We start from the raw sequence: 288358 nt of genomic DNA, 5'->3' as shown, positions 1-288358 counted from the left end.
TTTTCATACAAAGAGGAGCCGCTGACCGGTGCCTGCAAACGGCACGTAGAGGTGGATACTCGTGGAGCATCGCGACTGAGCAGGTTAAATCACAGCGGGCGCCATTGCAGGTGCCTTTATTTCCCGCAGCTCCAAGCCACTGCGGTGGTCGTCGGGATGCATTTGTGCTGATACCACTTGCTCACATCTCACGTAAAGTTTCCGGTTACAAAAAGCTCATATCCATTCTATTGTTACATGTTGGATCTTCACATCATAAAGATCTTTGATACAAAGTGACTATCCATTGGGAACAATTAATATATGGGTCTTACCAGCAGCCACACTTGATTCAAAACATTCTTTGACCTCATTAAGCCATATAGCTATAGAGCTTGTTTTTTTACACGTCTGTGCACAGAGTATGCTTAAGTCCACCTCCATGTATTAGAAAGTATACATATTTGTTAATATTTGTTATTATTTTTTGATGTTTTAAAGACCGGTCTTGTTTTATTATATGTTAATTTATACAATAGTAAATATATTTTGAATTTATCAGGAGTTTGTCATTCTTGTCAGCCATATCTTGTAATTATATAACTATAGCGCAAGAGTTTTTTCAAATTGGAGTTTTGTGGTTAATTGCACTTGGGTGGTCCAGTGTAATTTATTTGACCTGTGAACCCCAGGTCATTAACTTTTTGCAGCTGAGTTTTACTATATTCAAAATGTTTTTTAACAGAAAATACTATTAGCGCCCGATATAAAGAGGTTTAATTGTGTGTGTGTGTTAATTGTCCCGGCGGTTATTGGCGTCTGTAGTGTGCGCCCCGTCCTCCTCTGCTGCCGCTGAGAGGAGCGGCGGTGTGCGGCTCTCCCCCTCCTCCGCCGGCTCCGTCCTCCCGTCGTGGCCCTGCAGTGTGTGCCGGTCTCCCCAGCAGCAGCAGCAGCAGGTTAGTCTCTCTCTCCCCCCCCCCCCTCCTCCTCCTCCTCCTCCCCCCCCCCCTCTCTCTCTCTCTCTCTCTCCTCCTGTGGATTGAAGTTTGTAAGTATCATTTTCATTTTTACAGGTACCCCTATTGGATTCTACTGGACAAGTGGACGTGATCGGCGTGGGATGTAGGTAAGTAATCTGTCTCATTTTTACAGGTACCCCTATTGGATTCTACTGGACAAGTGGACGTGACCAGCGTGGGATGTAGGTAAGTAATCTGTCTCTCATTTTTACAGGTACCCCTATTGGATTCTACTGGACAAGTGGACGTGACCAGCGTGGGATGTAGGTAAGTAATCTGTCTCTCATTTTTACAGATTCCCCTACTGGATTCTACTGACAAGTGGACGTGATCGGCGTGGGATGTAGGTAAGTAATCTGTCTCTCATTTTTACAGGTACCCCTATTGGATTCTACTGGACAAGTGGACGTGACCAGCGTGGCATGTAGGTAAGTAATCTGTCTCTCATTTTTACAGGTACCCCTATTGAATTCTACTGGACAAGTGGACGTGATCTGCGTGGGATGTAGGTAAGTAATCTGTCTCTCATTTTTACAGATTCCCCTACTGGATTCTACTGGACAAGTGGACGTGACCAGCGTGGGATGTAGGTAAGTAATCTGTCTCTCATTTTTACAGGTACCCCTATTGAATTCTACTGGACAAGTGGACGTGACCAGCGTGGGATATAGGTAAGTAATCTGTCTCTCATTTTTACAGGTACCCCTATTGGATTCTACTGGACAAGTGGACGTGACCGGCGTGGGATGTAGGTAAGTAATCTGTCTCTCATTTTTACAGATTCCCCTACTGGATTCTACTGGACAAGTGGACGTGACCGGCGTGGGATGTAGGTAAGTAATCTGTCTCTCATTTTTACAGATTCCCCTATTGGATTCTACTGGACAAGTGGACGTGACCGGCGTGGGATATAGGTAAGTATGTGTGAGTGTGTCAGTGTGTTTTAATAAATTTTTACTGTCACGGTGTGTGAGTTGTGTTTTTATTTGGGTATTTTTTCTGTTGTAGAACTACAGGTACCGGCGGGCCCGTTATTTCCCTGCATGTTGGTACTTGAGGTTCTCCAAGTACCAGCAAGCGGGGGAGGCTTTCTGGGCCTTGTAGTTCCACAACAAAAAACAATATTCTTTTTTTACTTACATGGCTATCAGCCTCTTATCCACAGCCCACGGATGGGGGGGACAGCCTCGGGCTTCACCCCTGGCCCTTGGGTGCCTGGAGGGGGGGTGACCCCTTGATTTAAGGGGTCCCCACTCCTCCAGGGAACCCCGGTGATAAAGCTAAATATTTATCGTATATAATACCCTTTATGAGGTCTAAGAACACTGTACGCTATTTATGTATGAAGTACCGTAAGGGTACGCTAGTTGCGTAACAATCGCTTTGCCGTGATCGAGACGCTCAAGCGTCACGTTCACTCACGGCCAAGAGATCACAGGCAGGCACGTTATTGGCTGTTAACTAAAGTAATGATTCGCTATAGCGTAGCGAACGCTCGGGACCACGAGGAGATCACCAGCGGAGCTGACGCTCACTATATTAAACCTTTGTATCTAAACCATAAACAGTGTATTGTGCAGTAAAACCTTAGTGTAATGTTAGAGAGTAAATGCAACACAGTATAACCTTATTACCTTAAAAGCTGTTTGAGCGTCACCGACGCTCTGAGAATACTTAATACTATAAGAAACACACAGATACCGTGCTCAGGGTCCAACGCCTAAAATATATATTATGAATGCTATACTTGCAAAAGAGTTAAACACAATACAAGTCATACACTACAATATAACATAGACTACCTAACCAGATAACTACACAGGAAATACAATACAATACAATACAATTTAAGGGAAAATGAGTGAGAAAGAGAAGGAGAGAGAGAGAGAGAAATTGAGAGAGATTGGCCCACAATAACAAGAAGATCAATATAGTTGCGGAGAAACACTTACGCACAAGGGGAAACGATCGCATGCGCCTCGATATCCAGCTCCCGATTATCAGCAATGAGAACCGTTGAAGAGAGTGAACTGGATATGGTCGGCCTGCCTATTTATGCCCCACACACAATGCAATTCAATGGTCCCTACAATCTTATTGTTCATTGGGCACAGGAATTCGACTTCGCATTATAACAAAAGGTCATAGGTTGATTCATACAGGTGGGTTGTGACTGTTTCCAACTGTTCAGGTGGGTGGGATACTGAGTTTCCCGCCGCATGACTAAATAAGAACAAATAATAGTAAATGGACATAAACTTCTTATGTCCATAACTATTCGCACGAGCGATTAATCTGCTCCAAACCAACACCGGAATATTGCTATTTAAATACTCTTCCGATGGGTACCAAACACCACTGTATGACCCCTGTTAGACCCTTCGTACAATACAAAGAGGGATCTCTCTGTTCAGGAACATGCTATGTTAACTAAACTTTCAGAATCTATCAAAGGGACCATGATCTACAAAATACATTATATAGTGAAAATATGTGATGATTGAGTCGCACGCTACGATCGCATAAACTCTACCGTAAATACGCATACCATGCGCCTGCGGGTGCCCGCGACTGTGAGTATGCGCACGTACGGGAGAGCGTACGCATGCGCAGCACAGACCTGTGTGAGGTGCAAATATGGTAGTGTGCATAGAGATATTTTTCTGACTTTGACAGTCCACCCTTTGGCAGTCAACAATAACTGCCACTTCCTGAAAACATTTCAAAAGGAGAGAAATATATGTTAGGGGTTAATACATTTACATGGTTGGGTAAGGGAGGAGAGGAGATGGTAGGAAAAGGGTATGACCTAGTGAGATAGCAGAAGCATGTGTGTATGAATCCGTGCTTGGGGGTCATGTATCATCGTGCCGTACGTGTTTTAAATCAAGCTTCGAGGTATTGCGAAGTATACATGTGAATTCCTTCTTATCCCGTGGTACGGGTCTGTGGATGGGCTGTCAAACTTTACCGAGCTCTTTTCGGCTCTGGTTGTGACAAAATGGGGGAGCACATTTTAGTTGATGATACATGAATGGGGGAGATATGTGATTGCTGATATCTGTGCCTGTATTCCCTATCGACTATGTGTGTCATTACCTGAGGGTTGTAGAAATGAAGAAAAGACATAATTACGGTAAATGCGGTGGTATTCTATGTCAGGTAAATGTACAGTCGTCGATTGAGGTCTTGTTTGGTGTCTGTTGAATGCAGTCTTCTTTGTGCTTTTGCCCATAAGGTGCGAGCAAAAGCTGTCAATGTCCATAGATTTACAAAAGTGTTGGGCTAGCGTAATTTTAAAATTTCTAGGGAAACTGGGGATCCATGGCATAGTTCATCAAAAATCTGTGTATCAGGTTGTCAAACTTCTTCTTTAATCCCTCTGTTGTCTGTATATCGGCTCATCAAATTCCTCGTCCAAGTGGGTCTTGTTACCTTGGAGAAAACGGAAAAACAGGTGAAAGAAACGGACCGTAGAAATCGCATTTTCATCACATCATTGTTTCTACATTTGGGTCATAAATCAAGTCCAGGTTAATTACAGTTTCCTCACTCCTTAAACTCATTACCCTAGTACGATGATTGCACTTCATTAAAGCCTGACCGCATCTAAATATCAATCCAATCGATATGACAACACCTAAGATACATAGGAGAAACTTCCCAACATCCATTATGACTCCTTGAGCCCAGTCTCCTAAACCAGAAAACCAATTTCGCGGGTTCAACCATGACACCCAACCAGTCAGCTCATTACCTACAGCGGCAAGAGTGAGATTGTGTCTCCTGCGAAATTCCCACTTCAATTGGAGAATATCGTCCATCTTTTGGTCTATGACCTCGACCGGATCCTCGGTGCTATTCGTAATATATGTGCAACATTTCACGCCGTATTGTGTTGCCAGTGTGACACAATATCCGCCTGTCACTGCTGTGAGGTAATTGAGAACCATTCTATGCTGTACCAGTTCTGTTTTGTAAGCCTGAAGTTCTCTTCCAGTATACCTAAACGTGTCATCATACATTTCAGTGATATTGTCTAACAAATTGGCGAGCGCAGAAATGTATTTATAATTCAGCACTCCTCTAGCGGTGCGGGTGAAATCTAACGCGATTAAGAATTGAATCACGGTGGATTCACTTATCAGATCAGAGGCCGGATGCTCTGTCTTCTCTATCAGGTGCCTTTTAACAACGTGCTCGTAATGGGTGTGAGTATAAGGAGCTTGGGCACCACGGTGTATGTCTTTCATTTTGTCATGTGATACAGTCATTGCTTCAGGCAGTACTTTGCCAATATAACACAATCCTTCAGAGTTTGGGGCAAGCCACTTGTACGCCTTTCTCCCGCATATGAAATATGCATCATCGGGGAGAACATATGGGACGGAGTAGGACATAACCATATTACACACCTTCCATGTGAAATCTCCTAACCCTAATTCTTCCATCTGCTTAGTACACGTATCAGGTTGTACGATATGTGCACAGTATCCTGGTGATACCTCTCCAACTTTAGTAATCCTATTTCCTAAGGTATACCTATACCGGAAAGATTTTCCTCTACTGGCTATGTGGCGTACAAGCTCTGTATCTGTAGGCATTCTATCTGCTCTATGCGAAAAGGTCATGGTGTGGTTACTCCATGACACTTCCCAATTTCCCGGTTTTCGGGGATTGGAGATGTTGAAACATAATAGGGACCTATCCACATGGTATTGGTGGAGCTTCAAACTAGGAGGGCTGGAGATATTAAACCTCCGGTCCACCGGTCTCCCACCATTTAACTCAAGTACCTCCTCTATCGTTAAAGGAAATGGTACTAGCCCTAATTTGCTATGACCCTGAGGTACTTGAGAGCATACCCAACAATCTGTTTTGTTTAACACATTACCCACTAAGGAGTGATAGTCACTCAATAAATGCCGGTCCATATGGATATTAAAACTGGATTGGCATTTCTTAATGCACCCATCCTCAATGACATTGTTACAGAGCCTACAGATACAGTTTTCTTCAGCTAACAATCCTTCACAATTCCTTCTATGGTCAATGCTATCGGATCGTTTTCTGATACTCGCCTTTGCTTGTTGATTATGTTGTTCTCGGAAAACTACGCCTCCATCTTTATCATCAGAACCCATTCCAGAACCTCTCTCGACCTCCATGGTACTCTCGCCGGAACAGACTGCTCTGGTCAACATCATGGTCAACAGGAAAATCCGGATCACAGTCTCTTGGGGCAAGTCCATCTTATAGGAGGAGACGAAGAAAAATGAGAGGGGGAAAAAAATAATTGAGGGAGATGGGATGGGAAATTGGAGAAAAACAATAAAAGGGAACAGGGGATCGACAACTGCTTTTGGTCTTGTGATTTTCAATGCTCAGGTGCCGCCTCAGTCCTCCTGGAACAGACACTCTAGTGATACAACCTCTACCGTCTGTTCCTTATCACAGGACTTCTCTGGATCAACGACCTTTTTACAGTGGGACGAATGAACCCAAGTCTCTCTCTCAGCAACCTTCAATGCTGTAGTGCTAGTCAATAAGACCTGGTATGGTCCTTCCCATCTGTCAATAAGGCAACCTGAGCGTAGAAAATTCCGTATCATTACATAATCCCCAGGTTCAATGTCATGACAATTACTATCTGGTAAATCAGGAATCACTAACTTCAGATTATCATTTTGATTCCTCAACTGTTTACTCATGTTAATCAAGTATTTTACAGTTACTTCATTGTTACACTTCAAATCATCCTGAGGGTTAATCATAACATGCGGTTGTCGACCAAACAAGATTTCAAAGGGAGACAGATTAAGAGGGGACCTGGGAGTGGTTCTGATGCTGTACAGTACAATGGGTAAAGCTTCTGGCCATGTCAATCCTGTCTCTGCCATCACTTTACTCAGTTTATTTTTAATAGTGCTGTTCACTCTTTCCACTTTCGCACTCGCCTGTGGACGGTATGGAGTATGCAGCTTGCTATCAATTCCCATCAATTTACACATTCCTTGAAAGACATCACCTGTAAAATGGGTACCCCTATCACTTTCGATAATTCTAGGGATACCATATCTACATACAAATTCCTGCACAATTTTCTTAGCAGTAAACATAGCGGTATTTGTGGCCGCCGGAAATGCTTCGACCCAATTTGAGAAAACATCTATACAAACAAGTACATATTTCAAATTTCGACAAGGGGGTAATTGAATGAAGTCAATCTGTATTACCTGGAAAGGGCCGCCGGCAGGTGGGATATGGGATGGTTCTGTAGGTATTGCCTTTCCAATATTCTTTCTCAAACAGGTAAGGCACGACATGGCTCTTTTACTCGCATGAGAGGAGAATCCTGGGGCGCACCAATATGCTCTTACCAACTTGCACATCCCTTCCTTGCCTAGATGAGTCAGCCCGTGAGCTGCTTCAGCCAAACATGGAAGGTATGTTCTGGGGGCCACCGGTTTACCTTGTCCATCCGTCCAGAGTCCTGAGGACTCCTGGCCATATCCCTTTGCCTTCCAGACTGCCTTTTCCTGTGTGGAACACAAATTTTGCATCTCACACAACTTCTGTGTGTTGATGGTATTAAATACCATCAGTTGTGTGGTGTCTGTCTGTCTGGGGGTAGCAGCTGCTAACTTAGCTGCTTCGTCTGCTCGGCTGTTACCAAGCGATACTGGGTCTTGGCTATATGTATGTGCTTTACATTTGATAACAGCCACTCTGTCGGGTTCCTGTATCGCTGTTAGAAGCCTTTTTATGTGAGCTGCATGCGCTACCGGTGTACCAGCTGCCGTCATGAAATTTCTGAGGCGCCATAGGGCTCCGAAATCATGGACTACCCCGAATGCGTATCTAGAATCGGTGTAGATATTGGCTGATTTGCCCTTAGCCAATTCACATGCTCTGGTTAGGGCGACCAGTTCAGCAACCTGGGCTGAGTGAGGTGGGCCTAGCGGTTCCGCTTCTATGGTGCCTTGGTCATCTACGACTGCGTATCCAGTACACAAGTCTCCCGAGTCTGACTGTCTATGACAACTACCGTCCGTGTAGAACGTAAGTTCTGCATCTTCCAGTGGGTTGTCACTGATGTCAGGCCTTGCGGTAAAATTTTGGGTCAAATATTCTATACAATCATGAGTGTCTTCCTTTGTATTAAATCCTCCTTCCCCAGTACTCTCATCCTCCACCCTTTGGGTCTGTCCAGACACACTTGGGAGATATGTTGCAGGATTTAATGCACTGCATCTCCTTATGGTGATGTTTACGGGGGCCATTAGTGCCAATTCCCATCTTGTAAACCGCGCTGATGAGACGTGCCTGGTTTGGGCAGAATTTAACAAGGCTGACACTGCATGCGGTGTATGAATTGTGAGGTTGTGACCTAGCACGACGTCTTCGCTTTTCGTTACTAGCAATGCTATCGCAGCAACGCTTCGCAAGCATGTGGGGAGGGATCGCGCTACCGTGTCTAGCTGAGTGCTGTAATATGCTACTGGCCTGCTGGCATCACCGTGCTTTTGGGTTAGTACGCCTGCCGCGCAACCAGCACTTTCTGTTCCGTATAGTTCAAAGGGTTTCCCATAGTCCGGCATACCTAATGCTGGTGCCTGCGTTAGGCACTGTTTAAGTCTCTCAAATGCTGCCTCAGACTCGTCTGTATGCGAAATCCGATCAGGTTTGTTTGAGGAGACCATTTCCTGCAAAGGTAACGCTAAAATGGAAAACCCTGGGATCCAATTACGGCAATACCCACACATTCCTAAAAATGTTCTGATTTGTTGCTGGGTTTGTGGCAGAGTCATGTCTCTAATTGCTTGAATTCTATCAGCGGTCAGGTGTCTCAGTCCTTGTGTTAAACAGTGTCCCAAATATTTTACCTTAGTTTGGCATAATTGCAACTTGTCTTTGGAAACCTTGTGTCCTGTGTCTGAAAGATGAAACAGGAGCTGTTTCGTATCCTTCAGGGATGCCTCCAATGAATCAGAACACAGTAGTAGATCATCCACGTACTGTATTAATACTGATCCACTCACTGGTTGGAAAGACTGTAAACAATCATGCAAAGCCTGAGAAAATATACTTGGGCTATCTATGAATCCTTGTGGTAATCGAGTCCATGTGTATTGGACTCCTCTGTATGTAAATGCGAACAAATATTGACTGTCAGGGTGCAGAGGTACCGAAAAGAAAGCGGAGCAGAGGTCAATAACAGTGAAAAATTTCGCAGTGGGAGGGATTTGCATTAGGATTACAGCTGGATTTGGCACTACGGGGAACTGACTCTCAACTATTTTGTTAATCCCCCTTAGATCCTGCACTAGCCGGTAACCCCTCCCCCCACTCTTTTTCACAGGGAAGATGGGACTATTAGCAGTGCTGGACGTTCTTACCAGAATGCCCTGTTGTAGCAAGCGCTCTATTACTGGGTAAACTCCTAACTCCACCTCTGGCTTCAGAGGGTACTGTGGGATTTTTGGAGCTATCCTACCATCTTTTACTTGTACAACTACCGGAGCTACGTTTGCCATTAATCCAGTGTCCTGTCCATCTTTAGTCCAAAGTGACTCTGGTATCTGAGATGTCATTTCTTCTACTTGGGAGGGAGTCCTATTTGTCATAGTGGTATGTGACATTAATTTTGACGGGGAGTCTAACATGTCTCGTACTTCCTGAGCGTGATTCTCAGGTATGTCCAAGAATACACCTTCAGGAGTACAATAAATGACGCACCCCATTTTACACAGTAAGTCTCTTCCCAGGAGATTGGTCGGTGCCGATGCAGCCAGCAAAAAGGAATGCTTGGTATGTAAAGGCCCTATTGTTATCTCTGCTGGTTTGCTAACAGGGTAATGCTGGACTACTCCTGTTACTCCCACGGCTGGAATTGTCCTACCAGTGGTCCTCATGCCCACTGTCGAATTTATCACTGATTTGGCCGCCCCTGTGTCTACAAGAAAGTTTAATGATTTACCAGCTACATTGATTGCAATTTCTGGTTCACTTCCAAGACTTGCAATCAATTTTACTGGCTGCAGATTACAGGTATGGCCACACCCCTATTGGGTATGGTGACCTCCCTGAATCCCGCTGGCAGCAACTACTTGTGAGGGAGTTAGCTGGGAACTACCAGAGGTTTGCCAATCTCTGTTTGGGGGGTATCTTTTTGTTTCCCCTGCATGTGGCTCATAACTCCGTTTCTGCGGACCTTGCTCCCAATGTCGTGTGTCGTGTCGTTGTCTAGGGGGTTGGTATGAGTTTCGTACATTCTTTACTCTACAATCTCGTGCCATGTGTCCCTGTTTATGACAAGAATAACAAGTAACCACACTTGACTTACCCACAGGGTTTGGTGATACAAACAAAGGCTGCCTTGTGGTCAGGGCCTGTATACTTACGGCCATTAACTTATCACTTTGTTGTTCCCTGTGTCTGGTGATGTTCCTATCGTGATCAATAGCAGCCTCTCTCAAAGTAGCCACAGACAGACCTCGCCAACATGGTTGTGTGGTCTGTACCCTAGTCTTCAATGACTCTTTTAAACCATCCATCAGTACCGATACTGCTACTTCTCGATGGTTTATGTTTGTTTTAATGTCCTCTATGCCTGTGTATTTTGCCATTTCTGATAATGCTCTGTGAAAATACTCTGCAGCTGTCTCTGACTCCTTCTGTTTAATGGAGAATATCTTGTTCCATCTGACTACCGCTGGGAAATACTCTTTTAACTGTAAGTTTATTCTTTTTACATTATCTTTGTTGTACACATCTGTAAGAGGTACATCCTGATCTAATCCGCAATCAGCTAAAAATTGAGTTGCGTCAACATTGGAGGGTAAACATGCTCTCAGCAATATCTGCCAGTCTTTATTGTTGGGCTCTACAGTGTTACCTAAGTCTCTGATGTATTTTTGACTGGCAACTAAATCTTTTCTAGGGTCAGGGAATTCAGACACGATGGTCCTTAATTCCATTCTGGAAAATGGGCTATACATGGCAATGTTCCTCACAGGGGTGACCCCTGTTGTGTCAGTTTTCCCATTTGGAACAGCTATTACCCTAACAGGATTAACTCTAACAACATCACTCTGTGTGGGTTCTACAGGCTGTGGTGAAATGGCTTCAGCATAGTGTATGGTGCCGTACTTACCTGTAGACACGACCTCACCTATCCCTCCGCTAGGGGCCTTTGTTACTAATCTCGTGGGTGGAGCTGTGCTTACTGTGGTCTCTGCTATGGTGGCTGCTAGAGAGAGCGCTGAAATTGTTGCCGATTCGTCTTCTTGATCACACTCCTGAGGAAAGTTCAAAACAGGGTACAACTTGCACGGGTTAATACTTGCGTTGGTTAATTGGTTAACATTATCTTTAACATTTATACAGTTGCTAAGTGTTTGTGTGTTACACCTTAGTGCGTCATTCTCCGCAACCAATTTCTCTCCTGATATGTATGGTGGCGGTGGGGCCGTGGCTATCAGTTTTCTGATTGAGCCAGATCCCGCCGCCTGAGCCAATCCTCTCTGTATGTCACCTTCCTGCTGCCACAACTGCAAATAATCGTAATGTTTGATTCGTCTCTTTGTTGATTTAATGAGACATATCCTTCTCCTTAAATTCGTTAACACTTCTGTGCTGAAGCTACCTACTCTTGGGAATTTCTCCCCGTCATGTACTGTCATTCTCTCCCATTCATCACATAAAGCTTCTGTGTGACTTCCGTATTTCTCACACATTACATACCTTGCCGACCCAATTGGTCGGTTCACTGAATCAACCCGAACCGAGGTTGATCGCCCCCTACCTGAACAAGTGGCCCCCATAGTTCGAAGGTGTTGCTTTATTTAACCAACCCTTACGCAAACCAAATGTCCAAAATAGGCTGACGGTGGCGGTTTACCGAGTACCCCACTCACTCGCCCACGCCGACCAATACGACCTGATCACACCGATATGGTGCTGGCGTACTCGACCTAGGGCCCCTGCGACCTGAACCTCTATTTTCTGGAACCTGTGAGGGTGCTCCGAAGAACACTTACTCTTTCCAGTAACTATTGGTTGCTGGATAGTTCCTGAGTGAGCAGCGAACTTCCCTTAAAATAAAAAAATTACACAAATCACGTTAGAATGTACAAATAGCGTTTATGACCTTCGTACACAAATAGTACCGGTCAGGTTTACTAATGCACACAATTACGTGCGGTACAATCGTTTAGTACACAAGCAACTAATCTTATGTACTGAGCGACCAGTGGAATCGAAAATTTCGGCTGCGAATTCCTTCAGCCAGAGCTTATATGGCCTATATGGGTGTTGCACCAACCCTTTCTTGGTGTTGTGCCTGTGGACTGTATAGCGGACTTCCTTGTCTGCTGTACCTGAACCTGTTGGTCTGCTATGACCTCCTGGTCTGTTACAGTATGACCTCCTGGTCTGCTACACTCTAATGCTCAAATTGTATATTTAACCATTGATGCCTCCCTAGCCACCATGTACGTCACTTACACGCATGTACCTCACGAGTACTCGACTTTTCTTGTGGTTCAACCTTAAAAATTGTATACAACACACTCACTCACCACATGTACACTTTTGTTTCTACTTCTATTTCTGCGCAGAAATTTCTCTTTAGACCAGATGTGTTACAAATTAGGAGAAGGATCTATTAATTTAAATTTCGAATGTAAAAAAAATTTGCGCGATTTATCGCCTGGCGTTATTTACCGCGTGGCGCTACTTATCGCGTTGAGAGGAGAGAAAAAAACTTGTGATTTGAGTTACGTGGGCGTACCCGTACGCTCCGTTGCGTAATATACGCTGCGTGCGTCGGCCCTTGGATTGCGTACGCAAGTCTCAGTCTTTTGTTAGAGACACGTGTACGCAAAGCAAAGATCCACCGTAACACAATTTATACGTTTATCAACTATAGAACTGGCAAACAGGAGAGTGACATACGAAAATACACCAATGAAAAGGAAATGCAGATATATATGTGTGCGTGCGTGTGTACGCAAGACAGAAAAATAAACAGTTTTAAAAAGACACTATTGTTTTGTTCTTACCTCCGGTTCCCGGATTCCTTCAGCACCCTTTACTAAGAGAAGCAGACGCTTATCCAATCAGCACTACGAGGAATATGATCTCCCGCCCTTTGCTGCTGGATAATGTCTGCTGAAATTACCTAGTGCAGATATGTGAAGGACAGGGCGAGCCGCCAATTGATAAAGCTAAATATTTATCGGATATAATACCCTTTATGAGGTCTAAGAACACTGTCCGCTATTTATGTATGAAGTACCGTAAGGGTACGCTAGTTGCGTAACAATCGCTTTGCCGTGATCGAGACGCTCAAGCGTCACGTTCACTCACGGCCAAGAGATCACAGGCAGGCACGTTATTGGCTGTTAACTAAAGTAATGATTCGCTATAGCGTAGCGAACGCTCGGGACCACGAGGAGATCACCAGCGGAGCTGACGCTCACTATATTAAACCTTTGTATCTAAACCATAAACAGTGTATTGTGCAGTAAAACCTTAGTGTAATGTTAGAGAGTAAATGCAACACAGTATAACCTTATTACCTTAAAAGCTGTTTGAGCGTCACCGACGCTCTGAGAATACTTAATACTATAAGAAACACACAGATACCGTGCTCAGGGTCCAACGCCTAAAATATATATTATGAATGCTATACTTGCAAAAGAGTTAAACACAATACAAGTCATACACTACAATATAACATAGACTACCTAACCAGATAACTACACAGGAAATACAATACAATACAATTTAAGGGAAAATGAGTGAGAAAGAGAAGGAGAGAGAGAGAGAGAAATTGAGAGAGATTGGCCCACAATAACAAGAAGATCAATATAGTTGCGGAGAAACACTTACGCACAAGGGGAAACGATCGCATGCGCCTCGATATCCAGCTCCCGATTATCAGCAATGAGAACCATTGAAGAGAGTGAACTGGATATGGTCGGCCTGCCTATTTATGCCCCACACACAATGCAATTCAATGGTCCCTACAATCTTATTGTTCATTGGGCACAGGAATTCGACTTCGCATTATAACAAAAGGTCATAGGTTGATTCATACAGGTGGGTTGTGACTGTTTCCAACTGTTCAGGTGGGTGGGATACTGAGTTTCCCGCCGCATGACTAAATAAGAACAAATAATAGTAAATGGACATAAACTTCTTATGTCCATAACTATTCGCACGAGCGATTAATCTGCTCCAAACCAACACCGGAATATTGCTATTTAAATACTCTTCCGATGGGTACCAAACACCACTGTATGACCCCTGTTAGACCCTTCGTACAATACAAAGAGGGATCTCTCTGTTCAGGAAGATGCTATGTTAACTAAACTTTCAGAATCTATCAAAGGGACCATGATCTACAAAATACATTATATAGTGAAAATATGTGATGATTGAGTCGCACGCTACGATCGCATAAACTCTACCGTAAATACGCATACCATGCGCCTGCGGGTGCCCGCGACTGTGAGTATGCGCACGTACGGGAGAGCGTACGCATGCGCAGCACGGACCTGTGTGAGGTGCAAATATGGTAGTGTGCATAGAGATATTTTTCTGACTTTGACACCGGCCAGGGGTGACTAGTTGGGGGGGTAATGCCACGGCCGCAGGGACCTACATAAATGTGTCCCCCGGCTGTGGCATTATGTCCCTGGCTAGTGGAGCCTGGTGCTGGTTTAAAAAATAGGGGGGGACCCCTACATCTTTTGTCCCCCGTATTTTTGGAACCAGGACCGGACTAAGAGCCCGATGCTGGTTGTCTAAATACGGGGAACCCCTGTCCAATTTTTTCCCAGTATTTAAACAACCAGGACCGGCTCAAAGAGCCCGAGGCTGGTTATACTTAGGAGGGGGGACCTCACTCAGTTTTTTTTTTACATTTTTAACCCATTCAGACCCTTCCCCATTAAGTTAATGGAAGCCCTGGACAACAAAATTGCATTCATGTCCTCCTCCCACTCCCTTCCCAGTCCCAAACACAAATTATTATTTTTTTCTATAAAAATGTACAATATATCAGAAGTATGATGAGCAGGCATGCAGCGGGCATTGGCGGCTTTGGACTGAGTTGCAAATTAGTGGCGGAGGGCTGGGTCAGTTGATGGTGGGCGAGTTTGTAAGCCATTGGTGGTGGCAGCGGGCATCGGCTCAGAGGCAGTGGCGGGCATTGGCTCGGTGGCGGTAGGGGTCATCGGCAGGATTCGGCAGACATTATGGCTGTAGTGCCTCTCCAGCCACTAACCTCACCGCACGCCACTGACCTCACCGCACGCCACTGGTGTGTGGGACAGTGTGCGTGTGTGTTAATTGTGTGTGTGGGACAGTGTGAGTGTGTGTTAATTGTGTGTGTGTGGAACAGTGTCAGTGTGTGTAAATTTTTGCAGTCCAGTGTGTGTGTGGGGGAGAGGAAAGTAAGAGAATGTGTGTGTGTAGTCTGAGTGGGTGTGTGTAGGATTTGGGGGTGGCCAGTCTGTGTGTGTGTAATCAGTGTGTGTGGGATGTACTAATGGCCATTTACCGAAGAGAGATATGTATTAAACCACGGGCACTGAGATGCCCTTCTCACTCACCATCCAGCTGGGTGGGCAAGCCGGGCGGGTGGAAAGCCAGCAGCAGGGGCAGCATGCCGGATATCAGCAGCCGAGGGTAGGGGCTGTAATGCACGTGCGGAGCCCAAAGCCGGAGATCAGCAGCATGTTGACCGGCAATAAGCAGCTTCTGCTTCCGCGTTCAACATGCTGCTGATCTCCGGCTTTGGGCTACGCAGGGTTCGGGGGATGGGTGTCCTCTGCCGGTGTACTGCAGCTCCGGGGGTGCGGGCTTCGGAGGCTTTCAGCACTGTTGAATATCCAGCTGCCTCAAGTATGTACAGCCCGCACCCTCTGCTGCTGATATCCGGCATGCTGCTGCTGGCTGTCCCCCCGCCCGGCTCGGCCACACAGCTGTATGGTGAGAAGGGCATCTCATCTCAGAAAATGGCCTCTGCGGTAAACGATACTAATGCTTACCGTGATAGTAACAGCGGGGAGGAAGGCGCACATCGGGATCCTGCAGCATGAAACAAGAACCCCTTCGGAGCGCAGCAGACCTCACTGAAAAGGGTGCATACCCGGTGCGGTGCTCTGCATCCCGGGTGGTGCCGAAAATGTGGAGTGTCGGAGGTGGCAGAAGCGCCGCAGCTTGGGGTGAGAAACCGCTGCAGCCCTTCCGCTGCTAAACTCTGCAATTAGTCTATTAAGGGGGTGGGCTCCCCTCATCATAGTGCCCCACAGGCCATGTTAATTCTGGGGGTCGGATCCCCTAACTCTATAATGGGAATTTTGGCTCATATCATGTGCTGTAACGTGAATTTTGGCTCATACCGTGTGCTATAATGTGAATTTCGGCTCATACTATGTGGGGTAATGTGAATTTTGGCTCATTCTGTGTGCTGTAATGTGAATTTCGGCTCATACCGTGTGCTGTAATGTGAATTTTGGCTCATACCATGTGGAGTAATGTGAATTTTGGCTCATACCGTGTGCTATAATGTGAATTTCGGCTCATACCGTGTGCTATAATGTGAATTTCGGCTCATACCGTGTGCTATAATGTGAATTTTGGCTCATACCATGTGGGGTAATGTGAATTTCGGCTCATACTGTGTGCTATAATGTGAATTTCGGCTCATGCCGTGTGGGGCAATGTGAATTTCGGCTCATACTGTGTGCTATAATGTGAATTTCGGCTCATACCGTGTGCTATAATGTGAAAGGGGCACCAGTACTAGATAGTATAAGGGGTCCTACTACACTGAAGGACACGCCCCTTTTGAGTGACCACGCCCCTTTTCCGGGGCGCACGCGCCTTCGGCGCGCGCATAATTGCTATCTGCACTCTTTCATTCCACCTTCAAAAATTCAACTTCGACCACTGCACCTACATACACATACATACACACCCTGACATCTTTATATGCAGTGACACCGGTGGCGTCTGCACATACTTTCCTTTTGTATTTTTTTTTATATTATTATCATTTTATTAATTTATTATATTTATAAAAAAAAAAAAAATTTTTTTTTGGGGGGGGCGCCATTATTGATCTTGCCCTGGGCTCCAAAAACCCTAGTTACGCCTCTGGTTTCTCATAATATTTAAGATGCTAAAATGTATTTTTATTGTTGCAAAACAAAGTTCAAATAAGTCATAATGTGTTTGATTCAGATTGGATTGTTTATCTGTTAAGTAGGTTTAAAAGTACATTTAAAAGTTGCTGCACAGCCTTGATATAGTTTTTTTTAACTCTGGCCTAAAATAACTTCTGGTGCTTGTATAATGTGTGATTTCTTTGTGACAAAGGAAGCCGCATGGTCTGCCCTCCATTTTGGACTAACCACATGGCCTCTCCACCATTTTGTGTAAACCTCATGGATGTGGAAGGGGGAGAAGCAGTGGCCATTTTATGAAGGTCATTTTCTAAATAGCTGATTTTCACTCTGCTCAGAACAATCAGCTTCCCTTGTCACATCAAACACCATTTATGAGTTACCAATGCATTTATTTAACCCATGCCATAGTCAATTACAAATAGTTTCAGTTGGGCCTAGTTAGAGTAAATGGTGAGATAAGTTTTTTTTTTCCTGTCCTTCTTGTCTGTGCGTAATTACTTTACATCAAGTGAGGGGGTTGCACACAGATAGAAAAAGGAAAGAAAGAGTTGGTTTTGTTTTTTTTCCTTCCAAGACTTGTAGAATCTGCTTACAGGGAGGATAGCCACTGAAATGCAAATTAACCTGTGTAACTGCTTTTTCTTAGCAGTGAAAACCAAATAGCTTTGATATGCAAATTAGAAGCACTGAATGGGTAAATGAGTCACATAGAAGGCTAGTGAATGATACATATATATAATATTATTATAAATATGTGTATATTTATATCAGTGTATGTTCTGCAAGATAGCTATCCAACCTGAATCATATCATTTAAATGATTGATTATTGTTAGAGTCATTATAGATCTGTGTGAAATAGGATACATTTGTTGCTATATAAGTAAATTTGAAATAACAGTATTTTAAGGAAGTAAGTGTAAAGACACAAACGCAGGTCTGCACAAAAGTTTATACAGAACAAGTTGTGTCTAGTGGGCAATAGTAATTAGTATTGTTCACATTTATAGAGCTGTGTGATTTGTTTTATTGCGGATGCAGGGTTTTGTACACGTGTCTCGGACAAAGTACAGGACTGCGCACGCAGCTTAAGAGACACGCACGGTCGCGTGTTTACGCAAAGTGCGTAAGAGTGCGGGCGCTAAGTACAAATTACACAAAAGTTTTGTTTAGTTCAAAGGTGGGATAGTAGACATTTAATACAATAGCACAAAACTACCCGGTTTCTATAGCAGATTAGTATAAAACTTTTGTTTAAACTGTATTGCCTCTGGGGGTAAAGCTGCCTATCTGAATGAATAAAAATTTTCTGTACAGAAAAACAAAGTGTATCTGAGTGAGCGAAAGCGGAGTAAGTGGATTTGAACCCTGGAAATCGGGTCACGTGGTTCATCAAGTAAGTGGAGGCTTGGTGGCGTGAGGCGACTGACTCACGTTAATAAGATTGAAATACGCAAATCGTGAGGAGATTTGCAGAGGAGCATAATAGGGAATTGTGCATTGTGTAGTATTGAAGTAAAAAGGTTTTTTGTTACGCTCCGAGCTGAGGGTCGCAGTTTGTACATCGACCCGTGGTTGTACGGCAGATGGGTAACAAGTACCTATACGCTGTGCGATTGGACTGCGCGTTTGTGGGTGCGATATATAGCGCAACTTGATACTCCTTTTACGAGCTTTTTGCGTAGAATCGCAGTATCATTAGTGCTGTATAGAGCATATGCAAGCGTGATTTGTGTATAAGTGTATAGGGAGTTTTCGCTGGTCTCTCTCAGGAAAATCTCCAGCGGCGGATATTTACTGGAAAAGGTAAGTTACTCCTAACACTTCCAGTAAATAGAAACCAATAGGGCCTCACTGGGTACGCGGTGTTCACTATTGGAGTGAGTCGTGGTACTCAGCGGAGAAGGAGCGAGTGAAAGCGCTAGGTGTCTTTCACCGTCTATCTGCGGTGTGCATTGGGGATTGCGTTTATTGGCAAAAAGTCAGCGATGGGATCCAATTGCACAAGCAGTGGGCATTTGGTAGCTAGGGTTCAGGCTGAAGAAGTGGGACGAAAAGGTCAGAATTGCGACCGAGAGGGTCAGCAAGGTTTATTATGTGTGAAAAGTATGGTACACACATGGAGGCTTTTTGCAATGAATGGTTACGTATGACTGACAAAGATAGGGTACCATTCCCTAGGGTGGGTAGCTTTGAACCAGAGGTATTGCAGAACTTAAGGATAAGAATATGTCTGATAAAATCTCCTGAAAACAAAGGGTCAGATATACAAATTGTTTAAACCTGTGGCAGCAAGAGGGATTGGTGAATTTGATCCTAAGGTATTGCAGGTGGTATGTCTAACCAAAGTCATATAAGACAAGAATGGAAATATAAGAACTGTTTGAACTTGTAGCAACAATAAACAAGTAGGAAGAAAAAAAAGAGAATGCAAGTACACCGCCATATGTAGATGTGGAAGCAGTTACGGCCAGCATACAAACTATAGAAAATAATAAAAATATGAAAAATATGACTGTAACCTATATATGTACTAATTAATGTTGAAGTTTTATTTAGGAGGAGAAGGTGACCTGATTGTTTTCAGCCATTTCTCATGTACCCAGAGGAGTATCCAACCGGTAAAAGAAGAGCAGTAGCCTGTGGGGGAAGTGGCTGAGACCAGTGGAACAGGTAAGTATGGTATCATTCGTGTACATATATAGTAAAAAAAAAAAATCAAGAAAGTAACTTCAGAAATGGAGAAAAAACCTGTCCGCACATTAGTATTTGCCAGTAGGAAAGCGGACAGAGACAAGGTAACCCCCGGGTATTTCTTTCAGTTACCATATAAGAAGTATTCATTCCTAGTAATGCCCCTACTCAAGATGAGCTCGGAAATGTTTGTTGGACCATGGACAGACCCTTAATACGGGATGAGAAGGATTGAATGAATACTTTGCATGACCTAGAAGCTTGTTAAACTTTTTTTTTTTTTGTCTCTTGCAGTAATAGAAAACTCTCCATCTGGATAAGATCACTGGTAAACACTAATTCGGCAAATGGGAGGTGGCTGTCTCTGTGCAAATGGACGGGCTCAATAAGGCATTGAGTGTCAGGGTGCAGACTTCTTTGCCAAATTGGATAGGGGTCAGAGTAGCTAATCTTAGATAAGTGTGCTATTGAACATCACAAGAATAGTGCTAGGCGCAGAGAACAACAGGTGGAGAGGTTGAGGACGGTAAGTATACTGTCACATACAGGAAAGACCCATCAGTCCAAACCCCAGATCCCTAATGGTCAATAAAATGTTACACTTGTAGGAAGGAAGGGCATTTTGCCAGAGATTGTAGGAGTAGTAGGACACATAGTCAATATAGATCCCCTAGACAGAAAACACAAGCCACATTATTAAACACACAGACGGGACCAAGAGACATATAGTAAGGAGTCATAAGCCATATAGAAAACACAGATTCGGCTAATGGGAATGGGAGGTTTTTTTTATGAGGAGTCGAGTGTGGGACTGGAACTGGTTCTGGAGGAAAAAGTGATTTCCTTATAGGATCCCAGGATTAGCCGATCAGTTTGTTAAAATCAGAGAAAAATCAAAGGTCTAGTAGTTATGAAGTTCAGAGGTAATCAGGAACAATGAGACAATGGCTTTTCACACATTGCAGATAAAGAGCTCATTAATATATGTGGAAGAAAGGTTTATGAGTGGCTCTCCCCGAACTCTGAAGGTTTATGTTATTTAGGAAGGACACTACTTATAACCCTTGTTCAATTATTAAACAGACCTAGCATACGGTCCAGAAATGGAAACAATGTTCAGAAAATGATAGGAATATGTAGATCATGAAAGATTTATATGTCACTTTCACGATTTGTTTGTGTCTTCTTCATCTACCCAGCAGAACCTCAATCGAATCCAAACATCAGTGTACAAAGATGTACGTACATGTATGTGTGAAATGTTCGTCGCAAATCAGACATTATAGGCCAAAGCACTGTCCCAGCATACTATATAGGTTGAATATTGTCCCACACCCAACCAGTGGTCCCGTGACCGCCGAGTGCATATAGAGGATGTCTCGTCCTCCTCCCTTTCTTCCCCAAATATAGTCAAGTGTCTGATTTGCGAAATGCATACATACTTGTGTCTAGGTCACCGATTATTGTATGAAATATTTTTTCTTATGTTAATAATTGATGGCAGTTATTGTTTACTGCCAAAGGGTGGACTGTCGAAGTCAAAAATATTACATAAAAAGAACACACAAACTACACACATTATGAGTCGCTATACTTGCAAATACGCGCAGCGAGCACAGCAATATATGGTAACACACGCGCATTTACACGGACATGCCACAGAGATGAATTCGACACTTATTTCATACAGTACATAACTATAATAATATCAAGCGCCAGACATCATGATGATTTAAAATTAAATATTGACGTAATGTCATGTATGTGTATTATTTGAATGAAACCAGATACACCTGTCATATTTGGTATTAAACCAAGCAGATTAATGTGTAGATTCATTTGATACTTGTTATTAAGTTGTAGGACATTGCAACAAATAATTATGATTAAATGTATAAAAGCTAAAAATCACTTTTATTAGAACAATAGATATTCCAAACAGGTAGTGGACAGGAAGCTCAGGCCAGCCCCTTTGGACATCCCCAAGGCTGAACCTGTTTAGCATATACAAAGAGATTAGTGACTCATCATGAATGAGTAAGTTCCCTCCCCCAAACTAGATAACACATTGCTGATCACACAGGAAGTCAGTTGCTGTTTTGGACTAGACGATAATGGAGTTATTGCCAGATCAGTTCTTGTATTATTTGCTGAGAGAGAGAGAGATATCAAGAGGAGGATGCATTGAAAGATATGGTAATTGTATCGCTGGCCTGTAACTGTAACTGTATGTATTAACTGCTTACTGTAGAAATTGTAATCATGTGTATACTGTACATTGTAATATATTGAATCCATATCCTTTTAATAACAAATATATACATCAATGAGCTTTGGAACTCAGATAATGTGTGGGTGTATTGTTTTCTCTTATGGGATGCAGTGTTTTGCTATGTATAGTGCACATTCATGGCACATGGTAATAAGAGGTGCAGGCGTTTACAATATATATTAGAGCGTGCATTTTAAATATTTGTGAGAAAGCAATTTGGCATTCACAGAAAGAGTGTTTAGTGCAGTCGGTCACCTTGTCAGCGATCGGCGTACAAGGTTACTTCCACAAAATGTGGAGAAGATTATGTTCATCAAAATGAATTATAAGCAATTCCTCCGTGGAGATATTCACCAGCAATTGCCTCCAGAAAGTACACAGGGACCTGAGATGGTGGATTCCAGTGGGGACGAATTAATATTCTGTGAGGAGGGGGATGTACACAGTGAAAGGGGTGAGGAATTGGAGGATGATGATGAGGTGGACATCTTGCCTCTGTAGAGCCAGTTTGAGCAAGGAGAGATTGATTGCTTCTTTTTTTGGTGGGGGCCCAAACCAACCTGTCATTTCAGCCACAGTCGTGTGGCAGACCCTGTGGCTGAAATGATGGGTTTGTTAAAGTGTGCATGTCCTGTTTATATAACAAGGGTGGGTGGGAGGGCCCAAGGACAATTCCATCTTGCACCTCTTTTTTTATTTATCTTTGCATCATGTGATGTTTGGGGCCAATTTTTTTAAGTGCCATCCTGTCTGCCACTGCAGTGCCACTCCTAGATGGGCCAGGTGTTTGTGCTGCCCACTTGGGTCGCTTAGCTTAGTCATCCAGCGACATCGGTGCAAATTTTAGGACTAAACATAATATTGTGAGGTGTTCAGAATAGACTGGAAATGAGTGGAAATTATGGTTATTGAGGTTAATAATACTATAGGATCAAAATTACCCCCAAATTCTATGATTTAAGCTGTTGTTGAGGGGTTTTTGAAAAAAAAAAACACCCGAATCCAAAACACACCCGAATCCGACAAAAAATTTTCAGGGAGGTTTTGACAAAACGCGTCCGAATCCAAAACACGGCCGCGGAACCGAATCCAAAACCAAAACACAAAAACCGAAACATTTCCGGTGCACATCTCTAGTTAAAAGTATCTTCTTTGTATTATTCTAATCATTTTTATAGTCAAATCTCTGGAGTAAAACGTCACTGCCTCACCTGCTTATCTTTTCAGCCCATTGCTGATCAAATTCAAAACCCACCACCGGCCCTCTGATTACCTCTCAATATCCTCCTCCAGTCAACACCTCTCCTTCCCTCGCAGCCCCATCCTCAGCTTGGAACACTGTTGGATCAGCCTCCCATACTCCTCTGGTTACCTGACTCTAATTATGCTATTACCCTCGAGTTGGTTCTACTCTCACAGTAGCTCTCATTGGATCTCAGGTTGACTTCTTGTGTATCATCATTGTTCCCATAAACTGCAGTGTCCTCTGTTTTGTTATCAAATTGCCGTTCTTTAACTCTATATGGTTGAGGAGGTTGGGCCTACTTGGACCTCGTGGTTTCTGTTCTTTGCAGTCAGCCTCATGTGCCTATAAGTGTTACTGCTTAAGATATATTCTTTTGTTATAGCTCATATTTGTATGTATGTGAACCCCAGCCCTGAGGGATTCAACCTGGCCGTGCCTCATATTCCTGTTTTCAACGGTTCTAATGTTATTGATTTTCTCTTTCCCTATGTTTAAATGTATGTTGTTCGGGGGCTCAGGAGATGGGGGTCTTCGGACCTCTGTTTTTTCTAGGGATATATAACTGCCACACCATATTTCCCCTTTGTTCATTTGGATTTTCCCCTCTCCCTTTCTTCCTCCCCCTTCCCCATCAGCTCCTTTTACCTTCTAATTATGTTACACATATTGTTTTGGTCTTGTCCACACACGGGACCCGATCCCCACACGTCTTTCCTCCGAGCAGCTGGGGTCACTCATCCCCCATTCGGCCTTCATGGCTGACATCGGACATAATATGCTTGCGTGTCTACTTTCCCCTTGGGTCCGATTTGTTAGAATTGGCGAGCGCGGGTATAAGAAATAAACAAAAGAAATAAATATTAAAAAAAAATAATACAAAACAATTTCTCTTCTTCTTTCTCTGGTCTTCTTTACTTTTTCTTCCCCTCTCTTTTCCGAGGTCCTGCTAGTGCGACTCTACCTGAATAGTGTTATACTCTTTTTCCATGGTTCTTAGAATAGTATCCCTGAACACGAAGGGTTTGAACAGCCCACATAAGCGTTCTCTCTTATTTCAGTCCCTTAAGCAATTATGAGGTGATATTATATTTTTGCAAGAGACCCACTTTACTGGCACGTCACACCATGAACTTAGATCTAAAAATTTCCCACACACTTTCCATGCTTGCGATCCCATACGCAAGAAGTTGGGGTTTTCTATACTCTTCTCTAGTCATCTAGCTTTCACCCCTTCCAATATATTGAGAGACCCTGAAGGTAGGTTTCTACTGTTAGTGGGGTCATTAAATGGGATCCCCTACACATTCCTGAATGTCTACGCTCCAAACCAATCACATGCCCCTTTCTTCCATTCCCTAAATAGCCTACTAGCACTGCATAGATATGGTAATGTGGTATTGGGTGGGGATTTTAATGTAACTTTGGACAGTCATCTGGACAGATCAAAACCTCTGCCCAGGTCAATGCTTCTGCCCGTAGCTCTGCTGCTTTGCATCTTCTGCTGTCCCAACATCTCCTTTTTGACACATGGAGATTGAAGGAACCGAGCGCTCGCAATTACACCTACTACTCACCTATATATGATGTTTACACAAGATTGGATATGCTATTTTTTGATTACAGAGCCGGCTCAGTGCATTCTTGACACCTCCATTTATCCTAGCACACGGTCAGACCATGGTCCAGTCACTGTGGACGTCCTGGGCCCACAACTTCCCACACGCCAACCCACGTGGCAGTTAAATGACAGAATCCTTCTTAATCCCCAAATGAAAGCCCAAATCGCTGCCGAAATTTCCCATTACTTCGACACAAATGCATCTCCGACTATTTCTCCTATGTTGCTGTGGGATGCCCACAAGGCGGTCCTACGCGGTTTCTTGATCAGTGCTTCCTCTCATAATGCAAAATCACGAACCAACCGCATTCGAGAACTCTAGGATATGATCAGATCCCTTTCTCTGAAACATAAACTGTCAGGGTCCAAAGGAGATCTCTCCTCTTTGTCCACCACCAGAGGCGAGCTGAACTTACTCTTGACGGCTAAGGCAGAAGCTAGCTTGAAATGGCTCAACCAGTCTTTTTATGAAAAAGGAGACAAGGCTGATCGGCTGCTAGCTTCTAGGCTTTGAACTAGATTGGTAAGGTATGTTCTCTCTATCCAATCTTCCCCCGGTAAGAAAACTTGCAATCCTAAACTTATCACTGAGACTTTTTCTTGTTTCTATGAGAAACTATACAATGCTTTTGGATCCTCCCAGACTAACCCTGATTTTATTGCGGAAACCCGTAACTTTCTGTCTCACTGCCATCTGCCCTGCTTGTCTCCTACGGTTGCCACAGAGCTTAACTCTAGGACAGTGGTGGCCAACCTGTGGCTCTTGAGCCTCATGCGGCTTTCTTTATTCAAATGTGGCTCCTGACACTCAAAGTCATGTGACCACAACAGATCCGGAAACTGCTGCACTCCAGCCAGACAGTCAACAGCAGCACCATGGGGACTGAGAAATGAGAGATCAAGATACTTGTTAGGGTCTCCTGCCCTGTGCTGCCACGTCGTCATGGCAACCGGGAGACAAGTGCTAGCGGAGTAACCTGAGCGCAGCTGATACTCCGGTTCGGGTCTTTTGCTGTGCAGTGGTTACAGGCTCTGTGCACGGCAGGGGATCCGGTGCTGGTTTTTGTGCCCACAGTCTGTGAGGTCTGAGTGGGGCGTGGACAGCACCTGCTTTATAAGGCCTCTTCTCAGGTTAAGCAGATGCTGCTGAATCTTTGTTGGTTAGTCAGTTCCTGAAAGTTAGCCAGTACTGTGTAGCTTTGTATTTGTTGTTGCTTACTGCAAATAGGCCAGGGGATTTGGTACTACACTCTGCCAATCCAGACCTAGCAGTAAGACTGGAGTCAGTCGTTTAGCTTGCTGGGGTTCTTTTACTACTCTGTGAACTTAGCAAGTTTGCGGCTGTATTCTAAGACTTGCCTGCCTAAATCCTGTCTCACTGTGCAAGGTGTCAGGTGTCAGTTTAGTGGCAGTAAGCTGAACCTGTGCACTGCAAGTGAGAATTAGGATTGTGGAGACTCTCCTTGTGTCTATCATTCCATCTCTGACCAAGGAGTTTACTGCCACACCCGTTGGTAACCCTTTAGGGTTTTGCTGTTGCCCTTAGCAACAGCATTTCGGGTTCTCTACGTATTAAAACACAACATCTTGCTTTTCCCATCTGAGCATTACTAATACTAGGGAGACACCCAGTTCCTTAGCCTCTGGGCTTCTCTGTTCACTTTGTGTGTATTTTGTTACCCTATCACCTTCTGTGTCTGTCTGTGAGTTCATTTGCTTTGCATACCTATCCGTTCAGACACCAGTACATTCCTGCAGGCACTGGTGTGCATAACAGTTCAAACACCAGTACATTCCTGCAGGCACTGGAGTGCATAACAGTTCTGACACCAGTACATTCCTGCAGGCACTGGTGTGTATAACAATACTTGAGGTGAGAAACCCACTGTCAAACAGAGGACACATAAGGGGCTGCTGCAATGGCACAAGGTGTGTTTTTCTTTTTTGGGGGGAAGGGGTGGTGGTGTAGTGACACAGGAGAGTGCTGGCAGGAGTGACTCATGGGGGAGCTGGCTGGAGTGACACACTGTATGAGTGTGCAAGCAGGAGTGATACATGAGGTAGCTGGCTGAAGTGACACAGCAGGGTACTGGCTGGAGTGACACATTAGGTAGCTGGCTGAAGTGACACAGTAGGGTACTGGCTGCAGTGACACATGGGGGAGCTGAAGTGTATTATGTGAATCTGGCTTTTTCAATATATTTTATGTGGATCTTTCTTTCTCAATTGTTTTATGTGGAAGTGGCTTTTTAAATGTATTTTATGTTGGATCTGGCTTTAAAAATGTATTATATGTGGATCTGGTTTTTGAAATATATTTTATAACAGAGGCGTGGCCTAGCAGGCACAAGGCCACACTCCATTTTTGCATGTGCGCCTGCGGCTCGATGTCGGCTCTTTGACGTGCCTAACAAAATTTTTGCCTCTTTGTTTCTGACTGGTTGGCCACCCCTGCTCTAGGATCTCTGAAGAAGAAATTGCCACAGTCATTCAAAATCTAAAACTTAATAAAGCTCCTGGCCCTGATGGCTTCTCAGCTATTTACTACAAGACTTTTCTTCCTCAGCTTACGCCCCACCTTTCAACTCTCTTTAATGCTGTTTTACAGGGAGCATCTTTTTCCAAGTCAGCTCTGGAAGCTAGGATTATAGTTATTCTCAAAGAGGGCAAAGATGCTTCTAACTGTATTAACTATAGACCTATTTCATTACTTAATTCTGATATTAAGATATATGCAAAAATCCTTGCCCTCCGTTTGAACAGTGTGTTACCCCAACTTATCCATAATGACCAGGTGGGATTTATTCCTGGTAGACAGGCCCGCGATAATACAAGACGTGTTATTAGCCTTGCCCACAGCATCAACCTCACACATACCCCTGCTCTTTTGCTTTCTCTGGACACGGAGAAAGCATTCGATCGGATCAGCTGGCCCTTCATGTTCGAAACTCTCGCACGTTTTGGTTTTAGGGGTGAATTTCTCACAGGGGTTCAGGCCTTGGACTCGTGTCCTTCTGCAAGGGTCTCCGTAAACAGAGTGTTGTCAGACCCTCTACGGATCTCCAATAGTACCAATCAGGGCTGCCCGCTCTCGCCCCTGATCTTCGCTTTAGTGATAGAACCATTGGCAGCCCGTATTCGGACATCGAACGATATTAGGGGGGTTGACGTGGGGGGCTCTGCCTACAAGATCTCCTTGTTTGCGGATGATGTCCTCCTGTCTCTTTCCTCACCGCACACTTCCTTGCTGAGTCTTTTCAGCCTTCTGTCTGAGTATGGCCTTGTGTCTGGTTACAAAGTTAATTGGTCTAAAACTGAAGCTCTTCCCTTCCACATCCCTCCAACCCACCTGACCCACATGCAAGCCAACTATACATTTTCCTGGTGTTCTTCTAAAATCCGATGGGGATTTCTATTACACGCCGCTACGGAAATCTGTATAAAGAGAATTTCTCCCCTTTACTTATAAATATTAAGGCCGATCTCCATAAGTGGCGGTCTCTGATTATCTCTTGGCTGGGACGTATTGTAGCCCTAAAAATTAACATTGTCCCCCGTCTACTGTATTTGTTTCAAACATTGCCAGTGAAAGTCCTGGACTTTATCTTAGCACAAGTACACTCCTGGTTCCTTTGTTTTGTCTGGAGAAACAAGGTTCCTAGGATAGGTTTCTTTGCTCTACGCAAACTGGTACAGGACGGTGGCAGAGGCTTCCCAGATATCCGCCTTTTACTATCTGGCCACTCATCTCAGTCAAGCTATTGCCTGGTTTGCCCCGGCTATTTCTTTGACGTCCTTGCTCTTATCCCCCTCTAAATCCAGACCTCCTCACTTACAATTACACCCTGTGCTGGAATTCTCTTGCCAGATATGGGACTATTGCACACGCCGCTTTAATCTGCTGTCATCCCCCTCTCCGCTTACCCCCTTATGGGACAATCCTTCTTTTATTCCGGGTCATTCTTTAACTTGCTCTCGTCTATGGTCGAGCAAGAATATCCGTTTTGTTCTAGATGTACTGTCCGAGGGCTCCTGTGCGCCCTTATCGGATCTCATGACAAAATATCACTTTCCAGAAGCAAATCCTTTCACCTATTTTCAGATAAGGCATTTTGTCTCCTCTCTATCGAACTCTTCCCCATTTCAACCCTTATCCATACTGGAGTCTTTTTTCTATCATAAACCGCTTGCTCGCAGAATTATTTTCTCACTATACTCCCTCCTTATGGATTGGGGTCAGTCATCGACCCCGTCATTTGTACTTCAGTGGGAGCGGGACCTGGGCCCACCGCCTGCTGACCATGATTGGTCAGATATCTTCACTGCTGTTGTGAAATCTTCTATTTCAACCCTGGTTAAAGAAAATGCCTACAAAATACTATATAGGTGGTATTTTGTCCCCACTAGACTTCATAAAATGTTTCCTTCTTCTTCTCCCTTGTGCTGGAGAGACTGCGGTGGACAAGGCTCTTTCCTCCATATCTGGTGGTCATGTCCTAAGATTGTGTTGTTTTGGGATGCTGTCGCACACCTAATAAGTACAGTGATCAGCATCCAGGTGTCTAAAGATACTTGGCCTTTTCTCCTGGGCCTCCCTGTTGTAAATACTCCTCCAAACTCTGGTAAATTGATAACGTAGATCTTAAATGCCGCTAGATGCTTAATTGTCCTCCACTGGAAACAGAGAGAGCCCCCCCCCCCTCTTAGTCGGGTCATTGATAAAGTATGGTACTTAGCAAGCATGGAAAAGATCACTGCATACCTCCATAACAGATCATTCCAGTTTCTACTGATATGGGACATGTGGTTCAAGTCTCAAGCCTCCACATGTAGATCACGCTCCTCTAGAAGTTCTCTAGCACTCCTCCTTTGACTTTTGTAAACCCCTAACCTATCAAGTATCCCTGAGGACGTTCTTTATATTACCATATTGTGTATTTCAGCTATTACTTCCAACCTAGCATTAGACTTGCGAGTTGTATATGTTACATAAGGAGGCATACCAGCGGGTCCTCCAACCCTGTCTCTTTCCCCTCTACTCTATATTCTCCCCTTCTTTCCCCCCTCTCTTCTTCTCTTGCCTCTCCTTCATTCTTCCGCTCTCTATTTGTACGATTATTAGACTATTATTTGGTTCCTCTACATATGACTTGCTTTTGTTACTAATTGAACGCAGCGAAATGCGTTAGTGTACAAAGATTTAAGCCAGGAACATAGGAGTGGAGGACCGGACCATCCCCTGACCTTGTCCAGCCAATTAATTTCATCCCAGAGGATTTAAAACCAGCAAGTTGCACCAAGCAAGTATACCTACAATGTATTGCATGAGGAGCTCACCACTAAGACTCTGGAGCACATCACCCTCTAACGGTCTTTCATCCACTTCCATCTGGACACTGCCTACCTCCAGATACTTTTGCCACACTGGACCCAATATATACAGGGGACAAATTTTGGAAGGTACTCCATTTCCTTATTCCTATCAGGTTCCTGGCTGATTGGGTAATAATAACTTCACTACTGTATGAATTCATACTTTTAATATTAATGATATGCATGCATTTTTATGGTTTATTTAATTTTTAATATGAATTATTATTTTTCTTTTACATAATAAATTGTGATATTATAATAATAGAAATACTTCCATAATTGGTGTTTTACTGACCTAATCCAGCACAGCCTCAATTTTTCTTTTTGGTCTTCCAATAATTCTAAACTGTTGCATCATCAATAAACAGTATCATTTGTCGGTTCAGAAACTTCTGGCACAATTGGGTATATTCATGAAGCTGTGAAAGTGTGGAGAAGTGAGACAGTGGAGAAGCTGCCCATGGCAACCAATCAGCATTGAAGTAACATTTATAATTTGCATACTATACAATTGTATGAAGCAGCTGATTGGTTGCCATGGGCAACTTCTCCACTGGCTCACTTCTCCACTCTTATCACTGCTTCATGAATTGACCCCAATGTTTCCAATGCGTATAATAATGAAAGATACTGCATGATGGTTCAGAGAAGCCATGATGTGCAAACACAGGTGCACATTATGAACACTTTAATTGCAGCACAAGGTGGCACCAAACATAAAACATTACACTATTATCTAAAACAACAGGATACTGACAGTCAGGATCCAGACAATCAGAGGACCAACGGCGGGATCTAGATGGTCAATATCACAGAGATAAGATTCGGGGTTGGGAGTTAGGCACTAAGGGGAGGGTTAGGCTGCAGGGGTGAGAGAAGTTAAGGTTAGACTGCAGGACGAAGGTGAGGTTAGGGTTAGGCTGCAGGGTGGAGAAGAGATTAGGGTTAGGCTGCAGACTGGAGGAGAGGTTAGGGCTAGGCTGCATGGCGGAGGAGAGGTTAGGGTTAGGCTGCAGGGTGGAGGAGAGGTTAGGGTTAGGCTGCAGGGCCGAGAAGAGATTAGGGTAAGGCTGCAGACTGGAGGAGAGGTTAGGGTTAGGCTGCATGGCGGAGGAGAGGTTAGGGTTAGGCTGCAGGGTGGAGGAGAGGTTAGGGTTAGGCTGCAGGGCCGAGAAGAGATTAGGGTTAGGCTGTAGACTGGAGGAGAGGTTAGGGTTAGGCTGCAGGGCAGAGGAGAGGTTAGGGTTAGGCTGCAGGGTGGAGGAGAGGTTAGGGTTAGGCTGCAGGGTGGAGGAGAGGTTAAGGTTAGGCTGCAGGGGTGGGGGGTAAGGGTTAGGCTGCGAGAAGGGGAGGTTAGGGGAAGGTAGAACATACTTACCAGGATGTGTCAGGAATTGGGCCGTTGGGGTCTTGCTGTCTGTATCCAGACCGTTGGGATTTCTTACCCAACCCATAACAACTATTGTAACACCCTTTCATATAAATTACAATTTCAGCTTTTCCCCTAAAATACTACAATGTTTTAGCTCTATTTATCAAATCATGTTTTTATTGTGCCTCTTTTGTGTGCTTGTAGCTGTTTATTACATACAGTAGCTCTGAGGTTGCCTCTCTGCCAAGATCGGGTCGTGTCCTATACTTAACTGTTTACAGAAACACTCTGCAAACCAGTCTACAGAAAATCCAGTAGTTTGGAAATGAAAACTACTGATGATGTTACAAGGTTCAGCATCATGCCTGTATAATCAGACTCTAACCCAAATTGCGGGAAACTCCTGATATTTTGGGTAGTCCCCTGCAGCCCCAAGAGAGTGGCCAGATCTCTCACATCACACCTGCTTCATAGTGAAGTAGGCAGGATGGGGCAATAATACTGGGAATTAAGGGAATGGGGCTAAATGACACAAAATCATGTCATTTAGCCCCACCCGATGCTTGCAGATCCACAAATTACTGCATTTTAACATGATAGGGGTGGGGCCTAATAATGTGAGCACCCTGATACTGCTTCTCCCCCATGTATTACTGTGCCCCTGTCATCATCTGAAAGATAGCGCGCCAATGTGCCAAACTGCAGCTATCGATTTCGACAGGTGCAGCTGTTGTTGCTCCTCCACAGCACTGTTACCTGGCTGTGGTAGTTGCGGGACACCAGGCATGCCCGCCCGGGAGGTGAGACACAGCGCATCAGCACTAGGCTGATGCACGATGGGCTGTGACAGAGATCGCCAGATGGTAGAGTTTTCAATCCCCCACTCCGGTTGCCGAGATGTTAATATACCTCATCGCTACTGCTTCCTTCTTCACCTCGGTAAAAGAGCGAAGCAGGAAGAGGCACAATCTGTGCAGCTATAATGCTTCTACCCCAGAATGTGGGAGTTGCAGTGTGGTGTAACAAACTTGTAGTACTTACTTTACATGTTAACTTAGTTCTCAGTTTAGTACTGCACCACTGTTGATGGCTGTCCTGCACTTTTGATACCATAACCATAATTTTTGTAGGCTGACACGTGTGTGACATACTGTATATAGTATTGTGTAAATGGGATCTGCCTACTTTGAACTTAATTTGTTAATCAGCATGTAAACTCATATATTGAATAATCATTAATCAATAATATAAAACTGTAATAAAACATTATAAAATCGTCAATCTTTAATTAACCACTGGGGCCCTTTATGGCTCTGTCCTTTTAATGACAGTAAATCATCTCCTGCAGCTGTTGTTACTATGCCTTGTGTTCTCCAATAATTATATCTGCAATCCATCACTGTCTTGTAAATTCAGGAAAGCTTCCTTCTTTGATTTCTAAGACCATAGTGATTACACTTTTGCCAATCAGTTTAGCTCCTATTAACCAGCACCAAATAAGTAGTTTACACCATACTTGCCGACTTTAAGGCTGCTCTCTCCGGGAATTGGAAACGGGTCCTTCCCGGGTGGGATCACGTATTGGTCCCTTAGAATGTAAGCTCTCACGAGTAGGGCCCTCTTCCCTCATGTGCTTATCCTTTTCTTACTTTAATAATCCTCAACTGCCCAAATCGCGCAGTTTTTTGGCCACCTGGAACTTATCTCTGTCTTTTTCTGGTGTAGTTATGCTTAGTTACCCTGTACTTGTCCTAAATTGTCTTCAACTGTTAGTTACTGTTTTCCTGTTTTGATTATGTGCATATGTACTCTGTAATTGGGCGCTGCGGAACCCTTGTGGCGCCATATAAATAAAGGATAATAGTAATAATAACAGCAGGCTTCCCGACCCGGGTCGGGTTGCTATAGTGGTGGGTGGCGAAGCAGGCATCGGGGGCAGAGGCAGTGTTGGGAAAGGAGCTCATCTCCACGCCGCCTCTACCTATGTAGTGAACGGGTCCCGTGTCGCATCGACCCGGCAACCCATTCACACTGCCACTGACCTGGTATTCAACCTGGGAATAACCCTTCTTATAACGTGGGTAGAATTACCGGGCCAAGCAATCCGGGAATTCTCCATGGCCCCTTTCACATCGCACAGTGGGGGTCATTCCGAGTTGATCGCTCGCTAGCTGTTTTTAGCAGCCGTGCAAACACTAAGCCACCGCCCTCTGGGAGTGTATTTTAGCTTAGCAGAAGTGCGAACGAAAGGATCGCAGAGCGGCTACTAAAATAATTGTGCAGTTTCAGAGTATCTTCAGAACTACTCAGCGCTTGCGATCACTTCAGACTGTTCAGTTCCTGTTTTGACGTCACGAACACGCCCTGCGTTCTCCCAGCCATGCCTGAGTTTTTCCTGGCATGCCTGCGTTTGTTTGAACTCTCCCTGAAAATGGCCAGTTGATACCCAGAAACGCCCTCTTCCTGTAAATCACTCTGCGGTCAGCAGTGCGACAGAAAAGCTTTGCTAGACCTTGTGTGAAACGACATTGTTCGTTGTGAAAGTACATCGCGCATGCGCATTGCGCCGGATACACATGTGCAGAAGTGCCTTTTTTGCTTTATCGCTGCGCAGCGAACATTTTCAGCTAGCGATCAACTCGGAATAACTCCCAGTGACCCGTGTCGACCCGGCAATATACCGGGTCAACACCGGGTTATTTGTGTGATGTGAAAGGGGTATACAGGTTGAGTCTCCCTTATCCAAAACGCTTGGGACCAGAAGTATTTTGGATATCGGATTATTCCGTATTTTGGAATAACTGCATACAATAATGAGATATCATGGTGATGGGACCCAAGGCTAAGCACAGAATACATTTATGTTACATATACACCTTATACACACAGCCTGAAGGTCATTTTAGCCAATATTTTTAATAACTTTGTGCATTAAACAAAGTGTGTGTACATTCACACAATTCATTTATGTTTCATATACACATTATACACACAGCCTGAAGGTCATTCAATACAATATTTTTAATAACTTTGTGTATAAAACAAAGTTTGTGTACATTGAGCCATCAGAAAACAAAGGTTTCACTATCTCACTCTCACTCAAAAAATTCCGTATTTCGGAATATTCCGTATTTCGGAATATTTGGATATGGGATACTCAACCTGTAATTGGTAATGGCTTCTATAGAAGAATATCTCCCTCAGATTGCAACATGTTTTGCTAGTATTCTGTTTCACATTTGTATCATGATGATTACTATTAAGGTACCAACTTTTCCTGCATTGTAACATTCTCACGGATCAACTAAGAATACATGTCTATGGTAATACAGATCTGTACCGTACAGTCTAAGTTGAGGATATTGATAAAACATCCCAAAACTATAAATACAGTACAGTCTTTACACAATGTCATCATTCATAATATTGAAAGTACAAACAGTTATGATGTTGTGAGCATATTAGTGGCGGAACTTGTGAGTGGTGGGACCAGGTGCAAAAATATAATTTCGGCCTCCTTCTCCACCCAAATTCACAATATGCCACGTGGCAGTGGCTGACAGGGAGAGGCAGAGACTGACAGCATAAGGCATAGGGAGGCAGAGGTTGATCTAGAGCAGGAGAAGGTGAAAACAAAAGGCAAGGGGAGGCAGAGGATGACAGTAGAATGTAGGGAGAGGCAGATGGTGACAGGGAGCGGCAGTGAGTGATGGGAGAGACAGGGGTACAAGCACAGTGTCCTGTGTGGTGTGGAGAACAGGGGGTGTATCTTGATGGGGGAAGGAACACAGCAGCCTCTGCTCAGTCCATAACAAAGGCCCCTGTCCCTTGTGCTTTCCTCAGTTTGGCACTTGGTCAGGCAGGGGTGGGCCACACACTGCACCTGGGTTTAAATACTTAGCTTTTCAGAATACTGGAAGTCCCGTGGCAAAAAAATTAACAGGAAAAATATCCGCCTGCACATGTGCATAAGTGTTTAGTCACCAGAATATGGCAGACGCCATGTTTCCGGAGACCTCTGCATGCACATTAGACTCTGGCACTGTAGAGAGTAGGGGTCCATACGGAGTCTGCACATGGGCCCCCTCCTCTGTTAATCTGACCCTGTGCCCAGCGCTAGCAAAATTGCATAGGACTTTGCAGTTTACTCGCACAAGGTGGGGGATGTAATGGACTACGAGATCAACGGAGGTGCAGGATGCTGGGCAATCTCTGACGTTTTTTAAAGGGGCAATCACTTACAAGGCAAGGTTTTGTGCCACACCTTTGGCGATCTCGGACACCATTACATCCCACCACTGGTGTTTCGTGCCACATACAGCATTTTTAGCAGTTGTATAAAGTCACATCTGAAAGTGTTGCGTTGTAAAATTTGGCATCTCTGATGTGTTTGTGGCCACATTTAAAAGGGCAATGCATTTCCTAGCAAAACACAGCTAGTAAAACCATTGCCCTTTTAAATTTCTGCCATAAACATGATCAGAAGCGACAGTTTTAAAACCCAACACTTATTTTAATAAATGCCATTGTTTTGCTGGCATTGGTTATGTTAGGTCGACAGTTATGTTGTCGACACTCAAAATGATGACAATATAATGCCAGCATGGTAATAATGTTGGTTAAGCATTATGCCGCTGACATTTTGACAATAATGTGATTTATATTCCGGTTTGCTAGCACATCATGGGTCATGGATGTAGATAGTGGAGACTTGGCGGGCACACTTTATAATCTTGTTTTATTTACTTTTATGCTTGTTTTAATTAGGTGTAACCCCCCTACACTATTTCGCTTTGATATTAATTAAATGCACTTTCCCTTATTCAAAAACATAATTAAAAAGTTCCAAGGACATCAAACACGACCAGTTATCAAACAGCGCCAGAGTTTGTCAGAGAAAAGAGACTTCCATTCTGTGTGGGTCAGCTGGCTCATATTTGCTGTCAAACTGTGTTTTCCCCATTCAGTCCTATTCTCTGTGATGCATACAATAAAGTGCCCATAACACCCTCTTCTTTCTGTTTATTGATTTAAAAATTCTAAATACATCCATTTTCCAAAGGAAAAAAAACATCAACCCTTTATCTTACATAATGATTTTAAAGTGTATATAAGCGGAGTTCACAGCGGGAGAACTAAAACTGCAAGCTCTAGGAATTCCACTGTACGTACCATAATTTATATGCTGTGTGTGTCTGTGTGTGTGTGAATATTGATCATAGTGGTGAAAAATGAAGGCGTTCACATATTTATGACACAGTTTCAACAAAAACAAAACAAAACACAATTCTCTTTAGTTCTGTACCGTTAAGGTTTTCAGTTGGATCTTGATACTGCTTTTTAGAAAGATAAATCTTATTAAAACTAGGCATACACTATACAATTATCTGTCAGATAATCTGTGGTTTGAATGAAAACCTGGCAATGGATGAGAGCAACTGATAATCGACCTTTTGCTTAGAGATGAGCGGGTTCGGTTTCTCTGAATCCGAACCCGCCAGAACTTCATGTTTTTTTTCACGGGTCCGAGCGACTCGGATCTTCCCGCCTTGCTCGGTTAACCCGAGCGCGCCCGAACGTCATCATGACGCTGTCGGATTCTCGCGAGGCTCGGATTCTATCGCGAGACTCGGATTCTATATAAGGAGCCGCGCGTCGCCGCCATTTTCACACGTGCATTGAGATTGATAGGGAGAGGACGTGGCTGGCGTCCTCTCCGTTTAGAATAGATTAGAGAGACACTTGATTTACTAATTTTGGGGAGCATTAGGAGTACTCAGTACAGTGCAGAGTTTTGCTGATAGTGACCAGTGACCACCAGTTTTATTTATAATCCGTTCTCTGCCTGAAAAAAGCGATACACAGCACACAGTGACTCAGTCACATACCATATCTGTGTGCACTGCTCAGGCTCAGGCCAGTGTGCTGCATCATCTATTATCTATATATAAATAATATTATATATATCTGTCTGACTGCTCAGCTCACACAGCTTATAATTGTGGGGGAGACTGGGGAGCACTACTGCAGTGCCAGTTATAGGTTATAGCAGGAGCCAGGAGTACATAATATATTATATAGTGAGTGACCACCAGACACACAGTGCAGTTTATTTAATATATCCGTTCTCTGCCTGAAAAAAGCGATACACACAGTGACTCAGTCAGTCACATACCATATCTGTGTGCACTGCTCAGGCTCAGGCCAGTGTGCTGCATCATCTATATATATTATATATCTGTCTGACTGCTCAGCTCACACAGCTTATAATTGTGGGGGAGACTGGGGAGCACTACTGCAGTGCCAGTTATAGGTTATAGCAGGAGCCAGGAGTACATAATATTATATTAAAATTAAACAGTGCACACTTTTGCTGCAGGAGTGCCACTGCCAGTGTGACTAGTGACCAGTGACCTGACCACCAGTATATATAATATTAGTAGTATACTATCTCTTTATCAACCAGTCTATATTAGCAGCAGACACAGTACAGTGCGGTAGTTCACGGCTGTGGCTACCTCTGTGTCGGCACTCGGCAGCCCGTCCATAATTGTATATACCACCTAACCGTGGTTTTTTTTTCTTTCTTTATACATACATACTAGTTACGAGTATACTATCTCTTTATCAACCAGTCTATATATTAGCAGCAGACACAGTACAGTGCGGTAGTTCACGGCTGTGGCTACCTCTGTGTCGGCACTCGGCAGCCCGTCCATAATTGTATATACCACCTAACCGTGGTTTTTTTTTCTTTCTTTATACATACATACTAGTTACGAGTATACTATCTCTTTATCAACCAGTCTATATATTAGCAGCAGACACAGTACAGTGCGGTAGTTCACGGCTGTGGCTACCTCTGTGTCGGCACTCGGCAGCCCGTCCATAATTGTATATACCACCTAACCGTGGTTTTTTTTTCTTTCTTTATACATACATACTAGTTACGAGTATACTATCTCTTTATCAACCAGTCTATATATTAGCAGCAGACACAGTACAGTGCGGTAGTTCACGGCTGTGGCTACCTCTGTGTCGGCACTCGGCAGCCCGTCCATAATTGTATATACCACCTAACCGTGGTTTTTTTTTCTTTCTTTATACATACATACTAGTTACGAGTATACTATCTCTTTATCAACCAGTCTATATATTAGCAGCAGACACAGTACAGTGCGGTAGTTCACGGCTGTGGCTACCTCTGTGTCGGCACTCGGCAGCCCGTCCATAATTGTATATACCACCTAACCGTGGTTTTTTTTTCTTTCTTTATACATACATACTAGTTACGAGTATACTATCTCTTTATCAACCAGTCTATATTAGCAGCAGACACAGTACAGTGCGGTAGTTCACGGCTGTGGCTACCTCTGTGTCGGCACTCGGCAGCCCGTCCATAATTGTATATACCACCTAACCGTGGTTTTTTTTTCTTTCTTTATACATACATACTAGTTACGAGTATACTATCTCTTTATCAACCAGTCTATATATTAGCAGCAGACACAGTACAGTGCGGTAGTTCACGGCTGTGGCTACCTCTGTGTCGGCACTCGGCAGCCCGTCCATAATTGTATATACCACCTAACCGTGGTTTTTTTTTCTTTCTTTATACATACATACTAGTTACGAGTATACTATCTCTTTATCAACCAGTCTATATATTAGCAGCAGACACAGTACAGTGCGGTAGTTCACGGCTGTGGCTACCTCTGTGTCGGCACTCGGCAGCCCGTCCATAATTGTATATACCACCTAACCGTGGTTTTTTTTTCTTTCTTTATACATACATACTAGTTACGAGTATACTATCTCTTTATCAACCAGTCTATATATTAGCAGCAGACACAGTACAGTGCGGTAGTTCACGGCTCTGGCTACCTCTGTGTCGGCACTCGGCAGCCCGTCCATAATTGTATACTAGTATCCAATCCATCCATCTCCATTGTTTACCTGAGGTGCCTTTTAGTTGTGCCTATTAAAATATGGAGAACAAAAATGTTGAGGTTCCAAAATTAGGGAAAGATCAAGATCCACTTCCACCTCGTGCTGAAGCTGCTGCCACTAGTCATGGCCGAGACGATGAAATGCCAGCAACGTCGTCTGCCAAGGCCGATGCCCAATGTCATAGTACAGAGCATGTCAAATCCAAAACACCAAATATCAGTAAAAAAAGGACTCCAAAACCTAAAATGAAATTGTCGGAGGAGAAGCGTAAACTTGCCAATATGCCATTTACCACACGGAGTGGCAAGGAACGGCTGAGGCCCTGGCCTATGTTCATGGCTAGTGGTTCAGCTTCACATGAGGATGGAAGCACTCAGCCTCTCGCTAGAAAAATGAAAAGACTCAAGCTGGCAAAAGCAGCACAGCAAAGAACTGTGCATTCTTCGAAATCCCAAATCCACAAGGAGAGTCCAATTGTGTCGGTTGCGATGCCTGACCTTCCCAACACTGGACGTGAAGAGCATGCGCCTTCCACCATTTGCACGCCCCCTGCAAGTGCTGGAAGGAGCACCCGCAGTCCAGTTCCTGATAGTCAGATTGAAGATGTCAGTGTTGAAGTACACCAGGATGAGGAGGATATGGGTGTTGCTGGCGCTGGGGAGGAAATTGACCAGGAGGATTCTGATGGTGAGGTGGTTTGTTTAAGTCAGGCACCCGGGGAGACACCTGTTGTCCGTGGGAGGAATATGGCCGTTGACATGCCAGGTGAAAATACCAAAAAAATCAGCTCTTCGGTGTGGAGGTATTTCACCAGAAATGCGGACAACAGGTGTCAAGCCGTGTGTTCCCTTTGTCAAGCTGTAATAAGTAGGGGTAAGGACGTTAACCACCTCGGAACATCCTCCCTTATACGTCACCTGCAGCGCATTCATAATAAGTCAGTGACAAGTTCAAAAACTTTGGGTGACAGCGGAAGCAGTCCACTGACCAGTAAATCCCTTCCTCTTGTAACCAAGCTCACGCAAACCACCCCACCAACTCCCTCAGTGTCAATTTCCTCCTTCCCCAGGAATGCCAATAGTCCTGCAGGCCATGTCACTGGCAATTCTGACGAGTCCTCTCCTGCCTGGGATTCCTCCGATGCATCCTTGCGTGTAACGCCTACTGCTGCTGGCGCTGCTGTTGTTGCCGCTGGGAGTCGATGGTCATCCCAGAGGGGAAGTCGTAAGCCCACTTGTACTACTTCCAGTAAGCAATTGACTGTTCAACAGTCCTTTGCGAGGAAGATGAAATATCACAGCAGTCATCCTACTGCAAAGTGGATAACTGAGGCCTTGGCATCCTGGGTGGTGAGAAACGTGGTTCCGGTATCCATCATTACTGCAGAGCCAACTAGAGACTTGTTGGAGGTACTGTGTCCCCGGTACCAAATACCATCTAGGTTCCATTTCTCTAGGCAGGCGATACCGAAAATGTACACAGACCTCAGAAAAAGAGTCACCAGTGTCCTAAAAAATGCAGCTGTACCCAATGTCCACTTAACCACGGACATGTGGACAAGTGGAGCAGGGCAGGGTCAGGACTATATGACTGTGACAGCCCACTGGGTAGATGTATGGACTCCCGCCGCAAGAACAGCAGCGGCGGCACCAGTAGCAGCATCTCGCAAACGCCAACTCTTTCCTAGGCAGGCTACGCTTTGTATCACCGGTTTCCAGAATACGCACACAGCTGAAAACCTCTTACGGCAACTGAGGAAGATCATCGCGGAATGGCTTACCCCAATTGGACTCTCCTGTGGATTTGTGGCATCGGACAACGCCAGCAATATTGTGTGTGCATTAAATATGGGCAAATTCCAGCACGTCCCATGTTTTGCACATACCTTGAATTTGGTGGTGCAGAATTTTTAAAAAAACGACAGGGGCGTGCAAGAGATGCTGTCGGTGGCCAGAAAAATTGCGGGACACTTTCGGCGTAGAGGCACCACGTACAGAAGACTGGAGCACCACCAAAAACTACTGAACCTGCCCTGCCATCATCTGAAGCAAGAAGTGGTAACGAGGTGGAATTCAACCCTCTATATGCTTCAGAGGTTGGAGGAGCAGCAAAAGGCCATTCAAGCCTATACAATTGAGCACGATATAGTAGGTGGAATGCACCTGTCTCAAGTGCAGTGGAGAATGATTTCAACGTTGTGCAAGGTTCTGATGCCCTTTGAACTTGCCACACGTGAAGTCAGTTCAGACACTGCCAGCCTGAGTCAGGTCATTCCCCTCATCAGGCTTTTGCAGAAGAAGCTGGAGGCATTGAAGAAGGAGCTAAAAGGGAGCGATTCCGCTAGGCATGTGGGACTTGTGGATGCAGCCCTTAATTCGCTTAACAAGGATTCACGGGTGGTCAATCTGTTGAAATCAGAGCACTACATTTTGGCCACCGTGCTCGATCCTAGATTTAAAGCCTACCTTGGATCTCTCTTTCCGGCAGACACAGGTCTGCTGGGGTTGAAAGACCTGCTGGTGACAAAATTGTCAAGTCAAGCGGAACGCGACCTGTCAACATCTCCTCCTTCACATTCTCCCGCAACTGGGGGTGCGAGGAAAAGGCTCAGAATTCCGAGCCCACCCGCTGGCGGTGATGCAGGGCAGTCTGGAGCGACTGCTGATGCTGACATCTGGTCCGGACTGAAGGACCTGACAACGATTACGGACATGTCGTCTACTGTCACTGCATATGATTCTCTCAACATTGATAGAATGGTGGAGGATTATATGAGTGACCGCATCCAAGTAGGCACGTCACACAGTCCGTACTTATACTGGCAGGAAAAAGAGGCAATTTGGAGGCCCTTGCACAAACTGGCTTTATTCTACCTAAGTTGCCCTCCCACAAGTGTGTACTCCGAAAGAGTGTTTAGTGCCGCCGCTCACCTTGTCAGCAATCGGCGTACGAGGTTACATCCAGAAAATGTGGAGAAGATGATGTTCATTAAAATGAATTATAATCAATTCCTCCGCGGAGACATTGACCAGCAGCAATTGCCTCCACAAAGTACACAGGGAGCTGAGATGGTGGATTCCAGTGGGGACGAATTGATAATCTGTGAGGAGGGGGATGTACACGGTGATATATCGGAGGGTGAAGATGAGGTGGACATCTTGCCTCTGTAGAGCCAGTTTGTGCAAGGAGAGATTAATTGCTTCTTTTTTGGGGGGGGTCCAAACCAACCCGTCATATCAGTCACAGTCGTGTGGCAGACCCTGTCACTGAAATGATGGGTTGGTTAAAGTGTGCATGTCCTGTTTTGTTTATACAACATAAGGGTGGGTGGGAGGGCCCAAGGACAATTCCATCTTGCACCTCTTTTTTCTTTTCTTTTTCTTTGCATCATGTGCTGATTGGGGAGGGTTTTTTGGAAGGGACATCCTGCGTGACACTGCAGTGCCACTCCTAGATGGGCCCGGTGTTTGTGTCGGCCACTAGGGTCGCTAATCTTACTCACACAGTCAGCTACCTCATTGCGCCTCTTTTTTTCTTTGCGTCATGTGCTGTTTGGGGAGGGTTTTTTGGAAGGGACATCCTGCGTGACACTGCAGTGCCTCTCCTAGATGGGCCCGGTGTTTGTGTCGGCCACTAGGGTCGCTAATCTTACTCACACAGCTACCTCATTGCGCCTCTTTTTTTCTTTGCGTCATGTGCTGTTTGGGGAGGGTTTTTTGGAAGGGACATCCTGCGTGACACTGAAGTGCCACTCCTAGATGGGCCCGGTGTTTGTGTCGGCCACTAGGGTCGCTAATCTTACTCACACAGCTACCTCATTGCGCCTCTTTTTTTCTTTGCGTCATGTGCTGTTTGGGGAGGGTTTTTTGGAAGGGCCATCCTGCGTGACACTGCAGTGCCACTCCTAGATGGGCCCGGTGTTTGTGTCGGCCACTAGGGTCGCTAATCTTACTCACACAGCTACCTCATTGCGCCTCTTTTTTTCTTTGCGTCATGTGCTGTTTGGGGAGGGTTTTTTGGAAGGGACATCCTGCGTGACACTGCAGTGCCACTCCTAGATGGGCCCGGTGTTTGTGTCGGCCACTAGGGTCGCTTATCTTACTCACACAGCGACCTCGGTGCAAATTTTAGGACTAAAAATAATATTGTGAGGTGTGAGGTATTCAGAATAGACTGAAAATGAGTGTAAATTATGGTTTTTGAGGTTAATAATACTTTGGGATCAAAATGACCCCCAAATTCTATGATTTAAGCTGTTTTTTAGTGTTTTTTGAAAAAAACACCCGAATCCAAAACACACCCGAATCCGACAAAAAAAATTCGGTGAGGTTTTGCCAAAACGCGTTCGAACCCAAAACACGGCCGCGGAACCGAACCCAAAACCAAAACACAAAACCCGAAAAATTTCAGGCGCTGTTTTGCTACCAAACACTGAAAAAAGTATATAAATAACATACCTCCCAACATGACCCTCTCCAGGAGGGACAGAATGCTCTGCTTCTGGACTTCCCTCTTAACTTATGATTGCCATCACCTGTGGTGAAACACCTTTCTTATCCATTAACCTGTTCAACACAGGTGCCGGCAATCATACATTAAGAGAAAAGTCCAGAAGCAGAGCATTGTGTCCCTCCTGGAGAGGGTCATGTTGGGAGGTATGAAATAATATAAAGAAAACTGTATATTAGAAATATCTTATTTGCATCCTTCTAATCTTTTTTATAGAGTTAAAAGTCTATGGCAAAATTTTCAGTGTTATATGCTGCTGTAACCGTATAATGCCCACATGAACCCTTTGGCTCATATATTGTGTGTAAATCTGGCTTTGGTACTAGCTAGTGCCTCCTCAGCAATTTACCTCACCACACGTTCCTGACGCATACCTCCCAACTATCCCGATTTTGCCGGGACAGTCCCGTTTTTTATGGTCTGTTCCGCTGTCCCACAGTGGGGGGCAGTTGGGAGATCTTCCCCTGTCACTCGCTGATCTGAGCAGAACAGCGGTGAATTGATGCTGTGCGCATGTACAAAGCATCTATTCACGGCAGAGAGGGACAGGGGGCATGACCTGCAGCTGTCTGAGTGCTGTACATGCCCTCATAATGACGAAAACGGGGACGTGGCATGAGATCGCAGCACTTGCAGTGAGGCCACGCCCACTTCTGATAGGCCACACCCCTAATTTTGGGCACGTGCGATAGTGTCCCTCCCCGGTCTGCAGGAAAGTTGGGAGGTATTCTGACGAAGGTTGACACCTGGGTGCGTACTGCACCCCCCAGTGACGCCACTGACTTGCACAGGAAACTTGATTACTAAGGACAATTTTGATTTCTAAATGTGAAGCATAAGACATGTATGACAAACTACAGAAATGTGATTTGAATTTCTGCTTTATTGCCAGATCAGTGAGAAATTTGACCAATCATTTTTGTGTCCAGTTTTCACAAATTAGGCTGCTTGGGTATTAGGCTTAAAGACTATGACCCTCGCTAGCTACTTTTAGCAGCCGTGCAAACGCATAGTTGCCGCCCACAGGGGAGTGTATTTTAGCATAGCAGGAGTGCGAACGCCTGTGCAGCAGTGCGATTGCAAACACATAAACCTCCTAATGGCTGAGGGGCGTACCTCCCTCCTGACAATGAACAATTCAAAACAACTTATACTATAAAATAACGACACGGAGACATGTATTTTGGCAGAAAGTTGTTAGCTATTTGTTATTAATCTAATAACTAGAAAAACCTGTAATAAAAATAAGATTTTACTCACCGGTAAATCTATTTCTCGTAGTCCGTAGTGGATGCTGGGCACTCCGAAAGGACCATGGGGAATAGCGGCTCCGCAGGAGACTGGGCACAACTAAAGAAAGCTTTAGGTCACCTGGTGTGCACTGGCTCCTCCCACTATGACCCTCCTCCAAGCCTCAGTTAGGACACTGTGCCCGGACGAGCTGACATAATAAGGAAGGATTTTGAATCCCGGGTAAGACTCATACCAGCCACACCAATCACACCGTATAACTCGTGATACTATATCCAGTTAACAGTGTGAAATACAACTGAGCCTCTCAACAGATGGCTCAACAATAACCCTTTAGTTAACAATAACTATGTACAAGTATTGCAGACAATCCGCACTTGGGATGGGCGCCCAGCATCCACTACGGACTACGAGAAATAGATTTACCGGTGAGTAAAATCTTATTTTCTCTGACGTCCTAGTGGATGCTGGGAACTCCGAAAGGACCATGGGGATTATACCAAAGCTCCCAAACGGGCGGGAGAGTGCGGATGACTCTGCAGCACCGAATGAGAGAACTCCAGGTCCTCCTCAGCCAGTGTATCAATTTTTTAGAATTTTGCAAACGTGTTTGCCCCTGACCAAGTTGCAGCTCGGCAAAGTTGTAAAGCCGAGACCCCTCGGGCAGCTGCCCAAGATGAAGGAGAAAGAAATGCTCTGCGCACCAAAAATCACTTTGAATTGATTGATTGATTAATTAAGTGCAGTCTAGCAAGGAGAATGATTGACTCAATGAAACTTGACCTTTTTTATAGTGAAAAATATTTTATAAAACAGTTAATGACACAAAACAAAGTAAATAAGACAAACAATACATATATATATATATATATATATATATATATATAGCAGTATAAAAACCGGAGGTATTTCACCTCTTGCAAGTGTAAATAGAAACACTGTATCTAACTTTTATAAACGTGCTGTAACTATTATTACTTGCTTTGCTTCTAATAATTTTATTGTGGAGCCATCTGTGGACATTTTATTTGATTCCACACTGGGACGCCAGTGTTAGAATCGATTGTTGCTCTTTGTATAGAGCCTCTTTCACTTAAGATATCCGATCTGCATTTTAGATACAGTGTATGCTGTTTAAACAGCACGTTTATAAAAGTTAGATACAGTGTTTCTATTTACACTTGCAAGAGGTGAAATACCTCCGGTTTTTATACTGCTATATATATATATATATATATATATGTATTGTTTGTCTTATTTACTTTGTTTTGTGTCATTAACTGTTTTATAAAATATTTTTCACTATAAAAAAGGTCAAGTTTCATTGAGTCAATCATTCTCCTTGCTAGACTGCACTTAATTAATCAATCAATCAATTCAAAGTGATTTTTGGTGCGCAGAGCATTTCTTTCTCCTTTGTATTTCAATTAGTTGTTCAGCCTAACCAGCTGTTTTTGCTCAGCAGCCCTAGAGATCACAATTTTCACTGATTACCATCTGGTAAATTACTACCATACATTATTTTAGCGCCAGATATATATACAGTTTGAGATTTATCTCTAGCTGTAGGTATATATAAGCTGCCCAAGATGAGCCCACCTTCCTTGTGGAATGGGCTTTTACAGAATTTGGCTGCGGTAGTCCAGCCGCAGAATGCGCCAGCTGAATTGTGCTACAAATCCAGCGAGCAATAGTCTGCTTAGAAGCAGGAGCACCCAGTTTGTTGGGTGCATACAGGATAAACAGCGAGTCAGTTCTCCTGACTCTAGCCGTCCTGGAAACATAATTTTTCAAGGCCCTGACTACGTCCAGTAACTTGGAATCCTCCAAGTCCCTAGTAGCCGCAGGCACTACAATAGGTTGGTTCAAGTGAAAAGCTGATACCACCTTAGGGAGAAACTGGGGACGAGTCCTCAATTCTGCCCTATCCATATGGGAAATCAGATAAGGACTTTTATATGACAAAGCCGCCAATTCTGATACACGCCTGGCCGAAGCCAAGGCCAATAACATGACCACTTTCCGCGTGAGATATTTTAGATCCACGGTTTTTAGTGGCTCACACCATTGTGATTTTAAGAAACTCAACACCACGTTGAGATCCCAAGGTGCCACTGGAGGCACAACCGGGGGCTGAATATGCAGCACTCCTTTTACAATGTCTGAACTTCAGGTACTGAAGCTAGTTCTTTCTGGAAGAAAATCGACAGAGCCGAGATCTGTATCTTAATGGAGCCTAATTTTAGGCCCATAGACACTCCTGCTTGTAGGAAATGCAGAAATCGACCTAGTTGAAATTCCTCTGTTGGGGCCTTTTTTGGCCTCACACCAAGCCACATATTTCCGCCATATGCGGTGATAATGTTTTGCAGTTACATCTTTCCTGGCTTGAATCAGCGTAGGAATGACTTCCTCCGGAATGCCCTTTTCCTTTAGGATCCGGCGTTCAACCGCCATGCCGTCAAAACGTAGCCGCGGTAAGTCTTGGAACAGACAGGACCCCTGCTGCCGCAGGTCCTGTCTGAGCGGCAGAGGCCATGGGTCCTCTGATATAATTTCTTGAAGTTCTGGGTACCAAGCTCTTCTTGGCCAATCCGGAACCACGAGTATCGTTCTTACTCCTCGCCTTCTTATTATTCTCAGTACCTTTGGTATAAGAGGCAGAGGGGGGAACACATAAACCGACTGGTACACCCACGGTGTTACCAGAGCGTCCACAGCTATCGCCTGAGGGTCCCTTGACCTGGCGCAATATCTTTTATAGCTTTTTGTTGAGGCGGGACGCCATCATGTCCACCTGTGGCCTTTCCCAATGGTGTACAATCCTTTGGAAGACTTCTGGATGAAGTCCCCACTCTCCCGGGTGGAGGTCGTGTCTGCTGAGAAGATCTGCTTCCCAGTTGTCCACTCCGGGAATGAACACTGCTGACAGTGCTAACACATGATTTTCCGCCCATCGGAGAATCCTTGTGGCTTCTGCCATCGCCATCCTGCTTCTTGTGCCGCCCTGTTGGTTTACATGGGCGACTGCCGTGATGTTGTCTGATTGGATCAGTACCGGCTGGTTTTGAAGCAGAGGCCTTGCCTGACTCAGGGCATTGTAAATGGCCCTCAGTTCCAGAATATTTATGTGTAGGGAAGTCACCTGACTTGACCAAAGTCCCTGGAAGTTTCTTCCCTGTGTGACTGCCCCCCAGCCTCAAAGGCTGGCATCCATGGTCACTAGGACCTAGTCCTGTATGCCGAACCTGCGGCCCTCTTGAAGATGGGCACTCTGCAGCCACCACAGTAGAGATACCCTGGTCCTTGGAGACAGGGTTATCAGCCGATGCATCTGAAGATGTGATCCGGACCACTTGTCCAACAGGTCCCACTGAAAAGTTCTCGCATGGAACCTGCCGAATGGGATTGCTTCGTAGGAAGCTACCATTTTTCCCATGACTCGCGTGCAATGATGCAACGATACCTGTTTTGGCTTCAGGAGGTCTCTGACTAGAGATGACAGCTCCTTGGCTTTCTCCTCCGGGAGAAACACTTATTTCTGGTCTGTGTCCAGAACCATCCCCAGGAACAGTAGACGTGTCGTAGGAACCAGCTGTGACTTTGGACTGTTTAGAATCCAACCGTGCTGTTGTAGCACTTTCCAAAATAGTGCTACCCCGACTAGCAACTGCTCCTTGGACCTCGCCCTTATAAGGAGATTGTCCAAGTACGGGATAATTAAAACTCCCTTTTTTCGAAGGAGTATCATCATTTCGGCCATTACCTTGGTAAACACCCTCGGTGCCATGTACAGTCCAAACGGCAGTGTCTGGACTTGGTAATGGTAATCCTGTACCACAAATCTGAGGTACTCCTGGCGAGGATGGTAAATGGGGACATGCAGGTAAGCATCCTTGATGTCCCGGGATACCATGTAATCCCCCTCGTCCAGGCTTGCAATAACCGCCCTGAGCGATTCCATCTTGAACTTGAATTTTTTTATGTATGTGTTCAAGGATTTTAAATATAAAATGGGTCACACCGAACCATGCAGTTTCGGTACCCCAAACCGTGTGGAATAGTAACCCCGTCCTTGTTGAAATAGGGGCACCTTGAGTATTACCTGCTGGGAATACAGCTTATTAATTGCCTCTAGCACAGCCTCCCTGCCTGAGGGAGTTGTCGGCAAGGCATATTTGAGGAAACGGTGGGGGGGAGACATCTCGAATTCCAGCTTGTACCCCTGAAATACTACTTGAATGAAACAGGGATCCACCTGTGAGCGAGCCCACTGATCGCTGAAATTTTTGAGTCGGCCCCCCACCGTACCTGGCTACACCTGTGGAGCCCCCGCGTCATGCTGTGGACTCAGAGGAAGCGAGAGAAGAATTTTGATTCTGGGAACAGGCTGACTAGTGCAGCTTTTTCCCTCTTCCCTTGTCTCTGTACAGAAAGGAAGCGCCTTTGACCCGCTTGCTTTTCTGAAGCCGAAAGGACTGTACCTGATAATACAGTGCTTTCTTAGTCTGTGAGGAAACCTGAGGTAAAAATATTTCTTCCCAGCTGTTGCTGTGGATACGAGGTCCCAGAGACCATCCCCAAATAATTCCTCACCCTTATAAGGCAGAATCTCTATGCACCTTTTAAAGTCAGCATCACCTGTCCAGTGACAGGTCTCTAATACCCTCCTGACAGAATGGACATTACATTCATTTTGGATGCCAGCCGGCAAAATATCCCTCTGTGCATCCCTCATATATAAGACGACGTCTTTAATATGTTCTCATGTTTGACAGGGTCACCGACCACGCTGCAGCAGCACGATCTGCAGGTCTCAGTCTAGTACCTGAGTGTGTAAATACAGACTTCAGGATAGCCTCCTGCTTTTTATCAACAGGTACCTTCAAAGTGGCCGTTCCTAAAACGGCAGTGCCACCTTTTTTGACAACTGTGTGAGCGCCTTATCCACCCTAGGGGATATCTCCCAGCGTAACTTATCCTCTGGCGGGAAAGGGTACGCCATCAGTAACTTTTTAGAAATTACCAGTTTCTTATCGGGGGAACCCACGCTTTTCACACACTTCATTCATTCATCTGATGGGGGAACAAAACACTGCCTGCTTTTTCTCCCCAAACATAAAACCCATTTTTAGAGGGTTAATGTCAGAAATGTGTAACACATTTTTTATTGCCGGGATCAAGTCACGGATGTTCCTAGTGGATTGTGTATATGTCTCAACCTTGCCGACACTGGAGTCAGACTCCGTGTCGACATCTGTGTCTGCCATCTGAGTGAGCGGGCGTTTTTGAGCCCCTGATGGCCTTTGAGACGCCTGGGCAGGCGCGGGCTGAGAAGCCGGCTGTCCCACAGCTGTTACGTCATCCACCCTTTTATGTAAGGAGTTGACACTGTCGGTTAATACCTTTCACCTAACCATCCACTCTGGTGTCGGCCCCACAGGGGGCGACATCACATTTATCGGCATCTGCTCCGTCACCATATAAGCCTCCTCAGTAAACATGTCGACACAGCCGTACCGACACACCGCACACACACAGGGAATGCTCTGACTGAGGACAGGACCCCACAGAGCCCTTTGGGGAGACAGAGAGAGAGTATGCCAGCACACACCAGAGCGCTATATAATGTGGGGATTAACACTATAACTGAGTGAATTTTCCCCAATAGCTGCTTGTATATACAATATTGCGCCTAAATTTAGTGTCCCCCCTCTCTTTTTAACCCTTTGAGCCTGAAAACTACAGGGGAGAGCCTGGGGAGCTTTCTTCCAGCTGCACTGTGAAGAGAAAATGGCGCCAGTGTGTCTGAGGGAGATAGCTCCGCCCCTTTTTCGCGGACTTTTCTCCCGCTTTTTTCTGGATTCTGGCAGGGGTATTTACCACATATATAGCCTCTGGGGCTATATATTGTGGTATTTTTGCCAGCCAAGGTGTTTTTATTGCTGCTCAGGGTGCCCCCCCCAAGCGCCCTGCACCCTCAGTGACCGGAGTGTGAAGTGTGCATGAGGAGCAATGGCGCACAGCTGCAGTGCTGTGCGCTACCTTGGTGAAGACTGATGTCTTCTGCCGCCGATTTTCCGGACCTCTTCTTGCTTCTGGCTCTGTAAGGGGGACGGCGGCGCGGCTCCGGGACCGAACACCAAGGCTGGGCCTGCGGTCGATCCCTCTGGAGCTAATGGTGTCCAGTAGCCTAAGAAGCCCAAGCTGGCTGCAAGCAGGCAGGTTCGCTTCTTCTCCCCTTAGTCCCTCGCTGCAGTGAGCCTGTTGCCAGCAGGTCTCACTGAAAATAAAAAACCTAATTCTATACTTTCTTTCTAGAAGCTCAGGAGAGCCCCTAGTGTGCATCCAACCTCGGCCGGGCACAAAATGTAACTGAGGCTTGGAGGAGGGTCATAGTGGGAGGAGCCAGTGCACACCAGGTGACCTAAAGCTTTCTTTAGTTGTGCCCAGTCTCCTGCGGAGCCGCTATTCCCCATGGTCCTTTCGGAGTGCCCAGCATCCACTAGGACGTCAGAGAAATTATATTAATTTTAGAGATGAGCGGGTTCGGTTCGTCGAGATCCGAACCCCCCCGAACTTCACCTATTTTACACGGCTCCGAGGCAGCCTCGGATCTTCCCGCCTTGCTCGGTAAACCCGAACGCGCCCGAACGTCATCATCCCGCTGTCGGATTCTCGCGAGATTCGTATTCTATATAAAGAGCCGCGCGTCGCCGCCATTTTCACTCATGCATTGGAGATTGAACGGAGAGGACGTGGCTGCATTCTCTCCCTGAAAAGCTCCGTAATCTGTGCTCAGTGTGCTGCAAATATCTGTGCTCAGTGTGCTGCAAATACAGAGCCGGCCCTAGGGATAGGCAAACTAGGCAAATGCCTAGGGCATTTGGCATGCCCAGGGTCATAAGCAGCTACTGCTGATTAAAATGATATGCAGCATGCCTATATTCTGTGTGTGACTGCGGCATGCTACGTTCTTGGAAATCACTGTAACCTAGCATTTTGTATGCAGATACAGCCAGTCGCAAACAGAATATAGGCATGCTGCATATAATTTTAATCAGCAGAAGCTGTTTGAAGCTGCTAGTGCATCCTAGCCAGAAATGCAAATAAGATGCATTTTTGTCAAAGAGGCACCCGACGTTAGCAGAGCTGCCAGCTGACTCACGCCAGGTATCTCCTGCTGCATGGTGTATTGAGAAAAGATGTATGAAGACTCATCTGTGTCCATGCATAGGCAGAGGTCACAGTGTTAGCAGCCATGTGAGTGTTTTGTGCGGGTGCGTTGGTTGTGCAGTAGTGTTCGGCATATGTGTAAAGGGCATTATGTGTATAAGGGCATTAATAAAGGGTGGCATGATGTGCAAGACGCATTATGTTTATAAGGACATTAATGATATGTGTCATATGTGTAAGGTGCATTACTGTATGGTATTATGTTTATAAATGCATTACTAATGTGTGGCATTATATGTATAAGGAGCTCTACTGTGTGGCGTAACGTATAGAAAGGACACTACTGTGTGGTCTAATGTGAATAAAGAACAATATGGTGTGGTGTAATGTGAATAAGGAGCAATTCAGTGTGATGTAATGTGAGTAAGGGGCACTACTGTGAGGAATAACGTATATAAGTTAAAGTGGTACTACTGTGTGATGTAACGTGAATAAGGGACACTATCGCATGATAAAATGTGAATAAAGTTGTACTACTGTGTGGCGTAATTTGAATTGGGGTGCCATTGTGTGGCCATGCCCCTTCCCAGCAAGAACATGTAGGTTTTTGAGCTGTTCGCCAAATGTGCGCACTGTTCCTATTTAAAATATAGGCGGTAGGAGCACAAAAATGAGGACTGCTATAGGTGAGGGGAGATGGTGCTAGGAAAGGGGAGGCAGAATTAGCAGCGGTGCAAGGGGGCACCAGCCAAAATCTTGCCTAGTGCATCATATTGGTTAGGGCCAGCTCTGTGCAAATATCTGTGCTCAGTGTGCTGAAAATATCTACGTTCTCTGCCTGAAAACGTTCCATATCTGTGCTCAGTGTGCTGCAAATATCTGTGCTCAGTGTGCTTTATTGTGGGGACTGGGGACCACCAGTATAATAGTAGTACAGTACAGTAGGCCATTGCTGTATCTTGCAGCTCTGTGTCACTACAAGTATCCATTCCATATCTGTGCTGCATTTTTGTGAGCAGTATATATAGTATTACAGTGCAGCATTTTGGTGTCCAACAGTATATAGTTGTACAGTAGGCCATTGCTGTATCTTGCAGCTCTGTGTCACTGCAAGTATCCATTCCATATCTGTGCTGCATTATTGTGAGCAGTATATAGTAGGACAGTGCAGCATTTTGGTGACCAGCAGTATACATATATAGTACAGTACAGTAGGCCATTGCTGTATCTTGCAGCTCTGTGTCACTGCAAGTATCCATTCCATATCTGTGCTGCATTATTGTGAGCAGTATATAGTAGGACAGTGCAGCATTTTGGTGACCAGCAGTATACATATATAGTACAGTACAGTAGGCCATTGCTGTATCTTGCAGCTCTGTGTCACTGCAAGTATCCATTCCATATCTGTGCTGCATTTTTGTGAGCAGTATATAGTAGGACAGTGCAGCATTTTGGTGACCAGCAGTATACATATATAGTACAGTACAGTAGGCCATTGCTGTATCATGCAGCTCTGTGTCGATTCTAGTATCTTGATCAGTGCTCAATATCTGCTGCATTGTTGTGACCAGTATGTATACTGTACTGTGTGACGTGTGTTATACACCTGGTGATTACTGATTATACATCTTGTAATCTATACTGAGCGATGTGTGAGATACACCTGGGGATTATACACCCTATATACTGTACTGTGCGACGTGTGTTATACACCTGGTGATTACTGATTATACATCCTGTAATCTGTACTGAGCGATGTGTGAGATACACCTGGTGATTATACACCCTATATTATTATTATACTTTATTTATATGGCGCCAAAAAGGTTATGCAGCGCCCAATTACAGAGTACATAAATAATCAAACAGGAAAACAGCAACTTACAGTTGATGACAGTATAGGACAAGTACAGGGTAAATAAACATAGTTACATCAGCAGATGACACTGGAATAAGTATCAGGTGGCAGAAGACTGCTGGATGTGGTACAGTTGAAGATTATTAAAGTAAGACAAAGGATAAGCACATGAGGGAAGAGGGCCCTGCTCGTGAGAGTTTACAATCTAAAGGGGAGGGGTAGACAGACATGGGTGACACAGATGGGGTACATAGAGAACGTGGAACAGAGGGTTAGGATGAGATTTGGCTGGGTTTGGGGAAGAAGTGGACCCCCAGAAGGTACAAGTCAATACTTAACATTGCAACATTATACTGGGCTATGCAGGAGAAAATTAAAAATAGGGGAAAATAATAATAAAAAAAAGAATCGATAACTTCTACCGCTTTCAAAAAGGTCAATGGAAGCTGAAATAATGGACAACTACCTCATGGAAGCCAGATACAGTATACCAAACAGTACTTAGCAGAGTTAGGAATGAGTGCTTATGAAATACAGTAACATTTTGTCATAATATTTCAGAAACTGCATGGCTGGTCTCTTGCACTCAGTGGCAAACGCAGGATTTGCATGGGGGGGTTTCCAGAACTGGGTGGAGCCAATCACAGGGGTGGGGACTGGGTTGACCCAGTATATGCTGTATATATATATATATATATATATATATATATATACACACACACACACACACACACACACACACACACACACATATCTACACATATATATACCGTATATACGGGTGGTCTTCAGTATACCGACTATCGGGATCCCGGCGCACAGTATACCGGAGCCGGAATCCCGACAGCCGGCATACCGACAGATTTTCTCCCTCGTGGGGGTCCACGACCCCCATGAAGGGAAAATAGATAGCGTGGCCCAGTGTCGGTATGCTGGTCGCTGGGAGCCCGGCAGCCGGCATACCATACTACACCCGTATATACACCTATATATACAGGTTGAGTATCCCATATCCAAATATTCCGAAATACGGAATATTCCGAAATACGGACTTTTTTTAGTGAGAGTGAGATAGTGAAACCTTTGTTTTTTGATGGCTCAATGTATACAAACTTTGTTTAATACACAAAGTTATTAAAAATATTGTATTAAATGACCTTCAGGCTGTGTGTATAAGGTGTTTATGAAACATAAATGAATTGTGTGAATGTACACACACTTTGTTTAATGCACAAAGTTACAAAAAATATTGGCTAAAATGACCTTCAGGCTGTGTGTATAAGGTGTATATGAAACATAAATGCATTCTGTGCTTATATTTAGGTCCCATCACCATGATATCTCATTATGGTATGCAATTATTCCAAAATACGGAAAAATCCCATATCCAAAATACCTCTGGTCCCAAGCATTTTGGATAAGGGATACTCAACCTGTGTATATATATATATATATATATATATATGTCATATTAAACATGCATACATATATATATATTTATATATACACACATACAGTACACGTATATATACACATGTATATATATCATGTGTGTGTGTGTGTGCGTGTGTTTATATGTATGTATATACATGTGTGTGTGTATATATATATATATATATATATGCATGCACATGGATATATACTGTATGTACTATAATTAAAATAAAGTAAACTTTTATTAAGCACTTACAAGTACCACCAAGAAGACAGCAGGCTGCAGAGGATGCTAGACAGACATTAATAACACTCATGCAGCAAAAAAAAACAACTTTTTTTTTTTGGTGGAGGGGGTTTCTGGGTGCTCGGAACCCCCCCCGGGTGCGCCACTGGCACTCTTTTGCTCTAATACACCACCTGTTTTAGGATTTATATTCAAAAACATTATGTCTCCATAATCCCAAAAATATCAGTCTTCTTGGAAAGTGGTTTGTTCCTTTGTAAGGGAAAGAGAACAAACGTTCTCAAACAACTGTTTCTCAATTTCTTTTTCCTCTGGGAAGGGATTGTGGATTCGCAGGAATATCTGAGCATTTCTGTAATCAGAAAGCAGCGACTTTCTACAAATATTTACGAATAATTGCAGTGATTTTGTCATTTTCTTCCAGTGATTTGTACCAATAATACCATTGATAAGAACTAATAATTCCTGTGATTTTGTCATTTTCTTCCAGTGATTTGGACCAATAATACCATTGATTAGAACGAATAATTCCTGTGATATTGAGGTGTTTGTGTCGCTTAGCTTAGCCGTCCAGCGACCACAGTGCACCTCTTTTTCTCTTTTCTTTGCATCATGTGCTGTTTGGGGACTATTTTTTTAAGTGCCATCCTGTCTGACACTGCAGTGCCACTCCTAGATGGGCCAGGTGTTTGTGCTGGCCACTTGGGTCGCTTAGCTTAGCCATCCAGCGACCTTGGTGCACCTCTTTTTTTCTTTGCATCATGTGCTGTTTGGGGACTATTTTTTTAAGTTCCATCCTGTCTGACACTGCAGTGCCACTCCTAGATGGGCCAGGTGTTTGTGCCGCCCACTTGGGTCGCTTAGCTTAGTCATCCAGCAACCTTGGTGCAAATTTTAGGACTAAAAATAATATTGTGAGGTGTTCAGAATAGACTGGAAATGAGTGAAAATTATGGTTATTGACGTTAATAATACTATGGAATCAAAATGACCCCCACATTCTATGATTTAAGCTGTTTTTGAGCGTTTTTTGGAAAAAAACACCCGAATACAAAACACACCCGAATCCGACAAAAAGTTTTCAGGGAGGTTTTGCCAAAATGCATCCGAATCCAAAACATGGCAGCGGAACCGAATCCAAAACACAAAACCCAAAAAATTTCCGGTGCACATCTCTAATTAATTTGTATATTTAAGATAAAGAGTATGGTGGGCAGAAAAAAGAACAGCTGAAATCCAATGACAAAAACCCCAAGCTAAATAAATCTAAACCAGTCATAATCACAAAACATAGGTATCCACTCAGACCTTCTACCTTGACTACCGACCCTGAAGGGTGATGACGCTGCCCCCTGATGGGTGGTCCAGCAGATATAACAGTCAACGAAGGTGAGTGCACCTAAACAGCACCAAACCGACTAAAAACTGTGACTAACAACTCAAACACGAGAACCTGCCGCTCTATTCCGCCAACAAATAGCTAAGGAGAACAACCACCGCTAACAACCGTAAACCAAAACACCATGGTGGTCATTCCGAGTTGTTCGCTCGCTGCCGTTTTTAGCAGAATTGCGATCAGGCTAAAAACCGGCAATTCTGCGCATGCATATGGGCCGCAGGGCGCACGCGCAAAGTACTTTCACACAAAACTATGCAATTTTACAGAGGGCTGTGCAACGCTTTTCAGTCACTCTGCTGATCGGTGAGTGATTGACAGGAAGTGGGTGTTTCTGGGTGGTAACTGAGCGTTTTCCAGGAGTGTGATAAAAAATGCAGGCGTGCCAGATGGAAACACAGGAGTGGCTGGGGAAACGGGAGAAGTGGCTGGCCGAAGGCAGGGCGTGTTTGTGACATCAAACCAGGAACCAGTCTGCAGTGATCGCAATCTAGCAGGAGGTCTGGAGCTACTCAGAAACTGCAGGGAAATATTTAACAGCAGAACGGCTAACCTTTCGTTAGCAATTCTGCTAAGCTAAGATACACTCCCAAAGGGAGGCGGCCTAGCGTTTGCAATGCTGCTAAAAGCAGCAAGCGAGCGATCAACTCGGAATGAGGGCCCATGATAATAATATAACTAAAAAGGGACGGGAGGGTGGGAAGGCAAAATGAAAGAGACAAATACACAATAGATCCAGCCCAATTCATCCACTGACACCACCCCTAACTTTTCCTAATTGGCTGTAACCTGTCATACCATATTGATCCACCCCCAGCCTAGGAGGTTTAACTCTCTCCATTCCAAATATTGTCATTCTGCTCTCTTAAACCTCCTAATGGCTGAGGGGCGTACCTCCCTCATGACAATGAAGAATTCAAAACAACTTATACTATAAAATAACGACACAGAGACATGTATTTTGGCAGAAAGTTGTTAGCTATTTATTATTAATCTAATAACTAGAGATGAGCGGGTTCGGTTCCTCGGAATCCGAACCCCCCCCCGAACTTCAGCCTTTTTACACGGGTCCGAGGCAGACTCGGATCTTCCCGCCTTGCTCGGTTAACCCGAGCGCGCCCGAACGTCATCATCCCGCTGTCGGATTCTCGCGAGGCTCGTATTCTATCGCGAGACTCGGATTCTATATAAGGAGCCGCGCGTCGCCGCCATTTTCACACGTGCATTGAGATTGATAGGGAGAGGACGTGGCTGGCGTCCTCTCCGTTAGAATAGATAGAGACACTTGAGTTGATTTACTACTAACTTAGTAATTTTGGGGAGCATTAGGAGTACTCAGAGTGCAGAGTTTTGCTGATAGTTACTAGTGACCACCACCAGTTTTATTTATTTTTTAATATAATCCGTTCTCTGCCTGAAAAAAAACGATACACAGTCACATACCATATCTGTGCTCAGCCTCAGTGTGCTGCATGATATAATATCATCTATGTATATCTGACTGTGCTGAGTGCTCACTGCTCACACAGCTGAATTGTGGGGGAGACTGGGGTGCAGTTATAGCAGGAGTACAGTGCACACTTTTGCTGCCAGTGTGACTGACCAGTGACCACCAGTATATTGTCTGCCTGAAAAAGTTAAACACTCCTGTGGTGTTTTTTTTTTTATTCTATAAACGCATTCTGCTGACAGTGTCCAGCAGGTCCGTCATTCATTATATTATATAAATATTTACCTGCAGTAGTGTTATATTTTTTTTGTTCATCTCTATCATCTTTATCATCTCTATATTAGCAGACGCAGTACGGTAGTCCACGGCTGTGGCTACCTCTGTGTCGTCAGTGCTCGTCCATAATTGTATACCTACCTGTGGTGGGGTTTATTTTTCTATCTTCTTCATACTAGTAGTTTAGGAGTCTGCTGACAGTGTCCAGCAGGTCCGTCATTATATTATATATACCTGCAGTAGTGATATATATATATTTTTTATATCATTATCATCTCTATACTAGCAGACGCAGTACGGTAGTCCACGGCTGTAGCTACCTCTGTGTCGTCAGTGCTCGTCCATAATTGTATACCTACCTGTGGTGGGTTTTTTTTTTCTATCTTCTTCATACTAGTAGTTTAGCAGTCTGCTGACAGTGTCCAGCAGGTCCGTCATTATATTATATATACCTGCAGTAGTGATATATATATATTTTTTATATCATTATCATCTCTATACTAGCAGACGCAGTACGGTAGTCCACGGCTGTAGCTACCTCTGTGTCGTCAGTGCTCGTCCATAATTGTATACCTACCTGTGGTGGGTTTTTTTTTCTATCTTCTTCATACTAGTAGTTTAGGAGTCTGCTGACAGTGTCCAGCAGGTCCGTCATTATATTATATATACCTGCAGTAGTGATATATATATATTTTTTATTTCATTATCATCTCTATACTAGCAGACGCAGTACGGTAGTCCACGGCTGTAGCTACCTCTGTGTCGTCAGTGCTCGTCCATAATTGTATACCTACCTGTGGTGGTTTTTTTTTTTCTATCTTCTTCATACTAGTAGTTTAGGAGTCTGCTGACAGTGTCCAGCAGGTCCGTCATTATAGTATATATACCTGCAGTAGTGATATATATATATTTTTTATATCATTATCATCTCTATACTAGCAGACGCAGTACGGTAGTCCACGGCTGTAGCTACCTCTGTGTCGTCAGTCACTCGTCATCCATAAGTATACTAGTATCCATCCATCTCCATTGTTTACCTGAGGTGCCTTTTAGTTGTGCCTATTAAAATATGGAGAACAAAAATGTTGAGGTTCCAAAAATAGGGAAAGATCAAGATCCACTTCCACCTCGTGCTGAAGCTGCTGCCACTAGTCATGGCCGAGACGATGAAATTCCATCAACGTCGTCTGCCAAGGCCGATGCCCAATGTCATAGTACAGAGCATGTAAAATCCAAAACACAAAATATCAGTAAAAAAAGGACTAAAAAATCTAAAATAAAATCGTCGGAGGAGAAGCGTAAACTTGCCAATAAGCCATTTACCACACGGAGTGGCAAGGAACGGCTGAGGCCCTGGCCTATGTTCATGGCTAGTGGTTCAGCTTCACATGAGGATGGAAGCACTCAGCCTCTCGCTAGAAAAATGAAAAGACTTAAGCTGGCAAAAGCACAGCAAAGAACTGTGCGTTCTTCAAAATCACAAATCCACAAGGAGAGTCCAATTGTGTCGGTTGCGATGCCTGACCTTCCCAACACTGGACGTGAAGAGCATGCACCTTCCACCATTTGCACGCCCCCTGCAAGTGCTGGAAGGAGCACCCGCAGTCCAGTTCCTGATAGTCAGATTGAAGATGTCAGTGTTGAAGTACACCAGGATGAGGAGGATATGGGTGTTGCTGGCGCTGGGGAGGAAATTGACAAGGAGGATTCTGATGGTGAGGTGGTTTGTTTAAGTCAGGCACCCGGGGAGACACCTGTTGTCCGTGGGAGGAATATGGCCATTGACATGCCTGGTGAAAATACCAAAAAAATCAGCTCTTCGGTGTGGAAGTATTTCAACAGAAATGCGGACAACAGGTGTCAAGCCGTGTGTTGCCTTTGTCAAGCTGTAATAAGTAGGGGTAAGGACGTTAACCACCTCGGAACATCCTCCCTTATACGTCACCTGCAGCGCATTCATCATAAGTCAGTGACAAGTTCAAAAACTTTGGGCGACAGCGGAAGCAGTCCACTGACCAGTAAATCCCTTCCTCTTGTAACCAAGCTCACGCAAACCACCCCACCAACTCCCTCAGTGTCAATTTCCTCCTTCCCCAGGAATGCCAATAGTCCTGCAGGCCATGTCACTGGCAATTCTGACGAGTCCTCTCCTGCCTGGGATTCCTCCGATGCATCCTTGCGTGTAACGCCTACTGCTGCTGGCGCTGCTGTTGTTGCTGCTGGGAGTTGATGGTCATCCCAGAGGGGAAGTCGTAAGACGACTTTTACTACTTCCACCAAGCAATTGACTGTCCAACAGTCCTTTGCGAGGAAGATGAAATATCACAGCAGTCATCCTGCTGCAAAGCGGATAACTGAGGCCTTGGCATCCTGGACGGTGAGAAACGTGGTTCCGGTATCCATCATTACTGCAGAGCCAACTATAGACTTGTTTGAGGTACTGTGTCCCCGGTACCAAATACCATCTAGGTTCCATTTCTCTAGGCAGGCGATACCGAAAATGTACACAGACCTCAGAAAAAGACTCACCAGTGTCCTAAAAAATGCAGTTGTACCCAATGTCCACTTAACCACGGACATGTGGACAAGTGGAGCAGGGCAGACTCAGGACTATATGACTGTGACAGCCCACTGGGTAGATGTATTGACTCCCGCCGCAAGAACAGCAGCGGCGGCACCAGTAGCAGCATCTCGCAAACGCCAACTTTTTCCTAGGCAGGCTACGCTTTGTATCACCGCTTTCCAGAATACGCACACAGCTGAAAACCTCTTACGGCAACTGAGGAAGATCATCGCAGATTGGCTTACCCCAATTGGACTCTCCTGTGGATTTGTGGCATCGGACAACGCCAGCAATATTGTGTGTGCATTAAATCTGGGCAAATTCCAGCACGTCCCATGTTTTGCACATACCTTGAATTTGGTGGTGCAGAATTATTTAAAAAACGACAGGGGCATGCAAGAGATGCTGTCGGTGGCCAGAAGAATTGCGGGACACTTTCGGCGTACAGGCACCACGTACAGAAGACTGGAGCAACACCAAAAACGTCTGAACCTGCCCTGCCATCATCTGAAGCAAGAAGTGGTAACGAGGTGGAATTCAACCCTCTATATGCTTCAGAGGTTGGAGGAGCAGCAAAAGGCCATTCAAGCCTATACAACTGACCACGATATAGGAGGTGGAATGCACCTGTCTCAAGCGCAGTGGAGAATGATTTCAACGTTGTGCAAGGTTCTGCAACCTTTTGAACTTGCCACACGTGAAGTCAGTTCAGACACTGCCAGCCTGAGTCAGGTCATTCCCCTCATCAGGCTTTTGCAGAAGAAGCTGGAGACATTGAAGGAGGAGCTAACACTGAGCGATTCCGCTAGGCATGTGGGACTTGTGGATGGAGCCCTTAATTCGCTTAACAAGGATTCACGGGTGGTCAATCTGTTGAAATCAGAGCACTACATTTTGGCCACCGTGCTCGATCCTAGATTTAAAACGTACGTTGGATCTCTCTTTCCGGCAGACACAAGTCTGCAGGGGTTCAAAGAACTGCTGGTGAGAAAATTGTCAAGTCAAGCGGAACGCGACCTGTCAACATCTCCTCCTTCACATTCTCCCGCAACTGGGGGTGCGAGGAAAAGGCTCAGAATTCCGAGCCCACCCGCTGGCGGTGATGCAGGGCAGTCTGGAGCGACTGCTGATGCTGACATCTGGTCCGGACTGAAGGACCTCACAACGATTACGGACATGTCGTCTACTGTCACTGCATATGATTCTCTCACCATTGAAAGAATGGTGGAGGATTATATGAGTGACCGCATCCAAGTAGGCACGTCAGACAGTCCGTACGTATACTGGCAGGAAAAAGAGGCAATTTGGAGGCCCTTGCACAAACTGGCTTTATTCTACCTAAGTTGCCCTCCCACAAGTGTGTACTCCGAAAGAGTGTTTAGTGCCGCCGCTCACCTTGTCAGCAATCGGCGTACGAGGTTACTTCCAGAAAATGTGGAGAAGATGATGTTCATTAAAATTAATTATAATCAATTCCTCCATGGAGACATTCACCAGCAGCAATTGCCTCCACAAAGTACACAGGGAGCTGTGATGGTGGATTCCAGTGGGGACGAATTGATAATCTGTGAGGAGGGGGATGTACACGGTGATGAATCGGAGGATGATGATGAGGTGGACATCTTGCCTCTGTAGAGCCAGTTTGTGCAAGGAGAGAATAATTGCTTCTTTTTTGGTGGGGGTCCAAACCAACCCGTCATTTCAGTCACAGTCGTGTGGCAGACCCTGTCACTGAAATGATGGGTTGGTTAAAGTGTGCATGTCCTGTTTATACAACATAAGGGTGGGTGGGAGGGCCCAAGGACAATTCCATCTTGCACCGCTTTTTTCTTTCATTTTTCTTTGCGTCATGTGCTGTTTGGGGAGTGTTTTTTGGAAGGGCCATCCTGCGTGACACTGCAGTGCCACTCCTAGATGGGCCAGGTGTTTGTGTCGGCCACTAGGGTCACTTATCTTAGTCACACAGCTACCTCATTGCGCCTCTTTTTTTCTTTGCGTCATGTGCTGTTTGGGGAGTGTTTTTTGGAAGGGCCATCCTGCGTAACACTGCAGTGCCACTCCTAGATGGGCCAGGTGTTTGTGTCGGCCACTTGGGTCGCTGAGCTTAGTCATCCAGCGACCTCGGTGCAAATTTTAGGACTAAAAATAATATTGTGAGGTGTGAGGTGTTCAGAATAGACTGAAAATGAGTGGAAATTATGATTATTGAGGTTAATAATACTTTGGGATCAAAATGACCCCCAAATTCTATGATTTAAGCTGTTTTTTAGGGTTTTTTGAAAAAAACACCCGAATCCAAAACACACCCGAATCCGACAAAAAAAATTCGGTGAGGTTTTGCCAAAACGCGTTCGAACCCAAAACACGGCCACGGAACCGAACCCAAAACCAAAACACAAAACCAGAAAAATTTCCGGTGCACATCTCTACTAATAACTAGAAAAACCTGTAATAAAATGATATTAATTTGTATATTTAAGATAAAGAGTATGGTGGACAGAAAAAAGAACGGCTGAAATCCAATGACAAAAACCCCAAGCTAAATAAATCTAAACCAATCATAATCACAAAACATAGGTATCCACTCAGACCTTCTACCTTGACTACCGACCCTGAAGGGTGATGACGCTGCCCCCTGATGGGTGGTCCAGCAGATATAACAGTCAACGAAGGTGAGTACACCTAAACAGCACCAAACCGACTAAAAACTGTGACTAACAACTCAAACACGAGAACCTGACACTCTTTTCCGCCAACAGTGAAAGGCTCTTTTTAAAGAGGCTTCGCACCGCCACCATACCCACAACCTAAACGACCCAAAGCCGGAAAAAAAGTTTTATGGTAAGAACTTACCCTTGTTAAAACTCTTTCTGCGAGGTACACTGGGCTCCACAAGTCTGGACAATGGGGTGTAGAGTAGGATCTTGATCCGAGGCACCAACAGGCTCAAAGCTTTGACTGTTCCCAGAATGCACAGCGCCGCCTCCTCTATAACCCCGCCTCCCAGCACAGGAGCTCAGTCTAGTTAACCAGCCCAATGCAGTAGCAGGAAAAGAGACGACAACGGTTAGTAGCCACATACACCACACTCTCACAACAAGAGAAGTGTCAGCGGCTAATGCCATACCAACCCAAAGAAGCTAAGTGCATCAGGGTGGGCGCCTTGTGGAGCCCAGTGTACCTTGCAGAAAGAGTTTTAACAAGGGTAAGTTCTTACCATAAAACTCGTTTTCAGCTGCGGGGTACACTGGGCTCCACAAGTCTGGACAATGGGGATGTCCTAAAGCAGTTCCTTATGGGAGGGGACGCACTGTAGCTGGCACAAGAACCCGGTGTCCAAAGGAAGCATCCTGGGAAGCGGCAGTATCGAAGGCATAGAACCTTATGAACGTGTTCCCGGAGGACCACGTAGCCGCCTTGCACAATTGATCAAGGGTCGCACCACGTTGGGCTGCCCAAGAAGGTCCAACAGACCGAGTAGAATGGGCCGTAATATGAACAGGAGCTGACAGACCAGCCTTCACATAAGCATGCGCAATCACCATTCTAATCCACCTGGCCAGGGTCTGCTTGTGACCAGGCCAGCCACGTTTGTGAAATCCAAACAAAACAAAGAGAGAATCAGACTTTCGAATAGAAGCAGTTCTCTTCACATAGATACAGAGAGCCCGTACCACATCCAAAGACTGCTCTTTGGGAGACAAATCAGGAGAGACAAAAGCTGGAACCACAATCTCCTGATTAAGTTGGAACGAAGAAACCACCTTAGGTAAATATCCGGGACGAGTCCTAAGAACCGCCCGGTCACGGTGAAAAATCAGATATGGGGAACTACAAGACAAGGCACCCAAATCCGACACTCTTCTAGCAGAGGCAATAGCCAGCAAGAACACCACCTTAAGGGAAAGCCACTTAAGGTCAGCTGAACCAAGAGGTTCAAATGGAGGCTCCTGCAACGCCTCCAAAACCACGACAAGTCCCAAGGATCCACAGGCGGGACATAGGGAGGTTGTATACGCAACACACCCTGAGTGAAAGTATGAACATCAAGTAAAGTCGCAATTTTTCTCTGAAACCATACCGACAAGGCAGAAATATGAACCTTGAGGGAGGCCAGACGCAGGCCTAAATCTAGGCCCTGCTATAGAAAAGCCAAAAGTTTGGCTGTACTAAACTTGGAAGCGTCATAATGGTTAGATGCGCACCAAACAAAGTAGGAATGCCAGACCCGATGGTAAATCCGAGCAGAGGCCGGTTTCCGGGCCCGCAACATAGTTTTAATGACCTCTTCAGAAAAACCCTTAGCTCTTAAGATGGAAGCTTCAAGAGCCACGCCGTCAAAGACAGCCGGGCTAGGTCCTGGTAGACACAGGGGCCCTGAACGAGGAGGTCTGGGCATTGTGGAAGTAGAAGTGGATGCTCTGACGATAGGCCTTGCAGGTCTGAGAACCAGTGCCGTCTGGGCCACGCCGTAGCTATGAGAAGCAGATTTCCTTTTTCTTGCTTGAACTTCCGAATTACCCTGGGCAGGAGTGACACCGGAGCGAACACGTACGGCAGCCGAAACCTCCACGGCACTGCCAGCGCATCCACGAATGCTGCTTGAGGATCCCTTGTCTTTGCTCCGTAGACCGGAACCTTGTGATTGTGTCGAGACACCATCAGATCCACATCTGGAAGACCCCACCTTTCCACGAGGAGTTGAAACACTTCTGGATGGAGGCCCCACTCGCCGACATGCACGTCCTGACGACTGAGAAAGTCCACTTCCCAATTCAGGACTCCCAGAATGAATATTGCCGATATTGCCGGTAGATGACGTTCTGCCCAACGTAGAATCCGTTGAGGCTTCCTTCATTGCCAAACGGCTACGAGTGCCGCCTTGATGATTTATGTAAGCCACTGTGGTGGTGTTGTCCGACTGTACTTGAACAGGACGGTTCTGAATCAAATGCTGGGCTAGGTTCAACGCATTGAAAACCGTCCGCAATTCCAGAATGTTGATCGAGAGGAGAGATTCCTCCTTGGTCCACCGACCCTGCAAGGAGTGCTGCTCCAGCACCGCGCCCCAACCTCTTAGACTGGCATCTGTCGTCAACAGGACCCAGTTGGATATCCAGAAGGGACGGCCTCTGCACAATTGTTGGTCCTGGAGCCACCAGAGCAGCGACAGATGGATCTCCGGAGTCAAAGAGATCATTTGAGACCTGATCCAGTGAGGCAGGCCGTCCCACTTCGCTAGAATCAGCTTCTGGAGGGGGCGAGAATGGAATTGAGCATACTCCACCATGTCGAATGCTGATACCATGAGGCCCAGCACCTGCATTGCCGAATGTATCGACACTTGCGGACGAGAAAGGAAGCAAGGACTTTCTCCTGAGACAAGAACAACCTCTGGTTGTGAGTGTCCAACAGCGCTCCCAGATGCACCATGCACTGAGCAGGGACCAGGGAGGATTTCTTCCAGTCGATGAGCCACCCGTGGGCTTGTAGAAACCGGACCGTCATATCCAGATGACGCAGGAGAGATCTGGGGAATTTGCCAGGATTAACAAGTCGTCCAGATACTGCAGTATCCTGACCGCTTGACGGCGGAGTACCACCGTCATAACCGCCATAACTTTGGTGAAGACTCGCGGAGCCGTTGTTAAACCAAAAGGTAACGCCCGAAACTGGTAATGGAGGTTGCCAATAGCGAATCTCAGGTATTGTTGATGTGACACTGCTATAGGAATATGCAGGTAAGCATCCTGTATGTCCAGGGAGACCATGTAGTCCCCAGGTTCCAAGGCCAGAACTATAGAGCGAAGGGTTTCCATACGGAACTTGGAAACCTTCACAAACTTGTTCAGTTCCTTGAGGTTGAGAATGGGCCGGGAGGACCCATTCGGTTTCGGGACTAGAAACAGCAGAGAATAGTACCCCCGGCCTCTCTGAGCAAGAGGCACCTGTACTACGACTCCTGTATCCAGGAGGGTCTGTACCACCGAATGCAGAGTGTTTGTCTTTGTCTGGTCCGACGGGACATCTGTCTGGCAAAATCGATGAGGGGGTCGGTTTTTGAAGGCTATGGCGTAACCTCGAGTGACGACTTCCCGTACCCAGGCATCTGAAGTGGTCTTCAACCATTCCTGGGTATACCCTAGAAGCCGGCCCCCCACCCTGGGATCCCCCAGGGGGAGGCCCGCCCCGTCATGTGGCAGGCTTATCGGTCTTGGCTGCTGGCTGAGGGGCAGCCCAGGCTCTTTTGGGCTTCGGCTTACCAGGTTTGGAAGTGCGGGCCTGCTTATGGTACGCCTGACCTTTTGCTTTACCTGAAGGACGAAAGGGGTGAAAGGACGTGCCTTTGGCCTTCGACACAGAAGGAGCTGTATTAGGCAGACAGGCAGTTTTGGCAGTAGCCAAGTCAGCCACTATCTTATTTAAGTCCTCCCCAAACAGAATATCCCCCTTGAAAGGGAGTACCTCCAGGGTTTTTCTAGAGTCCAGATCCGCAGACCAGGATCTCAGCCACAATATCCTGCGAGCCAGGACTGACGTAGTAGAGGCCTTGGCTGCTAGGATACCGGCATCAGAAGCCGCCTCTTTAATATAGCGAGAAGCTGTGACAATATATGACAAGCATTGTCTAGCATGGTCAGAGGAGATTTCAGCTTCTAACTCCAAGGCCCATGCTTCAGTAGCCTCTGCCGTCCATGTAGCTGCAATAGTGGGCATTTGTGCAGCACCCATGAGGGTGTAAATTGCTTTTAGACAACCCTCAACACGTTTATCCGTAGGCTCTTTTAGAGACGTGACGGTAGTGACAGGTAGAGCTGAGGAAACCACCATCCTAGCCACATGTGAGTCTACTGGAGGAGGCGTTTCTCAATTCTTAGACAGCTCTGGTGCGAGGGGATAGCGAGCCAGCATCTTCTTTTGAGGCACAAACTTCGTACCCGGGCTTTGCTAGGGTTCCTGACGTATATCCACTAGGTGGTCAGAAAGAGGTGAAACTTGTTTAATCACCTTCTGACGCTTGAACCTATCTGGTTTCTTAGGAGGAATGGATGGCTCGGGATCATCCGTAATCTGCAGAATTAACTTAATAGCCTCCAAAAGATCAGGAACATCCACATGTGAACTACCCTCCCCATCAGCTGTATCTGAGTCAGAACCTGGGGGGTCAGTGTATGTGCTGTCTTCATCAGACGAGGTGTCAGTGACAGCAGTGGATTGTGAGGAGACGAGCGCTCGCTTAGAGGACCTCTTGGACTTAGGCGAGCGATGGTCAAACTTTTTAGTAGTCAGGGACTGGTTCAACTTCTTTGTCAGACTTGGTTTTGTCTGTGTCCCCGGAGGGGGCGCTAGTGGGTCAGTGGAGGTAGGAGGGAGAAAGTGAGGAGGCTGGATTAAGTTTCTGCGCATGGGCGCAATGATGTTTATTAAACACAAAGTTCACAAAAGGCAGCAGAAATAAACAATAAGGAATGCAATGTCAATGGTACAGCGTGGGAGCTGAAAGTCTATGGCAATAGAGATATGACAATGGATGAATGATAACTGATGAAATGATAACTGATGAATGATAACTTGATAGATGATAATCTGGTATGGGAACCAGAGCAGTTTAAAACATGGAACCAGCAGAGATGGTAACATACAGCAAACCTGGTAGCAGAGGCAGGAGACTGGCAACGTTCACAGTGCAGGTGATGAGGCACAAGCAGCAAGCAAGCTGCATCACAGGTGAGGAGATGGAATGCACCTGGAGTGAGTCTCTACTGCTAGGCTGAAGCACACTGGGTTGGTGATTTGTGTGAAGCCTGTAAACAGAAGCAGGTGTTGCTGAGGCTTGTAGTTCCACGGAGCTGTAGAGGATAACCTGGAGCACAAAGTCACAGGTAGGTAACCAGGAACACGGAGGTATAGGCAGGTAACCAGGAACACGGAGGAACAGGTAGCAAATCCAGACACATGGGTCGCAGGAGTGACACAAAGTTCAGGATAACCACAGGCTCACCCTGCAGCTCCTGATATACCCCCTGGTGTGCAGGCATTGGTTGGAGTGGGAAAAGGAGGTGCGGCCAAGCACCGGATTGGCCGCCGTACTCTGACCGATGGAGACTGTCATGGCGGCGCCCATGCCGCGGCCCGGCGGGAACGCGGCGTGCTCACACACCCGCTGTCACAGGAGCGTTCCTAGGCCCAGGATGACGTCTGGCGGCAGAGGTGCGGATGACAGCAGAACGTAGGAACCCCGGACGGAGTCCGCACCGACGGACAGATGTCACTGTGGTGAGTCGATTCCTGACAGTACCCCCTCCTTTATGGGTGGGCACTGAACACCCACGTGGCTTGGAAGGATGAGTGCTGTGGAAGACACGGACCAACCTTGGAGCATGGACATCTGACGAATTCACCCAACTTCTCTCCTCCGGACCATAACCGGACCAGTCGATAAGATATTGTAGACGACCGTACCGGCAACGGGAATCCAGAATCTTCTCTATCTCGAACTCCACGCCCCGCTGAGTTCGAACTTTGGGGCCGACTGGAAGAGCTCTTTGGAAGCGATTCAGGACTAATGGTCTGAGGAGAGAGACATGAAAGGCATTAGGTATTCGTAATGAAGGTGGTAACTTAAGCTTGTAGGCCACAGGACTGATGACTCTGTCAATAGAAAAGGGACCGATGAAACGTGGTGCGAATTTCATCGACGGGACTCTAAGACGGACGTTCCGAGTAGAAAGCCAAACCTTGTCACCAGGTTTCAGGCTAGGAACTGCACGTCTTTTGCGGTCAGCAAAGAATTTATACCGGCTGGAGGCCTTCTTGAGGGAAGCATGAATCTTCCTCCAGGTTGAAGAAAACTGACTCAGGACAGCAGTGGCAGCAGGAACATCTATGTGAGGGAGTTCTTGGAAATCTGGAACACGAGGATGTTGTCCATATACAGCAAAGAACGGAGTTGTCTCAGTAGCGGTGTGGTAGCGGAAGTTGTGGGCAAATTCGGCCCACGGGAGCAGATCCAACCAGTCATCTTGAGAAGATGAAACATAAAGTCTTAAAAAGTTTTCCAATTCCTGGTTTACCCTCTCTGTCTGCCCATTCGTCTGAGGGTGGTAAGCTGACGAGAACTTCAGTTTAACTTGCATGGCAGAACAGAGGGCTCTCCAAAACCTCGCTACAAACTGAACACCTCGGTTGGATATTATTTCCGAGGGTAGTCCATGTAGACGGAAAATCTCCCGTAGGAAGATTTGGGCGAGTTTTGGGGCAGAAGGGAGACCCTGGAGAGGAACGAAATGGGCCATTTTGGTAAATCTATCCACCACAACCCAGATGGTATTATATCCTTGAGAAGGGGGCAGGTCAGAGATAAAATCCATGGACAGATGTGACCAGGGGCGACTGGGAACAGATAATGGTTGTAACTGACCTGCTGGAGACTGACGTGGAGTCTTGTGCTGCGCACAGTTAGGACAGGATGCCACGAAATCTTTGATGTCAGCTTTCATCTTCGGCCACCAGTACGTCTCAGAGAGGAATTTGAAGGTTTTCAGGATACCAGGATGTCCAGTGAACTTGGACTGATGAGCCCAAGACAACAACTTGGGACGGAGTTCTAGGGAAACAAAAGTCTTACCAGGAGGAGGAGCAGGAGAAACTTGAGATGCGGCAAATACCACTGGACTCAGGATGGAATGCGGAACTGAGTCAGACGTTTCCTCTTCGGACTCCATAGATCGAGATAAGGCGTCAGCTTTAATATTCTGAGAACCTGGGCGGAAATGAAGCTTAAAGTTAAAATGAGAGAAAAACATAGCCCACCGGGACTGGCGAGGATTAAGGCACTGGGCTGCCTTTAAATAAAGCAGATTCTTATGATCCGTATAGATGTTGAACGGATATTTGGCCCCTTCCAGGAGATACCTCCATTCCTCAAGGGCCAGCTTGATCGCTAGTAGTTCTTGATCTCCAATGGAATAGTTAGCTTCTGCAGAGAGGAATTTACGAGAATAGAATCCACAAGGGTGAATCTTCCCATCAGTTCCCTTCTGGGAGAGAACAGCTCCAACTCCTACCGTAGAGGCATCCACCTCCAACTCGAACGGCTTGTTTACATCTGGTTGAGACAGAACTGGAGCAGACATAAAGGCCAGCTTGATCTTCTGGAATGCCGCCAAAGCTTCTTCTGACCAGTTGGAATGATCTGCCCCTTTCTGAGTTAAGTTGGTAATAGGAGCGATGAGAGATGAGAATCCTCGGATAAACTTCCTATAGTAATTGGCGAATCCCAGGAATCGCTGAATAGACTTGAGAGAATTTGGAATGGACCAATTGGCAATGGCTTCCAACTTTGTCGGGTCCATCTTGGGATCCGATACGGAAATTATATACCCCAGGAAGGGTATAGAGGAAACTTCAAAGGTGCACTTGGACAGTTTACCGTAGAGCCGGTTCTCACGAAGACGTCGGAGGACTTCACGGACTTGTAGACGATGAGAGGAGAGGTCTTGGGAGAAGATGAGGATATCATCCAGATAAACCACAAGATACTTGTACAGAACGTCACGGAAGATTTCGTTCACAAAGTGCTGGAACACTGCTGGGGCATTACTTAACCCGAATGGCATTACCAGGTACTCGTAATGACCATCTCGAGTGTTAAAAGCTGTCTTCCATTCGTCACCACTCCGGATTCTGATGAGGTTGTAGGCACCGCGGAGATCTAACTTAGTGAAGATGCGGGCTCCCTTAACTCTGTCAAACAATTCGGTGATGAGTGGTAATGGATAGCTATTTTTGATGGTAATGTCATTGAGACCCCGGTAGTCAATGCATGGACGTAATCCTCCATCCTTTTTCTTAACAAAGAAGAAGCCCGCACCAGCGGGTGAAGATGAGGGACGGATAAATCCTTTCTGTAAGTTCTCCCTGATGTAGTTGCTCATCGCTTCAGTTTCAGGAACGGACAACGGATAGGTACGCCCCCTAGGTGGTTTCTTGCCGGGAATGAGGTCAATGGGGCAATCCCACTCTCTATGGGGCGGCAGAACGTCAGCGGCTTTTTCACTGAAGACGTCAGACAAATCTTGGTAAGCCGCAGGAAGACTTGACTGGGTTTTAACTTCAGTAGACTTGATAGGACAAACTTGGGCTAAACAGGCCTGGCGGCAATGTGAACCCCAGGAAGTAAGTTGTAAAGTAGACCAATCAATCTGTGGATTATGTAGTTGGAGCCAGGGCATACCCAAAACGACCTCTTGGGTTGCCTGAGGAATAACTAAGAACTTTATTAATTCTGAGTGCAGGAACCCAACTCCCAGAACTATTGGCGCACTTTGGTGAGAGATATTCCCCTTGGAGATTCGACTACCATCTACAGCGGTAATGTAGACTGGGTATGAAAGTTCACAGACAGGCAAACAAAACTTATCTACCGCAGCTTGAGTGATGAAGTTTCCTGCGGCTCCACAGTCCACTAACGCAGATGCAGATTGAAGACCAACCGAAGTTTCTAAAGTCACGGGAAGGATAAGGTCTTGATTTGAAGGAGCTTGTCTAAAAGATCCCAACTTGACTCCTCCTTTACAAGTCAGGATCTGGCGTTTCCCGAACGCACTGTACAAGAATTAATCTGGTGACCTGCAGCCGCACAATAAAGACACAGTCTCTCACGAAGTCTTCTTGACCGCTCCTCAGGAGTTAGGCGGGACCTATTTATTTGCATAGGCTCATCAGAAGGTGGAGGCTGAAATTGTACAGAAGGTACCATTCTTGACCTGCGCGGCTCACTACGAGCACGTTCACTGTTGCGTTCGCGAATGCGAGAGTCCAACTTGATGCACAGGGAAATTAAATCAGACAATTGCTCAGGGAGATCGCGGGTTGCCAGTTCATCCTTGATCTGATCTGAAAGTCCATGCCAGAAGGCTGCTACCAGGGCTTGATTGTTCCACTGAATCTCTGCGGCTAACGTCTGGAACTGGATGACATACTGTCCCATACTACGGGTACCTTGACGAAGTTGAATAAGATCTGCAGAGGCTGATGTTGCACGACCCGGTTCGTCAAAGATTCGTTTGAAGGTTGACACGAATTCAGCGTAGTTATTCATCAGAGGATCAGCATGTTCCCACAGAGGAGACACCCAACTCAAGGCAGAACCAGAGAGTAGTGAGATGATGTAGGCAACCTTGGATCTTGGCGTGGGGAAATTGTGTGATAATAATTCGAACTGGATTTCACATTGGTTAAGAAACCCGCGCATAACTTTGGGCTGCCATCATACTTGCTAGGCACGGGCAGGTGCAAGCGTGACACTGGAACTGATGCTGCCGGCATAGAAGAACTCACAACACTTGCAGGCGCTGGAGTAACTGGAACTGAAGTAGCAGGTACACTAGGCAGGGTTTGCTGTAGTGTATCAATCCGGGAGGACATCCCTTGCAGGAACTGAAACATCTGCTGCTGCACAGCCTCTTGACCATCCAAGCGGGAGACCAGATTTTGTAAGGCCTCTGACCCCACACTCCGACCACCGTCCGAGTCCATTGATCCTGAACTTACTGTCAGACTTGGTTTTGTCTGTGTCCCCGGAGGGGGCGCTAGTGGGTCAGTGGAGGTAGGAGGGAGAAAGTGAGGAGGCTGGATTAAGTTTCTGCGCATGGGCGCAATGATGTTTATTAAACACAAAGTTCACAAAAGGCAGCAGAAATAAACAATAAGGAATGCAATGTCAATGGTACAGCGTGGGAGCTGAAAGTCTATGGCAATAGAGATATGACAATGGATGAATGATAACTGATGAAATGATAACTGATGAATGATAACTTGATAGATGATAATCTGGTATGGGAACCAGAGCAGTTTAAAACATGGAACCAGCAGAGATGGTAACATACAGCAAACCTGGTAGCAGAGGCAGGAGACTGGCAACGTTCACAGTGCAGGTGATGAGGCACAAGCAGCAAGCAAGCTGCATCACAGGTGAGGAGATGGAATGCACCTGGAGTGAGTCTCTACTGCTAGGCTGAAGCACACTGGGTTGGTGATTTGTGTGAAGCCTGTAAACAGAAGCAGGTGTTGCTGAGGCTTGTAGTTCCACGGAGCTGTAGAGGATAACCTGGAGCACAAAGTCACAGGTAGGTAACCAGGAACACGGAGGTATAGGCAGGTAACCAGGAACACGGAGGAACAGGTACCAGATCCAGACACATGGGTCGCAGGAGTGACACAAAGTTCAGGATAACCACAGGCTCACCCTGCAGCTCCTGATATACCCCCTGGTGTGCAGGCATTGGTTGGAGTGGGAAAAGGAGGTGCGGCCAAGCACCGGACTGGCCGCCGTACTCTGACCGATGGAGACTGTCATGGCGGTGCCCATGCCGCGGCCCGGCGGGAACGCGGCGTGCTCACACACCCGCTGTCACAGGAGCGTTCCTAGGCCCAGGATGACGTCTGGCGGCAGAGGTGCGGATGACAGCAGAACGTAGGAACCGCACCGACGGACAGATGTCACTGTGGTGAGTCGATTCCTGACATTCTTTAATTGAGCAGATAAATTGTCCACCCACGGCGGGTTAGCTGCAGGGACCACATACGGTTGTACCAGCATTGGGGGTCCCATAGGGGGTGTTTGTTTATGAACTAGCGTATGCAGAAGCGTGGAAAAAGCGGCCCACGGAGGGTCAGTATGTGCCTCCTTTGCCACAGTCCCACTGGGGGGCAATGAGCCCCCAGAACCAGAGCCCACAGCTGCTATATTCTCCCCATATGTGCCTGTGGCTTCAGCAACACCAGCAGTGTGTTCCGCCCCAGAACCGTTACCCTCAGAAGCATACATGATATAACTTGCAGTATGAGGTAACACAGTACAATTATTAGCAGCCCTATATCCCTAAACCCAAATCCCTGCGCAGTGTAGTCAGCACCAGCAGAGATAAAGGAAAGATATGGTCACTAAATCACAGAGAAAAATACGTAATACAGTATATCTTTGTGAAAATCCTATATTAAATAACACCTGACGCACCAAGCCCCCTCAGGTTATAGAATATAGGGATAGCAAGTTGAGTGAAAGACATGAGATGGACACCACTCAGCTATCAATGCACACACAAATAGTCACAGTTTGTATAATGCAGAGGTTATTACAGACAATAATACTGCACTGGACTAGCTTACACAGCTATATAGTCAATAGATATAAACACTACACAGTAAGAAACTGGATGTACAGTATATCACAGGGTAATTGTACTATAAACCCCTGACTAAATGCACTCTTTCTTACTAACACTGACTAAAAAGGCAGGTAGAATACTTAAGTGTCATGTAAAGGCACATCGCTGACAACCAGGCGGCTTTACATAGGAGGATTTGCCCAAGCAGTCCCAGGAACAGTGAGCTGAGGAGTAATGGTGCCGCAGACACTGCCAGGGAGTGAGGAAAAGACAGAGATGCAGCTCCAGGGCGGGAACACTGGCTGGAAATGGCGCCCTGGGGCTGGGGGAGGGGCTTCAGGTCTAAGCCTTATCCCCCTTGCTGGCAAAACCACCGGGTACTGTGGGCGATATTAAAATCGGTTTTAAGAGAAAACCTGACCTGCGCCCATGCCCTGGTGATCTAGTGGGATCGCCTGTATCCACAGTGTCCACTGCCAGCGCGCGCGGCCCGCCTCCCACTGACCGCGCCGGATCGAGATAAAGACCGGGTCCCGCGAGCGGGACCCACTTACCACCTCCCGAAGTGTGGTCACGCGATCCTGGAGTGTGTGTGTGTCTAACATGAAGAAAAGCGGAGCCTCCACTGTAGGTACCCGGCAACCAGGGCTCGGGAGTGTACAGCGTCGTTGGGGAGAGCTGGAGCTGCAGCAGTGAATGTCACAAGACATTTACCACCGCTGCCGCCCTTGAAGTCTTCACTTTTTACCTCATAAAAAGCTTTTCTCAGGGCTGCTTGGAGCAGCCCCTCTGTTAAGTGCCTGCTTACTGCAGCACCAACTTTTAAACTGAGCTCCTGTGCTGGGAGGCGGGGTTATATAGGAGGCGGCGCTGTGCATTCTGGGAACAGTCAAAGCTTTGAGCCTGTTGGTGCCTCGGATCAAGATCCTACTCTACACCCCATTGTCCAGACTTGTGGAGCCCAGTGTACCCCGCAGCAGAAAAGATCCTCCAGGAAAAGCACCAACCCTTCCTCCGACAAGTGCACCCCATCTGCCCGAAATAGGTAATCGTAACGATACTTGATCCTATCGTGGCGAACCACTGCACCACCGTGAGCTAACACCCACTTTGCCACTGCCGAATTCACCTTTTTTCTGGCCTCATCAATTGGCACTCCACGCCAACACAACCTTGGAACAATAAACGAAAATACCAATGCACAGTGAGGCCAAGCTACGGCAATACTAGCCAAATCCTTTACCATGGAACATCTCAAATCTAACAATGTCCTCTTACCTAAATCATTGCCACCCAAGTACACCAACAAAACCCCAGGGACACCATGCAACCGAGCTTGAGCCAATAACCTACCCTTAAGGTCCTGCCACAACATTCCACGCCAACCGAGCCAACGAACACCACGAGCCCGTGGAAAAAACTGTGCCCCTTTAGAAGCCATAAACCTGGCTGCCCAGTACACATAGGAGTGACCAACTACCCACACTGTAATCTCAGCCTCCACCCAACCTAAAATGAAGGAAAGTAAATAAAAGTATGTTAGTCATTTCACTCCAAATGAATTGATGCATGAATTAAACCTGAAGGATCTGCCAATTTTTTTTTTTTTTTTTGCGTACCACGGCCTAGCCGTGCAAACAAGCTTCAAGCCAATCGAAGCAAACATAAAGACACAATGGGAGAGGAATAACATAACATTAAAAGAAAAAGAAAAATCTTAATGGTCCAGGAAGGAGAAGGGGGAGGGGGAAGGGGGTGTGGAGGTTGAGGTAGGGGCAACAGAGAAAAAACTCAGCTGGAGGTGAAACTTAAAAAACCTGCTGAGGACTTTCAATTGGAATCCAATTAGCCGAATTAAAGAGAATAAATCGAATTCAGTCCGTCAGGTCAGGCAAAAAAGTGAAAAAGAACTCCAGACTCCCACTGCCAACAGCGGCGAGTAGCTAATCCCTGAGTAGGATGAACAGGGGATAACAAACAGACATACTGTACATTGACGTACTCAACAACTTAACAATCAACTCGTTAACGATTGCTAAACAAAAACTCATAACACCGGGCAAATATAACGTTTGTAGCTGGAAGATTTCCAACTCCCCAACAACTGGATCTCCCTGATGGAAAACCCTGCCGACGCGACCGACGTAGACGCGCCAATCTGAAACGAATGCGTACCAAAAGCTGCAGGTGAAAGGCCCACACTGGGCAGACAGCGACTTAACATCCAGCGAAATTGGTATTTCGTCAATGGCAACCCATCATAATGCAGCAGCCAGGACCCCCTCAAGGAGGGCCGAACTGCCAAGTAGCAGGCCGCCAAAGTCACCGGGCAAATGCGATCATCCAAAGACGAGACCAAAGTAACCCATCGACCTCTACCTAACTGGTCCGCCTTAGAGCGATGCAGTCTACACAGAAAGGACCTTTCACCCACAACCACATCCTCTTGGAGCATGGGCGAATCATTCCATTTAGATGGCGCCACCAACTCCGAAATGCGAAAAGCCGAACTGCCAAGTAGCAGGCCGCCAAAGTCACCGGGCAAATGCGATCATCCAAAGACGAGACCAAAGTAACCCATCGACCTCTACCTAACTGGTCCGCCTTAGAGCGATGCAGTCTACACAGAAAGGACCTTTCACCCACAACCACATCCTCTTGGAGCATGGGCGAATCATTCCATTTAGATGGCGCCACCAACTCCGAAATGCGAAAAGCCCCATGATACGCCATGGAGAAAGCCAGTTCGAATAACAACGCCTCAAAAAAATGAAGAAGCTACTTCGGCGTCAGAAGAGCCACATCAATCGGGTGTCTCCTATCAGGCGGCGTTGGCGCCACCCACGCCCAACCTTTAAGAGCCTTTGCAAGGAGGAAGCTCTTTGTAACGTCAGGGAGACCCTTCAGTTTAGCGAAAAATGAAATCCCCGCCAGGTACCGTGACACAACCGCTCTAGACCTACCAGTGACGAAGAGTTGCCAAATAAAAGAAAGCATCAGCGATGCCCACTCTTACCTCCGTGCCCCCGACCGCGGGCAAACTCTTCCCATTCACTCCAAACTTGACTGTAAGCCTTGAGCGTACTCGGGGCTATTGACAGCATCGCTAATCCCTCCAGGCCGGTCCGATCACCTGCCAAACATAACCGGGACAGCGAATCTCAAGAGCATCAGCCTCAGACGACAAAAATCGAAATTTCTCCCACTGCCCGCGGGACAAAGCGTCGGCAATTCCATTATCTTCCCCAGGAACATGTTGCGCACGAAACCACACATTCCAACGCAAACAAGTCAACAGAAGCTGCGCAAGCACCCTCAACACAACAATCGACTTTGCCCTCTGATTGTTAATCGCATGCACAATGCCCAGATTACCACATCTGAACAAAATGCTGCCATCAGACAGACGCTCCCCCCAAACTTCCAAAGCTACCATGATTGGGAAAAGCTTGAGCAGCAAAAGATCCTTAGTGAGACACTTACAAGACCATTCCTAAGGCCAAGAAGCCACGCACCAAGATCCTTCGAGGTAGCACCCAAACCAAGAGGAACCTGCCGCATCAGGAAAAAGCTGTAATTCAGCATTGTCGACAACCGGAGTCAACCAGATCCGCACCCCATTGAACTCCTCAAAGTTAGAGGCCCAAACGGCCAAATTTCTCTTAATCTCGGAAGAGAAGCGAATGAAATGATGCGGTCTGGAACACCCCGCTGTTGCCCTTTCCAACATTCGGCAAAAAGCCCTGCCCATTGGGATGATCCGACAAGCAAAGTTCAAAAGGCCCAACAAAGATTGAGCCTGCTGAATCGTGACCTTGCGCGATGCTAAGAACTGCCTAATAACTTCACGACGCCTGGCAACCTTAGCCTGAGAAAGGCGACATGAGCCTGCCCCTGTGTCGATTTCGATACCCAAAAATGACAAGCAAGAGACGGGCTCTTAAGTCTTATCTTAAGCCATTGGCACTCCAAAGTGATAAAAAAAGCGCTCTGATGCTAAATAACAACTCGCTGAAATGCCTGGAATCCGCAGGCCCAACGCACAGGAAATCATCAAGGTAATGCGCTACTAGAGATGAGCGCCTGAAATTTTTCGGGTTTTGTGGTTTGGTTTTGTGTTCGGTTCCGCGGCCGTGTTTTGGGTTCGAACGCGTTTTGGCAAAACCTCACCGAATTTTTTTTGTCGGATTCGGGTGTGTTTTGGATTCGGTGTTTTTTTCAAAAAACACTAAAAAACAGCTTAAATCATAGAATTTGGGGGTCATTTTGATCCCAAAGTATTATTAACCTCAAAAACCATAATTTCCACTCATTTTCAGTCTATTCTGAATACCTCACACCTCACAATATTATTTTTAGTCCTAAAATTTGCACCGAGGTCGCTGTGTGAGTAAGATAAGCGACCCTAGTGGCCGACACAAACACCGGGCCCATCTAGGAGTGGCACTGCAGTGTCACGCAGGATGTCCCTTCCAAAAAACCCTCCCCAAACAGCACATGACGCAAAGAAAAAAAGAGGCGCAATGAGGTAGCTGTGTGAGTAAGATTAGCGACCCTAGTGGCCGACACAAACACCGGGCCCATCTAGGAGTGGCACTGCAGTGTCACGCAGGATGGCCCTTCCAAAAAACCCTCCCCAAACAGCACATGACGCAAAGAAAAAAAGAGGCGCAATGAGGTAGCTGTGTGAGTAAGATTAGCGACCCTAGTGGCCGACACAAACACCGGACCCATCTAGGAGTGGCACTGCAGTGTCACGCAGGATGTCCCTTCCAAAAAACCCTCCCCAAACAGCACATGACGCAAAGAAAAAAAGAGGCGCAATGAGGTAGCTGTGTGAGTAAGATTAGCGACCCTAGTGGCCGACACAAACACCGGGCCCATCTAGGAGTGGCACTGCAGTGTCACGCAGGATGTCCCTTCCAAAAAACCCTCCCCAAACAGCACATGACGCAAAGAAAAAAAGAGGCGCAATGAGGTAGCTGACTGTGTGAGTAAGATTAGCGACCCTAGTGGCCGACACAAACACCGGGCCCATCTAGGAGTGGCACTGCAGTGTCACGCAGGATGTCCCTTCCAAAAAACCCTCCCCAATCAGCACATGATGCAAAGAAAAAGAAAAGAAAAAAGAGGTGCAAGATGGAATTGTCCTTGGGCCCTCCCACCCACCCTTATGTTGTATAAACAAAACAGGACATGCACACTTTAACCAACCCATCATTTCAGTGACAGGGTCTGCCACACGACTGTGACTGATATGACGGGTTGGTTTGGACCCCCCCAAAAAAAGAAGCAATTAATCTCTCCTTGCACAAACTGGCTCTACAGAGGCAAGATGTCCACCTCATCTTCACCCTCCGATATATCACCGTGTACATCCCCCTCCTCACAGATTATCAATTCGTCCCCAATGGAATCCACCATCTCAGCTCCCTGTGTACTTTGTGGAGGCAATTGCTGCTGGTCAATGTCTCCGCGGAGGAATTGATTATAATTCATTTTAATGAACATCATCTTCTCCACATTTTCTGGATGTAACCTCGTACGCCGATTGCTGACAAGGTGAGCGGCGGCACTAAACACTCTTTCGGAGTACACACTTGTGGGAGGGCAACTTAGGTAGAATAAAGCCAGTTTGTGCAAGGGCCTCCAAATTGCCTCTTTTTCCTGCCAGTATAAGTACGGACTGTGTGACGTGCCTACTTGGATGCGGTCACTCATATAATCCTCCACCATTCTATCAATGTTGAGAGAATCATATGCAGTGACAGTAGACGACATGTCCGTAATCGTTGTCAGGTCCTTCAGTCCGGACCAGATGTCAGCATCAGCAGTCGCTCCAGACTGCCCTGCATCACCGCCAGCGGGTGGGCTCGGAATTCTGAGCCTTTTCCTCGCACCCCCAGTTGCGGGAGAATGTGAAGGAGGAGATGTTGACAGGTCGCGTTCCGCTTGACTTGACAATTTTGTCACCAGCAGGTCTTTCAACCCCAGCAGACTTGTGTCTGCCGGAAAGAGAGATCCAAGGTAGGCTTTAAATCTAGGATCGAGCACGGTGGCCAAAATGTAGTGCTCTGATTTCAACAGATTGACCACCCGTGAATCCTTGTTAAGCGAATTAAGGGCTGCATCCACAAGTCCCACATGCCTAGCGGAATCGCTCCCTTTTAGCTCCTTCTTCAATGCCTCCAGCTTCTTCTGCAAAAGCCTGATGAGGGGAATGACCTGACTCAGGCTGGCAGTGTCTGAACTGACTTCACGTGTGGCAAGTTCAAAGGGCATCAGAACCTTGCACAACGTTGAAATCATTCTCCACTGCACTTGAGACAGGTGCATTCCACCTCCTATATCGTGCTCAATTGTATAGGCTTGAATGGCCTTTTGCTGCTCCTCCAACCTCTGAAGCATATAGAGGGTTGAATTCCACCTCGTTACCACTTCTTGCTTCAGATGATGGCAGGGCAGGTTCAGTAGTTTTTGGTGGTGCTCCAGTCTTCTGTACGTGGTACCTGTACGCCGAAAGTGTCCCGCAATTCTTCTGGCCACCGACAGCATCTCTTGCACGCCCCTGTCGTTTTTTAAATAATTCTGCACCACCAAATTCAAGGTATGTGCAAAACATGGGACGTGCCTGAATTTGCCCATATTTAATGCACACACAATATTGCTGGCGTTGTCCGATGCCACAAATCCACAGGAGAGTCCAATTGGGGTAAGCCATTCCGCGATGATCTTCCTCAGTTGCCGTAAGAGGTTTTCAGCTGTGTGCGTATTCTGGAAACCGGTGATACAAAGCGTAGCCTGCCTAGGAAAGAGTTGGCGTTTGCGAGATGCTGCTACTGGTGCCGCCGCTGCTGTTCTTGCGGCGGGAGTCCATACATCTACCCAGTGGGCTGTCACAGTCATATAGTCCTGACCCTGCCCTGCTCCACTTGTCCACATGTCCGTGGTTAAGTGGACATTGGGTACAACTGCATTTTTTAGGACACTGGTGAGTCTTTTTCTGACGTCCGTGTACATTCTCGGTATCGCCTGCCTAGAGAAGTGGAACCTAGATGGTATTTGGTAACGGGGGCACACTGCCTCAATAAATTGTCTAGTTCCCTGTGAACTAACGGCGGATACCGGACGCACGTCTAACACCAACATAGTTGTCAAGGCCTCAGTTATCCGCTTTGCAGTAGGATGACTGCTGTGATATTTCATCTTCCTCGCAAAGGACTGTTGAACAGTCAATTGCTTACTGGAAGTAGTACAAGTGGGCTTACGACTTCCCCTCTGGGATGACCATCGACTCCCAGCGGCAACAACAGCAGCACCAGCAGCAGTAGGCGTTACACGCAAGGATGCATCGGAGGAATCCCAGGCAGGAGAGGACTCGTCAGAATTGCCAGTGACATGGCCTGCAGGACTATTGGCATTCCTGGGGAAGGAGGAAATTGACACTGAGGGAGTTGGTGGGGTGGTTTGCGTGAGCTTGGTTACAAGAGGAAGGGATTTACTGGTCAGTGGACTGCTTCCGCTGTCACCCAAAGTTTTTGAACTTGTCACTGACTTATTATGAATGCGCTGCAGGTGACGTATAAGGGAGGATGTTCCGAGGTGGTTAACGTCCTTACCCCTACTTATTACAGCTTGACAAAGGGAACACACGGCTTGACACCTGTTGTCCGCATTTCTGGTGAAATACCTCCACACCGAAGAGCTGATTTTTTTGGTATTTTCACCTGGCATGTCAACGGCCATATTCCTCCCACGGACAACAGGTGTCTCCCCGGGTGCCTGACTTAAACAAACCACCTCACCATCAGAATCCTCCTGGTCAATTTCCTCCCCAGCGCCAGCAACACCCATATCCTCCTCATCCTGGTGTACTTCAACACTGACATCTTCAATCTGACTATCAGGAACTGGACTGCGGGTGCTCCTTCCAGCACTTGCAGGGGGCGTGCAAATGGTGGAAGGCGCATGCTCTTCACGTCCAGTGTTGGGAAGGTCAGGCATCGCAACCGACACAATTGGACTCTCCTTGTGGATTTGGGATTTCGAAGAATGCACAGTTCTTTGCTGTGCTGCTTTTGCCAGCTTGAGTCTTTTCATTTTTCTAGCGAGAGGCTGAGTGCTTCCATCCTCATGTGAAGCTGAACCACTAGCCATGAACATAGGCCAGGGCCTCAGCCGTTCCTTGCCACTCCGTGTGGTAAATGGCATATTGGCAAGTTTACGCTTCTCCTCCGACAATTTTATTTTAGGTTTTGGAGTCCTTTTTTTTCTGATATTTAGTGTTTTGGATTTGACATGCTCTGTACTATGACATTGGGCATCGGCCTTGGCAGACGACGTTGCTGGCATTTCATCGTCTCGGCCATGACTAGTGGCAGCAGCTTCAGCACGAGGTGGAAGTGGATCTTGATCTTTCCCTAATTTTGGAACCTCAACATTTTTGTTCTCCATATTTTAATAGGCACAACTAAAAGGCACCTCAGGTAAACAATGGAGATGGATACTAGTATACAATTATGGACTGCCTGCCGACTGCAGACACAGAGGTAGCCACAGCCGTGAACTACCGTACTGTACTGTGTCTGCAGCTAATATAGACTGGTTGATAAAGAGAAGATGTCTATGTAACTATGTATGTATAAAGAAGACTGAAAAAAATCCACGGTTAGGTGGTATACAATTATGGACGGACTGCCTGCCGAGTGCAGACACAGAGGTAGCCACAGCCGTGAACTACCGTACTCTACTGTGTCTGCAGCTAATATAGACTGGTTGATAAAGAGAAGATGTCTATGTAACTATGTATGTATAAAGAAGAATGAAAAAAAACCACGGTTAGGTGGTATACAATTATGGACGGACTGCCTGCCGAGTGCAGACACAGAGGTAGCCACAGCCGTGAACTACCGTACTGTACTGTGTCTGCAGCTAATATAGACTGGTTGATAAAGAGAAGATGTCTATGTAACTATGTATGTATAAAGAAGAATGAAAAAAATCCACGGTTAGGTGGTATTACAATTATGGACGGACTGCCTGCCGAGTGCAGAGACACAGAGGTAGCCACAGCCGTGAACTACCGTACTGTGTCTGCTGCGACTGGATGATAAATGATATAAAAAATATATATATATCACTACTGCAGCCGGACAGGTATATATTATATATTATATAATGACGGACCTGCTGGACACTGTCTGTCAGCAGAATGAGTTTTATTTTTATAGAATAAAAAAAAAAAAAACACACAAGTGAAGTCACACGACGAGTGTTTAACTTTTTCAGGCAATCACAATATAAGTATACTACTAACTATACTGGTGGTCAGTGTGGTCAGGTCACTGGTCAGTCACACTGGCAGTGGCACTCCTGCAGCAAAAGTGTGCACTGTTTAATTTTAATATAATATGTACTCCTGGCTCCTGCTATAACCTATAACTGGCACTGCAGTAGTGCTCCCCAGTCTCCCCCACAATTATAAGCTGTGTGAGCTGAGCAGTCAGACAGATATATAATATATTATATAGATGATGCAGCACACTGGCCTGAGCCTGAGCAGTGCACACAGATATGGTATGTGACTGACTGAGTCACTGTGTGTATCGCTTTTTTCAGGCAGAGAACGGATATATTAAATAAACTGCACTGTGTGTCTGGTGGTCACTCACTATATAATATATTATGTACTCCTGGCTCCTGCTATAACCTATAACTGGCACTGCAGTAGTGCTCCCCAGTCTCCCCCACAATTATAAGCTGTGTGAGCTGAGCAGTCAGACAGATATATATAATATTATATATAGATAATAGATGATGCAGCACACTGGCCTGAGCCTGAGCAGTGCACACAGATATGGTATGTGACTGACTGAGTCACTGTGTGTATCGCTTTTTTCAGGCAGAGAACGGATATATTAAATAAACTGCACTGTGTGTCTGGTGGTCACTCACTATATAATATATTATGTACTCCTGGCTCCTGCTATAACCTATAACTGGCACTGCAGTAGTGCTCCCCAGTCTCCCCCACAATTATAAGCTGTGTGAGCTGAGCAGTCAGACAGATATATATAATATTATATATAGATAATAGATGATGCAGCACACTGGCCTGAGCCTGAGCAGTGCACACAGATATGGTATGTGACTGACTGAGTCACTGTGTGTATCGCTTTTTTCAGGCAGAGAACGGATATATTAAATAAACTGCACTGTGTGTCTGGTGGTCACTCACTATATAATATATTATGTACTCCTGGCTCCTGCTATAACCTATAACTGGCACTGCAGTAGTGCTCCCCAGTCTCCCCCACAATTATAAGCTGTGTGAGCTGAGCAGTCAGACAGATATATATAATATTATATATAGATAATAGATGATGCAGCACACTGGCCTGAGCCTGAGCAGTGCACACAGATATGGTATGTGACTGAGTCACTGTGTGCTGTGTATCGCTTTTTTCAGGCAGAGAACGGATTATAAAGTAAACTGCACTGTCCTCACTAGTAAACTCTCTCCACTCAGTCTCTACACTTCTACAGTAACAGTACTCCTCCTAGTCAGCTCCAGTAAATCTCTCTCAGTCTCTTATAATCTAAATGGAGAGGACGCCAGCCACGTCCTCTCCCTATCAATCTCAATGCACGTGTGAAAATGGCGGCGACGCGCGGCTCCTTATATAGAATCCGAGTCTCGCGATAGAATCCGAGCCTCGCGAGAATCCGACAGCGTCATGATGACGTTCGGGCGCGCTCGGGTTAACCGAGCAAGGCGGGAAGATCCGAGTCGCTCGGACCCGTGAAAAAAAACATGAAGTTCTGGCGGGTTCGGATTCAGAGAAACCGAACCCGCTCATCTCTATGCGCTACCCCATGACACTCCGTAGAATACTCCACGCACCAATGTAAAAAAGTGCTGAACTTTTAGAAAAATTAGCAGGAAACGGAACATCCCATTGGCAAACACTTGTCAATGAAATACTCCGTCCCGATACGAAGACCCATAAAACGGAATGAGTCTGGATGTAAAGGAAGTAACCTAAATGCGGATTCCACATCAATCTTAGCCATTCTTTAGATTGTAAGCTCTCACGAGCAGGGCCCTCTTCCCTCATGTGCTTATCCTTTGTCTTACTTTAATAATCTTCAACTGTATCACATCCAGCAGTCTACTGCCACCTGATACTTATTCCAGTGTTATCTGCTGATGTAACTATGTTTATTTACCCTGTACTTGTCCTATACTGTCATCAACTGTAAGTTGCTGTTTTCCTGTTTGATTATTTATGTACTCTGTAATTGGGCGCTGCGGAACCCTTGTGGCGCCATATAAATAAAGGATACTAATAATAATAATAATCAGGGCACCTGGACCGTAAGCCTGCACAATACCAAGAGCATCGTCGAACGACTGGTATACCACTGAACATTGCTCAGGAGGTATAGCGTCATTGACTGATGACCCTGACGGATAGGACAGATGCTGAATGAGCCTAAAGGAACCCGGAGTCTTCTTAGGGACCACACCCACTGGAGAAATAACCATATCCTCCAGAGGGGGCAGAGCAAACGGACCTGCCATTCTGCCCAGTCGAACCTCCTTCTCAACTTTATTCGCGTAACACTAACGGAAAACTGCGAACTGACTGAAGATTCCTTGGGGGCCCGTACCAGCACTTCGCCCGCAACCGGCAGACGGAAACCAAACTGAAAACCTTGCAACAAAAACTCTGTGACCTCCTGATTTGGATACCAGCTGAGCCACTTGGCCATAGTATCCAACTTGACTGGCGTTGGAGCCCTACTGAGCGTTCCCGCTACCGGCGATTTTACGAAACCCTGAGTTACCAGCTTTTGGTCCCTGCCGATTCCCCCAAAAACAGTTAGAGGCTGGGTGAAATCCATTGCAGCGCAAGCATAAGCGTCGAAACCGACACTTGCGGCCTAACGAGCACGCCGAATTATTGTAAGTGAAGCATTTCCCTCTCGTGGGTGACTGCACATACCCTTGACCAGCAGCTCCTGACTTCCGACCTGATGCAGCCTCCGCACTAGCCCAGCCTGCTGACCATCAGCCCCAGTACTCCGGGGCTCCTTTGAATCTTGAGTAGCCTGAGTAACGTCCAACCACACTTCAATGTCCTTACGCCCAAAATCGATGATCCGCAGACATTCCTGCTTGCGCCGAAACTTTTCATCATATGCACGTCATTCTGACCCCTTGGACGTTCGCTGCATATCATGTATAAGGTGTATGTACCGAATGATGTTCATATGCTCATCCGGCCTATCCTCCAAATAACAAGCAGCAAACACGCAGAAGCCGGCCAGCCAGTTATCATACGACCGAAATGCGTCAGTCCCTACGCCTCCTTTAGCTCTAGCCATCTTAAACTAATTTTTAGCCTCTTCAGTCAGCACAAAAATGTCCACATAATCACCCTTACTAATTTTCCTGCGGCAGCTATCCCGCAGGCCCTTCAACACCGCCGTATAATCGCAGTGCACCACTCCTGGCAGATTGCGGTGTTTCTTAGCCCTGCGATCACTCTCACTCAGCCGCTTGCACCTCTTCCACTTCTCGTGCTGCATGGCCGCCCTTTTCGCGTACTTTACAGCACGCTTTTTCGCTCTTGCCGCACTACTAACCTCAGACGCCAGCGAATATAAGAATGAAGAAGTGCAAGAACTGCCAGAAACAGTGTAGAAGGAGGAGGCCGAGGATAAATCCTCACCCTCGCCATCAGAAAAATTCGACACCTCACCTGATGCCTCAGACTGCTCATACCCGGACGCCTCCACTGTGGAAATCTCAAAATCCCCGTCATCTTCATCATCAACCTCACCGTGTCCTTCTGAAAGAGAAGACACAACACGGGCCGAGGCCGAAGCCCCGGGAGCAAGTGACCTGGTAGGAGGGACCGCAGCCAGCGCATCACGCCTACACGAAACCACCGTCTGCTGACTGCCCAATTGCGCAGTGGCGTCCCCCAAATCCTGACAAGCAAGCACAATCTGCCCCACAGCCGATCCCGATTGTATGGCAGAAGCCCCTCTGCCATGCTGTCGGCAGAAGGCCCAACAGAATCAGGGGACACAGCCGCCTCAAGTGGAGCCAAAGCTGACGCACCTGATGACAGCACGGATGCCAGGTCAACTGTGCCACCCTGCTCACCTACAGCATTCCGGCCCCTGTACAATAAGACCCCTGACTATTATGGCGCCCCACCGTGTCTCCTACCCCGCTGCCTGGGGGTAACGAGGAGGACCCTGCAGCCATATGACTGCAGCCCTGCCTGGATGACCTGCACCTCCGCTCCCTAATTCTAGCCCCGGTCACCAGAGGTTCCACTTCCCTCCTCCTTCCGCCCCCCCACAACATGGACACTGCCACCCAACTGGCCCCGCTCCCTGCTATGAACCCCTACCCTAGTTTGGGAGCTCCCAGGTGCCTGATTCCTGGAGCTCCCTCCAGCTGTGGGGGAGGCAGTCCTCCCGCGCTGTGGACGCGTGTTTTGACCCCGAGTTCTGTACTGCCCGCCGCCTTCCCCGCTGCTCCCGGCCGGTAACAGACTCCTGCTCAGTTGGAAGTGGCATGGGAGAGAGAGCACCCTCGGCCACCGCTGCACACTCCAGTGCGCCAGCGGATCCACCAGAAGCAGATACAGGGCGGCGAGTCCCATCCCGGCGTGAGCGCACGCGCCCATGCACCCGTGCATCCAGGACGTCAGGGGAGGGAGCCATAGCACCCTCTTGCCCGCTTGCCCCCTGCTGCCCGCCCCACCACCCACGGCCGGCAACCAACTCCGGCTCTGGAAGTGGCGGCTGGGGAAAGACAGCACCTTCGGCCGCCGCTGCACGCACCCACGGCACGCGCACGCCAGCCGAAGCGGACTGAGAGCGGGCAGCAGAAACCACAGGCCCAGTGGAAACCCCGTCACTACCGTCTCCAGAACGGTAACAAGCGGAGGTCCGGGGGGGGGGGGAACGGTGGGGACGGGAAGCGGTGGCCATTACAACAGTAAGGACACAAGGAGGGGAGACCACCCTACAAAGCTACTATCAAGGAGGGGGGGAGGGAATATAAGCAGAGGCCTTTAATGTAGGATGTATAGATAACAACCACACTCTCTAGGCACACAACAACAAAGCTAAAGCCTACGTTGAAAGCCAAAATCTCTCCCTATCACACTGAAAGCACTCACCAGCTGAAAGGCAAAATGAAAGAGACAAATACACAACAGATCCAGCCCAATTCATCCACTGACACCACCCCTAACTTTTCCTAATTGGCTGTAACCTGTCATACCATATTGATCCACCCCCAGCCTAGGAGGTTTAACTCTCTCCATTCCAAATATTGTCATTCTGCTCTCCTTTTGTGCAAAACAAGACCAGCCCTGTAGTTACTTATTCTGTGCGATGATTGCGGCGACGAGTGACACGGTAATGACGTCATATACCCGCCCAGCAAACGCCCGGCCGCGCCAGCGTTTTTATAAACACTCCCAGAAAATGGTCAGTTGACACCCAAAAACTCCCACTTCCTGTCAATCTCCTTGCGTCCGCCAGTGCGACTGAAAGCGTCACTAGAGCTTGTGCAAAACCACGATGCTCGTTGTACCTGTACGCCGTGCGTGCTCATTGCGGTGGATACGCATGCGCATATTTGCTGTTTTTTTAACTGATCGCTACGCAGCGAACAACGGCAGCTAGTGATCAGCTCGGAATGAGGGCCAATATTAGAATGTAAACAACTAGTGATAAGGATAATTGCACCTTTTTTATACTAGACATTACCAAATCATAGCCAGTAAAATTCAAAATTCTAATAATCAGTTAGATGAAATCACTAAATGAAAAGTGATATTTTTGTTTGCTAGCCCTGCAGAAGTGCGGAAATTGCTACAGTATTTGCCGATTTCCGCACTTCTGCACATGCACAGGCAGTGTGTGGGGGGGGGAGCACGAGGTATTAAACTGTGATCACACATGATTGTAGTTTAAGAGCTAGTGGGGCAGTGATGGGACATCAACACTGCGTTTTGTGGGTGTCAATGCACTATTTGAGGGGCAAGGTCTGGTCAATGCAGGCGTGTCCAGACCGTTTGCGGGGCGGCCCGTGGTGGCTGTGTGACATCACACGCAGCTGCTGCGACCCAAAAGATGGATGCCCACCAACTGCCTTCCCAGCTAGGCTGTGTAGGCAGAAGGCAACCCTAATCATGCAAGCGCATTTCTGTATAGCGAAGCGCTTGCATGTTAGCGGGGGCAGGACCCGGCATGTGGGGCGAACTTGCCCTGTGCTGGGCGTTCCCGCGCATGTTAGAGAAAAGGATTGTAGTTGTGTGATTTGTTGCACAACTACAACCCATGCTGAATTGGGCCCATAATCAGGGCTGTTTAAGCATAATCCAATCAGAAGCCTTAGATACACTTACACAGTGATAATTAAAGTTCTCTAGATTAGTGAGGGCACAACTCTGTACAAGAAAACACAACTTCAACAGAGAAATGTACAGATGTAGGCAACTCCAAATCCAGCCACCTACATTAATGCCTTCCTTTTGTTTTTCCTAGCTCAATCAAATCTCAGCCAACAGGAACCTTACCCTCTAGCCCCAAGGTGCGAGCTACTAAAGTTTTTGAAAAAAATGCTGTAAATAAAATGGTTGCTGGGGCTCTCTCAGTGTTGAGACTGGACTTGTGAGCAGTGGCGTAGCTATAAATTTTGCTCCTCCCTGCTAAAAAATTTTCTGGCACCCCATCCCATTTATATATGCAAAAGTAAAGAAGTAACACACGCCGTAGGCATGTGCGCTCCAAAAAGGTGGTGTGGCCTCACTGCAAGGGGCGTGGCATTGCCGGAAACAACTACCTTATACCCCAGTTTTGCAACCTGTACACTGAGACATTGGCCACCACAGGAAAAAAAAAAATCCTGATTCATGCCCCTTACATTACTTGTAATTTTCCTTCTTATTGTAATGCCCCTTCCACATTATGCCCCACACTGTAATGCCCATGACACATTATACCACGCACGCCGTAATGACTGTTACACATTATGCCACACACCACAATGCTCATGACACATTATGCCACACACTGCAATGCCCATGACACATTATTACACACACTGCAATGCCCCAACACATTATTACACACACTGTAATGCTGCTGACACATTATTCCACACACCATAATGCCCGTGATACATTATGCCACACACCGTATTGCCCACTACACATTTTTCCCCACAGTAAAGGCTTCTAATCACTTTTAAATTACCTGCTCATTGTCAGGGGCTCCATGCTCATTGCTAGTGGTTCCATGTTCATTGCCAGGGGTTCCATGTTCATTGCCAGGGGTTCCATGCTCATTGCTCGTGGTTCCATGCTCGTTGCAAAGGGCTCCATGATTGTTACCAGGGATTTTATGCTCTGGGTGTCATGCTCTTTGCCAAGGGTGTAATGCTTGTTGCCAGGGGTTTCATGCTTGTTGCCAGCAGTGTCATGCTCATTGTTAGGGGTGTCATGGAAGAAGCTGCTGCTTTGTAGAAACCTGCATCCTCTCCGGTTGGTGCTAGCACTGCACGCTCCCATCACTTCCGGCTAGCTATAGCGCTGTACTCAGTAGCGTCTCTTGCTACGGGCAAGCAGTACTTTTGCCCAGAGCGCCGCCACCGTGGCAAGAGCCGCTATTAAATAGGATGGCGGCGGCAGTGGTTTTAAAAAGGTCCTCTCCGCGAAGGGAATCTAGACGCTCAGCGAGGTAGCGTCTAGTTTCCCTTTGCGGAGAGGACCTTTCTGTACAGCGCTATGGGAGAGACGTCATGACGTCTCTCCCATAGATCAGAGGAGCGGCGCCGGCGGCGGAGACAGAGTGCAGTGTTCGGTAACAGGAACGGGGCTGGTAAGTATTTTTTATTTTTTTTATTAGGTGCACAGCTACTTGTGGACACAACTAATGGGAGCACAGCTGCAGGGGGCACAACTACTGGGGCCACAACTAATGGGGGCACAGCTGCAGGGGGCACAACTACTGGGGCCACAACTAATGGGGGCACAGCTGCAGGGGGCACATTAAGGGGGGCACAACTACTGGGGCCACAACTAATGGGGGCACAGCTGCAGGGGGCACAACTACTGGGGGCACAGCTGCAGGGGGCACAACTATTGGGGCAACAACTAATCGGGGCACAGCTTCAGGGGGCATAACAGCTACTGGGGGCACAGCTGCAGGGAGCATAACAGCTACTGGGGGCACAACTGCAGTGGGCGCAACAGCTGCAGGGGGCATAACAGCTACAGGGGGCACATTTTTGAAGGCGCGCACTAACCCTATTTCGCCGTCTCGGGGGGGGCGCCAAAGGAAACTTTCGCCCTGGGCGCCACTAGGGGTGGTCTTCAGTATGCCGACTGTCGGGATACTGGCGCTGGAATCCCGACAGCCGGCATACCGACACTTTTTCTCCCTCGTGGGGGTCCACGACCCCCCTGGAGGGAGAATAAAATAGCGCGGCGCGCGTAGCGCACCACCGTGCCCGCAAGGGGCTCATTTGCGCTCGCCACGCTGTCGGTATGCCGGCGGTCGGGCTCCTGGCGCCAGTATGCTGGTCGCCGGGAGCCCGGCCGCCGGCATACCATACTACACCCCGCCACTAGGTCTAGAACCGGCCCTGGCTGTACTCCCTGTTGCTAGAATACAAGTATGACCTCTAGTGTCTGTCTCCTCCTAGGTGAAGGAGTGCTACGGACCAGTGGGGGGAGTCAATTGTGGACTTCCCCCCGAAGTTGTGCAGCGGCAGCAGTCAGCAGGGGTTGAGCAACCAAGACTTGCTAGCAATAGGTTGGTGACCGCTGCTCTAGACGTTGTCCAGCAGTTTATCACTTACATTTCTTTTACACAACAGCACAAAACAAACTGCAGTATCTTTAACACTACTCAGAAAATATACAAGTTGTGAATTGATCTGACTCCCCATCTACTGAGTATTACTTATACTGTATTGTATCGTATCCACTTACTATTGTTATCCAATATCCTCCTCATTTTCCTATTCCCCATCCCCTTTTGCTACCTATATATAAATAGGTGTTTGAAAATTTCATTAAAATAAATTATTGTAAAAATAAAAATTTGAAAGACAGCAAGTTATCAAATTCTCCGATCGCTGCAATGATTACACGGTAGCGCTTAATGGGAGGAGCTGGTGGGTTCATGCCGGATCTTTGAATAGTAGATTTGTGTTTTCATGTAGAAGCAATAAGATTTTCATTTCAGTTCCTAAATGCATGCTGTGAGCTGTCACAGTGCTGTAATCACAGACTACATCCTAATAAAACATAAAATACAGCGTAAAGGAAGCACTAAAAGAATATTTTAATCATTAAAAAAACATTATTTCACTTCGGAAGATAATGGAAAATGAAAGCCGGATTGTAGAGACATCTTATCTCTTAACTACACACATGGCCGGCTCTACCATTAGGCAGCTTTAGGCGACTGCCTAGGGGTGCCGTTCCCTGGAGGGCGCCACTGAATTCATCTAGCAAAAAACTGAATGATGTCTCTGTATGTGGCCTCCTCCTTTTACACTGCGCAGAATGCTGCTGCTGGTCTAATCAGGTGCAGCCGCCGCTATCAGGCTGTACCACATAGTGTCTCAGTGCTTCCTTTGTGCTGACACGTGTAACATCAAATCATGTGAAGGCACATAGGAGGCGGATGTAACTATAGCTCCTGAGGGGTGCCCCCATGGCCGCTCCTCATAGTCCTGATGCACCTCCTCTAGGCCCCTAGGTCCCAGCTCTCCAGCAGCAAGCAGCACTTGACTGCATGTCTGCACCCAGTAGTGTTGCTGTAATGCTGCTGCCACCTGTAAGAGGAACCATGACAATTACAAGGGAAAACAAGAAAACAACTTTTAGACCGGGTTATGGGGGTCATTCCGACCCGTTCGCTCGCAGCGGTTCTTCGCTGCGATGCGAACGGGTCCGGAATACGCATGCGTGGCATCGCGCGGCGTTGCCCAGCGACAGAGGTCACCGGGCAACGACGCTTACAATGAAGAAACCAAGAAGACCACAAGAAGATGCACAGCGAGAGGGCGTTCCTGGGCGTCACCGTACCGTTTCCTGCCATTTTCGGGGAGTGGTAAGTAAAACGCAGGTGTGTCCAGGCGAACAGAGGGTGGAGGTATGACGTCAAAGCCGGCCCCATCAATGCTGAGATCGTCGCACAGGGTAAGTATGTCCAGAGCTAGTCTTGTTTTACACAAAACTTTTTTAGCTAAGCAGGGCTGCACAAGCATTCGCAGAGCTGCTAAGCTAAAATACACTCCCCTATAGGCGGGGATTAGTTGATCGCACCAGCAGTAAAAAGTTGCTGGCTGCGATCAACTCGGAATGACCCCCTATGTGTAAGCAGATTGGCCTTAATTCAGATTTGTAGGGAAATCCAATGGTTGTGAGGCTGCACAGATCTGGTCTGCACATGTGCGATATCACTCGCAGCCACCCTGTTAGCTGCAGACGTGCTGAGGGATTTGTGGGGTGGAGTGTGGGTGGTTCCCAGCACAGTTTGTCAATATGGGGGCGAGTCGCCCACATTATGAAGGTGTGACGGTTCCAGAGTCTGCGTTTACTTACTGGACCCGTGTGTCCCAATATGACGGCCAGTCTGAGTAAGCTTCAGCTTACACAGACTGACCAGTCATACACAGAAGGAAAATTATAGCTACAGGTACCACCAGGCGCCTATACAAATATATTCACAATACAATAATGGATAAGCAAACAATACAACCCTTTAGTTGATGCAGGGATGTTCGATCTTCAAAACTTTGTGCACCTCCTTCTCACCAAATGGGTCGCATGAAGACCAGCACATAAAAGAGAGCACAGGAGGGCCACATGTGTAGTACAATCATTTATTACATACACACATAGACAAAAGCAATACTGTGAGATGGTACAAGTGGATCAGCTTGCAGAGGGGAAAATGCAGAATAATTACCAGAGCGTCTGAGAACCCACAAAAAGTTCTCAGACAAGATCTTTAAATCCCAGAAACCGCCTGGGCTGGAAAACTGGAAAGTCACTAGCGCTTAAAACTGCACGGCACCCTCCGAGTACTGGCCACAGGTAAGTTCGCCGACGCGTTTCAACTCCTCGTTCCTGGAGTCTTTCTCAAGGCTGTATACCATCCCACAATCATAATCCCCATATTTAAACTATCCTTTGACCAATCACGTCCACCCTTTTTGGCGGCACTGTCCTTCTTGTTGTTTCCGCGCGTCACCCGGTTTCCATGGTGACCGGAAGTCCGTGTCCGTCACTTCCGCCCATTACACTCCGGAATTGTTGCCGTGGTTGCGGGGCACATCAGGACGTCACTTCCGGTGATATCGTCCTTGCCCTGGTCTCCATGGTAACCCGGCTCGTAGTTTTACACAAGTCCGGAGTGCGTCATCATCCTGCTCCGGCCCTCGGTATTGGTTACCATGGTCACTGTAAACACAGACTCCGTCCATACTAAAAAATATATGTGTCCATAGTTCTTTGCTAAAAGATGATCCAGTCATTAATAAAATTTATTTAGAATTAGAGTGCATTAAAGGCCCAATGGGGTTCTAGAAGAATATAAAAAGACATAAAAAAACCATAAAAATTTCTCAAAAGAGAAACACATATCATATTGCACCGAAAATTTAATATAAAACAACAGTTTGATTGTCAATATAATTACATAAACCACTTCAGCTCAAAATCATTATTGAGCCCCATAGGATGTAAGGTATTAAATGTATAAATAAAGTGCATCTCGCTCTTTGCTAGAAGAGTAGTGATATCTCGTTGTCTAGGTCCACATTTAACTACTTTTATCGCCCCAAATCTAAATATTCCCGCTGTGGAACTTTTGTGGTGTACTTTAAAATGATTTGACAGGGCGTGGGACTCCAAACTTTTTTTAATATTTCTACAATGTTCACCTAAACGGGATTTTAGTGGTCTACTGGTGCGACCTATATAAAACAAATGACATTGGCATTCGATAAAATATACGACATTTTTAACATTACATGTAATAAAATCTCAGATTTTTGCAGTTGTTCCATTAATACATATAGAGTCCAATTTCTTAGTCCCGTCATTTGGTACCTCTCTGCAGCAAATACAATCCCCACATCGGTGAAATCCTTGCGTTAAAATCCTGCCCTCTCTTTTTTTGGGGGGTATGTAGCTATTAACCAGGGAGGTCTTTAGGTTAGGTGCTTTTTTTATAAATAAACGTTGGATGATTGGGCAATAAATCACCTAAGACTGGATCCTTTTTAAGGATTTTCCAGTTACGTCTAACCGATTTTTCTAAGGTTTTATGCTGTGAGCTATATCCGGTAATAAATGCCCAGTCGAATTTCTCTTTATTCGATGGTCTATATGGTTTTACCGCCAGCAGCTCTGCCCTATCAATTTTTTCCGTTTGCTCCATTGCTTTTTCTATTTTGGCTACATCATATCCACTATCTTCAAATCTTCCCTTTAATTTCTGGGCTTGATCCAGATAAACCTCAGGGTTAGAGCAGTTTCTTTTGAGTCTTTTTAGCTGCCCGTATGGAATCGAGTCCAGCCAATTGTGATGGTGGCAGCTTTCAGCATGTATGTACAACATAGAATCAGTCTCTTTTGTAAAAGTACAGGTGGATAGAATAGTGGATATGATGTAGCCAAAATAGAAAAAGCAACCATATAGACCATCGAATAAAGAGAAATTCGACTGGGCATTTATTACCGGATATAGCTCACAGCATAAAACCTTAGAAAAATCGGTTAGACGTAACTGGAAAATCCTTAAAAAGGATCCAGTCTTAGGTGATTTATTGCCCAATCATCCAACGTTTATTTATAAAAAAGTACCTAACCTAAAGACCTCCCTGGTTAATAGCTACATACCCCCCAAAAAAAGAGAGGGCAGGATTTTAACGCAAGGATTTCACCGATGTGGGGATTGTATTTGCTGCAGAGAGGTACCAAATGACGGGACTAAGAAATTGGACTCTATATGTATTAATGGAACAACTGCAAAAATCAGAGATTTTATTACATGTAATGTTAAAAATGTCGTATATTTTATCGAATGCCAATGTCATTTGTTTTATATAGGTCGCACCAGTAGGCCACTAAAAACCCGTTTAGGTGAACATTGTAGAAATATTAAAAAAAGTTTGGAGTCCCACGCCCTGTCAAATCATTTTAAAGCACACCACAAAAGTTCCACAGCGGGGATATTTAGATTTGGGGCGATAAAAGTAGTTAAATGTGGACCTAGACAACGAGATATCACTACTCTTCTAGCAAAGAGCGAGATGCACTTTATTTATACATTTAATACCTTACATCCTATGGGGCTCAATAATGATTTTGAGCTGAAGTGGTTTATGTAATTATATTGACAATCAAACTGTTGTTTTATATTAAATTTTCGGTGCAATATGATATGTGTTTCTCTTTTGAGAAATTTTTATGGTTTTTTTATGTCTTTTTATATTCTTCTAGAACCCCATTGGGCCTTTAATGCACTCTAATTCTAAATAAATTTTATTAATGACTGGATCATCTTTTAGCAAAGAACTATGGACACATATATTTTTTAGTATGGACGGAGTCTGTGTTTACAGTGACCATGGTAACCAATACCGAGGGCCGGAGCAGGATGATGACGCACTCCGGACTTGTGTAAAACTACGAGCCGGGTTACCATGGAGACCAGGGCAAGGACGATATCACCGGAAGTGACGTCCTGATGTGCCCCGCAACCACGGCAAAAATTCCGGAGTGTAATGGGCGGAAGTGACGGACACGGACTTCTGGTCACCATGGAAACCGGGTGACGCGCGGAAACAACAAGAAGGACAGTGCCGCCAAAAAGGGTGGACGTGATTGGTCAAAGGATAGTTTAAATATGGGGATTATGATTGTGGGATGGTATACAGCCTTGAGAAAGACTCCAGGAACGAGGAGTTGAAACGCGTCGGAGAACTTACCTGTGGCCAGTACTCGGAGGGTGCCGTGCAGTTTTAAGCGCTAGTGACTTTCCAGTTTTCCAGCCCAGGCGGTTTCTGGGATTTAAAGATTTTGTGGGTTCTCAGACGCTCTGGTAATTATTCTGCATTTTCCCCTCTGCAAGCTGATCCACTTGTACCATCTCACAGTATTGCTTTTGTCTATGTGTGTATGTAATAAATGATTGTACTACACATGTGGCCCTCCTGTGCTCTCTTTTATGTGCTGGTCTTCATGCGACCCATTTGGTGAGAAGGAGGTGCACAAAGTTTTGAAGATCGAACATCCCTGCATCAACTAAAGGGTTGTATTGTTTGCTTATCCATTATTGTATTGTGAATATATTTGTATAGGCGCCTGGTGGTACCTGTAGCTATAATTTTCCTTCTGTGTATGACTATATTCTGTTGTGTTTTGGAGAGACACTTCCTCTGGTTACGGGAACTGCAGGGCAGCCCTTGTAATATAGTGGCGCAACACACGGGTCAATTGGACAAATTTTTTTAGGTTTACAGACTGACCAGTACCTAAAACCACTGCGAATTGTGACCGATGGTTGCAATGGGGATCCGAAGTTGTGTCCTTAGACGCACACTTGGATTTCACAAATGCATGCGGGAGGCGTCTATTTCCTATTTTAATTACGCGTAATTGCACAGCTGCAAGGAAGCTGCTGTGCAATCCCATCCAATCATGAATGAGGCACTGTGTCTGACTATGACGTGCACTTGTGCAAAAACAAAAGAGCAGTGCGGGCCAGGATTATTTGTGCTTTTTAAAACATTTGTCTTACTGTGTCTAAGCGGAATATTAGCCCACAGATCACAGTTTAGCATCTCCTCTACACAGGATTTTAATGTCAAAGGATTATCCTTTTGACACAGCATGAATTCCGAGCCTGTGCTGAAGAAAAATGATGTTTTGTTTTGTTACAAGCAGGCAAAGTAATAACTGAATTGTCAGCATTGCTATATCTGCTTGAAGGTGACTTTTTTCCCTCTGTATTTCCTTTTATGCCACCTCTTCTTTTCTCCTCTCTTTTTCGTGTCTCATGTCCCTGTTTTCCCCCCTTTCTACATGGCAAACTCAGTCTACCAGAGTGCATTTACCTGTACTGAGAGAGAGTTCGAGCTGCGTGTATCCTATCGAAAAATGTCCCTCCAAATCTCCAGTCTCTCTGTCATTGACCGGCATTTACTTGCATATACTGTACATGCTGTTTGCTTCCCTCTTGAACAATGAACAAATCTCCCAACACATCACATTTTCTGAAATCAAGAGGCATACTGGAAAAAAAAATTCAGCATTTTATGGAAATGGGCTTATTTGAGGCAGAGATAAATATGTGGTTTGCTGATTATGGGCCTAGCACCAAACTCAAAGGTATTTGTACGGATTAGGTATGTGTGACCGGCCGTCAGGAGACCACCGGTCACTATACCAATGCCGGAATCCCAGCTTGCAGGTTATATTCCCACTCTATGGGTGTCGTAGACACCGACGAGTGCAAATAGTTCCTGTTAGTTGGCATGCCGACTGTCGGGATAGTGAGGGGGCGGGATCCCGGCGTCGGTATTGTGACCGGCGGTCTCCTGACCGCTGGTCATGTAACTACCTCCCATTTGGACATATAGATGTGTCCTCAAACACTGAGAGTCTTTATGCCATTTGGCACAAGACATCTGCACAACTAAGGCGTCCCAAGAGGAACAGCACACCAAATTCTTTTTTACATTTTGCATCTAATACCCCTTTTCTACCTATGTACCGGGTCCGATACGGGATGTTTACCCCGGTTACAACCCGTGTCGGCCCCGCGGACTGCACTTCGACACGAGTTATTCCCGGGTCGGATCTGTTTCCACTTAACCCAAGCAAGCTCTGTAAAAGCCTACTGATTAGAGATGTGCACCGGAAATTTTTCGGGTTTTGTGTTTTGGTTTTGGGTTCGGTTCCGTGGCCGTGTTTTGGGTTCGAACGCGTTTTGGCAAAACCTCACCGAATTTTTTTTGTCGGATTCGGGTGTGTTTTGGATTCGGGTGTTTTTTTCAAATAACCCTAAAAAACAGCTTAAATCATAGAATTTGGGGGTCATTTTGATCCCAAAGTATTATTAACCTCAATAACCATAATTTCCACTCATTTTCAGTCTATTCTGAACACCTCACACCTCACAATATTATTTTTAGTCCTAAAATTTGCACCGAGGTCGAAGGATGACTAAGCTCAGCGACCCAAGTGGCCGACACAAACACCTGGCCCATCTAGGAGTGGCACTGCAGTGTCACGCAGGATGGACCTTCCAAAAAACACTCCCCAAACAGCACATGACGCAAAGAAAAAAAGAGGCGCAATGAGGTAGCTGTGTGACTAAGCTCAGCGACCCAAGTGGCCGACACAAACACCTGGCCCATCTAGGAGTGGCACTGCAGTGTCACGCAGGATGGCCCTTCCAAAAAACACTCCCCAAACAGCACATGACGCTAAGAAAAATGAAAGAAAAAAGAGGTGCAAGATGGAATTGTCCTTGAGCCCTCCCACCCACCCTTATGTTGTATAAACAGGACATGCACACTTTAACCAACCCATCATTTCAGTGACAGGGTCTGCCACACGACTGTGACTGAAATGACGGGTTGGTTTGGACCCCCACCAAAAAAGAAGCAATTAATCTCTAGAGATGAGCGCCTGAAATTTTTCGGGTTTTGTGTTTTGGTTTTGGGTTCGGTTCCGCGGCCGTGTTTTGGGTTCGACCGCGTTTTGGCAAAACCTCACCGAATTTTTTTTGTCGGATTCGGGTGTGTTTTGGATTCGGGTGTTTTTTTAAAAAAACACTAAAAAACAGCTTAAATCATAGAATTTGGGGGTCATTTTGATCCCATATTATTATTAACCTCAAAAACCATAATTTCCACTCATTTTCAGTCTATTCTGAATACCTCACACCTCACAATATTATTTTTAGTCCTAAAATTTGCACCAAGGTCGCTGGATGACTAAGCTAAGCGACACTAGTGGCCGACACAAACACCTGGCCCATCTAGGAGTGGCACTGCAGTGTCACGCAGGATGTCCCTTCCAAAAAACCCTCCCCAATCAGCACATGACGCAAAGAAAAAAAGAGGCGCAATGAGGTAGCTGACTGTGTGAGTAAGATAAGCGACCTTAGTGGCCGACACAAACACCGGGCCCATTTAGGAGTGGCACTGCAGTGTCACGCAGGATGTCCCTTCCAAAAAACCCTCCCCAATCAGCACATGACGCAAAGAAAAAAAGAGGCGCAATGAGGTAGCTGACTGTGTGAGTAAGATTAGCGACCCTAGTGGCCGACACAAACACCGGGCCCATTTAGGAGTGGCACTGCAGTGTCACGCAGGATGTCCCTTCCAAAAAACCCTCCCCAAACAGCACATGACGCAAAGAAAAATAAAAGAAAAAAGAGGTGCAAGATGGAATTGTCCTTGGGCCCTCCCACCCACCCTTATGTTGTATAAACAAAACAGGACATGCACACTTTAACCAACCCATCATTTCAGTGACAGGGTCTGCCACACGACTGTGACTGATATGACGGGTTGGTTTGGACCCCCCCCAAAAAAGAAGCAATTAATCTCTCCTTGCACAAACTGGCTCTACAGAGGCAAGATGTCCACCTCATCATCACCCTCCGATATATCACCGTGTACATCCCCCTCCTCACAGATTATCAATTCGTCCCCACTGGAATCCACCATCTCAGCTCCCTGTGTACTTTGTGGAGGCAATTGCTGCTGGTCAATGTCTCCGCGGAGGAATTGATTATAATTCATTTTAATGAACATCATCTTCTCCACATTTTCTGGATGTAACCTCGTACGCCGATTGCTGACAAGGTGAGCGGCGGCACTAAACACTCTTTCGGAGTACACACTTGTGGGAGGGCAACTTAGGTAGAATAAAGCCAGTTTGTGCAATGGCCTCCAAATTGCCTCTTTTTCCTGCCAGTATAAGTATGGACTGTGTGACGTGCCTACTTGGATGCGGTCACTCATATAATCCTCCACCATTCTTTCAATGGTGAGAGAATCATATGCAGTGACAGTAGACGACATGTCCGTAATCGTTGTCAGGTCCTTCAGTCCGGACCAGATGTCAGCATCAGCAGTCGCTCCAGACTGCCCTGCATCACCGCCAGCGGGTGGGCTCGGAATTCTGAGCCTTTTCCTCGCACCCCCAGTTGCGGGAGAATGTGAAGGAGGAGATGTTGACAGGTCGCGTTCCGCTTGACTTGACAATTTTGTCACCAGCAGGTCTTTCAACCCCAGCAGACTTGTGTCTGCCGGAAAGAGAGATCCAAGGTAGGCTTTAAATCTAGGATCGAGCACGGTGGCCAAAATGTAGTGCTCTGATTTCAACAGATTGACCACCCGTGAATCCTTGTTAAGCGAATTAAGGGCTCCATCCACAAGTCCCACATGCCTAGCGGAATCGCTCCGTGTTAGCTCCTCCTTCAATGTCTCCAGCTTCTTCTGCAAAAGCCTGATGAGGGGAATGACCTGACTCAGGCTGGCAGTGTCTGAACTGACTTCACGTGTGGCAAGTTCAAAGGGCATCAGAACCTTGCACAACGTTGAAATCATTCTCCACTGCGCTTGAGACAGGTGCATTCCACCTCCTATATCGTGCTCAATTGTATAGGCTTGAATGGCCTTTTGCTGCTCCTCCAACCTCTGAAGCATATAGAGGGTTGAATTCCACCTCGTTACCACTTCTTGCTTCAGATGATGGCAGGGCAGGTTCAGTAGTTTTTGGTGGTGCTCCAGTCTTCTGTACGTGGTGCCTGTACGCCGAAAGTGTCCCGCAATTTTTCTGGCCACCGACAGCATCTCTTGCACGCCCCTGTCGTTTTTTAAATAATTCTGCACCACCAAATTCAAGGTATGTGCAAAACATGGGACGTGCCTGAATTTGCCCATATTTAATGCACACACAATATTGCTGGCGTTGTCCGATGCCACAAATCCACAGGAGAGTCCAATTGGGGTAAGCCATTCCGCGATGATCTTCCTCAGTTGCCGTAAGAGGTTTTCAGCTGTGTGCGTATTCTGGAAACCGGTGATACAAAGCGTAGCCTGCCTAGGAAAGAGTTGGCGTTTGCGAGATGCTGCTACTGGTGCCGCCGCTGCTGTTCTTGCGGCGGGAGTCCATATATCTACCCAGTGGGCTGTCACAGTCATATAGTCCTGACCCTGCCCTGCTCCACTTGTCCACATGTCCGTGGTTAAGTGGACATTGGGTACAACTGCATTTTTTAGGACACTGGTGAGTCTTTTTCTGACGTCCGTGTACATTCTCGGTATCGCCTGCCTAGAGAAGTGGAACCTAGATGGTATTTGGTAACGGGGGCACACTGCCTCAATAAATTGTCTAGTTCCCTGTGAACTAACGGCGGATACCGGACGCACGTCTAACACCAACATAGTTGTCAAGGCCTCAGTTATCCGCTTTGCAGCAGGATGACTGCTGTGATATTTCATCTTCCTCGCAAAGGACTGTTGAACAGTCAATTGCTTACTGGAAGTAGTACAAGTGGGCTTACGACTTCCCCTCTGGGATGACCATCGACTCCGAGCAGCAACAACAGCAGCGCCAGCAGCAGTAGGCGTTACACGCAAGGATGCATCGGAGGAATCCCAGGCAGGAGAGGAATCGTCAGAATTGCCAGTGACATGGCCTGCAGGACATTGGCATTCCTGGGGAAGGAGGAAATTGACACTGAGGGAGTTGGTGGGGTGGTTTGCGTGAGCTTGGTTACAAGAGGAAGGGATTTACTGGTCAGTGGACTGCTTCCGCTATCACCCAAAGTTTTTGAACTTGTCACTGTCTTATTATGAATGCGCTGCAGGTGACGTATAAGGGAGGATGTTCCGAGGTGGTTAACGTCCTTACCCCTACTTATTACAGCTTGACAAAGGGAACACACGGCTTGACACCTGTTGTCCGCATTTCTGTTGAAATACCTCCACACCGAAGAGCTGATTTTTTTGGTATTTTCACCTGGCATGTCAACGACCATATTCCTCCCACCGACAACAGGTGTCTCCCCGGGTGCCTGACTTAAACAAACCACCTCACCATCAGAATCCTCCTGGTCAATTTCCTCCCCAGCGCCAGCAACACCCATATCCTCCTCATCCTGGTGTACTTCAACACTGACATCTTCAATCTGACTATCAGGAACTGGACTGCGGGTGCTCCTTCCAGCACTTGCAGGGGGCGTGCAAATGGTGGAAGGCGCATGCTCTTCACGTCCAGTGTTGGGAAGGTCAGGCATCGCAACCGACACAATTGGACTCTCCTTGTGGATTTGGGATTTCGAAGAATGCACAGTTCTTTGCTGTGCTTTTGCCAGCTTGAGTCTTTTCATTTTTCTAGCGAGAGGCTGAGTGCTTCCATCCTCATGTGAAGCTGAACCACTAGCCATGAACATAGGCCAGGGCCTCAGCCGTTCCTTGCCACTCCGTGTGGTAAATGGCATATTGGCAAGTTTACGCTTCTCCTCCGACAATTTTATTTTAGGTTTTGGAGTCCTTTTTTTACTGATATTTGGTGTTTTGGATTTGACATGCTCTGTACTATGACATTGGGCATCGGCCTTGGCAGACGACGTTGCTGGCATTTCATCGTCTCGGCCATGACTAGTGGCAGCAGCTTCAGCACGAGGTGGAAGTGGATCTTGATCTTTCCCTAATTTTGGAACCTCAACATTTTTGTTCTCCATATTTTAATAGGCACAACTAAAAGGCACCTCAGGTAAACAATGGAGATGGATGGATACTAGTATACAATTATGGACGGACTGCCGAGTGCCGACACAGAGGTAGCCACAGCCGTGAACTACCGTACTGTACTGTGTCTGCTGCTAATATAGACTGGTTGATAAAGAGATGTAGTAGTATGTATGTATAAAGAAGAAAGAAAAAAAAAACACGGGTAGGTGGTATACAATTATGGACGGACTGCCGAGTGCCGACACAGAGGTAGCCACAGCCGTGAACTACCGTACTGTACTGTGTCTGCTGCTAATATAGACTGGTTGATAAAGAGATGTCGTAGTATGTATGTATAAAGAAGAAAGAAAAAAAAACCACGGTTAGGTGGTATACAATTATGGACGGACTGCCGAGTGCCGACACAGAGGTAGCCACAGCCGTGAACTACCGTACTGTACTGTGTCTGCTGCTAATATAGACTGGTTGATAAAGAGATGTCGTAGTATGTATGTATGAAGAAGAAAGAAAAAAAACCACGGTTAGGTGGTATACAATTATGGACGGACTGCCGAGTGCCGACACAGAGGTAGCCACAGCCGTGAACTACCGTACTGTACTGTGTCTGCTGCTAATATAGACTGGTTGATAAAGAGATGTCGTAGTATGTATGTATAAAGAAGAAAGAAAAAAAAACCACGGTTAGGTGGTATACAATTATGGACGGACTGCCGAGTGCCGACACAGAGGTAGCCACAGCCGTGAACTACCGTACTGTACTGTGTCTGCTGCTAATATAGACTGGTTGATAAAGAGATGTCGTAGTATGTATGTATGAAGAAGAAAGAAAAAAAAACCACGGTTAGGTGGTATACAATTATGGACGGACTGCCGAGTGCCGACACAGAGGTAGCCACAGCCGTGAACTACCGTACTGTACTGTGTCTGCTGCTAATATAGACTGGTTGATAAAGAGATGTCGTAGTATGTATGTATAAAGAAGAAAGAAAAAAAAACCACGGTTAGGTGGTATACAATTATGGACGGACTGCCGAGTGCCGACACAGAGGTAGCCACAGCCGTGAACTACCGTACTGTACTGTGTCTGCTGCTAATATAGACTGGTTGATAAAGAGATGTAGTAGTATGTATGTATAAAGAAGAAAGAAAAAAAAACCACGGGTAGGTGGTATACAATTATGGATGGACTGCCGAGTGCCGACACAGAGGTAGCTACAGCCGTGAACTACCGTACTGTGTCTGCTGCGACTGGATGATAAATAATGATATAAAAAATATATATATATCACTACTGCAGCCGGACAGGTATATATATTATATAATGACGGACCTGCTGGACACTGTCTGTCAGCAGAATGAGTTTTTTATAGAATAAAAAAAAAAACACCACACAAGTGAAGTCACACGACGAGTGTTTAACTTTTTCAGGCAATCACAATATAGTATACTACTAACTATACTGGTGGTCAGTGTGGTCAGGTCACTGGTCAGTCACACTGGCAGTGGCACTCCTGCAGCAAAAGTGTGCACTGTTTAATTTTAATATAATATGTACTCCTGGCTCCTGCTATAACCTATAACTGGCACTGCAGTGCTCCCCAGTCTCCCCCACAATTATAAGCTGTGTGAGCTGAGCACAGTCAGATATATAATATATACATAGATGATGCAGCACACTGGGCTGAGCAGTGCACACAGATATGGTATGTGACTGTCTTGTACTCCTGGCTCCTGCTATAACCTATAACTGGCACTGCAGTGCTCCCCAGTCTCCCCCACAATTATAAGCTGTGTGAGCTGAGCACAGTCAGATATATAATATATACATAGATGATGCAGGCATGCAGCACACTGGGCTGAGCAGTGCACACAGATATGGTATGTGACTGAGTCACTGTGTGTACCGTTTTTTTCAGGCAGAGAACGGATATATTAAATAAAACAACTGCACTGCTGGTGGTCACTGTGGTCAGTCACTAAACTCTGCACTCTCTTCTACAGTATCAGCCTCAGGTCAATCTCTCTCTCTCTCTCCTAATCTAAATGGAGAGGACGCCAGCCACGTCCTCTCCCTATCAATCTCAATGCACGTGTGAAAATGGCGGCGACGCGTGGCTCCTTATATAGAATCCGAGTCTCGCGAGAATCCGACAGCGTCATGATGACGTTCGGGCGCGCTCGGGTTAACCGAGCAAGGCGGGAAGATCCGAGTCGCTCGGACCCGTGAAAAAAAACATGAAGTTCGTGCGGGTTCGGATTCAGAGAAACCGAACCCGCTCATCTCTATTAATCTCTCCTTGCACAAACTGGCTCTACAGAGGCAAGATGTCCACCTCATCATCATCCTCCGATTCATCACCGTGTACATCCCCCTCCTCACAGATTATCAATTCGTCCCCACTGGAATCCACCATCACAGCTCCCTGTGTACTTTGTGGAGGCAATTGCTGCTGGTGAATGTCTCCATGGAGGAATTGATTATAATTCATTTTAATGAACATCATCTTCTCCACATTTTCTGGAAGTAACCTCGTACGCCGATTGCTGACAAGGTGAGCGGCGGCATTAAACACTCTTTCGGAGTACACACTTGTGGGAGGGCAACTTAGGTAGAATAAAGCCAGTTTGTGCAAGGGCCTCCAAATTGCCTCTTTTTCCTGCCAGTATACGTACGGACTGTCTGACGTGCCTACTTGGATGCGGTCACTCATATAATCCTCCACCATTCTTTCAATGGGGAGAGAATCATATGCAGTGACAGTAGACGACATGTCCGTAATCGTTGGCAGGTCCTTCAGTCCGGACCAGATGTCAGCATCAGCAGTCGCTCCAGACTGCCCTGCATCACCGCCAGCGGGTGGGCTCGGAATTCTGAGCCTTTTCCTCGCACCCCCAGTTGCGGGAGAATGTGAAGGAGGAGATGTTGACAGGTCGCGTTCCGCTTGACTTGACAATTTTCTCACCAGCAGTTCTTTGAACCACTGCAGACTTGTGTCTGCCGGAAAGAGAGATCCAAGGTAGGTTTTAAATCTAGGATCGAGCACGGTGGCCAAAATGTAGTGCTCTGATTTCAACAGATTGACCACCCGTGAATCCTTGTTAAGCGAATTAAGGGCTCCATCCACAAGTCCCACATGCCTAGCGGAATCGCTCTGTGTTAGCTCCTCCTTCAATGTCTCCAGCTTCTTCTGCAAAAGCCTGATGAGGGGAATGACCTGACTCAGGCTGGCAGTGTCTGAACTGACTTCACGTGTGGCAAGTTCAAAAGGTTGCAGAACCTTGCACAACGTTGAAATCATTCTCCACTGCGCTTGAGACAGGTGCATTCCACCTCCTATATTGTGCTCAGTTGTATAGGCTTGAATAGCCTTTTGCTGCTCCTCCAACCTCTGAAGCATATAGAGAGTTGAATTCCACCTCGTTACCACTTCTTGCTTCAGATGATGGCAGGGCAGGTTCAGGCGTTTTTGGTGTTGCTCCAGTCTTCTGTACGTGGTGCCTGTACGCCGAAAGTGTCCCGCAATTCTTCTGGCCACCGACAGCATCTCTTGCACGCCCCTGTCGTTTTTTAAATAATTCTGCACCACCAAATTCAAGGTATGTGCAAAACATGGGACGTGCTGGAATTTGCCCATATTTAATGCACACACAATATTGCTGGCGTTGTCCGATGCCACAAATCCACAGGAGAGTCCAATTGGGGTAAACCATTCTGCGATGATCTTCCTCAGTTGCCGCAAGAGGTTTTTAGCTGTGTGCGTATTCTGGAAAGCGGTGATACAAAGCGTAGCCTGCCTAGGAAAGAGTTGGCGTTTGCGAGATGCTGCTACTGGTGCCGTCGCTGCTGTTCTTGCGGCGGGAGTCAATACATCTACCCAGTGGGTTGTCACAGTCATATAGTCCTGAGTCTGCCCTGCTCCACTTGTCCACATGTCCGTGGTTAAGTGGACATTGGGTACAACTGCATTTTTTAGGACACTGGTGAGTCTTTTTCTGAGGTCTGTGTACATTTTCGGTATCGCCTGCCTAGAGAAATGGAACCTAGATGGTATTTGGTACCGGGGACACAGTACCTCAATCAAGTCTATAGTTGGCTCTGCAGTAATGATGGATACCGGAACCACGTTTCTCACCGCCCAGGATGCCAAGGCCTCAGTTATCCGCTTTGCAGCAGGATGACTGCTGTGATATTTCATCTTCCTCGCAAAGGACTGTTGGACAGTCAATTGCTTGGTGGAAGTAGTAAAAGTCGTCTTACGACTTCCCCTCTGGGATGACCATCGACTCCCGGCAGCAACAACAGCAGCGCCAGCAGCAGTAGGCGTTACACGCAAGGATGCATCGGAGGAATCCCAGGCAGGAGAGGACTCGTCAGAATTGCCAGTGACATGGCCTGCAGGACTATTGGCATTCCTGGGGAAGGAGGAAATTGACACTGAGGGAGTTGGTGGGGTGGTTTGCGTGAGCTTGGTTACAAGAGGAAGGGATTTACTGGTCAGTGGACTGCTTCCGCTGTCGCCCAAAGTTTTTGAACTTGTCACTGACTTATGATGAATGCGCTGCAGGTGACGTATAAGGGAGGATGTTCCGAGGTGGTTAACGTCCTTACCCCTACTTATTACAGCTTGACAAAGGCAACACACGGCTTGACAAATGTTGTCCGCATTTCTGTTGAAATACTTCCACACCGAAGAGCTGATTTTTTTGGTATTTTCACCAGGCATGTCAATGGCCATATTCCTCCCACGGACAACAGGTGTCTCCCCGGGTGCCTGACTTAAACAAACCACCTCACCATCAGAATCCTCCTGGTCAATTTCCTCCCCAGCGCCAGCAACACCCATATCCTCCTCATCCTGGTGTACTTCAACACTGACATCTTCAATCTGACTATCAGGAACTGGACTGCGGGTGCTCCTTCCAGCACTTGCAGGGGGCGTGCAAATGGTGGAAGGCGCATGCTCTTCACGTCCAGTGTTGGGAAGGTCAGGCATCGCAACCGACACAATTGGACTCTCCTTGTGGATTTGTGATTTCGAAGAACGCACAGTTCTTTGCTGTGCTTTTGCCAGCTTAAGTCTTTTCATTTTTCTAGCGAGAGGCTGAGTGCTTCCATCCTGACATGAAGCTGAACCACTAGCCATGAACATAGGCCAGGGCCTCAGCCGTTCCTTGCCACTCCGTGTGGTAAATGGCATATTGGCAAGTTTACGCTTCTCCTCCGACGATTTTATTTTAGATTTTTGAGTCCTTTTTTTACTGATATTTTGTGTTTTGGATTTTACATGCTCTGTACCGTGACATTGGCAGACGACGTTGATGGAATTTCATCGTCTCGGCCATGACTAGTGGCAGCAGCTTCAGCACGAGGTGGAAGTGGATCTTGATCTTTCCCTATTTTTGGAACCTCAACATTTTTGTTCTCCATATTTTAATAGGCACAACTAAAAGGCACCTCAGGTAAACAATGGAGATGGATGGATACTAGTATACTTATGGATGACGAGTGACTGACGACACAGAGGTAGCTACAGCCGTGGACTACCGTACTGCGTCTGCTAGTATAGAGATGATAATGATATAAAAAATATATATATATCACTACTGCAGGTATATATATAATATAATGACGGACCTGCTGGACACTGTCAGCAGACTCCTAAACTACTAGTATGAAGAAGATAGAAAAAAAAACCCACCACAGGTAGGTATACAATTATGGACGAGCACTGACGACACAGAGGTAGCTACAGCCGTGGACTACCGTACTGCGTCTGCTAGTATAGAGATAATGATATAAAAAATATATATATATCACTACTGCAGGTATATATAATATAATGACGGACCTGCTGGACACTGTCAGCAGACTCCTAAACTACTAGTATGAAGAAGATAGAAAAAAAAAACCCACCACAGGTAGGTATACAATTATGGACGAGCACTGACGACACAGAGGTAGCTACAGCCGTGGACTACCGTACTGCGTCTGCTAGTATAGAGATGATAATGATATAAAAAATAGATATATATCACTACTGCAGGTATATATAATATAATGATGGACCTGCTGGACACTGTCAGCAGACTCCTAAACTACTAGTATGAAGAAGATAGAAAAAAATACCCCACCACAGGTAGGTATACAATTATGGACGAGCACTGACGACACAGAGGTAGCTACAGCCGCGGACTACCGTACTGCTTCTGCTAGTATAGAGATGATAATGATATAAAAAATATATATATATCACTACTGCAGGTATATATATAATATAATGACGGACCTGCTGGACACTGTCAGCAGACTCCTAAACTACTAGTATGAAGAAGATAGAAAAAAAAAACCCACCACAGGTAGGTATACAATTATGGAACGAGCACTGACGACACAGAGGTAGCTACAGCCGTGGACTACCGTACTGCGTCTGCTAGTATAGAGATGATAATGATATAAAAAATATATATATCTCACTACTGCAGGTATATATAATATAATGACGGACCTGCTGGACACTGTCAGCAGACTCCTAAACTACTAGTATGAAGAAGATAGAAAAAAAAACCCCACCACAGGTAGGTATACAATTATGGACGAGCACTGACGACACAGAGGTAGCTACAGCCGCGGACTACCGTACTGCGTCTGATAGTATAGAGATGATAATGATATAAAAAATATATATATATCACTACTGCAGGTATATATATAATATAATGACGGACCTGCTGGACACTGTCAGCAGACTCCTAAACTACTAGTATGAAGAAGATAGAAAAAAAAACCCCACCACAGGTAGGTATACAATTATGGACGAGCACTGACGACACAGAGGTAGCCACAGCCGTGGACTACCGTACTGCGTCTGCTAATATAGAGATGATAAAGATGATAGAGATGAACAAAAAAAATATAACACTACTGCAGGTAAATATTTATATAATATAATGAATGACGGACCTGCTGGACACTGTCAGCAGAATGCGTTTATAGAATAAAAAAAAAAAAACACCACAGGAGTGTTTAACTTTTTCAGGCAGACAATACACTGGTGGTCACTGGTCAGTCACACTGGCAGCAAAAGTGTGCACTGTACTCCTGCTATAACTGCACCCCAGTCTCCCCCACAATTCAGCTGTGTGAGCAGTGAGCACTCAGCACAGTCAGATATACATAGATATATCATGCAGCACACTGAGGCTGAGCACAGATATGGTATGGAGCGTTTTTTTCAGGCAGAGAACGGATTAAAAAAAACTAGCAAAACTCTGCACTGACTGTACTCCTCCTTACAGCTCTCCCCAATCCTCCCAACAATAAGCTAAGCAGCAATCAGATCAACTAACTACTAACAGTAACTATAAACGGAGAGGACGCCAGCCATGTCCTCTCCCTATCAATCTCAATGCACGTGTGAAAATGGCGCGACGCGCGGCTCCTTATATAGAATCCGAGTCTCGCGATAGAATACGAGCCTCGCGAGAATCCGACAGCGGGATGATGACGTTCGGGCGCGCTCGGGTTAGCCGAGCAAGGCGGGAAGATCCGAGTCTGCCTCGGACCCGTGTAAAAAGGCTGAAGTTCGGGGGGGTTCGGATTCCGAGGAACCGAACCCGCTCATCTCTACTACTGATGTCATTAAAAATGGACTTCTTACTGTCTCATCAAGATGATGTCACGAAAAGGAACAAACGGGAGGGGTGGTGCCTGCTCACAGCAAGTATTGCAGCAATGGAGACCGATGCAGTAGCTGTGTCTAGCATGGAGTCGTAGATTGTGTGCAGTTTTTGCTGCTTATATCTGCTACAGACAGCTTGATGCAGCTTCTGACCTTGTGCTACCTACTGTTCAGCTGGAGAAGGAGGGCTCAATTCTTTGCCGAGAGGGCTAGTTATCGACGCAACTATTTGAAAAGGAGGAGAGCACTGATATCATCCACAATTACTTCTCTCATAAGAATGACCTCTGCACCAAGCCGAAGAATGTGGGTGAGAGATTGCAGACATGGAGAAGCATTCTTGCAGACCATTTTAGCATATCAGGAGGAGCAGTGGATGGAACATTTCAGGATGTCTCGTGCTACATTCGACTATGTTTTGGAACTACTGTCCCCCTCAATCACCAAGCAGACCACCAGGTTCCGGAAGCCCATTGAGCCGACCAGATGATTAGCGATTGCTCTCTGGTGGTATGCTACCCCTGGAGAGTATCGCACAATTTCCTTTTTATTTGGAGTAGGGATTGGCACGGTCTGCAAGATTGTCTACCAGATCACGCGGACATTGCTGGATACCATGTATCATCGCTTTATTTCCTTGGCATCATTCCCCCCCGTGGAAACCCAGCAGACTACTACAAGCGCAAGGGTTGGCATTCCCTTGTCCTGCAAGCCGTAGTGGACCACAAATACTGGTAAGCACTGTTTCACTAATGTGTTTGAAATAGGCTTGGGCTTTTTTTTGATGATGCATAAACTGTAATAAACCTTTAATTTTAGTTTCACAGGTGTCTTCATAGGGTGGTTCGGGCGGTCACATGATGCGAGGGTTCTTGCCAACTCAGATCTTTAAAGTATTGCTGAGGACAAGCTCGGTGGATGGCTTTTCCCTCGAGAGGTAAGATTATTTACTCCTTAAACTAATGTTCACCCATAAGACAATATACATGTTTTACCCCTGGAATAATATTATTATTTTATTAACAAAAATCAGTGATCATAGATGGTGTGGACATCCCGGTCCACCTCATTGGTGATGCAGCATACCCGTTACAGCGCTGGATGATGAAGGGCTACACCCAGCATGTTCAGTTATCTCCCAAACAGACATCATACACCCATGCCCTAAGTTTGGCCTATATGGGAGTAGAGAATGCGTTTGGGCGTTTAAAAGGACGCTGGCGCTGCCTCATGAAGAGGAATGATGTGGACTTGAAAATCATGCCAGATATAGTAGCAGCCTGCTGCATTCTCCATAATATATGTGATATACAAAAGGAAAACTTTCTCCCCAAGTGGAATGTGCATGATCATGGGGCGGGGGTCACTGTACGTGATGCATCAGGCTTGGTGGGGGGGCATGACACAGCCAGCGAGTGCATAAGGGCCATCATTGCAGCTAATCTTCAAACAATGTTGCAGTAGATAGCAGTAGCGCACGCAAGGGGGGGGGGAGGTGTTCTGGTAGCACAGAACCCCCCCTGATGGACTGAATTTGCTTTTTAGCAAAGTCTCCCTACAGCGTCTTTCAGTGAGTGGGAGCTGCTGCTCATACACAGCATCTCCCACATGTCCTCCTCAGCAGAGCCGGATTAAGGCCCCCCCATCCCTGCCATCCATCCAGTGGTGGAACAACCAGCAGTGCAGCCAGTGCGCTGCAACAAGGCCCTTGGGGATTAAAGGGCCCTTGGCAGCCACATCCAGTTACCTTCAAGGCATGCAAACTCACCCATGACCCAGGATACTTTCAAGGCCAATGATCGGAGCCCTGCCCAAGCTCCCGGCCGCCACCACCTCAGCTGCCACGCACTTCCTAGAAGCCGGCTGACTTTCTTGCGTAACAGCACGGCCCCCCAGGCTCAGTGGTTCTATCACCGGGCACCGGAGCACCAGCTAGCCACAGCCCTTTCTCCGCTGCTGCTCAGCGTGTCCATATGTATTGCAGCATGCGGCTCCTACCCGGTAACTGACTGCACGCTGACTGTTCTCCTGCGGTGACCGCTGACTGCCTGTCTGTGCGGTCCGCTCTTCCAGCATGAGGCATAACGTCAGGGGATCACATATATAAGTGTTCTTATGCGTTTATATGTGTGTCTGTAGGTGTTTATGTGTTTGTATGTGCAGTATGTATGTGTTTGTGTGTATACTGTATGTAGGTGTGTTTGTATACTGTAATGTATGTGTACATGTGTATATGTGTTCTATATGTGTGTATACGTATGTGTTCTAAGGGTGTGTTTGTATGTATGTGTGTGTGGAACCCACCCTTTCCCACCTTCAAATCCTGCGTTTGCCTCTGACAAACATCTGGAAACCCCCCCAGGAAAATCCTGCGTTTGCCCCTGGATAGAGAAGATAGACACGTTTTTGTGTGCAAACAGTTTTAAGTGTTTATTTTGTTTTCTATAATTTCTCTGGCACTGCGGCCGCCGAGCATGCACATTCTGGACCCGTTCGCATCGCAGCGACAAACCACTGCGTGCGAATGGGTCGGAATGACCCCCATAGTCAGTATCGCAAGCACAGTCATCTAGGCTTGCGATACTGACCTAGTCCCTATCGCATAGTGAGAATCGGGCATAGCCCAAATCTCACCGTGTGTATGTAATCTCCGATATGCTATTCCTTAATAAATGGAGTTGGTAGTCGTACCTTGTTTTCTTTACAGTTGTCAGCTTCTTCAATGGTGGGTAAGTATTCTCCAAGTACTCCAGACAAGATTAAGTTTCTTTTTATTTCCAATAAATAATTCACTTTATTCACAATCTTCACAGGGTTTCTAAGAAGCCCTTAGGGATTTTAACCCTTCCCCAGTTATATAACTCTAAATGGTAACAATATATTTATACAAGTAGCTATATAAACATTCTATGCATTTTATTTTATCCACTACTGAGAATCCACGTAGTTCATTCTTTGACCTGCGGGATTCAAATGTTTTCTTAAACGATATGCAGCACTTTCACTAAATGCAACCTACTCAATTGAATATAATTACAGGTAAATACTGAAAACAATAAAATATTCACTAATAATACAGACCCCGGGAAGGAATACTCTTATTTCCTTTTAGTCCCTACCTCGAATGTGGTTACCTTGTTTACAAATGTCTACGCTGCGCAATGTCTAATGGCCATGTCGTTGGTGCACATGAAGTTTCTGTTATGTAATAACCTCCAAATTTTCTGGTATTGAGTAAGATAAATCCTAAATAGGTATTTGATACAATTCCGGTGTTAACAAAGCCTTATCCTCCAGTTCGATAACCCCTTATACGATGCAATTCGAAAGCGTTCAAAAATGTGGTAATATCTAGAAGTTGAAGTATATTTTGTCTCAGTGCAGGGGTATCTAACTTTTGTATCCCCTATATAAATGCTGGTCTGTATTGTACTCAATCTTCTTTATCAGGGTGGCAGAGGGTTGATGCTAACAATTTCTATCTGTTTGTTTTTCTTGCAGCTATATAGGAGGCTGGTAAACTTGCACACAAGAGAACAAAGTGGACCGTATCTGCGCCCGTTATATAGAGTTTATGCCAGAGGTGAGTCTATCTCTTTCTTTAATCGAGAAGCCCTCTTTCTTTAACTACATCCACTTTATTTCAAATATATTAAAGACGACTCTGTCTCTTTCTATCCTGTCTGCTGCTTTTATCCAGTAAATATCTGACTTGCTGCTGGAGGACAGGTTATGTGTAGGCTGGAGATGCTGTGGTTTATCCCCTGCATTAGAGTATACTTTCTATCCAAACTATGCTGGCCCACCTCCTTCTTTATATGGATTGACTGAATCCGCCCCTCTCTGTCCCTCTGCTGCGCCCTGAATGTTCCTGCCTCCCTCTTACTGTGATCGGGTTGGCAGACTGATGGATGCGGCCGCCCAGAAGGCGTATCTGCGGCAAAGTCTTTTTCTAACTAGCCTCTCCCGGCCCTCCTTCTTTAGCAGGTCACAGTGTAAGTTTTACCAGAAAGGCTCCTGCTGTCGGATGTACTCACTGCGGGTGTCCTCCGTCTATTTGTGCCTCTAGCGCCTCCTTTCAAACGCGGGACGGGCTTTAAGTCGCTGCGTCACACCCGTCGGGCCGCCTCTATTTAGAGTTGAGGGAGAGACGGATATCTCAACCCCGCCTGCCGCAGTCACTTACGGATCACCTCCTGAACAGAGCCCCGTTCAGACCCCGGACCCCGGAGTCGTCAGCAGACCGATAGGTAGGGCTGTACGTGGGGAATTTATGTCCGTTCACAGGGTACACGGGTGCAGCGTGCCTCCCGCTCTCCTCCTTCTCCAACGACGACCAACTGACAACCTCCTGAGCCTCTTATTTATCCTTTTTTTTCATTGGGTGCCCGGATTAGCCTCACCAACTGTCTCCTGCATGAGTCACTCTCTCCTGACCAACTCCCATATAAATCCCCCATCTTGAGTATATGGGTTTATCCCTCCTGCCTGTTTTACCTACAGTCCCATTTGTTTGGGGTATTCCCACTCTCCTATATGAGGGGAAGACACATATACTGACACCTTCTCTCCATGAGAGCATCCCCATCTGAAATAAGTTTTCCCTCTGTGAGGGTTCACAAATCATATACATGTTATACAATGTACCAATGAATTCAATACCTTAGGGTATCACATATACCCCTCCTAGAATTATGCGTGTCCTCACGCATATAAGTTCACCTAACCAGATTGGGACAGATCAGAACTGATTCTCTATTGTATAAATTTACGAATATCTTCCTGATTATCAAACAGTCAGATAGGTATACATAACTCTCACTAGGTTGTAATAAGACTTCGTATATATACATCTTACATGACAGATCAGTTAGTCTTGATATCGTAAGGGCAGAACGCCTTTGGTACTGCGCTTTGACCGTCTGACCTCCACCGCAGGTAAATTATTCTCTGAGTGGCTAGTGACCATCGAGGAGTCACTTCTAAGCTCGATAGACCTTACTACGGTCGGCTCTAGGACTACATTCTCGATACAAGGGGACGAAGCTGAGCTACTCATGAACATTAGAAGTTCAACTGGATCCTCCAGTGGGATACATCCCACCAATTTTCCTGTTTCTCCTACTGGAACACCCTCTTTCCGTGTGGTAGAGACTTCAGCAGAACAGATCTTTAGTTGGTCACTAGCTACAGTGCTGATTCGTCCATCTTGTTCCCTCTTAATTTGATAGGCGTACAGACCATCACACGGAACACGGACTATGGTGTAAGGGGTATCCTCCCACATAGCATCCAACTTACTGTTCCGATGGTGTCTCTTCCTCCACACTTTATCTCCAACCTTCAGAGTGGTAGGCCGGATGTGTGCATTGTAATATTTTTCCTGACGCTGATGTACCATTTCCATCCTTAACCCCACAATCTTCTGAGCTGACTTTATCCGATGCTGGTGTTCCCGCACCCAATAAGTCTGTAGATCAACGGACTCATGTAGTTCTGGATATAATTCTAAATCTTTAGGCAACTAGCCCTGTCGACCGAAGAGTAAGTAAAAAGGTGTGAACCCCGTCGAGCAGTGTTCAGTGTTGTTGTATAAATATACCAATTCGGGTAGAAAGATTGGCCACTTGGCTCGTCTTTCCGCTGACAAACTCCGTAAGAGTCCTATAATGGTCTGATTGGCCCTCTCACATAACCCATTCCCCTGCGGATGGTAGGCGGTCGTTCGGATTTTCTTGCATCCGTATAAGGAACAAAGTTCGTGGAACAACTGGGATTCAAAGGCTGGTCCTTGATCCGTTAAGATTCTTTCGGGATATCCATATGGGCGGGCAAAGTGTCTCATAAAGAGGTCAGCCGTAGTTTTGGCGGTCAGATCCCGAGCTGGCACGACAACTAGGAACTTACTGAAGTGGTCAATAATAGTGAGAGCATATTGGAAGCCGCTTTGACTGGGTTCAAGTTTGACGTGGTCCAAGGCCACTGTCTCTAGTGGCCGGCGGCTTTCGATGGGATGTAGTGGATCTCTTTGTCTGGTATCCGGGTGACGTTTTAAGCTACAAACCACACAATCACGACACCATCTTTCAATGTCTGTTTTCATTCCGACCCAGAAGTACCTCCTCCTAAGGACAGCCTCGGTTTTCTGAGTTCCAAAGTGTCCTGACTGATGGTGGTAGGCATCCAAGACAAGGTTAATCTGTGCTCTGGGTATGATAACCTGCGTAATAGGTTGATGAGTGGCAGGATCCAGACTGGTTGGCACTATTAGTCCTTGCTTGACCTGAATCCGATCCCGGTGTCGAAGCAATCGTACTAATTCTGGATCTGCCTTGTCCCTCTGAGCCTTATTTAACCGTCTTTTCCGTTGAACAATGTCCATCAATCGGACTAATACTGCGCTGGCCTTTTGAATTTCTTTCCAATCGCATGCCAGATTGAGTTCAGGACTCCCTGGCCTGAGGGTGGACTGGACAACAAGCGGTTCCGAGATAGCTGTTCGACACGTTTGCCCTAATGGTTGGAAGCGCGGGATTTCTACATCTTCGGTGTGATCTTTCTCTTCTTCCACCAGATCGGTCGTGGGCAATCTAGACAGGGCATCTGCATTCCCGTTGGATCGACCCTGTCTGTAGGTGACCGTGTAACGGAAATTTGCCAAACGAGACACCCATCTTTGTTCGAGTGCCCCCAGTCGAGCGTTGGACAAATGAGCTAATGGATTATTATCCGTGACTATTACAAAGGGGGTGGCAGCTAAGTAGTTTTTAAACTTCTCAGTAATAGCCCAAACAAGGGCAAGCAGCTCTAATTTAAACGTACTATAATTTTCACTGTTCCTTTCGGTCTTACGCAGGCCCCTGCTGGCATAGGTGATGACTCTTTCCTTTCCTTCTTGCACCTGGGACAACACTGCTCCTAGTCCACGATGGCTCGCGTCAGTGTATACTTGGAAAGGTCTGTCATAATCAGGATAAGCGAGTAATGGCGCTTCAATCAGGGCGGCTTTCAGTTGATCAAAGGAGCGTTGGTGTTCTTCTAACCAGACAACCCAAGTCGAGCTTCTTTTCTCCTGTCCTGATCTTCCCCGTAGGAGTTCATGGAGTGGGGCAGCTGTTTTAGCAAAGTGTTCTATGAACCGCCTGTAATATCCTACAAAGCCTAAGAAACTACGAACTTCTTTCACTGTCGTGGGCACCTGCCAGTCACGTACTGCTCTAATCTTCTCCGGATCGGGCTTTACGCCTTCCGCGCTGACTACATGTCCGAGATACTGTACTGCTGGCTTCAATAAATGACATTTCGATGGTTTGAGCTTGAGCCCGGATTTGGTCAACTGGGAAAACACTTCCTCCAGGTGTCGAAGGTGTTCCTCGTACGTTTTTGAAAATATGATCACATCGTCCAAGTATAGCAGGACCATTTCAAAATTACGATGCCCAAGACAGTGTTCCATCACCCTCTGGAATGTAGCAGGGGCATTAGAGATTCCAAAGGGCATCCGATTGAACTCAAACAGCCCCATCGGGGTGGTGAAGGCAGTCTTTTCTCGGTCTTCGGGAGCCATCGAAATTTGCCAATATCCACTCGTAAGATCCAGCGTGGAGAAATAGGTTGCCGCCTTGAGGGCTGTTAGCGATTCCTCGATTCTGGGCAATGGGTAGGCATCCCGATGTGTGATTGCATTCAATTTGCGATAGTCAACGCAAAAGCGGAGACTGCCATCTTTTTTTTTACAATGACGATTGGAGCTGCCCAAGGGCTATGACTCTCCTGTATCACTCCTGTCTCTTCCATTTCTGCCAGCATATTTCGAACGGGTTGATACATAGCAGGGGGTAGGGGTCGATGTCTTTCCTTAATAGGAGGATTCGTTCCAGTGGGAATGTGATGTCGGACATTCTCCGCTAGTCCAAAGTCGGCGGGAAATTGGCTGAAAGCCCCAGCATTACGTTGCACCACTTCGAGTACTCCTTTCCGTTGTTCTTCTGAAGTGTTTATATCCCCAACTTGAATCTCGTGCCACCATGGCAACTTGTTTTCGACTTCAGGGAACTGCTCCACCATGGTGGTTTGAGTTGCTGTTGTCACATCCTTCTCTAATATATCTTGAAAGTCTACCCTTAACATACGGGCTACTGGACAGTGTTTGACAAGTCGAATTGGATAATTATGTGGGTTGAGGATGCGGACCGGTACTCTCCCTCGCTCTACTTTTGCCAAGGTCCTGGCTATAGCGAATGGCTGTTGTCCATCCATGTCACACGACTCTATCATGGCCTGATAGTCCTTGCCCCCTGGGCCAATTCTGGCTTTACACCAAATTACTTGTTCTGAGTTTGGCAGAAGGAGTATCGGGCATCTATCTGCGATCCTGACCTTCCCAACTTCTCAGAAGGCGTTGGCGAATTTCTTATGTCCCTCTATTAACCGCACCATCTGCTGTAACACCTTCCGTTCCCCTGTAGCTGCCGTTTGCATTTCCATCTTCAAAGCCTCTACCAGTTCATCTGGGCAATTCTTTAAGACGTTCATGCCCAAAATCACCGGGGGTAAGTATTCATTCCAATTGGTTGTTATTAAGCACCCCTGTCTCGGGAGCTCTGCCTGGCCAATCCTCAGTTCCGCCTCCCAATAGCCCCGGTAGACGATCGGCTGACCATTACTCGCCAGTAGTTGTAGCCAGGTGGTGGGTGGTGTTACTATTTCTGCCACGTCCCAATGTCGAGAAAACTCCGGTAGTTGAATAGTGGTGACCTGTGAGCCCGTATCTAATAGGGCCATTATTTCCACATTATTAACTTTAATCTTCAACCGAGGGCATTCTCCGACATACCGGGGCCACCATTCCTGTGACACGGGACCTACTGAGGTGTTTCCTCCCGAGGGTCGGTCCCTCGCCTCGGGGTTCCTCCATTTAAATCACTCTGGGGGCAGTTCCTTTCAATATGTCCTGCTTGCTGACATCCTCTACATATGGGTCTCCCATTCTGGTCGAATTGATCAGTTGGTCGTCGACCTGTTTCACGTGGCCCATCCCATCGAGCCATATTCCTTCCCCCAGGTTCCTGGCGCCAGCCCCGCCGATGAGTCCCAGCCTGTTCCAGGCGAATTTCTTTTATTGCTTTCATCATTTCGGCCACTGCATTGGTCAGAGCCCTGATTGGATCCTGGCCTACTTGTACTTGCTGAGTGACAAAATTTTTTTTAAACGCCAAGTCGGGAGTCATATACGCGCTAACTTCCTCCAACTCTCCACTCTCCTCTGATTCTGCAGACGTGTTATAATCTATATCCGGGTTCTGGTTCAATCCCAGAATATCCAGAACAGCTTCTTTAAATTCCGGGAATGTATACACAGGGTTCTGTCGCCTCCACATTCGGAGTTGAGCTTTGATTGAATCACCCTGAGCCCCCTCGATGAATAAATTGATAAGGGTCTCGTCAACTCGCTCTACTTCTTGTGTCCCATGCGACTGGATGGCCCGCATGGCCTCTTGTAAGCCTAGCGCAAAATCCCTCAGTGACTCCTGTGGTTGCTGTTTCCTCGCGTATAGTCTACTCTTAAGATCAGCAATGGTTCTGGAGTTGAAGATACGTTCCAGTTTTTTAAAGATTCCCTCCGCTGTTTTCCTCTCTTCGTCCTCCCACGCTTTGTCTTCTCGTAGGGCCGAGCCTTGTAATTGCCCCAATACTATCTGCACCCTCTGTTCTTCCTTAAGTGGGTAAAGTTTAAACATTGAGTGCATTTTGTCTTTAAAGTCTTTAAAAGTACTGGTACCCTTGGACCGAGTATCCCCCGAGTAAATTGGAAGCCACGACGCACCAAAGTAATACGGCATAGTGATGGCAGCTGCCTGTGTTGTCGCTACCCTTTCCTCACTCGCCGTCTCATTCATCGGTGTTAAAGACCTCTGTCCCGGTGACGCTGGTAGTCGTCTTCAGCCCGAAGACGATGCAGGATTCTGGGGTTCCGTCATTTTGCCGCTCCGATCCTGTTCGTGGACGCCACAAATGTAATCTCCGATATGCTATTCCTTAATAAATGGAGTTGGTAGTCGTACCTTGTTTTCTTTACAGTTGTCCGCTTCTTCAATGGTGGGTAAGTATTCTCCAAGTACTCCAGACAAGATTAAGTTTCTTTTTATTTCCAATAAATAATTCACTTTATTCACAATCTTCACTGGGTTTCTAAGAAGCCCTTAGGGATTTTAACCCTTCCCCAGTTATATAACTCTAAATGGTAACAATATATTTATACAAGTAGCTATATAAACATTCTATGCATTTTATTTTATCCACTACTGAGAATCCACGTAGTTCATTCTTTGACCTGCGGGATTCAAATGTTTTCTTAAACGATATGAAGCACTTTCACTAAATTCAACCTACTCAATTGAATATAATTACAGGTAAATACTGAAAACAATAAAATATTCACTAATAATACAGACCCCGGGAAGGAATACTCTTATTTCCTTTTAGTCCCTACCTCGAATGTGGTTACCTTGTTTACAAATGTCTACGCTGCGCAATGTCTAATGGCCATGTCGTTGGTGCACATGAAGTTTCTGTTATGTAATAACCTCCAAATTTTCTGGTATTGAGTAAGATAAATCCTAAATAGGTATTTGATACAATTCCGGTGTTAACAAAGCCTTATCCTCCAGTTCGATAACCCCTTATACGATGCAATTTGAAAGCGTTCAAAAATGTGGTAATATCTAGAAGTTGAAGTATATTTTGTCTCAGTGCAGGGGTATCTAACTTTTGTATCCCCTATATAAATGCTGGTCTGTATTGTACTCAATCTTCTTTATCAGGGTGGCAGAGGGTTGATGCTAACAATTTCCATCTGTTTGTTTTTCTTGCAGCTATATAGGAGGCTGGTAAGCTTGCACACAAGAGAACAAACTGGTACCGTATCTGCGCCCGTTATATAGAGTTTATGCCAGAGGTGAGTCTATCTCTTTCTTTAATCGAGAAGCCCTCTTTCTTTAACTACATCCACTTTATTTCAAATATATTAAAGACGACTCTGTCTCTTTCTATCCTGTCTGCTGCTTTTATCCAGTAAATATCTGACTTGCTGCTGGAGGACAGGTTATGTGTAGGCTGGAGATGCTGTGATATATCCCCTGCATTAGAGGATACTTTCTATCCAAATTATGCTGGCCCACCTCCTTCTTTATATGGATTGACTGAATCCGCCCCTCTCTGTCCCTCTGCTGCGCCCTGAATGTTCCTGCCTCCCTCTTACTGTGATCGGGTTGGCAGACTGATGGATGCGGCCGCCCAGAAGGCGGATCTGCGGCAAAGTCTTTTACTAACTAGCCTCTCCCGGCCCTCCTTCTTTAGCAGGTCACAGTGTAAGTTTTACCAGAAAGGCTCCTGCTGTCGGATGTACTCACTGCGGGTGTCCTCCGTCTATTTGTGCCTCTAGCGCCTCCTTTCAAATGCGGGACGGGCTTTAAGTCGCTGCGTCACACCCGTCGGGCCGCCTCTATTTAGAGTTGAGGGAGAGACGGATATCTCAACCCCGCCTGCCGCAGTCACTTACGGATCACCTCCTGAACAGAGCCCCGTTCAGACCCCGGACCCCGGAGTCGTCAGCAGACCGATAGGTAGGGCTGTACGTGGGGAATTTATGTCCGTTCACAGGGTACACGGGTGCAGCGTGCCTCCCGCTCTCCTCCTTCTCCAACGACGACCAACTGACAACCTCCTGAGCCTCTTATTTATCCTTTTTTTTCATTGGGTGCCCGGATTAGCCTCACCAACTGTCTCCTGCATGAGTCAGACTCTCTCCTGACCAACTCCCATATAAATCCCCCATCTTGAGTATATGGGTTTATCCCTCCTGCCTGTTTTACCTACAGTCCCATTTGTTTGGGGTATTCCCACTCTCCTATATGAGGGGAAGACACATATACTGACACCTTCTCTCCATGAGAGCATCCCCATCTGAAATAAGTTTTCACATGTACACACCTTAACTCTGTTCCAAATGCAGCGTGATGGTTGGGCTGGCCCTGAACACTCCTATTACCCCCACACAGTATTGCTATATCAACTTCAATGTAATATACTTTCATTATTAATAATACAACCCCCCAATTCAAATGAACATACACACCCACAGATGACAATGAAAGTAATCCACCTACACCCCCAGAACCAGAGCCGTATTAAGGCAGGGGCGAGAGGGGCGGCCATCCCAGGACCCCCACACCCTACGTTCAGTAACAGCGGCCGCCGAGGAGCTCCTGTACAGTCAGTCTCGCGGGACAGGGAAATCCCGCGAGGCAGTGACTGCAAGCTGCCGGACAGCCTGTGCTCCAAGCTGCACTCTAAGTGGAAGTGTGTGTGTGTATCTGTGTGCGCGTGTGCATGTGTGTGTATATATGTGTATGTATGTATGTATGTATGTATGTATGTATGTATGTATGTGTGTGGTTGTGTGTATGTGTGTGCGTGCACACGGCCCCAGGAGGGGGGGCAAGACTTTTCCAGAAATCATAGGTGAGGGTCCCCACAATCTACGTTGCCCTGGGCTCCCCCCACCCTTATTCTGGCCCTGTCCAGACCTCATTAATCCACACATTGCTCTCCCCATGCACTTACCTCACCATGAAGAAAGCTGCCTGGTTTCACTCTCTGCACACTGTGGAGCTCCAAAGGAGGAGGAGCGAGCCGGAGGACACACACAGAATCTGGCAGACAGGGGGGAGGATGGGGCAGGGACTAGGAGATGTGATTAGGGACAGGTAGAAGAAGGACAGAGTGGCTAGAAGATGGAAAGGGGTGGAGACTCGCGGAGGTAAGGGGGCAGGGCTTAAAACCTATGAGGAAGCTGAGACATTCCTCATGTCACAGTAGTGGCCAGCCCAATAAAAACAGCAGTCATGTGACCTGCTGGGCGACTTGGGGGGAGGTTAATATTATCATCGTGGTTGCAGTCCTCACCCCTCCGAACGCAGCCCACCAAGCCCCGCCCCTTACAGAAAGGGGTGGAGTCATGAAGCAGAAGGAGAGCATAGGGGAATTACTCTGATCCCAAGGCCTCTGTCCGAGCCCGCGCTCTGCTGATGGCAGACAGAAATCTGATGCTGCTGGGGATGGAGGAGAAGCCGGATGGGGGCCTCCCTCCTATGTATAAGGGCCAAGTCGGACAGCTGATGGCACTGGCTGCAGGTATGCTGGTATGCCGTGCACAGAGGCCGCTGCTGCCTGACTCCCCACCATAACACCAAAGTCCACACAGTCGCCGCCGCCACCAGGGTTCTGCGGCCGCTCCTGCTGCTCTGTCTGGGGGCCGAGCAGGAGAGTGCAGCGCGCCTCTCCTGCAGCTCGGTCCAACTCTGGTAAGCCCCGCCCTCACACAAAAGAGGGCGTGGCTACTAACCAGTGGGGCCTACCGGTGATCTCCTCGGCTCCCCGGTGGCCCAGTCCGAGCCTGGATGCCTCTTTCTGCCAGCATAAGGGATATGTTCTTATACACGACAGCATCCTTAACTGTTCCAGTCACCTGCCTTCTAATTTCTTCCACTCCCCGAATATTAAACAGCTCTTTGATCTCTGTGTTTGACCAGGTATGGGTAACCATGTTGCTGTGCTGGAGCTTCTGCTGCTGTATAGTGTCTGTTTGTTTGGAAGCTGCTGCAATAAAAAATTATCTGTATGTGCCCAGCGTGACTTCTTTGTTTGCAAGCTGCCTCAATGCCTGCATGTGCCCAGCGTAGTGTTCTTTGCAAGCTGCTACAATAGATGTGCACAGCGACTTGCATCCGAGTTTGTTTACAAGCTGCTGCGGTCAACGTGTCTCCCAGGGATGACATCATCTTCCTGTGCCCCAGAAGCACCAATCAGCATCTCAGAGCGTTACTTGGGTCTGAAAACACGGGTAATGACCATTTCCACTGCACGCTTACCCGGGTCATTACCGTGTTCTACCCAGGTAACATAGTAACATAGTAACTAAGGTTGAAAAAAGACAATTGTCCATTGAGTTCAACCTATTTGTGGTGCAGTCTTATTATTAGAGATGTGCACTGGAAATTTTTCGGGTTTTGTGTTTTGGTTTTGGATTCGGTTCCGCGGGCGTGTTTTGGATTTGGACGCGTTTTGGCAAAACCTCCCTGAAAATTTTTGTCGGATTCGGGTGTTTTTTTTTCAAAACACCCTCAAAAACAGCTTCAATCATAGAATTTGGTGGTAATTTTGATCCGATAGTATTATTAACCTCAATAACCATAATTTCCACTCATTTCCAGTCTATTCTGAACACCTCACAATATTATTTTTAGTCCTAAAATTTTCACCGGGGTCGCTGGATGACTAAGCTAAGCGACCCAAGTGGGCGGCACAAACACCTGGCCCACCTAGGAGTGGCACTGCAGTGTCAGACAGGATGGCACTTAAAAAAATTGGCCCCAAACAGCACATGATGCAAAGAAAAGAGAAAAAGAGGTGCAGTGTGGTCGCTGGACGGCTAAGCTAAGCGACACAAACACCTCAATATCACAGGAATTATTTGTTCTAATCAATGGTATTATTGGTCCAAATCACTGGAAGAAAATGACAAAATCACAGGAATTATTCGTTCTAATCAATGGTATTATTGGTCCAAATCAGGGACGGCTCCAGGCCTACTAGCACCCTGAGCGAAAACATGTAACCCCCCCCCCCCCCCGAAAAGTGGGCGTGGTCTCTTGGAAAGTGGGCGTGGCCTCATAACTTCATATTATCAGACTATAAATATGTTTTCACACCCCCTCTACGCACACAATTAGCAGCTTTACACATAACAGCCACAGTAGTGTTCCTTGCACACAATGTCTCCAGTATAGTGTCAGATACACATAATGTCTCCAGTATAGTGCCAGATACACAATGTGCAGTGCCAGATAGACATGGTATGCCCCCCAGCAGTGCCAGCTACACACAATATGCCCCCCAGCAGTGCCAGCTACACGATAGTGTTCACTTTTTAGGGCAGGGAGGGCACATTTTTAAGTTAGGAGGGCAAAATGATGTACATACTGTAATGCTTGTTGCTCATCTACCTACATGGGAAAGCATGGACAGTGCGCGGCGAAGGCGCGCAGCAAAAATTTAGGGGCGTTGCTTCGTGGGGAAGGTGCGTGGCCACATAATAGTGGCAATTCGCATTACACCACACAGTAGTGCAGTTACTACACACTGCACCAGGTAGAACCTCCTAGACACTTTGCGCCAGGCAGAGCACGTTAGACACTTTGCGCCAGGCAGAGCACGTTAGACACTTTGCGCCAGGCAGAGCACGTTAGACACTTTGCGCCAGGCAGAGCACGTTAGACACATTGCCTAGCCACAAACGCCTAGCGGGAACACTAAATGATATGCTCCCCAGCCGTGCCAGCTACACATGACATGCCCCCCAGCAGTGCCAGCAACACATGACATGCCCCCCAGCAATGCCAGATACATAAATGGCCACACAGTGCCAGATATGTAGATACAGAAAAGCCCCCACAGTGCCAGATAAATGCCCCCACAGTGCCAGATAAATGCCCCCACAGTGCCAGATAAAAGCCCCCACAGTGCCAGATACAGAAAAGCCCCCACAGTGCCAGATAAATGCCCCCACAGTGCCAGATAAATGTCCCCACAGTGCCAGATAAATGCCCCCACAGTGCCAGATAAATGCCCCCACAGTGCCAGATAAATGTCCCCACAGTGCCAGATAAATGCCCACAGTGCCAGATAAATGACCCCACAGTGCCAGATAAATGCCCCCACTGTGCCAGAAATGCCCCCAGTGTGCCAGAAATGCCCCCAGTGTGCCAAATACATAAATGCCCCCATAGAGCCAGATATGCCCCCACAGAGCCAGATATGCCCCCACAGAGCCAGAAATGTACCAGAAATGCCCCCAGTGTGCCAGATAAATGCCCCCAGTGTGCCAGATAAATGCCCCCAGTGTGCCAGATATGCCCCCACAGTGCCAGATATGCCCACACAGAGCCAGAAATGCCCCCACAGTGCCAGATATGCCCCCCACAGTGCCAGATATGCCCCCCACAGTGCCAGTTACGCCCCGTGTGCCAGATATACCCCCACAGTGCCAGATAAATGCCCCCACAGTGCCAGATAAATGCCCCCAGTGTGCCAGATAAATGCCCCCAGTGTGCCAGATAAATGCCCCCAGTGTGCCAGATATGCCCCCACAGTGCCAGATATGCCCTTACAGAGCCAGAAATGCCCCCACAGTGCCAGAAATGCCCCCCCCACAGTGCCAGATATGCCCCCAGGGTGCCAGATATGCCCCCAGTGTGCCAGATATGCCCCCAGTGTGCCAGATCTGCCCCCAGTGTGCCAGAAATGCCCCCAGTGTGCCAGAAATGCCCCCACGGTGCCAGATATGCCCCCACAGTGCCAGATTAATTCCCCCCCCCCCAAATACCTGCGGCGCTGAGAGGGGGAGGAGTACTGCTGAGCCTGTCCGAGTGCGGGAGTGCGGCCGGGCGAGTGCGGGTCCGGGTCCAGGTGCAGGCGGCCGGGCGGCCACTTGTGTGCGCTATGCGCGCTGCGCGGCGCTGGCGTCTGACGTTAGACACCGGTGCCGCGCAGCGCGCATAGTGCACACACGGCCGGGCCAATGTGCATGGGGCCGGCTCCAGCTTTGAATATGGCGGCGCCAGCGCGCGGCGCCCATTAAGGGTGGCGCCCTGCGCGGCCGCTCTATTCGAACATGCCTAGAGCCGGCCCTGGTCCAAATCACTGGAAGAAAATGACAAAATCACTGGAATTAAATGGCAGTAATGTTGGGAATTATATCAAATGGCAATACCACTGGACATATACGGAAGTGTCAGACAGGATGGCACTTAAAAAAATAGTCCCCAAACAGCACATGATGCAAAGAAAAGAGAAAAAGAGGTGCACTGTGGTCGCTGAACGGCTAAACTAAGCGACACAAACACCTCAATATCACAGGAATTATTCGTTCTAAATAATCAATGGTATTATTGGTCCAAATCACTGGAAGAAAATGACAAAATCACAGGAATTATTTGTTATAATCAATGGTATTATTGGTCCAAATCACTGGAAGAAAATGACAAAATCAGAGGAATTATTCATTCTAATCAATGGTATTATTGGTCCAAATCACTGGAAGAAAATGAAAAAATCACTGGAATCATTTGGCAAGATCAGTGTAATTAATAATTAATTATAAATCACTGATATTAATTGGTAAAATCTCGCTATCGCCTGCCTAGAGAAGTGGAACCTAGATGGTATTTGGTACTGGGGACACACTACCTCAAGAAATTCTCTAAGTCTCTGTGAACTAACATAGGATACCGGACGCACGTCTAACACCAACACAGCTGCCAAGGCCTGAGTTATCTGCTTTGCAACAAGATGACTGCTGTGATATTTCATCTTCCTCACAAAGGACTGTTGGACAGTCAATTGCTTACAGGAAGTAGTACAAGTGGTCTTCCGACTACCCCTCTGTGATGATAATCGACTCCCAGCAGCAACAACAGGAGCGCCAGCAGCAGTAGACGTTACACTCAAGGATCCATCTGAGGAATCCCAGTCAGGAGAGGACTCGTCAGACTTGCCAGTGACATGGCCTGCAGGACTATTGGCGTCCTGTCTAAGGAGGAAATTGACACTGAGGGAGTTGGTGGTGAGGTTTGCAGGAACTTGTGTACAAGAGGAAGGGATTTAGTTGTCAGTGGACTGCTTCCGCTGTCACCCAAAGTTTTTGAACTTGTCAATGACTTCTGATGAATGCGCTCCAGGTGACGTATAAGGGAGGATGTTCCTAGGTGGTTAACGTCCTTACCACTACTTATTACAGCTTGACAAAGGCAACACACGGCTTGACACCTGTTGTCCGCATTTCTGTTAAAATAATTCCACACCGAAGAGGTGATTTTTTTTGTAATTTGACCAGGCATGTCAATGGCCATATTCATCCCATGGACAACAGGTGTCTCCCCGGGTGCCTGACTTAAACAAACCACCTCACCATCAGAATCCTCCTTGTCAATTTCTTCCTCAGCGCCAGCAACACCCATATCCTCATCCTGGTGTACTTCAACAGTGACATCTTCAATTTGACTATCAGGAACTGGACTGTGGCTGCTCGTTCCAGCACTTGCATGGGGCGTGCAAATGGTGGAGGGAGCCACCTCTTCCCGTCCAGTGTTGGGAAGGTCAGGCATCGCAACCGACACAATTGGACTCTCCTTGGGGATTTGTGATTTAGAAGAACGCACAGTTCTTTGCTGTGCTTTTGCCATCTTATCTCTTTTCAGTTTTCTAGCGGGAGGATGAGTGCTTTCATCCTCATGTGAAGCTGTACCACTAGCCATGAACATAGGCCAGGGCCTCAGCCGTTCCTTGCCACTCCGTGTCGTAAATGGCATATTGGCAAGTTTACGCTTCTCCTCAGATGCTTTTAATTTAGATTTTTGGGTCATTTTACTGAACTTTAGTTTTTTTGATTTTACATGCTCTCTACTATGACATTGGGCATCGGCCTTGGCAGACGACGTTGATGGCATTGAATCGTCTCTGCCATGACTAGTGGCAGCAGCTTCAGCACGAGGTGGAAGTCAGTGACGTGCGGTGAGGTCATTGGCTGGGGAGGCACTGAGATTTTATATATATATATATATATATATATATATACAAACATACATACAGTGGGGGTATGGAAAAGTGAAGGTTGCAATTATGCGTGCACCTCCGGAAAAGGGGGTGTGGCCACTCAAACAGGGGTGTGTCCTTCAGTGTAGTAGGACCCCTTATACTATCTAGTACTGGCGCCCCTTTCACTTGATACCACACAGTATGAGCCGAAATTCACATTACAGCACACGGTATGAGCCGAAATTCACATTACAGCACACCGTATGAGCCAAAATTCATATTTTACCACACAGTATGAGCCGAAATTCACATTACAGCATACAGTATGAGCCAAATTCACATTACAGCACACGGTATGAGTCGAAATTCACATTACAGCACACGGTATGAGCCGAAATTCATATTTTACCACACGGTATGAGCCGAAATTCACATTACAGCACACGGTATGAGCCGAAATTCCCATTACAGCACACCGAATGACACAAAATTCATATTTTACCACACAGTATGAGCCGAAATTCACATTACAGCACACAGTATGAGCCGAAATTCATATTTTACCACACGGTATGAGCCAGGGGCGGATTGGGATGGAAAACCAGCCCGGGAAATTTCTGGAAGCAGCCCTAATGGAGGTGGGGTCTGTTGAAGGGGTGGGGTATGTTGAGAGGGTGGGATACTCTTCATAGAGCCTGACACAGCCGTCCTTGCATCTTTTGCTGCAGTTGGGCCTCTGACATTTATGCTAATTCTACTACATAACCCTTCCATGGTGGCATTTGTCTATTCTCACTATATACAGTACTTTACTGTCCTAATCAGTGGTCATTGCTTAGTCTGGCTCAAGTTCAGAACATGGGAACCCTGGTCTATTAGTTTCACTATTCACGTGGACATCTAATGGGAACAGTAACCTGTGGCAAGCAAAGTGGAGCGAGCCGCCCCGCCCGAAGTATGGCAAGCGACGCAAGCCCACGATGGTACATTTATTGTTTTGACCAATGTAGTTATACCAATTCAAGGAATCCCATATTCTGAACTTGAATCCTCAGTTCTGCTAGATTCCTTATGCTCCTACACTATATTTTTGTTACATTCTGTGGTATGCGGTTAACTCGTCGAGATCCCGACTGTAACAATACCGATGCCGGGATCCCGATGGCGGGGGCACCATACTGCTGCCGATATACCAGTGAAGTAGATCATTCCCCTTCTATGGGTGTCCACAACACCCATAGAGGGAGAATAGAACCTGAGGTGATTGAAGCTTGCCACCGAGCCTGCAAGGGGCTTCGTTTTGCTCGACCCCCTGCCGGCATTCTACCAATCAGGATGCCGATGTCGGGATACAGTTGGTAAATCATACCGAACCGCACTGTCTCATCTGTACCTTTTATCCTCTTTCTTCTTTGTACATGTACATTCTGTCATGCCCTACACTTTACTCTTGTTTCACTTCACTTATTATATAGTCTCTCCTTTATTTTATCATAGTAATATTATTCTCATTATCTTTACTCTTCGTCCTTTACTTTCTCCAAATTTCTCTTTTTAGTTTCCTTAATTTTTTATCTGTCCACACTCTCATACTACATACTCATACTATATTATACCGCACACAGATCCCTTTCCCTCTATATTACAAAACACGCAAGTACCTGTCCCTCTATACTACAACACACACAAGTCCCTGTCCCTCTGTTAGAAAACACACAAATCCTTATCCCTTTATATTACCAAACCCAAGTACATGTCCCTATATATTACAACACACGCAAGTACCTGTCCCTCTATAGTACAACAGTCCATGTCCCTCTACATTACAACTCACGCAAGTCCCTGTCCCGCTATATTACAACACACAAGTCCCTGTCCCGCTATATTACAACACACAAGTCCCTGTCCCGCTATATTACAACACACAAGTCCCTGTCCCTCTGTATTACAGCACACGCAAGTACTTGTCCCGCTATATTAAAACATGCAAGTCCCTGTCCTTCTATATTACAACACCCGCAAGTCCCTGTCCTGCTATATTAGAACACACAAGTCCCTGTCCCTCTATATTACAACATACACATGTCCCTATCCCTCTATAGTACAACTCACAAGTGCCTGTCTCTCTATATTACAACATGCAAGTCCCTGTCCCTTTATATTACAACACGCAAGTCCCTGTCACTCTGTATTACAACACACACAAGTACTTGTCCATCTATATTACAACACGCAAGTCCCTGTCCCTCTATATTACAACACGCAAGTGCCTGTCTCTCTATATTACAACACGTAAGTCCCTGTTCCTCTATATTGCAACACACAAGTACCTGTCCCTCTATATTACAACACGCAAGTACCTGTCTCTCTATATTACAACATGCAAATACTTGTCCCTCTATATTACAACACACAAGTCCCTGTCACTTTATATTACAACCGCAAGTAAGTCCCTGTCCCTCTATATTACAACACGCAAGTACCTGTTCCCTTTTCTTGACTCTTTACACTCTTTGAAGCCTCTTTAGTCTTTATACTTTAGTCTCATTTATTTTGTCTTCCTTTTTCTCCATAATAGCTTACTGACATATTTTCCTTCCTAATCCCTGACATAGAGCCTCTTACTTGCCTTATTCTCTCTCTCTCTCTATCACATACTTTTCTTTGCCACCTCAATTTATTTTCTTTCACTCCACTTTTATTTTCATTAGTAATCCATATACCTCTCTGTCCTCTCCCTCATCCCTTCTTCTACTACATCTTACTGTACTTTACCGTGCACTGAGCTACTGAACCTCTTTCTGCCCCTGTAGTCGGTTCAGTCACTTCTCTGCAGCAGAGCAGTGCCGAGTGCTAGCCACGCCCCCTACATGACGTCATGCCTAGTCCGAAGCTTGCTGTATGAGGAAGTGCTGCACGGACTGCAGCATCACTGGCAGTTGCTGTGCACTGTGTGCAGGGGCCGTTTCCAAGCTCTGCCTGATCGGAGCTGAGCTCCGATCGCGGCCGGAGGCCAGGTGGAGGGGTGAGTCAGCCTGCTAAGGGGACAATGGGACCGGCCAACCAGGAACTGGCCTGGTGTCCCGGCGTCCCAATCCGCCTCTGGTATGAGCCGAAATTCACATTACAGCACACGGTATGAGACGAAATTCATATTTTACCACACGGTATAAGCCGAAATTCACATTACAGCACACGGTATGAGCCAAAATTCACATTACAGCACATGGTATGAGCCAAAATTCACATTACAGCACACAGTATGAGCCGAAATTCACATTACAGCACACGGTATGACCCAAAATTCAGATTTTACCACACGGTATGAGCTGAAATTCACATTATAGCACACGGAATGAGACAAAATTCACAGTATGCCACATGGAATGAGACAAAATTCAGGGAGAGTGACAGCAGGTACAGGGAGAGGGAAAGTGACAGCAGCTGTCAGTGGAGGCTGTGTTCCGCAGCGACGGTGCGTAGGATGCTGTGGTCTGCAGTGCGGTGGATGAGGAGGCTGTGTTCGGCATGGTGCGACGGAAGGAGGGGAAGCAGAGGGACAGGGAGTAACAGAGGGACAGGAAAGTGACAGCAAGGACATAGGGACAGGGACAATGGCAGCAGAAACATAGGGACAGTGAGAGGGACAGCAAGGGCATACAGTAGGGACTAGGGAGAGAGAAAGGCAGCAGGGTAAGATTACCTTTTCAGCAGCGGCGGTGCGGAGGATGCTGTGGTCTGCAGTGCGGTGGATGAGGAGGCTGTGTTCGGCATGGTGCGACGGAAGTGCAGAGAAGAACTGAGGGCGGCGGCGGAGCTGCTGAGGGTGGCGGGGTGCAGATGAGGGTAGTGGCGGAGGAGGCAGAGGACGGCGGCAGTGCAAGGAGGAGGAGGCTGTGGTCTTCGGCACTGCGGCTCCTATGACCGAGGTGCTACTATTTCATATCTGCTGCAGACCAACAGCCAATAAGGAGTGGCCGCGTGGCAGATTTGAAATGTGTGTGCTAAATGTGTGTGCTGTAATCTGCTGCAGACCGGCAGCCAATCAGGAGCGTCTGCCTCCCCCTGTATCTCCCTAAGACTGCCTCCCCCCTGTATCGCCCCAAGACTGCCTCCCCCCTGTGTATCCCCAAGCTGACTCCCCCCTTAAGGTCCCCAATGCTGCTTCCCCTCCTTTATGTCCCCATGGCTGCCTCCCCCCTTAAGGTCCCCAATGCTGCTTCCCTTCCTTTATATCCCCATGGCTGCCTCCCCCCTTAAGGTCCCCAATGCTGCTTTCCCCCTGTGTATTCCCAAGGTTGCCCCCCTCCCCACCGTGTGTCCGCCCCCCCTGAGTCCCCACATGGCTGCCTCTCTCTCCATGGCTCACCCCCCCCCCCCCCATGTCTGGTCTCCGGCCCCCCTTGCTTGCCTGGGGTCACTGCTGGGATGCCTCCCGTCCCGCAGCGCGGCGGCCGAACTACTGCTACTGGCCGGCGGCCGAACTACTGCTACTGGCCGGCGGGACCGAGACAGGCGGCTGGCTGGAGCATGATCTCCACTGACGCTGCCCTCGCTGGGGAGAGCATTCATTCATGCCTCCCGTCCCACAGCGCGGCCGCCGAACTACTGCTACTGGCGGCGGGACCATGACAGGCGGCTGGCTGGAGCATGAGTTCCGCTGATGCCGCCCGGGACTCAAGTCAGGCGTTAAGCAGGCCGGACTCCAGGGTGGGCTCAGAATCTGGTGCCCAATCATATTTGCATCAGTGACAGGGGCGTGCTTTCATATGTGCTGAAAGCACGCCCCTGTCACTGAGGCACTTATACTAGTGCCGCTTATACTTCTTTTTTAATGGGCTTTTACAGCCCTCTCTTTTGCTCCGCCCCCTGCCCGCCCCCCCCGCATCCAACCCTTTGTCATTAGCCGCAGGAGGCACCGCTATCGGTGCCTCTAACACAGATCAAAACTTGTTTTCTCATGTAAAAATGATTACAATCATATAAAGCATATACTTATGACACAGAATATGTGTCATAAGTATCTTCTTTATATTATTATAATCATTAATGACAGGGGAGAATGACAGGGGAGGCACTGCCTCCCCTGCTTCCCCTGACTGCACGTCCCTGGTGGAAGTGGATCTTGATCTTTCCCTATTTCACCCTCCACATTTTTGTTCTCCATTTTTTAATATGTGGAATTATATGCCAGTAATATTATTATATCAATATCAATGGCCTACTGTACTGTACAACTATATACTGTTGGTCACCAAAATGCTGCACTGTACTACTATATATACTGCTCACAAAAATGCAGCACCGATATGGAATGGATACTTGCAGTGACACGGAGCTGCAAGATACAGCAATGGCATACTGTACTGTACAACTATATACTGTTGGTCATCAAAATGCTGCACTGTACTGCTATATATACTGCTCACAAAAATGCAGCACAGATATGGAATGGATACTTGCAGTGACACGGAGCTGCAAGATACAGCAATGGCCTACTGTACTGTACAACTATATACTGTTGGTCACCAAAATGCTGCACTGTACTACTATATATACTGCTCACAAAGATGCAGCACTGATATGGAATGGATACTTGCAGTGACACGGAGCTGCAAGATACAGCAATGGCTTTACTGTACTGTACAACTATATACTGTTGGTCACCAAAATGCTGCACTGTACTACTATATGTACTGCTCACAAAAATGCAGCACTGATATGGAATGGATACTTGCAGTGACACGTAGCTGCAAGATACAGCAATGGCATACTGTACTGTACAACTATGTACTGTTGGTCACCAAAATGCTGCACTGTACTACTATATGTACTGCTCACAAAAATGCAGCACAGATATGGAATGGATACTTGCAGTGACACGAAGCTGCAAGCTACAGCAATGGCCTACTGTACTGTACAACTATATACCGTTGGTCACCAAAATGCTGCACTGTACTACTATATATACTGCTCACAAAAATGCAGCACAGATATGGAATGGATACTTGCAGTGACACAGAGCTGCAAGATACAGCAATGGCCTACTGTACTGTACTGTACAACTATATACTGTTGGTCACCAAAATGCTGCACTGTACAGTGGCGTGCGGTGAGGTCATTGGCTGGTTAGGCACTGCAGCCATAATGATCCGCAAAGTCCGGCGATGAACCTTACCGCCACTTGTGATGTCATGGAAGTAGGCTGACAGTGCCTGCCTACTTCTATTTTTTTATTTAAACATTTATTTATTTTTTACAAATATGTGTTTTAGGTAGCCCTTGAGTTGAAATAGTTGGAAGATTTGGGATCAGAGTTAGGTACCCCTTTTTATACCTTACAGGAGACAGTACCCCAATTTACACTTCCCGTTTTTACACCTTACGGCAGACAGCGTCCCCGTTTTTTACACATTACGGCAGACAACATCCCGTTTTTATACCTTACGGCAGACAGCGTCCCCGTTTTTTACACATTACGGCAGACAGCGTCCCCGTTTTTTACACATTACGGCAGACAACGTCCCGTTTTTACACATTACAGGAGACAGTCCCCCTTTTTTACACATTACGGCAGACAGCGTCCCCTTTTTACACATTACGGCAGACAACGTCCCCTTTTTACACATTACGGCAGACAACGTCCCCTTTTTACACATTACGGCAGACAACGTCCCCTTTTCTTACACATTACGGCAGACAACGTCTTGTTTTTACACCTTACGGCAGACAGCGTCCCCGTTTTTTACACATTACGGCAGACAACGTCCCGTTTTTATACATTACGGCAGACAGCGTCCCCATTTTTCACACATTACGGCAGACAGCGTCCCCGTTTTTTACACATTACGGCAGACAGCGTCCCCGTTTTTTACACATTACGGCAGACAACGTCCCCGTTTTTTACACATTACGGCAGACAAAGTCCCGTTTTTACACATTACGGCAGACAAAGTCCCGTTTTTACACATTACGCAGACATCGTCCCGTTTTTACACATTACGGCAGACAACGTCCCGCTTTTACACATTACGGCAGACAGCGTCCCCGTTTTTTACACATTACGGCAGACAGCGTCCCCGTTTTTTACACATTATGGCAGACAAATTCCCCGTTTTTTACACATTACGGCAGACAAAGTCCCGTTTTTACACATTACGGCAGACATCGTCCCGTTTTTACACATTACGGCAGACAACGTCCCGTTTTTACACATTACGGCAGACAGCGTCCCCGTTTTTTACACATTACGGCAGACAGCGTCCCCGTTTTTTACACATTACGGCAGACAGCGTCCCTGTTTTTTACACATTACGGCAGACAGCGTCCCCGTTTTTTACACATTACGGCAGACAAAGTCCCGTTTTTACACATTACGGCAGACAATGTCCCGTTTTTACACATTACGGCAGACATCGTCCCGTTTTTACACATTACGGCAGACAACGTCCCGCTTTTACACATTACGGCAGACAGCGTCCCCGTTTTTTACACATTACGGCAGACAGCGTCCCCGTTTTTTTACACATTACGGCAGACAAAGTCCCCGTTTTTTACACATTACGGCAGACAAAGTCCCGTTTTTACACATTACGGCAGACAACGTCCCGTTTTTACACATTACGGCAGACAGCGTCCCCGTTTTTTACACATTACAGCAGACAGCGTCCCCGTTTTTTACACATTACGGCAGACAATGGGGTAAATTTACTAAGATTCGTATTTTCCCGTTTCAGGTCAAAGTTCAATCACGAATGACATCGAAAGTGTAAAACTGCAACTTTTTGAATTTATTACGACTAATTTACTAAGCTGTCGTATTCGGGTTTTTCTTTTGTTCCGATGTCGATGTCATTCGTGTGTTTTTTTCTATTTTTACGGCAGTGATTAGCAAAACACTGGCGACTTTTTAAAAATGAATCTCGGCCGGATCTGTGTGATCCGTGCTGGGGTTCATTTTTAAAAAAAATTAAACAGTGTAAAATAAAAAATAAAAATTGCGTGGGGTCCCCCCTCCTAAGCATAACCAGCCTCGGGCTCTTTGAGCCGATCCTGGTTGCAGAAATATGGGGAAAAAAATGACAGGGGTTCCCCCATATTTAAGCAACCAGCATCGGGCTCTGCGCCTGGTCCTGGTTCCAAAAATACGGGGGACAAAAAGAGTAGGGGTCCCCCGTATTTTTAAAACCAGCACCGGGCTCCACTAGCTGGACAGATAATGCCACAGCCGGGGGTCACTTTTATATAGTGCCCTGCGGCCGTGGCATGAAAAATCCAACTAGTCACCCCTGGCCGGGGTACCCTGGGGGAGTGGGGACCCCTTCAATCAAGGGGTCCCCCCCCAGCCACCCAAGGGCCAGGGGTGAAGCCCGAGGCTGTCCCCCCCATCCAATGGGCTGCGGATGGGGGGGCTGATAGCCTTTGTTGTAAATGAAAAGATATTGTTTTTAGTAGCAGTACTACAAGGCCCAGCAAGCCTCCCCCGCATGCTGGTACTTGGAGAACCACAAGTACCAGCATGCGGCGGAAAAACGGGCCCGCTGGTACCTGTAGTACTATTACTAAAAAAATACCCAAATAAACACAAGACACACACACCTTGAAAGTAAAGATTTATTACATACATGCACACAAACATACATACATACTTACCTTATGTTCACACGCAGGTCGGTCCTCTTCTCCAGTAGAATCCAAGGGGTACCTGTTGAATAAATTCTACTCACCAGATCCAGGGTCCCAGGGTCCTCGGGGGAACCATTTGTAATCCAGGTACTTGAATAAAAAAACAAAACGGATTCCCGAGCCACGAACTGAAAGGGGCCCCATGTTTTCACATGGGACTCCTTTCCCCGAATGCCAGAAACCCACTCTGACTTCTGTCTAAGTGGGTTTCTTCAGCCAATCAGGGAGCGCCACGTTGTAGCACTCTCCTGATCGGCTGTGTGCTCCTGTACTGAGTGACAGGCGGCACACGGCAGTGTTACAATGTAGCGCCTATGCGCTCCATTGTAACCAATGGTGGGAACTTTCTGCTCAGCGGTGACGTCACTTTAGGTCAACCGCAGGGCAGAAAGTTCCCACCATTGGTTACAATGGAGCGCATAGGCGCTACATTGTAACACTGCCGTGTGCCGCCTGTCACTCAGTACAGGAGCACACAGCCGATCAGGAGAGTGCTACAACGTGGCGCTCCCTGATTGGCTGAAGAAACCCACTTAGACAGAAGTCAGAGTGGGTTTCTGGCATTCGGGGAAAGGAGTCCCATGTGAAAACATGGGGCCCCTTTCAGTTCGTGGCACGGGAATCCGTTTTGTTATTTTATTCAAGTACGTGGATTACACATGGATGCGACGAGGAGCCTGGGACCCTGGATCTGGTGAGTGTAATTTATTCAACAGGTACCCCTTGGATTCTACTGGAGAAGAGGACCGACCTGCGTGTGAACATAAGGTAAGTATGTATGTATGTATGTTTGTGTGCATGTATGTAATAAATCTTTACTTTCACGGTGTGTGTGTCTTGTCTTTTTTTGGGTATTTTTTTAGTAATAGTACTACAGGTACCAGCGGGCCCGTTTTTCCGCCGCATGCTGGTACTTGTGGTTCTCCAAGTACCAGCATGCGGGGGAGGCTTGCTGGGCCTTGTAGTACTGCTACTAAAAACAATATCTTTTCATTATCACAAAAGGCTATCAGCCCCCCCATCCGCAGCCCATTGGATGGGGGGGACAGCCTCGGGCCTCACCCCTAACCCTTGGGTGGCTGGGGGGGGGGACCCCTTGATTGAAGGGGTCCCCACTCCCCCAGGGTACCCCGGCCAGGGGTGACTAGTTGGATTTTTGATGCCACGGCCGCAGGGCACTATATAAAAGTGACACCCGGCTGTGGCATTATCTGTCCAGCTAGTGGAGCCCGGTGCTGGTTTTAAAAATACGGGGGACCCCTACTCTTTTTGTCCCCCGTATTTTTGGAACCAGGACCAGGCGCAGAGCCCGATGCTGGTTGTTTAAATATGGGGGAACCCCTGTCAATTTTTTCCCCATATTTCTGCAACCAGGATCGGCTCAAAGAGCCCGAGGCTGGTTATGCTTAGGAGGGGGGACCCCACGCAATTTTTTTGGAAAAAATAATCACTTTCCCACCCCTTCCCACTGATATACATGCACGGATCTCATGGATCCGTGCATGCCTATCCAATCACGAATAAAAAAAGCAGGTCTGTTTTTTTTAAGCACTTTTTTACGAGTTGTAATTTTTCACGGCAGTGTTTTGTTTTTTTTTGCTTTGCACTTCTTAGTAAATGACCGAGATTCATACTTAAACAGCCGCGTTTTGACCGATGGTGTATTCATTCGTGATTTTTTTCCAAGGACTTCCAAATATTACGAATGCCCTCATCACTGCCGTGATTTGAGTTTAGTAAATTACAGAGATGACACTTTGATGAAAAAACGGCATCTCGGTCAAAATCGGGACCTTAGTAAATTTACCCCAGTGTCCCCGTTTTTTACACATTACGGCAGACAGCGTCCTTGTTTTTTACACATTACGGCAGACAGCGTCCCCGTTTTTTACACATTCCGGCAGACAGTGTCCCTGTTTTTTACACATTACGGCAGACAGCGTCCCTGTTTTTTACACATTACGGCAGAAGTCCCCTTTTTATTTTTCTTACACAATACAGTGAGAGAGTGAGTGAGTGAGTGAGAGTGAGTGAGTGAGTGAGAGTGAGTGAGTGAGAGTGAGTGAGAGTGAGAGTGAGTGAGTGAGAGTGTGTTACTCACCTTGGGGGGGGGGCACGATCCACCATCCACAGGACAGCTGCGGCGATGCTCCGGAGCCCCTTAGAGCAGAAGATAGCTGGCGGCAGCAGGAAGCTGCTCTCTGGGGATGAGAAGGGACGGCGGCGGCGGGACTCACGGACGACGGCGGCGGAGGGACAAGGAGAAGGCGCGCCTCGCTCACACCCCTTGCAGTGCCGGGACAGAGACTTGCGCTCCGGGACAGCTCCCCTCCCGCTCTGCTGATTCCGGGCTGACGGGCAGCCAGCAGCTTCTTGCTCCACCGCTGCCACTGCTGGTCACTCTTATAGGGGCATGATATGGGTTGAAAGCACGCCCCTGTCACTCCCCTGTCGAAGCGGCACTTCCACTAAGTGCCGCTTCAGCTGCATTTTCTAATGGGCTTTTACTGCCCAATTCTTGGTCCCGCCTCCCCGCTTCCTTCCCTTTACACTGACAGTGGGAGACAGCGACAGCGGTGCCTCCTAAATTCATTTATAAAGAATATGTAGACCCCAAGATCATTAAAATAATATAAAGCCTAATGCATATACTTATGACACAGAATCTGTGTCATAAGTATTTCTTTTATATTATTTTAATGATTATGACAGGGGAGGCACTGCCTCCCCTGCCTCCCCTGACTGCACGTCCCTGGCACTGTACTACTATATATACTGCTCACAAAAATGCAGCACAGATATGGAATGGATACTTGCAGTGACACAGCTGCAAGATACAGCAATGGCCTACTGTACTGTACAACTCTATACTGTTGGTCACCAAAATGGTGCACTGTACTACTATATATACTGCTCACAAAAATGCAGCACAGATATGGAATGGATACTTGCAGTGACACAGAGCTGCAAGATACAGCAATGGCCTACTGTTCTGTACAACTATATACTGTTGGTCACCAAAATGCTGCACTGTACTACTATATATACTGCTCACAAAAATGCACCACAGATATGAAATGGATACTTGCAGTGACACAGAGCTGCAAGATACAGCAATGGCCTACTGTACTGTACAACTATATACTGTTGGTCACCAAAATGCTGCACTGTACTACTATATATACTGCTCACAAAAATGCAGCACAGATATGGAATGGATACTTGCAGTGACACAGAGCTGCAAGATACAGCAATGGCCTACTGTTCTGTACAACTATATACTGTTGGTCACCAAAATGCTGCACTGTACTACTATATATACTGCTCACAAAAATGCAGCACAGATATGGAATGGATACTTGCAGTGACACAGAGCTGCAAGATACAGCAATGGCCTACTGTACTGTACAACTATATACTGTTGGTCACCAAAATGCTGCAATGTACTACTATATATACTGCTCACAAAAATGCAGCACATATATGGAATGAATACTTGCAGTGACACAGAGCTGCAAGATACAGCAATGGCATACTGTTCTGTACAACTATATACTGTTGGTCACCAAAATGCTGCACTGTACTACTATATATACTGCTCACAAAAATGCAGCATAGATATGGAATGGATACTTGCAGTGACACAGAGCTGCAAATTACAGCAATGGCCTACTGTACTGTACAACTATATACTGTTGGTCACCAAAATGCTGCACTGTACTACTATATATACTGCTCACAAAAATGCAGCACAGATATGGAATGGATACTTGCAGTGACACAGAGCTGCAAGATACAGCAATGGCCTACTGTACTGTACAACTATATACTGTTGGTCATCAAAATGCTGTACTGTACTACTATATATACTGCTCACAAAAATGCAGCACAGATATGGAATGGATGCTTGCAGTGACACAGAGCTGCAAGATACAGCAATGGCCTACTGTACTGTACAACTATATACTGTTGGTCACCAAAATGCTGCAATGTACTACTATATATACTGCTCACAAAAATTCAGCACAGGTATGGAATGGATACTTGCAGTGACACGGAGCTACAAGATACAGCAATGGCATACTGTACTGTACAACTATATACTGTTGGTCACCAAAATGCTGCACTGTACTACTATATATACTGCTCACAAAAATGCAGCACTGATATGGAATGGATACTTGCAGTGACACGGAGCTGCAAGATACAGCAATGACATACTGTACTGTACAACTATATACTGTTGGTCACCAAAATTCTGCACTGTACTACTATATATACTGCTCACAAAAATGCAGCACAGATATGGAATGGATAGTTGCAGTGACACAGAGCTGCAAGATACAGCAATGGCCTACTGTACTGTACAACTATATACTGTTGGTCACCAAAATGCTGCACTGTACTACTATATATACTGCTCACAAAAATGCAGCACAGATATAGAATGGATACTTGCAGTAACACAGAGCTGCAAGATACAGCAATGGCCTACTGTACTGTACAACTATATACTGTTGGTCACCAAAATGCTGCACTGTACTACTATATATACTGCTCACAAAAATGCAGCACAGATATGGAATGGATACTTGCAGTGACACAGCTGCAAGATACAGCAATGGCCTACTGTACTGTACAACTCTACACTGTTGGTCACCAAAATGCTGCAATGTACTACTATATATACTGCTCACAAAAATGCAGCACATATATGGAATGGATACTTGCAGTGACACAGAGCTGCAAGATACAGCAATGGCCTACTGTTCTGTACAACTATATACTGTTGGTCACCAAAATGCTGCACTGTACTACTATATATACTGCTCACAAAAATGCAGCACAGATATGGAATGGATACTTGCAGTGACACAGAGCTGTAAGATACAGCAATGACCTACTGTACTATACAACTATATACTATTGGTCACCAAAATGCTGCACTGTACTACTATATATGCTGCTCACAAAAATGCAGCATAGATATGGAATGGATACTTGCAGTGACACAGAGCTGCAAATTACAGCAATGGCCTACTGTACTGTACAACTATATACTGTTGGTCACCAAAATGCTGCACTGTACTACTATATATACTGCTCACAAAAATGCAGCACAGATATGGAATGGATAGTTGCAGTGACACAGAGCTGCAAGATACAGCAATGGCCTACTGTACTGTACAACTATATACTGTTGGTCACCAAAATGCTGCACTGTACTACTATATATACTGCTCACAAAAATGCAGCACAGATATAGAATGGATACTTGCAGTAACACAGAGCTGCAAGATACAGCAATGGCCTACTGTACTGTACAACTATATACTGTTGGTCACCAAAATGCTGCACTGTACTACTATATATACTGCTCACAAAAATGCAGCACAGATATGGAATGGATACTTGCAGTGACACAGCTGCAAGATACAGCAATGGCCTACTGTACTGTACAACTCTACACTGTTGGTCACCAAAATGCTGCAATGTACTACTATATATACTGCTCACAAAAATGCAGCACATATATGGAATGGATACTTGCAGTGACACAGAGCTGCAAGATACAGCAATGGCCTACTGTTCTGTACAACTATATACTGTTGGTCACCAAAATGCTGCACTGTACTACTATATATACTGCTCACAAAAATGCAGCACAGATATGGAATGGATACTTGCAGTGACACAGAGCTGTTAGATACAGCAATGACCTACTGTACTATACAACTATATACTATTGGTCACCAAAATGCTGCACTGTACTACTATATATGCTGCTCACAAAAATGCAGCATAGATATGGAATGGATACTTGCAGTGACACAGAGCTGCAAATTACAGCAATGGCCTACTGTACTGTACAACTATATACTGTTGGTCACCAAAATGCTGCACTGTACTACTATATATACTGCTCACAAAAATGCAGCACAGATATGGAATGGATACTTGCAGTGACACAGAGCTACAAGATACAGCAATGGCCTACTGTACTGTACAACTATGTACTGTTGGTCACCAAAATGCTGCACTGTACTACTATATGTACTGCTCACAAAAATGCAGCACAGATATGGAATGGATACTTGCAGTGACACGGAGCTGCAAGCTACAGCAATGGCCTACTGTATTGTACAACTATATACCGTTGGTCACCAAAATGCTGCACTGTACTACTATATATACTGCTCACAAAAATGCAGCACAGATATGGAATGGATACTTGCAGTGACACAGAGCTGCAAGATACAGCAATGGCCTACTGTATTGTACTGTACAACTATATACTGTTGGTCACCAAAATGCTGCACTGTACAGTGGCGTGCGGTGAGGTCATTGGCTGGTTAGGCACTGCCGCCATAATGATCCGCAAAGTCCGGCGATGAACCTTACCGCCACTTGTGATGTCATGTAAGTAGGCTGACAGTGCCTGCCTACTTCTATTTTTTTATTTAAACATTTATTTATTTTTTACAAATATGTGTTTTAGGTAGCCCTTGAGTTGAAATAGTTGGAAGATTTGGGATCAGAGTTAGGTACCCCTTTTTATACCTTACAGGAGACAGTACCCCAATTTACACTTCCCGTTTTTACACCTTACGGCAGACAGCGTCCCCGTTTTTTACACATTACGGCAGACAACATCCCGTTTTTATACCTTACGGCAGACAGCGTCCCCGTTTTTTACACATTACGGCAGACAGTGTCCCCGTTTTTTACACATTACGGCAGACAACGTCCCGTTTTTACACATTACAGGAGACAGTCCCCCTTTTTTACACATTACGGCAGACAGCGTCCCCTTTTTACACATTACGGCAGACAACGTCCCCTTTTCTTACATATTACGGCAGACAACGTCTTGTTTTTACACCTTACGGCAGACAGCGTCCCCGTTTTTTACACATTACGGCAGACAACGTCCCGTTTTTACACATTACGACAGACAGTGTCCCCGTTTTTTACACATTACGGCAGACAACGTCCCGTTTTTACACATTACGGCAGACAGCATCCCCGTTTTTTACACATTACGGCAGACAGCGTCCCCGTTTTTTACACATTACGGCAGACAACGTCCCGTTTTTATACATTACGGCAGACAGCGTCCCCATTTTTCACACATTACGGCAGACAAAGTCCCGTTTTTACACATTACGGCAGACAAAGTCCCGTTTTTACACATTACGGCAGACAGCGTCCCCGTTTTTTACACATTACGGCAGACAGCGTCCCCGTTTTTTACACATTACGGCAGACAAAGTCCCCGTTTTTTACACATTACGGCAGACAAAGTCCCGTTTTTACACATTACGGCAGACATCGTCCCGTTTTTACACATTACGGCAGACAACGTCCCGTTTTTACACATTACGGCAGACAGCGTCCCCGTTTTTTACACATTACGGCAGATAGCGTCCCCGTTTTTTTACACATTACGGCAGACAGCGTCCCTGTTTTTTACACATTACGGCAGACAACGTCCCCGTTTTTTACACATTACGGCAGACAAAGTCCCGTTTTTACACATTACGGCAGACATCGTCCCGTTTTTACACATTACGGCAGACAACGTCCCGCTTTTACACATTACGGCAGACAGCGTCCCCGTTTTTTACACATTACGGCAGACAGCGTCCCCGTTTTTTACACATTACGGCAGACAAAGTCCCCGTTTTTTACACATTACGGCAGACATCGTCCCGTTTTTACACATTACGGCAGACAACGTCCCGTTTTTACACATTACGGCAGACAGCGTCCCCGTTTTTTACACATTACAGCAGACAGCGTCCCCGTTTTTTACACATTACGGCAGACAGTGTCCCCGTTTTTTACACATTACGGCAGACAGCGTCCTTGTTTTTTACACATTACGGCAGACAGCGTCCCCGTTTTTTACACATTACGGCAGACAGTGTCCCTGTTTTTTACACATTACGGCAGACAGCGTCCCTGTTTTTTACACATTACGGCAGAAGTCCCCTTTTTTATTTTTCTTACACAATACAGTGAGAGAGTGAGAGTGAGTGAGTGAGTGAGAGTGAGTGCGTGAGTGAGAGTGATGAGTGAGAGTGAGTGAGAGTGAGTGAGTGAGAGTGTGTTACTCACCTTGGGGGGGGGCACGATCCACCATCCACAGGACAGCTGCGGCGACGCTCCGGAGCCCCTTAGAGCAGAAGATAGCTGGCGGCAGCAGGAAGCTGCTCTCTGGGGCTGAGAAGGGACGGCGGCGGCGGGACTCACGGACGACGGCGGCGGAGGGACAAGGAGAAGGCGCGCCTCGCTCACACCCCTTGCAGTGCCGGGACAGAGACTTGCGCTCCAGGACAGCTCCCCTCCCGCTCTGCTGATTCCGGGCTGACGGGCAGCCAGCAGCTTCTTGCTCCACCGCTGCCGCTGCTGGTCACTCTTATAGGGGCATGCTATGGGTTGAAAGCACGCCCCTGTCACTCCCCTGTCGAAGCGGCACTTCCACTAAGTGCCGCTTCAGCTGCATTTTCTAATGGGCTTTTACTGCCCAATTCTTGGTCCCGCCTCCCCGCTTCCTTCCCTTTACACTGACAGTGGGAGACAGCGACAGCGGTGCCTCCTAAATTCATTTATAAAGAATATGTAGACCCCAAGATCATTAAAATAATATAAAGCCTAATGCATATACTTATGACACAGAATCTGTGTCATAAGTATTTCTTTTATATTATTTTAATGATTATGACAGGGGAGGCACTGCCTCCCCTGCCTCCCCTGACTGCACGTCCCTGGCACTGTACTACTATATATACTGCTCACAAAAATGCAGCACAGATAAGGAATGGATACTTGCAGTGACACAGCTGCAAGATACAGCAATGGCCTACTGTACTGTACAACTCTATACTGTTGGTCACCAAAATGGTGCACTGTACTACTATATATACTGCTCACAAAAATGCAGCACAGATATGGAATGGATACTTGCAGTGACACAGAGCTGCAAGATACAGCAATGACCTACTGTTCTGTACAACTATATACTGTTGGTCACCAAAATGCTGCACTGTACTACTATATATACTGCTCACAAAAATGCAGCACAGATATGGAATGGATACTTGCAGTGACACAGAGCTGCAAGATACAGCAATGGCCTACTGTACTGTACAACTATATACTGTTGGTCACCAAAATGCTGCAATGTACTACTATATATACTGCTCACAAAAATGCAGCACATATATGGAATGGATACTTGCAGTGACACAGAGCTGCAAGATACAGCAATGGCATACTGTTCTGTACAACTATATACTGTTGGTCACCAAAATGCTGCACTGTACTACTATATATACTGCTCACAAAAATGCAGCACAGATATGGAATGGATACTTGCAGTGACACAGAGCTGTAAGATACAGCAATGACCTACTGTACTGTACAACTATATACTGTTGGTCACCAAAATGCTGCACTGTACTACTATATATACTGCTCACAAAAATGCAGCATAGATATGGAATGGATACTTGCAGTGACACAGAGCTGCAAATTACAGCAATGGCCTACTGTACTGTACAACTATATACTGTTGGTCATTAAAATGCTGTACTGTACTACTATATATACTGCTCACAAAAATGCAGCACAGATATGGAATGGATGCTTGCAGTGACACAGAGCTGCAAGATACAGCAATGGCCTACTGTACTGTACAACTATATACTGTTGGTCACCAAAATGCTGCAATGTACTACTATATATACTGCTCACAAAAATGCAGCACAGGTATGGAATGGATACTTGCAGTGACACGGAGCTACAAGATACAGCAATGGCATACTGTACTGTACAACTATATACTGTTGGTCACCAAAATGCTGCACTGTACTACTATATATACTGCTCACATAAATGCAGCACTGATATGGAATGGATACTTGCAGTGACACGGAGCTGCAAGATACAGCAATGACATACTGTACTGTACAACTATATACTGTTGGTCACCAAAATGCTGCACTGTACTACTATATATACTGCTCACAAAAATGCAGCACAGATATAGAATGGATACTTGCAGTGACACAGAGCTGCAAGATACAGCAATGGCCTACTGTACTGTACAACTATATACTGTTGGTCACCAAAATGCTGCACTGTACTACTATATATACTGCTCACAAAAATGCAGCACAGATATGGAATGGATACTTGCAGTGACACAGCTGCAAGATACAGCAATGGCCTACTGTACTGTACAACTCTATACTGTTGGTCACCAAAATGCTGCAATGTACTACTATATATACTGCTCACAAAAATGCAGCACATATATGGAATGGATACTTGCAGTGACACAGAGCTGCAAGATACAGCAATGGCCTACTGTTCTGTACAACTATATACTGTTGGTCACCAAAATGCTGCACTGTACTACTATATATACTGCTCAAAAAAATGCAGCACATATATGGAATGGATACTTGCAGTGACACAGAGCTGTAAGATACAGCAATGACCTACTGTACTATACAACTATATACTGTTGGTCACCAAAATGCTGCACTGTACTACTATATATGCTGCTCACAAAAATGCAGCATAGATATGGAATGGATACTTGCAGTGACACAGAGCTGCAAATTACAGCAATGGCCTACTGTACTGTACAACTATATACTGTTGGTCACCAAAATGCTGCACTGTACTACTATATATACACTGCTCACAAAAATGCAGCACAGATATGGAATGGATACTTGCAGTGACACAGAGCTGCAAGATACAGCAATGGCCTACTGTTCTGTACAACTATATACTGTTGGTCACCAAAATGCTGCACTGTACTACTATATATACTGCTCACAAAAATGCAGCACAGATAAGGAATGGATACTTGCAGTGACACAGAGCTGCAAGATACAGCAATGGCCTACTGTACTGTACAACTATATACTGTTGGTCACCAAAATGCTGCAATGTACTACTATATATACTGCTCACAAAAATGCAGCACATATATGGAATGGATACTTGCAGTGACACAGAGCAGCAAGATACAGCAATGGCATACTGTTCTGTACAACTATATACTGTTGGTCACCAAAATGCTGCACTGTACTACTATATATACTGCTCACAAAAATGCAGCACTGATATGAAATGGATACTTGCAGTGACACGGAGCTGCAAGATACAGCAATGACATACTGTACTGTACAACTATATACTGTTGGTCACCAAAATTCTGCACTGTACTACTATATATACTGCTCACAAAAATGCAGCACAGATATGGAATGGATAGTTGCAGTGACACAGAGCTGCAAGATACAGCAATGGCCTACTGTACTGTACAACTATATACTGTTGGTCACCAAAATGCTGCACTGTACTACTATATATACTGCTCACAAAAATGCAGCACAGATATAGAATGGATACTTGCAGTGACACAGAGCTGCAAGATACAGCAATGGCCTACTGTTCTGTACAACTATATACTGTTGGTCACCAAAATGCTGCACTGTACTACTATATATACTGCTCACAAAAATGCAGCACAGATATGGAATGGATACTTGCAGTGACACAGCTGCAAGATACAGCAATGGCCTACTGTACTGTTCAACTCTATACTGTTGGTCACCAAAATGCTGCAATGTACTACTATATATACTGCTCACAAAAATGCAGCACATATATGGAATGGATAGTTGCAGTGACACAGAGCTGCAAGATACAGCAATGGCCTACTGTTCTGTACAACTATATTCTGTTGGTCACCAAAATGCTGCACTGTACTACTATATATACTGCTCACAAAAATGCAGCACAGATATAGAATGGATACTTGCAGTGACACAGAGCTGCAAGATACAGCAATGACCTACTGTACTATACAACTATATACTGTTGGTCACCAAAATGCTGCACTGTACTACTATATATGCTGCTCACAAAAATGCAGCATAGATATGGAATGGATACTTGCAGTGACACAGAGCTGCAAATTACAGCAATGGCCTACTGTACTGTACAACTATATACTGTTGGTCACAAAAATGCTGCACTGTACTACTATATATACTGCTCACAAAAATGCAGCACAGATATGGAATGGATACTTGCAGTGACACAGAGCAGTAAGATACAGCAATGACCTACTGTACTATACAACTATATACTGTTGGTCACCAAAATGCTGCACTGTACTACTATATATGCTGCTCACAAAAATGCAGCATAGATATGGAATGGATACTTGCAGTGACACAGAGCTGCAAATTACAGCAATGGCCTACTGTACTGTACAACTATATACTGTTGGTCACCAAAATGCTGCACTGTACTACTATATATACTGCTCACAAAAATGCAGCACAGATATGGAATGGATACTTGCAGTGACACAGAGCTACAAGATACAGCAATGGCCTACTGTACTGTACAACTATATACTGTTGGTCATCAAAATGCTGCACTGTACTACTATATATACTGCTCACAAAAATGCAGCACAGATATGGAATGGATGCTTGCAGTGACACAGAGCTGCAAGATACAGCAATGGCCTACTGTACTGTACAACTATATACTGTTGGTCACCAAAATGCTGCACTGTACTAGTATATATACTGCTCACACAAATGCAGCACAGATATGGAATGGATACTTGCAGTGACATGGAGCTGCAAGATACAGCAATGGCCTACTGTACTGTACAACTATATACTGTTGGTCACCAAAATGCTGCACTGTACTACTATATATACTGCTCACAAAAATGCAGCACAGATATGGAATGGATACTTGCAGTGACACAGCTGCAAGATACAGCAATGGCCTACTGTACTGTACAACTCTATACTGTTGGTCACCAAAATGCTGCAATGTACTACTATATATACTGCTCACAAAAATGCAGCACATATATGGAATGGATACTTGCAGTGACACAGAGCTGCAAGATACAGCAATGGCCTACTGTTCTGTACAACTATATACTGTTAGTCACCAAAATGCTGCACTGTACTACTATATATACTGCTCACAAAAATAAAGCACAGATATGGAATGGATACTTGCATTGACACAGAGCTGTACGATACAACAATGACCTACTGTACTATACAACTATATACTGTTGGTCACCAAAATGCTGCACTGTACTACTATATATGCTGCTCACAAAAATGCAGCATAGATATGGAATGGATACTTGCAGTGACACAGAGCTGCAAATTACAGCAATGGCCTACTGTACTGTACAACTATATACTGTTGGTCACCAAAATGCTGCACTGTACTACTATATATACTGCTCACAAAAATGCAGCACAGATATGGAATGGATACTTGCAGTGACACAGAGCAGTAAGATACAGCAATGACCTACTGTACTATACAACTATATACTGTTGGTCACCAAAATGCTGCAATGTACTACTATATATGCTGCTCACAAAAATGCAGCATAGATATGGAATGGATACTTGCAGTGACACAGAGCTGCAAATTACAGCAATGGCCTACTGTACTGTACAACTATATACTGTTGGTCACCAAAATGCTGCACTGTACTACTATATATACTGCTCACAAAAATGCAGCACAGATATGGAATGGATACTTGCAGTGACACAGCTGCAAGATACAGCAATGGCCTACTGTACTGTACAACTCTACACTGTTGGTCACCAAAATGCTGCAATGTACTACTATATATACTGCTCACAAAAATGCAGCACATATATGGAATGGATACTTGCAGTGACACAGAGCTGCAAGATACAGCAATGGCCTACTGTTCTGTACAACTATATACTGTTGGTCACCAAAATGCTGCACTGTACTACTATATATACTGCTCACAAAAATGCAGCACAGATATGGAATGGATACTTGCAGTGACACAGAGCTGTAAGATACAGCAATGACCTACTGTACTATACAACTATATACTATTGGTCACCAAAATGCTGCACTGTACTACTATATATACTGCTCACAAAAATGCAGCACAGATATGGAATGGATACTTGCAGTGACATGGAGCTGCAAGATACAGCAATAGCATACTGTACTGTACAACTATATACTGTTGGTCACCAAAATGCTGCAATGTACTACTATATATACTGCTCACAAAAATGCAGCACAGATATGGAATGGATACTTGCAGTGACACAGAGCTACAAGATACAGCAATGGCCTACTGTACAACTATATACTGTTGGTCACCAAAATGCTGCACTGTACTACTATATATACTGCTCACAAAAATGCAGCACAGATATGGAATGGATACTTGCAGTGACACAGCTGCAAGATACAGCAATGGCCTACTGTACTGTACAACTCTATACTGTTGGTCACCAAAATGCTGCACTGTACTACTATATATACTGCTCACAAAAATGCAGCACAGATATGGAATGGATAGTTGCAGTGACACAGAGCTGCAAGATACAGCAATGGCCTATTGTACTGTACAACTATATACTTTTGGTCACCAAAATGCTGCACTGTACTACTATATATACTGCACACAAAAATGCAGCACAGATATGGAATGGATACTTGCAGTGACACAGAGCTACAAGATACAGCAATGGCCTACTGTACAACTATATACTTTTGGTCACCAAAATGCTGCACTGTACTACTATATATACTGCTCACAAAAATGCAGCACAGATATGGAATGGATACTTGCAGTGACACAGCTGCAAGATACAGCAATGGCCTACTGTACTGTACAACTCTATACTGTTGGTCACCAAAATGCTGCACTGTACTACTATATTTACTGCTCACAAAATTGCAGCACAGACATGGAATGGATACTTGCAGTGACACAGAGCTGCAAGATACAGCAATGGCCTACTGTTCTGTACAACTATATACTGTTGGTCACCAAAATGCTGCAATGTACTACTATATATACTGCTCACAAAAATGCAGCACATATATGGAATGGATACTTGCAGTGACCCAGAGCTGCAAGATACAGCAATGGCCTACTGTTCTGTACAACTATATACTGTTGGTCACCAATGCTGCACTGTACTACTATATATACTGCTCACAAAAATGCAGCACAGATATGGAATGGATACTTGCAGTGACACAGAGCTGTAAGATACAGCAATGACCTACTGTACTGTACAACTATATACTGTTGGTCACCAAAATGCTGCACTGTACTACTATATATACTGCTCACAAAAATGCAGCATAGATATGGAATGGATACTTGCAGTGACACAGAGCTACAAGATACAGCAATGGCCTACTGTACTGTACAACTATATACTGTTGGTCATCAAAATGCTGCACTGTACTACTATATATACTGCTCACAAAATTGCAGCACATACATGAAATGGATACTTGCAGTGACACAGAGCTGCAAGATACAGCAATGGCCTACTGTTCTGTACAACTATATACTGTTGGTCACCAAAATGCTGCACTGTACTACTATATATACTGCTCACAAAAATGCAGCACAGGTATGGAATGGATACTTGCAGTGACACAGAGCTGCAAGATACAGCAATGGCCTACTGTACTGTACAACTATATACTGTTGGTCACCAAAATGCTGCACTGTACTACTATATATACTGCTCACAAAAATGCAGCACAGATATGGAATGGATACTTGCAGTGACACAGAGCTACAAGATACAGCAATGGCCTACTGTACTGTACAACTATATACTGTTGGTCATCAAAATGCTGCACTGTACTACTATATATACTGCTCACAAAAATGCAGCACAGATATGGAATGGATGCTTGCAGTGACACAGAGCTGCAAGATACAGCAATGGCCTACTGTACAACTATATACTGTTGGTCACCAAAATGCTGCACTGTACTACTATATATACTGCTCACAAAAATGCAGCACAGATATGGAATGGATACTTGCAGTGACATTGAGCTGCAAGATACAGCAATAGCATACTGTACTGTACAACTATATACTGTTGGTCACCAAAATGCTGCACTGTACTACTATATATACTGCTCACAAAAATGCAGCACAGATATGGAATGGATACTTGCAGTGACATGGAGCTGCAAGATACAGCAATAGCATACTGTACTGTACAACTATATACTGTTGGTCACCAAAATGCTGCAATGTACTACTATATATACTGCTCACAAAAATGCAGCACAGATATGGAATGGATACTTGCAGTAACACAGAGCTACAAGATACAGCAATGGCCTACTGTACAACTATATACTGTTGGTCGCCAAAATGCTGCACTGTACTACTATATATACTGCTCACAAAAAATGCAGCACAGATATGGAATGGATACTTGCAGTGACACAGCTGCAAGATACAGCAATGGCCTACTGTACTGTACAACTCTATACTGTTGGTCACCAAAATGCTGCACTGTACTACTATATATACTGCTCACAAAAATGCAGCACAGATATGAAATGGATACTATCAGTGACACAGAGCTGCAAGATACAGCAATGGCCTACTGTACTGTACAACTATATACTGTTGGTCACCAAAATGCTGCACTGTACTACTATATATACTGCTCACAAAATTGCAGCACATACATGAAATGGATACTTGCAGTGACACAGAGCTGCAAGATACAGCAATGGCCTACTGTTCTGTACAACTATATACTGTTGGTCACCAAAATGCTGCACTGTACTACTATATATACTGCTCACAAAAATGCAGCACAGGTATGGAATGGATACTTGCAGTGACACAGAGCTGCAAGATACAGCAATGGCCTACTGTACTGTACAACTATGTACTGTTGGTCACCAAAATGCTGCAATGCACTACTATATATACTGCTCACAAAAATGCAGCACAGATATGGAATGGATACTTGCAGTGACACAGAGCTGCAAGATACAGCAATGGCCTACTGTTCTGTACAACTATATACTGTTGGTCACCAAAATGCTGCACTGTACTACTATATATATTGCTCACAAAAATGCAGCACAGATATGGAATGGATACTTGCAGTGACACAGAGCTGCAAGATACAGCAATGGCCTACTGTACTGTACAACTATATACTGTTGGTCACCAAAATGCTGCAATGCACTACTATATATACTGCTCATAAAAATGCAGCACATATATGGAATGGATACTTGCAGTGACACAGAGCTGCAAGATACAGCAATGGCCTACTGTACTGTACAACTATATACTGTTGGTCACCAAAATGCTGCACTGTACTACTATATATACTGCTCACAAAAATGCAGCACAGATATGGAATGGATACTTGCAGTGACACAGAGCTGCAAGATACAGCAATGGCCTACTGTACTGTACAACTATATACTGTTGGTCACCAAAATGCTGCAATGTACTACTATATATACTGCTCACAAAAATGCAGCACAGATATGGAATGGATACTTGCAGTGACACAGAGCTGCAAGATACAGCAATGGCCTACTGTTCTGTACAACTATATACTGTTGGTCACCAAAATGCTGCAATGTACTACTGTATATACTGCTCACAAAAATGCAGCACATATATGGAATGGATACTTGCAGTGACCCAGAGCTGCAAGATACAGCAATGGCCTACTGTTCTGTACAACTATATACTGTTGGTCACCAAATGCTGCACTGTACTACTATATATACTGCTCACAAAAATGCAGCACAGATATGGAATGGATACTTGCAGTGACACAGAGCTGTAAGATACAGCAATGACCTACTGTACTGTACAACTATATACTGTTGGTCACCAAAATGCTGCACTGTACTACTATATATACTGCTCACAAAAATGCAGCATAGATATGGAATGGATACTTGCAGTGACACAGAGCTACAAGATACAGCAATGGCCTACTGTACTGTACAACTATATACTGTTGGTCATTAAAATGCTGCACTGTACTACTATATATACTGCTCACAAAATTGCAGCACATACATGAAATGGATACTTGCAGTGACACAGAGCTGCAAGATACAGCAATGGCCTACTGTTCTGTACAACTATATACTGTTGGTCACCAAAATGCTGCACTGTACTACTATATATACTGCTAACAAAAATGCAGCACAGGTATGGAATGGATACTTGCAGTGACACAGAGCTGCAAGATACAGCAATGGCCTACTGTACTGTACAACTATATACTGTTGGTCACCAAAATGCTGCACTGTACTACTATATATATTGCTCACAAAAATGCAGCACAGATATGGAATGGATACTTGCAGTGGCACAGAGCTGCAAGATACAGCAATGACCTACTGTACTGTACAACTATATACTGTTGGTCACCAAAATGCTGCAATGTACTACTATATATACTGCTCATAAAAATGCAGCACATATATGGAATGGATATTTGCAGTGACACAGAGCTGCAAGATACAGCAATGGCCTACTGTACTGTACAACTATATACTGTTGGTCACCAAAATGCTGCACTGTACTACTATATATACTGCTCACAAAAATGCAGCACAGATATGGAATGGATACTTGCTGTGACACTGAGCTGTAAGATAAAGCAATGACCTACTGTACTGTACAACTATATACTGTTGGTCACCAAAATGCTGTGCACTGTACTACTATATATACTGCTCACAAAAATGCAGCACAGATATGGAATGGATGCTTGCAGTGACACAGAGCTGCAAGATACAGCAATGGCCTACGGTACTGTACAACTATATACTGTTGGTCACCAAAATGCTGCACTGTACTACTATATATACTGCTCACAAAAATGCAGCACAGATATGGAATGGATACTTGCAGTGACATGGAGCTGCAAGATACAGCAATGGCCTACTGTACTGTACAACTATATACTGCTTGTCACCAAAATGCTGCACTGTACTACTATATATACTGCTCACAAAAATGCAGCACTGATATGGAATGGATACTTGCAGTGACACGGAGCTGCAAGATACAGCAATGGCATACTGTACTGTACAACTATATACTGTTGGTCACCAAAATGCTGCACTGTACTACTATATATACTGCTCACAAAAATGCAGCACAGATATGGAATGGATAGTTGCAGTGACACAGAGCTGCAAGATACAGCAATGGCCTACTGTACTGTACAACTATATACTGTTGGTCACCAAAATGCTGCACTGTACTACTATATATACGGCTCACAAAAATGCAGCACAGATATGGAATGGATACTTGCAGTGACACAGAGCTGCAAGATACAGCAATGGCCTACTGTACTGTACAACTATATACTGTTGGTCACCAAAATGCAGCACACTGAGCACAGATATTTGCAGCACACTGAGCACAGATATGGAGCTTTTCAGGCAGAGAACGTAGCCACATCCTCTCCGTTCAATCTCCAATGCACGAGTGAAAATGGCGGCGAGGCACGGCTCTTTATATAGAATACGAATCTCGCAAGAATCCGACAGCGGGATGATGACGTTCGGCCACGTTCGGGTTAACCGAGCAAGGCGGGAAGATCAGAGGCTGCCTCGGACCCGTGTAAAACAGGTGAAGTTCGGAGGGGTTCGGATCTCGATGAACCAAACCCGCTCATCTCTACTTATTATAGGACTAGTTATTTTTATGTTAGGACTAGTTATATTAACTATAATGCGTGCCTACGCACCATAACCTTGAATATCTTTATCCAATAGATATTTATCTAACCCATTCTCAAATGTGTTGACTGAGTCCGCAGTTACTACTCTCTCAGGCAGGGAATTCCAAACACGTATTGTCCTTACTGTGAAAAAAAACTTTTCGCCTCAATGTGCGAAAACTCCTCTCCTCTAACCTAAGCGAGTGACCACATGTCCTCTGTGCTGACCTAATAGAAAATATATCCCTCCCAAGCTCTGTGTATTGACCCCTTATATATTTGTAGATGTTGATCATATCCCCTCTTAGTTGCCTCTTTTCCAATGTAAACATGCCTAGCCTTGCAAGCCTTTCCTCATATTCCAGCGTCTCCATGCCCTTGATTAGTTTGGTCGCCCGACACTGAACCTTTTCTAGCTCCAGGATATCCTTTTTTGTAATATGGTGCCCAAAATTGCACACAGTATTCAAGATGAGGCCTCACTTGTGATTTATATAATGGGAGTATAATACTCTCGTCCCTTGCATCAATTCCCCGTTTTATGCATGCTAATATCTTATTATCCTTCTTTGCTGCACTCCTACTTTGGGTACTTCGGCTTCATTTGTTATCTATGTGAACCCCTAAGTCTTTTTCCAGTAGAGAATCCCCTAATATTACTCCATTTAGTATACAGGTGTTATTTTTGGTCTTGCCCCCCACAGTGCATTACCTCACACTTGTCTGTGTTGAATCTCATTCTGCATTTTGCTGCCCATGCTTCCAGTTTAGTTAAGTCATTCTGAAGAGACTCAGCATCCCCCTCCATATTTATAACCTTACACAATTTGGTATCGTCTGCGAAAATTGATACTATGCTCTCTAGACCTACTGTTAGGTCGTTGATGAAAATGTTGAACAAAAGTGGTCCAAGTACAGACCCTTGTGGCACACCACTTAGTACTTTAGTCCAATTTGAAAATGATCCATTGACCACAATGCGCTGCTCCCTATTATCTAACCAATTTCTGACCCAAGTGCATATTGTGATCCCTAGCCCTATTTCTTGTAGCTTGTAGATAAGACGCATGTGTGGTACAGTGTCGAAAGCTTTGGCAAAGTCTAAAAAGATTATATCCACCTCCTTACCCTGATCCAGGTTCGCACTTACTGTTTCATAAAAGCCAAGTAAGTTGGTCTGACATGATCTGTCCTTCACAAATCCATGTTGGTTTCTTTTACTGACCTTATTTGCTTCAAGGAACTTTTGAATACTGTCCCTTAGAATACCTTCCAATACTTTCCCCACTATAGATGTAAGACTAACTGGTCTATAATTACCTGGTTCAGGTTTGCTCCCCTTTATAAATATCGGCACTACCTCCGCTATACGCCAGTCTTTGGGAACCATACCCGATTTAACCGAATCCATGAAGATAAAAAATGGAGGTCTTGTTAGTTCAGCGTGCAGCTCCATAAGAACCCTCGGGTGAATTCCATCGGGACCAGGTGACTTATTCATCTTTAACTTTTTTAATCGGTCACAGACTACCTCCTCACATAAATAAGCATTTAGCAGTGAGAAATTATCTTTGTTGAGATTTTGTGTTAGACCCAGCATTTGGTCCTCTCTGGTAAATACCGTTGAAAAAAAACTTGTTTAGTTTGTTTGCTATGTCATTATCATTTTAGATCAAGACTCCCCTCTTGTCCTTTAAAGGGCCTATACTCTCCTTCTTTAGTCTCTTGCTGTTGATGTAGTTAAAAAAAAAATTGGGATTCGCTTTGCTTTCCTTTGCTACTAGTTTTTCAGTTTCTACTTTAGCCGCTCTTATTCCTTTTTTGCATATTTTGTTACAGTCCTTATAGTGTTGAAATGATGCCACATCCCCCTCAGATTTGTATTTTTTAAATGCTCGTCTTTTTTCGTCCATTAATTTCTTTATATTTTTGTTAAACCACATTGGTTTGGGATTTTTATTCCTTTTTTTGCTGCTGGTGGGAATAAATGTATGAGTATTATTTTTTAGCAGTGATTTTAATATATCCCATTTCTCTGTAGTATTTTTTCCTTGAAACAGAATTTCCCATTCAATGTCCCTTAACACTTCCTTCATCATGTCAAAGTTGGCTTTGCTAACGTTTAGAGTCCTAGTTGAGCCAGTATAGGACTGCTTATGAAAACTGATATTGAATGTGACCTTATTGTTGTCGCTGTTACCTATGGGCTCTCCTACTTCAATATGTGATACCAATTCCCCATTGTTAGCTAATACCAGGTCTAAGATTGCATTGTACCTAGTTGGTTCCTTGATTAATTGAACTAAGTAATTATCATTTAGCCTGTTTAAAAACATATTGCCCCTAGCAGTATCACATGTATTGATTTTCCAGTTTATCTCGGGATAGTTAAAGTCTCCCATCACTACTATGTCTCCTACTCCTGATGCTCTTTCTATTTGGTTCAGTAACAATTTCTCGTCAGACACAATGGACCTCATTCTGAGTTGTTTGCTCGCTAGCTGCTTTTAGCAGCAGTGCAAATGCTAAGCCGCCACCCTCTGGGCTTGTATCTTAGCTTAAAAGAAGTGCGAACAAAAGGATCGCAGCGCTGCTACAAAAAAAGATTGTGCAGTTTCAGAGTAGCTCGAGACCTACTCCTAGCTTGCGATCACTTCAAACTATTTAGTTCATGTTTTGACGTCACAAACATGCCCTGCGTTCTCTCAGCCACGCCTACGTTTTACCAGCCACTCCTGCGTTTTTATCTGGCTTGCCTGCGTTTTTTACACACTCCCCGAAAACGGTCAGTTACCACCCAGAAACACCGACTTCCTGTCAATCACTCTGCGGCCAGCAGTGCGACTGAAAAGCGTTGCTAGAGCTTGTGTAAAACTGCATCGGCTTTTGTGAAAGTATGTTATGCGTGCACAGTGCACACCATACGCATTCGCAGAAGTGCCGATTTTTAGCCTGATCGCTGCGCTGTGGACGAAAGCAGCTAGCAAGCAACTCGGAATGATGGCTATTAATACCAGGCGGCCTGAAGCATAACCCCAATAATAACTTCTTTATTCCTTTACCCCCGCATGCAATTTCTACCCATAACGTCTCAATAGTATTTACAGTCCCCTCTTGAATATCTTCCCATATAACAGGTTTTAGAAATGGCTTTACATAAAGACATACCCCTCCACCCATTTATTTATTCTGTCTCTCCTGTACAGCGTGTAACCCTCTAGATTGACTGTCCAATCGTGAGATTCGTCCCACCACGTTTCAGTAATGCCTATAATATCATATTCTCCGCTTGCTGCGAGGATTTCTAGTTCCCCCTTTTTACCTGTAAGGCTTCTGTAAGGCTTCTAGCATTTACATACAATTGAGATATGTATTTCCCCTTATGGTAGGGACATCATAATTCTTATGCTGTAAAGATGACCCGTTATCGTCGTTGGATACTGTTATTCTAAAACCCTTTTTAGTTCCCATATTACTACCCTTGCCGTCTGCTCTATTCCTCCCCCCTACTTCTTCCCCGTTTTGTTCACTAACGTCACCCCTGCTGTACTTACTGAATGACCCGTAATTTCTTGCTAAACCCTCCCCCCAGGCACCTAGTTTAAAATCTCCTCCAACCTTCTAACCATCCTTCCCCCCAGCACCGCTGCCCCCTCCTCATTCAGGTGCAATCCATCACAACAAAAAAGATGGCGCCTGACTGAGAAGTCCACCCAGTGTTCTAGGAACACAAACCCTTCTTTCCTGCACCAATCCTTAAGCCACACCTTTACCTCCCTAATCTCCCTCTGTCTCCCTGGGCTAGCGCGTGGCACGGGTAATAATTCGGAGAATATTACCTTAGATGTCCTTGCCTTAAGTTTCTTGCCTAATTCCCTATAGTCTTTCTTAAGGACACCCCACCTTCCACTAACTTTGTCGTTGGTGCCAACGTGCACCAAGACCGCTGGATCATTCCCAGCCCCTCCCAACAATCTATCTACCCGGTCCGCGATGTGCCGCACCCTAGCACTTTGGAGACAACAGACCGTACGACGATCACGGTCCCGGTAGCAGATTCCCCTTTGTTCCTAATAATGGAATACCCCACCACCACAATCTGACTAGGTACCTTACTAACTTTTATCCCAACTGCGCCAGAGGGACCGCTCCTCTGGTTGCTAGATGGAACAGTCTCCCCCGGCACCGGCATTTCCTCACTATTATCCTCCGATTCCTCGTCCAGTCGTGCAAATTTATTCAGGTTTGATAGTTCAGAGATGTCGAGCCCCCCCTCTTTTTCTTCCTTCTAACTGTAGCTATCCGGGTAGGATTCCCGGGTTACTCAACCCGTGTTGAGCCGTTTCCACTTACTAAAACCCCGTGTCGATGTGCGCCACCCGTGCAAAAACACGGGTAAATTTAGCTAGTGGAAAAGGGGTATTAGTTGCATCACAGATGCAGTGAAAAGCTGCTGTCTAGAGCCGCTAGAATGTGACTTTACTAGAGATAACAAGCTGCAATTTTACTAGAAATAACAGGCTGGGACTTTGCTGGAGAAACCAGGCTGTGACTTTTCTAGAGAAGCCAGGCTGCAACATTACTAGAGACTCCAGGCTGCGACATAACTATAGATGCTAGCATGTGACTTTTCTAGAGACACCATGCTGCAACTTTACTAGAGATGCTAGGCTACATTACTAGAGACTCTAAGCTGAAACTTCACTAGAGATGCTAGACTTCGACTTAACTAGAGATGCTAGTCTGTGACTTTACTAGAGACGCTAGGCCAGAGGTTCCTAAATATGGTTTTAAGGGCACCCAAACAGTCCAGGTTTTAAGTATATCCATGGCTCAACACAGATTGTTAAATCAAATTGACTGAGGTACTAAAGAAAAAAATATACAGACAGCGCAAGTAGATTTCTTATTAAAATGACTTTTTTATTTTTACTTTTATTTTTACCCTTATATTCTGTAAAAAACTCCTTTCTTACCGCTAACACCACTTTCACATAAAACAATTAGTTTTTTAGAAAATACATAGCATATTGATAATAACTCGTGACCTAGCACAATTCAATGCTCAGCTCTATGCATTAATTTTATACACACTCTCAGATAGGCAACTAGATACAATTAGCTCAGACTGTTTCCTTTACTCTTACAAGACCTTCATCCTATATATTGATACTTAAATTTGGAAACTTTGGTGATTCATTCCCAGGATGGGGAGCAATAGTTGTTACAAAGTCTCCTATTCAAGCTGTGAAAGATTATTTCCAAGTCCACATTGCTATGGAACACAGATAACTGCGCTTCCAAAAGGATAAAGACAATTGCACAGTCTAGATAGTTTCTCCTTTCCGTTTTGAAAGTGTCACTGATTAAATATACAGCAGCAGTCAATTGATTAGTAATTTAGAGACATGCAGATATGCGAAGCTTCGCTCAAAACCGGCAATGTATATTCGAGCAGCTCAGCTGTTAATTAAGCAATGGCCATGCTAACTATAAATCGTTACCAGACTTCCTCCTGGGTTCAATTTCTATTTCACTCCCGGCTCTGGTGCTTAGATCCCTTTTAGCGAGCCTTATCCGGATGTTTTAGAAATTTCCCCAGCGTAGCGAGGTCACCGTGTGGTATGGTAGTTTGCAGGTAGATAGGAGTCGATAAGACGCGTTTCTCCGCCTGTAACAATCGGCGGCTTCCTCAATCAGATCTGACTGAGGAAGCCGCCGATTGTTACAGGCGGAGAAACGCGTCTTATCGACTCCTATCTACCTGCAAACTACCATACCACACGGTGACCTCGCTACGCTGGGGAAATTTCTAAAACATCCCGCTAAAAGGGATCTAAGCACCAGAGCCGGGAGTGGAATAGAAATTGAACCCAGGAGGAAGTCTGGTAACGATTTATATTTAGCATGGCCATTGCTTAATTAACAGCTGAGCTGTTCGAATATACATTGCCGGTTTTGAGCAAAGCTTCGCATATCTGCATGTCTCTAAATTACTAATCAATTGACTGCTGCTGTATATTTAATCAGTGACACTTTCAAAATGGAAAGGAGAAACTATCTAGACTGTGCAATTGTCTTTATCCTTTTGGAAGCGCAGTTATCTGTGTTCCATAGCAATGTGGACTTGGAAATAATCTTTCACAGCTTGAATAGGAGACTTTGTAACAACTATTGCTCCCCAGCCTGGGAATGAATCACCAAAGTTTCCAAATTCAAGTATCAATATATAGGATGAAGGTCTTGTAAGAGTAAAGGAAACAGTCTGAGCTAATTGTATCTAGTTGCCTATCTGAGAGTGTATATAAAATTAATGCATAGAGCTGAGCATTGAATTGTGCTAGGTCACGAGTTATTATCAATATTCTATGTATTTTCTAAAAAACTAATTGTTTTATGTGAAAGTGGTGTTAGCGGTAAGAAAGGAGTTTTTTACAGAATATAAGGGTAAAAATAAAAGTAAAAATAAAAAAGTAATTTTAATAAGAAATCTACTTGTGCTGTCTGTATATTTTTTTCTTTTGTGCATTGAGGTGAGGGGGTAGAGAATTCCCCCTTTACAGTGAGCTGCATGTAGATTTTTTAATATTTTGTTATAGGACATATACACTAATTAAAATAAGAATTAGCGCCAGGGGATCACTGTATTGTGTTTGTGTGTTGTTGACTGAGGTACTACTTAAGTCAACTGTGACCAAGCATGGATATACTTAAAACCTGGACCGTTGGGGTGCCTTGAGGACCTCATTTGGTAACATCTGCGCTAGGCTATGACTTTATGAGAGATGTCAGGCTGCAACTTTACTAGAGACGCCAGGCTGTGACTTTTCTAGAGACATTAGGCTATGTCTTTATGAGAAATGCTAGGCTGTGCCTTTACTAGATATGGTAAACTGTGACTTTGCTAGAGACCCAAGGCTGCGACTGTACCAGAGAAGCCAAGCTGCGACTTTTCTAGAGATACTAGGCTATGACTAAGCTAGAGAGGCTAGGTTGCAACTTTACTAGAGATGCTAGGCTGCAACATTACTAGAGGCTCTAGTATGCAACTTTACTAGAGAAGCCAGGCTGTGACTTTTCTAGAGACGCTAGGCTGCAACTTTACTAGATATGCTAGGCTGCAACTTTACTAAAGATGCCAGACTGCGACTTTACTTGAGACACTAGGCTGCAACTTTGCTAAAGAGTATAGGCCGCGACTTTATTCAAGAGGCTAGGCTGTGACCTTACTAGAGACGCTAGGCTGCAACTTTACTAGAGACACTAGGCTGCGACTTTACTAGAGACATTAGGCTGTGACTTTACTAGAGACACTAGGCTGCCACTTTACTAAAAACTCTAGGCTGCGACTTTACTAGAGATATTAGGCTGTGACTTTACTAGAGACTCCAGGCTGTGGCTTTACTAGAGACACTAGGACGTGACTTTTACTAGAGACGCTATGCTGTGACTTTACTAAAGACTCTAGGCTGTGACTTAAGTCGAGAGGCTGGGCTGAGACTTTATTAGAGACTCTAGGCTGCGACTTTACTAAAGACGCTAGGCTGCAACTTTACTAGAGAAGCTAGGATGGTGTAGCGGTGGGTTAGGGTTAAAATACTTACCGGGATACATCAGGATTTTGACCGTCAGGATGCTGCTGATAGTATCAGTCCAGGGGTGCTCTGTCTGTCATCTGGTGTATCTGACAAGGGGTGATCTACACCTAGGGGTGTTCTGTCCATCTATCCAGGGGCTCCGCCCCAGAGTAAAATGAAAATAAAGGGTAAAAGGCCTAAAATATCATTCTAAAAAAATATATATTTTTTTTGTTTGTACTGTACCCCAGTGTATTATACAATTTTTATTTTATTTTCATAAGTAATGAGACACTGCTGGTCAAACAGCAGTATATTATTATTTCATACTGTCGAAGTCAAAAAAATATTACATAAAGAGAACATACAAACTACACACATATAAGTCGCTATACTTGCAAATACGCGCAAGCACAGCAATATATGATAACACACCCTTTTACACGGACAAGCCACAGAGATGGATTCGACACTTATCTCATACAGTACATAATTATAATAATATCAAGCACCAGACATCATGACGATTTAAAATTATCTAATAAATTAATGTCATGAATGTGTATTATTTGAACGAAACAAGATAGACCTGTCATGTTTACTATTGAAACGACCAGATTAATGTGTGGATTCATTTGATACTTGTTATTAAGTTGTAGGACATTGCAACACGGAATTATGATTAAATGTATAAAAGCTAAAATCACTTTTATTAGAACAATAGATATTCCAAACAGGTAATGAACAGGAAACTCAGGCCAGACCCTTTGGACGTCCCCAAGGCTGAACCTGTTCAGCATATACAAAGAAACTAGTGACTTATCATGAATGAGAGAGTCCCCTCCCCCAGAAACTAGATAACACATTTTGCTGATCACACAGGAAGGTAGTTCCTGTTTTTGGTCTCAGAGGAAGATGGAGTCCCAGCATTACTTTACAGAGAGAGAGAGAGAGAGAGAGAGAGAGAGAGAGAGAGAGAGAGAGAGAGAGGGAGATATGGAAAGACAAATTTATATAACTTAAGGATAATGGTATTGTATGCTGGCATGTAACTGAAACTGTATGTAACTGTATGTATGTAATGTTTTAACTGCTTACTGTGTGAGTGTAACCATGTAACTATAGGTATACTGTACTTTGTAATATATATTGAATCCATATCCTTTTAATAACAAATATATACATCAATGAGCTTTGGAACTCAGATAATGTGTGGGTGTATTGTTTTCTCTTATGGGATGCAGTGTTTTGCGCAATTAGCGGAAAATTGCTGCAATGCGAAGAAAATTACCGAGCGAACAACTCGGAATGAGGGCCATAGTACAAAAAATAAAAATAAATAAAACAAAAAAAAAAAATCAAGAAAGTAACGTCAGAAATAGAGAAAAACCTGTCCGCACATTAGTATTTGCCAGTAGGAAAGCGGACAGAGACAAGGTAACCCCCGAGTATTTCTTTCAGTTACCATATAAGAAGTATTCATTCCTAGTAATGCCCCTAGTAAAAATGAGCTTGGAAATGTTTGTTGGACCATGTACAGACCCTTAATACGGGATGAGAAGGATTGAATGAAATACTTCGCATGACCTAGTAGCTTGTTAAACTTTTTTTTTAGTTTTTGTCTCTTGCAGTAATAGAAAACTCTCCATCTGGATAAGATCACTGGTAATCACTAATTTCTCTGACGTCCTAGTGGATGCTGGGGACTCCGTAAGGACTATGGGGAATAGTGGCTCCGCAGGAGACTGGGCACAAAAGTAAAGCTTTAGAACTACCTGGTGTGCACTGGCTCCTCCCCCTATGACCCTCCTCCAAGCCTCAGTTAGATTTTTGTGCCCGAACGAGAAGGGTGCACACTAGGTGGCTCTCCTGAGCTGCTTAGTGAAAAGTTTAGTTTTAGGTTTTTTATGTTCAGTGAGACCTGCTGGCAACAGGCTCACTGCATCGAGGGACTAAGGGGAGAAGAAGCGAACTCACCTGCGTGCAGAGTGGATTGGGCTTCTTAGGCTACTGGACATTAGCTCCAGAGGGACCGATCACAGGCCCAGCCATGGATAGGTCCCAGAGCCGCGCCGCCGGCCCCCTTACAGAGCCAGAAGACAGAAGAGGTCCGGAAAATCGGCGGCAGAAGACGTCCTGTCTTCAACAAGGTAGCGCACAGCACTGCAGCTGTGCGCCATTGCTCTCAGCACACTTCACACTCCGGTCACTGAGGGTGCAGGGCGCTGGGGGGGGGCGCCCTGAGACGCAATAAAAACACCTTGGATGGCAAAAAATGCATCACATATAGCTCCTGGGCTATATGGATGAATTTAACCCCTGCCAGAATACACAGAAAAACGGGAGATAAGGCCGCCGAGAAGGGGGCGGAGCCTATCTCCTCAGCACACTGGCGCCATTTTCCCTCACAGCTCCGTTGGAGGGAAGCTCCCTGGCTCTCCCCTGCAGTCACTACACTACAGAAAGGGTTAAAAAAGAGAGGGGGGCACTAATTACGCGCAGTATTAAAAATACAGCAGCTATAAGGGGAAAAACACTTATATAAGGTTATCCCTGTATATATATAGCGCTCTGGTGTGTGCTGGCAAACTCTCCCTCTGTCTCCCCAAAGGGCTAGTGGGGTCCTGTCCTCTATCAGAGCATTCCCTGTGTGTGTGCTGTGTGTCGGTACGTTTGTGTCGACATGTATGAGGAGAAAAATGATGTGGAGACGGAGCAGATTGCCTGTAATAGTGATGTCACCCCCTAGGGGGTCGACACCTGAGTGGATGAACTGTTGGAAGGAATTAAGTGACAGTGTCTGCTCTGTATAAAAGACAGTGGTTGACATGAGACAGCCGGCTACTCAGCTTGTGCCTGTCCAGACGTCTCATAGGCCGTCAGGGGCTCTAAAGCGCCCGTTACCTCAGATGGCAGATATAGACGCCGACACGGATACTGACTCCAGTGTCGACGGTGAAGAGACAAATGTGACTTCCAGTAGGGCCACACGTTACATGATTGAGGCAATGAAAAATGTTTTACACATTTCTGATAATACGAGTACCACCAAAAAGGGGTATTATGTTCGGTGAGGAAAAACTATCTGTAGTAGTTTTCTGAGAAATTAAATGAGATGTGTGATGATGCGTGGGTTTCCCCCGATAACAACTGATAATTTCTAAAATGTTATTGGCATTATATCCTTTCCCGCCAGAGGTTAGGGTGCGTTGGGAAACACCCCCTAGGGTGGATAAAGCGCTCACACGCTTGTAAGAACAAGGGCTCTACCCTCTCCTGAGATGGCCGCCCTTAAGGATCCTGCTGATAGAAAGCAGGAGGGTATCCTAAAATGTATTTACACACATACTGGTGTTATACTGCGACCAGCAATCGCCTCAGCCTGGATGTGCAGTGCTGGGTTGGCGTGGTCGGATTCCCTGACTGAAAATATTGATACCCTAGATAGGGACAGTATATTATTGCCTATAGAGCATTTAAAAGATGCATTTCTATATATGCGTGATGCACAGCGGAATATTTGCCGACTGGCATCAAGTCTAAGTGCGTTGTCCATTTCTGCCAGTAGAGGGTTATGGACACGACAGTGGTCAGGTGATGCGGATTCCAAACGGCATTTGGAAGTATTGCCTTATTAAGGGGAGGAGTTATTTGGGGTCGGTCTTTCAGACCTGGTGGCCACGGCAACAGCTGGGAAATCCACGTTTGTACCCCAGGTCGCCTCTCAACATAAGAAGACGCCGTATTATCAGGCGCAGTCTTTTCGTGGGCAAGCGGGCAAAAGGTTCCTCATTTCTGCCCCGTGACAGAGGGAGAGAAAAAAGGCTGCAGAAATCAGCCAGTTCCCAGGAACAGAAGCCCTCTCCCGCCTCTGCCAAGCCCTCAGTATGACGCTGGGGCTTTACAAGCAGAATCAGGCACGGTGGGGGCCCGTCTCAATGAATTTCAGCGCGCAGTGGGCTCACTCGCAAGTAGACCCCTGGATCCTTCAGGTGATATCTCAGGGGTACAAATTGGAATTCGAGACGTCTCCCCCTCGCCGTTTCCTAAAGTCGGCTTTACCGATGTCTCCTTCTGACAGGGAGGCAGTTTTGGAAGCCATTCACAAGCTGTATTCCCAGCAGGTGATAATCAAGGTACCCCTCCTGCAACAGGGAACGGGGTATTATTCCACACTGTTGTGGTACCGAAGCCGGACGGCTCGGTGAGACCGATTCTAAATCTAAAATCTTGAACACTTACATACGGAGGTTCAAATTCAAGATTGAGTCACTCAGAGCAGTGATTGCGAACCTGGAAGAAGGGGACTACATGATGTCTCGGGACATCAAGGATGCTTACCTTCATGTCCCAATTTACCCTTCTCACCAAGGGTACCTCAGGTTTATGGTACAGAACTGTCACTATCAGTTTCAGACGCTGCCATATGGATGGTCCACGGCACCCCGGGTCTTTACCAAGGTAATGGCCAAAATGATGATACTCCTTCGAAGGAAGGGTATTTTAGTTATCCCTTACTTGGACGATTCCCTGATAAGGGTAAGATCCAGGGAACAGTTGGAGGTCGGTGTAGCACTATCTCAGGTAGTGTTGCGGCAGCACGATTGGATTCTCAATATTCCAAAATCGCAGCTGATTCCGACGACTTGTCGTCTGTTCCTAGGGATGATCCTGGACACAGTCCAGAAAAAGGTGTTTCTCCTGGAGGAGAAAGTCAGGGAGTTATCCGTGCTAGTCGGGAACCTCCTATAACCGAGCCAAGTCTCAGTACATCAATGAAAGGGTTCTGGGAAAAATGGTGGCTTCCTACGAAGCAATCCCATTCGTCAGATTCCACGCAAGAACTTTCCAGTGGGACCTGCTGGACAAATGGTCCGGGTCGCATCTTCAGATGCATCAGCGGATAACCCTGTCACCAAGCACAAGGGTGTCTCTCCTGTGGTGGTTGCAGAGTGCTCATCTTCTAGAGGGCCGCAGATTCGACATTCAGGACTGGGTCCTGGTGACCATGGATGCCAGCCTGCGAGGCTGGGGAGCAGTCACACAGGGAAGGAATTTCCAGAGCTTATGGTCAAGCCTGGAGACATCACTTCACATAAATATCCTGAAGCTAAGGGCCATTTACAATGCTCTAAGCTCAGCAAGACCTCTGCTTCAAGGTCACCCGGAGTTGATCCATTCGGACAACATCACGGCAGTCTCCCACGTAAACAGACAGGGTGACACAAGAAGCAGGAGGGCAATGGCAGAAGCTGCAAGGATTCTTCGCTGGGCGGAAAATCATGTGATAGCACTGTCAGCAAGTGGGGACTTCACCCAGAAGTCTTCCACATGTTTATAAAACTCTACAAGTATTGCGCCGGGTCAAGGGACCCTCCGGCAATAGCTGTAGACGCTCTGGTAACACAGTGGGTGTACCAGTCAGTGTATGTGTTCCCTCCTCTGCCTCTCATACCCAAGGTACTGAGAATTATAAGATGGAGAGGAGTAAGCACTATATTCGGGCTCCGGATTGGCCAAGAAGGACTTGGTAACCGGAACTTCAAGAGATGCTCACGGAGGATCCGTGGCCTCTACCTCTAAGAAGGGACCTGCTCCAGCAAGGACCCTGTCTGTTCCAAGACTTACCGCGACTGCGTTTGACGGCATGGCGGTTGAACTCCGGATCCTGAAGGAGAAAGGCATTCCGGATGAAGTCATTCCTATCCTGATCAAAGCCAGGAAAGATATAACCGCAAAACATTATCACCGCATTTGGCGAAAATATGTTGCGTGGTGCGAGGCCAGTAAGGCCCCGACGGAGGAATTTTCAACTAGGTCGATTCCTACATTTCCTGCAAACAGGAGTGTCTATGGGCCTGAAATGGGGGTCCATTAAGGTTCAAATTTCGGCCCTGTCAATTTTCTTCCAAAAAGAACTAGCTTCAGTCCCTGAAGTTCAGACGTTTGTGAAAGGGGTACTGTATATACAGCCTCCTTTTGTGCCTCCAGTGGCACCTTGGGATCTAAATGTAGTTTTTGGGTTCCAAAAGTCACATTGGTTTGAACCACTTAAATATGTGGAGTTAAAATATCTCACATGGAAAGTGGTCATGCTGTTGGCCCTGGCCTGGGCCAGGTGCGTGTCAGAATTGGCGGCTTTATCCTGTAAAAGCCCTCATCTGATTTTCCATTCGGACAGGGCGGAATTGAGGACTTGTCCTCAGTTTCTCCCTAAGGTGGTTTTCAGCGTTTCACCTGAATCAACCTATTGTGGTGCCTGCGGCTACTAGGGACTTGGAGGACTCCAAGTTGCTAGACGTTGTCAGGGCCCTGGAAATATAGGTTTCCAGGACGGCTGGAGTCAGAAAATCTGACTCGTTGTTTATTCTGTATGCACCCAACAAGCTGGGTGCTCCTGCTTCTAAGCAGACTATTGCTCGTTGGATTTGTAGTACAATTCAGCTTGCACATTCTGTGGCAGGCCTGCCACAGACAAAATCTGTAAAAGCCCATTCCACAAGGAAGGTGGGCTCATCTTGGGCGGCTGCCCGAGGGGTCTCGGCTTTACAACTTTGCCGAGCAGCTACTTGGTCAGGAGCAAATACGTTTGTAAAATTCTACAAATTTGATACCCTGGCTGAGGAGGACCTGGAGTTCTCTCATTTGGTGCTGCAGAGTCATCCGCACTCTCCCGCCCGTTTGGGAGCTTTGGTATAATCCCCATGGTCCTTACGGAGTCCCCAGCATCCACTAGGACGTCAGAGAAAATAAGAATTTACTTACCGATAATTCTATTTCTCGTAGTCCGTAGTGGATGCTGGGCGCCCATCCCAAGTGCGGATTGTCTGCAATACTGGTACATAGTTATTGTTACCAAAAAAATCGGGTTATTGCTGTAGTGAGCCATCTTTTCTAGAGGCTCCTCTGTTATCATGCTGTTAACTGGGTTTAGATCACAAGTTATATGGTGTGATTGGTGTGGCTGGTATGAGTCTTACCCGGGATTCAAAATCCTTCCTTATTGTGTACGCTCGTCCGGGCACAGTATCCTAACTGAGGCTTGGAGGAGGGTCATAGGGGGAGGAGCCAGTGCACACCAGGTAGTTCTAAAGCTTTACTTTTGTGCCCAGTCTCCTGCGGAGCCGCTATTCCCCATGGTCCTTACGGAGTCCCCAGCATCCACTACGGACTACGAGAAATAGAATTATCGGTAAGTAAATTCTTATTTTGGCAAATGGGAGGTGGCTGTCTCTGTGCAAATGGACGGGTTCAATAAGGCATTGAGTGTCAGGGTGCAGACTTCCTTGCAAAATTGGAAAGGTCACAGTAGCTAATCTTAGATAGTGTGCTATTAAACATCACAAGAATAGTGTTAGGCGCAGAGAACAACAGGTGAAGAGGTTGAGGACGGTAAGTATACTGGCACATACAGGAAAGACCCATCAGTCCAAACCCCAGATCCCTAATGGTCAATAATATGTTACACTTGTAGGAAGCAAGGGCATTTTGCCAGAGATTGTAGGAGTAGTAGGACACATAGGGGGTCATTCCGAGTTGTTCGCTCGTTATTTTTTTCTCGCAACAGAGCGATTAGTCGCTAATGCGCATGCGCAATGTCTGCAGTGCGACTGCGTCCAAGTAAATTTGCTATGCAGTTAGGTATTTTACTCACGGTAATACGAGGTTTTTTCTTCGTTCTGGTGATCGTAATGTGATTGACAGGAAGTGGGTGTTTTTGGGCGGAAATTGGCCGTTTTATGGGTGTGTGCGAAAAAATGCTACCGTTTCTGGGAAAAACGCGGGAGTGGCTGGAGAAACGGAGGAGTGTCTGGGCGAACGCTGGGTGTGTTTGTGACGTCAAACCAGGAACGAAACTGACTGAACTGATCGCAGATGCCGAGTAAGTGTGGAGCTACTCAGAAACTGCTAAGAAGTGTCTATTCGCAATTCTGCTAATCTTTCGTTCACAAATTTGATAAGCTAAGATTCACTCCCAGTAGGCGGCGGCTTAGCGTGTGCAAAGCTGCTAAAAGCAGCTTGCGAGCGCACAACTCGGAATGAACCCCATAGTCAATATAGATCCCCTAGACAGAAAACACAAGCAACATTATTAAACACATAGGGGATCATTCCGAGTTGTTCGCTCGCAAGCTGCTTTTAGCAGCTTTGCACACGCTAAGCCGCCGCCTACTGGGAGTGAATCTTAGCTTATCAAAATTGCGAACAAAAGATTCGCAATATTGCGAAAAGACTTCTCTGTGCAGTTTCTGAGTAGCTCGAGACTTACTCTTCCAGTGCGATCAGTTCAGTGCTTGTTGTTCCTGGTTTGACATCACAAACACACCCAGTGTTCGCCCAGACACTCCTCCGTTTCTCCAGCCACTCCCGCGTTTTTCCCAGAAACGGTAGCGTTTTTTCACACACTCCCATAAAACGGCCAGTTTCTGCCCAGACACACCCACTTCCTGTCAATCACATTACGATCACCAGAACGAAGAAAAAACCTCGTAATGCCGTGAGTAAAATTCCTAACTGCATAGCAAATTTACTTGGCGCAGTCGCACTGCGGACATTGCGCATGCGCATTAGCGACTAATCGCTCCGTTGCGAGAAAAAAATAACGAGCGAACAACTCGGGACCAAGGGACATATAGTAAGGAATCATAAGCCATATAGAAAACACAGATTCGGTTAATGGGAAGAACAAAATAAATGCAACATTACCCTTTGACAAAACTTGAAGACTAATGTTACATTTCACTGTTCTAGATGCATGTCCATCACAGGTAGAGAAAATTAACTCACAGATACCGGGTTCCCTATGAACTCAGGATGGACAGGACACTGGATTGATGGCTGGGATAGTCCCAGTACAGATAAGACACACAGAATTTTTTTTTAAAGGGAGTAGACCAAGTATAGAATCACTTCCCCGTAGTGCCAAATCCAGTTGTCAAATTTTTATAAAATCTTCTCCACCTTTACAAACTCATCTGTCACCAACCTCTATTCTGTTTCTCTACAGTTTCCTCTTCATCTTTTGCGTTCACACAGGGTGGTACAATACATGGACCCAAGTACAGTTCAAACTCCACATGTCTAGGTCCTTCAGAGTTCTGCCCAAACCCAGTATATCTCAACAGCACGATGACACCAGTATTACTGCAGTGTGCCTTGTCATGCACAAAGGGTGGAGAATGGGAATACTGGTGAAGGGAAATTTTGTATAGACACTGATATGCCTGTTGGTGAATGGCAAACCTGACATTTTCTTTTTCATTTTCTTCTTCTTTCTCTCCTCTAGAGATGTTTCTTTTTGTTTTTGTTTTTTTGAGTTATGCTCATGGTACTCTACATTGCAAACACATGATAGTTAAATTAAGATACAAAAATGTGTGTTCCCTGCAGAAAGAGGCAGTCTGGAGGTCAAAGGGGTATGGCCAGGAGTCCTCAGGACTGTGGGCAGGTGGACACGGTAAGCCAGTAGCCCCCAGAGCATACCTTCTAAGTCTAGCTGAGGTGGCACACGGTCTGACTCATCTAGGCAAAGAGGGTAGGTGCAGGCTGATGAGAGTCTACTGGTGTGCTCCAGGATTCTATTCTCATGCAGGTAAGAGAGCAATGACCTGTCTTGCTTGCTTGAGGAAGAATATTGGTAAAGCAATACCAACAGAGCTATCCCATATCCCTCCTGCAGACGGATCTTTTCAGGAAATACAAATCGACTTTGTACAGTTAACACCCTTTAGGAATTATTGTTATGTATTGGTGTGCACTGATGTTTTCTCAAACTGGGTAGAGGCATTTCCTGCCGCCACGGATGCTACTGTGTTTACCACAAAGGAAAATTGCACAGAAAGTTGTGTGTAGATAATGGTACCCCTAGAAGTAGGCGCAAAGCTTGAAATTGTACTATTGTGATCATAGATACTGCCACTAGTATTATGTAGCTTCGGAACCACTCCCAGATCTTCACTCAACGAATCACCCTCTTTGAAATTTGTTGTTGTTTTGGTTTTGGTATTTGTGTTTTTTATGGGGTTGTTTTTGGAAGACAACCTCATGTCATGATTGATCCGCACAATGATCATAAATACACCAATGAGGTGACAGTACAGTACCTTGTTGAGATGAGCCAGCATTTGAGAACTTGACAAAGAACTTGAAACTGTTGATTGCTGGTATGCCAAATGCTAACTGTCTTGATTGGGAACCAAGAGACTGTGTGATTGTTCTTACGCTCAGGTTGCCTAATAGACAGGTGGGTAGGACCATACCAAGATTTGTTGACAGCACTAAGGGTCGTCGAAAGAAAGATTTGGGTCCACTCATTCCACTGCAAGAAGGTCGCTGATCTGGAGAGAACTCGTGACAAAGTAGTTTATTGCTCACATTCATCGAGTTTGTGTGTTCGAAGTGAACTGTGTGTTCTAAGTGAACTGTGTGTTCAAAGAGCAAGGTGGAGAGCAAAGTGAACTGTGTGTTCCAAGTGAACTGTGTATTCAAAGAGCAAGGCAAAGAGAACCTCGTATCCCCAGAGACTCTGTTCCGTGAAGACTGAGAGGCGGCACTGTTGGACACTACCTGAGCGTACTAAAGGATTGCAGAAAGACCAGTCATTGTAATTGATTTGTTATGAACAAGAGTTGTTTTGTTCTATTTCTCTTTTCTCTCTTTCCCGCTGACAAACATTTTCTTTCAGGATATTCTATTTTTGCGAGGTTTTTTTTTATGAGGAGTCGAGTGTGGGACTGGAACTGGTTCTGTAGGAAGGAGTGATCTCCTTATAGGATCCCAGGATTAGCCGATCAGTTTGTTAAAAATCAGAGAAAAATCAAAGTTCTAGTAGTTATGGAGTTCAGAGGTAATCAGGATCAGTCAGACAATGGCTATTCACACATTGCAGATAAAGAGCTCATTAATATATGTGGAAGAAAGGTTTATGAGGTTTATGAGTGGCTCTCCCCGAACTCCGAAGGTTTATGTTATTTAGGAAGGACACTACTTATAACCCATGTTCAATGATTAAACAGACCTAGCATACGTTCCAGAAATGGAAACACAGAAAATGATAGGAATATGTAGATCATGAAAATTATATGTCACTATCACGATTTGTTTGTGTCTTCTTCATCTACCCAGCAGAACCTCAATTGAATCCAAACATCAGTGTACAAAGACGTAGGTACATGTATGTGTGAAATGTTCGTCGCAAATCAGACATTATAGGCCAAAGCACTGTCCCAGCATACTCTATAGGTTGAATGTTGTCCCACACCCAACCAGTGGTCCCGTGACCGCCGAGTGCATATAGAGGATGTCTCGTCCTCCTCCCTGTTTTCCCCAAATATAGTCAAGCGTCTGATTTGCGAAATGCATACATACTTGTGTCTAGGTCACCGATTATGGTATGAAATATTTTTTTCTTATGTTAATAATTGATGGCAGTTATTGTTTACTGCCAAAGGGTGGACTGTCGAAGTCAAAAAATATTACATAAAGAGAACATACAAACTCTACACACAAATAAGTCGCTATACTTGCAAATACGCGCAGCAAGCACAGCAATATATGGTAACACACGCATTTACACGGACATGCCACAGAGATGGATTCGACACTTATCTCATACAGTACATAATTATAATAATATCAAGCGCCAGACATCATGATGATTTAAAATTATCTAATTAATTAATGTCATGAATGTGTATTATTTGAACGAAACAAGATAGACATGTCATGTTTACTATTGAAACAACCAGATTAATGTGTGGATTCATTTGATACTTGTTATTAAGTTGTAGGACATTGCAACACGGAATTATGATTAAATGTATAAAAGCTAAAATCACTTTTATTAGAACAATAGATATTCCAAACAGGTAATGAACAGGAAACTCATGCCAGCCCCTTTGGACGTCCCCAAGGCTGAACCTGTTCAGCATATACAAAGAAACTAGTGACTCATCATGAATGAAAGAGAGTCCCCTCCCCCAGAAACTAGATAACACATTTTGCTGATCACACAGGAAGGTAGTTCCTGTTTTTGGTCTCAGAGGAAGATGGAGTCCCAGCATTACTTTACAGAGAGAGAAAGTGATATGGAAAGACAAATTTATATAACTTAAGGATAATGGTATTGTATGCTGGCATGTAACTGAAACTGTATGTAACTGTATGTATGTAATGTTTAACTGCTTACTGTGTGAGTGTAACCATGTAACTATAAGTACTTTGTAATATATATTGAATCCATATCCTTTTAATAACAAATATATACATCAATGAGCTTTGGAACTCAGATAATGTGTGGGTGTATTGTTTTCTCTTATGGGATGCAGTGTTTTGCGATGTATAGCGCACATTCATGGGATATGGTAATAAGAGATGCAGGCATTTACGATATCTATTAGAGCGGGCATTTTAAATATTTGTGAGAAATCTATTTGGCATTCTTAATACTCATACCCGTATTTTGTGACACTGTTGGTGAAATAAAACCACAGTGTTTGATTACTATTTCTGACTCATACATGTATTGTGCGACACTGGGTGAAGGTGGTACCACAGTAATATTTTTTTGTACTCGTACATGTATTTATTGCTTGACACTGTTGGTGAAATGAAACTACAGTGTATGGCTACTATTTCTAACTCATACATGTATGGTGCGACACTGTGGGTGAAGGTGGTACCACAGTAATATATTTTTGTACTCATACATGTATTTATTGCATGACACTGTTGGTGAAATGAAACTACAGTGTATGGCTACTATTTCTAACTCATACATGTATGGTGCGACACTGTGGGTGAAGGTGGTACCACAGTAATATATTTTTGTACTCATACATGTATTTATTGCATGACACTGTTGGTGAAATTAAACCACAGTGTTTGATTACTATTTCACTGTTGGTGAAATTAAACCGCAGTGTTTGATTACTATTCCCGACTCATAGATGTATTTTGCGACACTGTGGGTGAAGTTGTTACCACAGTAATATATTTTTGTACTCATACATGTATTTATTGCGTGACACTGTTGGTGAAATGAAACCACAGTGTATGGCTACTATTTCTAACTCATACACGTATTGTGCGACACTGTGGATGAAGGTGGTACCATAGTAATATATTTTCATACTCATACACGTATTTATTGTGTGACACTGTTGGTGATATTAAACCACAGTGATTGATCACTATTTCTGACTCTTACACGTATTGTGACACTGTTGGCGTCACAAAACTCATACATGTATTGTGACACTGTGTGTGTAATTGTACAAATTGTGGTTGTGCTGTACCCCACTTTGTGTTTGTGGATAGATATGGAAGAGGAACAAGTGAGAGGAGAGCAAGAAGCAGATACTAGTGGTGCAGGTGCTGCCACCAGTCATGATGCTACAAGTTGGTCAACGTCATCTACTGAGGCCAATGCCCAAGGGCATAGAGGCCTTAAGTCAGGGCATGTAAAATCAAAGAAGCAATATAATTTTACAGTGGTAAAAAAAAAAAAAAAAAACAACATCAAAAGGAAACTTAGCTGCAGAGAAACATAAAATTGGCAATATGCCATTCAACACACAAAGTGGCAAGGAAAGACTCAGGCCTTGGCCTTTATTTATAAGTGGTGGTTCTGCAACTGTCAGTGAGGCATCTTCTTCTGCTTCTCATGACAATACAAGATCTTTTCACTCAGAGTCTAGAAGAGGTGTCAAAAAATGAAAACAACTGAAGCAGTAGAACAAACTGTGGGTTCAGAAACGTCAAACATTCCTGAAGAATGTTTAGGGGTGTCCATGTTAGCTATGTGTGAGTCTGACATTTCTCACCATGTCCTCATAGAGAAGCCTCTTTCACCTCCTTCCACCATTTCTGCACCATCTGCACATGTGGGGAGCAGTGCACATAAAGATAGTGGTGAGGGTTCCGGTGGGCGGTGCATCTGGATGGCCGCATTTTAGACCAGCTCCGTTCCCCCTCTCTATAATCCGACTGCATCCCTCCACAATATTGCTGAATAGGGGATATATCCTCCCCAAGAGAAAAGAGGAGACCCCGCTGTTCCAGTGGAGCCAAAAATCGGGAACTTTGGAGCCGAATTGCCACCGGAGTCGAGCCTGCAGTGAATCAGGCTTCCCCAACACCCAGTGGCGTGGCGTGACGCCGGACGTCGCGGTGCTACTTGAAGGGGAGCTGCTGCATCTTTTGCCCTGCCCTACTGCCGCCGAGGCTCGGAGTGGACTGCTGAGGACACAACAGAAGAAGGGTGCCTGTATCGGTGTGCCGCCGTGACAAAAGCGCTGCCTTGCCGGGGACACGACGTGGCTGCGCTGGGTGATTATCTCCCTCTGGGCCGCTTATCCCCGCTTGCCAGACCTTCTACCCGAGACTCACCTGCATCGGAGCCCAGACCTACAGGTGCACACGTCGGCGGGTGCTGTGCGACCCGTTTCTTGCCCCCGTGGTGCCGTGTGGCGTGGTTGGAGAAGCTGGAGGCCTAGGCCGGGGACGACGCCGGAGCTGTTCACCACGCTGCCCCGGAACTAACTTCACGCAAGAAGGAGCTGACGGAGCGGCTCTGTCCCGGCGGCCCTGTGAAACAGCAGTGGAACCTGTGGCGGATGAGAGGTGGCCTCCGGGATCTCTGGATGTATCGTGCTGGTGGCTCTGCAGGCGGATCTTCATGGCGGTCCTAGGACTGTTGGCGTGCTGAAGCGGAGGAGGGAGGCTGCACACCTTTATCCGGACCCCAGTCTGAATTATTCTCCGGACTCGTACCGCTGGAACTCAGGGAGCAGTGCAGCTGGATGCAAGACGGACCCTGATCACCTGGCCGCATCTCCCCCCCTGCAGGGTACTAATATTGTCTGTTTATCCCCACTCTCTCATCTAACACCCTTTCTTTAACTTCCCCATTTCTTTGAGCCTCCCCACCTATTGTGTTTCCCTTACCCCACCCTGTACCCCCCTACCATACATTCTATTTTCCCTCCCTGCTGCCCTTTCCTCTAAGGTCTCTGGATGGTGTGCATTGCTACCACGGGACACATTACAGAATCTGGACACAAACTCAAGCTTTGATGGCACAACTGTGCACCGGAGCTAGTGTGATTGTTAGGCCTTTGGCCCTACTTGTGCTATAGAGTTTGCTTTATAGGTTGTGCAGATAGTGCATATAGTTTATATAACAGTGACATCTAGTGTCCTTTTGACGTATAGCTGTGCATATCACTTAATTCAGATTGAAACACAACACAACTGCGGTGTGATTGCACAGTGTTACTGCTTTTCCATTAAGGGCTATTTCTCACTCAGTGTATCCTTCGCACAGCAGGCAGTCCTGTTTTGACCTATAGAGTGGCCTGCTTCAACAATCCACTCATCATATCACTACGAGTATCTAGTATGGTTGCAGGTTTGAACTATATTGGTGCTTGGAAACTTTTTATATAGGATGAGCAGGTGATACACATGGCTTAGGTAACGGTGACATCCAGTGCCTCCCAGACAAATAGCAGGGTACATTGCCTGATTGATCTTGAAACATAACACAACCACAGTGTGATTTCACAGTCTTATTGTTTTAACATTGGGAGGTATTTCTGGCTCAATATATCTTTCATTAGACATATAGGTTTAACCTAATTTTTTGAAGGATCTTTTTCAAGCCTGCACACAAGTGATGCACAAGTGAATAACCTTTTCGCTCAGATCACCAGTAGGTGGTGACTCAACTGTTGTGTGCGGATAATACTTTTTGGGAGACTGTATACAATCTATTTTTCTGTGTACCTAGCATTCTAAGAATTCAGGCAAGCCACTCATTGATTTACTATAGGCTGATGTTAAAAATGTATGCTTGAATTGGAGAAATGCCATAAAAGTGACCAAATAGCATATATAGATAGAGCACGCAGTTTAGGTAACAACGACACCTGGTGCCACTCTGACAAATAGCAGTGTACACTACCTGACTAAGTTTGAAACATAACATAACAGCAGTGTGACCTTACAGTCTTAGAGTTCTTCCACTAAGAGTTTTTCTTTTTTTTTTTTTTTTTTTTTTGTGTTTCTCCTACTTAATATATCCTTTAAATAGCATGTAGGCCAGATCCTACCTTTCGAGTAGTCTTTTTCAAACCTGCGAACATCTACTGCAAAGGCAGATACTCTTTTTGCCCAATCTAACAGCAATTAGTGACAGAGATAGAGAAAAATGGACAAATACTATAATAGAACAAATTCCCAAAAATCCCACCAATCCTCTACGAACACAAGGACGGGGAAATCCAAAAATAACCAAGGAAGAGCTACTGCTCCTTCCTCCCCAGTGCACAATTCGGAAGAGGATGATTCTTTAAGCGCCCCCTCCTCTCCCACTCCGGTCCCCAGAGCTCCCTCGGCCATAGAAACGGCCCAGGAAATCTCGAAAATTATCATGCCATTAATTGATAAAAAACTGGAAACCTTACAAACTGCATTCGATGCAGCCTTGGCTAAAATAGATACCAATACTACCCGTATTGCTTCCTTGGAGCAACGGACCAGTGATTCGGAGGACCGTGTAGACTCACTACAACGACTAGTAGATACCCAGACCTCCTCCATCCAAAACCTCCAATCTAAGGTTGATGATATGGAAAATCGCCATCGGCGAAGTAATCTTCGTTTCATTGGCATCCCCGAAACAGTTAAGGGCCCTAAACTGCTTGAGTTCCTCACAGTTGACCTCCCCAAAGAATTGGGTACCCACGATTCCCCTTTTCTAGCACATATTGAACGGGCACACAGATTGGGACCAGAAAGACCCGAGTCCGCGGCTAGACCAAGGCCTGTTATAGCCAAATATTTAGACTACCGTATGAAAGAGGCAACTCTGGGTGCTTATCGCAAAATCTCAAGGTTAGAGGTAAATGGGTCAAGGATTCTAATCTTCCAGGATTTTTCGGCCTCTGTTTCCCAAAAAAGGAAAGAATTTGGAGAAATATGCAAACTACTCCATGACAGCGGTACACGATTCCAACTATTGTACCCGGCTAAATTGCGGGTGCAAGATAATGGCCGCGACGTATTTTTCTCTGACCCGAAATTGGCCAAAACACATTTTGACAAGGTATTCCATACAGAGGGTCCATCTAATCGCTAAATATAAAATAGTTGACCCAACCATGTACGTCAAGAAATAATGCCAGCAGATACTACAAGGCTACTCGAGATGATAAGATGTTTGATTTTGATTATGTTTTTGTTCTTATATCCCTCATTTTTTTGTGGTATATGTTCATGGGTGTCAATACTTTAAACGTATTGACTACTCTTAAAATGTTTAGTTATGGAAAATTTAGAAAATGTGAATTGAAGCATTGTTTGTATGTTAAGTCGAAGCTGCCGGGGCCTACACCCTCCCCCTGTCCCCCTAGATACCCGACCCCTTCCGATGGCTGGGACGGAGGGGTCTTTCCAACACGCACATACCACATGGCAAGAAGGTTTCCCAAAATGGGTGTTGGATAATGCAATCTAACCCTCAACCTATCCCTTCTTTGAATACCCCTGCCCCTCTGAAGCTAATATCCTGGAACGTGGGAGGCCTCAACTCTCCCATTAAGAGAAGGAGAGTGGTGAACCACCTACGTAAATTTCATCCAGAAATTATTTTTCTGCAGGAGACCCATTGGGAGAAGGGAAGCGAATCGACACTGCGGGCTCCATGGTTGGGCGAGTGCGTCTCATCTAAATATCGCAATAAAACTAGGGGAGTGTCGATCCTATTTCAAAAAGATGTTCAATACTCTATCACTAATTCGGTACTCGACTCAGAAGGAAGATTTATAATCTTAGACGTAATCATATGGGGAACAAATTATACACTAGTTAATATCTATGCACCAAATGTATCAACTTCTGAGTTTTTACAATCTTTAGCTCAAACCCTGGCGCAACGACAAAATGGTCTCCTAATACTTGCGGGTGACTTTAATTCGGTAGATGACCCAAACATTGACAAACAGCCAGTCCCACAGAATCCTTCGTCAGCCTCTTACACACAAAGACATTTCCTCAAGACAACATTACAACTTAGCGACATTTGGAGACTCTTTAACCCTACCGATCATTCCTTTACCTTTTTTTCAGCAGTACATGGCTCATGGTCTAGAATAGACTCCTTTCTCATAGCTGATCCCTTGGTGTCGCGTGTTTTAAAAGTTGACATCCACAATATCCTGGTCTCTGACCATGCCCCAATTACACTTCATCTTACTAGATCTTCGTCAGCTGGGAACTTTAGGCCCTGGAGATTCCCGACTTATCTATACAATTCGGAAGACTTCCGTCTTTTCCTAACAAATAGCTGGATGACTTTCACTGACGACAACATAGACTATTGGGAGAAACCAACTATATTCTGGGGAGCATCTAAGGCTACTATGAGAGGGAGCATAATGGAGTATATCTCCAAACGAAAAAAAAAAGTCTCCGCGCAATATCAAGTTCTTCATGCCTCATTAGCGGCTGCTTTGCGAACATACATAGATTCCCCTTCTCCAGAAAACAGACAAGAATACACACAGGCAAGACAGATGTTAGATGACTTTCTGCTGTCCCAGGCACAGCGCGACTTGACTTTTTCAAAATCTAAATACTTTCGGTGGGGCAACAAAACTGGACGACTGTTAGCCACCATGTCCAAATTGAGCGCCCCAAAGCGATTGATCACCGCCATTAAAGATCCGAACTCGTCTTCCATTGATACAACAACCTCACGTATCCTAACACACTTTGAAACATACTTTTCTAATTTGTACGATGCACGTCCATTTGATCAGACATTACATGAAAATATCTTGTCTGAAGCAAATCTTCCCAAATTGTCCAGCTCACAAAATGAAGTATTCAAACAAGATATCACTCTTGAAGAAATAACTAATGCTATTTCGAAATTAAAATTACATAAATCACCAGGCCCAGATGGACTATCCAACGAATATTACAAAATACTTCAGGGACACATAGCACCTGCTTTAGGGGAATTGTTTAATGAAATTCTACACAATAACACAATTTTTCCCCATTTCAATGACTCACACACAATCCTGATCCCCAAACCACAGCGTGATCCCCAGCAAATTGATTCATATAGACCAATTACGCTACTCAATACGGACATTAAAATACTAACCAAAATTATGGCGGATAGACTCCAGTTGCTGCTTCCGCAGATTCTCACTGACCATCAGTTGGGATTTGTACGACAAAAACACCTAGTTAAAGGAATTCGAACAGCGATAGCAGCGGTGGTAAAATCTCATGGAGAACCACATACCCAAAATATTCTCTTAAACCTGGATACGACCAAAGCATTCGACACTGTGTTATGGCCACATTTGTTTGGAACTCTTAACGCACGGCAATTTGACCCAATGTTCATTAACCTTATAAAATACATCTATACAAATCCCTCCACCTCCCTACTAATAAATGGATACAGTAGCAACACCATAGTGATGTCTAGGGGTACAAGACAGGGTTGCCCCCTTTCCCCTATTTTATTCAATTTAGCTATAGACCCATTACTTAGACTTCTTCAAGATGGAGATTACTTTAAGGGGATCCAAATTGGTCAAAAAGAAATAAAGTTGACCGCTTTCGCGGATGACATTTTGTTGTTTGTTGGGGATCCAGCAAAATCCCTGGATAGGATATTCTCTCTTCTAACTAAGTATGGACAGGTGTCCGGCTTCGAAGTCAATACGTCTAAATCGGTGGCGCTTCGTCTTGGAACTCCCTCCTCTCGAGTTTCTTTTAAATCCACCATCCCAATAATGTGGTCACATCAACACTTTACTTACCTGGGGGTTAAAATCTCACACAACCCTTTTCTCCTCTACAGTCTCAACTTCTCCAATGTTATTCGCTCTATAGCAACAGAATTGGACGGGTGGAAGGGACTGTGGTTGTCATACTTAGGCAGAGCAAACCTGATTAAAATGATTTCATTCCCAAAATTAATGTTCTTAATACAGGCACTTCCCTATGTGATCTCGAACAAAGACGAAAAGTCGATTAATCGTAGTTTTAGACAATTTATTTGGAAGGGAAAACATCCAAGGATAGGGCTAAACAAATTACAACAGATGAAACATAATGGGGGGATAAACTTTCCTGATGTCCAATTATACTCATATGCAGCTCATACTAGATATATTAAAGATTGGCTAATCGGCCGGGATCTTTATGCGAACACATCACTAGAAAGGGAATTCTTGGAAGGAACTAATCTCACAAGTTTCCTTCATGTACATGACTGCGAAATCTCACAGGAAATACGGGATAACCCATTGCTTTGGCACACTAGGAAAACCTGGCATGTACTAAGACACAAATTTGGATTAAATGCATACAAATCTCTTTTTCTCACCTTTGTAGATAATCCTGAATTTCAGAATGGACAGGCTTCCCACCCATTTGTTAGTTGGCAGACACAGGGTGTGAGGACTGTGAGGGATTTGGTCTCTACGTCGGCAAAGAGGCCTTCCACGTTCCAGGATGCTGGGGAACGCCATCCATGGATGGCGGCTCACCCTATTGCATTTTTACAGGCCCAACACTACATTAGCTCCATTATACGTCCCTTCACAATGTTGGACTGGAACAACCCACTAGACATACTACTCCAAAGTCAAAGCTTGACACAAAAAGCCATATCCTTAACGTACAATTGCATACGGCAAGTGTTTATACCAGACAAATCTTCCACGAACTTGGCTCCTTGGCTTTCACGACTCCCAAACACATCATCAAATGATATACTTCGCTCACATACCAGAGCATGTGCACTATTGCCTTACTCTCCATATATCACTATGTTTCTAAATATACTGCACAGAGCCTACTTGTCCCCTAACAGGAGTTTCTTAATAGGTAATTCATCAAACTCCAACTGTTACAAGTGTGGAGCTAACTCAGCAGATTTATTCCACTGTCTTTGGGATTGCCCCGTAATCCGAGGTTTTTGGACTCAGGTCAGGAAATATGCTACCGACAGCCTGATCAGTTACATCCCCATGACACCTGAATGGGCCCTGTTTGGTATGCTTCCTCCCAATACTCGTACATCACATGGGGGCAAAAGGCTCCTGCTGGCTATAGGAGCAGCGGCCTGCAAAACCATCCTACAAACCTGGCTACAATCCTCTCAGCCACTGTTGGCACTTTTTAAAGCCAAATTACACTACCTATTTAGGATGCAGTGGGTGGAGGTGATACTGGATAGAGAAAATAAAGTTGAGAGGTTCTTTCTAACATGGGAGACATATATAGCTACTTTGTCACTTCCGTTAAGGACCCAAATTCACAATAGCTTCAAGGACACAGTTTGGTATATGTCTCAGATGGTCGCTAATGACCCTCCAATTCTCCTGTGACATTACACTTAGTTAATGTCAAATCTCAAATGGGGCATTTTGGTTATGCGTAAAACTTGAAGTGCCCGGGGGAAGGACGGGGAGGAAGGGTGGGGCTCTGGTGACACGGCAGGCATCCACATACATTAAGTTTAATTTGACTTTCATTCTCAATTAATGTGATTTGACGAATAAGAATATGTTTTACAACATTGATACGAAAACGTTTTATTTACTGATAACATGACAATGTGATGTATGTGGCACTGTATGATGATAGACCATCTTTCAAAAACGTTGTAATGTTTCACCACAATGTTGTTAAATTGACATGATGATGCTTCAATAAAAAACTTTTATTAAAAAAAAAAAAAGATAGTGGTGAGGGCGTAATAGAAATTGAGGATTCATGTGAGGTAGTGGAACAAAATAAGGGGGATATGTGTATACTACTACTATCTGACACTGAGGATGTTGATGATGTTGTGTGTGTAAGTTAGCCACCAATGACTGCAGTTCTTGCTTGTGATAAAAAGAAAGCCATTGTGATGCCTGGGCATACAGTAAGACCAATAAAGCAATCTCTTGGGTGTGGAATTATTTTTCCACAAATCCTGACAATGATTGTGAAGGCATCTGCTCCATATGTGAGGCCAAAGTTAGGAGAGGTAGGGACGTTATCCTTCTAGGCACTTCCCCCATGTTACATAATTTGTGTTCATGAAATTAATTCTCCAAGATTATAATGTAATTAACACCATCATCATCAACCTCATTAGTGATTGGCAGTAGTCCTTCCAAAAAATTGTTTTGTGGGGACCCACACAAAGCAAGCACTTCAGCCACAAATGTGTCAGGCCCTGTCACTGAAGTGCTTGGTTTGTTACACTGTGCATGTTCTTTTTAATATCCAACATAAGGGTGGGAAGGAGGGCCCTAGGAAAATTCCATCTTGAACCAGTTTTCATTTCTGCACTGCTGTGTGGCAATATTTCATAGATGTGCTATAAACTGCCGTATGTGTATGCCGCTGCTCTGTCGGTTAGTAAGCAGCCTTGGGCCTAAAACAGATGAAAACAATATTGTGGGCTGTGAGGTGGTCAAACTTGACTGGAAATGAGTGGAAATGAATGTCATTGAGGTCAATAATACAGTAGGAACAAAAACAGGCCAAATTCTGTGATTTTAGCTGTTTTTATGATTTAAAAAAAAAATATATATATACAATACTACAGATCCAAAACCAAAACCTACAAGGGCTGTTGAGGCAAAACCAATACAGATCCAAAACACAAAAAAAGATAAAGATCCAAACCCAAAACCCAAGATTTGGGCCGGCGCACAGCTCTAGTCTCATGTAATTCACAGTACTGCAGTCGGGTATTCTCTAATGGAATACTTATTCTAACGAGAGAGAGTGTGTTGACAACCATGACATTGAGAGAGGACAGGTTCACCAGCTGAAAGAAGATCCAGATGACATGGACCTGTGTTTGGCATTTTGGGGGCAGGCCCAGCGCTCCCCGAGCAGCTGGGCAGCCCCCTGGCTCACCTCTCTACACTGTTTAGATGCCATGATCGTGCACACAGCATCTATACAGGGATCACTCATTGCTTTGCAGAGCAGAGCAATGGTGATCAAAGGTTCCCCCAACATCCCTCCCCACCCCGTAGGACAATGTGGCCCGCTGGTGGGACAGTGTCCTAATTTCTTTATCAAAAATCTGGTGATGCTTTAATCTCTGCTAATAGTGTGCCACACCTGGTGACTAGACTGCTTAGTGCTTGTTCCTGCTGTACTCAGTGCCAGCCTCATGTCTCCCAGTTATCAATATGCCAGCCTTAGACAATGGCTGTATATTTGCCAATCTCTTCCACCAGAGGCACCTGATATGCAGAGCACTAGAGATGAGCGGCTTCGGTTCCCTGAGAACCGACCCCCTCCCCTGAACTTCACTACCCGAGCCCGGATCCGATTCAGGCTTGGTTTTATATGGAATCCAAACCCCGCTGTCGGATTCTCGCGGGGTTTGGATTCCATACAAGGAGCTGCGTGTTGCCGCCATTTTCACTCCGGCATTGGAGAGTGTAAAGAGAGGACGTGTCTCCATCCTCAGTGTCCTGCATCAGTTCAGTGGTAGTGTCTTGTGCTGCATCAGTCCAGTCACAGTGGTTGTGTCCTCTGCTGCCATATGTCCAGTGCTGCTGTATAAGTCCAGTCCAGTGGTGCTGTGTTGTGCTGCATCAGTTCAGTGGTGGTGTATTGTGCTGCATCAGTCCAGTCACAGTGGTGGTGTCCTCTGCTGCCATATGTCCAGTGCTGCTGTATAAGTCCAGTCCATTGCAGTGGTGCTGTGTTATACTACATCAGTCCAGTGGTGGTTTCCCTGTGCTGCTGTATATGTCCAGTGGTACTGCCATATATGTCCAGTGATACTGCCGTATATATCCATTGATACTGCCGTATATGTCCAGTGGTACTGCCGTATAAGTCCAGTGATCCTGCCGTATAATTCCAGTGGTACTAGCATATAAGCAGTGGTCGAAGTGGGGCGGTATACGGCGGTATGGTATACCGCCACTTCTTCCACTTACCCGAAAATGAAGTGCAGCTGGAGGCGAGGGAAGTGGCCATCCTGCTGCACATGTTGCTCCCGTCCCTGCTCGGCGGCTGTGTAGAGCGCTGTACTCGCTCACAGCCGCCTGCCGCCGCCCACCGCCAGCCACCCGCCCGCACGCCGCTCACCGCCGCCAGCCACCAGCCGCAACAAATGAGTCAGGTAATGTTCCCCTGCTCTCACCCTCTCTCCCTGTCGTTACTGTCCCTGTGCCTACTGTCACTCTCTCCCTGCTGTCACTGTCATCACTCTCTCTCTCCCTGCTGTCACTGTCGTCACTCTCTCTCCCTGCTGTCACTGTTGTCACTCTCTCTCCCTGTCGTCACTCTCTCTCCGTCGTCACTCTCTCTCCCTGCTGTCACTCTCTCTCCCTGTCGTCACTCTCTCTCCCTGTCGTCACTCTCTCTCTCCCTGTTGTCACTTTCTCTCCCTGCTGTCACTGTCATCACTCTCTCTCCCTGTCGTTACTCTCTCTCCCTGTCGTTACTCTCTCTCCCTGTCGTCACTCTCTCTCCCCCTGTCGTCACTCTGGCTGTCCCAGCTGTCACAATTTCCGCTCATTGAGTGTGCTATAATGTGAATTTCGGCTCATTCAGTGTGCTACAATGTGAATTTCGGCTCATACAGTGTGCTATAATGTGAATTTCGGCTCATTCAGTGTGCTACAATGTGAGTTTCAGCTCATTCAGTGTGCTATAATGTGAATTTCGGCTCATTCAGTGTGCTATAATGTGAATTTCGGCTCATTTAGTGTGCTATAATGTGATTTTTGGCTCATTCAGTGTGCTACAATGTGAATTTCGGCTCATTCAGTGTGCTACAATGGGAATTTCGGCTCGTACCATGTGCTATAATGTGAATTTCGTCTCATGTCCGTGTGCTACAATGTGAATTTCGTCTCATGTCCGTGTGCTGTAATGTGAATTTCGGCTCGTACAGTGTGCTATAATGTGAATTTCAGCTCGTACCGTGTGCTATAAGGTGAAAGGGGCACCAGTACTAGATAGTATAAGGGGTTCTACTACACTTGACACGCCCCCTTTTGAGTGACCACGCCCTTTTTTGCGTCCTTGACTTTTGCATACCCCCACTTCAAAATTTCCACTTCGACCACTGCGTATAAGTCCAGTGATCCTGTCGTATAAATCCAGTCCAGTGATACTGACATATATGTCCAGTGGTACTGCTGTATAAGTCCAGTGATACTGCAGTATATGTCCAGTCCAATGGTGCTGTCTTGTGCTGCATCAGTCCAGTGGTGGTGTCTTGTACTGTATATTATTAACTCCAAATAAAAGGGTTATATACATTACTTAGATTACTAGCCAAATAATTTTTACAGGGTTTGCCCTGTGTGGTGTAGGGGTACGCTCGCCTGTGCTGTATATTATTATAATAGCTCCAAATAAAAGGGTTATCATCCAAATAAATTTTACAGGCTTTGCCGTGTGTGTGTGGTTTAGGGGTACGCTTTCCTGTGCCACCAATATTGTGCGTGTATTACATCTGGGCAAATTCCAGCACATCCCATGTTGTCTGTGCCGCACACTTGTGTCGCTTAGCTTAGTCACACAGCTACCTCATTGCACCTCTTTTTCTTCTTTGCATCATGTGCTGTTTGGGACCTATTTTTTAAATCCTGTCTGCCACTGCAGTGCCACTTCTAGATGGGCCAGGTGTTCATGCCGCACACTTGTGTTGCTTAGCTTAGTCATACAGCTACCTCGGTGCAACTTTTAGGCCTAAAAACAAGGGCCCTCATTCCGAGTCGTTCGCTCGGTATTTTTCATCGCATCGCAGTGAAATTCCGCTTAGTGCGCATGCGCAATATTCGCACTGCGACTGCGCCAAGTATCTTTGCTATGAAGATAGTATTTTTACTCACGGCTTTTTCATCGCTCCGGCGATCGTAATGTGATTGACAGGAAATGGGTGTTACTGGGCGGAAACAGGCCGTTTTATGGGAGTGTGGCTGAAAACGCTACCGTTTCCGGAAAAAACGCAGGAGTGGCCGGAGAAATGGGGGAGTGGTTGGGCGAACGCTGGGTGTGTTTGTGACGTCAAACCAGGAACGACAAGCACTGAACTGATCGCACAGGCAGAGTAAGTCTGGAGCTACTCTAAAACTGCTAAGTAGTTTGTGAGCGCAATATTGCGAATACATCGGTCGCAATTTTAAGATGCTAAGATACACTCCCAGTAGGCGGCGGCTTAGCGTGTGTAACTCTGCTAAATTTGCCTTGCGACCGATCAACTCGGAATGAGGGCCAATATTGTGAGGTGTGAGGTTTTCAGAATAGACTGGAAATGAGTGGAAATTAATGTTATTGAGGTTAATAATACCGTAGGATCAAAATTACCCCCAAATTCTGTGACTGTAGCTGTTTTTATGGTTTTTTTCCCAAAAATCATCCAGATCCAAAACCAAAACACGAAAGTGTTGGGGTTTTTTTTTTTTTGCAGGTATGGTGACACCCGGAGCACACTCTGCACTGCTCCCACTGTGCCAGAGGCACGGCCGTCTGAAAAGGAGGCATGGTTTAACAAAAGGAACGTGGCCTCGCGGAGATCTCCGTTTCTTCACTCCAGGGTGGGGTGTCCAGCATCCCCGGAGATGCTGGCTTTCTCAGAGACTGGGCTACTGTATGTTGGTGCCGACTCTTCATGTGTGACAGGAGCCGAGTGCTGCAGAGGAATATCACCCCGCAGCACCTGGCATCTGTCACTGAAGAACGGGTACTTTGGTGTCCCTCCTTGCAAACCTGACTTGTGACGCCACTGTTAGCGCCTCAATTTTGCTCTGTGTTAGACTGCAGAGTTTATTATAATTATTCTGATTAGCAGTGCTTCGTACTTTTCTTCTTTTTTTCTTTGTGAAACTACAAATCTAAGCATGATAGCAGTTCTTATTATGCTTGGAATTAGGTTGTGCAGTCCAAGGTCCCACTGTGCCCCATATATCTCAATCACATCTGTAATTGAGGCTGAATGGGCATAACTGGTCGGTAACAGCTCATTTACCCATATGCTAATAGTGAGAGCATATCAAGGCCATGTAGACTATGCAGGGCTCTGTATATGCAGCGATCCATCTGAGTTTGGATGATTCTTTTGCACAATGTATAGGGCTAGTACAAGTGCGCTCTGACACTTCCACCAGCAGATGGTAAGGGGTGATTGCTGCTGCAGTGGCGTGTGGAACTCCACATACAGGCTAATATCTACAATTAGGGGGATCGTGCCACTATAACACTCCCTGCTTAGCCGCAGGAAGCTACACTGCACCCCCCTCCCGATGATCCTTGCCAGAGCACATAGTGCATCAGCTTAGTGCTGATGTGCTGTGTCTCCCTGCCCGGCCGGCACCAGGGCACATGTACGAGATTTCGCTACTATCTCAAGATCTCACATACAGGCCTGGAACCGGCAGCTGCCACAGCATGGGACAGCATTGTCCCTGCTGTGGTGTATAGGCAATGACACCTGTAGCTCTTGAAACTGATAGCTGCAGGTGTCGGAGCGGTCAGTGCCACTGACCGTTCATACACTGCCCCCCCACATATCAGCCTGCTATCTTATAGATAGCATAGCGCCCCTGTCACTGAGCCTGCACCGTCATAGTCATACATGGGGGGGAGAAGCAGCATCAGGGGGGAGAAGCAGTATCAGTGCACATAACGTGCGCTGATAACACTTCTCCCCCATAACGCTGTTTCTTACATCTACCCCTTAGTTCCATTCATGCAGTGTAAGTGTAATTGCGGTCAACTATTTTCACCTCCATCTTCTCTCTCTTACTCATTCCTCAGTGCCTCTGTTTGTCCCCATTTTCTCTCGCTGTTCACATCTCTGCAGCACAGCTTCACTCTGAATGGTTTCTCCTCAGACTGAGTTTGCAAACAGTCACCTCTTTCATAGGAACAGTTTCCCTGCACTTGCAAATACATACCTCCCAACATGACCCTCTCCAGGAGGGACAGAATACTCTGTTTCTGGACTTTTCTCTTAATTTATGTTTGATGGCACCTGTTTTGAACAGGTTAATGGATAAGAACACCACAGGTGATGGCAATCCTAAATTATGAGGAAAGTCCAGGAGCAGAGCATTCTGTCCCTACTGAAGAGGGTCATGATGGGAGGTATGCACTTGGTCAATACAGCACATGGGTCTTGAAAAGTTCCTTCTGGCAGATGCGGAGGAGCATTGCAGACATAAACAGCCGCACTGTTGTGAAAGAAGTAAATTGTACTGTTCTGTTCCAGTTTGGACAAGTGGCAATCTTACTTGAGTGTGATGATGTTTTGGAGAGGTAATGACTTATACTCTAGTTGAATCCCCCCCAAATCCAATACTAAGCACATACTAGTTACAGTAGTGGTGGTTGATTCTGCAAACATCACCAAACTGCAAATTAATTTTCAAAGGATTCTGTCCAATGACACACAGGTAGTCTTCCTGGCCACTATTAGTCCTGTTTTTTGTTTTTTCTCTGTGCCCTGCTACAGTACTACAAACCATTTCTGCATTGGTACATATGGAGGTTAAGTATGTCCATTGATATACTTATTTTTGTTTCGACACACTCCTTTATTACTCATATCATAGTAGTCCTGGGCTGATCTGCTACAAATGAATATAGAGATTATTTCTGCATCCCTCATCAGTTCCACATTTTTTATCTGTGCATAGTGTACTAAATGTAATTTACAGAGAGATGCAGCCCAGAGATATATCCACACAGCACCTACTCCCATCATAAATCATTTCACATCACTGCAGAAACTTTTCTTCATGCTTAGTGATGTGCACCGGACATTTTTCGGGTTTTGTGTTTTGGTTTTGGATTCGGTTCCGCGGCCGTGTTTTGGATTCGGACGCGTTTTGGCAAAACCTCCCTGAAATTTTTTTGTCGGATTCGGGTGTGTTTTGGATTCGGGTGTTTTTTACAAAAAACACTCAAAAACAGCTTAAATCATAGAATTTGGGGGTCATTTTGATCCCATAGTATTATTAACCTCAATAACCATAATTTCCACTCATTTCTAGTGATGTGCACCGGAAATTTTTCGCGTTTTGTGTTTTGGGTTTGGGTTCGGTTCCGCGGCCGTGTTTTGGATTCGGACGCGTTTTGGCAAAACCTCACCGAAATTTTTTTGTCGGATTCGGGTGTGTTTTGGATTCGGGTGTTTTTTTCAAAAAACCCTAAAAAAAGCTTAAATCATAGAATTTGGGGGTCATTTTGATCCCATAGTATTATTAACCTCAATAACCATAATTTCCACTCATTTCCAGTCTATTCTGAACACCTCACAATATTATTTTTAGTCCTAAAATTTGCACCGAGGTCGCTGGATGGCTAAGCTAAGCGACACAAGTGGCCGACGCAAACACCTGGCCCATCTAGGAGTGGCACTGCAGTGTCAGGCAGGATGGCCCTTCCAAAAAATTGTCCCCAAACAGCACATGACGCAAAGAAAAAAAGAGGCGCACCAAGGTGGCTGTGTGACTAAGCTAAGCGACACAAGTGGCCGACACAAACACCTGGCCCATCTAGGAGTGGCACTGCAGTGTCAGGCAGGATGGCCCTTCAAAAAAATACTCCCCAAACAGCACATGATGCAAAGAAAAAAAGAGGCGCACCAAGGTGGCTGTGTGACTAAGCTAAGCGACACAAGTGGCCGACACAAACACCTGGCCCATCTAGGAGTGGCACTGCAGTGTCAATCAAGATAGGATGGCCCTTCCAAAAAATTGTCCCCAAACAGCACATGATGCAAAGAAAAAAAGAGGCGCACCAAGGTCGCTGTGTGACTAAGCTAAGCGACACAAGTGGCCGACACAAACACCTGGCCCATCTAGGAGTGGCACTGCAGTGTCAATCAAGACAGGATGGCCCTTCCAAAAAATTGTCCCCAAACAGCACATAATGCAAAGAAAAAAAAAGAGGCGCACCAAGGTGGCTGTGTGACTAAGCTAAGCGACACAAGTGGCTGACACAAACACCTGGCCCATCTAGGAGTGGCACTGCAGTGTCAGGCAGGATGGCCCTTCAAAAAAATTGTCCCCAAACAGCACATGATGCAAAGAAAAATGAAAGAAAAAAGAGGTGCAAGATGGAATTGTCCTTGGGCCCTCCCACCCACCCTTATGTTGTATAAACAGGACATGCACACTGTAACGAACCCATCATTTCAGTGACAGGGTCTGCCACACGACTGTGACTGAAATGACTGGTTGGTTTGGGCCCCCACCAAAAAAGAAGCAATCAATCTCTCCTTGCACAAACTGGCTCTACAGAGGCAAGATGTCCACCTCATCATCATCCTCCGATTCCTCACCCCTTTCACTGTGTACATCCCCCTCCTCACAGATTATTAATTCGTCCCCACTGGAATCCACCATCTCAGGTCCCCGTGTACTTTCTGGAGGCAATTGCTGCTGGTGAATGTCTCCACGGAGGAATTGATTATAATTCATTTTAATGAACATCATCTTCTCCACATTTTCTGGAAGTAACCTCGTACGCCGATTGCTGACAAGGTGAGCGGCTGCACTAAACACTCTTTCGGAGTACACACTGGAGGGAGGGCAACTTAGGTAGAATAAAGCCAGTTTCTGCAAGGGCCTCCAAATTGCCTCTTTTTCCTGCCAGTATACGTACGGACTGTCTGACGTGCCTACTTGGATGCGGTCACTCATATAATCCTCCACCATTCTTTCAATGGTGAGAGAATCATATGCAGTGACAGTAGACGACATGTCAGTAATCGTTGGCAGGTCCTTCAGTCCGGACCAGATGTCAGTACTCGCTCCAGACTGCCCTGCATCACCGCCAGCGGGTGGGCTCGGAATTCTTAGCCTTTTCCTCGCACCCCCAGTTGCGGGAGAATGTGAAGGAGGAGGTGGTGACGGGTCACGTTCCGCTTGACTTGACAATTTTCTCACCAGCAGGTCTTTGAACCTCTGCAGACTTGTGTCTGCCGGAAAGAGAGATACAACGTAGGTTTTAAATCTAGGATCGAGCACGGTGGCCAAAATGTAGTGCTCTGATTTCAACAGATTGACCACCCGTGAATCCTGGTTAAGCGAATTAAGGGCTCCATCCACAAGTCCCACATGCCTAGCGGAATCGCTCTGTTTTAGCTCCTCCTTCAATGTCTCCAGCTTCTTCTGCAAAAGCCTGATGAGGGGAATGACCTGACTCAGGCTGGCAGTGTCTGAACTTACTTCACGTGTGGCAAGTTCAAAGGGTTGCAGAACCTTGCACAACGTTGAAATCATTCTCCACTGCACTTGAGTCAGGTGCATTCCCCCTCCTTTGCCTATATCGTGGGCAGATATATAGGCTTGAATGGCCTTTTGCTGCTCCTCCATCCTCTGAAGCATATACAGGGTTGAATTCCACCTCGTTACCACCTCTTGCTTCAGATGATGGCAGGGCAGGTTCAGGACTGTTTGCTGGTGCTCCAGTCTTCGGCACGCGGTGGCTGAATGCCGAAAGTGGCCCGCAATTCTTCGGGCCACCAACAGCATCTCTTGCATTCCCCTGTCGTTTTTTAAATAATTCTGCACCACCAAATTCAATGTATGTGCAAAACATGGGACGTGCTGGAATTTGCCCAGATGTAATGCACGCACAATATTGCTGGCGTTGTCCGATGTCACAAATCCCCAGGAGAGTCCATTTGGGGTAAGCCATTCTGCGATGATGTTCCTCAGTTTCCGTAAGAGGTTGTCAGCTGTGTGCCTCTTCTGGAAAGCGGTGATACAAAGCGTAGCCTGCCTAGGAACGAGTTGGCGTTTGCGAGATGCTGCTACTGGTGCCGCCGCTGCTGTTCTTGCTGCGGGAGGCAATACATCTACCCAGTGGGCTGTCACAGTCATATAGTCCTGAGTCTGCCCTGCTCCACTTGTCCACATGTCCGTGGTTAAGTGGACATTGGGTACAACTGCATTTTTTAGGACACTGGTGACTCTTTTTCTGACGTCTGTGTACATTTTCGGTATCGCCTGCCTAGAGAGATGGTATTTGGTACCGGGGACACAGTACCTCAATCAAGTCTGTAGTTGCCTGTGAATTAACGGTGGATAACGGAAACGCGTTTCTCACCGCCCAGGCTGCCAAGGCCTGAGTTATCCGCTTTGCAGCAGGATGACTGTTGTGATATTTCATCTTCCTCGCAAAGGACTGTTGGACAGTCAATTGCTTACTGGAAGTAGTACAAGTGGTCTTCCGACTTTCCCTCTGGGATGACGATCGACTCCCAGCAGCAACAACAGCAGCGCCAGCAGCAGTAGGCGTTACACTCAAGGATGCATCGGAGGAATCCCAGGCAGGAGAGGACTCATCAGACTTGCCAGTGACATGGCCTGCAGGACTATTGGCTTTCCTGTGTAAGTAGGAAATTGACACTGAGGGAGTTGGTGGTGTGGTTTGCAGGACCTTGGTTACAAGAGGAAGGGATTTAGTGGTCAGTGGACTGCTTCCGCTGTCATCCAAAGTTTTTGAACTTGTCACTGACTTATGATGAATGCGCTGCAGGTGACGTATAAGGGAGGATGTTCCGAGGTGGTTAACATCCTTACCCCTACTTATTACAGCTTGACAAAGGCAACACATGGCTTGACACCTGTTGTCCGCATTTGTGTTAAAATAATTCCACACCGAAGAGGTGATTTTTTTTGTAATTTGACCAGGCATGTCAATGGCCATAATCGTCCCAAGGACAACAGGTGTCTCCCCGGGTGCCTGACTTAAACAAACCACCTCACCATCAGAATCCTCCTTGTCAATTTCCTCCTCAGCGCCAGCAACACCCATATCCTCATCCTGGTGTACTTCAACAGTGACATCTTCAATTTGACTATCAGGAACTGGACTGCGGGTGCTCCTTCCAATTGGACTCTCCTTGGGGATTTGTGATTTAGAAGAACGCACAGTTCTTTGCTGTGCTTTTGCCAGCTTAAGTCTTTTCATTTTTCTAGCGAGAGGATGAGTGCTTCCATCCTCATGTGAATCTGAACCACTAGCCATGAACATAGGCCAGGGCCTCAGCCGTTCCTTGCCACTCCGTGTCGTAAATGGCATATTGGCAAGTTTACGCTACTCCTCAGACGCTTTTAATTTTGATTTTTGGGTCATTTTACTGAACTTTTGTTTTTTGGATTTTACATGCTCTCTACTATGACATTGGGCATCGGCCTTGGCAGACGACGTTGATGGCATTTCATCGTCTCGGCCATGACTAGTGGCAGCAGCTTCAGCACGAGGTGGAAGTGGATCTTGATCTTTCCCTATTTTACCCTCCACATTTTTGTTCTCCATTTTTTAATGTGTGGAATTATATGCCAGTATCAATATCAATGGCCTACTACTATATATACTACGTACAACTTAAATGCACCACAGGTATGGATGGATAGTATACTTGACGACACAGAGGTAGGTAGAGCAGTGGCCTACTGTACCGTACTGCTATATATTATATACTGGTGGCCAGCAAACTGTGCAAAACTGAAATGCACCACAGGTATGGATGGATAGTATACTTGACGACACAGAGGTAGGTAGAGCAGTGGCCTACTGTACCGTACTGCTATATATTATATACTGGTGGTCAGCAAACTGTGCAAAACTGAAATGCACCACAGGTATGGATGGATAGTATACTTGACGACACAGAGGTAGGTAGAGCAGTGGCCTACTGTACCGTACTGCTATATATTATATACTGGTGGTCAGCAAACTGTGCAAAACTGAAATGCACCATAGGTATGGATGGATAGTATACTTGACGACACAGAGGTAGGTAGAGCAGTGGCTTTCTGTACCGTACTCCTATATATTATATACTGGTGGTCAGCAAAATTATGCACTGTACTCCTACTATATACTACAATGCAGCACAGATATGGAGCGTTTTTCAGGCAGAGAACGTATAATACTGGTGGTCACTGGTCAGCAAAACTCTGCACTGTACTCCTCCTATATAATACTGCTGGTCCCCAGTCCCCACAATAAAGCAGTGTGAGCACAGATATATGCAGCACACTGAGCACAGATATGGAGCGTTTTTCAGGCAGAGAACGTATAATACCGGTGGTCACTGGTCAGCAAAACTCTGCACTGTACTCCTCCTATATAATACTGCTGGTCCCCAGTCCCCACAATAAAGCAGTGTGAGCACAGATATATGCAGCACACTGAGCACAGATATGGAGCGTTTTTCAGGCAGAGAACGTATAATACTGGTGGTCACTGGTCAGCAAAACTCTGCACTGTACTCCTCCTATATAATACTGCTGGTCCCCAGTCCCCACAATAAAGCAGTGTGAGCACAGATATATGCAGCACACTGAGCACAGATATGGAGCGTTTTTCAGGCAGAGAACGTATAATACTGGTGGTCACTGGTCAGCAAAACTCTGCACTGTACTCCTCCTATATAATACTGCTGGTCCCCAGTCCCCACAATAAAGCAGTGTGAGCACAGATATATGCAGCACACTGAGCACAGATATGGAGCGTTTTTCTGGCAGAGAACGTATAATACTGGTGGTCACTGGTCAGCAAAACTCTGCACTGTACTCCTCCTATATAATAGAGATGAGCGCCTGAAATTTTTCGGGTTTTGTGTTTTGGTTTTGGGTTCGGTTCCGCGGCCGTGTTTTGGGTTCGACCGCGTTTTGGCAAAACCTCACCGAATTTTTTTTGTCGGATTCGGGTGTGTTTTGGATTCGGGTGTTTTTTTCAAAAAAACCTAAAAAACAGCTTAAATCATAGAATTTGGGGGTCATTTTGATCCCATATTATTATTAACCTCAAAAACCATAATTTCCACTCATTTTCAGTCTATTCTGAATACCTCACACCTCACAATATTATTTTTAGTCCTAAAATTTGCACCGAGGTCGCTGGATGACTAAGCTAAGCGACCCTAGTGGCCGACACAAACACCTGGCCCATCTAGGAGTGACACTGCAGTGTCACGCAGGATGGCCCTTCCAAAAAACACTCCCCAAACAGCACATGACGCAAAGAAAAAAAGAGGTGCAATGAGGTAGCTGTGTGACTAAGCTCAGCGACCCAAGTGCCCGACACAAACACCTGGCCCATCTAGGAGTGGCACTGCAGTGTCACGCAGGATGTCCCTTCCAAAAAACCCTCCCCAAACAGCACATGACGCAAAGAAAAAAAGAGGCGCAATGAGGTAGCTGTGTGAGTAAGATTAGCGACCCTAGTGGCCGACACAAACACCGGGCCCATCTAGGAGTGGCACTGCAGTGTCACGCAGGATGTCCCTTCCAAAAAACCCTCCCCAAACAGCACATGACGCAAAGAAAAATAAAAGAAAAAAGAGGTGCAAGATGGAATTGTCCTTGGGCCCTCCCACCCACCCTTATGTTGTATAAACAGGACATGCACACTTTAACCAACCCATCATTTCAGTGACAGGGTCTGCCACACGACTGTGACTGATATGACGGGTTGGTTTGGACCCCCACCAAAAAAGAAGCAATTAATCTCTCCTTGCACAAACTGGCTCTACAGAGGCAAAATGTCCACCTCATCATCATCCTCCGATATATCACCGTGTACATCCCCCTCCTCACAGATTATCAATTCGTCCCCACTGGAATCCACCATCTCAGCTCCCTGTGTACTTTGTGGAGGCAATTGCTGCTGGTCAATGTCTCCGCGGAGGAATTGATTATAATTCATTTTAATGAACATCATCTTCTCCACATTTTCTGGATGTAACCTCGTACGCCGATTGCTGACAAGGTGAGCGGCGGCACTAAACACTCTTTCGGAGTACACACTTGTGGGAGGGCAACTTAGGTAGAATAAAGCCAGTTTGTGCAAGGGCCTCCAAATTGCCTCTTTTTCCTGCCAGTATAAGTACGGACTGTGTGACGTGCCTACTTGGATGCGGTCACTCATATAATCCTCCACCATTCTTTCAATGTTGAGAGAATCATATGCAGTGACAGTAGACGACATGTCCGTAATCGTTGTCAGGTCCTTCAGTCCGGACCAGATGTCAGCATCAGCAGTCGCTCCAGACTGCCCTGCATCACCGCCAGCGGGTGGGCTCGGAATTCTGAGCCTTTTCCTCGCACCCCCAGTTGCGGGAGAATGTGATGGAGGAGATGTTGACAGGTCGCGTTCCGCTTGACTTGACAATTTTGTCACCAGCAGGTCTTTGCACCCCAGCAGACTTGTGTCTGCCGGAAAGAGAGATCCAAGGTAGGTTTTAAATCTAGGATCGAGCACGGTGGCCAAAATGTAGTGCTCTGATTTCAACAGATTGACCACCCGTGAATCCTTGTTAAGCGAATTAAGGGCTGCATCCACAAGTCCCACATGCCTAGCGGAATCGCTCCCTTTTAGCTCCTTCTTCAATGCCTCCAGCTTCTTCTGCAAAAGCCTGATGAGGGGAATGACCTGACTCAGGCTGGCAGTGTCTGAACTGACTTCACGTGTGGCAAGTTCAAAGGGCATCAGAACCTTGCACAACGTTGAAATCATTCTCCACTGCACTTGAGACAGGTGCATTCCACCTCCTATATCGTGCTCAATTGTATAGGCTTGAATGGCCTTTTGCTGCTCCTCCAACCTCTGAAGCATATAGAGGGTTGAATTCCACCTCGTTACCACTTCTTGCTTCAGATGATGGCAGGGCAGGTTCAGTAGTTTTTGGTGGTGCTCCAGTCTTCTGTACGTGGTGCCTGTACGCCGAAAGTGTCCCGCAATTCTTCTGGCCACCGACAGCATCTCTTGCACGCCCCTGTCATTTTTAAAAAAATTCTGCACCACCAAATTCAAGGTATGTGCAAAACATGGGACGTGCTGGAATTTGCCCATATTTAATGCACACACAATATTGCTGGCGTTGTCCGATGCCACAAATCCACAGGAGAGTCCAATTGGGGTAAGCCATTCTGCGATGATCTTCCTCAGTTGCCGTAAGAGGTTTTCAGCTGTGTGCGTATTCTGGAAAGCGGTGATACAAAGCGTAGCCTGCCTAGGAAAGAGTTGGCGTTTGCGAGATGCTGCTACTGGTGCCGCCGCTGCTGTTCTTGCGGCGGGAGTCCATACATCTACCCAGTGGGCTGTCACAGTCATATAGTCCTGACCCTGCCCTGCTCCACTTGTCCACATGTCCGTGGTTAAGTGGACATTGGGTACAACTGCATTTTTTAGGACACTGGTGAGTCTTTTTCTGACGTCCGTGTACATTCTCGGTATCGCCTGCCTACAGAAGTGGAACCTAGATGGTATTTGGTAACGGGGGCACACTGCCTCAATAAATTGTCTAGTTCCCTGTGAACTAACGGCGGATACCGGACGCACGTCTAACACCAACATAGTTGTCAAGGACTCAGTTATCCGCTTTGCAACAGGATGACTGCTGTGATATTTCATCTTCCTCGCAAAGGACTGTTGGACAGTCAATTGCTTACTGGAAGTAGTACAAGTGGGCTTACGACTTCCCCTCTGGGATGACCATCGACTCCCAGCAGCAACAACAGCAGCGCCAGCAGCAGTAGGCGTTACACGCAAGGATGCATCGGAGGAATCCCAGGCAGGAGAGGACTCGTCAGAATTGCCAGTGACATGGCCTGCAGGACTATTGGCATTCCTGGGGAAGGAGGAAATTGACACTGAGGGAGTTGGTGGGGTGGTTTGCGTGAGCTTGGTTACAAGAGGAAGGGATTTACTGGTCAGTGGACTGCTTCCGCTGTCGGCCCAAGTTTTTGAACTTGTCACTGACTTATTATGAATGCGCTGCAGGTGACGTATAAGGGAGGATGTTCCGAGGTGGTTAACGTCCTTACCCCTACTTATTACAGCTTGACAAAGGGAACACACGGCTTGACACCTGTTGTCCGCATTTCTGGTGAAATACTTCCACACCGAAGAGCTGATTTTTTTGGTATTTTCACCAGGCATGTCAACGGCCCTATTCCTCCCACGGACAACAGGTGTCTCCCCGGGTGCCTGACTTAAACAAACCACCTCACCATCAGAATCCTCCTGGTCAATTTCCTCCCCAGCGCCAGCAACACCCATATCCTCCTCATCCTGGTGTACTTCAACACTGACATCTTCAATCTGACTATCAGGAACTGGACTGCGGGTGCTCCTTCCAGCACTTGCAGGGGGCGTGCAAATGGTGGAAGGCGCATGCTCTTCACGTCCAGTGTTGGGAAGGTCAGGCATCGCAACCGACACAATTGGACTCTCCTTGTGGATTTGGGATTTCGAAGAACGCACAGTTCTTTGCGGTGCTACTGCTTTTGCCAGCTTGAGTCTTTTCATTTTTCTAGCGAGAGGCTGAGTGCCTCCATCCTCATGTGAAGCTGAACCACTAGCCATGAACATAGGCCAGGGCCTCAGCCGTTCCTTGCCACTCCGTGTGGTAAATGGCATATTGGCAAGTTTACGCTTCTCCTCCGACAATTTTATTTTAGGTTTTGGAGTCCTTTTTTTTACTGATATTTGGTGTTTTGGATTTGACATGCTCTGTACTATGACATTGGGCATCGGCCTTGGCAGACGACGTTGCTGGCATTTCATCGTCTCGGCCATGACTAGTGGCAGCAGCTTCAGCACGAGGTGGAAGTGGATCTTGATCTTTCCCTAATTTTGGAACCTCAACATTTTTGTTCTCCATATTTTAATAGGCACAACTAAAAGGCACCTCAGGTAAACAATGGAGATGGATGGATACTAGTATACAATTATGGATGGACTGCCGAGTGCCGACACAGAGGTAGCTACAGCCGTGGACTACCGTACTGTACTGTGTCTGCTGCTAATATAGACTGGTTGATAAAGAGATGTAGTAGTAGTATGTATGTATAAAGAAGAAAGAAAAAAAAACCACGGGTAGGTGGTATACAATTATGGACGGACTGCCGAGTGCCGACACAGAGGTAGCTACAGCCGTGGACTACCGTACTGTACTGTGTATGCTGCTAATATAGACTGGTTGATAAAGAGATGTAGTAGTAGTATGTATGTATAAAGAAGAAAGAAAAAAAAACCACGGGTAGGTGGTATACAATTATGGACGGACTGCCCAGTGCCGACACAGAGGTAGCTACAGCCGTGGACTACCGTACTGTACTGTGTCTGCTGCTAATATAGACTGGTTGATAAAGAGATGTAGTAGTAGTATGTATGTATAAAGAAGAAAGAAAAAAAAAACACGGGTAGGTGGTATACAATTATGGACGGACTGCCGAGTGCCGACACAGAGGTAGCTACAGCCATGGACTACCCCTACTGTACTGTGTCTGCTGCTAATATAGACTGGTTGATAAAGAGATGTAGTAGTAGTAGTATGTATGTATAAAGAAGAAAGAAAAAAAAAAACCACGGGTAGGTGGTATACAATTATGGACGGACTGCCCAGTGCCGACACAGAGGTAGCTACAGCCGTGGACTACCGTACTGTACTGTGTCTGCTGCTAATATAGACTGGTTGATAAAGAGATGTAGTAGTAGTATGTATGTATAAAGAAGAAAGAAAAAAAAACCACGGGTAGGTGGTATACAATTATGGACGGACTGCCCAGTGCCGACACAGAGGTAGCTACAGCCGTGGACTACCGTACTGTACTGTGTCTGCTGCTAATATAGACTGGTTGATAAAGAGATGTAGTAGTAGTAGTATGTATGTATAAAGAAGAAAGAAAAAAAAAAACACGGGTAGGTGGTATACAATTATGGACGGACTGCCGAGTGCCGACACAGAGGTAGCTACAGCCGTGGACTACCGTACTGTACTGTGTCTGCTGCTAATATAGACTGGTTGATAAAGAGATGTAGTAGTAGTATGTATGTATAAAGAAGAAAGAAAAAAAAACCACGGGTAGGTGGTATACAATTATGGACGGACTGCCGCGTGCCGACACAGAGGTAGCTACAGCCGTGAACTACCGTACTGTGTCTGCTGCGACAGGATGATAAATAATGATATAAAAAATATATATATATCACTACTGCAGCCGGACAGGTATATATTATATAATGACGGACCTGCTGGACACTGTCTGTCAGCAGAATGAGTTTTTTATAGAATAAAAAAAAAAACACCACACAAGTTGACAATGCTAAATTCCTTTGTCGTATAAACAACCCTTTATGAAGCTAAGAACACTGTACGCTGTTTACTTAAGAAGTACCGTAATGGTACGCTATCTGCGTAGCGATCGCTCAGCCGTAGGCGAGACGCTCAAGCGTCACGTTCGCTCACGGCCCAGTGATCACAGGACACGTTATTGGTTATGTCTAGGGGAATGATTCGCTGTAGCGTAGCATACGCTCGAGACCACGAGGAGGTCACCAGCGATGCAGACGCTTACAACACTATACCTTTATGATAAAACCTTATACCAATGAAATACACTGAATACCTTAATGTGAGTACAGGGTGTAAGTGCAACCTTGTGCAACCTGACTAACTACAAAGCTGCTTGAGCGTCACCGACGCTCAAGTGAACACTTATCACTATAGAAAATACACAGATACTGGTTTAGGTTCCAAGGCCTATTAACTGTATTATGTCTAATATACTTGTAAAAGGGGATAACAGTACAAATGATACACTACAATATAACAGAGACTTCCTAACCACAGAACTAAACAATAAATACAAAAAGACAATACTACACTGACCTAAAATGCAATACAATACAATGCTATAATACTATGAGAGATATAAGAGAAAAGAGGAGAGAGAGAGATAGAGAGAGAGAGAGAGATTGGCTCACAGAAAGACAATGATTACGGAGAGAAACTTACGCACAAAGGGTATGATCGCCTGCGCCTCGATATCCAGCTCCCGGCTATCAGCAGATAACCGTTGATGAGAGAGTGAGAGCTGGATGTGGTCGGCCTGCCTATTTATGCCCCACACACAATGCAATCTCCTGGTCCTACAATCCCATTGTCCATTGGCCGAAGGAATTCGGCCCTGCATCATAACAAAAGGTCATAGGGTGATTCATACAGGTGGGCTGTGACGATTTCCAACAGCTCAGGTGGGTGGGAAACTGGGTTTCCCGCCGCATACCTGAGTATGTGTAATTAATAGAAATGGACATAAACTTCTTATGTCCATAACTATTCGCACGAGCGATTAATACGCTCCAAACCAACACCGGAATATTGCTAATTAAATACTCTTCCGATGGGTACCAAACACTGCTGTATGATTCCTGTTAGACCCTTTGTACGATATAAAGAGGGATTCCTCAGCTCTGGGACATTGTATTTTAACCAAACTTTCAGAATCTATCAAAGGGACCATGATCTATAAACTACATTAATTGTGAACATTTGTAACGAATGAGTCGCACGCTACGACTACATAAACTCTACCGTAAATACGCATACCGCGCCTGCGAGTGCACGTTATTGCGGGTATGCGAATCCACGGGAGAGCGCATGCACGCGCAGCGCGGACCAGTGTGCGGTGCAAATATGGCAACGTGCATTGAGACATTTTTCTGACTTTGACAGTCCACCCTTTGGCAGTCAATAATAACTGCCATAAAACATTTAAGGAGAAAAATGTAAGTCAGGGGTTAATTGATTTCCATGGTTGGGTAGGGGAGGAGAGAGGAGAAGGTGTGAAGAGGGTATGACCTAGTGAGATAGCAGAAGCATGTGTGTATGAATCCATGTTTGGGGGGTCATGTATCATCGTGCCGTACGTGTTGTAAATCAAGCTTCGAGGTATTGCGAAGTATACATTTGAATTCCTTCTTATCCTGTGGCACAGGTCTGTGGATGGGCTGTCAAACTTTACCGAGCTCATTTCGGATTTTGAACAAAATGGGGAGCACATTTTAGTTGATGATACATGAATGGGGGAGGTATGTGGTTGCTGATATCTGTGCCTGTATTCCCTATCGTCTATGTGTGTCGTTACCTGAGGGTTGTAGAGATGAAGATAAAGAACACTTACGAAAAATGCAATGATATTCTATGTCAGGGAAATGTACATCTGTTGTTGAAGTTGTGTTCGGTATCTGTTGAGAGTCGTCTTCTTTGCGCTGTATTGCTCCTTAGGCATGAGCAAATAGCTTTGTCTGAGCCATCAGATTTACAAAAATGTTGGGCTAGCGTGAGTTTAAAAATACTAGGGAAACTGGGGATCCATGGCAAAGTTCATCAAGTGTCCATATTTAAAGTTGTCAAATCTTCTTCTTTGGTGCTTGTCTGTTGTCTGTATACATCTCGTCTCGTCAGCTTCCTCGTCCAAGGGGGTCTTTGTATCTGGGAGAAAAGCAGAAAAACAGGTGAAAGAAACGGACCGTCGCATTTTCATCACATTCTGGTTTCTATCATTGGGTCATAAATCAAATCCAGGTTAATTACAGTTTCCTCACTCCTCAAGCTCATCACTTTTGTACTTTGTTTGCACCTCATTAAAGCCTGCCCGCATCTAAATATCAATCCAATCGATATAACGACACCCAAGATACATAGTAGAAACTTTCCAACATCCATTATGACTCCTTGAGCCCAATCTCCTAAACCGGAGAACCAATTTCGCGGGTTCAACCATGACACCCAACTAGTCAGCTCATTACCTACAGCAGCAAGGGTGAGATTGTGTTTTCGACGAAATTCCCACTTCAATTGGAGAATATCGTCCATCTTTTGGTCTATGACCTCTACCGGATCCTCGGTGCTATTTGTGATATACGTGCAACACTTTATGCCGTACTGTGTTGCCAATGTAACACAATATCCGCCTGTTACTGCTGTAAGATAATTAAGAACCATCCTATGCTGAACTAGTTCTGTTTTGTAAGCTTGAAGTTCTCTTCCAGTGTATCTAAACGTGTCATCATACATTTCAGTGATATTATCTAACAAATTGGCGAGTGCGGAAATGTATCTATAATTCATCACACCTCGAGCGGTGCGAGTGAAATCTAACGCTACCAGAACCTGAATCCCGGTGGATTCATGGATAAGATCAGAGGCCGGATGCTCTAACCTTTCTGACAGTTGTCTTTTAACCCGGTGCTCGTAGTGAGTGTGAGTATAAGGAGCTTGGGCACCACGGTGTATGTCCTTCATTTTGTCATGTGTAACAGTCATCACTTCAGGCAATACTTTTCCAATATAACACAATCCTTCAGAGTTTGGGGCTAGCCACTTGTACGCCTTTCTCCCGCATATGAAATATGCATCATCGGGGAGAACATAAGGGACGGAGAAGGACATGACCATGTTACAAACCTTCCAGGTGAAATCTCCTGACCCTAATTCTTCCAACTGCTTAATGCACGTATCAGTTTGTATGACATGTGCACAGTATCCTGGTGATACCTCTCCAACTCTAGTAATCCTATTTCCTAAGGTATATCGATACCGAAAAGATTTTCCTCTACTGGCTATGTGGCGTACGAGCTCTGTATCTGTAGGCATTCTATCTGCTCTGTGTGAAAAGGTCATGGTAAGGTTGCTCCATGACACTTCCCAATTTCCCGGTTTTCTGGGATTGGAGATGTTAAAACATAAGAGGGACCTATCCACATGGTATTGGTGGAGCTTCAAACTAGGAGGGCTGGAGATGTTAAACCTCCGGTCCACCGGTCTCCCACCACTTAGCTCAAGTACCTCCCCTAACGTTAAAGGAAATGGTACTAGCCCTGATTTACTGTGACCCTGAGGTACTTGAGAGCATACCCAACAATCTGTTTGGTTTAACACGTTACCCACTAAGGAGTGATAGTCACTCAATGGATGCCGGTCTATATGGATATTAAAACTAGATTGGCATTTCTTTATGCATCCATCTTCAACCAGATTATCACAGAGCCTACAGATACAATTTTCTTCAGCTAACAATCCATCACAATTGTTTACAAATAACATGGTTGTTAGATCGTGCCCGGTACTCGCCTTTGCTTGGTGATTGGGTTGCTATTGGAAATTTACACCTCCGTCTCAGTCATCAGGACCTTTCTGGATCCTTTCTCGACCTCACTGGTACTCTCACCGAAACAGACTGCTCTGGTCAACATCATGGTTAACGGGAAAATCCATGTCACAGTCTCTTGGGGCAAGTCCATCTTACAGGAGGAGAAAAGAAGAAATTTGTAAAGGGGGTATAAGAAAATCAGTTTGAGGGGGAGAGAACTCGTTACGATAATAAGTTCTCTCGTCTTGTTGTTCTTTTTGTTCTGCTGTCCTCTCAAAAGGTGCTGTCTCTTCAGTCTTCCGAATGAACCTTCTGGTGATGTAATCTTTCTTCCTAACTAGCGATCTTTCTGTGTGGAGCAAAAATCTGGCATTACCATTGGTTAACACTTAGGGGTGACATACCATCTTTAAATCATGGAAACATGAGTGAGGAGAGAGAGAAAATAAAAAACAAAAGAGATAGAGAACAATTCATGTGTATATATACATTACATAACTCGACAATAACCACCAATAAGAGAAGAGAAACAAAGCATTTTTAAACGTTGTCAACATTAAGAAAACATTGTCAGACTATTAGGCTGTCGTATCTACGTGTCTAATGGTTTCCTTGAGCAGTCCCTCCCCACCAGCACTTGCATTATTCCACTGTCTGTATCTGGCCAGAATACATTGTGGTGGATAGGTCATGCTGGGGTTTGGTAGACTTCTGCAAGGACCAAGCGAATATGCAAGGTTTGAATTCTTACCAATAATCGTCAGAGATGGGGATAGAGAGAGAAAGAAAAAACATTTTTCACAAATACATTTACAACGTTTAACCTGGTCATTCCTGTGTCTTCAGTGAATGACCTCCCAATTTACTAACCGTTACCTCAGGCTTACCATCAGTCCTAATGATCACCTTTCCTAACTATATATTATGGGTGTGGCCCAAAATTCTTCCTATATGATCCCTGCTTGTAATTTGGTGTGTCATAACTTTTGCTCATTTTCATGTCTAGGGGGTCTGATTTTATGTGGGTTATTACAGTTGCTAGCACAATGCCCTTCTCTTTTGCACAGATCACAAATCCTTAAGTTCCTCCATGTGCCAATGGCCTGGGGTTTTGGTTGATTTGATGCCTACTCAAACGCTTGGATGCTCATCACCATCAACCGCTTTCCCTGTACCTACCTGATTCCTTGGATACCATGATTATGTCGTTGTCTAGGGGGTTGGTATGCCTTCTGTGAATCTTTGATCATACAGTTAGATCTTTCCTAGGATCTGGGTAATCAGACATGATTGATCCCAATTCTGTCCGGGACCAGGGATGGCGCATTGCACTGTCCTTGACGGGAATGGTTCCCTGATCATCAGTCTTCCCATTGGGGACTGTGATCACCCTGACAGGACTAAACTCAATTACATCACCTTGTTTTGGTCTTATAATATGGGGTACATTTGTTTGTGCGTGATATAAAACATTGTACGTACCTGTGGACACGACCTCACCTGACCCTCTGTTAGGGGGTTCGATTATTGCCTTTACCAATTTGGTCGTGTCCACCTGGATGTCTTGTAGGATGGCTTCTGGAAGAGGTGCCGACATCGTTCTGGGCTCACTTTCTTGTTTGTATTCCTGAGGGAGGTTTGACATGGGGTGCAGCTTGCACAGGTTAATAGTTGTACATTCAACAGTATTACAATAATCATGGTTACATTTATTACACTTATCCTTATAATCTATATTACAGTTGCTAAGAGCGTTTTTATTGTTCCACCTTTGTGCTTTTCTCTCCGCAATCAACTCCTCTCCTGCTGCCATATCTCTCCTCTCAAGATAAGAGTCAGAAAAGTCAATAGACTCTTTTTGTAATTCACTTTCCTGTTGCTATAACTGTAAATATTCATAATGTTTATTTTGTCTCTTCGTTGGTTCAATGAGACTTATCCTCCTCCTTAAATTTTGTAACACTACTGGACTGAAGCTACCTATTCTTGGGAATTTGTCCCTGTCTTGTACAGTCATTCTCTCCCATTCATCACATAAAACTTCAGCGTGATTTCCATATTTCTTACACATCACATATCGTGCCGACCCGATGGATCGGTTCTCTGAATCAACCCGAACCGAGGTTGATCGCCCCCTACCTGAACAAATGGCCCCCATAATCTGCAGGCGTTGCCTATTCCTCCTTGAATATCAAGGCTTTCAGCGAACCCTTACAAACAAACCAAGATGTCCTTGGGCAGGCCGGCGGTGGTGGTTTATCAAGTACCCCACTTACTTCTCGCCCACGTTGGCCTGTGCTGCAATCACTGTAGCCAGAGCTGCTGTACCCAACCTAGGGCCCCTGTGAACCTTTAGTTTACTGGAACATATGAGGGTTACCCGCAGGACACTTACTCTTTCCAGTAAAGTTGGGGTTGTTAGATAGTTCCTGAGTGACCAGCGAACTTCCCTTCCAAAAATAAAAAATTACACAAATCACGTCAGAATGTACAGATAGCGTTTGTGACCACTTTACTCTAATGGTATTAGGTCAGATTACTAACTACTGCACACAATAACGTGCGGTCCAATCGTTCAGTATACGAGCACTACTTGTCATGTACTGAAAGATCAATGGAATCTATGTTTCCGGCTGCGATTCCTTCAGCCAGAGCTTGTATGGCCTATATGGGTTCTGCACCAACACCCCAGGCGTTGTGCCACTGGACTTTTATAGCGGACCTTTTACCTTACGACCTCCTGGTCTTGTTAACCTTATGACCTCCTGGTCTTGTTACCTTATGGTCCGCTATACTCTAATGCTCAAATATTATTTAACCAGGGATGCCTCCCTGGCCATCGTATATGTCACTTACACGTATGTCCCTTGACGAGTACCCGGCTTTCCTTTTGGTTCCACCTTAAAGTTATATAAACTTTTGTATACAAAACACACTCACTCAACACATGTACACTTTTGTTTCTATATCTATTTCTGCGCAGAAATTGTCTTTAGGCCAAAAGTGTTACCAATTAGGAGCAGGATCTGTTAAACTAAATTTCAGATTTTCCAAAAATAGATTTGCGTTATTTACCGCTTCGCGTTATCTACCGCTGTGCGTTACTTATCGCCTTTGCGTTACTTCACTTTATCGTGACTTGAGCTACGTGAGCGTAACCGGACGCTACGTTGCGTAATGAACGCTGCGTGCGTCTGCCTTTTGGATTGCGTACGCTAGTCTTTGTTAGCGACACGTGTACGCAATGCAAAGGATCCACCGTAACACAATATATTTTTATCAATGTAAATGATCCCTGATCATCTACCGCAATCCACACTGACTGCCTTGTATCTTCAGACAAACCGTGTGTTGTTCTATACTTTAACTATTACCTCTACTATTAAATAACAGCAAATCTCCTTTTAGCACTTTCTATCAACTATAAAATTTGGCAAACAGGAATAGTGATATACGAAAAATGAAATACACAAGTGAAAAGAAATGCAGGTATGTATGCGTACGCAAGACAAAAGAAAAATAAACAGTTTTAAAAAGACACAAGCGTTTTGTTCTTACTTCCGGTTACCGGGTTTCTTCAGCACTCTTTATCTAAGCGAAGCAGACGCTTATCCCGTCAGCACTGTGAGACAACCTCCCACCCTTTGCTGGAGGGATAATGTCTGCTGATCTACCTAGTGCAGATATGAGAAGTATAGGACGAGCCCGCAATTGACAATGCTAAATTCCTTTGTCGTATAAACAACCCTTTATGAAGCTAAGAACACTGTACGCTGTTTACTTAAGAAGTACCGTAATGGTACGCTATCTGCGTAGCGATCGCTCAGCCGTAGGCGAGACGCTCAAGCGTCACGTTCGCTCACGGCCCAGTGATCACAGGACACGTTATTGGTTATGTCTAGGGGAATGATTCGCTGTAGCGTAGCATACGCTCGAGACCACGAGGAGGTCACCAGCGATGCAGACGCTTACAACACTATACCTTTATGATAAAACCTTATACCAATGAAATACACTGAATACCTTAATGTGAGTACAGGGTGTAAGTGCAACCTTGTGTAACCTGACTAACTACAAAGCTGCTTGAGCGTCACCGACGCTCAAGTGAACACTTATCACTATAGAAAATACACAGATACTGGTTTAGGTTCCAAGGCCTATTAACTGTATTATGTCTAATATACTTGTAAAAGGGGATAACAGTACAAATGATACACTACAATATAACAGAGACTTCCTAACCACAGAACTAAACAATAAATACAAAAAGACAATACTACACTGACCTAAAATGCAATACAATACAATGCTATAATACTATGAGAGATATAAGAGAAAAGAGGAGAGAGAGAGATAGAGAGAGAGAGAGAGATTGGCTCACAGAAAGACAATGATTACGGAGAGAAACTTACGCACAAAGGGTATGATCGCCTGCGCCTCGATATCCAGCTCCCGGCTATCAGCAGATAACCGTTGATGAGAGAGTGAGAGCTGGATGTGGTCGGCCTGCCTATTTATGCCCCACACACAATGCAATCTCCTGGTCCTACAATCCCATTGTCCATTGGCCGAAGGAATTCGGCCCTGCATCATAACAAAAGGTCATAGGGTGATTCATACAGGTGGGCTGTGACGATTTCCAACAGCTCAGGTGGGTGGGAAACTGGGTTTCCCGCCGCATACCTGAGTATGTGTAATTAATAGAAATGGACATAAACTTCTTATGTCCATAACTATTCGCACGAGCGATTAATACGCTCCAAACCAACACCGGAATATTGCTAATTAAATACTCTTCCGATGGGTACCAAACACTGCTGTATGATTCCTGTTAGACCCTTTGTACGATATAAAGAGGGATTCCTCAGCTCTGGGACATTGTATTTTAACCAAACTTTCAGAATCTATCAAAGGGACCATGATCTATAAACTACATTAATTGTGAACATTTGTAACGAATGAGTCGCACGCTACGACTACATAAACTCTACCGTAAATACGCATACCGCGCCTGCGAGTGCACGTTATTGCGGGTATGCGAATCCACGGGAGAGCGCATGCACGCGCAGCGCGGACCAGTGTGCGGTGCAAATATGGCAACGTGCATTGAGACATTTTTCTGACTTTGACAAAGTGAAGTCACACGACGAGTGTTTAACTTTTTCAGGCAATCACAATATAGTATACTATACTACTAACTATACTGGTGGTCAGTGTGGTCAGGTGGTCACTGGTCAGTCACACTGGCAGTGGCACTCCTGCAGCAAAAGTGTGCACTGTTTAATTTTAATAATAATATGTACTCCTGGCTCCTGCTATAACCTATAACTGGCACTGCAGTGCTCCCCAGTCTCCCCCACAATTATAAAATGTGTGAGCTGAGCACAGTCAGATACGAGTGTTTAACTTTTTCAGGCAATCACAATATAGTATACTATACTACTAACTATACTGGTGGTCAGTGTGGTCAAGTCACTGGTCAGTCACACTGGCAGTGGCACTCCTGCAGCAAAAGTGTGCACTGTTTAATTTTAATAATAATATGTACTCCTGGCTCCTGCTATAACCTATAACTGGCACTGCAGTGCTCCCCAGTCTCCCCCACAATTATAAGATGTGTGAGCTGAGCACAGTCAGATATATACATAGATGATGCAGCACACTGGGCTGAGCAGTGCACACAGATATGGTATGTGACTGAGTCACTGTGTATCGTTTTTTTCAGGCAGAGAACGGATATATTAAATAAAACTGCACTGTCTGGTGGTCACTGTGGTCAGTCACTAGTAAACTCTGCACTCTCTACAGTTCTACAGTACTCCTAAGCTCCAGTAAATCAGGTCAATCTCTCTCTCTCTCTCTTCTAATCTAAATGGAGAGGACGCCAGCCACGTCCTCTCCCTATCAATCTCAATGCACGTGTGAAAATGGCGGCGACGCGCGGCTCCTTATATAGAATCCGAGTCTCGCGAGAATCCGACAGCGTCATGATGACGTTCGGGCGCGCTCGGGTTAACCGAGCAAGGCGGGAAGATCCGAGTCGCTCGGACCCGTGAAAAAAAACATGAAGTTCGTGCGGGTTCGGATTCAGAGAAACCGAACCCGCTCATCTCTACTATATAATACTGCTGGTCCCCAGTCCCCACAATAAAGCAGTGTGAGCACAGATATATGCAGCACACTGAGCACAGATATGGAGTGTTTTTCAGGCAGAGAACGTATAATACTGGTGGTCACTGGTCAGCAAAACTCTGCACTGTACTCCTCCTATAATACTGCTGGTCCCCAGAATAAAGATATTTGCAACCCCCTGAAACAAAGTGAGAGGACGTCAGCCACGTCCTCTCACTATCATTTCCAATGCACGAGTGAAAAATGGCGGCGACGCGCGGCTCCTTATATAGAATCCAAATCTCGCGAGAATCCGACAGCGGGATGATGACGTTCGGGCGCGCTCGAGTTAACCGAGCCATACGGGAGAATCCGAGTCTGCCTCGGACCCGTGTAAAATGGGTGAAGTTCGGGGGGGTTCGGATTCCGAGGAACCGAACCCGCTCATCACTACTTATAATGAAGGCTTATTCATTGGGGGAGATTCAAATGTTTGAAAAGTCAGTTTGGAGTCTGTTTTTTTCCTATCTAATAGACAGGTAAAAACAGACACCCAACCAATTTTTCAAACATTTGAATCTCCCCCATAGTGTTTCAAAAAGTATTCTACAAACAATACAATGCTTCGTCATTCCCTCTAATGCCCCATTATATCAGGCAACATTCTTGTCTCTACCACAAAGGTTTATGCTTTGACACATTAGGAGCCATAATGGTGTAATCAGGCAGGTTGGAGGATTGTAGTCATGTCTGAGTGTGCTTTGCTTTTTTATTTGGGAAAAGCCGAGAGGCATGGCTTTAAGACTTAGGGGTATATGCAATTCCGGACGAATTTTGTCTTTTTTTCGACCATTTTAGGATTCGACTGTACTCGACAGCCGAAACCCTCCACCCGGGACCATGAATTCGACATATTCAATACAAAACTCATTCGACACTCCCCTTGTCGAATAACGGACCAATCGTCGAGTAGTGGGCGTCCTGGATTCGACTTCCCGCCGTTTTGAGCTCTTTACAGGGCTTGTTTGCTGCGTGCTCAGCAGCCATTTTGTGAACCTGCAGAGAGGTGTGTGGAGGTGCAGAGCTAGCAAATTGGTTGTTGTTTGCTGTGGTATCGTTTGGACACCCAGCAGGCTTTAATCCAGGACGGACAGGAGGATACCTGTTACCCCGAAGGAGAGTCGTTTTTGGAGCGATTTCTACATTTGTAGGTAAGTACCACATGTGGTCTAGCATTGCATGTATGTGTTTGTGTAGTGGGGGGGGGGGTGCCATGAGGTGTACATGTGGCGTTGCTTTGGGGTGTTTGGGGTATGTATATGTGTGCAGGTATGTGTATATAGCTCCTGCTTGTATTGCTGCATGTTTTTTTTTTTGGAGTTTTGTGTTTGGGGGTAGTTTTTCACGTTTTTTTTCTTCATAAAATGTTTTTTGGGTCATGCTTTTGCATTGTTGTACCTCCAGCATGTGCAGGAATGATTTTTGGCTTGTTTGGGGTGACTTTTCAGTGTGTGTCGGCATCTGCCATGTGGCCGACATGTGTTGTTGTTTGTTCCCAAAACATGTTTTTTTGCTCCTATTTTAGCACTGGTGCATCCCTGCACATGCTGGAGGTACTTTTTGGCTTGTTTGGGCTGACTTTGAGCGTGTCGGTATCTGCCATGTGGCCGACATGTGGTGTCGTTTGTTTGCAAAACATGTTTTTTTGCTCCTACTTTAGCACTGGTTGACCTCCAGCATGTGCAGGGATGCTTGTATGGGGGTTTTGGCTTGTTTGGCTGAGGTTTTTTCAATTTTTCTGTTTTGTTGTGTTTGGTCCTGCTTGAGCACTGGGGTCCCAACGTGTGGTTGCATGTAATTATGTAATGTGTGTTAAGTTTGTAAAAATAATTTTTCTTTCTACAACAGATGTCCAGGGACAAGCGGCCCTGATCCCCTCCCCCCTTCTCCCCACCCCTCAGAAGAATTTTCCCTGCACAGCAATGAGGAGTGGGAGCCGACCCAGGAGGAGGCATGGCATGCAGTGACCAGCCGTGGTCGTCAAGGGACCAAAGGGAGAAGCAAAAGAAAAAGAAAAGGCCTAGACAGGTAAATACTGTCAACACCTGCAGACACAATAGCATCCAACTTGACACACCCTAGTTTGCGCACTGCCATGCACACCTACAGGTATCTTTGCGCACTACCAGGGATACTGACACACTCACAGGTACATACCGATCTTATTAAATGCATGTTTTTTTTTATCCCTAAAGGCAAGAAGCCAGCCAGAGGATCAGCCGGAGGAGGAAGCCTCTGGTGAAGACGCAGGACAGAAGAAGCCGCGTGGACCCAGATACACTGAGGCGGAAAACTGTGCCCTAGTGGATAGTGTCGACAGGTCCTACGACGTTCTGTATGGACCAAGGGCACGGAGCACAGCAGCTAAGACCAAGCCAAACATCTGGGATGCCATCACGAGACAAGTCACTGCAGTATCTGGAAACCGCCGGAGCACCAGAAACTGCATGAAGCGGTACAGTGATTGCCGCAGACAGACCAAGAAGATGGGGATTCAGCGCCGACATGAGACAGCTACGGGAGGTGGTCCGGCTCTCAATCTGAAGTGGCTACCCTGGGAGAACATTATTAGAAGGCGCATGAACCCTGTTATGGTCCAAGGAGTTCGCGGAGGTGTGGACTCCAGCCGTCCTGCTGGCTTTCACGAGGAGGAAGAACCGCCCAGAAGACGGAAGACGGCGGGAGACAAGCAGTCCAAAAGGAGGCCTGATGGTAAGAATACATTCAGATGAGCTGTACTAAATATTTTTTTTTATTTTTTTATTTGCTAATGTGTTTGTTCTTTTTCCCCAGACACGCCTGCCCAGAGGACATCACCTGCGCGCAGGACATCGCCAGCGTGCGGACCATCACCTGCGCAGCAGGCATCGGCAGCAGCGCACGGACCATCACCTGCGCAGCAAGCATCAGCAGCACGCAGATCATCACCTGCGCGCCACACATCGTCAGCGCGCAGAAAGTCACCTGCGCACCAGACATCATCAGCGCGCAGAAAGTCACCTGCGCGCCAGACATCGTCAGCGCGCAAACCATCACCAGCGCGCCAGACATCAGCACGCAGAACGTCACCTGCGCGCCAGACACCGTCGGCGACCACACCACCAGCTGGGCGCCAAACTACATCTCCTGCGCGCAGGCCATCACCAGCTCGTCATCTCTCCAGAAGCTCTGGGACTGTGACCGAAGAGCCTCAACAAGACACTACCCTTGTGGACCCATCACCGGAACTGTTTGAGTCAACAGGGTTAACGGACGAGACTTTTCTTGGGTTTGAAGACAGCCGTGCAGACGTATCCAGCCATACCCTTGAAAAGTCTCCAGAATTGAGGACAAGTGAAGCTCCTGGAGCAGCGGCACCACAGGATGGAGAAGGTTTTTATTTTTGGGGTTTTTTTTGGGGGGGGGGGTCGCCATTTTTGTATAGTTTATTAACTTTTTTTTTTTTTTTTTCTTCTTTTGCAAACAGAGGTGCCACGGACCAGCAGCGGACTTGCGTCGGGGATTGGTCCCTTCTTCAGGCCGGATCTCCTACAGGATTCGTCGGACGACGAGGTGGAAGTGCAGCAGCCCGCTGTTTCTACATCCCTGTGTGAGTCATTATCAAATTGAGAGCCTTCAAACAAATGTATGAATGTGTATACTAATTTCTAATTTTCTTTTCAGCTGCACAAATGCAATTGGTGGCAGACGTACAGGAAGGGCAGGATCCCTCAAATGTTCAGAGGGTACACACCCTGGCAGCAGAGATGACTGCCCGCCAGGATACCTACACGAATGTCGTCGAAACCAGACTGGATGCCATTGAGAAGACAATGGAGAAGATGGCAAATGGTCTGGTTGAAATGCAAAAGGCTCTTGCCGACAGAACGGCAGAAACGCAAAAGACCAGACGAGAAGATCACAGGGAGACTATGGACATCCTTCAAGTTCTGGCAACATCCGTCAACCGGCTGGTGGATAACACATCATGCCTGGCACTCAGCGTTGACAACATGTCGGAGAGCCAACGACATTCGGCATCCAGCCACCAGATCATCGCAACCACACTGCAGATGATGTACGATAAGCTCCCAGAGCCAGCTCATCAACACGCTGGTGAACCACCACATCCGCCATCACAAGCCACACGGACGCCTCCTGCCCCTTCCTCCACCACCATCCTGGTATGGACGGTCACAGCTGTACCAAGGATATACAGGGATGTACCCCACCTACCAGATGCCTCCACCACCAACATCGGCTGCATCATCTACACCAGCACTGCCACCGAGGCTAAGTCAACGCACTCCACAGCCGCCCAGGGCATCGACGCCCCATCAGGAGGAAGAAGAGGATTCGGACGGACAACCACCATAAGCCCGGTCCTATTGTTTTATTATTTACTCTTATGTTTTTCATGTTTCCCTTTCTCCCCCTCCCATTAGTTTTTTTTTTCATAATATTGTTTTATTTGTAGGTTAAAACGAGCGCTAAATTATGCGTGTAGAAAGTGAGTGTGGCACCTGTAAAAAAGAATAATGATTAATACTTAAAAACTTCTGTTTACAGCTCTTTTGAGAAATGGTTAGGTTGGTGGTATCCAGATATAGATGTAAAAGTCCGGAAACTAACTGTCCCTAACTTACCCACGGGGATTCCTCAGCTGTTGGTATCACTGTGAGGGCTGTCCGTGGCCGGCTTTGTGAGTCGCAGCTCTCACCGCTGCGTCCAGCGGGAGAAGGATGTTGTAAAAAAGCCGGAAATAGCGACGTCAGTTCGGGTCCGCAAAGCGGCGTAGATGTTCTTGTCTGTGATACCACTTGTCCACCAACGCATTTCGTGCTGTTCAGAGCACTTTTTCAAGGTTGTTTTATTTGTGTTGGGCTCCCCCGACCGGATACTACCAAGGAGCTTTATGTCTAGGCATACATGCGTGGGCATGTATGCGGGCGCGTGTGGTAACTGATGAAAGCTCCTTGTGGTTACATGTATGATGGGCCAAAGAGCTATTCTGATACCACTTTTTAAAAAAAAAACAACTCCTTTTTGTATTGGTGTAAAATAGGCTTTTACTGTTGTGTGAATTTACTATTCACTAGTGTTTATTTTTGGCTTCTCCATAGGATTGGGTGGAAAATTGAAGTGGACGGCGTAGTTCGTGTTGTGCGTACCAAAGTGAGTAAAGCCATGTTTCAATGTATATATTCAAGAAACTTTGGACCGCCTGACCTTGGGGAACAACACAGTCCAGCAAGTGGTCATGCTGGGCTGTGTGGTTCCACAAGTGCAGGCGTGTCAAAGTGCTGACCACTGACACCACTCTGCCACTTTGGACCGCCTGACCTTGGGGAACAACACAGTCCAGCAATGGGTCATGCTGGGCTGTGTGGTTCCACAAGTGCAGGCGTGTCAAAGTGCTGACCACTGACACCACTCTGCCACTTTGGACCGCCTGACCTTGGGGAACAACACAGTCCAGCAATGGGTCATGCTGGGCTGTGTGGTTCCACAAGTGCAGGCGTGTCAAAGTGCTGACCACTGACACCACTCTGCCACTTTGGACCGTCTGACCTTGGGGAACAACACAGTCCAGCAATGGGTCATGCTGGACTGTGTGGTTCCACAAATGTTCTTGGGAAAGGAATGAACATGGCATCATTAGTGTCTTTACTTAATATGGAATTTCTTTTTTTTCACAGATCTCTACACAAGAAAAGAATGTAAAGAAGAACAAACACTACTTTTTTTGTTTTTATTTCAATTTATTTTTTAATCCAATAAAAATACAATTTTAATTCTTCAATAAATTTTTAAAATGAGAAGTTTTGTGTGGTTTTTCTTTAAATTATTAGTTGATAAAATGTAAAATATGGCATTTCAGAGATGCAGTGGTATTGTGGTAGGTCGCCCATGATACAGCAGGGGAACTGTCTTGTCCCTTGACATCCACGCTGGTTGCTGTACCTTGAGAAGGATACTCCGCAAGACCTGTGGAAGAGAAAAGTATGAGGTTCCAGGTATTTGTGTCATCCAAAGACAAGGTACAAGCAGGTTACATCGGCCTTTGTCCCAAATGCAACCCTCCGGCACTTGAGAAACTAGACATCCAAACATTCCCTGACACAGCGTAAGCATTGCAGTGTCAGGGCATGATTGGATGTGCAGTTTTACAAATGCCGGAGGGCTGCACTTTGGACTTGCCGGGGTTACTTGGTCAAGAGGGAGTTTTGGGCAATACATCTCACCTGAGGGGGTTGTCTGCTACATGGCGGAGGTTCAGGTCCACATAACAAGTAGGTCGCCCATGGTACAGCAGGGGAACTGTCCGGTCCTTCAAATCCAGGCTGGTTCCTGCAAATCGGGAAGGATACTCCACAAAACCTGCGGAAGAGAATAAGGAGGTAATTTGAGAGTGTTTCCTCCACCCTGGGAAAGAACAAAAAGTCCCAGCAACACTGCGCATATACACAGGTTACTCAGACAAGATGGAGTTTTGGCCAATACATCTCACCTGAAAGAGTGACTCTAACATGGCGGTGGTTCAGGTCCACATCACAAGTAGGACGTCCATGGTAGAGTGGGGTAAACTGGTCCAATACTGGAGTGGTTTTGCAGAAGTGTATCCTGGGTAAAACTGTTGAAGCATGGGTACATTCCCCTTAGCAGAGTGAAGAAAAAAATGTTCTTTTTAAAAATCTATTAAAAAATACTTGTGGGTAAAAAATTGACAAACCAAGTAGATAATCCCTTCAAATATAAATAGATATGCTATTATCAATAAAAAAAACACACACAAAAAACATGTTTTTAATTTTTTTTATTAGATTCCGCCAGCAAAGTGAGGCGGAATGAAATTGACGAAATTGCTGTCGAAAAGCACTGTTGTCGAATCGACATTCTTCAATTGAATATACTTTTGTCGAAAAGCCGCATTTTGACCATTGCAGACGTGTCGAATTTTGAAAATGTCGATTTGCAAAAAGTCGAATCTGAAACGGCAGGTATTTTGACGAAAAGTACTGTATTGCATTGTCGAATCCAATTCCACATGTTTTTTTTGTCGAAAATGCCACGTTTTTTTACTTTCGCGGCAATTCGACCGCAATTGCATATACCTATTAGCATTTAATGATTCTGAGTTTTCAACTGACTCCAAGTGGTATATTTACTAAGATTCATATTAGTGTCGATTTGGAGGGAGATTAAACACGAATGACATCAAATGTGTGAATTTGCAACTTTTTGAATTTGTTACGCCTCATTTACTATGGTGTCGTATTTTGATTATTTTCATTTTTCGATGTCAATGTCATTCGTGTTTTTTCCAAGGTAGAATGCAGCCGATTTGTATTTTGCGGCCGTGTTTTGTGTTGTTTTTACGAATTTGTAATTTTAATGTTACGGCAGTGTTTTTCCGTTCCCGGACGCTTTTTTTTCTGACTTTCGTTTTTGTCACTCGTCCATGATTGGTTGGTTTTGTGATGGAGGAGTGTCTGTGCTCATTACTATAAAACCGCCCCAAACCGACTGAACCTCGTGGGTTTAGCTAGTGGAGAAGTGAGAGGAAGTGGTGTTTGGTGTAGGAGAGTTGTTTGGAGGATTTGAGGTGTTTTTTTTGCGATTGCTGAGTGCTGTACTGTGTGTGTAAGTAGTCTTGTCATACTTGTTGTGTAGTTATTTTAAAGTTTGTTTAGTTTTTTTGTCTTCATTTTTTTTTACAGTCTATTGTCATTGTTTGTGAGTGTGTGTGTGTGTGTGTGTGTGTTTGGTGTGTGGTGTGCAGTGGTAGTGGTGGAGTGTGTTTTGTGTTTTTTTTTTTCCCTCAGTGTTCTTTGTTGTTTGTCCGGAATATGTCCCAGTCAGAGGTGAGTGATGTGGCGGAGGTGAGTGAGGTGGCGGAGGTGAGTGAGGTGGCGGAGGTTAGTGAGGGGGAGGAGGAGGGGGAGGTTGCTGCTGCGGTCTCGAGTGAGAGTGACAGTGATGGTGCTGTGGCTCCGCAGCCACGCACCACTACAAAGACGGGGCGCAATGTGAAGTTCAGCTATGCAGAGAATGTTGCATTGGTGCGGGAGCTGATGCGCCATCATCGTCAGCTGTTTGGGCCTGATGCCGGCAAGGTTCCTTCACGCAGGAAGAGTGTTCTGTGGGGGAAGGTAGTAGCGGCAGTTAACAGTGAGGGTGTGGTGAGGAGTACCGAGGACACGTGTCGTAAGAGATTCTACGACATCAAGAGCCGTGTCAAGGCTAAGATGGCCAAGGAGGCAAAGTCAGCCAGACAAACAGGGGGTGTCCAGTGTCCAGCCCTTTAGAGCGTCGTATTGTGAGTGGGAGGAGTCTGTCCGGTCCCTTATTCCGCCAGAAGTGGTTGGTGCGACTAATGTACGGGATTCGGATCGTCCGAGGCAGGATGGTGAGTTTGTTTATGAATATTTATATTGTTTTTACATATGTGCTTTGTCCTTAGTTGTCTGAAATGTATTGTAGAGAATTGTGTTTGTAAGTTGGTTCATTGTTTGAATTTGTTGGTGATGTAGTTTTGTACATAAATAGTTATGTATTTTCCCTTTGTATTGTGAAGTAACCAGTTTTCCTGGCTCTTTTGCAGCATAAATTGTTCCTGTTCTGGTTGTGTATATTTTTTTATTTTTTTATTTTTATTTTTAATTTTTTGGGGGGTCTTTAAATGAAGTGTGACTCACGTGTTTTCATGAATGTTTAGTCCATTTTGGTGAATTTATTTATGGTTAATGTATGTTGCTGTGGATAGGCCTGTGTGTGCAAGTTGTGATTATTTCCGCAGATTCATTATATTTGTTTTGTTTTTTAATTATATTTGGTTATTGTTTTTTTTTTCTGAACTAATGTATTTTGTTAGAGACTAATATTCTTGTATTAAACGTCCACGGTTGGTTTTGTAGCTGGCTAATATTGTTAATTCTGCACCTTAGGGTATGGATTTGTTGGTGTAATTGGTTCATAATTATACTATACACACCCAATGAAGTCAGCCAGAAAAGCATATCCAAAGTTTAATTAAATTATAATAATGTTCTTCATATGTCCACATCACAAAATGTATTTGTTTACAAATATGCACTCAGAATATAATGTACATAAGCACAATCTTCATATTTATACAGTACGAAAGAAACCCAGCACAGCCAGGACACAAACCACACTGCCAAGAGATGCGGATGCAGGCGATGCAGGTAAATAATAATTTGTGATAAATATTCTGAAAACACTAAGAAAAACATAAATAATTGTTTTATTGTAACCCATAGGAACTTCCTCAGCACAACACACTCCACAAAGTCGCCCTTCACAGGGGTCTGCCAGTCAACAGAAGAGGGAAAGCAAGAGACGGTGTCTTGAGGTGGCAACGACACCCGCATCCTCTCCACCACAACGGCGCATCTCCACTGTGAGGGCTCAGCCACCAGAAGCCATTTTGGCCAGTCCGCAATCCGATGAACCACAATCCCCTCAGCTGTCTGGTGAGTACACAAAAACAAATAATTACATTACATTTTACACAGTGTTTTTGCACACAAAATACACATGACCAAAAGCACACAATCATCCTTGTACTAATCCACACCAGCAAGCACATGGTTAGCATAATTTAGTGGTTCATATCACCACTTTACAATATGCGCTAAATAGGTGTTACCACTTCAGGCAAGCACTATTTTTTACATATGAATTTTATTATTGTAAATCAAATGTTTAGTGGCCAAGACTGACATCCTTTCACAATGGATGAGTGTATTAATCTTCTCATTTAATGTATTGTGTTTGTTATCCTAATCCAAAATTTAACCCTAATATGTCATTGGTGGCAGTTGATTTATTTTGAGTTCTCCGTGTTTGACCAGTAATTTAGGTGTTAGGCCAACATTTACATTAATAATTGTTTCAATGAGTAGGTTAGGTAAGAAGCAAACTATTTTTGTTAGAATATTAATGAAAATTCTTAATGTTGTCCACACTGTTTTTAATGATCAACATGCATATTAATAAGTCATGCATGTTTATGTAAAGCTGTAAACAACCAGAAGACCAACACTTAATAAATTGTTGCTGTCTTCAACCCCATACAGATGCAGACATCATGCCTCAGGATCCCCAACAGGAAACAGACTTGCAGCAAACATTCACACTCCACCTGCAAGCAATTGATAACAACCAGCCAACCACACCGGCTGACATAAGGCCACCACCCCAAACATCCCCAACCCCCCAATTGAGCCCAACACCACCCCAGCCACAAATTGACCAAAAGTTTTGGGACAGTTGGGCCACACAACAGGCCCAAAACCATGCCTGTCTGCGTACACACAGCCAATATCTCGCCAGTCTGCCCCATCATCTACCTAGACTCAGTAGAAACTCAAGCACACTGAATGTGCAACTTGGCAGAGTGGCCAATACAATGGAGCAGATGAGAGCAGACAACAGCCAACTTATAGCTAGTTTTCAGCGCATAATGGATGAGCAACACCGTCATCAACAAGCCCTCATTAAAATCATACAAAACAATCAGTTAATCACCGAAAGCCTGTCCAGAATCATCTCCAACAACACAGCCGCAACAACACAATTTACAGCAAGCCTAAACAACCTGAGCCAAAACCTAAATGTGTTGTCATCACAGCAACAAGGATCAAGCTCAGGGACCACCACACCTAGCCAGACCCCAATTACCTCCCCAGTTCGAAGATCTACAAGAATACGGTCCAATGTGCCATCCCAAACCTCTGCAGCCAGCAAACAACCCCATAAGAAATGAGAAACCCTGCAGCAGGAAAGACACTAATCCCCACCATATGACAACAATATGGAATTGTGGTACACATAAAAAAAGGGTTGTAAGGTAATAAATTACTAAAACGCTATATGTGGCAAGTTGTATTTGTTAATGACTGTCAGTGTAACACGAAAATGGTATTGAGTAATGGTAAACAACATGCCTAACATGATTCATTACCGCAACACCCAAATAAAACAGTACGACATATAGTTTAGTTTTGGTGTTAGCCAATGTGTGGTAAGCAAAATGCTAGACATTACTCAATGTCCATTATGTAAGGATCTTTAGCATACACAAATGGAAGCACAGCATACAATGAAACACAACACAAACTAATATACAAACCAGGGTTAGTTTGTTACGGTATAGTTAACTCAAATTTATCATTGTTGAAAATGTTCACATCACAAGACCAAAATGATTTTTAATGTAAAAAATTAAAAACCAAACAATATATAGATATGCATTTGTAAAGGTAACTGCTACACCACAGATATACAGAAACACATATATAGTACATACACTACAATCACATAACTATATTTGTCTTGAGCAAGAGCTACATTGATATTGTGGTAACATTTAACTCCATATTTTTAAATATAGAAATAACACAAACAAACACTTACCGCTAAAGTGACGCAGGATAAGTTCTTGCCATACCTGCCTCCCTACATCTGTACTCACACTGTCGCCAGATGTTTCTAACTCCTCTACTTGCTGACTGTTTTCTTCATCACCAACATCATCATCCTCCTCCTCCTCCTCCTCAGATGTTACTGCAAACACATGTTATGAAGAAAACAGCAGCAGAACACAATCCTAGTCACCTTTGAGGGACTATACAACAAAAGCCCAGCAGACTTATCCAGACACCGAAACCTAGATTTCAGCACACCAAAACATCTTTCCGCGTGGACTTATGTGCATTATTGTAATTGTGTTCAGCAGGGGAATCAGGTTGGGACAATGGAGTAAGAAGCCAAGAGAAGCAGCCATATCCCCCATCACCTGAAAGACAGATATAGGCAACATTATGACATCTGGTTTAGGCAACAAACTGTAAACATACTGACCATGTTGAGGCTAACACACATACACACAAAATACATGGTACTTACCCAGCAGCCATCCATCGGGCATTTGTCCGGCCTCAAATTTATCAAAGAGGGATGACTGACTGAGGATGAAGGAGTCATAGCAGCCACCAGGGTAACCCGCAACAACACTTATAATTTTAAGATTTGCATCACAAACCACCTGGACATTAGTGGAGTGGGCCAGATGTCTATTGGTATAAATGTATTGCCTGCCCCTAGGTGGTCTCAGCTCAACGTGTGTGCAATCTATGGCACCCAGCACATTGGGCATGCCAGCAAGCTCATAGAAAGCTACACTGACTGCATGCCACTGCGACTCCTGGGTAGGGAAGCAGATAGAGGCATCTATGTGTGTATCCAAAGCATCCAAAACCTGAGTGGACATTAAAAAATATAAGGTGAGTGTCATAACCTGTAAGAAATACAGGACTGTGTAATATTACATTACAGAATCTAAACTTAGACATAGAGGAGTATGTATGGTTTACCTCACCTGATTTAAATATTTAGAAAAGGTGGTCTGTGAGATTCCAATTACATCGCCAGTCACAGCCTGAAAGCTACCAATAGCCATAAAGTGCAACACAGCCAGGAGTTTGTGCAGGCCTGAGACAGAGCGAGAGTGTGCTGTCTCAGGGTCTAGGTCCAGTTTGACAAGGTCATACAGACGGAAAATGTTGTTTCTATTTAGCCGGAACATCTGTATGACCTGGTCATTGGCCAATGCGTTTAAGTTTAAACGCCCCCTAAAAAAACGAGGCCTGCGCAGCCTCCGCGGCACCTGTACAACCTGCTGACCATGATCAGTTTCCTGGCCCTGGTTTCATGTAGCCTGATGGAACAGTCTCAGGTATCCCACAGCAAACAACAAAATCTGTAACACACACGGCAGCAGCCATTTCAGAGTGAGAGATTTGTAAAATGTGCTTGTGTCCCTTTTAAAGGGCCAAAAATGCAGGTGTGATTAATGTAGAAATAGAAACACATGTAAACATGCTTCTCAAAAGCAGGTCTATTTTTTTTCCCGTGTTTTTTTACGATTCGTTTTTTTTCACGGCCGCAAATGCACGTTCACGGTAGAGATTACAAATACGAATGAATAGTAAATTACCGAGTTCTATACCTAAACAGCCGCGTTTGACCGATGGTGTATTCATTTGTATTTTTTAACTTTGACTTTAAAAAAAATATGAATGCCCTCATCACTGCCAAGATTTCAGTTTAGTAAATTCCCGAGATGACACTTTGATGAAAAAACACCAAATCGGTCAAAATCGGGAGCTTAGTAAATATACCCCCAAGTCTTAAGTTTTACAGACATAGGGAGATATGTACTAAGCCTTGAAGAGTGACAAAGTGGAGCGATCTACTACTTGTCATTTTACCATACCTCCCAACTGTCCCAAGGGCAGTTGGGAGACCCCCGTCACTCAGAGCAGTGGTGAACAGATGCTGTAAGCATGCGCACAGCGTCTACTCATGGGAGACACAGGGACTGGGGGTATGTCAGCAGTTCACAGAGCAGTTCACAGAGCGTCCTCTCAGTAACGGAAATGGGAGGCATGGCTTGGGTCTGCGGCGTTCCCGTGAAGCCTTGCCCTCTTTGGTCGAGGCCACGTCCCCTATTTGGGCATGCGCACAGAAGTCCAGAGTCTTTCATTGTGAATGTTGGGATGTATGCTTAACAGGCTGTGTTTGAAAAATGATAGGAGCTGATTGGTTGTTAGTTTATCTTTCCCCAAAGCTTAGAACATCTACTCCATAACAAGGTACGTTTTAAGAGAAGGCTTTAGAAACACTGTTACAGGCAGATACTTCATGGAGATGGAGAGCTGACAATTCAGTCAGGGGAGTAGTAAACTCTGAGACTATCAATCATTTGTGCTGCAGACATCAATTTGTTACTGTCATTGGTCAGTAAAGTGATTTATATGAGTATCAACCATAAGTGTGTTTATAATGGGTGTGTCACAATCCTGATTAAATTCATATTGTTTGGGGACTTACCTCTACCATCTGTACAGGATCCCTGGGTGTTTTTTGCTTACTGGGATAAACAACTCACTGGTACCATGAGTTCCCTGTGTGCTGAGTTCACTATCTGGAAGGTATGAGCTGCTAACAAGCTGCATTCTGTGCTGATTAGCCACCTGTGTGAATGCTGAATTCAGCATGTCTCTTCATGCTGTGCCTACACAGCAATCATTGAGGATTGTCCATGCTGCCATTGTACTACATGCCTCTCTGACTCCAGTGGTCACCAGATACAGCTCCCTGCACTCTCAGAGCCTGCGGCCATTACTGTCTGCGGCTGCCCGTTGCACACACTACGCCGGAGTTCCCCCAAAAACCAGCTATGGATGTCGCCATGACAGTCTCTGTCAGCTGACTGCTCAGGATCCAATCAGCAGGTGGTCTTCTGTCAGGTGATTCCTTCCTCCAATCAGCTACAAGCCAGGGGTATAAATCCTGAATCCCAGAACAGGCAAATGGCCAGTGCTTTGTTGTCTATCAACCAGTTGTGAGCTCCTGACTCTCCTGTTGAATTCCAGACAAAGTGCAGTTTCCATCTTTAGCACTCTCTGGCTTCCTGGGCTATCCAGTCCTGCTGTTCAGCTCAGCATTGCAGCATATCCAGATTCACTGGTACAGCTAATCCCAGTGATTCTGAAGGGTTGCTCTGCTCCACCATCGCAGAATATCCAGAATATTCGTGATCCTGAAGGGCTGCTCTGCTTCTGCATTGCAGCATCTCCTAATTTGCTGCTATAGCTAATCCCAGCATTCCTGAAAAGCTGCCCCTGCAACTCCATTGCACCATCTCCTAATTCGCTGGTACAGCCTATCCCAGTGCTCCTGAGAAGCTGCTCCTGCAACTCCATTGCAGCATCTCCTAATTCGCTGGTATAGCCTATACAAGCGTTCCTGAAAAGCTGCTCCTGCAACTCCATTGCAGCATCTCCTAATTCACTGATACAGCCTATTCCAGCGTTCCTGAAAAACTACATTCACTCCATTGCAGCATCCCAAACAGCTCAGTGGCGTAACTACTGCCCCCGCAGTCCTCACGGTGGCTTGGGGGCGAGGGGCTGCAGGGGCGCCACTGACTTTGCACAGATTGACATGCGGACGAGTGTCCGCATGTCAATCTGCGGTCTCCTTACCTCCGCTGCTGTAAGGAGGGACACGGAGCGCACATCGCGCGCCTCTCCTGTGTCCCTCCCTGGCTCTCCCCCGGCCGGTCTAATAAAGGAAGTGCCGTTCGTGAGCTCTGATTGGCTCACGAACCGGCACTTCCTTTATTAGACCGGCAGGAGAGCCAGGAGGGACACAGGAGAGGCGCGCTATGCGCTCCGTGTCCCTCCAACACAAAGGAGGGGGGGGGGGAGCAGGCACTGTGGGGGAATATCTGGCACTGGGGGCATATACCTGGCACTGTGGGGGAATATCTGGCACTGGGGGCATATACCTGGCACTGTGGGGGAATATCTGGCACTGGGGGCATATACCTGGCACTGTGGGGGAAGATCTGGCACTGGGGGCATATACCTGGCACTGTGGGGGAATATCTGGCACTGGGGTGGAATATCTGGCACTGGGGGCATATACCTGGCACTGTGGGGGAAGATCTGGCACTGGGGGCATATACCTGGCACTGTGGGGGAATATCTGGCACTGGGGGCATATACCTGGCACTGTGGGGGAATATTTGTCACTGGGGGGAGCAGGCACTGAGGGGGCATATGTGGCACTGTGGGGGAATATCTGGCACTGGGGGCATATACCTGGCACTGTGGGGGAATATCTGGCACTGGGGGCATATACCTGGCACTGTGGGGGAATATCTGGCACAGGGGGCATATACCTGGCACTGTGGGGAAATATCTGGCACTGGGGGCATATACCTGGCACTGTGGGGGAATATCTGGCACTGGGGGCATATACCTGGTACTGTGGGGGAATATCTGGCACTGGGGGCATATGTGGCACTGGGAGCATGGCCCTAGCAACAAGCACTACCCCCTAGCAACGAGCATGACACCCAGTGCATGAAACCCCTGGCAACAAGCATGACACCCAGTGCATGAAACCCCTGGCAACGAGCATGACACCCAGTGCATGAAACCCCTGGCAACGAGCATGACATCCTGAGCATGAAAACCCCTGGCACTGTGCATGGAACCAAGAGCATGAAACCGCTGGCAACGAGCATGACACCCAGTGCATGAAACCCCTGGCAACGAGCATGACACCCTGAGCATGAAAACCCCTGGCACCGTGCATGGAACCAAGAGCATGAAACCCCTGGCAACGAGCAGGTAATTTAAAAGTAATTAGAAGCCTTACTGTAGAACTTAATGTGTAATGGGCATTACGGTGTGTGGCATAATGTATCACGGACATTGCGGTGTGTGTCATAATGTGTCAGGCATTACGGTGTGTTGTATACTATATCACGGGCATTGTGGTATGTGGTATAATGTCTCAGGATCATTGTGGTGTGTGTCATACTGTGTCACAGACATTGTATGTGCTATAATGTATCAGGGGCATTGCAGTGTGTAGCATAATGTATAACGGGCATTGCGATTCCTGTCATAATGTGTCACAGGCATTACGGTGTGTGGCACAGTGGCGTAACTACTGCCCCCGCAGTCCTCGCGGTGGCTTGGGGGCGAGGGGCTGCGGGGGCGCCACTGATTACAGCAGACTGACATGCGGACGAGCGCCCGCATGTCAGACTGCTTTCTCCTTCCCGCCGCCGCTTGTTGGAGGTACACGGACGGCACAGCGTGTGCCTCTCCTGTGTCCCTCCTGCATCATCTCCGGCGGCCGCGGGTCTAATAGGGGGAAGTGCCGTCCGTGAGCTCTAATTGGCTCACGGACGGCACTTCCCCCTATTAGACCCGCGGCCGCCGGAGATGATGCAGCAGGAGGGACACAGGAGAGGCGATCTGTGCCCTCCGTGTCCCTCCAATAAGCGGCGGCGGCGACAGCGGCACTGGGAGGAATATCTGGCACTGGGGGGGGGGGATGTCTGGCACTGGGGCATATATGGCACTGGGGGGGAGATGTCTGGCACTAGGGGGGATATCTGGCACTGGGGCATATATGGCACTGGGGGGGGGGATGTCTGGCACTGGGGGGGATATCTGGCACTGGGGGGGGGGATGTCTGGCACTGGGGCATATATGGCACTGGGGGGGGATGTCTGGCACTGGGGGGGATATCTGGCACTGGGGGGGGATGTCTGGCACTGGGGCATATATGGCACTGGGGGGGGGAGATGTCTGGCACTAGGGGGGATATCTGGCACTGGGGCATATATGGCACTGGGGGGGGATATCTGGCACCGGGGGGGAGGGGATGTCTGGCACTGGGGGGGATATCTGGCACTGGGGGGGGGGGTGTCTGGCACTGGGGCATATATGGCACTGGGGGGGGATGTCTGGCACTGGGGCATATATGGCACTGGGGGGGATGTCTGGCACTGGGGGGGATATCTGGCACTGGGGGGGGATGTCTGGCACTGGGGCATATATGGCACTGGGGGGGGGATGTCTGGCACTAGGGGGGATATATGGCACTGGGGGAATATCTGGCACTGGGGGCATATGTGGCACTGGGGGGAATATATGGCACTGGCGGCATATCTGGCACGGGGGGAATATCTGGCACTGGGGGCATATGTGGCACTGGGGGGGAATATCTGGCACTGGGGGCATATGTGGCACTGGGGGGGGGTATATGTGTACCTGGCACATGGGGGGGGCTATATTTGGCACCGGGGGCATGTGAGTACCTGGCACCGTGGGGGAATATCTGGCACTGGGGTCATATGTGGCACTGGGAGCACAGCCCTAGCAACAAGGACTACCTCCTAGCAACGAGCATGACACCCAGTGCATGAAACACCTGACAACGAGCATGACACCCAGTGCATGAAACACCTGGCAACGAGCATGACACCCAGTGCATGAAACCCCTGACAACGAGAAGGTAATTGAAAAGTAATTAGAAGCCTTACTGTAGGACTTAATGTGTAATGGGCATTACGGTGTGTGGCATAATGTATCACGGACATTGCGGTGTGTGTCATAATGTGTCACAGGCATTACGGTGTATGGTATACTATATCGCGGGCATTGTGATATGTGGTATAATGTCTCAGGGTCATTGCAGTGTGTGGCATAATGTATCACGGACATTGCGGTGTGTGTCATAATGTGTCAGGCATTACGGTGTGTGGTATACTATATCACGGGCATTGTGGTATGTGGTATAATGTCTCAGGGTCATTGCAGTGTGGCATAATACATAACGGGCATTGCGGTGTGTGGCATAGGGTATAACGGGCAGGGCATTGCGGTATGTGTCACAGGCATTACGGTGTATGGTATACTATATCACGGGCATTGTGGTATAATGTCTCAAGGTCATTGCGGTGTGTGTCATAATGTGTCACAGGCATTGTATGTGCTATAATGTATCAGGGGCATTGCAGTGTATAGCATAATGTATAACGGGCATTGCGATTCCTGTCATAATGTGTCGGGGGCATTACGGTGTGTGGCATAATGTGTCACAGGCATTACAGTGTGTGGCATAATGTGTCACAGGCATTACGGTGTGTGGCATAATGTGTCGGGGGCATTATGGTGTGTGGCATAATGTGTCATGTGCATTATTGTGTGTGGAATAATGTCTAAGGGCCATTGCAGTATGTGGCATAATGTATACTGGGCATTACTATAAGGAGGAAAAATGACAAATAATGTAAGGGGCATGAATCAGGATTATTTTTCTTTCCTGTGGTGGCTAACGTCTGGGCGTGCAGGTTGCAAAACTGGGGTATAAGGTAGTCTTTTCCTGCAATACCACGCCCCTTTATGAGAAACCACGCCCATTCCAACAAAACCACGCCCCTTTTTTTGCATCGCGCGCCTTCGGCGCGCGCATATTTATCCCTTTCTTGCTCCCAATTATGCGGCGGGTGGGGGGGGGGGGGGGGGGGCGCCAAAGAATTTTTTGGCTTGGGGGAGAAAAATTTCTAGTTACGCCACTGGTGTGGCATAATGTGTCGGGGGCATTACAGTGTGTGCATATTGTGTCATGTGCATTATTGTGTGTAGTATAATGTCTAAGGGCCATTGCAGTATGTGGCATAATGTATACTGGGCATTACTATAAGGAGGAAAAAGGACAAATAATGTAAGGGGCATGAATCAGGATTATTTTTCTTTCCTGTGTTGGCTAACGTCTGGGCGTGCAGGTTGCAAAACTGGGGTATAAGGTAGTCTTTTCCTGCAATGCCACGCTCCGTTACGCGAAGCCACGCCAGTTTCAACAAAGCCACACCCCTTTTTGACGGCGCGCGCATATTTGTCCCTTTACTAGTGCCAATTATGGGGGTTATGGGGGGGGGGGGGGGGGCGCCGAAGGATTTTTTGGCTTGGGGGAGAAAAATTTCTAGTTACGCCACTGAAACAGCTAGTACTGTAGCATCCCAGCAATCCTCCTCCACTAGACCTGCCATATCGCAGTGCTCTGCATACCTGGTACAGGCACATCCCAGTCATCCCAAACAGCTGGTACTGCAGCCATCCCATCAATCCTGCTCTACTGGACCTGCCATATCCCAGTGCTCTGCATACCTGGTTCAGGCATATTCCAGAAATACTATGCAGCTGGTACTGCTACTATTCCAGCGATCCTGCTAACCTGCTCCTCTTCATTTCAGTGCCTGGCATACTGGGAACAAGCATCATAGTCATCCTGAGTAGCTGACCTGCATCACTCCAGTGTATGTAATACTGATCCTTTCCAGCTACATAAGCCTGTCTATTTCTGTCCCATCTGTGATGAGGAGAGTCTACATCAAGCCAGCCACATTCTGCCCAAAGACTCCAAGTCACAGTCCAGTATATAAGCTTAGTCCAGGTTCACATATTACCACATCCGTGACAGGGTGTAGGGTATGCAGTCCTCACAGGCCCTGCACCATACATCCTTCACCCAAAGTATACTTACCTTGTGCTGCAAGCTGGTCCCTCCTACAGCACCATCTTCTTAGTAACATCTTAGGAAAGATGATGATGTGCAGTGAACGCAAAGTCTCTGGCCTCTGCACATGCTCCATCTTCCCAAATATCACTGGGAAGATTGTGCCGTGGAGGAGGAGTGATGACACCATCCAACTGGATGGGTTCAACGTGTAAGGTTAGAAGGAAAGTTGTATACCAGTCAATGCGTGTCTATATGTGGAGATGGGTTTGCTATTTTCCCAGACCTTTCTTTCTCCTGCCACAATATTTTTCATCCATATTCAGTTAATTAATTTCCAAATAAGAATAATTAATTAATTTAAAAATTAATTCAACTAATTGAAATGCCACACTGTTATCTGTCATTATTATAGATAAATTATTGTTAAGGTTTTAGTTGATGTTCGCACATATTGGGTAATCAGTCATTAAGGGAGTTTATTAATTACCTGCAAACGATTTTCACTTCCAACTGTAATGCCAAAACCTGTTTAAAGCTAATAATATATAACTTACATCTTACAGTACAAATTACTATACAGCCAGATACTGTACTCTGAAATCAAAAGCCTACTGGTTACTACAGATGACTGCCTCAACCATTAACTTCCATACCCGCCAAGGGGTAAATTTACAAAGTGGTGGGTTTGCAGGGGCTTGCAAACGGAAGGGCATCGCCTCACATTGACATCTGGGGGTTCATTCCGAGCCGCGTGTTCGCTGCAGTTTGTCGCAGCTCAGCGATTGGGTCGGAACTGCGCATGCGCCAGCGCCGCAGTGCGCCGGTGCATGGCAGCCGTCGGGACCTAGCGATTGCCTCTGAGACAGAGGCGGTTGCTGAGGGGGAGGAGGCTGAACGGCGGCGTTAAGCCGCCATTTAGGGGGAGCGGTCCGGCCAACGCAGGCGTGGCCGGACCGTTGGGGGGGGGGAGCGGTCCGCGGCAGCTGCGTGACGTCACATGCAGCCGCTGCGGGCCGGGGAGCGATGAGTAGCTCCCGGCCAGCATGCTAAAGTTGCACTGGCCGGGAGCTACTCTTGAAGTGCAAAGGCATCGCTGCTGTGCGATGCCTTTGCACTTCTGCTGGGGGGCTGGCACTGACATGCAGGGCGGACTAGCCCTGTGCTGGGCGTCCCCCCGCATGTCAGTGTGTATGATCGTAGCTCTGCTAAATTTAGCACAGCTACGATCAACTCGGAATGACCCCCCTGGTTCTATGTGCAAAATACAGATTTTACTAAAAGGCATTTTGAACCTCTAAAATGAACTCACCATTGTCACCATCAATCCCTATTGGTTTCTAAACCCCAGTCTCGCAGCGATCTAGCCTTGGTTTACAAGCACTACACAGATGCTTAGAACCTGTGCATGTGTCTTTTTTTATTTTATTTTTTATAAAATATTGTAAACTCGCAAATCGCAGGGTCAAAGAGCAAGAGGTCTCCCTGATTTTCCATTTACCAAAAGTAGGCTATAACAGCTAGGGCTGGTGGAGCCATAGAAGGAAGAATCGCAGTTTGGGGATGATTCTAATATGATTCCAACCAGCCCTAGGACAGTTGGCAGCTAGGCTGAGTTTCCTTTTAGGTGTGTTGTACTGAGCCCTAGTGCCAATAGCCCTAGTACTCACCCTGTACCTGGCATGGGGTAATAGTGTAAAAAATAGAATAAACACAGATTGTGAACGGCGCTTGACCTTAAAAAAAACTTTATAAAGTAAAAACACCCTAAGACCCCTCATTCGCAAATGTATTACTTACAAATCCATTGGAACAGGTCCTCTTCAGTCCAAAGTGGGCATCCTGGTACTTGACAAAAGTAACAAACGTGATAGGCATTGCAAAACTTATCCCACAGGGAACCCGCCGCAAATGAAAGGTCACTAGTGGACAATGCAGTAAGGATGAATTGTTTATCACACTGATTGGTTAAACTACAATAGATCCCATGCTCTGACCAATCAGAGCAATCCCATTCCTTCCGATGGCAGTGTCCACTAGTGACCTGTCATTTGTGAACATGAAGATTGTGTTGCTGGAAGCTTGCCCTTCTGTGAAATGAATAATTCTGCAACAAAAGTCAATCTGCTTGAAATGTCAACACACCTTTGGTTACTCTGTACTCCTTAAAGCTTAATGTTCAATGTGATTACTTCAAATGTAATGCTTAAATATAAAATCGAAAACACAAAAAGGAATGCTAAAAATAAACCAGCCCTCTAGCCTGCGAGATGTGCTAGCAGACCCTATTACCATCAATTCCCCAACCGGAGCAAAAATTGTCAGATATTACTATACACACAGAGGCCAGTTTCTTAAATAAATAAAAAGAACCTGGCGCAATCAATTTGTATGTTGGTGCCTAGTGGGTACCATTCAATATGCTATTCCCTGGCCTTTCATGCCGAGTCATGGCTAGATCTGTTTCTGTTTTTTCTTTCTTGACAGGAAATTGTTCTCACACAGTTGTGTTTGGTTTTTGTTTAGGGGCAAACATAACAGACATGGGGGAGATGTACTAAGCAGTGATAAGAGTGGAGAAATGAGCCAGTAGTGAAGTTGTCAATGGCAACCAATCAGTGGCTCTGTATAATTTTATAGTATGGAAATGATAAATGTTACTTCAATGCTGATTGGTTGCCTTGGGCAACTTCTGCAATGGCTCACTTTTCCACTCTTTTCACTGCTTAGTACAGTACATGTCACCCATAGATGCTTCTACAAAATACATGTAAACTCTCACCACTGGTTTCTGAAGAGCTCACTTCTTGATTACTCATGACACAAAAACACTTACATTTTTAGGGAAATTAACTTTAAGTTGCACTAAATTATTGACTTGTCTGAGTTTCTCATGGCAACTTAAAGGCTCTGATCTTATTAGAGATTAAACGCCCTAGCAACAGATGACCATTACAGCAGTGTAATAATAAAGCAGCCAGTATTTACCCTGCACAGAAACAAAATAACCCACCCAAATCTAACTCTTTCTGCACGTTACATCTGCCCCCCCTGCAGTGCACATGGTTTTGCTCATCTGCTAACAAATTTGCTACTATGATCAGGTCTGAATTAGGCCCAAGGTTCTTCAGGATCATATCCTTTCCAGTCCACTAGGAACTGAACTGAGTCTCGAGAAATATTGGAGTCCAGGATTGGTTTCATTCATATTCCTCTTGATGATCCACTGAAATGGCAGGAGGATGCCTGCTAGATGTTGAGAATCGATTGAGAACCAAGGGTTTGGGTAGGAAAACATGGAAAAGATTTGGTATGCCACAGTATTAATGGACCAGATGATTTGAAAAAGCCCAATATATTTCGGTGCCATTTTCTTGATAGGAACCTTTAATAATAGATGACGAGTTGACAGTTACACCTTGTCCCCTCATTACAGAGGGAAAGCAGGAAGCTACAAAAACAAGCTGTATTAACATCTTGTCTGCCGAAGCAGGGGAGTGAAAACTCCCTCCGGCGATCCCCACCTGAGAACACAGCACATCATCTTAGTGCTAATGCGCTGTGTCTCTCCCCTGACCAGCTGCAATGGGCATGGGCGAGATCTTACTACTCTCGCGAGATCTCACATGCGGTCCGGAGCTGGCAGCCATGGACAGCACTGTCCTTGCCGGGGGTCAGTGCCACTCATCGTTCTTACATTGCCCTGCATATCTGTGTGCAATCTTGTACATAGCAGCACCAGTATAGGCAGAGGTGCATAGCAGTACTGGCTGCGACAACTATTGCTTATGCTACTGTGCTGCCTTTTAATCAACCCTCATGTCATTCTGATACTGAAAAATGTTTATTCCATATATGGCGCAAGTCACTATCTCACCCATACTAGCACAAACACACGTAGGGATAGGGCCAAGGGACAACCAAATGAAACAAAATGATATCATGCCCCTCCAGTGGTCCCCTGCTGTCTCTCCGCATGCTTTCCATACAGTGAATAGCTGCCAGCACTGTGATTGGTGAATAGCTCCAGCCATCCACCAATCAGCTTGCTGAAAACCATTCACTGTCTGATTGCAGGCTAGGAGGCAGGTAGAAAATGCTGCCTTGCAGCTCTGATTGTGTGACTACAACCCGCCACTCCTCAAAGGCCTCTAGGATTGTAGGGCACTGGGCAGCTGCCCAGTGTGGCTATATGTTAAGTAGTGATGAGCGGGTTCGGATCCTCACGATCCGAACCCGCCCGAACTTCACCTTTTTTTTCACGGGTCCGAGCAACTCGGATCCTCCCGCCTTGCTCGGTTAACCCGAGCGCGCCTGAACGTCATCATCCCGCGGTCGGATTCTCGCGAGATTCGTATTCTATATAAGGAGCCGCGCGTCGCCGCCATTTTTTTCACTCGTGCATTGGAGATGATCGTGAGAGGACGTGGCTGGCGTCCTCTCAGTTTCTATGTTCAGTGGGCTGCAAATTGTGCTGCAAATATCTGTGCTCAGTGTGCTGCAAATATCTGTGCTCAGTGTGCTGCAAGTGCAAATATCTACATTCTCTGCCTGAATTACGCTCCATATCTGACTGTGCTCAGTGTGCTGCAAATATCTGTGCTCAGTGCGCTAATTGCTTTATTGTGGGGACTGGGGACCAGCAGTATTATATAGTAGGAGGACAGTGCAGAGTTTTGCTGACCAGTGACCACCAGTATTATACGTTCTCGGCCTGAAAAACGCTCCATATCTGTGCTGCATTGTAGTATATAGTAGGACAGTGCAGAATTTTGCTGACCACCAGTATAACTATATATATAGCAGCACGGTACAGTAGTCCACTGCTCTACCTACCTCTGTGTCGTCAAGTATACTATCCATCCATACCTGTGGTGCATTTCAGTTTTGCACAGTTTGCTGACCACCAGTATATACTATATAGCAGTACGGTACAGTAGGCCACTGCTCTACCTACCTCTGTGTCGTCAAGTATACTATCCATCCATACCTGTGGTGCATTTCAGTTTTGCACAGTTTGCTGACCACCAGTATATACTATATAGCAGTACGGTACAGTAGGCCACTGCTCTACCTACCTCTGTGTCGTCAAGTATACTATCCATCCATACCTGTGGTGCATTTCAGTTGTGCGCAGTATATATAGTAGTAGGCCATTGCTATTGATATATTACTGGCATATAATTCCACACATTAAAAAATGGAGAACAAAAATGCTGTGTACCTACCTCTGTGTCGTCACTCGTCATCCATTAAGTATACTATCCATCTGCATTGTATACCTGTGGTGCATTTTAGACAGTTTTGCAGTTTGCTGACAGTGTCCACCAGTATACTATATATAGCAGTACGGTAGGCCACTGCTGTGTACCTACCTCTGTGTCATCACTCGTCATCCATTAAGTATACTATCCATCTGCATTCTATACCTGTGGTGCATTTTAGACAGTTTTGCAGTTTGCTGACAGTGTCCACCAGTATACTATATATAGAAGTACGGTAGGCCACTGCTGTGTACCTACCTCTGTGTCGTCACTCGTCATCCATTAAGTATACTATCCATCTACATTCTATACCTGTGGTGCATTTTAGTTTTGCGCAGTAAATATAGTAGTAGGCCATTGCTATTGATACTGGCATATAATTCCACACATTAAAAAATGGAGAACAAAAATGTGGAGGTTAAAGGGAAAGATCAAGATCCACTTCCACCTCGTGCTGAAGCTGCTGCCACTAGTCATGGCCGAGACGATGAAATGCCATCAACGTCATCTGCCAAGGCCGATGCCCAATGTCATAGTAGAGAGCATGTGAAATCCAAAAAAATAAAGCTCAGTAAAATGACCCAAAAATCTAAATCAAAATCGTCTGAGGAGAAGCTTAAACTTGCCAATGTGCCATTTACGACATGGAGTGGCAAGGAACGGCTGAGGGCCTGGCCTATGTTCAAGGATAGTGGTTCAGCTTCACATGAGGATGGAAGCACTCATCCTCCTGCTAGAAAACTTAAAAGAGTTAAGATGGCAAAAGCACAGCAAAGAACTGTGCGTTCTTCTAAATCACAAATCCCCAAGGAGAGTCCAATTGTGTCGGTTGCGATGCCTGCACCTCTTTTTTCTTTCATTTTTCTTTGCATCATGTGCTGTTTGGGGACTATTTTTGGAAGTGCCATCCTGTCTGACACTGCAGTGCCACTCCTAGATGGGCCAGGTGTTTGTGTCGGCCACTTGTGTCGCTTAGCTTAGTCACACAGCTTCCATCTTGCACCTCTTTTTTTATTTGCATCATGTGCTGTTTGGGGACTATTTTTTAAATCTGCCATCCTGTCTGACACTGCAGTGCCACTCCTAGATGGGCCAGGTGTTTGTGTCGGCCACTTGGGTCGCTTAGCTTAGTCACACAGCTACCTCATTGAGCCTCTTTTTTTCTTTGCATCATGTGCTGTTTGGGGACTATTTTTTTGAAGTGCCATCCTGTCTGACACTGCAGTGCCACTCCTAGATGGGCCAGGTGTTTGTGTCGGCCACTTGGGTCGCTTAGCTTAGTCATCCAGCTACCTCGGTGCAAATTTTAGGACTAAAAATAATATTGTGAGGTGGGAGGTGTTCAGAATAGACTGAAAATGAGTGGAAATTATGGTTATTGAGGTTAATAATACTATGGGATCAAAATGACCCCCAAATTCTATGATTTAAGCTGTTTTTGAGTTTTTTTTGTAAAAACACACCCGAATCCGACAAAAATTTTTCAGGGAGGTTATGCCAAAACGCGTCCGAATCCAAAACACGGCCGCGGAACCGAATCCAAAACCAAAACACAAAACCCGAAAACTTTTCGGTGCACATCACTAATGTTAAGATGGCTCTTTAAAAAAGAATATATGACATCTATGAAACATTGCCACACAGCAGTGGCAGACAGGATGGCAGTTTAATAAACTATATGACCCAATAGAAAGAATGTTTTCAAAAGAAGAGGCTCCAGGGGAGTACAGAGGAATGGAAGTGGAATTTGTAGTGGAAGGCAGGCAAAGCATTGATTGCATGGATTTATTAATTGATTACAATTGATTGATTAATTGAAAAAAATTATTAATGTAATTAATTTAGAAAATTAAATATATTTAAAATCACATCAATATTTTACAGCGACCGACAAGAGAAAAGGCCATAAAAGAATAAAATATTAATAGCCAAGGATTTCTGATACTGATAAATTTATTGATTAATTAAAAATTAAATAAAATCACAAATCTGTGATTGTAATAGTGGCACCTACTGAACGTCATTTTTTAAGTATAGGGCCAGAGCAACACACTTGGTTTATTTTTGTTAACACTGCGATTCACAGCAGTATTAGTAACCTATTGAATGTTATTTTTAGCAGTGCCTGAACCTGCCCTGAACACACATTTTTTTTTAACACTGCAATAAGTAATTGTGGTGGCACATACTGAACATTTCAATAGTGCCTGAATACACATACTTTTCTTTTTTATAATAATGATTTGCCTAACACTGACCCAGTCACAGTGCTGCAGCCCACAGCCCTTCACTGATGACAATGACACAGTAGCCCACAGCCCTTAATTTTCACTAAGTCACACTACAGCCCAAAGCCCTTCACTAATGACACTGACAGTCTGACACAGTCACAGACAGTGCTTCAGCCCACAGCTCTAGTTCACTAATGATGATGATGACACCAGTGGTGCAAGTAGATATGTTTTCTTAGTGGTACTGATAGTAAAAATGGGCGTGGTCACTTGTCATGAGGGGGCATAGTCACACAAAATTAGGGGAGTGGCTACATGACAATAGAGGCATGTCCACATTATGCCACACGCCTTAATGCCCCTTGCACATTATGCCAAATACCATAATGCCCTTTACACATTATGCCACACACCGTAATGCCCATTACACATTATGCCACACACCGTAATGCTTGTTACGCATTATGGCACACAACATAATGCTTATTACATATTATGTCACACACCGTAATGCCCATTACACATTATGCCAGACACCATAACACCCATTATACCACACACACGTAATGCCCATTACACAGTATGCCACACACCATAATGCCTATCATATATTATACCACACACCATAATGCCTATTACATATTATGCCACACACAGTTATGCCACTGACACCATTTTACAAAAATGCCTCTTATAAATTATGCCCCAGTGGTGGGCTGCTGGTACTGAGTACCACCACCATATTTCTTCGTGGTACTCTGTACCACCCCGTACCACCTTACTTTCAGCACTGGAAGACACTGAGTGTGACAAATAAGCCCACAGCCCTAAATCACAGTCAAAGTTCTTAAGTTATATTTTAATCAATGTTTTGTGTGTGTTATCTCCCAACTGTACAATGTTGTGCACTTTGTTGTCACTTTTTAAGTAATAGATAATTCATTTTATGGGATAATATATCTTCTTCTTAAAATACGGCTGTTAGAGGCCAAAGAGTTCCATTACTATGTGCAGCCAACTCTCATAAAACTAGGTGACTTCTAATATCTAATAAAATAATTATTATACAGAGTAGGTGATTGTGCCTTGCAACACATACTTTTCCAAACACAGAAGAGATAACATCATCGCTCCATTTACACAGCTATTGTCTGAAGTTTTACATATATTGTATACTACAATGATGTTAATAATACAATTATAGTTCTAGCTGTTCTCTAACATAGTACAATTTAAGTCTGACATAAGGTATTAGTCTCGTAACATAATTTTACTCAGCTCAGTAGTTCTTCCCATTTGTTTAAGGAGCGTTGCTGCTTGTCACTGCAGTGAGTGTTGCGTCAATACATTTTTAATTATTATGCATGACATGATAAATCTACTTGTATGCTCCTTGGTGTTTAAAATGTGTGAGTTAATGCTGTGTAAAATATGGGTGGATTAGTTGCTGTGATGTATAAAGATGTTCCCTTACTCTGCCTTTGGGCAAAACACAAATCCTGCAACATAATCATTTACGACCAATGATTTCTAGAGATTCTCAACTCCCTCTCCTGAACGTAGTCAGGCTGGAGTGCTTTGGATGACAGTGATACATCCTGTGTTAGAGCCGAGGAGTTAATTATTTAATGCCCCTATCCCTGTGAAGATGCCCTACCACCTTGCAGAAAAAAAGGTGGTTTGTTGAATTCACTTGTAATGCATTTCTCTACCTGGAGCATAAATTTGCTTCTGGGGGTAACAGAGCATGCGAGCGCAGTTCATTGATTTTCATGACTTAAGATCTTTCCTACATATTACAAAACACAGCAAGAGACTTCAAAGCCGAAAGACAAAAGGTTCTCCGCTGAAATCGCAACCATGCAGCAATGTGCTATTTCATTTTTCTTACTTCCTGTTTTTCCCCCTTTCCTCATTTGTAGAATAAAATGTTTGAAGATGGTAATGCGTTTGTTTCTGTTTTTCAATTTAAAAAGATAGTGGATTACTAGTGTCCTGTTGTGCTGCACATTACAGGAACAGAAATATTTATTAAAACTGTGGAATTAAGGAGTCAGGTTGCTTATGTTTTCAAAGTTCATTGCAACAAAAGTTCTAGCAAATGAAATTTCAGACTATATTTCATTCATGCCCTTTTTTTTTTTTTTTTTACATTATTTATAATGGGATGCTAATTCAAAACTGATTAAAGCAGACCTGTCAATGTGAATTAATTTATTCTCACTTGATGGTTCAGTAAAAGCTTGGCTATGGCCATTAGTTCATTATACACATTGCCAGAGGCAGGAAACACCTACTGATTTGTTAATCTAAATGTACATGATAAACGTCCTTCTTGTGAGTTGCGCTTGTGTGACATCATCCTGCTAGAAATTGTGTATTGTGATGGAATAACTAATGGACTCCCTCTAGGCAAAGCATAGTCTGAACTGAGAAAAGTATTTAGCCAAATTGTCACCACACTTTTTCAGAATTTCCACCAGTTTTCAAAGGATGAAGCAACAGATCCAGAAAGAATTCGGGACTTTAAATATTCTGGTCACTAGGGAATGGGTTTAAATGGAGGTTATGAAAGATATCTTATGATCTGATTTTACTACGATTGATGACCTACATAGAGGATGGCTTAATCAGGGACTACTGCTGAACAACAAAGGTCATACATGCGACAATCAGCATGGCATTTTCTTACGATGTAATAGATGCAGATTATGGATGTCTAATCTATGAGTGCGATTCAGAGACCACTTTTTAATAGAGATGAGCGGGTTCGGGTCTCAGAGAACCGAATCGTACTGAACTTCACGCTCTGAACCCGGTTCCGAGCCCGGCTCGGGTTTTCCCGGATGACTCGGAAACCCGAATGAGGCAAAACGTCATCATCCCGCTGTCGGATTCTCGCAGGATTTGGATTCCATATAAGGAGCTGCGAGTCGAGGCCATTTTTACTCCAATCTCGGAGAGTGTAGTGAGAGGACGTGTCTCCATCCTCAGTGTCTGTGTGGGGGCGGGAAAGTGGGGTAGCGAGTCTTTTGCTGTGTTGTGCTGCTCAGTCCAGTCCAGTGTAGTCAGGAGCGTTTCTTGGTGCGGGCAAGCAGTGCCTGTGTCCGGGGCGCTATGGCCTGGGGGCACGGCCGCAGTCACCCCGCAGCCACCGCCGCTTACCCGCACCCCACTCCCCGGCTGCAGCGGATGCTGTGGGCTGTGTGGGCGTCCGCTGCATCCGGCTCCAGTGACAGACACTAGAGGTCATTATTGACCTCTAGTGTCTGTGCGGCGCAGCTATGGGAGAGACGTCATGACGTCTATCCAATAGAGAGGACAGAGGAGCCGCTGCGGCCAGACGGAGCAGCAGCGGTCGGGAAGCAGGAGCGGGGCTGTGGTAAGTATTGTTTTTTTTTTGTGTGTGACAGCGAGAGAGGGCACAACTACTGGGGGAACAGCAGCAGAGGGCACAACTACTGGGGGCACAGCATCAGAGGGCACAACTACTGGGGGCACAGCGACAGGGGGCACAACTACTGGGGCAAATCTACTGGGGGCAAAGCAACAGAGGGCATAACTACTGGGACAAATCAACTGGGGGGCAAAGCAACAGGGGGCACAGCAACAGAGGGCACAACTACTGGGAGCAAAGCAACAGGGGGCACAACTATTGGGGCAAATCTACTGGGGGCAAAGCAACAGGGGGCACAGCAATAGAGGGCACAACTACTGGGGGCAAAACAACAGGGGGCACAGCGACAGGGCACAACTACTGGGGCATAGCTACAGGGGCACAGCTTAAGGGGGCAAATCTACTGGGGGCAAATCAACTGGGGGGCACAACTACTTGGGGCAAATCTGGGGGCATAGCTGTGGCCATGCCCCTCCCCTATGAAGCCACGCCCCTATTTTTTGACGTACGCCTTCAGCGCGCACAAACTGTTTTGCCACGGCGGGGGGGTGGGGGGGGCAGTGGAAACTTTCACACTGGGCGCCACAAGGTGTAGAACCGGCCCTGTGTATTGTGCTGCATCAGTCCAGCCAGTCACAGTGTTGGTGTCCTCTGCTGCTATATGTCCCCAGTGCTGCTGGCTGCTGTATAAGTCCCTTGCATTTTTGCTGTGTTGTCTTGCATCAGACCAGGGGTAGTGTCTTGTGCAGCATCAGTCCAGTGACCAGTCACAGTGGTGGTGTCCTCTGCTGCCATATATCCAGTGTAGCTGTATAAGTCCCCTTCAGTGGTGCTGTGTTGTCCTGTATCAGACCAGTGGTAGTGTCCTGGCCATCAGTCATTCCAGTGACCAGGCAGTCACAGTGGTATAAGCTGCTGCTCTATGTCCACTGCTGACGTATAATAATAACAACAAGTCCCTCACAGTGTTGCTGTGCTGTCCTGCATCAGACCAGTGGTAGCTTCCTGGCCATCAGTCATTCCAGTGACCAGGCAGTCACAGTGGCAGGGCCGGATTAACAATGGGGCTGATGGAGCTGCAGCTCCAGGCCCACCCCCTAAAATAGGCCCAGAGCATTGCAGATCTATGTTGTGCAGTAGACAGGAAATAAAATTTCCTTCTACTGCTGCAGCCTCCTAGGCAGGTATCGCCCCCTCCACCCTCAACACCCTAGGCCTCCTTCCCGCAGTGTTGGTGGATTAAATTGCGCCGCAGACAGAAACAGTATAAGGCTTCACCTGCCTTCCCTGTACTGCATACACAGTGTGTCTCGGCAGCGCTTCCTCTGTGTCGGATGATGTGACGCTGTGTGCAGGGCTTCGAGAGCTGCTCCAGCTGAGCAGCTGCGCGGGGCGCCATCCCATAGGGGGCACTGTGTGTGGTCACCGCCACTGCGACCAGTGACAATTGCTGAGTCAAGCAGCCAGAGGTAGTGCCACAGCCGCAAGTGCACTGCGGTGCCCGAATCCCTCCCCACCCTGTTAAAGACAGCTTCAGGGCCCGATTGCACAGCTGCCACCCCCTGCCACAAATGCCAGGCCAGTCCCCTGCCACAAATGTCAGCCCCCTGCCACTGTCGGCTTCACTGGAAGAACTTTACTTACTGTGTGTGCTTCCTGGTGGCTGGCTGGTCCTTCCCCCGAGCCGGCAGCCACCATGACGTACTGTGAAGAGGCTTCCCTTCCTGTGCTGCAGCTGCACCCTCAGAAGATGAGGCACCAAGCTAAAGGGGTGGTCTTCTGTATGCCGGCGGTCGGGCTCCCGGCGCTCAGTATACCGGCGCCGGGAGCCCGACCGCCGGCATACCGACACTTATTTTCCCTCGTGGGGGTCCACGACCCCCATAGAGGGAGAATAAAATAGTGTGGCGCGCGTAGCGCGCCACCGTGCCCGTAGCGTGGCGAGCGCAGCGAGCCCGCAAGGGGCTCATTTGCGCTCGCCACACTGTCGGTCAGCCGGCGGTCGGGCTCCCGGTGCCGGTATGCTGGGCGCCGGGAGCCCGACCGCCGGCCAGCCGTAGTGAACCCAGCTAAAGACAGTGCACTGACTTGTTCAATATTGTGGTATGTACGTAACTGGAGTGGGGTGAGGGTGTGTAAAAGCAATCAGTGAGTGGGATAGTGTTTTATTAAAGTTTTAGGAGTATCAAAATGTTATCCTGTGTTGTGTATTATTGATTGTGTAGGGGGTGTATTATTGTGGGGTGTGTATAAATGTTATATGTGGGGTGTATTATTGTGGGGTGTGTATAAATGTTATATGTGGGGTGTATTATTGTGGAGGGTGTATAAATAATATCTGTGGGGTGTATTATTGTGAGGGGTGTATAAATGTTAACTGGGGGGTGTATTGTGGGGGGTGTATAAATGATATCTGTGGGTTGTATTATTGTGGGGAGTGTATAAATGTTATCTGGGGGGTGTATTGTGGGGGTTTATAAATGTTATCTGTGGGGTGTATAACTGTGTGGGTGTAAATGTTATCTGTGGGGTGTATTATTGTGGGGGTGTATAAATGTTATCTAGGGGTATATTATTGTGGGGTTGTATAAATGTTATCTGTGGGTTGTATTATTGTAGGGTGTGTATAAATTATATCTGTGGGGTGTATTATTGTGTGGGGGTGGAGGGATGCATAAATGTTATCTATGGGGTGCATTATTGTGTGGTGTAGGAGTGTATAAATGTGAAGAGGGTTGAAATGTATTATATGGTGTGGGTGTTTATTAATATGATTTGAGGGATGTGGTGTGTATTATTATGTGGGATGGGGGTGTATTAAGGTTACCTGAGGGTTGATGAGTTCAAACGTTATCTACAGGGTGGATCATTATAAGGGATGGGGTGTATTTAAGTTTTGGTGTGTATATTAATGATATCTTGGAGGAATAGGGGTATTGCTATACAATGGAGTAGGAATACATATAATATCCCGGCGGTCGGATGCCGGCAGTCAAAATTCCGACTGCTGCATCCTGACGCTGGGAATCCTGACACCTTTGGGAAAAGATACCTAATGCTAATCCCTAACCCTCCCTCCACCCACAGCCTAAACCTAACCATCCTCCCCCGTAGCCTAACCCTCCCCGGGGATGCCTAACCCTAACCCTCCTCCACACAGTCTAACCCTGACCATCCCACCCCTGTCGCCTAAACTAAAGAATATATATATATATATATATCTATATATATATATATATATATATATATATATAAAAAATTGTTTGTTTTTCTCCATACATCCAGAAGAACTGCCGGCACTCACAATACCAATGGCAGCTTGCCCCAGTGTGGAATTGTAATACGACATACAGATGTAGCCAGCCTCGTGGCAAAGTAGTCACACCATGTGTGCCAGTGAATGGCTGCATGCGTGCGTATGCATGTGCATGGCCATAGAGAATACGTACATTAACTCAGCGCTGGGTGGAATAGTTGCACTTAGGCGCACCAAATTGCACCCTCGATATGGACAAGGCTGGCTACATCAGTATCTCTCCAATAAACAGCAGTCAGAGTTTCTGCTGGCAAATAAGTATATTTAATGATCAATGTTTCGGGGTGTCCACACTGTAGTCAGAACCACATACAATGCATTGTGGTCATAATGACAGTGCGAATGCCCTGAAACGTTGATCATGTAATATACTTGTACATATATGTGTGTATGTATGTACATATATATAGAGAGAGAGAGCGTAAATCCAGAAAGTATATATAGTGAATTTGGAAACTGAAGGTAGGTGTCTAGCTATGCCCTCCATGGTGCTTGCCACATGGCACAGATCACACCCCCATATAAGTAGTCACACCCCCACCATGCTGGTCACACCCCCTGCAGTAGTGCACAATAGGCCCTTCATAAATTTCAGCTCCAGGCCCATCAGGACCTTAATATAGCACTGCACAGTGGTATATGCTGCTGCTATATGTCCACTGCTGACGTATAATAATAATAATAATAATAATAACAACAAGTCCCTCACAGTGTTGCTGTGTTGTGCTGCATAGACCAGTGGTAGTGTCTTGGCCATCAGTCATTCCAGTGACGATATACACTGCTGCTATATGTCCACTGCTGACGTATAATAATAATAATAATAACAACAACAAGTCCCTTACAGTGTTGCTGTGTTGTGCTGCATCAGACCAGTGGTAGTGTCCTGTCCATCAGTCATACCAGTGACCAGACAGTCACAGTGGTATACGCTGCTGCTGTATGTCTACTGCTACAGTATTATAATAATAACAACCACAAGTCCCTCACATTGTTGCTGTGCTGTGCTGCATCTGACCAGTGTTAGTGTCCTGGCCATCAGCCATCAGTCATTCCTGTGCCGCATATTGTGTTAAATAACTCCAGAAACATAATGGAGAACAAAAATTTGAGGGTAAAATAGGGATAGATCAAGAACCACTTCCTCCTAGTGCTGAAGCTGCTGCCACTAGCCATGACATAGACGATGAAATGCCAAGGCTGATGCCCAATGTGATAGTAGAGGGCATGTAAAATCCAAAAAGCCAAAGTTCAGTAAAAAGTCCCAATAAAAGAAATTGAAATGGTCTGAGGAGAAACGTAAACTTGCCAATATGCCATTTACGACACAGAGTGGCAAGGAATGGCTGAGGACCTGGCCTATGTTCATGACTAGTGGTTCAGCTTCACATGATGATGGAAGCCCTCATAACTGAGGCCTTGACACTTATGGTGGTGTTAGACGTGCGTCCGGTATCCACCATTAGTGCAGTGGGATTTAGACAATTGATTGAGGTATTGTGTCCCCAGTACCAAATCCCATCTAGATTCCACTTCACTAGGCAGGCGATACGTAGATTTTGTAGAAAAAGATAGAGTTTGAACTGGCCGCACAAATTGATCAGCATACAAGGTAATGCACATTGATGTATACCCTAAACCTATCCTCTGCTAATTTGTAAAATTGTACATTCAAGCAAAGTAGATGGTGCTCCCTTTGAGTGAAGACAAAGATACGAAAAAGAACCACAAATTATGGCAAAGACTCTCCTTCTGGGGCACTCGGGTATATGTCTGTGTAAACTTCTTTGCTAACCATATTGTGTCAAACAAACAACGATAATACTTAACTTTTATTAGATACAAATTAAAATAAGGGAGTAATGACTCCTACTATGTTAAAAAGGCGAAATATAACAGACAATAACACATAACAAAACATATATTAAAAAATGTGCTGATGGTCTATACAGGTTCCTGGTCTCTGCCTCTGATTGTTTAAATTATAGCAGAGAATCTTGCTAACATTCTTGGAAAAGATAGAAGAGAAAAGGCAAGGTCTCAAGGTATGTTTCTGGGTTCTGCTTCCCTGTATCTGCCAACCATCGAATACAGGGTGAGAGACCCTTACTGATACCAACCTATGTAGTCAAAGAGTGGTCAAAGGGATATATGCAGAAGTGCCCATTTAGGAGGTCCTTCCGCTGATGACAAATGTCAGCACAGCAAAAGCTGACTCCCCAGTCGGCACTATTAAGCCCCTATGTCAGGAAAAAGAGATAGATCAAATAGAGAGGTATGATATATACAGAGAGAGATAAAGTTGCTCCTGAGTTTGTCTCTAAACTCTGTCAGGATAATCAGCTCTAAGATAAATACCTCATAAACTGTGTATGTCTCTTTAATCCATTATACTCATATTGGCAAAAGAGGAGGAGGGGGGAATATATTTTGGAACAGACCACTCTGTCAAAAATAACCTGTATTCTCTAACTGGTATGCACCGTCAATCCTCACTTGTGTTTTAATGGTCGTATTGAATTTCTAAATGAAATGAAATAGTAGAGCCTGAAACGATACACTTGTTAATCGTAGAATTGAATCTGAAAGATAGAATAGGCAAAGCCTTAAGGTTCAAACTGGAGTTCTGCTGCCACGCATGTACTCCGCATTATATGTGTGGTGAGAGGCGCCAGAGATCACCAGATTCTGGAAAAATACAGACAGTGCCAGGGTCCACGGGTTTCCCTATTTGTTTCTGCTTTTGGCTGATGACACAAGTCAGTGCAGCCAATGAGAGAACAATCGGTCAACCTAAACCCTGGTGTAGAAAATAAATGGGATAATGTTCCCTAAGATGTATTACTGTCTATACACATCAACAGTATACTTTAATTAAATTAAAGAAAAAACAAGTGTATTGACAAAACATCAGAGCTATGTCCATCAAAGGTATATATGAAACATTAGGAACTCTCCAGATGAAGGAGTGTTTATTTCAATAAAGCAACTCCTCCATATCACATTAAAGGATGCTCCTACAAAAATATTTAGCTCAGTAATATATAAATGTCAAAGCGCTAAATATAGCGTTCAGTGTGCATATATTTGCTTAAATTCAACAGGCTCAAAAACATGGTATCCTAGAGAATACACAGAGGTACTCATTATCGGGTAGTCATACCAGAACCAGTATTTGTAAACATATGAAACAAGAATGTTACCAGTACATTGCGGGCGGCCCGTTGTGCGCAATCAGCGGGCTGCCTAGGAGGGCTCCTTCCTAACGTACGTTTCGCCTGGAATGGCTTGCTCACAGGGTGAACAGCTCACAATCATGTCATCTCACAGACGCTTTCTTAAAGCGTTACCTCCGCCCCTCCATTGGGCGTCTACTTCTAATTAGAGTACTCCAGCTGCGAAAAATCCGGTTTCCTTATTAAACACACTAGTTAATCTATACCAAAATTCTAGCTGGGCAAATAGTAGATAAACCGTAGAATAAAAACACAACAAACACAGAGAATACAGATGAAATTCATATACATTGTCCGCCAGCAGTAACAAGTCTATCTCCGTGCTCTTATGTTAATGATGTTAGATGTACGTATTGGCAGACCGGCATGTCAGAGGCTAACACCTGTCACTTCAGGGTGATTAGCAGCTCCCATTATTGCTGTTTTCTTTATTAAGTCTAAATGATAGAGCACAGCAAGACTATGTACGGTATATACACTATCATCCGCCGTCTAAACTCTTGGGATCGTAAACATACTGTTAGGTAAACTACACTATAGTAGAAAGCTTTCTAAACAGTTTATACAGAGTTTTTGTATGCATATTAGTTTCAATGTTATTATAAATGTAGCAGGTTCAAAAAGCCTGTCACATTCCAAAGCAGACAGATGAGAAAGCCCCGAAATAACAGAAAACAAAAAGCAAACCGCGGGTCACGTGAAATCACAGATATGCATATCCTGCTGCCCTAGTCAGCTCGTTTATTGAGTCATATATATATATATATATATATATATATATATGTACCAACGATTTTCAAACACCACCAAGGGTAACTATCAACAATCTAACTAGTTTGAAAAATCTTGCCCTCTAAAGAGCCGGGGAAAAAAGGGGGCATTTCATGGTCCGTTTCCAAACATAGCATAGTAAGAGATCGTAATCATAAATCCAAACGTAAAAAAATGATATATAAATATTTAAAGAAATAATGAAAGAATTTTTATATGCATAAACAATAATGAAAAAACTACAATGCCTTCAAACAGCACCATCCATTCTATGATCAATGAGCAGCAACCAATAAATAATGAAAAATGTTGCTGCTAATAGCGATCTGTACTGTAAGTTATATCAAAGAAAAAGAAAATCCTATTTGCATTAAATTATTTAGCAATAAAAGAAAAGAAAGGTATTTTTTGCCAATAGCCACATACTGGTGTCCGTGCATACCTCATGTGACATATCTAAAATCAGAACTCAAAACTTATCCTAATCCTATGATTATTAAGAATAGGGGAGAGGAAGAACCCTAACTAGTTTGAGTGAATTACGGTGGTGATATCCTCTAAGAAGAAGTGAAGGACAAAGATTATACCCCCATCGACCTTCTTAGCACCACATGTGTGAGTGACTAACACATTAAAGAGAAAAATAAATAAATAAGAAAATGTAATATTAATTATTATAATAATAATTAATATGTCTATATACCTGTGTGTGATACACAATCAATAAAAATATGAACTCTTGATTAAACCGATTGTATGTGTTAAAAATGTTGTTTCTGAACAACAAAAACTATTAATAGTGCTAATAAATTAAAACATATTGTACGTGACTATTGGAACATAAATTATAAATCTCAAAGTACATAATCGCCTAACAGGGATAAATATCATGGTCTGTTCATTGTACCAGAAAGGAAGTAAAGCTATTAAATTCATTGAGACCGTCTTGGGGTTACTGTTTTCAATTGGAAAATCCACTTAGTATCTTTTTTCAAAAGGATGTTACTCAGATCTCCTTTCCTAATATTGAGTTTAACTTGTTCTAGCCCAAAGGCTTTCAGAGAACGAGGGTCTCCATTGTGGGTCAACAGAAAATGTTTGGCCACAGATATCAGTTTTCTAAGTTTTTGGACTTCACTCTTAGCATTACGGATATTTGTGGCATGCTCAAGTATCCGCACTTTTAGAGTTCTCGTGGTCATCCCCACATATCTAAGACCACAAGGACATTGTAAGCAGTACACTAACCCCACCGTTTTAAAGTTAATGTAGTCGTTAATGGGAATTTCATTACCATAGCGGTTGATTATTGTTTTGGTTTTATTTATGTATTGGCTAGCTGTACAATTGGGTGTAGTATGGTATGCCGGCGGCCGGGCTCCTGGCGAACAGCATACCGGCGCCGGGAGCCCAACCGCCGGCATACTGACAGCGTGGCGAGCGCAAATGAGCCCCTTGCGGGCACGGTGGTGCGCTCCACGCTCCACGCTATTTTATTCTCCCTCCAGGGGGGTCGTGGACCCCCACGAGGGAGAAAAAGTGTCTGTATGCCGGCTGTCGGGATTCCAGCGCTGGTATACTGTGCGCCAGGATCCCAACAGTCGGCATACTGAAGACCACCCGTACAATTCCCGTAAGGAAAAGTACCTTTAGCCAATGTTTTTTTTTTTTTTGCTGCCTCTCTGAAAATGGCTATCGACAAGGATTACTGCTTCTGCGCCAACTCATAGACACCTCTGTACCTAAACATTGTTTAAGATCGTGATCTGACAAAAGGATTGGTAGGTGTTTATTAACAATCGACTTTACCTGACGCCACTCTTCACAAAATTCTCCTATGAATCTAATCTCATCAGATTCTTCCTCCATTTTGTTAGCTGGAAAGATAAGGGTGTCTCTATTTATATTCCTGGCATGAAATTTTGCCTTTTAATGAGTCGATTGCTATATCCCCTATTCCTCAATCTTGTACTAAGATCCTCACAGAATTTCAGAAAGGTTTTTTGATTGGAGCAATTTCTCCTCAAACTGAGAAATTCTCCATTTGGAATATTGGCAATGGTGGGTGGAAAGTGACAACTTGTTTTATGAAGAAGGCTGTTGGTTGCCGTAGTTTTCCTGTACAGGTTAGTAGTGAGTTCACCCATAACACCTCTAGATATTGGGGGTAATTCCAAGTTGATCGCAGCAGGAAATTTTTTAGCAGTTGGGCAAAACCATGTGCAGTGCAGGGGGCGGATATAACATGTGCAGAGAGAGTAAGATTTGGGTGGGTTATTTTGTTTCAGGGTAAATACTGGCTGCTTTATTTTTACACTGCAATTTAGATTGCAGATTGAACTCACCACACCCAAATCTAACTCTCTCTGCACATGTTATATCTGCCTCCCCTGCGGTGCACATGGTTTTGCCCAATTGCTAACAAAATTCCTGCTGCGATCAACTTGGAATTACCCCCATTGTGAGGTCCAAAAAGGATATTTGCTCATGACTATATTCATGGGTCAGCTTAAGATTCAAGGCATTATCATTAAGGTGGTCAATGAACTCTTTAAGTTTGTGTTCACTGCCTTCCCATATAATGAATATATCGTCTATATACGGTAACCATTGTGCAATGCATACGGTATATTCCTCCAGATGTTCTGAAAAGACCTCAACTGCTTCCCATCGACCCAGAAACAGATTTGCATAGGTAGGGGCACATGTGGAACCCATCGCTGTGCCCCTTACCTGCAGGTAGTGTTTATTGTCAAAAAACAAAAACAAAATCATTCCTATGGAGGATGAACTCCAAGAGTTCTACAAGGAAGGTATTGAACTCATCCCTGCCTCCCATGCTCAAAAAGTATTTCACTGCCTCCAGTCCATCTGTGTGTCCTATTGAGGTGTAGAGGGATTCTACGTCTAAAGATACCAAGAGTTGATGTTCTGCCAATTTCACTCCTTGGATTTTCTTTAGAACATCTGTAGTATCCCGTACATAGGACGGTAGGCCCAACACATGACTTCTTAAATGTAAATCAATAAAATTGCTAGCCTGTTCAGTCAAACCACCTATACTGGACACAATCGGTCTCCCAGGTGGTACCTCTGCAATCTTATGGACCTTCGGGAGTACATAGAAGGTAGGGGTCTTAGGGGTTTTCACTGTAAGAAAATCTAATTCTTGTTTAGTGATGATCCCTTTCTGTGAATATTCCACAATCAGATTGTTGTAAAACCGGAGAAAAACTTCTGTTGGGTCTGACATAAGTAATTTATAACATGAAGTGTCACCCAATTGTCTCGTTATCTCTGCTATGTACATATCCTTGGGCCAAAGCACTATATTGCCGCCTTTGTCAGACGGTTTTATAACCATTTGATCACACTTCTGTATTTCTTCTAAAGCCCCCTTTTCTTCCTGGGTAATATTCGAAACATTACGGTATTTATTAACCTCACCATGCAGAATATCAAAGTCTGCAGACACAATTTCCAGGAAGACCTGTACTGGTTGACAGCCATGACTTGGAGGAAAGAAGGTCGATTTCCGTTTACACATAGGTCTCCTAGTGTCCGTCCAGAATGTATCCAAAACAGTGGACTCAGTTGCCAATTCTTCTAGGTTATGTAAGGCCATGATATCTGTCTGTGTTAGTCCTATTTGTACAGTAGTTGGGAGCATCCCAGTTGTATCCATTTGTTGGCGACTTTGATTGGCAAAGAATTTTTTCAGGAGTAATTTCCTACCATATAATTGCAGATCCTTTTCCCAATCGAACCTATTGACATGAGAGGTTGGTGAGAATGATAAGCCTTTTTTCAAAATAGATTCCTGGGCAGTGGATAATTCCATACTGGTCAAATTAATTACCTGAAGGTCATCTAATCTGCCTTCCATATCTGAGCTCTTCTCCTGTTGCGTGAGGATTGTCTCTGTGGTTGGTGAGTATCCCATGTTTGACGTTCCCTTCCTCTTCCCTTTCCCCTTGCCCCTCCTCGTCTTCCTCCTCTTGGGTACCCTCCCCTGGTACCCTGTCCTGTCTCTAAAAAAGACACGGAGGATGAGGAACCGGGGGTCGTGGATCTGTACAAAGAAGAGGGAGATGACCCTTTGTGTGGATAATGTCCACTCTCCTCTTCTGTCTCAGATGTTTCCAGATCTGAGGATGAGTATTGGTATTCTTTTGAGTTGAGTTTCCTTGTTCTAATAGAACATTTCCACTTGAAGATAGTCCCTGTTGCAAAATCCTCTTTGTCTCGAAAAAATTGATTGTGTTTTCGTTCTATTATTTCTTTTTCAAAGGACTCTAGATCTTTTTTATTTCTCTCAAAACATTTCTGGAAATGTTGATCTTGTTCCCAGTCTTGTAGTTTCTTACCAACCATCTCAATCTCTTTCTCACATTCATCCAGTACCATCAAATTGTGCTTTATTAAGACGGTAATTAATTCTTGTGAGCACTTAAGGAGGGCAGTTTCCCACTCTTTCTGTAAATTATTTGTGGCCAACTCAAAATTAGGAAACACTTTTGGTCTCAACCCCCTTGGTGCAATTTTTTGTTTTTGATAATTTTCCAGGGTGGTCAGATCCCAATTTGTGCGTAGTTGTTTTTGCAGGTTATGTTTAAGTTTCTTAAATGCCTCCTCCCAACTTATATTGGGTATAGCATCTGTAATTGAGGTATTGTGTCCCCGGTACCAAATCCCATCCAGATTCCACTTCACTAGACAGGCGATATGGAGATTTTCCCATTTAACTCCAGTGATTTGGACGTATAATTATTAATTACAGTGATTTTTCCAATTAATTCCAGTGATTTGGACGTATAACTCCAGTGATTTTGTAGTATAATTCCAGTGATTTGGACGTATAATTATTAATTCCAGTGATTTTGCCAATTAATTCCAGTGATTTGGACGTATAATTACAGTGATTTTGTAGTAAAATTCCAGTGATTTCAAATAGCACCATCCATTCTATGATCAATGAGCAACAACCAATAAATAATGAAAAATGTTGCTGCTAATAGCGATCTGTACTGTTAATTATATCAAAGAAAAAGAAAATCCTATTTGCATTAAATTATTTAGCAATAAAAGAAAAAAAAAGGTATTTTTTGCCAATAGCAACATACTGGTGACCGTGCATACCTCATGTGACATATCTAAAATCAGAACTCAAAACTTGTCCTAATCCTATGATTATTAGGAATAGGGGAGAGGAAGAACCCTAACTAGTGTGAGTGATTTTGCCAATTAATTCCAGTGATTTTTTTGCCAATTAATTCCAGTGATTCGGACGTATAATTACAGTGATTTTGTAGTAAAATTCCAGTGATTTGGACGTATAGTTATTAATTACAGTGATTTTGCCAATTAATTCCAGTGATTTGGACGTATAATTATTAGTTACAGTGATTTGGACGTATAATTACAGTGATTTGGACGTATAATTATTAATGACAGTGATTTTGCCAATTAATTCCAGTGATTTGGATGTATAATTCCAGTGATTTTGGCAATAAATTCCAGTGATTTGGATGTATAATTAGTAATTACAGTGATCTTGCCAATTAATTCCAGTGATTTGAACGTATAATTACAGTGATCTTGCCAATTAATTCCAGTGATTTGGATGTACAATTCCAGTGATTTTGCCAATTAATTCCAGTGAGTTGGACGTATAATTCCAGTTGGAATTGTTTGTGTCGCTTGGCTTAGTCATACAGCTACCTCATTGCACCTCTTCGACATCTTTGCATGAGGTGCTGTTTGGGGCCTAGTTTTTGAAAAGTGCCATCCTGTCTGACACTGCCATATGAGTCCAGGGGTACTGCTGTATTAGTCCTGGGGTACTGCCGTATAAGTCCACCAATTGCAGATTTTTTTTAAAATGACTGTAGCATGCTGGAGATGCTGTCAGGGGCCCAAACAATTGAGGCCCACTCTCGACACTCAGCCACTGCGTGACAGTACTAGATGGGCCAGGTGGTTGGGTCACTTAGCTTAGTCATACAGCAACCTCGGTGCACCTTTTTTTCTTCTTTGCATCATGTGCTGTTTGGGGCCTTTTTTTGATATCTGCCCTCCTGTCTGCCACTGCAGTACCATGCCTAGATGGGCCAATTGTTTGTGTCGCTTGGCTTTGTCATACAACTACCTCATTGCAATTCTTTTTCTTCTTTGCATGATGTGCTGTTTGGGGCCTTTTTTTTTATATCTGCCCTCCTGTCTGACACTGCAGTGCCACTCCTAGATGGGCCAGGTGTTTGTGTTGTCCACTTGTGTCGCTTAGCTTTGTCATAAAGCTACCTCGGTGCAAACTTTTCGCCTAAAAACAATATTGTGAGGTGTTTAGTGTTCAGAATAGACTGGAAATGAGTGGAAATTATTGTTATTGAAGTTAATAATACAGTAGGAGAAAAATTACCCCCAAATTCTGTGATTTTAGCTGTTTTTATCAAAAATAATCCAGATCCAAAACCAAAACCAAAACACGAAAGGGTGGTTTTGGCAAAACCAAGCCAATACCAAAAACACAAGCATGTAACCAGAACCAAAACACAAAACACGAAAAGTGCCAGCCGCACATCTCTACTTTTTATGCTTTCCTAACCTGTGTATTACATTTTCAGAGACATTTTCATTAGTGTGGCTGCTGCTGTATGTCTGTTGCAGATTATATAATACTGTGGCTATGGACAGAGGAACAACTCCCACTGTTATTGTAACATTGGCTGTTTATATTGATTTTAATATAAATAAATGTAACACCATATTACTGTGATTTGTTGTGTAAGTGTATTGCGTGGGTTTTTTATTCCTCTGGAAGAAGGAAATAAGCCCCGTACACACGGGGAGATGTGTGCTCAGCGATCTAGCACAGGCCGCTCAGCACACATCCCTCCCCCCACTCAGCACACAGCGGTGAAATGAGCGATCTCACTAGATTTGGTATGCCCGAACTGCTCATCACTGTCGCTGGCACCCTACACACCAGTGATGTGCAGTCAGGGAAAGCAGGGGAGGCAGAGCCTCAGCTATCACACTCCAGTACACTCCTAAATTCTGAGCAGAAAAATTATTAGAATAATACAAAGAAGATTTTTATAACCTATAAATATAATCTTTGTATTATTCATATCATCTTTGTGTTATTGTAATCATTTTTATATTCAAAACTCACCGCAAAATAATATATGAGTGTGTAAATCTGGTTCCAAAAGCTAGCCAGTGCCTCCTCAGCCATTGACCTCACTGCACCTCACTGCTACACACGGAGAGATCCGTGCTTAATTTCTAAGCAATCTAGTCAGATTGCTTAGAATTTAAGCACGGATCGCTTAGAATTTAAGCACGGATCTCTCCGTGTGTACCCCCCTATAGTTTGACACAGGGTAACCAATTGACTGATTATAAATGAACAAATGCTTTATTATAAGGTACCAAACAAACAAATAAATAACAAGCAAGATTAATATTCAACTTTTGTCTATTTGATCAGACAACACAGGTGATTCATCTACGTGGCACAAGATCTAGTAGATGTAGTAATTCTGAGGAGTCCATTCGTTTGTCATCAAATGCTCAGATCCAGTGGTGCAAGTAGAAATATTTTCTTAGTGATACTGAGTGCCGAAAAATGGACGTAGTCATGTGTTGTGAGGGGGCGTGACCACATGCTGCTAGTTTGAGTGGCTATATGACACTAGCGGCACTGTCGCACTCCCAGTAACCCTGACAAAGTGGGAGGAGCTGTCATGCTGCCAAGCACCATGGTCTTGTTGCTTTGTGGCACATTATAATTGTGGTAATGGCAAAGTGTGTGGCAGGTGGTACTGCATACCCGCTGTCAAATTCTTAAGGGTACTCTGTACCCGAGCGTACCCGCATACTTGCACTGCTGCTCGGATCAGTCATATATACAACAGGTGCCAGTTCTCTTGGCCCTGGGAGAGACTGAACCTTTGTCTGGCTAAGTGGCTTATGTACCTTACCACATAGCATTTACCATTCTTCTCTCATGCACTTGCTCAGTTGGTACTAGCATATAACCAAGACACATGGCCAAAAAAAAGTGATCAAGTGGAGATGGATAAAGAGTGATAAAGTACCAGCCAATCAGCTTCCTAACTGCCATGTCACAGGCTGTGTTTGATAAATTCCAGTTAGGAGCTGATTGACTGGTACTTTATCACTCTTTATCCGTCTCCACTTTATCACTTTTTAAGGCTTAATACATTTGGGCCATTCTTGAGATACACAATCATATCCTATAGCCCCTTTGTCTAGAATTTACCCATAATAGTTTGCTTCTCTAAATGCTCATTCTTCTGAAATGTCTAAATGTCTACTGTTAAACCATATAAGGTAATATCTACTAAATACAATGATGCCCATGACAGGTACATAAGAGACCTCTCAATTTATGTATTGTTTTGAGCCTAAAGGCATACTTGCCTACCTGACCCTCTCCATGAGGGAGAAAATGCTCTGTTCCTGGACTTTCCTGGTAATGTATGATTGCCATTACCTGTGGTGAGCTAGTTAATTGATAAGAAAGGTGTTTCATCACAGGTGATGGCAATCATACATTACCAGGAAAGTCCAGGAACAGAGCATTTTCTCCCTCCTGGAGAGGGTCAGGTAGGCAAGTATGCCTAAAGGTTGCAACAAAATCTTAGCCTGAATAGATTCTTCTTAAAGCCTCATGGGACCCTAATCACATAGTAACACTTACATGCTATGTTGAAATCAAATAATTAACCCCACTGGTTACAGTGAGGGTATATGGCATTGTTTCCCAATTCCAGTGTTCAGGGACCTTTATCAGTATGTCTTTTACAGATCTCACAACTAAAATAATCAGTACCACATGTGGTTCATTTAAAAAATGTCAGTTGGTAATGAATACACATGTGCACCAACTAAGAGATCTGGAAAACATGTACTGTTAGATGTCCTGATACCTGGAGCTGGGAAACACTAGTGTATGGTATTGAGATCAAGCAGATGTTTACTTACCTCCATGATCTTCAATAAGTGCTTCCACCCACATCAAGGCTTAGTTCTTCTGGGGAGTGTTTGGAACAATGAACATTGGGAAGATTCAGAAAACTCTCTGCCAACCACTGAAAGATAGAAGTTTGCTGCAAAAGCCACCCTGCCACATTTATTAGGAATTATGGCAAAGTGGAGGGTTTAGTATTAGATATAAAAATAGACATTGTAAAGATATAACATAACTTTCAAATGAGCCATTAAGGAACACAGGACATGGGTGTAGATGTATTAACCTGGAGACGGCATAAGGAAGTGATAAACCAGTGATATGTGCAAGGTGATAAAGGCACCAGCCAATCAGATCCTAACTGTTAATTTACATATTAGAGCTGATTGGCTGGTGTGTTTATCACCTTGCACATATCACTGGTTTATCACTTCCTTATGCCTTCTCCAGGTTAATACATCTGCCCCATGATGAGCAATAGCAGCTGAGATTAGTATGTGAGCAGGATCAATGTAGGCAGTATCAGATAGCATAGATGATAACAAATGAAATATACAATTATCACTGTACAGTGTATCTGAAACGCTACGTGCGGCTCATTAATAACTAGGTAATGTACCTACTTCACTGACTGCTTTCAAAGGCCATGGGTAGGAGCATATTACCAACTGTATTTAAAGTCACACAACTAATAACAACATCTAAAATGGCCAAACAATAGTCCAAGTGCACATTTGTTGTAAGTCATATACATCTTGGTTTTACACTATAGCAACCAATCAAGTCATTTTGATCCTATGGGTCCTGGTTATCACTCAGAATGACAAATTAACTCTGCTGAAATGTCTTGAGATCCGAACCCCCCCGAACTTCACCTATTTTACACGGGTCCGAGGCAGCCTCGGATCTTCCCGCCTTGCTCAGTTAACCCGAACGAGGCCGACGTCATCATCCTGCTGTCGGATTCTCGCAAGCTTCGTATTCCATATAAAGAGTCGCGCGTCGCCGCCATTTTCACTCGTGCATTGGAGATTGAATGGAGAGGACGTGGCTACGTTCTCTCCATGAAATGCTCCGTAACTGTGCTCAGTGTGCTGCAAATATCTGTGCTCAGTGTGCTGCAAATATCTACGTTCTCTGCCTGAAGAGCTCCATATCTGTGCTCAATGTGCTGCAAATATCTAAGTTCTCTGCCTGAAAAGCTCCATATCTGTGCTCAGTGTGCTGCAAATATCTGTGCTCAGTGTGCTGCATTGTGGGGACCACCAGTATATAATTATAGTAGTACAGTACAGTAGGCCATTGCTGTATCTTGCAGCTCCATGTCAGACTCAGTTCTAGACAGTATCCTGATCATCAGTGCTCAATGTCTGCTGCATCGCTGTGTGACCAGTATATTATATATATATATATATATATATATATATTATATATAGTAGTACAGTGCAGCATTTTGGTGACCACCAGTATAGTAGTACAGTACTGTAGTCCATTGCTGTATCTTGCAGCTCCGTATCACTTCAAGTATCCATATCTGTGCTGCATTGTTGTGAGCAGTATATTAGTAGTACAGTGCAGCATTTTGGTGACCAACAGTATATAGTTGTACAGTACAGTAGTTCATTGCTGTATCTTGCAGCTCCGTGTCATTTCAAGTATCCATATCTGTGTTGCATTGTTCTGAGCAGTATATTAGTAGTACAGTGCAGCATTTTGGTGACCAACAGTATATAGTTGTACAGTACAGTAGTCCATTGCTGTATCTTGCAGCTCCGTGTCACTGCAAGTACCCATATCTGTGCTGCATTGTTGTGAGCAGTATATATATTAGTACAGTGCAGCATTTTAGTGACCAACAGTATATAGTTGTACAGTACAGTAGGCCATTGCTGTATCTTGCAGCTCCGTGTCACTGCAAGTATCCATATCTGTGCTGCATTGTTGCGAGCAGTATATATAGTAGTACAGTGCAGCATTTTGGTGACCAACAGTATATAGTTGTACAGTACAGTAGGCCATTGCTGTATCTTGCAGCTCCGTGTCACTTCTAGTATCCATATCTGTGCTGCATTGTTGTGACCAGTATATACTAGTACAGTGCAGCATTGTGGTGACCACCAGTATATAGTAGTACAGTACAGTAGGCTATTGCTGTTTCTTGCTGCTCTGTGTCACTTCTAGTATCCATATCTGTGCTGCATTGTTGTGACCAGTATATAGTAGTACAGTGCTGCATTGTGGTGACCACCAGTATAAAGTAGTACAGTAGGCCATTGCTGCGTGATGTCAGCTCCGTGTCAGACTCAGTTCTATTCTCCGGATCAGTGCTCAATATCTTTGCTACATTGTGAGGACCAGTATACTACAGTACAATAGTCCAGTGCTGTTCTCGCTGCTCAGTGTCTGTTCTCCATAGTATCATCAGTGATCAGTATACCAGTTCTCAGTATAATCAGTGCGCTGTTAGACGTGCACCCGTTTTCCGCCATTAGTGCATTGGAATTTAGACAATTGATGAAGTTATACCCCCAAATTCTATGATTTAAGCTGTTTTTGAAGGGGTTTTGAAAAAAAACACCCGAATCCGACCAAAAATTTTAAATGAGGTTTTGCCAAAACGCGTCCGAATCCAAAACACGGGCGCGGAACCGAATCCAAAACCAAAACACAAAACCCGAAAAATTTCCGGTGCGCATCTCTAGTTAAAAGGAACTTCTCTTTGAAACCTAACTATGGGGAGAATTCAATTAGCCACAGTAAATTACCGCTGCTAATTGATCCCCTGTGGGCTATCCAATTAGTGTCAAAAGGCTGGTGAAAAAAATCACTGATAACTGACCCGTTTTTGCGATCGTGGCTGTAAAAACACATGGATCTGGGAACTTATCCCAGATCTATGTGTTTTCGTGTTAATAACTTAATATGGCTCAGTTTTTGCATAATTTTTTTTAGCTACAATTGAATTGCACGATAATGACCATCATTCAAAAATTACGGTAAAATCCTGTTTTTTTTTCATGCAAAAAATTAACTGGCACAACTGAATTCCCTCCCCTATGTATGAACTGGTCTTTCCTGTACTGTGGGTTATGCTAGCACTTGTAGTTCCACAACTCTCAGTTTTGAATAGCTCCTCAGACTTAACAGATGTTATGTGGTTTAAACAAAGAGCTTGGTGATCATACTCCTATCCTCCCTGTCTCTTTAGCCCAAATGGCCAAACACAGGGCCTAATTCAGACCTGATTGCTGCTGTGCATTTTCGCACAGCAGCAATCAGGTCTGAACTGCGCATGTGCCGGCACCGCAGTGCGCCGGCGCATGCAGACAGCCGACAGCCATCTCAGCCCTGCGTTCACCTCTGCCTGATTGAGGCAGAGGCGGTCGCTGGGCAGGAGGGGGCGGGTTTGGCCACCATTATAGGGGCATGGTCCGGGCAACGCAGGTGTGCCAGGACCGTGCAGGGGGCGGGCTGCAGCAGCTGCGTGATGTCACACGCAGCCGCTGCGACCCGGACAGCGACGATGAGCTCCCTGCCAGTGCGTAGGAGCTGCGCTGGTGGGGAGCTACTCTTCAAGTACAAAAGCATTGCCGCCGTACAATGCTTTTGTACTTGTGCGGCGGGGCAGGGACTGACATGCGGGGCGGACTAGCCCTGTGCAGGGTGTCCCCCCGCATGTCAGGGAAGCTGATCGTAGATGTGCTAAATTTAGCACATCTATGATCAGGTCTGAATTAGGCCCACAGTCCAAAACCCCTTTTTATCAGCAATATGGAGATTACTATATAGTCTTAGTCCCATACCAAAAGTGCCAGAACAGAGCTTTATGACACCCAGTGCAGGCCCCATTCCCCAACAAATTACATCATGATGTCATGCTAACGAGGAGGGCTGCCGGCACTAGGAAGTAGTGCACTTCCCAAGAAACCCCTAGGATGCCACAGCACTGCTCTTCAGACTTAAGCTTGCGTGCATCTCAGTGACGTGCGGTGAGGTTTGTGGCTGTGGAGGCACTGGATAATTCACCGCCTCCTCCCCCCCCCCCCCCCCTAACCCCATTAAAAAAAATTGAGGTTCCCCATATTTAACAAAAAATAGAACCAGGCTGAACCGGCCAGGGGAAGTAATGCCAGAGCAGTGGGACACTCTGTGTGGGGTCCCCCTGCCATCACATTAAACTCCCCTCAAATCAGTCAGCCCAGAGCTGGATTTCCTCGGAAAGTGGGGACCCCAGAAAGAATGAACAGAGTCCCCCCTCCTGAGCAACAACCAGCAGTGCTATGCCCGCACCCCTGGTGGCAGTGGGTGGGGGGTTCATGATCTACTAATATTGTTCTTTACAGACGGCCTACAGGTCCCAACAAGCCTGCCCCAGCATGCCGGCACTTGGAGAACCACATGCCCGGACAATCAGGGCCCGCTGGCACCTGTAGTCCTCCTGTATATTAAAATAAATACATGACACATTTAAAAAAAAAGTTTATTATACAGAGTCTTCACCTGGGGGGCGGAAGCCTTTGGGCAGCTCTTTTCTATGGCTGCCGCCTCCCTAAGTCATCCTCTGTCTTCGGGAGCTCTTGCGTGCTCCCTTCCCACCAGCGGACTGACAGCCACCACCTCGCGCTGGCTTTTATAAGGAGCAATGGCACGGCAAGCCGTGATTGGCTGGCGTGGCCATCTTAGATTTAAAAAATTATGCTAATGGCGCCATTTTTGAAATTGGAACAGCTCCGCTCCGCTGCCGAACACTGCTAAATGACAGGCAGGGACTGGATACTCTTGGATCCAGGCCTGCCATCATGCTAGCAATCCCCCCGGGTCCCGTCGCCACTAACGCCTACACCTGCACCGCACATCCCGCTGCCCAACCAGTGATGACAGAGGATCCGTCACTGGACAGCTGTATCCAATGACAGATCCGCTGTCCAAGCACATCTGCCTGACTGACAGGGGCATGCTTTCATGTGCAATGAAAGCACGCCCGGTCACCGAGGCACTTATATTAGTGCCGCTTTTAATGCTACTGTCAATGAGATTTTAATGCCCACAGCTTGGCCCTGCCCCCACCCGCCCCCCGCTCCTGCACCTTTCCTATATTTAACGGGAGGTACCGCTATCGGTGCCTCCCAAACCTAATTTTAATGTACAAAGACAAAGGTTGCAGGTGCACAATTCAAACACTACCAATTAATTAATAATTAGAGATGAGCAGGTTCGGTTCCTAGGGATCCGAACCCCCCCCGAATTTCACCCATTTTACACGGTTCCGAGGCAACCTCGGATCTTCCCGCCTTGCTCGGTTAACCAGAACGCGCCCGAACGTCATCATCCCGCTGTCGGATTCTCGCGAGATTCGTATTCTATATAAGGAGCCGCGCGTTGCCGCCATTTTCACTCGTGCATTGGAGATTGAACGGAGAGGATTTGGCAGCGTTCTCTCCCTGAAAAGCTCCGTAATCTGTGCTCAGTGTGCTGCAAATATCTGTGCTCAGTGTGCTGCAAATAATCTGTGCTCAGTGTACTGAAAATACCTACGTTATCTGCCTGAAAACGCTCCATATCTGTGCTCAGTGTGCTGCAAATATCTGATCAGTGTGCTGCAATGTGGGGACTGGGGACCACCAGTATAAGTATATACTGTACATGATGTGGCCATTCACTGGTACCTGGTGACAGAACGTATACTGGATTCCCCGACAATGTAACTTTATATCTGTCATCTATATACATGATGTGGTCATTCACTGGTACCTGGTGATAGAACGTATACTGGATTCCCCCACATTGTAACTTGATATCTGTCACCTATATACATGATGTGGTCATTCACTGGTACCTGGTGACAGAACGTATACTGGATTCCCTCACAATGTAACTTTATATCTGTCATCTATATACATGATGTGGTCATTCACTGGTACCTGGTGACAGAACGTATACTGGATTCCCTCACAATGTAACTTTATATCTGTCATCTATATACATGATGTGGTCATTCACTGGTACCTGGTGATAGAACGTATACTGGATTCCCCCACAATGTAACTTTATATTTGTCACCTATATACTAATTGTAAAGCGCAACGGAATATGCTGCGCTATATAAGAAACTGTTAATAAATAAATAAATAAATAAATAAATAAATATATACATGATGTGGTCATTCACTGGTACCTGGTGACAGAACGTATACTGGATGCCCCCACAATGTAACTTTATATCTGTCACCTATATACATGATGTGGTCATTCACTGGTACCTGGTGACAGAACGTATACTGGATGCCCCCACAATGTAACTTTATATCTGTCACCTATATACATGATGTGGTCATTCACTGGTACCTGGTGACCGAACGTATACTGGATTCCCTCACAATGTAACTTTATATCTGTCACCTATATATATGATGTGGTCATTCACTGGTACCTGGTGACAGAACGTATACTGGATTCCCTCACAATGTAACTTTATATCTGTCACCTATATACATGATGTGGTCATTCACTGGTACCTGGTGACAGAACGTATACTGGATTCCCCCACAATGTAACGTTATATCTGTCACCTATATACATGATGTGGTCATTCACTGGTACCTGGTGACAGAACGTATACTGAATTCCCCCACAATGTAACGTTATATCTGTCACCTATATACATGATGTGGTCATTCACTGGTACCTGGTGACAGAACGTATACTGGATTCCCCCACAATGTAACGTTATATCTGTCACCTATTATATACATGATGTGGTCATTCACTGGTACCTGGTGACAGAACGTATACTGGATTCCCCCACAATGTAACTTTATATCTGTCATCTATATAATAATTATAGTAGTACAGTACAGTAGGCCATTGCTGTATCTTGCAGCTCTGTGTCACTGCAAGTATCTATTCCATATCTATGCGGCATTTTTGTGAGCAGTATATATAGTATTACAGTGCAGCATTTTGGTGACCCAACAGTATATAGTTGTGTACAGTAGGCCATTGCTGTATCTTGCAGCGGTGTCACTGCAAGTATCCATCCATTCCATTTTCTTCCAGTGATTTGGACCAATAATACCATTGATTAGAACGAATAATTCCTGTGATTTTGTCATTTTCTTCCAGTGATTTGGACCAATAATACCATTGACTAAAACGAATAATTCCAGTGATTTTGTCATTTTCTTCCAGTGATTTGGACCAATAATACCATTGACTAGAACTAATAATTCCAGTGATTTTGTCATTTTCTTCCAGTGATTTGAACCAATAATACCATTGATTAGAACGAATAATTCCAGTGATTTTGTCATTTTCTTCCAGTGATTTGGACCAATAATACCATTGATTAGAACAAATAATTCCAGTGATTTTGTCATTTTCTTCCAGTGATTTGGACCAATAATACCATTGATTAGAACGAATAATTCCAGTGATTTGGACCAATAATACCATTGATTAGAACAAATAATTCCAGTGATTTTGTCATTTTCTTCCAGTGATTTGGACCAATAATACCATTGATTAGAACGAATAATTCCTGTGATTTTGTCATTTTCTTCCAGTGATTTGGACCAATAATACCATTGATTAGAACGAATAATTCCTGTGATTTTGTCATTTTCTTCCAGTGATTTGGACCAATAATACCATTGATTAGAACGAATAATTCCAGTGATTTTGTCATTTTCTTCCAGTGATTTGGACCAATAATACCATTAATTAGAACAAATAATTCCTGTGATATTGAGGTGTTTGTGTCGCTTAGCTTAGCCGTCCAGCGACCACAGTGCACCTCTTTTTCTCTTTTCTTTGCATCATGTGCTGTTTGGGGCCAATTTTTTTAAGTGCCATCCTGTCTGACACTGCAGTGCCACTCCTAGATGGGCCAGGTGTTTGTGATGCCCTCTTGGGTTGCTTTGCTTAGTCATCCAGCGACCTCGGTGCAAATGTTAGGACTAAAAATAGTATTGTGAGGTATGAGTTGTTCAGAATAGACTGGAAATGAGTGGACATTGTGGTTATTCAGGTTAATAATACTCTAGGATCAAAATTACCCCCAAATTCTATGATTTAAGCTGTTTTTGAGGGGTTTTTGAAAAAAAACCCACCCGAATCCAAAACACACCCGAATCCGACAAAAAATTTTCAGGGAGGTTTTGCCAAAATGCGTCCGAATCCAAAACACGGCCGCGGAACCAAATCCAAAACCAAAACACAAAATCCAAAAAATGTCCGGTGCACATCTCTATTAATAATAATCATTGCAATAAAATTTTGCATTTTGAGCGAGGTTCTTCGCATAGTTATGGCCATAAGTAACGGCTTGCCCACCGCGTCCAGGTGACCTCATTAGTCGGGCAAGTCCCTAACATTTTGGGGGTGGGGGGTAGAAATCTAGGGCGCAGGACACCCCAAAATGAAGCAGCTGAGTGACCCCAGGGCAACACTAAAGTGAAAAATATATAGTGAAAAAAGTAAAGATAGGTTAATGAGAGAGGCTGCTGAAAACAGCAGAGGTAAATTAGTGAGAGGTAACCAGGTGATAAATAAAGTAGTGAGAAGTGAAGGTGGGAAATGAGTTACATTGAAACAAAACATACGATAGGGATGAAAGTAAATATGAAAATAAGTGTTAATCTGTGTTGCTCCTGTGGCCAAACAGCCACAGCAGTCATGGGGACCCACGCCCCAGAAATCCACCCCCCATCTGATAATCCGGTATACATTTGTGCAGGACTCCCCTTGCTCTGCATGCAGTTCAGTGGCGGAACTAGCAAGCGGTGGGCCTAGGTGCGACAAAATGCTTTGGGCCGCCCCCCCCCCCATCCCATCCAAGTCCACCCCCTCACCCCTTGAGAGGATCTGGTGAGGGGGACCTGCTCAGGGCCAGAGAAATGGATACCTAGCAACAGTGCCGTAACTAGACATTTTAGCACTGTGTGCAAGAAACGGCATCGGAGCCCCACCCCTGCATGCAAAACAAAAATACATAGTGGCGTGGCTTCGCGGGGAAGGGGTGTGGCCACAAAATAATACCAATTCCTAAAACGGTGCACAGTAGTCTCCATTCTTTAAATTACGCCGCACAGTAGCACTACTACACCAGGTAGAGACCCTTTTACACCTTACAGCGAACAGATTCCTCTTTTTACACATTACGGCAGACAGCGTCCCCTTTTTACACATTACGGCACACAGCGTCCCCCTTTTTATACATTACGGCAGACAGCGTCCCCTTTTTACACATAACGGCAGACAGCGTGCCCTTGTTACACATAGCGGCAGACATCGTGCACTTTTTACACATTACGGCAGACAGCGTGCCCTTGTTAAACATAGCGGCAGACAGCGTACACTTTTTACACATAACGGCAGACAGCGTCCCCTTTTTACACATTACGGCAGACAGCGTCCCCTTTTTACACATTACGGCAGACAGCGTACACTTTTTACACATAACGGCAGACAACGTACACTTTTTACACATAGCGGCAGACAGCGTGCCCTTGTTACACATTACGGCAGACAGCGTGCCCTTGTTACACATTACGGCAGACAGCGTGCCCTTGTTACACATTACGGCAGACAGCGTGCCCTTGTTACACATTACGGCAGGCAGATTCCCCCTTTTTACACGTTGCGGCAGGCAGTCCCCCGTTTTTACACATTGCGGCAGGCAGATTCCCCATTTTTACACATTATGGCAGGCAGATTCTCCCTTTTTACACATAGCGGCAGGCAGATTCCCCATTTTTACACATTGCGGCAGGCAGATTCCCCATTTTTACACATTGCGGCAGGCAGTCCCCCCTTTTTACACATTGCGGTAGGCAGTTCCCCATTTTTACACATAGCGGCAGGCAGTCCCAACAAATAAAGAAAGAAAGAGACAGAAAGAAAGAAAGAAAGAGAAAGAAAGAAAGAAAGAAAGAAAGAAAGAAAGAAAGAAAGAAAGAAAGAGAAAGTAGAATCATACTTACCCTCTCCGCTGGCTCAGGCTCCTCGTGCAGCTTGACGATTCCCGGGCAGTAGACGAGGTGGAGGAGGGAGCCGCAGCAGCGCTGTGTTATTGGTGGAGGCGCTGCTGCTGCTGCCCCCCTGCTTCACTATAGGCTGTTCTCGGAAGACAGCCTATAGTGAAGCAGAGGGGCAGCAGCAGCAGCGCCTCCACCAGTAACAAAGCGCTGCTGCGGCTCCCTCCTTCACCTCCGTCCTCCTCCTTCCCCCGTCCGTGCCGCTGCTCTTCTCCTCTGTGGGCGGCTGTGTGCTGCGGGCAGCGGTTGCCCGCAGCGCACAGCGGCATGTAATGAGTCAGTTTGACTCATTACATGCTTGGGCCCCTGGACAGAGGCGGGCCCCAGTGCAACGCACTGCTTGCCCTGCCGGTAGTTCCGCCTCTGATGCAGTTTATGAAATGTCAGGAACCTAATTAAAACCAATATATAGGACAGGTGGGCGTGGGTGCTACCACCAGGCAGAAGGGGTCTCTGGCCTGCTATTGTGTATGTAAATATAAAGCATTAGGTATACAGGGGAAGGGTCCTGGGGTGCACACCGGTAATGAGAGGTGCGACCCTGCGGAGTGTTTGAATTGTGCACCTGCAACCTCAGTCTTTGTATGCAGTACTACTGAAAGGTCTCCGATGGGTCGCACCTCTCATTATCGGTGTGCACCCAGGACCCAGTGCCGTAACTAGGCATTTTAGCGCTGTGTGCAAGCGTGCGCACATTTTTTAGGGGCGTGGCTTCATAGGGAAGGGGTGTGGCCACAAAATAATACTACGGTGCACAGTAGTCCCCATTATTCAAATTACGCCGCACAGTAGCGCCACTACACCAGGTAGAGCCCCTTTTACACATTACAGCAGACAGTCCCCCTGTTTACACATTACGGCAGACAGCGTCCCTTTTTTACACATTATGGAAGACAGCGTCCCCTTTTTACACATTACGGCAGACAGCGTCCCCTTTTTACACATTACGGCAGACAGCGTCCCCTTTTTACACATTACGGCGGACAGCGTCCCCTTTTTACACATTACGGCAGACAGCGTCCCCTTTTTACACATTACGGCAGACAGCGTCCCCTTTTTATACATTAGGGCAGACAGCGTCCCCTTTTTATACATTACGGCAGACAGCGTCCCCTTTTTACACATTACGGCAGACAGCGTCCCCCTTTTTACACATTACGGCAGACAGTATCTCCTTTTTACACCTCCAGCAGCACTTTCCTGGCAGGTACCCATCCCCCCCACCCCCCACACGCTGATTGTTGGACTCAGTAGTCAGCACTGCTGGAGGTGAGGCCAACAATCAGCGTGTGTGTGTGGGGGGGTGCCTGCCAGGACAGTGCTGCTGGAGGTGAGGCCAACACAGACAGGCACACTATCAGTGACGTCTTAGTGTGGTTACTGATTCATTCACCAAGTGTCGATTGCCTGCCCCCCCCCCCCCCCTCCCTGGAAGGCACATACCACAGGGTCAGACTCTGCCTGTTTGGATCGGCGCCTCTCCTCTGTGTGGCCGCTGGGGAGCTGGCTGGAAGTGAAATCCAGTCCACGCGGTCCACACCACTATACGTGCTGCGGCTGCCTGACACCTAGTCCTTAGGCTTAGCCTGTCCCGCGGCAGCGCAGCCCGCTCCGTCTCCCGGCCTCCATGCGCTGCTGCCTGCTGGTCACATGCACACTGCAGGAGGAGGGAGGGGGGGCTACTCTGGGCGTGAGCCGGCTCTGGTCCCAGTGGCAGCTGTCAAATCAGCGTGCGCTGACAGCCTGCTGGGGACGGGCCGGCAACATGAAGAAAAAAAAATCCTCTGCCGCTAAGTGTGTGACACAGCGCACTATGCTCTCCCACCGCAAGTGCGCTGTGTGCAAGGCACACTTAGCACACACCAAGTTACGGCTCTGCCAGGACCCCTCCCCTGTATACCTAATTTTAATGTACGTATATAGTATATGGTTAGTATAATACAAAGCAGATACTTATGACAGAATGTGTGTCATAAGCCTCTTCTTTGTATTATTTTAACCACCAATGACAGGGGAGGCACTGCCTCCCCTACCTCCCTTGCCTGCACATCCCTGGTGCATCTAGCATCCTAAGGATGATTCAGGCAGCTCTGCTTTAGAACTACTCTCTTGAGGCTGCCATTCCAGACACTCTACAAGCCAAATGCATGGTAGCGACAGGGCTGCCCACAGGGTTTTGCTCCATAAGCGACAGCACCATTCAAACAAACCCTTGTTGTGGCCCTGCAAATCGAGTCTTAGGGTCTTCTGCAACACAGCAGGGATGTGGCATCGACTATCCCAGCAGAGACAGAGGTCCGCTTTCACTGCATTCCTAACTAAGGATTGCACATTGGTAACAGGTTGTGGTTAATTCAGGTTTGCACACTGGGAACATCTTGTCAAAAACGTGTACAGAGGCCCTCATTTCGAGTTGTTCGCTCGCAAGGCGATTTTAGCAGAGTTAAACACGCTAAGCCGCCGCCTACTGGGAGTGAATCTTAGCTTCTTAAAATTGCGAACGATGTATTCGCAATATTGCGATTACAAACTACTTAGCAGTTTCAGAGTAGCTTCAGACTTACTCGGCATCTGCGATCAGTTCACTGCTTGTCGTTCCTGGTTTGACGTCACAAACACACCCAGCGTTCGGCCAGACACTCCTCCGTTTCTCCAGCCACTCCCGCGTTTTTTCCGGAAACGGTAGCGTTTTTATCCACACGCCCATAAAACGCCGTGTTTCCGCCCAGTAACACCCATTTCCTGTCAATCACACTACGATCGCCGGAGCGAAGAAAAAGCCGTGAGTAAAAAAACTATCTTCATAGCAAAATTACTTGGCGCAGTCGCAGTGCGAACATTGCGCATGCGTACTAAGCAGAAAAACGCTGCGATGCGAAGAAAATTACCGAGCGAACGACTCGGAATGAGGGCCAGAGTACTAGAAGCCTGGGGCATACTTGCCTACCTGACCCTCTCCATGAGGGAGAAAATGCTCTGTTCCTGGACTTTCCTGGTAATGTATGATTGCCATCACCTGTGGTGAGCTAGTTAATTGATAAGAAAGGTGTTTCACCACAGGTGATAGAAATCATACATTACCAGGAAAGACCAGGAACAGAGCATTTTCTCCCTCATGGAGAGGGTCAGGTAGGCAAGTATGTGGTGGCAGGAACTCAAAATTGTACACTGGAAACAGGATGCCAGGAAGTCAGGATATTTTGGGAATGAATGTCTATTATTTTTAAATTTATGTGAGTATTCACAAAGCAAAACTGTTAAATTTGCGTCCTTATTATTTTTTAAATAATAATAATAATAATAATAATAATAATGATATTAATAATAATAAAGTGTAGGAAATTGTGAAAAAAAGCAAAAACTGCATGTGAAAAATGTGCTTAATTCACTAAAGTTTCCTTGAATTTCCAAAGATGTGAAAAGTTTTTTTAAATTATTAATTTTAATTTATAACATTTAGGCTACAATACCAAATATAACATAGTTATCTCTTTATAAGTAAAATTGTGTAATTCTGATTTCATTTAGACTAAAATAAAGCACATTGAAAGTGGTTTGTGCATATTCATTCCTATTTAAGCATAGCAATACAGGTACGGTACTTCAGTGTACAGAATTTAGGGGGTTATTCAGATTTGTTAGCAAACAAAATAAAAAGCAGACAACTGGGCAAAACCACATTGCACTGCAGGTGGGGCAGATGTAACATGCAGAGAGATTAAAATTTGGGTGGGTTATATTGTTTCTGTGCATGGTAAAATCTAGCTGCTTAATTTTTACACTGCAATTAAGATTTCAGTTTGAACACACTCCACCCAAATCTAACTCTCTCTCTGCACGTTATATCTGCCACACCTGCAGTCAGGGCCGGCGCTACCCGCTCAGCAAAGGGATGCAAAGCAGGTAGGCGCCTGATCGGAGAGGCGCCTTCCTGCTCTGCATTCCTGTGCTGCGCCGTCCTGGGCCTGGCCTGTCCCCCTGCTGCTGCCGCCGCCTACAATTGCAAACTGACAGGCAGCAGAGCCGTCAGTTTAAAGCCCTCCCTCCTTCCCTCCTCCCGTGGCAGAGGCATGATGAACGGATGGAAAGTGGGCGGAGCTACGCGGTTGAAAGGGGGCGGAGCTACATGGTCGAAAAGGGGCGGAGCTACATGGAACCCCCAAGCTAAGGCAGATCACTTCCTGCTAACCAGACTGTGGGGCTGTAAGTGGATGGAAAAAAGGTGAGATAAAGTGTGTGTATGTATTGTATGTATGTATATGTTAGAGATGAGCGCCTGAAATTTTTCGGGTTTTGTGTTTTGGTTTTGGGTTCGGTTCCGCGGCCGTGTTTTGGGTTCGAACGCGTTTTGGCAAAACCTCACCGAATTTTTTTTGTCGGATTCGGGTGTGTTTTGGATTCGGGTGTTTTTTTCAAAAAACACTAAAAAACAGCTTAAATCATAGAATTTGGGGGTCATTTTGATCCCAAAGTATTATTAACCTCAAAAACCATAATTTACACTCATTTTCAGTCTATTCTGAATACCTCACACCTCACAATATTATTTTTAGTCCTAAAATTTGCACCGAGGTCGCTGTGTGAGTAAGATAAGCGACCCTAGTGGCCGACACAAACACCGGGCCCATCTAGGAGTGGCACTGCAGTGTCACGCAGGATGTCCCTTCCAAAAAACCCTCCCCAAACAGCACATGACGCAAAGAAAAAAAGAGGCGCAATGAGGTAGCTGTGTGAGTAAGATTAGCGACCCTAGTGGCCGACACAAACACCGGGCCCATCTAGGAGTGGCACTGCAGTGTCACGCAGGATGTCCCTTCCAAAAAACCCTCCCCAAACAGCACATGACGCAAAGAAAAAAAGAGGCGCAATGAGGTAGCTGACTGTGTGAGTAAGATTAGCGACCCTAGTGGCCGACACAAACACCGGGCCCATCTAGGAGTGGCACTGCAGTGTCACGCAGGATGTCCCTTCCAAAAAACCCTCCCCAATCAGCACATGATGCAAAGAAAAAGAAAAGAAAAAAGAGGTGCAAGATGGAATTGTCCTTGGGCCCTCCCACCCACCCTTATGTTGTATAAACAAAACAGGACATGCACACTTTAACCAACCCATCATTTCAGTGACAGGGTCTGCCACACGACTGTGACTGATATGACGGGTTGGTTTGGACCCCCCCAAAAAAGAAGCAATTAATCTCTCCTTGCACAAACTGGCTCTACAGAGGAAAGATGTCCACCTCATCTTCACCCTCCGATATATCACCGTGTACATCCCCCTCCTCACAGATTATCAATTCGTCCCCACTGGAATCCACCATCTCAGCTCCCTGTGTACTTTGTGGAGGCAATTGCTGCTGGTCAATGTCTCCGCGGAGGAATTGATTATAATTCATTTTAATGAACATCATCTTCTCCACATTTTCTGGATGTAACCTCGTACGCCGATTGCTGACAAGGTGAGCGGCGGCACTAAACACTCTTTCGGAGTACACACTTGTGGGAGGGCAACTTAGGTAGAATAAAGCCAGTTTGTGCAAGGGCCTCCAAATTGCCTCTTTTTCCTGCCAGTATAAGTACGGACTGTGTGACGTGCCTACTTGGATGCGGTCACTCATATAATCCTCCACCATTCTATCAATGTTGAGAGAATCATATGCAGTGACAGTAGACGACATGTCCGTAATCGTTGTCAGGTCCTTCAGTCCGGACCAGATGTCAGCATCAGCAGTCGCTCCAGACTGCCCTGCATCACCGCCAGCGGGTGGGCTCGGAATTCTGAGCCTTTTCCTCGCACCCCCAGTTGCGGGAGAATGTGAAGGAGGAGATGTTGACAGGTCGCGTTCCGCTTGACTTGACAATTTTGTCACCAGCAGGTCTTTCAACCCCAGCAGACCTGTGTCTGCCGGAAAGAGAGATCCAAGGTAGGCTTTAAATCTAGGATCGAGCACGGTGGCCAAAATGTAGTGCTCTGATTTCAACAGATTGACCACCCGTGAATCCTTGTTAAGCGAATTAAGGGCTGCATCCACAAGTCCCACATGCCTAGCGGAATCGCTCCCTTTTAGCTCCTTCTTCAATGCCTCCAGCTTCTTCTGCAAAAGCCTGATGAGGGGAATGACCTGACTCAGGCTGGCAGTGTCTGAACTGACTTCACGTGTGGCAAGTTCAAAGGGCATCAGAACCTTGCACAACGTTGAAATCATTCTCCACTGCACTTGAGACAGGTGCATTCCACCTACTATATCGTGCTCAATTGTATAGGCTTGAATGGCCTTTTGCTGCTCCTCCAACCTCTGAAGCATATAGAGGGTTGAATTCCACCTCGTTACCACTTCTTGCTTCAGATGATGGCAGGGCAGGTTCAGTAGTTTTTGGTGGTGCTCCAGTCTTCTGTACGTGGTGCCTGTACGCCGAAAGTGTCCCGCAATTTTTCTGGCCACCGACAGCATCTCTTGCACGCCCCTGTCGTTTTTTAAAAAATTCTGCACCACCAAATTCAAGGTATGTGCAAAACATGGGACGTGCTGGAATTTGCCCATATTTAATGCACACACAATATTGCTGGCGTTGTCCGATGCCACAAATCCACAGGAGAGTCCAATTGGGGTAAGCCATTCCGCGATGATCTTCCTCAATTGCCGTAAGAGGTTTTCAGCTGTGTGCGTATTCTGGAAAGCGGTGATACAAAGCGTAGCCTGCCTAGGAAAGAGTTGGCGTTTGCGAGATGCTGCTACTGGTGCCGCCGCTGCTGTTCTTGCGGCGGGAGTCCATACATCTACCCAGTGGGCTGTCACAGTCATATAGTCCTGACCCTGCCCTGCTCCACTTGTCCACATGTCCGTGGTTAAGTGGACATTGGGTACAACTGCATTTTTTAGGACACTGGTGAGTCTTTTTCTGACGTCCGTGTACATTCTCGGTAGCGCCTGCCTAGAGAAGTGGAACCTAGATGGTATTTGGTAACGGGGGCACACTGCCTCAATAAATTGTCTAGTTCCCTGTGAACTAACGGCGGATACCGGACGCACGTCTAACACCAACATAGTTGTCAAGGACTCAGTTATCCGCTTTGCAGTAGGATGACTGCTGTGATATTTCATCTTCCTCGCAAAGGACTGTTGAACAGTCAATTGCTTACTGGAAGTAGTACAAGTGGGCTTACGACTTCCCCTCTGGGATGACCATCGACTCCCAGCGGCAACAACAGCAGCGCCAGCAGCAGTAGGCGTTACACGCAAGGATGCATCGGAGGAATCCCAGGCAGGAGAGGACTCGTCAGAATTGCCAGTGACATGGCCTGCAGGACTATTGGCATTCCTGGGGAAGGAGGAAATTGACACTGAGGGAGTTGGTGGGGTGGTTTGCGTGAGCTTGGTTACAAGAGGAAGGGATTTACTGGTCAGTGGACTGCTTCCGCTGTCACCCAAAGTTTTTGAACTTGTCACTGACTTATTATGAATGCGCTGCAGGTGACGTATAAGGGAGGATGTTCCGAGGTGGTTAACGTCCTTACCCCTACTTATTACAGCTTGACAAAGGGAACACACGGCTTGACACCTGTTGTCCGCATTTCTGGTGAAATACCTCCACACCGAAGAGCTGATTTTTTTGGTATTTTCACCTGGCATGTCAACGGCCATATTCCTCCCACGGACAACAGGTGTCTCCCCGGGTGCCTGACTTAAACAAACCACCTCACCATCAGAATCCTCCTGGTCAATTTCCTCCCCAGCGCCAGCAACACCCATATCCTCCTCATCCTGGTGTACTTTAACACTGACATCTTCAATCTGACTATCAGGAACTGGACTGCGGGTGCTCCTTCCAGCACTTGCAGGGGGCGTGCAAATGGTGGAAGGCGCATGCTCTTCACGTCCAGTGTTGGGAAGGTCAGGCATCGCAACCGACACAATTGGACTCTCCTTGTGGATTTGGGATTTCGAAGAATGCACAGTTCTTTGCTGTGCTGCTTTTGCCAGCTTGAGTCTTTTCATTTTTCTAGCGAGAGGCTGAGTGCTTCCATCCTCATGTGAAGCTGAACCACTAGCCATGAACATAGGCCAGGGCCTCAGCCGTTCCTTGCCACTCCGTGTGGTAAATGGCATATTGGCAAGTTTACGCTTCTCCTCCGACAATTTTATTTAGGTTTTGGAGTCCTTTTTTTACTGATATTTGGTGTTTTGGATTTGACATGCTCTGTACTATGACATTGGGCATCGGCCTTGGCAGACGACGTTGCTGGCATTTCATCGTCTCGGCCATGACTAGCGGCAGCAGCTTCAGCACGAGGTGGAAGTGGATCTTGATCTTTCCCTAATTTTGGAACCTCAACATTTTTGTTCTCCATATTTTAATAGGCACAACTAAAAGGCACCTCAGGTAAACAATGGAGATGGATGGATTGGATACTAGTATACAATTATGGACGGGCTGCCGAGTGCCGACACAGAGGTAGCCACAGCCGTGAGCTACCGCACTGTACTGTGTCTGCTGCTAATATATAGACTGGTTGATAAAGAGATAGTATACTCGTAACTAGTATGTATGTATAAAGAAAGAAAAAAAAACCACGGTTAGGTGGTATATACAATTATGGACGGGCTGCCGAGTGCCGACACAGAGGTAGCCACAGCCGTGAACTACCGCACTGTACTGTGTCTGCTGCTAATATATAGACTGGTTGATAAAGAGATAGTATACTCGTAACTAGTATGTATGTATAAAGAAAGAAAAAAAAACCACGGTTAGGTGGTATATACAATTATGGACGGGCTGCCGAGTGCCGACACAGAGGTAGCCACAGCCGTGAACTACCGCACTGTACTGTGTCTGCTGCTAATATAGACTGGTTGATAAAGAGATAGTATACTCGTAACTAGTATGTATGTATAAAGAAAGAAAAAAAAACCACGGTTAGGTGGTATATACAATTATGGACGGGCTGCCGAGTGCCGACACAGAGGTAGCCACAGCCGTGAACTACCGCACTGTACTGTGTCTGCTGCTAATATATAGACTGGTTGATAAAGAGATAGTATACTCGTAACTAGTATGTATGTATAAAGAAAGAAAAAAAAAACACGGTTAGGTGGTATATACAATTATGGACGGGCTGCCGAGTGCCGACACAGAGGTAGCCACAGCCGTGAACTACCGCACTGTACTGTGTCTGCTGCTAATATATAGACTGGTTGATAAAGAGATAGCATACTCGTAACTAGTATGTATGTATAAAGAAAGAAAAAAAAACCACGGTTAGGTGGTATATACAATTATGGACGGGCTGCCGAGTGCCGACACAGAGGTAGCCACAGCCGTGAACTACCGCACTGTACTGTGTCTGCTGCTAATATATAGACTGGTTGATAAAGAGATAGTATACTCGTAACTAGTATGTATGTATAAAGAAAGAAAAAAAAACCACGGTTAGGTGGTATATACAATTATGGACGGGCTGCCGAGTGCCGACACAGAGGTAGCCACAGCCGTGAACTACCGCACTGTACTGTGTCTGCTGCTAATATATAGACTGGTTGATAAAGAGATAGTATACTCGTAACTAGTATGTATGTATAAAGAAAGAAAAAAAAACCACGGTTAGGTGGTATATACAATTATGGACGGGCTGCCGAGTGCCGACACAGAGGTAGCCACAGCCGTGAACTACCGCACTGTACTGTGTCTGCTGCTAATATATAGACTGGTTGATAAAGAGATAGTATACTCGTATCTAGTATGTATGTATAAAGAAAGAAAAAAAAACCACGGTTAGGTGGTATATACAATTATGGACGGGCTGCCGAGTGCCGACACAGAGGTAGCCACAGCCGTGAACTACCGCACTGTACTGTGTCTGCTGCTAATATATAGACTGGTTGATAAAGAGATAGTATACTCGTAACTAGTATGTATGTATAAAGAAAGAAAAAAAAACCACGGTTAGGTGGTATATACAATTATGGACGGGCTGCCGAGTGCCGACACAGAGGTAGCCACAGCCGTGAACTACCGCACTGTACTGTGTCTGCTGCTAATATATAGACTGGTTGATAAAGAGATAGTATACTCGTAACTAGTATGTATGTATAAAGAAAGAAAAAAAAACCACGGTTAGGTGGTATATACAATTATGGACGGGCTGCCGAGTGCCGACACAGAGGTAGCCACAGCCGTGAACTACCGCACTGTACTGTGTCTGCTGCTAATATATAGACTGGTTGATAAAGAGATAGTATACTCGTAACTAGTATGTATGTATAAAGAAAGAAAAAAAAACCACGGTTAGGTGGTATATACAATTATGGACGGGCTGCCGAGTGCCAACACAGAGGTAGCCACAGCCGTGAACTACCGCACTGTACTGTGTCTGCTGCTAATATATAGACTGGTTGATAAAGAGATAGTATACTCGTAACTAGTATGTATGTATAAAGAAAGAAAAAAAAACCACGGTTAGGTGGTATATACAATTATGGACGGGCTGCCGAGTGCCGACACAGAGGTAGCCACAGCCGTGAACTACCGCACTGTACTGTGTCTGCTGCTAATATAGACTGGTTGATAAAGAGATAGTATACTCGTAACTAGTATGTATGTATAAAGAAAGAAAAAAAAACCACGGTTAGGTGGTACAGTATATACAATTATGGACGGGCTGCCGAGTGCCGACACAGAGGTAGCCACAGCCGTGAACTACCGCACTGTACTGTGTCTGCTGCTAATATAGACTGGTTGATAAAGAGATAGTATACTACTAATATTATATATACTGGTGGTCAGGTCACTGGTCACTAGTCACACTGGCAGCTGAGCTGAGCAGTCAGACAGATATATATAATATTATATATAGATAATAGATGATGCAGCACACTGGCCTGAGCCTGAGCAGTGCACACAGATATGGTATGTGACTGAGTCACTGTGTGCTGTGTATCGCTTTTTTCAGGCAGAGAACGGATTATAAATAAAACTGGTGGTCACTATCAGCAAAACTCTGCACTGTACTGAGTACTCCTAATGCTCCCCAAAATTAGTAAATCAAGTGTCTCTCTAATCTATTCTAAACGGAGAGGACGCCAGCCACGTCCTCTCCCTATCAATCTCAATGCACGTGTGAAAATGGCGGCGACGCGCGGCTCCTTATATAGAATCCGAGTCTCGCGATAGAATCCGAGCCTCGCGAGAATCCGACAGCGTGATGATGACGTTCGGGCGCGCTCGGGTTAACCGAGCAAGGCGGGAAGATCCGAGTCGCTCGGACCCGTGAAAAAAAACATGAAGTTCTGGCGGGTTCGGATTCAGAGAAACCGAACCCGCTCATCTCTAGTATATGTGTGTATGTATATATGTATATGTGTGTGTATGTATGTGTGTATGTATGTATATGTGTCGCAGTGATCGCAAAATACGTGGCATAGCACATTTTTACGAGCTATAGAAAGTGAGGGACCCGGTTTAAAAAAATGAGTGGGTCTCATTGGACGCACTGTCTCACTTCGCCAATAGGAATCCTCACACTCCACGTCAAATCACCGCCACATCTCCCCGTCAGGACAGCTCCACTTGCTCTGCTCCGAGAATGCCCGCCCCCTTACAGCGGATAGGCATACTGAGTCCAGGGGAAACAAACCACAGTTAGCGCTGCTGCTGATTCCGCCGCTCAGACTGGGTCACAGTCGCCGCAGTGAGCACTGCATTACAGCGAGCGGCATGTGATCCCCAGTCAGCCCGGCGTGCCGTGCTGTGACACTTCCTGCATGGGGGCGACTCCTTACACAGCGAATACCACAGCTTCCCCTCCCACATCACTTGGACTCTCCCTGCGGGTGCCGGCTAAGCAGCAGTTGCCGGTGGGATGATGGATCGACTCCTGAATGGAGTCGGTATGCTAGCAGCAGGACTAGGCGCAAGTGTATGGTATGCAAAGATGGGGGTTGCACAATGTAACAGAAGGGCTCACCTTTCTGTTACATTGTTACATCAGGCTAAACGGGGCAACCTGTGGCTCTCCAACCTCTGGCTATTCTGAGACTTGTGCTTCCACACACAGTGGCTGAAGAGGAACATTATACCTAAACACACACACACCCACACCTCCCATTTCCCAGAGCTGTGCCATCCCCTCTCTGGGTCATAAGTACATGGATTGCAATATGTGGTGCATAAATCAATATTGCATTATATATATATATATATATATATATATCTCTCTATATCTATCCATCTATCTATCTATCTATCTATCTATCTATCTATATCAGATTTATTTTATTATAGTACTTATATTATGCACTATTGATTTATATAGGCTCCCCAAAAAATGGAGTAGGACCCAGATTTTTTAAAGTGAAGGGTCCATGGGACCCACTTTTATTTTTGCTCCGCGCTCACTGGTGTGTATGTATGTATGTATGTATATGTGTGTATGTATGTATGTATGTATGTATGTATATGTGTGTGTATGTATGTATGTATATGTATATATGTATATGTGTGTATGTATGTATGTATGTATGTATATGTGTGTGTGTATGTATATATGTATATGTTCGTGTGCCATGCAGTGTCTCCGCGCTTCTCCTGTCGACTCCCCGGTATGAGGCTCCTGGAGGACAGGAGAGCTGCTCTGTTGATGGGACACTTGCTCTGGCTATCTGTCTTAGCACCACGGCCCCTGTGTGAGGCTGCTGCCACTGTTCACAGAGGGAACAACAGCGGCTGGGACCCAGGAGCTGTGGGGAGCAGGTGACATTCTAGTTTAACTTCGATAGTGAGTACCTTTCACTACCATCCTGCCCCCCCTGCTCCGCACCACTGCTCCTATCCTGCCCCCCCCCGCTCTACACCACTGCTCCCATCCTGCCCCCCTGCTCCGCACCACTGCTCCCCATCCTGCCCCCCTGCTCCGCACCACTGCTCCCCATCCTGCCCCCCCTGCTCCGCAACACTGCTCCCA

This window comes from Pseudophryne corroboree, chromosome 6, assembly GCF_028390025.1.
Source record: "Pseudophryne corroboree isolate aPseCor3 chromosome 6, aPseCor3.hap2, whole genome shotgun sequence".
NCBI lineage: Eukaryota > Metazoa > Chordata > Amphibia > Anura > Myobatrachidae > Pseudophryne > Pseudophryne corroboree.
The sequence above is the reverse complement of the archived record's forward strand: the minus strand, read 5'-3'. Positions refer to the sequence as shown.